General features: G+C 35.5%; 1 protein-coding gene across 3 annotated transcripts; it reads left to right on the top strand.

Annotated features, from left to right (window-relative positions):
- Positions 1 to 165575: 165575 nt before the first annotated feature.
- LOC105479550 (hypocretin receptor 2) lies at positions 165576 to 283498 on the top strand. 3 transcript variants are annotated; one of them, XM_024792162.2, is made up of 8 exons: positions 165576 to 166119; positions 245188 to 245366; positions 251434 to 251677; positions 260165 to 260280; positions 274692 to 274912; positions 277575 to 277696; positions 279483 to 279708; positions 281839 to 283498. In XM_024792162.2, the coding sequence occupies exons 1-8, from the start codon at positions 165897 to 165899 to the stop codon at positions 281891 to 281893; spliced, it is 1386 nt and encodes a 461-aa protein (XP_024647930.2). In that variant the 5' UTR covers positions 165576 to 165896; the 3' UTR covers positions 281894 to 283498. The 3 variants fall into 3 exon arrangements, with proteins under 3 accessions (XP_024647930.2, XP_024647929.1, XP_070953034.1); XM_024792161.2 differs by lacking the exon at positions 281839 to 283498 and having other exon boundaries at positions 279483 to 279887; XM_071096933.1 differs by lacking the exons at positions 165576 to 166119; positions 281839 to 283498 and adding an exon at positions 237601 to 237711 and having other exon boundaries at positions 279483 to 279814.
- Positions 283499 to 288358: the final 4860 nt, after the last annotated feature.

Raw genomic sequence — 288358 nt, 5'->3', positions numbered from 1 at the left:
TTTGGGGTAGAGAGTTCTGTAGACGTTTACTAGGTCCACTTGATTCAGAGCTGAATTCAAGTCCTTAATATACTTGTTAATTTCCTGTCTCATTGATCTGTGTAATACTGAGAGTGGGGTGTTAAAGTCTCCCACCATTATTGTGTGGGAGTCTAAGTCTCTCTGTAGGTCTCTAAGAACTTGTTTTATGAATCTGGGTGCTCCTATATTGGGTGCACATATATTCAGAATAGTTAGCTCTTCTTGTTGAATTGTTCCCTGTACCATTGTGTAATGCCTTTCTTTGTCATTTTTGAATTTTGTTGGTTTAAAGTCTGTTTTTCTGGGCACAGTGGCTCACACCTGTAATCCCAGCACTTTAGGAGGCCAAGGTGGGTGGATCATGAGGTCAGGAGATTGAGACCATCCTGGCTAACACGGTGAAACCTCGTCTCTACTAAAAATACAAAAAATTAGCCTGGCGTGGTGGTGGGCACCTGTAGTCCTAGCTACTCGGGAGGCTGAGGGAAGAGAATGGCGTGAACCCAGGAGGCGGAGCTTGCAGTGAGTCTAGATCACGCCACTGCACTCCAGCCTGGGTGACAGAGCAAGATTCCATCTCAAAAAAAAAAAAAAGAAGTCTGTTTTTCAGAGACTAGGATTGCAACCTCTGCTTTATTTGCTTTCCATTTGCTTGGTAAATGTTTCTCCATCCCTTTATATTGATCCTGTGTGTGCCTTTGCATGTAAGATGGGTCTCCTGGACACAGCACACTGAGGTGTCTTGACTCCTTATCCAATTTGCCAGTCTGTATCTTTTAATTAAGGCATTTAGCCCATTTACATTTAAGGTTAGTATTGTTATGTGTGAATTTTATTTATTTATTTATTTATTTATTTATTTATTTATTTATTTATTTGAGATGGAGTTTAGCTGTTGTTGCCCAGGCTGGAATCCAATGGCACAATCTCAGCTCACTGTAACCTCGGCTCACTGCAACCTCCACCTCCCAGATTCAAGCAATTCTCCTGCCTCAGCCTCCTAAGTAGCTGGGATTTCAGGGATGTGCCACCACACGCAACTAATTTTTGTATTTTTAGTAGAGATGGGGTTTCATCATGTTGGTCAGGCTGGTCTCAATCTCCTGACAAGTGATCCATCTGCCTCAGCCTCCCAAAGTGCTGGGATTACAGGCATGAGCCGCCACACCCCACATATGTGTGAATTTGATCCTGTCATCATGATGCTATTTTGTTGTTTTGCACACTAGTCGATGTAGTTTCTTTGTAGTGTCATCGGTCTTTATATTTTGGTGTGTTTTTGTGATGGTGCCAGTTTTTCCTTTCCCTATTTAGTGCTTCTTTCAGGAGCTATTGCAGGGCAGGCCTGGTGGTAACAAAATCTCTCAGCATTTGTTTGTTTGGAAAGGATTTTGTTTCTCCTTCACTTATGGAGTTTAGTTTGACTGGATATGAAATTCTGGGTTGAAAAATCTTTTCTTTTTCTTTTTTTTTTTAAAAGAATGTTGAATATTGGCCCCCAGTCTCCTCTGGCTTGTAGAGTTTCTGCTGAGAGGTCTGCTGTTAGTCTGATTGGCTTCTCTTTGTAGGTGACCCGGCCTTTCTCTCTGGTTGCTCTTAACAGTTTTTCCTTCATTTTGACCTTGGAGAATCTGATGATTATGTGTCTTGGGGTTCAACTTCTTGTGGAGCATCTTAATGGTGTTCTTTGTATTTCCTGAATTTGCATTTTGGCCTGTCTTTCTAGGTTAAGGAAGTTCTCCTGGATAATATCCCGAAGTGTGTTTTCCAGCTTGTTTCCATTCTCCCCATCTCCTTCTGGTACTCCAATCAATCGTAGGTTTGGTCTTTTTATGAGGTCCCATATTTCTTGGAGGATTTGTTCATTCCTTTTCATTCATTTTTCTCTATTCTTGTCTGTATGTCTTATTTCAGTAAGGTGATCTTCAGACTCTGATGAATCCTCTGCTTGGTTGATTCAGCTTTTGATACTTGTGTATGCTTCACCAATTTCCCATGCTGTGTTTTTCAGCTCAATCAGCTTGTTTGTGTTCCTCTGTAAACTGCTTATTCTAGTTAGCAATTCCTCTAACCTTTTATCAAGGTTCCTAGCTTGTTTGCATTGGGTTAGAACATGCCGCCTTTAGCTCGTCGTAGTTTTTTATTACCCATCTTCTGAAGCCTACTTTTGTCAATTCATCCATCTGATTCATCCAGTTCTGCACCCTTGATAGAGAGACATTGCAATCATTTCCAGGAGAACAGACACTCTGGACTTTAGGGTTTTCAGCATTTTTTCACTGATTCTTTCTTGTCTTCATGAGTTTGTCTAGTTTTGGTCTTTGAAGCTGCCAACCCTTGGATGGGGTTTTTGTGGAGGCCTTTGTTGTTGTTGTTGATGCTGTTGCTGTTACTTTCTGCTTGTCTGTTTTTCTTTCAGTAATCAGGTCCTTCTTCTGTAGGGCTGCTGCAGTTTGCTGGGAGTTCACTTCAGGCCTTATTCATCTGATTTGCTCCTGTGCCTGGAGATGTCACTCGAGGAGGCTGGTGAGCAGCAAAGATGGGTGTCCTGCTTCTTCTTCTGGGACCTCTGACCTCAAAGGGCACCAATCTGATGCTAGTAGGATCATTCCTGTGTAGGGTGTCTGACAACCCCCCTTGGAGGGTCTCACCCAGTTGGAAGGCACAGGGAGCAGGACCTGTTTAATGAAGCACTTTGTCCCTTGGTGGAGAGGGTGTGTTTTGCTTGGGGGAAACCTACTTGTCTGGGCTGCCAGGATTCCTCAGAACTACCAGGAGTAGAGGTTAAGTCTGCTGGTTCACAGAGACAGTGGCCACCCCTCCCGCTAGGGGCTCAGGACCAGGGAGAGCCAAATTCTGTCCCTGTGCCCCTGGTTGAAGTTATTGGAGATCCTGCAGGGAAGCCCCACCCACTGAGGAAGGATGGGTCAGGGCTAGACCTGAAGAGGCACTCTAACTGCAGACAGCCAGAGCCAGTGTTTTGGGCTGTGGGGACAAGTTTTGAGACCAAGCCATGCAGCCTTGCTGGTTCCAGTAGGGGCAAGTGCAGCATGGAACTATAGAAATGGGTGCTGCCCTTCCCCCGCCCAGGGAGCTCAGCGTGTGAGGCAGTTGCACGTCCCAGTGCTGGCTGCTGCACCTCCCACAAGGAGCTCCAGTGGCTTAGACAGCTGTAGCTGGTTCTGGTCGCCCCTCCCCTTGGGAGTTTGGTAGGCTTAAGCAGATCCCAGCTGAGACGCTGAAGAATCTTTACACTCGCGGGTTGGGACACTAGTTCCCAGTGGCTTGGGTTCGTGAGTAGGATCTTCCGATCCAAGGGTTCCATAGTTTCGTGGAAGAAGCAGTCTCCTCGGCTGGGTAGCGCGCTCACTCACCGCCTTCCTTGGTTTGTGGGAACATGATAGGGTACCCCTTCCCCCTGTCGCTTTCAGGTGGGTCGCCACACCACACTGCTCTTCCTTTTATCCGTGGGTCACGCCAGCCTTCTAGTCAATTTTGATGCGAGAACCTGGATACCTTGGTTGCCGGTGAAGGCTTCACAGGCTTATTACGGTTTTTTCTCTGTGGTAGACTCCAAGCGCCGCTGCTTTTAATTGGCCATCCTGGCCCAACCCAAAGCTTTTTTTTTTTTTTTTTCTTTTGAGACAGGGTCTCACTCTGTCGCCCAAGCTGGAGTGCAGTGGCACGATCTCAGCTCACTGCAACCTCCACCTCCCTGTTTCAAGCAGTTCTCCTGCCTCAGCCACCTAAGTAGCGGAGACTACAGGCATGCGCCACCACACCCAGCTAATTTTTGCATTTGTTGGTAGAGATGGGGTTTCACCAAGTTGGCCAGGCTGCTCTCAAACTCCTGATCTCTGGCGATCCACCTACCTCGGTCTCCCAAAGTGCTGGGATTATAGGCATTGAGCCATCATACCCAGCCTAAATGTTTTCAGTAAGAATTTACTGAGACTATATTTAGCTGTTTTTCATGTTGACATAGTACAAGAAATTAAACATGGTCATTTGGTCTTTATCATTTACTATATATGCACGCACATGTACATATATGAGTGTATGAATGAATGTATGTAATATATATACACACACACACACACACACTTGTGGTGCTTCATTCACACCAGGATTTCTCAATTTACCTTCTCCAATAGAATGTTTACCTCAATAAGAATATGTAGGAGCTAAAAAGTTAATCTCACAGAGGTACAGTAGAAGAGTATTCACCAAAGGCTAGGAAGGGTGTGTATGTTGGAAGGAGATTAAGAGAAGCTGATAAATAAGTACAACCATACAGTAAGATAGAAAGAATAAGTTGTAATGTTCTATAGGAGAGTAGGGTGACCATAGTTAACAACAATGTGTTGTATATTTCAAATAGCTAGAAGAGAGGTTTTGAAATGTTCCCACCACATAGAAATGATAAGTGCTTGAGGTGATGGATAGCCTAAATACACTGACTTGGTCATTATGCATTCTATGCATGTAACAAAATATCACAGGTATTCCATCAATATGTACATTATTATATATCAATCAAAAAAATCTTCTATAATTCCTAGTGCTTGTGCAACACAAGTTCTCCCTCCTGTTTGACCATTTTGAGAAACTGCTTGTGAAGTGGTGCTTCCATATCAAACATCATCAGACTTCACTTCCATTTGTAAGTCGATGACCCATGATAAATTCTACAGTTTAACAATTTTTCCTAAGTCTACAACTATATATGCAAATTGATACTAGATATTGGCAACTAAATGTCACTCTTTGGGAACTAAATTCAAAGTATCTGAAACTGTTATCATTGTTCTTCAATTTGGATTCTCTTCATGTAATCCAATACTTGGTGAATATCCTCACCATCCATCTTGGTACCTCTGTAACTTTGCTAAAACTTCCATAACAAAGTACCACAGCCTGGGTGGCTTAAATAACACGTGTTTGGGTTACAAGAGCAGGTAAAAGTACTGGAAGGTTTAGTTTCTTCCAAGGCTCTTCTTCTTGGCTTACAGGTGACTCCCTTGTTACTGTGTTCTTGCTTGATGTTTATCTCTGTGCATCCCTCGTGAATCTTTGTGTGCCTAGATAGATTTCCTCTTCTACAGGCCTCCAATCAGATTGAATTAGGATCCACCCTAATGGCCTCATTTGACATTAATAATTTCTTTCTTTTTTTTTTTTTTTGAGACGGAGTCTCTCTCCGTCCCCTAGGCTGGAGTGCAGTGGTGCGATCTCGGCTCACTGCAAGCTCTGCCTCCCAGATTCATGCCATTCTCCTGCCTCAGACTCCGGAGTAACTGGGACTACAGGCGCCTGCCACCACGCCAGGCTAATTTTTTGTGTTTTTAGTAGAGACAGGGTTTCACCGTGTTAGCCAGGATGGTCTCGATCTCCTGACCTCGTGATCTACCCGTCTCTGTCTCCCAAAGTGCTGGGATTACAATAATTTCTTTAAAAGCTCCAAACACAGTCGCATTCTGAGATACTAGGGGGTAGGTCTCCAATACAGGAATTTTGGGGGGACACAATTCAGCCCATAGTAGTACCCACATCAGAGTTTTAGAGGCTATTCTAGAGTCTTTACTTTTCCTCATTACTTAATATTCAATTTGTGAACAAGTATTATCAATGTCAACTCTTGAATGTTATTATATCTTACCTCTTCTTTCTATTCTCACTGCTGCTGCCTTAAATACATTCCTAATCCTCTCTTGGCTATATTGCATCTTGCATCAATATTCTAATTTTTCCTTCCTCCAATCTAGTTTTCCCTCCATGTTGTCCTCTACATTATTATTAGAGCAAGCTTCTTAGTTTTCAACACTGAAGCCCTTCAATGGCCAGCCCTTGCCATTGCCCTTGCCATTGCCTGTAGAAACTATTCCTAGCACTGTTTCACCCTAATGATTTCCGGTTGGTTCTTTTAAGGGTATGAGGCAAGTTCTTTACACGAATATGTACACATCATTACCCAGGCAAAGAACCCAAGAACGCTCTGTATCATTTCTGAAACTCTTCTCTGGGCAGCTGACTTCCTTCTCTGTTATTCTGTTTCATAAGATTTAGCTTCTTTCACCTTTTTGAAATAGAATTTTCTGTCTTCTCAACTCAGTGAGACTGCCACGCTCTGTTTGGATTTCCCTGTTCTGCACTGTAGCCTGGAAACTGCCTCCAGGCATTAAGCTGGAACAAGTCTTGTGCTCATCTCATTTGTTTTTCTACTGTCAGGGATCACAATTCCATGCTTCCTGATGTCCAGTATCTGAAAACTATAGCTTCACATATTTTTATCCAGTTTTTTTTTTAGTTGTTTGAAAGGTAGGAGAATGAATAACAGGTAGGAGTCCCTGTTAAAATTCTATTATGATCAGAAATAGAAATTTAGCAATATGTATTGTTTAAAAGACAAAAATATGGATTTATATTAATATTTATAGTCATATTTAAGAATATGCTCTTTTTAAAAATGTATGCTTCCTTGTTAGCAAAATTGTTTATCATACAACATATATATAATAATTTCAAAGTAACGATTTTATTATAACTAGAAACCAATGAAAAAACTGAAATATGATTAATTTTTTTTACATATATCCCATTGAAGACACTGTGATATAAGTCAGATGGAATTATTGTTTTCTTCTCTGACAGATTCCAATAGAGGAACATTTTGCATTACACCTGATTAGTATTTCTCAAAACTGTCAAAGTCATCAAAAATAAAGAAAAGTCTGAGAAACTGTCACAGCCCAGGAGAAACCTAAGGGAGATATGATGACTAGATATAATGGGATGAGATGCTAGCACGTGCATACACATACACACACACACACACACACACATGCACAAATAGATAAAAATTAAGGAATCTGAATAAACCATGTACAATATTTAATAAGAAAACATTGGTTTATTAGTGGTAGCAAATGTACCATACTAATGTAATATGGTAATAATAATGGAAACTGTATGTGTGGTGAGGGCATCTATGGAAACGCTCTGTACTATGTACTTAATTATTCTGTAATTTTAAAATTGTTCTAAAAATAGTCTACTCAGTTTTTAAAAAGCTGCTTTAAAACTTAGTAGCTTCATACCATTATACTCCAGCCTGGGCGACAGAGCAAGACCATGTCTCAAAACAGACAGACAGGGAAAAAAACTTAGTAGCTGTTAATAGTAGTGAATCTTTGTTTTCCTTTATCTTGTCCCATAAAATTACATATTACTTAATTTGAAATTATTTTATTATAACTTAAATGACTAGAATATATATTAATATCAGAATACATATTAATTTCAGAATATATTTTAATATGTACACATACAAATAAATCTGTTTATATTTCTCCCAATATGTTAATTCTATGGTGAGAACAATTAAAGCATTTTAAGTGGAAAAAAAAATCATAGTTCTTTCACTAATTATACCAACATTTTTAATGTAAAAATTTCCATGAGTTCTGAGTCCTAAAAAATTTTCTATTCTATTTACTTTATCTTCTTGTTTAATTTTACTATAATTATTTATTTTTTTATTTCTGATCTATTTGCTTTCCCTGTTCATCTGCTAATACTGCACTGTTTTAATTACAGAGATTTTTAATATTTATTTAAGGATCATGGCATTTTTACACATTGATATGTAACTTAGCAGCCAAGATGCCACATGCATTAGTTCATGGAATTGCCAATTTACAAAGAAGCTAACATTATTGAAATGATATTTCTTTCTAGCTAAAGAACTTGACACATATTTCTATAGTAAATGTATTACTAAAGCGTTCTCAATATAATATTTGCAATGGCTATATTTAGTTTTCCTGAAAATGAAAATTTATTTTTTAGGTATGAGTTTGTTTACGTATTTAACTTTTAAAATATCTTGATATCCAATTTTAGCTAGATGTGTATACAATTACAAGTTACATTAGATACGTCTAATTGAATGTATACTACAGTTCTTATACTATAAAATAAAATGTTACATATTCAGAAAATGTTCTACTCGTCTTCAGATTGGATAAATCAAATAATACTATTAACTTATTTAGTTTTTTTATGCTGTTAGCTTGCCTTGTATGAGGCTTGAATCACACACGCTTTGAAGACTATATGCTCAGATAAAGTAAGTTTAAGAAGATCACACTAAAGTATGGTGCCTCAGAAATAAAAAGAAGTTGAGGGAATAGCTCTCTGGGTTGCAGATAAATAAACTTGTATTAAATACAGCTGTTGATAGCTATTTAAATGTTAGTTGTGCCTTTGGAGTATTAAAGGGCAAGCATCACATTTATAATGTTAAAAGTTTGTGAGTAAATTAAAGGTGCAAATGTGCTTAGCAATTAGCACTGCTGAAAACACATATTACTGATTTGAAGTTCTTCCATATCCTGTATTTTATAAGAAAGTTTTAAATTTTAGTGTCGAGGTTATTCATATTTTAATTTAGCCCGAGGCAGACACAGCAAGATTTGGAATGCATAGTTTCCTTCTGGTTGTATTATAGTCTTTCACTGATATCAGCCAAATTGGATTTTGCAAAGCTTACATTATTGCATTTCAGAAATTTTAGGTCATGCCATGTTCATTTTTTAACTTTAATTTATGAATATTTGCCTTTCACTGTTCATTTAATGAAAACATAAGCCAGCTGGAAGTTCTCAGTGTTTCTCTAGTCAGGAAAGCCAGCATCATGGACAGAGTTGTGTGAAGAGGAATATACTATTTCAGAACCATCCCAGCATAATTGGAAAGCCTACATATAGACTATTATGCAGTACAGTAAATTGGCATCTGATCCAATCTATTAATAAACAGCATAACCAAGTCAACGGCAGAGTAGAAGAACAAGAGGCACAAGAGGGTGACAAAAGACAGTTTGAGAAGAATGCATATAAAAGACTACTGCCTCATGCCTGCTTCCTCATGAGGTGTGCCATCTCCTGCTTTCAGAGTAGACTCTAAACTCATTATCTTGCTTAGGGTTGCTGTAATGAGTCTGTGAGGTGACAAGACAGCAGATGGGATGAATAAACAATTACACAGCTCCTTAACACATTTGTCTCCTCTGCCACTTGAGTAAGAGGAAATTTAGTCAAGGTGAGATAATGAGTTAAGGTGGAAAAGTTGCTTGTTAGGTGGCATCCTCCTCCATAGTTGATCCCCCACCCCCACCAGTGCACAAAATATGATAACTTGCCCAAAGAAACTGTTCATTCTCATGAAACACAAACTTAATTGAAAACCATGTGCTTTATTGTACATCATTTTGTATTTTGTAGAATTCTTTTCGGTTACTATTGACAAATACAGAAAAGACCGTTAAGTATTTCATAAGTATTAAATCTGACAGGTTGTTATTTTAAAGCATCAGTGTGTGTGTATATTCATTGCCAGAACATGATGGATTAAAGACAGTTACTACAAAAGTTGGCATTTGTTATATTGTCAAGATTTTCCAAAAAAAGTTTTAATATCTAAAACTCAGTCTTAACATTAGAATTACTATTTAAATAAATAAATGCTTATATACATATTTACACATGTAAATAAATATTTATTTAAGTAGATATTTTGGTAAATATCTATTTCCTCTAGTCGGAAAGACCAACATCATGAACAGAGTTGTGTGAGGAGAAATATACTGTTACAAAACTATTTTAGCATATACCAGACTGTAATCTAGCATAATCAGTTCTCATCTGATTCAATCTGTTAATAATAAATACTAATATTTTAATTAAAATTTAAGTGATTATTATTTAATACATTGATATTAATATCTATTTAAATAGATGTTTTGATAAATATGTCATGAATATGATAGCATTAAATTGTAGGGTAAATTAAACATCTCTTTGATATTTGAGACTGTGAGATTGACATATGTGGACAGATAGCAAGAGTAATATTTGTTGTCTTTATACTCTAAAAATTACAGCTGTTCGTACATTGAAATATGTGTCGCATTTTAACCAGCAACAGATTTGTAGAAGCATTTCGTTATCTGAAAACAAAACAAAATCTTAAGTTATTAAATATTTGCTGCATACTATTTTTAGAGTCCTTTTTAATGTGGTTTTTACTCTAGCTTTTTCAAAGGCAAGTTTTTCTTAAAGGATCCACATTTTTTCTTGCAGCTGGATCACAGCTAAGTTCATAGGCAGCCAAGGCAAGGAAGAAAATTTGCTACGTGCAAAATAAAGTATTTGACAGTAAATTGAATCTCGGCTAACTGATAAACCATATATATATTTACTATAAGTCACTGAGTAATTATTAGGAATTTGCCTTTATCTTATAAAAGAGAAATCAAATGTTGACATTATTTCTCTTAAATACATTGTGCCTTTTAAAGCTTTCTTCTGCATTGATAAAAATGTGAAGAAAAAATAGAATTTTAAAATTTCTCTTACGAATTGTAGCAATGCCATTTATTTTATATACAGGGGTGTATATAAATCTTGAGTGCTGGAGATAAAGCCCTGTTCCTTGGCCCAGGGCTCAACAATCTTTAGAACAGACCTTTCTGGACTCCCTGGCACATTCCACACCCCAAACTGGCAAATGCTCATATCTGCAAAGGTCAGTGTACTATGAGAGTTGGAACAATCCCTGATGACTAAGATGGAAAGAGAAAAATCACAGTACAAAGCAAGCATAATGTCATTGATCAAATTTTGTTTAAGAAACAGCTGTGATCCAAATCTTTAATTCAGTCTGACATGCACTTTCTATCTGTGTTGTAGACTCATTCATAGTTACAAAAAAAGTAGGTAAAAAGTTTTATTCTCAGAAAGTTAAATCTGTTGGTAGACACAATGTCTCTCATACTTGAATAAACCATCCATTTGTTAAGCACTCTCCGATTAATATCTCTAGGCTGGAAATCTTCCCTGAACTATAGACTCAACATCCAGCTATCTACTTGACACCTGAGGGCTTAATAGCCCCAATTAATATGTCCTCATGGTACCCCTAAAACTTTCTTCACTCTCAAACTTCTGCATGCCGGTCGATGGCAATGCCATCCTTCCAGCTGGCTCAGGCCAAAAGCTTTGGAGCCTTCATGACCCCTCACTTTCTCTCATCCTGCCTACCTGGTCCATCAGACAGCCTCTTGGCATCATTGTCACTCACTTGGATATTCTGAGAGCCTCCTAACTGCTTTCACTGCATCCATCATAACTGCCTTCCCCCGACAGTTTTTTTCAATACAGCAGTCAGAACGATTCTTTAAAAACATCCATCTGATTATGTCATACTTGTTTTCAAAACCCTCCGATAGCTTCCATATCACTTGGATTAAATACCAAAGTCCTTAAAATGGGTACAAGGTCCTACCAAATGAAACTCCCTATTTCTTCTCTTGGGAAGAAAGTTTCCATATCCCCCACACTCAGTTTCCTCTGTTGTTAATATCTTACATTATTATGGTACAGTTGCTACAGTTAATTTATGAATATTGATACTGTGTTATTAACTACAGGCCATCCTTTACACAGATTTCCTTAGTTTAAACCTTGTGCTGTTTTTCTGTTTCAGGATCTCATCCAACATACCACATTACATTTATTTGTTATATCTTCTTAAGTTCTTGACTTAAGGAGAGTTGAGTTTCTCAGACTTTCTTTGATTTTGATGACCATGACTGTTTCTGTTTTGAGTAGTAGTATATATAGTTTGTAGAATTACTCTCAATTGGGATCTGTCTGATGCTTTTCTCATGATTAGGGTAGGATTATGGGTTTTGTGGAGGATGAGGTAAAAAGCCATTCTCAACACATCGTTTCAAGGAGATATGCTGTCAATGACATCACAATTGATGATAACCTTAATCCACGACTGAGTTAATGTTTGTCATATTTATCAGCTGTAAAGTTAATGTTTTATGCTCCTTTCCATATGCTATTCTTTGGAAGGATGTTACTGTGTGAGGGCCGCATTTAAGGAGTGAGTAGCTATGCTTTTATAAGGACTGGAAATCTACATCAGATATTGAGCATTCTTCTGCACATTCTGCACAGGGAATTTGTCTCTTCACTCCCATTTATTTATTCAATTATTTAGGTTATGAGTGTGAACTCATGAGTATTTATAGTTTGGATTATGATCCACTACTATTTATATACTTTATTGCTCAAATTATTCCAGCTTTGTTTACTGGGAGCTTTTTCAGTTGGCTCCTGTGCTTCTTTGACTGTGTATGTTAGTACTTCCTTATGTTTTGGCGCTTACAAGTTGCTCCAGGATTGTATTTTTATTCCTGCTTCAGTTCTAGAATTAGGCATTTCTCTAAGATTCCTCTTGTGGGCTGAATGTTTGTGTTCCCTCCAAAATTCGTATGTTGACATTCTAATACCCAATGTGATAGTATTAGGAGGTGGGGCCTTTGAGAGGTAATTAGGTAACAAGGGAAGAGTCTTTGTAAGTGGAATTTGTGCCCTTATAAAAAAGACCACAGAGAACTCTCTAGTTCCCTTCCCACCATATGAGGATACAAGGAGAAATCAACATTCTGCAACCCACAATCGAGGCCTCACCCCAGAAGCTAACCATCCTTGTGCCCTGATCTCGGACTTCCATCTTCTAGAACTGTAAGAAATACATTTCTGTTTTTTATAAGCCCCCAGTCCATGGTATATTATAACAGCCCAAACTGACTAAGAAAGTTTCTTTTATTGGAAAATTCTATTAGAAACCACAATCTGAGTCCTGAGTGTGCTTGCTGTTACTAGGGTGGTATTGCTTCTAGGCCCACTCAGCTGACTGAACAAGAAAATATATGTGTATCTACTAACCTTTGTACCTGTACATCTCTATAAATATTTCTTTATGTATCTGTGTTTATATTAAACTAAACATGAGTTCAGAGTTCGTACTGATATCTTCAGTGCTAAGCTATTACCATACAGATCATTCCAGCCCCCTCCTTATTCTTATCTATAAATTCACACTCCGGGTTCTCATTGTCCACTTACCTAATTGTTCAATTCTAGTATACATGTATAACAGTCTCAGAGTTGCTAACCTGTTCTCCCATGAAACACAACTTTATCAACTAGACTACAGGCTTGTAATACAGCTTCTTTTACCTGTAGTCTCACAAACTCCACTTATTTCCAAACTCAGCACATTTTTCTCCTATCCTTTTCAGTTAGGCTATTTTTAATATATTTTAAATAATAGCTAAATTCTTTTGTCATAGTCTGCATTTCATACTGGGATCAGCTGACTTCCTACATGAAAAAAATTGTAGACTTTAAGATACACTCTTTTGTTGTAAATTTCTATTTTACAAATTGTTTTCACAAATGCTTAGTGTTTTGGGTTATACATTATTGTCTTATAAGTTATAGTTTCACCACCCTAAGAATCCCCTATGTGACATTTATTAACCCTCTCCAAATCTCTGGCAACCACTGATCAAGTTACCATTACCATTATCACTGGTTGCCTTCCCAGATTGTCCAATAAAGAGAATCATGGATTAAATCATTTTCACACTTTGTTCACTGAACAATATGCATTGGCTTTCATTTATATCTTTTCACAGTTTGATGGCTCATTCATTTGTATCACTGAATAGCATTCCATTGTATGGATGTACCACAGTTTGTCTATTCATATCTAAGGACAATTTTTTATACCTCCCGTTTTTGGTGACTATAATGAAAGCTGCTATAAACATTTACATGCAGATTTTGTGTGGACATGAGTTTCCATATCAGTTAGATAAATACCTAGCAGGAGGATTGTGGGATCATATTGTAAGACAAAATGTAGAAAGAAATTACCAAATTTTCTTCTAAATTGGTTTTGGCACTTTGTCTTCCCACCAGCAAGGAATGTGAGTTCTTATTTCTCTACATCCATGCCAGCAGTTGGTATCATCAGTGTACTGCATCTTGGCTATTCTTATAGGTGTGTAGTTGTACCTTGTTTTAATTTGCATTGTCCTAGTCACAGCTGGTTTTGTTCATCTTTTAACATGCGTATTTGCCATCTGTTTATCTTCTTTGGTGAGATTTGGATCTATTTCCTCCTTTTAAAAATTGATTGATTGATTTTGGGAGGCCGAGGTGGGCGGATCACAAGGTCAGGAGATCGAGATCATCCTGGTTAACACGGTGAAACCCCGTCTCTACTAAAAAATACAAAAAAACAAAACAAAACAAAACTAGCCGGGCGGGGTGGCGGGAGCCTGTAGTCCCAGCTACTCGGGAGGCTGAGGCAGGAGAATGGCGTGAACCCGGGAGGCGGAGCTTGCAGTGAGCTGAGATCTGGCCACTGCACTCCAGCCTGGGCGACAGAGTGAGACTCTGCCTCAAAAAAAAAAAAAAAAAAAAAAAAAAAAAATTGATTTATATGTTTTCCCAGTTTTTAACAGTGTTTTTGTATATTTTGGGTACAAGACTTTTACTAGACATGTAATTTGTAAATATTTTCTTTCAGTCTGTTACTTGTTTTTTTGTGTGTTTTAAAAGTGTTTTTTACAGAGGAAATGTTTAATTTTAATAAGGCCCTACTTGTCAACTTTTTCTTTCTTATAATATACTTCGAGTGTATCTAAAAACTAATCCCCAAACCCAATCTCACATAGATTTTCTCAAATGTTTCTATTTGTAAGTTTTATGGTTTATATTTTACATTTAGGTCAGATACATTTTGAGTTATTTTTTAAGGTATAAGGTCTGTATCTAGGTTTTTTATTTAGCATTATTTTGTTGCTTATGCCTGTCTCATTGTCTCAGTGCCATTTCTTGAGAAGACTCTCCTTTCTCCGTCTAACTGCCTTTGCGTCATTGTCAAAAATCTGTTTCTTGTATTTGTTGGTATCTATTTATGGGCTCCTTATTCTGTTCTATTAATCTGTGTGTCTATTCTTTCACCAATACAATATTGTCAATACTATACTGCCTTGATTACTGTAGCTCAATAGTCATTATTGAAGTTAGGTAGTATCAGTCTGCCAACTTTTTTCTCTCCTTCAATATTGTGTTAGGTATTCAGTGTTTTAATTTTTTTTTTTTTTTTTGTAAACCTCATTAATAGAGTCAGTTGGTTTATACCTACAAACAAACTTGTGATTTTGTCTGGGATTGCACTGACTCTATACATTAATTTAAGAATAATTGACATGTTAATAATCAGTCTTGCAATCCATCAAGTAGACTATCTCTCCATTTACTTATGTCTTCTTTGATTTATTTCATCCAAGTTTTGTAGTTTTATGCATATAGTTCCATTTTTGTTTTTTTCTTTAGATTTTTACATAAATATTCCTTTTCTGATGCTATTATAAATATTTTTGTTGTTTGTTTTTATTTTCAAATTTCAATTGTTCATTACTGGTATATAGTAAAACACTTGCCTCTTGAATATTAACTTTGTATCCTATGGCCTTTCTATACTCAGTAATTTCGGGAGATTTTCTGTAAATTGTTTGAAGTTGTTTACATAGAAAATAAGTTATTTGTAAGTAAAACCCCTTTTTTCTTTTCAATCTGTAAATATTTTACTCCTTTTTCATTTCTTATTGCAATAGTGAGATCTTCCAGTATGACTTAAATAGGTGTGGTGAAAGAAGATCACCTTGCTTTGTTCCAGATTGTAGGTGGAAATCATTTTTATGTCTGAAAGTCTTATTGTAGAATTTCTGTGCCACAATTTCTTGTGCTTCTAATACAATTTTTTAAATAATAAAGTCCCCCAATTCATTGAGAAAACTTATAGCACAAAACAATTTTCCTATGAGAGCAATGGAGAAAATAAACTATATGGTTAAGACACTGGGAAAAAATATGGTTATCTGTGGTCAGCTGAATGGAATGAGTTTTTATTTATTTATTTATTTATTTTTGAGATGGAGTTTTGCTTGCTTGTTGCCCAGGCTGGAGTGTGATGGCTCAATGTCAGCTCACCACAACCTCTGCCTCCCAGGTTCAAGTGATTCTTCTGCCTCAGCCTCCCAAGTAGCTGGGATTGCAGGCATGCACCAACAAGCCCAGCTAATTTTGTATTTGTAGTAGAGACAGGGTTTCTCCCTGTTGGTCAGGCTGGTTTTGAACTTGTGGCCTCAGGTGATCTGCTCACCTCGGCCTCCCAAAGTACTGGGAATACAGGCATGAGCCACCACGCGCAGCCGAGTTGCTTCTTAATATTCTACTGTTATTATATTTTATTTGTAAAATATATTTATTCCTACTTTATTTTTAATACTTTCTGTTAAACAAGTGGTGACAATGATTTTCCCACATGACAAGCATTTATTCTTATATTTAAAAAATGAATCTTAAAAGTTAGCAGAGAGGTATTTTGTTGGCATTATTGTTAAATAATGTTTGTTTCTGATCATTGAAATAACATATTTTATATTCTGTTTTGTTCTATCAAACCAGCTACTTTAGGAACATACGTAAATATAAAAACATAAAAAGTTATAATAAATATTTTCTGTTTCATCTCCCTAATGGTAATTCAGTGTTTAACAATCTGGTGTATTTAAAAAAATATTTTATATAAATACACACATCTATATACACATACTTTTATACAATTGAAACTATAATTGTTCTTATATATTTTATATATTTAATATTTAGGAATTTTCTACAACTTTGCTTCTGAAGAAAGGTAATTTTTAATGACTTCCCAATATTTTATCATGTGAATATACTAGAGCCACTTGCTCTTTTTCATTATTGCATATTTGTTTTTTCTCAAAAAAGGACAATGTAGCAAGTGGCCTTGAGAAAACTGCATATCCACATGCAATAAGAATAAAGTTGGATCATTAACGTTACATTATACACAAAAATCAACTCAAAATGCATTAAAGACTTAAACATAAGTCCTGAACCATAAAATTCTAGAAAAAAACATAGGAGAAAACTCCTTGACATTGGCTTTAGCAATTATTTTTTTGAATATGACACTAAAAGCACAAGCAACAAAAGCAAAAATAAACAAATGGAACTACATCAAAATAAAAAGCTTCCGTATGGCAATGGAAAAATCAATAAAATGAAAGGGCAACCTATGGGTTAGGAGAAAATATTTGCAAACCATACATCTGATAAGGGATTAATATCCAAAATATGCAAGGAACTCACACAACTCAATAGCAAAAAAATCAAATAATTCAATTAAAAATGGGCGAAGAACTTGAACAGATGTTTTTCAAAGAAAGACATATGAATGATCAACAGATATCTGAAAAGGTGCTGAAAATTATTAATTACTAAGAAAATGCAAATCAAAACCACATTGAGCTATCACCTCATACCTATTAGAAAGGCTGTTATGAAAAAGAGAAGAGATAACATCTTGGCAAGGTTATGGAAAAAAGAGAACTCTTGTACACTGTGGGTGATAATATAAAATGGTACAGCCATTATGGAAAACAGTGTGGTGGTTCCTAAAAAAAAATTAAAGAGAACTACCTTATAATGCAAGAGTCCCTCTTTTGGATATATCTCCAAAGAAAATGAAGTCAGTATCTGAAAGAGATGCCTGTGCTGCCACAGTCATTGCAGCATTACTCATTATAGCCAAGATATGGAAACAACCTGTGTTAATCAACAGATGAATTGAAAAAGAAATTGTGATATATATATATCATATATATATAATAATAATACACAAATATATTCACTCTTGAAAAAGAAGGTGTTTGTGACAACGTGAATGAACCTGGAGGATATGATGCTAAGTGAAATAAGCCAGATACAGAAAGAAAAATAGTGCATTATTTCACTTGTATGTGGAATCTAAAAAAGCCAAACACATAGAAACAGGAAGTAGAATGGTGGTTACCAGGGTCTGGGTGTGGGGGAAATGGGAAGATGTTGGTCAAAGTGTACAAAGTTTCAGTTACCTAGGATGTATAAACCAAGAGATATAATGTACAAGGTGATGATCACAGTTAATAGTATTGCATTGTATACTGAAAATTAGCGATGATCACAGTTAATAGTATTGCACTGTATACTGAAAGTTAGCTACAAAAGTAGAATTCAGGTCTTCTCACCACAGAAAACGGTAACTGTGGGGGCTATGGATATGTTAACTTGCTTAACTGAGGTAATCATTTTACTATGTATGTGTATATCAAAACATCCTGTTGTACACCTTAAATATGTAAGATTTTTATTAAAAACAGTAATTTAAAAACTAAATATCTCTATGTGCTTCATGTCAAAATTTTAAATTTCTTATATGGCTTTGTAGAGATAAAAATATAGAATCCAAGTGTATAAACATTTTCAAAACTGCATAGGTTTTAACAAATTATTTTCTATTTAGAAGGGTTAGATCAATCTATATTTCATATGAAACTAGTACATAAGGTACTTTGTTAAATCTAATTCAAAATTAAGTAGCATCACTAAAAAGAAGGGTAAAAGTATCTTTGCCAATCTAATAGTCAGGAATGGTGTTTTATTTTGATTTACATCTTAGATCTGAGTGAATCTTGTTGAGGTTTGTATGTTTTGCTTTTTTTCTAGCATGGGTTTAGAGTTTCCCTTTTCCACTTTTATAAGGTCTTTTTTAAAGACATGAAGTATTTATCTTAGAATGAGTATGCACATTTTACCCATCTTCTCACTTGCCTTTTACATTTATGGTCATTTATCAGGAAGCAGTTAATTAGTGTAAATTGACCCTTTCCTCTGCACATCTTCTACATCATTCATTGCTTTTAAGTTTAGTATGATTTTTACCCAGTTAGAGATCATTTGTGTTTTCATCTTTTAAAAATAGCCTTATTTGTAAACTTCAACCAGAAGTTTGTTATAAGGTGAAGATTTAAATTCTTTTTTAAGATACATGCTTAACCTAGTATTTGAGCAGTATCTATGGAAGAATTCTGTCAAATTATACGTGTGTGTGCATGATATGGTTTGACTGTGTCCCCATTCAAATCTTATCTTGAATTGTAGTTCCCATAATCACCACATTTGTGGGAGAAACGCTGTGGGAGGTAATTGAATCATGGGAGTGGTTACCCTCATGCTGTTCTCGTGATAGTGAGTGAGTTCTCATGAGATCTAGTGGTTTTATAAGGGGCTTTTTCTCCTTTGGCTCATATATCTCCTTGATGTCGCCATATAAAGAAGGACATGTTTGCTTCCCCTTCTGCCATAATTTTAAGTTTCCTGAGGCCTTCCCCACCATGCTGAACTGTGAGTCAAGTAAACCTCTTTCCTTTATAAGTTACCCAAACTTGGGTATGTCCTTAAAGCAGTGTGAGAATGGACTAATACAGTATATATGTGCAAGCACGTGCATATTTTCATTTCTTCCATTCCATTAATTTGCCTGTTGGTTTTCATACTGCCAACATATTAATTATTATAATCTCATTAAATATTATATTTTAATACCTTATAGGTCAAGATTCCTATTACCATTCTTCTTTTGATACATTTTCACATTCTTACCTATTTTTCACATAGACAAAATTTAATAATCATTTAATCATATTCTAAGATGTGTCTTATTGATATTTTAATTAGAAATACATATTTTAAATCTTAGTAATAGTTCACTTTTTGTATTTTTTTCATTAATCTATTTTATCATTCACGGAACACATTTTATCAAGTATCATCCAAGTAGTAGGCATGGAGAACACATTGGTTAACAATACTCTTGCAGTCTGCTGGGCTGTATCTTTCAGTTTATTCAAGCTTTTAGTAATATTCTGAATGGTAATTTATAATTTATTCTTATAGGTATTTCATACTGTATAATAAGATCATCTTATACTTTACAGTGTAAGCTATAATGTATGTGATAGTAATTGTGAGCTATTTTTTCACTGTATTTTACACAGTAATTACTATTTTCAACATTTTTCCTTATTTTCTTTTTTGGCATGTGAACTACATGATAGGATTCATTTGCTTTAATCTCATTTGGTAGTTTGGAAGATGTTTATTTTCTATTTGTCATCTTTTCAAAAATGTACAATTATCTTTGCCTGGAAATAGGAATTTTGCCACATTTTAATTTCTTCCATTTATTGTGTTCCTGGCCACTCATGTATTTTTGTGCTCTTTCTCTGAATATTTACATTGTTAATAATTTATTTGTATTTGGTAGAACATATTGTCTTGGCTGCAGCATGGTTTATTTCTTTACCCATTCTTGAACTAGGCAAGAAATATTTAGACAGTTTGTTAACAAATTAAACTTGTGACATTTTGGAACGATTTTTTTTGAAATAATAATTATTTTTTCTTTATCTTACTGTTTTAGGTGATTTTAATAGAAAGATAAACATTTTCTATATTCCAAAATGTTGCAAATATTTGTGGGTTGAGGCTGAATGTGACTCTGTGTTACTTATTGCTTTCGTTTTCTGAATTTCATAGGTAAAGCAGAATTTTTACATTCAAAGAATACAAAGCCCAAGAGAACTGTCATATAGGGGTCTAGTCCCATTGAAAGAAACAGATTCTAGGAACTCAGGAGAGTGTAGCCATGTCTCAAAGGGGTGAGTGGATAGTGTTTTGTTTTCTTTATTATTATTATTGTTATTATTAATTTTTTTATTTCCATTGATTATTGGGGAATGGGTGGTGTTTGTTTACATGAGTAAGTTCTTTGGTGGTGATGTGTGATATTTTGGTGCATCCATCACTTGAGCAGTATACACTGCACCCAATTTGTGGCCTTTTGTCCCTCACCCTGTTCCTGCCCTTTCCCCCTGAGTCCCCAAAGTCCATTGTGTCTTTATTACGCCTTTGCATCCTCATAGCTTAGTTCCCACATATGAATGAGAGCATTCAATGTCTGGTTTTCCATTCCTGAGTTACTTCACTTAGAATAATAGTCTCCAGTATCATCGAGGTCACTGTGAATACCATTAATTCATTCCTTCTTATGACTGAGTAGTATTCCATCATATATACATACCATAGTTTCTTAATCCACGTGTTGATTGATGGGCATTTGGGTTGGCTCCACACTTTTGCAACTCCAAATTGTGCTGCTATAAACATGTTTGTGCAAGTATCTTTTTTCATATAATGAGTTCTTTTCCTCAGTGTAGATACCCTGTAGTGGGATTGCTGGATCAAATAGTAGTCCTACTTTTAGTTCTTTAAGGAATCTCCACACTGTTCTCCATAGTGATTGTACTGGTTCACGTTCCCGCCAGCAGTGTAGAAGTGTTTTCTTTTCACTGTATCCATGCCAACATGTATTATTTTTGATTATGGCCATTCTTGCAGGAGTAAGGTGGTATTGCACTGTGGTTTTGATTTGCATTTTCTTGGTCATTAGTTGTGTTGAGCATTTTTGCATATGTTTGTCGGATATTTGTATATCCTCTTTTGAGAACTGTCTATTCATGACCTTAGCCCACTTTTGATGGGATTGTTTGTTGTTGTCTTGCTAATTTGAGTTCATTGTAGATTCTGGATATTAGTCCTTTGTCAGATGTATAGATTGTGAAGATTTTCTCCCACTCCATGCGCTGTTTACTCTGCTGACTTTCTTTTGCCATGCAAAAGCTCTTTAGTTTAATTAAGCCCCAGCATTTGCTTTTGGGTTCCTGGTCATGAAATCCTTGTCCAAGTCAATGTCCAGAAGGGTTTTTTCAATGTTGTCTTCTAGAATTTTTTTTTAATTTTTATTTATTTATTTTTCTCAGATGGAGTCTCAGTGGTGCCATCTTGGCTCAGTGCAACCTCTGCCACCTGGGCTCAAGTGATTCATCTTCCTTAGCCTCCCAAGGGAGTACAGTAGTCCCTGTACTCCCTGGGACTACAGGCACCTGCCACCACACCCAGCTAATTTTTTTTGTATTTTTAGTGTAGATGGAGTTTCACCATGTTGGCCAGGCTGGTCTCAAACTCCTGACCTCAAGTGGCCTACCCACCTCAGCCTCCCAAAATGCTGGGATTACAAGCATGAGCCACCACACCCGGCATTGTCTTCCAGAATTTTTACAGTTTCAGGTCTTAGATTTAAGTCCTTGATCCATCTTAAGTTGATTTTTGTATAAGGTGAGAGATGAGGATCCAGTTTCATTCTCCTACATGTAGCTTGCCAATTATCCCAGCACCATTTGTTGAATAGGGTGTCCTTTCCCCATTTTCTGTTTTTGTTTGCTTTGTCAAAGATCAGCTGGCTGTAAGTAATTAGGGATTATTTCTGGGTTCTCTATTCTGTTCCATTGGTCTATTTGCCTATTTTTATGCCAGTACCATGATGTTTTGGTAACCATGGCCTTATAGTATAGTTTGAAATCAGGTAATGTAATGCCTCCAGATTTGTTCTTTTTGCTTGGTCTTGCTTTGGCTATGAGGGCTCTTTTTTGGTTTCATATAAACTTTAGAATTGTTTTCTCTAAGTCTGTGAAGAATGATGGTGGCATTTCAATGAGAATTGCACTGAATTTGTAGACTGCTTTTGGCAGTATGGTCATTTTCACAATATTGATTCTATCTATCCATAAGCATGGGATATGTTTCCATTTGTTTGTGTCATCTATGATTTCTTTCAGCAGTGTTTTGTCATTTTCCTTGTAGAAGTCTTTCACCTCCTTGGTTGGTTATATTGGTAAGTATTTTATTTTTTTGCAGCTATTGTAAAAGGGGTTGAGTTCTTGATTTAATGCTCTGCTTGGTCACTGTTGGTGTACAGAAGAACTACTGATTTGTGTACATTGATTTTGTATCCAGAAACGTTGCTGAATTCTTTTATCAGTTTTAGGAGCTTTTTGGAGGAGTCCTTATGGGTTTGTAGGTAAACAATCATATCATCAACAAACAGTGACAATGTGACTTCTGCTATACCAATTTAGATGCCCTTTATATATTTCTCTTGTCTGATTTCTCTGGCTAGGACTTCCAGTACAATGTTGAAGAGGAGTGGTGAGAGTAGGCATCCTTGTCTTGTTCCAGTTCTCAGAGGGAATGCTTTCAACTTTTCTCCATTCAGTGTTATGTTGGCTGTGAGTTTGTTATAGATGGCTTTTATTACATTGAAGTATGTCCCTTGTATGCTGATTTTGCTGAGAGTTTTCATCATAAAGGGATGTTGGATTTTGTCAAACACTTTTTCTGCATATATCGAGAAGATCATGTGATTTTTTGTTTTTGATTCTGTTTATGTGTTGTATCACATTTATTGACTTGCATATGTTAAACCATCCCTGCATCCCTGATATGAAACCCACTTGATCATGATGGATTATCTTTTGGATATGTTGTTGGATTTGGTTAGCTAGTATTTTGTTAAGGATTTTAGCATCTATGTTCATCAGGGATATTGGTCTGTAGTTTTCTTTTTTGGTTATGTCCTTTCCTGGTTTTGGTATTAGAGTGATACTGGCTTCATAGAATGATTTAGGGAGGGTTCCCTCTTTCTCTATCTTGTAGAATAGTGTCAATAGGATTGGTACCAATTCTTCTTTGAATGTCTGGTAGAATTCTGCTGTGAATCCGTCTGGTCCTGGACTTTTTTTTGTTAGTAATTTTTAAATTACCATTTCAATATCATTGCTTGTTATTTGTCTGTTCAGAGTATCTAATTCTTTCTGATTTAAGCTAGGAAGGTTGTATATTTCCAGGAATTTATCTATCTCTTCTAGGTTTTCTAGTTTATGTGTGTAAAGCTGTTCATAGTAGCCTTGAATGATCTTTTGTATTTCAGTGGTGTCAGTTGTAATATCTCCTGTTTCATTTCTTAGTGAGGTTATTTGGATTTTCTCTCTTCTTTGTTAATCTTGCTAATGGTCTATCAATTTTATTTATCCTTTCAACAAACCAGCTTTTTGTTTCATTTATCTTTTTAATTTGTTGTTGTGTTGTTGTTTCAATTTCATTTAGTTTTGCTCTGCTCCTGGTTATTTCCTTTCTTCTGCTGAGTTTGGGTTGGTTTGTTCTTTCTCTGCTTCCTTGAGGTGTGATCTTACATTGTCTGTGCTCTTTCAGGCTTTTTGATGTAGGCATTTAGGGCTATGAACTTTCCTCTTAGCACCACTTCTGCTGTATCCCAGAGGTTTTGATAGGTTGTGTCACTATTGTCATTCAGCTAGAAGAATTGTTAAATTTCCCTCTTGATTTCATTTTTGAACCAGTGGTCATTCAGGAGCAGGTTATTTAACTTCCATGTATTTGTATGGTTTTGGAGGTTCTTTTTGAAATTGACTTCCAGTTTTATTCCACTGTGGTCTGAGAGAGTGCTGGATGTATTTTCCGTTTTCTTTAATTTATTGAGGCTCATTTTGTGGCCTATCATATCATCTATCTTGGAGAAAGTTCCATGTGCTGTTGAATAGAATGTATATTCTGCAGTGTTGGGTAGAATATTCTGTACATATCTGTTAAGTCCGTTTGTTCCAGGGTATAGTTTAAATCCACTGATTTTTGTTGACTTTCTGTCTTGATGACCTGTCCAGTGCTGTTAGTGGAGTATTAAAGTTCCCAACTATTATTGTGTTACTGTCTATTTCATTTCTTAGGTCTATTAGTAATTGTTTTATAAATTTGAGAGCTCCAGTGTTAGGTGCATATATATTTAGGATTGTGATATTTTCCTGCTGGACAAGATCTTTTATCATTATATAATAACCCTGTTTGTCTTTTTTAACTGCTGTTGCTTTAAAGTTTGTTTTGTCTGATACAAGAATACCTATCCCTGCTCACTTTTGGTGTTCATTTGCATAGAATGCCTTTTTCCATCCCTTTACCTTAAGTTTATGTGAGTCCTTATTTGTTAGGTATGTCTCCTGAAGTCAGCAGATAGTTTGTTGGTGAATTCTTATCCATTCTGCAATTTTGTATCTTTTAAGTGGAGAATTTAGACCATTTACATACAGTGTTAGTATTGAGATGTGAGATACCATTCCATTTATTATGCTTTTTGTTGCCTGTATACCTTGTTGTTTTTTTTTAATTGTATTTTTTATTTTGTAGGTCCTGTGAGATTTATGCTTTAAAGAAGTTCTGTTTTGATGTGCTTCCAGGATTTGTTCCAAGATTTAGAGCTCCTTTTAGCAGTTCTTTTAGGGGTGGCTTGGTAGCAGTGAATTATCCAGTGTTTGTCCAAAAAAGACTGTATCTTTTCTTCAGTTATGAAGCTTAGTTTCACTGGGTACAAAATTCTTGGCTGACAATTGTTTTGTTTGAGGAGGCTGAAGATAAGGCCCCAATCCCTTCTAGCTTATAGGGTTTCTGCTGAGAAATCTGCTGTTAATCTGATAGGTTTTTCTTTGTAGGTTACCTGGTGTTTTTGCCTCACAGGTCTTAAGATTACTTCTTTCATCTTAACTTTAGATAACCTGATGACAGTGTTCCTAGGTGATAATCTTTTTGCGATGAATTTCACAGATGTTCTTTGAGCTTCTTGCATTTGGATTTCTATTTCTCTAGCAAGGCTGGGGAAGTTTTCCTTGATTATTCCCCCAAATACATTTTCCAAACTTTTAGATTTCTCTTCTTCCTCAGGAATGCTGGTAATTCTTAGGTTTGGTCTTTAACCTAATCCCAGACTACTTGGAGGCTTTGTTCACATTTTCTTACTCTTTTTTCTTTGTCTTTGTTGGACTGGTTTAATTAGAACACCTTGTTTTTGAGCATTGAAGTTCTTTCCTTCCGCTGGCTCAATTCTATTGCTGAGGCTTTGCAGAGAATTTTGCATTTCTATAAGTGTGTCTATTGTTTCCTGAAATTTCTATCGTTCTTTATTTATGCTATCTATTTCATGGAATATTTCTCCCTTCACTTCTTATATCATCTTTTTCATTTATTTACATTGGACTTTGCCTTTTTTTGGTGCCTCTCTGATTAGTTTAATAACTACCCTTTTGAATTCTTTTTCACATAGATCAGGGATTTCATCTTGGTTTGGATCCATTGCTGGAGAGCTATTATGAAACAAGTAGAACCTTGTTTTTTCGTTTTACCAGAGGTTGTTCTCTGCTTCCTTCTCATTTGGGTAGCCTGTGTCAGAGGGAAGTTCTAATGCTTAAGACTATTGTTCAGTTCCTTTTGTCCCACAGGGTATTTCCCTGATGTAGTACTTTCCCCCTTTTCCTAGGAATGTGGCTTCCTAAGAGCCAAGCTCTTGTTGTCTTGTTGTCTCTCTTCTGGATCTAGCTACCCAGCAAGACTACCAGACTCTGGGCTGGTGCTGGGGGTTGTCTGCAGAGTCCTGTGCTGTGAACCATCTGTGGACCTCTCAGCCATGGATACCAGCACTTGCTCCTGTGGTGGTCGCAGGGGGTAAAATGGACTCTGTGAGGATCCTTAGCGTTCGTTGACTAATGTACTATGTTTGTGTTGGTTGGCCTCCTGCTGGTAGGTGGCGCTTTCAAGAGAGCATCAGTTATGGTAGTATGGTGAGGAACAGGTGGTGGGCAGGACCCTAGAATGTCCAAGAATATATGTTCTTTTACTTCAGTTACCAGGGTGGGTAGGGAAGGACCATTAAATGGGGGCAGGGCTGGGTACGCCTGAGCTCAAACTCTACTTGGGCGAGCCTTACTGTGGCTGCTGTGGGGATTGGGGGTGATTTCCAGGTCAATGAAGTTACGTTCCAGGGAAGATTATGGCTGCCTTTGCTGTGTGTTGCAGATTGTTAGGGAAGTGGGGGAAAGCCAGCAGTCACAGGGCTCTTATGCACCCATGCAACCCGAAGGGTCTGTCTCACTCCCACTGTGTCCCCGCCAACAACACTAAGTCTGTTTCGAGGCAGTGGGCGAGCAGGCCTGAGAACTTGCCCCAGGCTACCTGCCTCCCAGCTGTGAAAATAAATAGGGCTTTCCTTCTTTTCCCACTGGTGGAGTCTGTACACTGGATTAATGCCCTCCCCCAGGTTCTGGCCGGGAGACTTCTTGATCAGTTCAAATTGTTAAAATGTTCAGCTGGAGGTTTCCTTCTCCCTTGGCCTTTTCCCAGTGTTTCCATCAGCTCTCCTCAAGGACCCCTGTGAGGTGAGGCAGAAATGGCTTAGTAGGGGACCCACCGAGCATACAGGGATTTTTCTGCTGCTTCCTCTACCCCTGTATTTCGCTTGGCTCTCTAAACTGACTCAACTCCAGGTAAGGTCAGAATCTTCTCTTGTAATCTAGACCTTCAGGTTCCCTGTGGAGGATGTGTGTTTGGGGGTGAACGATCTCCCTTTCCCACCTCCATAGTTTGGACACTCATAGTATTTGGAGTGTCTTCCAGGTCCCGTAGGAGCAATCTGCTTCCTTCAGAGGGTCTGTGGGTTCTCTTGGATTTCCTAATGTATTCCTGCAGTCATTCCGGAGCAAAAGTTCATGATGCAAGCCTCCACATGCTGTTCTATCCAGCTGAGTGAGAGCTGCAATCTAGTCCTGTCTCCCGTCTTCCATGATCCCCAGAAGTTCTAGTGTTTTGTTTTCTATATTGGCGTGAGCGCTATAAGCATAAAGAGTTTATATATTTCCCTATGCTTAATCTATTTTATGACACAATAAGATGTAATCTGACAATAGGGTTTTCTGGGGTTTTTTTTTTACCCCCTATTAAAATGGATCTTGCATTCTTCTAATTTGGGAAATATGGTACTAAGAGTTCTGAGGAGGACAGTTTGAAAACCACTAATCTAGTTTGTCTTTTTTTAGTGGTAAATGGGACATTTTTAAAATCACACCACCAGATTCTCTATATCCTAAAAATAGAGCCACGGCACAGTGCTTTACTTTGAGAAATTCCATCTCCATGACTATATGAACCTCTGTATACTCTGTCTTTCCAATCCCTGTTTTCTGGTCTTTGTGGGATCCCAATGGCTGTAGAAATGTGCATGTGTGTGAGAATGAAAAGGAAGAATCAAAAAATGAAGAAGCACAGAAGCAGTGGTGAGATTACTTTCAGTTTCCTAATTAATGCATATAGTTGGGTTAATGGGTCAAGAGACAAAAAAAGTAAACAACAAACAACAACTTCCCTCCTAGCTCTTCTAGTCAATTAAGATTTCCCTCTTTTATGTAGTAGCACTTAATTAGTACTCTTATACACACATTTTTCAAACTTGTTTTATTGATAAAATAGTTTTATATGGCTGTGTGAGAGAGAGAGATAACATTCACATATATTAATGCAAGTGTATAAATAGGTTTTATTTTCATACAGATGTATACATGCATACACACATGTATTTTATACTAAATAGATATATACTTCTAAATGGAAATTTTAAAAATTTGTTGATACATATATACTTTATATTGGCATCTGCCAATAAAGTGAGGTTAAACTCTAATTCAATTAAGAAATGAAGTTGCTTAATGCAAATTTTTTCAATGAAGTGTGGACATAAACTCTGAGGTTTGTGAGTTTGATAAAAACATAAATCTTAAGAAGGTGACATATTCCACTGGTCTGAAATCTGTTGAGAAAAATGATATGGAGACATGAATAACAAAGGATAAAAGATACACTTAGAAAATAATATATTCTATAAAATTCTAGAAGCATATAAAAATATTCCAAATACAATACTATCTCCCTTACTATAAACTTGTTTTCTAAACTCCTTGTCTTTCAAGTTTATTTTAGGCATTTTGTTTTGTTTTTTTTTTTTCTTTTAAAAATAGAAATACAAAAATTAATATAATGGGAATCTACAAGAAAATAAAAATTAATTTAACAATGGGCAATTAATGAGCACCCATGGAAGTTGATTGCAAAAATATTAAAAAGATATGGTGTCAGCATTAAAAAATCTTACAAGTTACCTGGGGAAACAAACACATATATGAAGGAGTCAAATAACTTTATAAATATGGCCTCTTGATCACTTAGCTGAAACAGATTTTTTTAGGGGGCAGGGGGTGAACTGTAGAGGACTTTTGCTCTGTTAAATCTCTAGCTTTTATCAGTCTGTACTGAATATTTACACCAAAATAACAGATACAGGAATCCCCTTTCATGCTTCTTTCTCATTTTCTTTTTTCACTGAGTCTGGCTTTAATCTAAAATTTCCTTTCTAGCTATTGCCATCATTTTTCTCCCTGAAGTTGCTCCGGCCTCTCTTTTCTTATCAGGTTCACATATGTCAGTCTTCACCTCCCACTGCATTTCTTCCCCTCTAAACTGACATTTTACATTTGGCTCTTTGTTTTGCATGTGCTTTCTAATTAGACATTTTCTTTTATTTTCTTTAAAATGCATTTTTATTGACATTTACTTATAGCCAATCTACTCCTGAAAAAGTATTTTTAATAGCTTTATTGAATTATAATTGATATTTAAAAACTGCACATATTTAGAGTATATAATTTAATGAGTTTGGGTATATGCCTACACCCATGAAACCATCGTCTGAGCTCCAGTCTCATTCATCAAAATATCAAATCTCTCCTTTTTGATGCTGAAAGGGTGTCAAACAGAATTGTACTTTTTTTTTTCTTCTACCCACTAACTGTAGACTTCCTCATATTCTTTATTTGCTCTGTTGCCCAGGCTGGAGTTCAGTGGTGTGACCACTGTTTCCTTCTGCCTCACCCTCCCAGGCTCAATTGATTCTCCTGCTTCAGCCTCCTGAGTAGCTGGGACTATAGGTGTATACCACTATGCCTGGCTAATTTGTGTGTGTGTGTGTATATGTGTGTGTGTGTGTATGTGTGTATATATATATACACACACATATACATATATACACACATACACACACACACATACACATACATATACATATATAGTAGAGACACTGTCTCCCTATGTTGCCCAGGCTGGTCTTGAACTCCTGGGCTCAACTGATCCTCCAACCTCAGCCTCCCAAAGTGCTGGGATTACTGGAGTGAGCTACCACACCAGGCCCCTCCTCATATTCTTGATCATGACTCAATTCTAAGATTCCTTGTTTTTTTCTAACTCTATTTTATCTCGAATCCAAATTTAGCCCTCATGGCTCTATGATAAAGGAACTTCAAACTGGACCACTTGTCACTTCTGCAGTTAGTGCTAGCTTTGTCAGTCAACCGTTACCAAGTTACTTGAATCACTTTAATTTCTTAATGGTCTCCAGTTTTCCACATTTTTTCCTCTATAGTCTATTTTCTTCCATCTTTCCTTCTCAGCCAGAAGCATATTCATTATAAACACATGTAATTATATCACTCCTCTGGTCTAGCACTCTAAACGTGGCCTGCCTGACTCATTTAAAATAAAGATCAGAATCCTTGCTAAGCCCTACAGGGACCTACAGGATCTGGCCCCAAAAATCCCTCTGCTCTCCCTCTTTCTACTCATCCCCCTCCTTCCATGCACTAGACTGCCTTCTTTCGGTTTCTCAAACACCTAGAGGCCATTCTTACCTCAGAGCCTTAACATTAGCTCTTCTCCTGCCTGGAAAACTCTACCAATGGCCTTTACATCATTTAGGCCTCATCGATAGTAAGCTTCCCAGAGATGCCTTCCCTGCACACACTTTTTCCAATAGCACTTCTCGGCATGTTCTATCCCCTTACTCAACTTAGCTATCATCATAGTATTTATATCACTTATTTATTTGCATTTTTTATCTCTCCTCCTCCTGCTAGAGGGCTTTCCCCATTAGATAGAGACGACTTAGATCATGTTTGCTTTTCCTTTGACAAGAATAAGGCTGATACATGGCAGATGGTCAAAGTATTGTTGAATGAATAATTGTTGCTTCTATGGTATTATCAGTGGAATAAAGAATATTATTTATGGAATTTAAAATACTTATAGAATTCTATATGTATAGAATATGCTAGTATTTACTTTTCATATGTATAAAATATTTCATATATCTTTCTATATTTCTCAATATAATTTCATAATTGTAATATATGATATTTAATATCTACCTTTCATTTACATTTTTTCTTTTTTTTTTATTATACTTTAAGTTCTAGTGTACATGTGCACAACGTGCAGGTTTGTTACATAGGTATACATGTGCCATGTTGGTTCGCTGTACCCATAAACTTGCCATTTACATTAGGTATTTCTCCTAATGCTCTCCCTCCTCCAGCCCCACCCCCGCCAACAGGCTCCAGTGTATGATGTTCCCCATACTGTATCCATGTGTTCTCATTGTTTAACTCCCACTTATGAGTGAGAATATGTGGTGTTTGATTTTCTGTCCTTGTGATAGTTTGCTGAGAATGACGGTTTTCAGCTTCATCCATGTCCCTGCAAAGGACATGAACTCATCCTTTTTTATGGGTGCAGAGTATTCCGTGGTGTATATGTGCCACATTTTCTTAATCCAGTCTATCATTGATGGACATTTGGGTTTATTCCAAGTCTTTGCTATTGTGAATAGTGCCACAATAAACATATATGTGCATGTGTCTTTACTGTAGCATGATCTATAATCCTTTGGGTGTATACTCAGTAATGGGATTGCTGGGTCAAATGGTATTTCTAGTTCTAGATCCTTGAGGAATCACCACACTGTCTTCCACAATGGTTGAACTAATTTACACTCCCACCAACAGTGTAAAAGTGTTCCTATTTTTCCACATACTCTCTAGCATCTCTTGTTTCCTGACTTTTTAATGTTTGCCATTCTAACTGGCGTGAGATGGTATCTCATTGTGGTTTTGATTTGCATTTCTCTGATGACGTGATGATGAGTATTTTTATAAATGTCTTCTTTTGAGAAGTGTCTATACATATCCTTTGCCCACTTTTTGATGGGGTTGTTTGTTTTCTTCCTGTAAATTTGTTTAAGCTCCTTGCAAATTCTGGATATTAGCCCTTTGTCAGATGGGTAGATTGTAAAAATTTTCTCCCATTCTGTAGATTGCCTGTTCACTCTGATGATAGTTTCTTTTGCTGTGCAGAAGCTCTTTAGTTTAATTAGATCCCATTTGTCTATCTTGGCTTTTGTTGCAATTGCTTTTGGTGTTTTAGTCATGAAGTCTTTGCCCATGCGTATGTCCTGAATGGTATTGCCTAGGTTTTCTTCTAGGGTTTTTATGGTTTTAGGTCTTACATTTATGTCTTTAATCCATCTTGAGTTAATTTTTGTATAAGGAGTTAATGTTTGGTATCAATTTTAATATTTGATATTTAATATCAATGTTTCATTTACATTTTTTCTTAAGTATTTAATAATGATATGGGTAACATTATGGAAGGGAGATATATCTTTAAATGCTCATTTTAATCCATGCTGATCCTAAGTCTTATATACATGACCCACATTACCAAATTTTCTTAATTTTATTTCTATTAATAGAGTATCTTTAATATTCTACATATATGTGCAGCAGCTTTATTTTCAAATTTTCTTAATTTTATTTTTATTAATAAAATATCTTTAATATTCTTTTTTCTCTGTATATTTATAAACGAATATGTCTCTTCCAAATTTTATATCGAAAATTTATATCTTTCTGATTGCATAGATTAAAAGTATCAAAACGAAATAAGCATCATCTGAAATGTTGTTCAGTTTCAAAATAACTGAACATCATGTGAATGTCTTGAATATTTTCTGTTCGTGTGTCTTCTTTACTGCTTTCTTTTCTATTCAATGAATATTCTCTAGTGTAGTATTTTAATTCCTTTAATAATTGTATTTTTTGAATTATTTTCTTAGTGGTTGCTCTAGGGTTTACAATAATAATCTTAACTTATCTAAATGTACCTCAGCACCATACTAACATAATCTAGTGACACATAGAAACTTTACTTCTATATAGTTTCAATTGCTCATTATTTTTATACTTTGTTATTAGTGATTAATAGAAAACCAGAGATGTTCAAAGTCCTTCAGATCTGGCAGTATTCTATTGCTAAACTCTATAGGATTTGTAGCTCTTGTCAGAACTTATTTTTTGGCTTTGTTATGGTGAGTCTACTTCCTATAGCATGATCCTTGCTTTCTGGTGTTTCAGCTGGATACCAGAAATGTTATTGAGGTTTTTAAAAGATACCTACAACCTGGCAGGGCCAAAACTCCTACATCCTCTACTGCTGTTCTTCCTCTAGATCTGTTATTCTTCTTTTTAAAAACTTACTGTCTATTGCTTTTTGTAGAGATGGGGCCTTACTGTGTTGCCAAGGCTGGCCTTGAACTCCTAGCCATTTTCAAATGATCCTGCCACGAGGGCCTCCCAAAGTGCTGGGGTGAGCCATCATGCCTGGCTAAGAGGCGTTATTCTTTTGGCTCTATTCCACTGTCAACTATTTAGCAGCTCGAGGTGAACTCATCCTGTGCATGCATAACACATTCCTCAGCAATGCACTCAAAAGTACCCTTGCGTGAACTTAGAGTCCTTCTTGTGTTTCCTGTTTCTGAAGTGCTTCCCTACAGATGTCAACTGCTTCTGTTATTCTAAATGCTGATCTCTGCCTTTACAGCTCTATAGGACTACTGTGTTTGCTTAAATCTTGACTTACAATCAGGAAATTGTTCCCAATAATCATAGACTTTCACTGCCAATTTCTACCACGTGGAACAGTTTCCTAACATACAGATTTATGGCAAAGGACTTTTTGTTGTTGTTGTTGTTGTTGTTGTTTGTTTTTGTTTTTATTTTTGAGGCGGACTCTTGCTCTATCGCCCAGGCTGGAGTGCAGTGGCCTGATCTCGGCTCACTGCAACCTCCACCTCCCAGGTTCACGCCATTCTCCTGACTCAGCCTCCCAAGTAGCTGGGACTACAGGCACCCACCACTATGCCCGGCTAATGTTTTGGTATTTTTAGTAGAGACAGGGTTTTACCATGTTAGCCAGGGTGGTCTTGATCTCCTGACCGTATAATCCGCCCACCTTGGCCTCCCAAAGTGCTGGGATTACAGGTGTGTGCCACCACGCCCGGCCGGCAAGGGACTTCTAAGAAATTTTTTTGCCTTAGCTTGTTGAAAGTCTGAAATTTTTCTATGTTTCTACATTTAATAATAAGTCTGGTGTTCAAATAATCTCATCAGAAATCTTCTTTCTTTGGCTTTGACTTCATTCTCAAGTAGGACATCAACCAGTATCTTCAGGCTTGTAAAAAACAGTTTATTATCTCTGTAGGGGCAAAAAATCCCCAATAGGTCCAGTTGAGGTCCCTGCATCTGTGGTTTTTGTCCTAGATTAGATTATACGAACATCTTAGAACCAACATTGGAGTCAGGAAAATTAATTGCTCTGAGTGGCCTGGTCGGGAACATGTTACCCAACTGAACTCAGCTGTGCCTGCTCAAGGCAGTAAAGCCAAACATGGACATTGGTATTGAAGTGACAGAAACCGAGACATTTATTGGAGAGCTCCAAGTAAGGACAGTTGGACAGATTATGTTTAAGATCCAAACTCCCCTATGGCTTATAAAATAAGGGCTTTTGGCCAGGCTTGTCCCAGCACTTTGGGAGGCCGAGGCAGGTGGATCACGAATTCAGGAGATCGAGACCATCCTGGCTAACATGGTGAAATCCCGTGTCTACTAAAAAAATGCAAAACATTAGCCGAGCATGGTGGCAGGCGCCTGTAGTCCCAGCTACTCGGAAGGCTGAGGCAGGAGAATGGCGTCAACCAGGGAGGCAGAGCTTGCAGTGAGCCGAGATCACACCACTGCACCTCTAGCCTGGGCGGCAGAGTGAGACTCCATCTCAAAAAAAAAAAAAAAAAAAAAGATAAAAGAAAAGGGCTTTTAAAGATTGAGAAGCAGAGGTTATAGGCTGTTATAAGTCAACATATAGAGGTTACACATTGTTTTGACCTAAAATGCTGGGACATCTCAAAGCGAGGAACCACAGGTCCACAGGTTATAGGTGGATTTAGATTTTTTGATTTGAGATTGGTTATGGAAGTGAAGCTTCGTCTAAAAATTTGGAATTAGCAGAAGCTAATGTTAGCTCTGGCTTGTGAGAGTGACTTATTTGGGCCCCCACAGGAAGTAATTTAGAACAAAGGCAAGTGGTCAGAGTTTATTCTTCACTTCTCTCTTATCTGAGGTCTATGTGTCAGCACATAAAGACACAAACGTCCTTATCTGAGATATATGTTTGGTGGGGGTCTGAGTTTTTTGAAAAACAGCTCAGAGACATATGTTCAGATGTTATCTTTAGTTTTTATAGGGAATCATTCTTGTGAATATATTATTTTTTGGCTATTATTTTAAGCTACTATTATCTTTTTGTTTATTTATTTTGTGGGGCTTGCTAGGTGTCTGGAATTTCCTTTGAAAAAATTCGAGATTTTTTTTTTTTAAATTTTTGTGTTTGGAAGGGGATAGCTAGCAGCCTCCTAAGAGGTGTTCCAGTTTCATTTCTGTGTCTACCATAATTGTGGATTAGGAGTGGTGCAAGCTCTCTGAATTTTGGGGGTTAAGAATGGGAAGAAAAGCTTTCCCCCAAAATTGGAACTATTACTTACATGAATAATGAATGGATCCCTGTAAGACAAAATCAACAGATGTGATCTATGTATAAGCTTATCTTATTATTTAATACATAAACCAGGAGACTTTTGAGGGTGAAAGTTTTAACAAAAACTGTTCTTTGAGAGGCATTAGTCATCACAATAAATGAGTCTTAAACTTATACTGACTTGTAAAACAGATGAAGCTGACATACAACACAAACTAAGTTCCAATTGAACATCAACAGTTCAGACCCATACATTCCAGGATAAAATAAAAGAGAAACTGATATAACAGGACTTAATGTGTTCCAAAGCCCACTGACTAGTTGAGCAGCTTGAGTAGTTTACAAATTCTCACCAATCTCTGCTAGATCTTGCTTATTAACTTTTTCCCTAAAACCACTCTATATGACTAACCTCAACCTTCAAATTCCCTGAAACCACTCTATATGTCTAACCTCAACCTTCAAATTCCCTAAAACCACTCTATATGACTAACCTCAACCTTCAAATTCCCTAAAACCACTCTATATGACTAACCTCAACCTTCAATTCCCTAAAACCACTCTATATGACTAACCACAACCTCAAATTCCTCTTTTGAGACACTTCTGAGACTCTGCCAAAACAGCGCTCTCCTATGTTCAACACATTTAATAAATTCAGCTTCATACGGTCAACAGCTTTCACTGATGGTCTCTGTAAGGAGACTTCATAATGCTCAGGGAAGTACCTAAACTTTTAAAGTGTAAACATGGAGTTTGGTGTGGTTGAAGCTGAGTGAATAAGAAGGAGTATAGTGGAAAATAATGTGAGAAGGTAAGAGGCACACACCATGAAGAACCTTATTGGCCATTTTAAGGATTGATGTTATTCTAAGTGAAAAGTGAGTCACTGAAAGATTTTGAGAAGAGAAATGATATACATTTACTTCATGTCAAAGGTCTTGCTCTAGCTATTGAGCTGGGAATAGAATATAGGAGGATAAAGGTAGAAGAAATTTGGCCAGTCAAGAAGCTATTGAAATATTCAAGGCAAGAGATAATGGTAGCTCGACTAATGTGACAGCAGTAGAGACAGTGAAAAAATATCAGACTTTGGGTATATTTTCTAAGTGTGGACCAATGGGATTTACTGATGAGCTAGATGTGGGGATAAGAGAAAAAGAAGAGTCAGGGATGATTCCAAAGTTTATGACTACAGCAACTAGAGGGATAAAATTGCCACTTCCTTCTTGATAAAGACTGGCACATTACAGGCTTGTGAGAGAATTTGAGTAAATCAGTTTTGGACATTACTATGGGAAGAATTGTGGTCTTCTCAAAATTCATATTGTAAACACTTAGCCCCCCACATAAATTATAAAGTTACGTGGATATAGGGCCTTGAAATAGATAATTAAGTTAAAATGAAGTGATTAGGATGGGCCCTAATCCAATGACTGGTGTCACAGATGAGGATATTAGGACACAGACACACAGAGAGAAGGCAGCAATCTATAAGCCAAAAAGAGAGGTCTCAGAAGAAACCAACCCTACTGATACCTAGATCTTCAATTTCTATTTTCCAGAATTGTGAGAAAAATGAATTTCTGTTGTTTAATCCACTCAGTTTGTGTTGCTTTATTATGGCAGCCCTTGCAAACTTGGGAGTCATTGTCATACAGAGGGTATTTAAGGATATTAAAACTGGGTGAGATTACAAAGAGAATGACTGCAGATAAAGAATAGAAGGAATCCAAGAAACAAGCCCCTGCAAAATTTCACTTTTAGAGGTTGGAGATAAGAACAAAAATGTCTCAACAAAAGAAACTGCGAAAGAGTGACCAGTCAGGAAATTAACAGATTGAGATATCTTGGAAACCAAGTCAAGAAATTGTTTTCTATACAAAGGAGTAATTAATTAATTGTTTTAAATGCCCCTGATTATGCAACAGGTTGAAGACTGTGAATTTTTAATTATATTCAGAAATGTGGAGATCATTGGTGACACCATCAAGGAACCTTTGATGAAATAGGAGAGGAAGTAAAAGTCTAATTAAAATAGGTTTAAAGTAGAGAATGAGAGATGTGGAATTGAGACTAATTTATCTTTTTGTTTTATTACGTGCCTAGCACAGAAGTCTCATTGAATCTATATATTAGATCTTTTAAAAATAAATGTTTTTATCTGATTTCCAAATCTGCACAGCTGAAGCACACAACCTTCATGGAAGTGATCTTTTAAAATATCTTGAGAAGTTCCCTGCTGAGTTTCTCAGAAACCTTTCAAAACGTTAGTCATGATATGCTTTTATAGAGAAATTTACTTGTAGAAAAGCATCCCTATCAATAGTGTAATATAAGAATGTGCTTCAAATTTTGTTTACTATAAAGAAGTAATAACTTCTTTAGAGAGCTATTTACTGTTTTTCATTTGATACTTTAATGGATTTCCTCAGAGCACAAATAAATTACATTAAATAATTTCAACTGAAGAATTGTTTATATAAATTGGATTTGCTAGTAAATCCTATTAATATGCCTTTTTATATCAAGACATAAAGGCATTGTTTTAGAGAAACAGACTTTCAAGAGAATGAAACCATTATCTAATGCCATATGGAACTTTTCTGTAACTTAGTAGCTTTAACTACATTAGGTTGTATCTGTTGGTTATTTAGGACATTTTAATACCAATCTGAACAGTGAAATTTTGGTTAATGCACTTTTCAGCTGATAACAAGTAGATATTCTGTGGTTTATTTTCAAACTTTTTTTCTTCAAAGTTATTAACTCATCGTTAAAAACATTTTTTATTTTTAAAATCAGCATAGTACACATATATATTTAGGAGGTACATAAATGATATTTTGATATATACAATGTACAGTGACCAAATCAGGGCAATACACATATCTAGCACCTAAAACAGTAATCGTTTCTTTGTGTTGGGAACATTCAATATCCTCTCTTCTAGCTATCTGAAAATATATAATAAATTGTTGTTAACTATAGTCAACCTCTAGTGCTATAGAGCACTAGAACTTATTCCATCTATTAATTGTAATTTTATATTCCTTGACAAATCTATCTCTAGCCTCTCCTCAGTCCCACTTTCTCAGTCTCTAGTAAACATTAGCCTACTGTCTACTTCTGTGAGAGCAACATTTTTAGCTTCTGCATATGAGTGAGAACATGTGGCTTTCTCACTTTCTGTTTCTAGCTTATTTCACTTAACATAGTGATCTCTAGGTTCATCCATGTTGCTGTGCATTTCATTCTTCCCCAGGGCTGAACAACATTCTATTGTGCATATATGCCATATTGTCTTTATCCATTCATCTGTTGATGGACACAGGTTGATTTTGTATCTTAGCTATTGTGAATTGTGCTGTAACAAACATGGGAGTGCAGATATCTCTTCAATACACTGATTTCCTTTTCTTTGGATATACACCCAGTAGTAGAATTGCTGGATCATTTGATAGTTCTAGTTGTAGTTTTTTGAGGAAATTCCATATCATTCTCCACAATGGCTGTACCAGTTTACATTCCCTCCAATAGTATTATAAGAGTTCCTTTTTCTCCACATCTTCACCAGCATTTTTTTTTTCTTTTTGATAATAGCCATTTTAACTGACACGAGATGATATCTCATTGTGGTTTTGTTTGCATTTCCCTGAATGCAATGTTGTTCGGCATTTAAAAACTACATTTGTTGTCCATTTGTATGTATTCTTTTGAGAAATGTCTGTTCAGATTGTTTGTTCATTTTTAACTGAATTATTTGTGGATTTTTTTTTTTTTTTTTTTTTTTTTTTTTTTTTTTTTTTTTTTTTTTTGCTGTTGAGTTGCTGGTGTTTCTTGTAAATTCTGGATATTAATTCCTTGTTGGATGAAAAGTTTGTAAATATTTTCTCCCATCCTTATGTTGTCTTCTCATTCTGTTGATTATTTCTTTTGGTGTGTAGAAACCTTTTAGTTTGATACAATTTCATTTGTCTATAAAATTAATGCTTAAGAGATTATTGCAAACTGAGGATGTTTCTAATATTTAAGAGCAAAAAGAGGCTATATAGTAGATGTTATTAATGTATCATCTCATTTATTCATACATTAAACATGTTTTCGTAGGTTCCTCTTTTGGGCCCTACATTATGATGGCTATTATAAATAAATAGGCTAAGCAAACAGGCATGGTCCCTACCTCACAGTCTGTGTAATCTAATGGAAGAGAAGACTAACAAATAATCAAACAATACATAACTAAAATTTGTGGTAAGCTCTACCATAGTGATGATATTAGGAGTATAATTTCTAAGGTCAAATAATAAAAATGTAATTGCTACTTGGGAAACATTTTATGAAAGAAACTATAAAAGGATGTTAGTGGTCTGTAGAATGTAAAGGAAAATACTTTAGATGGCATGATCAAGAAAAATCAGAGATGATAATTAATTTGAGATATGGATGATAAGAGGTAACCTTCCAAGCAAAGAGTGGAAGACAGAGTGCTCCTAGCAAAGTCTTGAGTTAAAAAAAAAAGAGATTAGAAACTGAAAAAGAACAGGAGCTCTCACTCTTAGTGAGAGCTAATGTGGTTTGAACTAAGAGTGAGAGCTCATGTGGTTTGAAATAAAATTATAAAGACAGGGAGAAAGATGATCTTTTTTGGCCTTGTAGGATTTCATGCTAAGCCCAATGGGAGATCTTCTAAAGGTTTTAAACAAAGGAAAATAATGTTTTAGAAAGGTCACTCTGCTTTCTGTGTGAAAAATGAATCAGAAAAGTACAGTCAAGGAGACTGGCTGGAAGGCTCCAGAAATATTCTAAAGTAAAAAAGCGATTGTGTAGAAGAAATGGTTGTAGAAGTAAGTAGTGGATGGAGCAACTATTGGAAATAGAATCAAATGGACTTACTGATAAATTAGGTATAGGAGATTTGGCAGTACACTTCATAGGAATTACAAAATCTTCCACTGAAGAATCCCATATTTTGTGTGCCTCTCCAATGAATGGAAGAACAGTTCTTTGCTCTTCTAGAAATATGTCTAAATAAATGAAAACACTATTTATGATGTTGATGCTTGTTCCTCAGTTATTATGTGCTCACATTCAAAATTCCTTAAGGCATAAAAATAGAATTAAATATACAACTGAGAAATAAGGATACATCTTATTAGTCAAAAAGGAAAGGAATGCTGAATTGAAACTCTCTATAAAACACACACACATGCAAACAAAACACACCACTTTAGAATGCAACTCTTAAAACATTTTTTTTTTCACTCACAAGAAAAAATATATTACCTCAACTTCGAGTTTATTGTGTAAAGCATTCATCATAGTGGCCCAAATGAAAGTCATGGCCTTCTTATAAGTTGAATCACTATTAAAATCTCTTCTTGGATTTCAGATGTGCCAAACTAGTTTAAATATATTTAAAGCTTATGTTCATGCTGTTGTAGTGTGATAAGAAATAGTATTTCTTACCTGCTTACTTTGGAATTTCATTCTAGCTAAGATAGCATAGTTGAAACCAAAGAGAAAGGAAGTTTTACTTAGTCAATAAAACTGCATTTTAGCTTATTTTTAAGGACATTTTTCTTCAATTAAAGATTGAAGAAAATAAATTATTAATTCTCTCATTTCTCTCTCTCTTTGAAAGAAAATAAAAAGAAGCATCCCCTTTCAAGAAAACAGTGTAGGAAGGCAAAATGAATATAAATGGTGCCATTCGCTTTAGTTTTGTCTTTAAATAGAACTCTTATTCAAGGAGAAAGCTCTTTCTGAAAATCTGAGAACCAAATCAGTACAATTTATTCAAACATTGTATGACTCTTTTAAAATACCATAACCCAATGGAGAATCAAGTCCGTCCGTCCGTCCGTCCTTCCCTCCTTCCTTCCTTCCTTCCTTCCTTCCTTCCTTCCTTCCTTCCTTCCTTCCTTCCTTCCTTCCTTCCTCTTTCTTTCTTTCTTCTTTCTTTCTTTCTTTCTTTCTTTCTTTCTTTCTTTCTTTCTTTCTTTCTTTCTTTCTTTCTTTCTTTCTTTCTTTCTTCCTTCCTTCCTTCCTTCCTTCCTTCCTTCCTTCCTTCCTTCCTTCCTTCCTTCCTTCCTCTCTCTCTCTCTCTTTCTTTTTTCTTTCTTTCTTTCTTTCTTTCTTTCTTTCTTTCTTTCTTTCTTTCTTTCTTTCTTTCTTTCTTTCTTTCTTTCTTTCTTTCTTTCTTTCTTTCTTTCTTTCTTTTCTTTCTTTCTTTCTCCTTCCTTCCTTCCTTCCTTCTTTCCTTTCTTTCTTTCTTTCCTTTCTTTCTGTCTTTCCTTTTTTTTCTTTGAGACTCCACCCTGTTGCCTAGGGTGGAGTGCAATGTTGAGATCTCAGCTCACTGCACCCTCCACCTCTCAGGTTCAAGTGATTCTCCTGCCTCAGTGCCCCGAGTAGCTGGGATTACAGGTGTGCACCATCATGGACAGCTAATTTTTGTATTTTTAGTAGAGACGGGGTTTGGCCAGGCTCGTCTCAAACTCCTGACCTCGTGATCCACCCGCCTCGGCCTCCCAAAGTGCTGGGATTACAGGCATGAGCCACCACGCCCAGCCATTTCTTTTAAAAATTTGATTTTATTGAAAATAGTTTTAAATTTATTCTCAACTCATTCTCCACAAAACTTAGACTATATATAGAGCAGTTGATGACACAGAGATTTTAAAATGGCAGAGAAATAGGTGTTTATTCTAGGAAGCCTGGTGCACATTTCAAAATACCAGAAATAATTTGTGAGAGAAGTAAAGAAAATTTATTTTAAAAACTTGTTTCTGAGTGTAGAAAAAATGTTTTCATAAAGACACACATCACAGTGGCATTCTTGTTCACCATTATTTTAACTTTTCTAAATAAAAAACAGAACAATGTATTTTTTAAAAAGTGCCAGAAGAAGATTTGAAATAACAGATTAGATATTATTTCATTTAATACATTTTTTTTAAAGGCAGCTAATTCTTTTGCTGAGTTGGGGAGATGGGAGAATGGTGGGGGGCAAGGCAGAGTGAGAGTAGAGGTTAAGAGGGAGGGGCCTTAACCTTAAATGGAAGAAAGGGAAACAGGATTTTTTTTACATCAAACTTCTCTGAAACTGTAAAGTTTCAAACTTATACATCATCATTACTCCAGAAGGTCATGGAAAGCCAAGGCATAGTTGAGCTAAACTAGCTGTGATCTCCAATAAGACTACCAACATTGTGTAAATAACACCTAGTTGACAATGAGCTGGAAGATCAGTATCATGAGTAGATGTCAATCATAGGTCAAGTTAGGTTACCCAGAGAGGTTATGGTTTAGTCATCATCGAAGCATACTAGGTACATAGTCCCAAGCTCTACAGGGCTTCCAAAGCATTTAGGTAAAGAGCAAGACCAGCCTAGGAGCAAGCCCATCTCAATTCAATGTGATTACCTCTTACAGTAGCTCTGTTCCCCAGTAACAGAGGTCAAATTCTTATCTTTCATTTTTCCAAACAGCAGAAGCTGCAGCAACTGCTTAACACTTGTTAGAAATATAAACTATTGGATCCTAGCCCAGACCTATATCAGAAACTCTGGGGCTTAGGGCCCAGCAGTCTGTGTTTTAACAAACCCTCCAGGTGATTGTGATGCAAGCTAAAGTTTGAGAAACACACAAGAAGAGTTTCAACCCTGACAGCCTTAAAAAAAATACTGATTCATGAGTCCCAACCTCAGAGTTTTTAATTATTCTTAGGTGCAGCCTGCGCATTGTGATTTTTAAAATCTCTTGAAAGGTTTCTCGTGTTCAACGGGGTGGAGAATCATTGAGAAAAGGAAGATTTGGGTCTCCAAAGAGGCATGTCACCTCAATGGGGCTGGTCTTCTAGATCATTGGAATCAAGTCTTTCTTTACCCACGGAGCCCACACAATCCCAGTTTTCACCCTCACTTTGAAAACTTAATAGTGCTACAAAAACTGTGCAGAATGAAACCCTGAAATGCTGTGTAATTTACTACAGACCCAAAAAAGGAAGGTGGCAGCAAATGTCACAGGTTTCTCAAAACTCTTTCTGAATAAGGATTTTCTCTTCTTTCTTTTTCCTTTTCCCAGAGAATGTAACTCATTCCTGTCTATTCTTGGTGTCCACATTTAAGTTCATTAATATGTTCTCTCATATGGTGGCTTTGTGACTTTGTGGACTTTAGGGAGTCACTTTTCAGTCATATTCTATTATATATCTAGGAAATCTGGCACTAGATAAAATGATTCATCCTTCTAATTTTTAACTTAAAATATTAAATTACACTATAGTCTGTGGTGTTCTGTGACACCCATTTCCTCTCAGCGGTGACTGTGACTGTCAGCTTTAACATCCCTTATCTTTGTTCATACTGTCCTACATATCTACAGAAAGAATGTAAATTTTTATATATATACTTTTAAATTGTCACAGTTCTACTTCTAATGCTTCATTCAGTTGATGAAAATTAGCAGGTTTTATTGATAATTTTCATGATGAATGACTCAGCCATTTGTGCAGATGCTTTGTTTCAAAAATACTTGTGGAAATGCCATTTTGAGATAATGAGATGGCAGCAGATATTCAGAAATATAAGGGGTCATGTGTATATATAGCAGTGGCTTCTCTGGACCTTCCAGTGGATGTTTTGAGACAAGATAGAGAATCCTTTGTCAGTTGGATCATTAGTTCCCTTAAAAAAATCAGTTCCCTTAAAAAAAAAAAAGTACAGTTTAGCGACTGGGGAGTATAGATTGTGGAGCCAAACTGTGTGAGTGAAGTCTGAAGCCCAGCTCTGTTGTCTACAATATGTGTGATCTCAGATAAGCTATTTAATCATTTAATGCCTCTATTTTCCATCTTTAAACTGGGAATGAAAATTATTTATTCTCAGTTATGAAAGTCTTATGGATTAAGCCAATTAACATATGTAAAGCACTTAGAACAAGGCTTTTCACAGATTAAGATCTCAATACATCTTGTGTGTGTAAAGGTCTTGCTGTTCTCACATTCAGATTCACGAATCTAAGTTTTTAAAAGTTGTAGTCACTGAATAGTATGAGACAAAACATAAACTCAAATTAGATTGCAATCATCTTTATATCTTGGAGAAAATTCTAAACCAATGTGATAAAACCCCTTGATTTTCACTGCTCTGTCAAAGCTCGGCTGATTTGTTCCTGTGGTGACCAGTCACTGGGATTCTTGCATGCTCTCCACTAAATTCCATACAGATGTGATGCTCCCACAAGGTAGCAAGGAAGGAGAGGGCAAACAAAGGTATACAGTTTTGCTTCAGATTTTAAGTGTTGGTTATGGACAGAGTCATTACTAGAGTAGAAATTTAAATAACAACTGTAATAATTGAGAATCACCTGTCCAACAGGAACAAAATTTCATGGTTGAAATTAAATCCAAAGCATCAAGCCCATCTAATTATATGGAGTGCTGAAAATAATGAAAACATATTTCTTGAATGGCTTATAGCTCATAAAGCATTCTTTTATAATAATAATGCATTTTATTTGTACAATGTATTATGCTTTACAAATTATTTTTAAATGTTATTTCACTTCACTCACCCAACAGCAATGTGAAGGTAAAATAAATGTCTTATACACAATGCAAAGGACAATACCAGAACTAGACATCATACCCTCTGAGTTCTAGCCACCTTATCAACTGAGTGCATTCATGTCATCTATTCTGGTGCTCCATAAAACCTTAATTCTAGACATATGTAGAAATTTTTGGATAACCAGTCAACATTAACATTAATAGTTTTATATTACACAGCATATGTCTTTTTTATCATTTATAATTTGCTATTTAACAGTATATACAACATACTTTGATAGTCTGAACTATTCTACTAGAACATCAGGAAAATAATTTGTATTGTACAAAGGAATTTTTTTTTTAAAATTTTTGTTTCTAACATTTTTTGAAGTATCTCCAGTAGTTGCATACATTTTGCAGGAGAAAAGCATTGCTCTTAGAAGGAAAAGCATTGGAAACTTACAGAGGATAACTGAAAACAATTGACTACACAGTTCCTTCCACAGTAACTACAATAATTCAATTATACTGAATATATATATATTCTTATATTAATATATGTAGGCTATAAATGTATGTGTACATATATGTACCTTTAGATATTTCTTACACATTCAAATCTGATAGTTATTGCTTCTTATACATTTTTAAAAGAAGGAATCTTAAAGCAACTGCTATTTGGGTTTTCAGTGAATTTTTGTATTGGCTACTAATTATATAACTATAGTAGTTGAAGGGAGAGACAGAGTATGGAAAAGTGATGTTTTCTTTATAAGTATGTTGGGGGAAAAGCCAAAGAAACATAAGAAGAGGACCATGTAAAAGATTAGGAACATGTACCATATCAAGTTACTTTTGGGACTGACTGGTTGGGACCAAAGAATCAGATCACATCCATGGGTATATGGGAGGTTAGAGCTGCCTTTAGGAGAGCAAACAGTTTCACTTTCAGTTCTACTGGGAAGACGTTATTTGTAAGGAAGGATTAAATGGACAGAATTTAAACTATAAATGTCAAGTAAAGAAGTGGGGGCGGTGGGAAACTTAGGGTCTTTGAGCAGAGTATTGTCTAGTTATTGTTATTATTATTTTGAGACAGAGTCTCGCTCTGTCGTCCAGGCTGGAGTGCAATGGCGAGATCTCGGCGCACTGCAACCTCCGCCTCCCAGGTTCAAGCGATTCTCCTGCTTCAGCCTCCCAAGTAGTTGGGATTACAGGCACCCGCCACCACACCCGGCTAATTTGATTTCTCTTATTAGTAGAGATGGGGTTTCACCATGTTGGCCAGCCTGGTCTCGAACTCCTGACCTCAGGTGATCCACCTGCCTCGGACTCCCAAAGTGCTGGGATTAAGGCGTGAGCCACTGCACCCGGCCTGTCCAGTTATTATTATTATTATTATTATTATTATTATTATTTTGAGAGAAGTCTCACTCTTATTCCCCAGTTTGAGCACAATGGTTTGATCTCGGCTCACTGCAACCTCCGCCTCCCGGGTTCAAACGATTCTCCTGCCTCTGCCTCCCAAGTATCTGGGATTAAGTTGCCTGCCACCATGCCCAGCTAATTTTTGTATATTTTAGTAGAGACAGGGTTTCCACCACGTTGACCAGGCTGGTCTCGAACTCCTGACCTCAGATGATCCGCCCGCCTCGGCCTCCCAAAGTGCTGGGATTACAGGCATGAACCACTGTACCCAGCCCGTTATTATTAATAGAAGTAGAGAGACCTAATGTCACTGGGGATGGTGGTGAATTTCTCCTAGCCATTCAGAAAGGCTGGGATACTAACAAGGGTTTGTTCAAGTAAGGGGGGCTGTGGATGTCTGGGTACTAGTCAAGTAGTAGTGATGATCACCAGTAGGAGAGAGTTTTGATCGACAGAAACAAAGTTACCAGCGTGGCAGAAAAATGTGGAAATGGAGCCAAAACACCAAAAGTCTTATTTGTAGACTCACAAAATAAAACACTGGAAAACACTCAGAGTTAGCTTAAGCACATTTTGATGAGGACTACACTTTACTACTAGGATATTTCACTGGTAATTTGGCTATATTTTAAATAAATGAGACCTTTGTTTTCATATGTTTGTAGAACTGTGCCATAGGGATTTTGGATGTTAGAGTCACGCCTCCCAAAAGAAGCAAGGTAACAACTCCTCTCGGTTTCAGTGAGCTTTGTAAGTCCAGCAGGGCAAGCGATATCTTTTAAATTAGCTTTCTTAGAATATAGGGCTCGAGTTGTACATAACCATTTTATCCACTTTTTAAATGATTAGCAAAAAATATAGCATGTATGCTCTTCTTCAACTTACGTTTAGTATTGTTGTGTATTCACTATAATAAACCAAAGAATATTAGAGGTGAGAATTCAAGGCCTGGATAAGTAAGTTATTTGTTCAGAGTTTAAAATTAGTTAAACTAATTTTTTTTTTTTTTTTTTTTTTTTGAGATGAGTCTCACTCTATCATCCAGGCTGGAGTGCAGCAGCTTGATCTCAGCTCACTGCAACCTCTACCTTTAGGGTTCAACCAATTCTCCTGCCTCAGCCTCCCAAGTAGCTGGGATTATAGGCATGCCCCACCACGCCCTGGTAAATTTTTTATTTTTAGTAGAGACGGAGTTTTACCATGTTGGCCAGGCTGGTCTCAAACTCTTGACCTCAAGTGATCTGCCCAAAATGCTGGGATTACAGGTGTGAGCCACCACACCTGGCCAGTTAAACTAAATGTTAATTAAAATACTCTATCTTAGAAAAAAATGGTATAAAGAATTGGTTATTTAATTTTGTGATGCGTCACTAACATAAAATAATTCTAAATTAGTCACTAGGACATTTTGTCATTATTGAAATAGATAATCACTGCAATTTACAAGATTTTTCTGCTGGTCATGTTTTCACAGAGAAGAAAATATATCTTCAAAATAAATCTTAGTTTTATTTTTCGTAGGCTTAAGTTAGGGAAGAGGGAGTGAGAAACCCATACCATTATTAACTGGGACAGGCAGGGAGATGCCTAGATTGGCTTTTGGACTGATGTAGCCTAGAATTCTTCTAGGGGTTTCTCACACACACTGGGGTGTCTCTGGATAATTGAGTCCTTTCTATACTTTATAGGGTTTTCTCACAGAATCTAAGGCAAATTGAATATCTGAAGTATAATACAAATTCTTAAAGGAAATTCAACCACAATCTAATCAGACTCCTGGTCTTCGTTTCCTAATACCATCCCCTTGAAGACTAAAATGCTAGAAAAACCTGATACATACTAATCTTTCTTACTTCTCTGCCTCCTTACCTCCCTCCCTTCCTTTTCTTGCTTCTTTCCTTCCTTCCCTTCTCTGCCTCCCACACTCCTTTTTTCCCTTCTGCAAGACTTTATTTATTGAGTAGCCACAGTGTCCTTAGATTGCTCTGGACAGATACAACTAAATAAATTACATAATGTGTGTCACCAAGATGCCTGAATTGTCACACTAAATGACAATATTTCAATACAAAATATATCAAAAGAAAGTATGTATTAAAATAATAAATGAGTGGCATGTAAAGTTATCTCTAAAGTCTGCCATTTTCTCTGCATCCATACTGTCAACCTTAATTTATAATAGTATCTTCTATAACATGAAATACTTCAAATAGTCTTTTAGCCATTTTCTCTACCTTGAAGTTGAATTCTTATTGAGAGGTGAAGCCAGCTGGGCTTCTGGGTTGCCTGTGGGACTTGGAGAACTTTTCTGTCTAGCTAAAGGATTGTAAAAACGCACCAATCAGCACTCTGTGTCTAGCTAAAGGTTTGTAAATGCACCAATCAGCATTCTGTAAAAATTACCAATCGGCACGATGTGGGCAGGGCCAAATAAGGTGATAAAAGCTGGCCACCGGAGGCAGCAGGGGCAACAGACTTGGATTCCCTTCCACTTTGTGGAAGGTTTGTTCTTTTGCTCTTCACAATAAATCTTGCTGCTGCTCTCTCTTGGCGTCTGCACTACCTTTATGAGCTATAACACTCACCATGAAGGTCTGCAGCTTCACTCCTGAAGTCAGTGAGGCCAGGAACCCACTGGGAGGAACAAACAACTCTGAACCCGCCATCTTTAAGAGCTGTAACACTCACTATGAAGGTCTGCAGCTTGACTCCTGAAGTCAGAGAGACCACGAACCCACCCGGAGGAATGAACCACTCCAGGTGTGCCACCTTTAAGAGCTGAAACACGACTAGATGCAATGGCTCACGCCTGTAATCCCTGTACTTTGGGAGGCTGAGGTGGGTAGATCACAAGGTCAGGAGTTTGAGACCAGCCTGACCAACATGGTGAAACCCCGTCTCTACTAAAAATACAAAAATTAGCGGGGCGTGGTGGCGCTTGCCTGTAATCGCAGCTACTCAGGAGGCTGAGGCAGGAGAATTGCTTGAATCTGGGAGGCGGAGGTTGCAGTGAGCCGAGATTGCACCACTGCACTCCAGGCTGAGTGACAGAGTAAGACTCTGTCTCAAAAAAAAAAAAAAAGAGCTGTAACACTCACTGCTTAGGTCTGCGTCTTCACTCCTGAAGTCAGCAAGACCAAGAACCCACCGGAAGAAACCAATTCTGGACACATTATCAAACAATTTTCTATCCTTTTATTAGGTAGCTTTAAAAATATTTAAATAATGGTGGTCAGAATTTATTCTGCATTTACTTGGTACCAGGTAAGTTATCTTAAAAAACTCTAAGACGGAGTACTATTGTCATTTTCTTTTTCAGACTCAGCCTGACACGTGGAGAAGTTAAACATTTGGCCAAATTCACACTAAAACTAGGGAAGCTGGGGAGCAAGCCTAGGTTGCCTGACTCAGGGGCCCTTACTTTAACTGATCTCTACAGTGCTTCAAATTTAATTTGAAGTTCTACTGCTTCAAACAAAAGCAGCCCGATTTACAGAATGGTTCCCATTGTCTGTCATTTCAAAGTCCAAATCCTTTTCATGGCTCACAGTTAACTGACAGCTGATCTATCCCTGGTTTACACACTCTGGTCCCTGCTTTACTCCAAGGTCTCATCTTATTTCTCTCTCATTCCAACTCCATGAACTAAATGCAGATCTGAAATGTTAGCTTCTGCCTGGGAGTTTTTGAGAATGCTGTTTGCTCTAACATCCTTATTCATATTTCACAATGGCTAACAATTACTCATTAGTTAGGGCTCAATTAGAGCACTGGATTTTTCTCTCTAGGGTCTCCCCTTTTACTGGAGTGCATTTTCTGACCTAAGTTTAGCAAAGTCCTCCTGTAGTACCACAGTGTCCTGAGTCTGCATTGTCATACCACTCAAGTTAGCTTATTTGTTTTTAATGTCCATAATTAACACGAGATTTTGGGTTCTATGGGCATCCAAAGAGAATTAGAAACTAACCCTAAAGGAAGATTGAAACTATATTGGTAACAAAAAAAAAATTTTGTACTAGGTGAGCTTTCAAATTTTTGAGAAAAATACTGTGACATTAAATATTCATATGACTGGGTAAGGCTTATTCCAATTTCAGAAAAATTAAAATGTGAAAAAATACATTTTAGATTTTTAAAAAAATGGAGTCATACATAGTTGCCAAATGTTCAGGGCACATTCTGAAAGTTGTTATTATTTTTTTTTAGTCTTTTAATTGTGATAGTAGCCACAACCATAATGACGAAGATGCAGGCTTAGATAGATATTTCGGAGGTAGATAGATATTTAGGAGGTAAAAAAATCAAACCCAAACTTCCATGTATGTGAGTATATACCTTTTTCTACAAATGTGTACTGCTATTAACATCCTGTTCTAAGCTAGTTATCTATTTTCTTTTTAAAAAACAGTGATAAATAAGCTTTTAAAATACAGCTGCCTGAGAATGTTGCTGATATTAGTAACCTCCAGCATTGGTGTTTTACGAAGTGCACGGAAGAAAGGAAATGAAGCTTCAAGTTCAGAACAGACAAAGCATATTTAGAAGAAAAAAGGAGCAGAAAATAATATGCCCATGATAATTGATACTTAAGTGTTGTGGCTTCTGCTGTGCCTTAATATAAATAAATAGGTAGATAGATAGATAGATAGATACATACATACATACACACACACACACACACACACATCTACCCTTGAAAGATAAAACCAAATCTTGGCTTCACATGGGTTAGGGTTCACTTTATATGTCACACACATTGCAGGAGACCCTAAGCTGAAATATGAACCCAAGATTGTCCGGGATTGGTAGAGTCCTGGGGTTCCTGTAGAGTCATCACTTGGTATGCATGAAAGTTTGGTTCCAGGACTCTTGTGGATACCAAAATTCTTAGAAGTCCCTCATATGAAATGATGTTGCATTTGTATATAACCTGCACATATCTCCCACATATTTCAAAATCTTCTTTAGATTACCTATAATACTCAATAACAATGTAAATGCTATCAAAATCGTTGTTATACTATAATTTTATTTGTATCTTTATTGTTGTATTGTTATTTCTATTAATTTTCTTTGAATATTTTCAGTCTGCTGTTGATTTCATCCATGGATGTAGAACCTGTGGATGTGAAGGTCTGACTGTATTAGTTTGCTAGGATCGCTGTGACAGAATACCACAAACTGTGTAGCTTTAACAACAGAAACTTATTTTCTCACATTCTGAAGGCTGGAAGTCCAAGATTAAAGTGTTAGCATGTTTGGGTCCTCCTGAGATATCTTTTCTTGGCTTGTAGACAGCTGTCTTCTTGCTGTGTCCTCACATGGCTTAGAGAATACATGTACAAACCCTTAGAGTATCTTTCTCTTCTTTTCTTATAAAAGCTTTTCTTATAAAAGCACCAGTCATATCAGATTAGGACCCTACCCTTATGACCTCATTTAACTTTAATTGCATCTTTGAAGTCCTTCTTTTCAAAGATAGTCACACTGGGCAGTAGGGATTCAATAAATAAATTTAGAGGACACAATTCACTTTACAATAAAGCACATATAATTCTTCTTTGAAATAAAGTAACTTCAGCACAGGCCTTAAAAATATCCATGAATTTACATCAGGCAGTTGAATAAACTCTCCATTAAAAAGAATTACAAAACACATAAGGAAACAAACCGAGTAAGTATGAGCAGAAACAATAAATGTCAAAATAGTTATCCTAAGGATTTTACAGATGAGAAGATAGGACATATTTAGAATATATTAAAAAAAGTTTAGTCAAAATAGGTAAACCTTAAAAGGAATGAAAATAATAGCAGCAAAAAACAAGTGAGTATAAGCAAAATAGACCTTTTTTAAAGTTTACATGATAATTTCAAACATAAAAAATTATAAAGAAAAATAATACAAAGAACACCTCTATAATATTTTCCTAGCTTTGTCTATTAATATTTTATACTATCTTGCATATACAAATGTAGCTCAATGATGTTACATCTCAATAAACACATCAGAAGCCAAAATATCGTAAATCAAAATGCATTTAATACTCCAATAAACCCATTGTACAGTGAAAAAAAGGTGAATTGATCCATCATAAGTCTAGATGTTCCTTGATCTATGATGGGGTTTTATCGACTTTTCTGAGTTCACTTGATAAACTCACAGTAAAGTTGAAAAATTATAAGTCAAATCATCTTAAGTTGTGAACGATTTGCATGTGTATATATCATAGAAAACAAATTATATATATATTATATATATGTTATATATATATATATGAAGCGAGGGAAACACTTTATATGTTCCCATAATGATTAAAAATTGCTGGTATTTTTTAATCCATGAATCATTAGATTCAAAAGTTTAAAGAATTTTAAAAAGAATAAATGAAATTTGTTGGTAGAAATTTTAGTGAAAGTTCAGTCCACAAAAAAATTTAAAAGTTAAATGAATAGAACTATCATCATCAACAACAAAAAATCCCTGACAATTTGAATTGCAGCTGATTCCTCAATATCACCCATGAAAATCAGAAGAGAGTAGAAAAATTTCCTTTGAATTCAGAGGGAAAGTAATTGCTAATCTATAACTTTGTTCCCAAATAAACATCCATTTAGAATGAGGACAAACAAAAACATTTTCAGATAAAAGAAACGATAATTAAATCAAAAATCTTTCCAAAGATATTCCTACTAACAGTACATTACTATAGGCACTTGTGAAGAATACAACAATTAAGAATGGAGGAAAACAATCCCAGAAGGAGGACCTGAAGTATAAGAAGTAGGTGGTAAAATATTGACAAACATGAGTTTAAACCTAAATAAATATTGACTGTAAAAAAAAGAACCATTTGTAGATAATAAAAAGCAAGGCAGAACTAAAATACTGTATAGCAGCTTTATGTGAGATGGAAAAGGACTCCAGTAATGACTGGAATAATGAAAGAGATAAGAAGAGACCAAGGGCTACAATAAAAATGAAATAGTGGACAATACCAAATGTGAATATAGATGCACATAGATACAAATTGTAGATTACTACCACATTATATTATTGCAGTTTAAAGGTGGAAAAACATGATCTCCCAAAGGATGCAGAAAAAAATCATTCAGCAAAATTCAGCACCCATTTGTGAACTATATTTTAGAAATAGATATATAATAATCGTACATATCTATGGGATGACAAGTGATATTTTGATACCTGTATAAAATGTGTAATAAATCTGAGTAGAATATCCATCACTTCAAATATTTATCATTTCTTTTTGTTGTGCACATTTCAACTTTTCTAACTATTTTGAAATATAAAAGAAATCATTAACTATAGTCACCTTACTGTGTTATCAAACACTAGAACTTATTTCTTCTATTTAATTGGTATGTTTGCACCCATAAACCAACCTCTTCGCCTTCCTCCTATCATGGTTCGTAGCCTCTGGTAACCATCATTCTCGTCTCTACCTCCTTGAGATCAACTTCTTAAGATTCCACATATGAGTGAGAGCATGTGATACTGTCTTTTTGTGCCTGCCTTATTTCACTAACGTGACCTCCCATTCCAACCATGTTGCTGCAAATGACAGAATTTCGTTATTTATGGTTGAATAGCATTCCATTCAGTATAGATACCACATTTCCTTTATCCATTCATCCGTTGATGGACACCTAGGTTGATACTATATCTTAGCTATTGTGAATAATGCTGTAATAATCATGGGTATTCTTTTGACATACTGATTTCCTTTTCAGTAAATACCTAGTAGTGGGATTGCTGGATTGTACGATAGTTCTATCTTTAGCATTTTGAAAAACCTTCATACTCTTTTTCATTTTGAGTGTACTAACTTACATGCTCTCTAACAGTGTATCAGAGTTCCCTTTCCCCCTATCCTTACCAGCATCTGTTATTTTTTGTTTTTTTGATAATAACCATTCTAACTGGGGTGAGATGGCATCTTGTGGTTTTGATTTGTATTTCTCTGATGATTAGTGATTTTAAGCATTTTTTATATAACTGTTGGTTATTTGTACATCTTCTTTTGAGAGATGTCTATTATTGATCTGTTGTTGAATTTAGTTTGCTGGTATTTTATTGACTACTTTTGCATCAGTGCTCACCAGGGATATTAATATGTAGTTGTTCTGTTGTGTTCTTGTCTAGTTTGTATATCAGGGTAATACTGACCTTGGGAATGAGTTAAGAAGATTCCCGCCTCTTCAATTTTCTTTCTTTCTTTCTTTCTTTCTTTCTTTCTTTTTTTTTTTTTTTTTTTGAATACTTTGAGAAACATTAGTGTTAATAGTTCTTCTTTAAAAAAGTTTGGTACAATTCAGCAGCGAAGCCATCTGGTCCTGGGCTTTTCTTTTGTGGAAGACTTTTTGTTACTGATTCCATCTTCTTACTTGTTGTTGGTCTGTTTAGGTTTTCTGCTTCTTCCTGATTCAATGTTGGTAGGTTTTATGTGTCCAGGAATTTATTCATTTTCTCTGAATTTTCCAATTTGTCAATTATAGCTGCTCATAGTAGTCTCTAGTGATCTTTTATATCCTGCAGTATCAGTTGTAATATCTCCTTGTTAATTTCTGAATGTATTTATTTGAGCCTCTTCTCTTTTTTTTTTTTTTGTACTTTTCCAGTCTAACTAGTGGTTTATTGATTTTGCTTTTCTTTTTAAAAAACCAACCTTTTGTTTTATTGATGCTTTGTATTGTTTTTTAAGTCTCTATTTTGTTTAATTATGCTTTAGTCTTTATTATTTGTTTCTGAGTAATTTGGGGTTTGGTTTGTTGTATTTCTAGTTCCTTGAGGTGCATCATTAGATTGTTTATTTAACATCTTTCTAATTATTTTTATGTAGGTGTTTATTGCTATAAATTTTCCTCTTAGCCCTGCTTTTGCTCTATTCCATAGCTTTTGGTATGTTGTATTTCAATTTTCATTTGTTTCAATAAATTTTTAAATTTTCTTCTTAATTTATTTTTTGACTCAATAATTGTTGCTATAAGCTTGGATGTCTGTCCCTACCAAAAATCATGTTGAAATATGATCCCCAATGTTGGAAGCAGGCCTAATAAAAGGCATTGGGGTCATTGAGTGAATTCCTCATGAATAGATTAATGCCCTCCCTTGGGGGTTGAGTGAAAGATTAGTTCTCATTCTGTTAGTTCCTGTGATAGCTGATGGTTAAAAAGATCTTGGTGCATCCCTCTCACCGTCTTACTTCCTGATTTGTTATGTGATCTCTGCACGTACTGGTTCCTCTTCACTTTCTGCAATGGGTGAAAGTAGCCTGAGGCCCTCAGTAGACACAGATACCTAATCTTGAACTTTTACAAACATCAGAAACATGAGCCAAGTAAATCTTTTTTTCTTACAAATTATCAAATCTCAGATATTCCTTTATAGCAATGCAAAATAGACTAAGATAGTTGTTCAGGAGTATGTTGTTTAATTTCTATGTATTTGTACAGTTTCCAAAGTTTCTCCTCTTATTGATTTCTAGTTCTTTTTTCATTGTGATCTGAGAGATACTTGATATGATTTAAATTTTTAAATATGTGTTAAAATTTGTTAAGAGTTGTTTTGTGGCCTAACATATGGTCTGTCTTGGAAAATGTTCCATGTGCTAATGAGAAGAATGTGTATTCTGTAGTTGTTGGATGAAATGCTCTGTAAGTGTCTGTTAGGTCCATTTGGTCTAAAATACAGTTTAAATCCAATGTTTCTTTGTTAATTTTCTGTCTGAATAATCTGTCCTATGTTAAGAATGTGGTGTTGAAATCCCCAACTATTATCATATTGGAGTCTCTCTCTCCCTTCAGATATAATATTAGCTTTATTTACATGGGTGTTCTGTTGTTAGGTACATATATGTTTAGAATTCTTATATCCCCTTGCTGAATTGATTCATTTATCATTGTATAATGACTTTGTCTCTTTTTACAGTTGGTGATTTATCTGGTTTTTTTTTTTTTTTTCTGATATAAGTATAGCTACTCCTGCTCACTTTGGGTTTCCATTTCTGTGGAATGTTTTATCCATCCCTTCACTTTCAAGTCTATATGTGTCTTTGGAGATGAAGTGGCTTATTGTAGGCAGCACAGAATTGAACTATGGTTTTTATCTTTTAATTCCATTTATATCTTTTAGATGGGGGATTCAATCCATTTACCTTCAAGGTTACTACTGATAAGTGAGGACTTATTCCTGACATTTTGTTAATTGTTTTCTGTCTATTTTGTATATCCTTTCTTTTTTTATTTCTCTCTCATTGTGAGTGTATTTTCTGTAATGGTAACATTTGGTTCTTTTCTCTTTTTCATTTGTGTCTTTTCTCTGCCAGTGAGTTTTATACTTTCTTACGTTTTCATGATGGTAGATATTATTCTTTCGCTTTCAGGTGTAGGTCTCCTTGAAGAATTTCTTGTAGAGCTAGTCTAATGGTAATGAATTCCCTTCATTTTTATTATTTGTTTGGAAAAGGCTTTATTTCTCTTTAAGTTTTGAAGGACAACTTTACTGGGTATAGTATTCTTGACGAGCAATTTTTTTTTCAGCACTTTGAATACATCATCTCATCCTCTCTGGACCTATAAAGTTTTTACTGAGAAATCCAGTTTTAGTATGGTAGAGATTCCCTTATATGTGACTCGAATCTTTTCTCTTGCTGTTTTAAAAATTCTTTCTTTTTCTTTGACTTTTGGAAGTTTGACTTCTGTGCCTTAGAGAAGATGTTTTCGAGTTGAATCTATTTGGGGACATTTGAGTTTCCTGTATCTGAATGTCTTCCAAGACTTTGGAAGTTTTCAGCTCTAATTTTATTAAATAGATTTTCTGTGCTTTAAATTATCTCTTCTCCTTCTGTAAATCTCAGAATTCAAACATTTGAGTGCTTTATGGTATCCTATATGTTGTATAGGCTTTCTGCATTCTTTTTTTTTTTTCTTTTCTTTTTGGTCTTGCTGGATTATTTCAAAATGCCTGTCAGGAAGTTTAGAAAACTTTTTTGCTTGATCTAGTCTATTGTTGAAGCACTGAATTGTATTTTTATTTTATTTATTGAATTATTTAATTCCAGGATTTCTGTGTTTTTGTTTTTAAAAAATAACTTCTGTTAAATTTCTTATCCATATCATAAATTAGTTTTCTGATTATTTGCATTTTTTAATCTGTATTCTCTTGTATCTCACTGAGTTTCTTTAATATTATTATTTTGATTTATTTTTCAGACATTTCATAAATTTCCTTTTTGGAGGAAATCTGTTACTGGTGAATTATTGTGTTCTTTTGGAAGTATTATGTTTCCTTGCTTTTTCATATTTTTGGTGTCCTTCTGTAGATATTTGTGCATCTAGTGTAACAATTACTTCTCTAATTGTTTATGGATTGGCTTTTTCAGGAAAATTTTTTTTCTATAGATGGATTTATAGTGTTGGTTGGGTAGGTGTTTTGGCTTTGATTCTGTGTGGAGTCTATAGTGTAGTATCCATATGATTTCTTCAGCAGTAATAAGCATGATTGGTGTCTGTGAGTTCCTCAGTGGCTTGCACTGCAGTTGTTAGAGGAGGCCATTGTTAGACTTTGCTGGGGATGGGAATGGCAGGCAGGCTGGCAATTGGGCACCAGCTATAGCAGTGGTGAGCAAGGAAGGCCTGTCCTCAGGCCCCCAGATGGCATGTGCAGATGCTTATAGTGGCAGGTGGGGTGGATCAATCACCAGGCTCCCAAATGTTCTGCTCAGGTGCCAGTGACAGTGGGTGAGGTAGGCCTGTTCTAAGGCTCCTGAATGGTTTGTATAGGCACCAGCAATAGTGGACAGAATGAGTCAGTCTTTGTGTCCCCAGATGCTGTGTGTGAAAGCTGGTGGCAGCATCAGCAGGTAGTATGGGCTTGCCTCAGGCCCTGATGATGTGTGGAGGTGCAGACTGCGGCAGGTGGGTAGGATTGATTCCCAGACCTCCAAACAATATGGTTGGGCACAGGAAGCAGTGGGTGAGGTGGACTTGTCCTCAAGTCCCAGGTGTTAAGCACAGGTGATGGCAGTGATGACAGTGGCCATGGCAACCCTGTCCTTAGACACCTGGAGGGTGTATGTCAGTGGCAGTGGCAGCAAGTGGGGTGAGTCAATTCCTAGGCCCCCATAAGATTTGTGTATGTGCCAGCAGGTGGAGTGGGCCTCTCTTCAGACCTCCCAATGGTGTGATATGGGCACCAGTGGCAGTGGGTTGATGCTCAGGCCCCCAGATGGCACATTTGTGTTCAGAAAGTAGTGGTCACGGCAAGCTTGTCCTCAGGCTCTGCATGACATTTATAGGCCCGGCAGTGTCAGCTGTGGGCAGGGTGGGCTTGTCATCAGGACCCTGGATGGTGCATGCAGGCACAGGTTATTGCAGATGGAGTAAGTAGATTCCCAGGGCCCCAGACAACATGTGCAGAGACTGATGGTAGCAAGTGGGGCAGGCCTTCAAATGGTGTGTGTGGAAGCCAACAGTGGCAGGTGAGGCAGGTTGATCCCCATTGCCCCCAGATGACATGCACCAGATGACATGGCACCAGTGGCAGCCAGGGCCGACCTCTCCTCAGTAACTCAGCTCTTTAGAACATTTTCCTCATTCTCTGCCCCGCTGTCATGCTCAGGGCCAGAATCTGCCAAGGAGGTGCATGCAGATCATGACACCAGGAGCCACCATGCAGATTGACCACGTTGCTGTGGTGTGTGCCCACCTGCTCTGGTCAGTGCAGCCAAGAGTCATCCAGTGTTTCACACTAAGAATCAAACATTTGGCAGGGCACAGTAGCTCACGCCTGTAATGCCAGCACTTTGGGAGGCCGAGGCGGGAGGACTGCCTGAGCTCAGGAGTTCACAACCCACCTGGGCAACATGGTGAAACCCTGTCTCTATTAAAATACAAAAAAAATTAGCTGGGCATGGCAGCATACACCTGTAGTTTCAGCTACTCGGGAGGCTGAGACAGGAGAACTGCTTGAATCTGGGAGGCAGAGGTTGCAGTGAGCCGAGATCACGACACTGCACTTTGGCCTGGGTGACAGTGAGACTCTGTCTCCAAAAAAAAAAAAAAGAGTCAAAGGGTTCATTGTTTTCAGTAAACTAAAACTTATGAGTTAAATATTTATTTCCCCAAAATCATAGTATTTTGAAGTCCTAACTCCCAGTATCTCAGAATGTGAACTTAATTTGGAAATAAGGTTATTGCAAATGTAATTATAAAGGTTCAGATGAGATCCTACTGGAGAAGGGTAGGCCATTAATGCAATATAACAGATGTCCTTGTAAGAAGAGGAGAGGAAACACAGAAACAGATAGACACAGAGAGAAAACAGTCATATGATGATTGAGGCAGAGATTGGAATGATGTACCTACAAGTCAAGGAATCCTAAGGATTGCTGAGAAACATCAGCGGCTAAAAGAGGCAAGGGAATATTCTCTCCTACAGGTTTCATTGAAAGCATGTGCCTGCCAAAACCTTTATTTCAGACTCTTAGCCACTGGAGCTGTGAGAGAATACATTTTTGTTATTTTAAGCCACTTAATTTGTGGTACTTTGTTAGAGCAGCAATGGAAAAGCAGTGCACCAATAATATAAATATTTAAATTAACCTGATAAATTGTATGTGCCAAAACCTATAAAACATTATACTTAATGATGACAAGATACAGTTATTTCTTTTATGATAAAACTGCATTTTCCCCCTTACACCATACAAAAAACTCAGATCCAGGTAGATAAAGCCACTAATGCAAAAAGGACACCTTCCAAATTCTTAGAAGAGTACCTTGAAAAATAAATTTAAGACCCCCCTTTAATGGTGTAGGAATAGATTTATATTTTTAAAGGCAAACACCATAAAGAAAATATAGTTATATAAAGACATATCAATTATAACTTTTCATAGCTGCGTGATTTGCAATGGCCTCCAACTAGAAATAGGACAATGAATAATTGGATTGTGGTATTTTTATGCGATACAATATTTTATAGTCATGAAAATGTAGGAACTAATAATACACTACCCTTATTAATGTGGAGAAATTTTATAAGTATAATCTCAAAAGTAAACATAATTTGCAAAAGAATGCAGAGTATATAATTTATATAGATGTTTTGAAACATTTGAAATAATAGTATATATTACTTATACTACAAATTTATGTAGAAAAATGCATAAGTAAATGATGATAATGGTAACTTCATCTCTGGTAGTGGGAGTAGGGCTATGGCCAGAGAGGAAATCTAAGGGGGTTTCCTCTATAATGTCTAATTATGTGTTTATTATACTTTTCAGTTTCTTCTTTGTGTTATGATGATTTTAAACAATGACACATCTATAGTCCAGGTTGATTACTTCTGACCTACCTGAAATTTTAGTGATTTCACAGAATGTTTGTGTATCCTTGAAGGAGATATTTTCTTGGTACCTCTCTATTTTTTTCTTCTTTCCTCTATTCAAAAAATAGTTACTGCATCTCTTATTATGTGTTGGATCTAGTATTAGGTACTTAGATTTTTACCCCAAAAGAAGTAGAAATTTATTATAGATCATTATTCTAATCCCTCCCAAGTCTAATAATGTTTGATCCATTTGGCTCAAATTTGGGATGACTCCCTTTTTTCATAGAGATCTCTCTGGAATATCCTCTCTGAGGGCACTAGACAGTAGACGGATACCTCCTACTTTAGCTTCTTCCTTTTGTCCATAGGTCACCAGCTGAAAGTTTTCCTAGTTGCTATGTTTTTAAGACATGGCTTTGTTTTCTATCTCTCTGAAAGGAGTCCTTACTTTTATTTATCTCTCTGAATAGAAAAACAACTCCTTTTAAAAACTTTTCTCTTCTTTTTAAATTGCCCTAAACCTGACAGACATGGAAATATACACGTGGTTCATTGCTGAGGATTTTTACATGTTCAGATAAACCTTTTGCACCTACAGCCACTACTATAGGCTGAGTGCTAATCATTTTCCAATTCCTACCTGCTCAAAATATGTTTTATTTTAAATATTTCTAATTTCCAGGAAATCAGATAAGTAACATTTATGCTTTTTATATTTGCTTTTTAAAAAATGTGGCTTCCTTGTCCCATTGTGAAAATCTAAAATGACTTGAGGAAATCCATTACTTTTTTTGTACATTCTTACTTAGCTACTTCCTCACATGACATTTGTCTTGAAATCCTCCCACATAGCCTTTCAGAACCTTGCTAAGAAGGAGTTGTCATTCATTGGTCATGTAGAAAGGTTGTTTGAGGCAAAACACATTTGTAATTTAGGAAAGTTATCTAAAATATATTACTTTTTGAGATTTTTCTATATTGAAGTCACAAAACAGTGGTTCTGCTCAGTCTACCGTAGGAATAGATACAGGACATTATATTTAACCTTCCAAATATGTTTTGCCAGGGTCTTTGCCTGCCATTGCAAGCATCAAATCACTGGATAAGGCACCATATAATGACATCATGGAGCTGTCAGTCTTTTTATTGCCATCTGAAGTAGGCTTCTTGGAGCTGGGATTCATTGTGCTGCTCTTGTGAGGAGGAAGAATGACACCAAACAGTGGCTGTATACACAACTAGAGTGGAATAATCCAAAGAGGTTCGGTCAAACTCATGCTATATACAAGCACTGAAGATCAACTTAATGAACTGCTGTTGAATTAGAGTAATGGAAACTGTGTTGTCATAAGGGAAACAGAGATGGAAGACTACACTTGAGTGTTTGTAGAAACATTTCAGGGGGTAAATTTTAAAATCACAGAGAATATAACTGCGGTGGAAGACCACAAGTTGTATCAAAAGCTAAATGTTGTGTTAAAAGCTAAGTAAAGGATTCTGAGACAAATAATGTGGAAAGAGTCTATAAGACTTCATTGTAAAAAAAAAAAAAAAAGAAAGAAATCAAACTCCTTCAGTACCTGTAGGTGTATGTGTGTGTGTGTGTGTGTGTGTGTGTGTGTGTAGGAGGTATAATTGAGCCCTGTTCCAAAAGGTAGTTTGTGCAGTGATTATACTCAAGGTCAAAATCATTCATCAAAGACAAATGCATAGTCATTTAATTTAACAAGGACTTAAGATTACTCACAGGCTTTTTAGTTACATTGGTACTTGTATTGTTTGATTCAAACCACATTTGAAGAGGTTACAATCATGGCTTTTTGGCTGAATGCTGCAGGTCAGCCCAAGAAAAATAGGCAAGGTAAAGTGATGGACAAGGAAAAAGGCCCAATGGAAAGCGACAGCTAATATTCTAGACTTGGCAGCAGTCAGGAGGACAGGTGGCAAAAATCTTTCATGCTGAAAAGCAGTCTGAAAGGTGACATTGAACATGGGTAATAGAGAAAGGTTTAACAGTCTGATTCCTCAATTTAGAAATGCTACTGAGAACCCAATGTTCCATAGAACAAGGATCAAAATTCTCAGCTAAAGGCACTTTGTATGTAGAAAGAAAAAGGGCATTGCTATAAATATCAGATGCTTTATTGCATGGCATGCCAAAGGGAAGATAACGGAAGCAGTATCATATTCTCTAAGGGTGAAAATGAATCTGGGGTGAATACTTCTACCAGAATCACAGAAGTGTGGATGTTAAAGCATAAATGTGGGATCTTTAGCATTTTTACAAGTATAATTGCCTTTAAAATTCAGACAAACTGTGTAGTACTGATAACATAAATGTATAATATAGGATAAAATGTTCAGATTTTAGGACAATATTAGAGACCTTCTGCAGGGTTTCATGCAGGTGATTAAATTGTCCAAGGACTTTGAAAAGATACATAAGAAAGCTAAAGAGAAAGAGAGGAGAATTGGTAACAGTTATCTGAAGGAGGATGTAGAGAAGGAAGATGACCGAAAATTGAAGGTAATGAAGTCAACAGCCAACCCATGTAGTCTTTGACATAGAAAACTATGAAATGTAGACTCCTGGGTTGTACAGGCTGGAGAAAGATAAGAAGAAGAAATGAGACTATTCTATCGCCAGAACTGTAAGTATCCACGCCAAAACCCCATACTGGCTACCCTCAGTGCCAGAAGAGGCAGGAACAAGATTTCGGATCAGTTTTCAAATGCTGCCAGATAGCTACCAGTGATGTAACTTTTGCCATCAGTGTGGCTGTTTTTCATGCCTGGATACGATTTAATTTCCCCATAACTTGGGAATACTTAGGATTTCATACACTTCTTTTTGCTTCTTCCATCATTGGCACTCGCTTTTTTCCCCTGATCCTTTATGATAAGCACTTGGGTTTCTGAGTGACATATACTGATATTCTGAAACCTGTTTTTTCTTTTGTTTTGTTTCGGTTTGGTTTGTGATACATTTCAGCAGCTTACAGTTCTTCAAGGGAACTTTAGATTTCTGAAATTTCTGCTCCAAGATTTTGCCTTTATTCAATTATTTTTATTGCATACATTTAAGGTGCACAACATGATGTTTTGATATAATTATCCTGATATACATACACATAATGAAGTGATCACTACAGTCAAACAAATTAACATATCTATCAGCATATAATTACTTTTTTGTGGCAAGTGTATCTAAAACCTACTCTTTTGGAAAATTGTCAGTATATGATGCAATATTTTTAACTATAGTCCTCAAATTGTATATTAGATCTCTAAATTTATTCATCCTACATAACTGCAAGTTTGTACTCTTTAACCTATATTTTCCTATTTCTCCCTTCCTCCAGCCCGCCCCTGGTAACCACCATTCTATTCTCTGTTTCTATGTCTTCAATTATTTTTAAGATTCCACATATAAGTGAGAACATGGATTATTTTTTTCTGTGTTTGGCTTATTTTACTTAGCGTAATATCCTCTAGGTTCATCCATGTTGTTTCAACTGGCAAGGTCTTCTTTTTTGAGGCAGAATAATATTCAGTTGTATATACATAATTTTTAAATTCATTAATCTGTCAACAGATACTTCAGTTGTTTTCAGATCTTGACTATTGTGAATAATTGCTGTAACTAATATGGAAATGCAAATATCTTTACCAGGCGGTGCCTTTACTCCTTTGAGTATATACCTAGAAAAGAAATTACTGGGTCATATGGTAGCTTCATGTTTAATTTATTTAGAATTGCCATACTTTTTTCCATAATGGTTGCACAATCGACTTTCCCACCAACAGTGTACAATGGTTTCTTTTCCTTGCTGCCCTCACCAACGCTTGTTATTTCCTGCCTTTTCGATAAAAAGCCGTCCTGACAGGTGTGAGATGATAGCTCATTGTGATTTTTATTTGCGTTTCTCTGATGATTAGTGATGTTGAGCACCTTTTTATATAAGGTTGGTCATTTCTATGTCTTCTTTGGAAAAATGTCTATTCAGGTCCTCCACTCATTTTTAATGAGGTTATTGTTACAGTTCTTTCTATTATATGCTATTGAGCTGTGTGAGTTCTTTACATATTTTTATATTAACCCCTTATCAGATATATGGTTCACAAATATTTTTTTCCCAACTCAAGCCATTTCATTTTGTTTAGTGTTTCAGTTGCCCTGGAGAAGCTTTTCTTTTTTTGATGTAGTCCTATTTGTTTATTTTTGCTTTTCTCACCTGTGCTTTTGGTGTCATATCTGAAAAATCATTGCCCAGACGAATGTCAAGAAGCTTTTCTCTTATGCTATTTTCCTTCTAGAAAATATAGTTTCAGATCTAATATTGAAGTCTTTAACCTATTTCCAGTTGATTTTTTAAAAGATAAGGGTCCAATTTTATTTTTTTGCATGTGGATATCCATTTTTTTCCTAAGCCATTTATTGAAAAGACTGTCCTTTCTGCATAGTGTCTTCTTGCTGCCCTTGTTTAAAATTAATTGACTGTACATGCCTGGGTTTATTTCTGACCTTTCTATTTTGTTTCATTGACCTATATGTCTCTTTTTATGGCAGTGCCATACTGTTTTGATTACTAGTGCTTTGTAGTAGATTTTGAAATTAGGTAGTATGATGCCACCAGTTTTGCTCTTTTCATTCAGGGTTACTTTGGCTAGTCGGAGTCTTATGTGGTTCTATATGTAGTGAATTTTAAGATTGTCTTTTCTATGACTGTGAAAAATGTCACTGAAATTTTGGTAGAGATTGCATTGAATCTGTTGGTCACTTTGGGTAGAATGGACATTTTAACAATATTGAAAAGTCTTTCAATCCATGAACACAGGATATCGTTCCACTTGTGACTTCAATGTTTTCATCAATGTTTTATGGTTTTCTGTGTACGTATATTTTATTTCTATGGTTAAATTTATTCCTAAATATTTTATTTCATTTTATTTTGGGGAGAGCATTCCTATACATTAAAAAATAAACTACCTGAAAAAGAAATGAAGACATTGCTTTTTAAACGGCCTGAAAGGCAACCCAGTGCCTTCTTTGAACTGGACTCCTGGAGCCTTCTTCGCATTCCTTCCCTTTTCCACATTCCAGTGAGTGCACCACAGTCTCTTCTTAGACTAAGTGCAGGACCCAGACTCAGGACTTTTTTCAGAACTTCTGTTCTATTCCTATTGTTTATGTCTTTTCTCCAGATGCTTCTCAACCTTCCATCTGTACTGCCATCTGCTGGTTACGAACAGCCTTGTTCTTCAAATTAACAGCCTTGTTTTGGATCTAGTTAATATCAAGAAATAACCACAGCAATAATAAACAGTAAAAGATGATATATATTTAGAAATTATTGTGGACAGAAGAAAAATTTTTTATATCGTGGAACTTTAACAATAAACAAAATAAATAAAAATGCATTAAATATTAGATAGAGATAACTGCTAACAAGAACAAAATAAAAAAGAAAGGAGTATAAAATGTCTTGGAGGTTAAAATTTGTGATGGGGTATGTAGGGAAGATCTCTTTAAGAAAGTGACTTTTGAATAAACATTTGAGGAAGTGAGGAGCCAGCCATGTGGCTGTCTTGTGAAAGACCATTCTAGACAAAGAACAGCAGGAACAAAGGCCCCGAGGTGACAGCAAGCCTGGCATGTTCAAGGCACAACAGAGGAGAAGGCATTGTAGATGGAGAAGGAGGGGTAAAAGTGGTGAGTAGTAAGAGAAGTTTTCAGAGAGGTCATTAGAACCAGTGCATGTAGGGCTCTTGTGGTCATTGTAGACATCTTGCCTTTGATTCTAAAGCAAGGTTCCGGACAAAAGAAAGATATTATCTGTTTCATGTTTTAACAGTACTGCTGTAGTTGCTTTATGGATAATATATTGTGTCTTAGAGATGTCAACAGATTTACTTAACCTTTTGAGACTTAAAGCCCAGGTGCCTAACCAAAAATATATCAAGGTATACCAGTCAAATTGGTAACAAAAGTGGTTTAAACCAGAGCCAGTGAGTAAAACTTATGGACTTTATAGAATAAACATGCTTCTTAAAGTATCACAAGAAGATTGAAAATGCAACCTAAACCTAGAAGGGTAAACTAGAACGTGCAAGCCGGGGAAGGATTACATGAAATGCCTCTATGGCAACAGTTCTCAAACTTCTTGATTTGGAGACTTCTCAGAGCTTCTTATTCTTTAAAATTATTGAGGATCCCAAAGACCCTATGATTATGTGGGTTAAATACATTGATATTTACCATAATGAAAATGATTAATAAACTAAGATCCTTTAAAAATAGTTATATGTTTGTTCACTCAAGAAAGACAAATAAATCCATTTTGTTTACAAAAATAACACTTTTTGGAGCAGTAACTGTATTTCCCAAATAAAAACGAGTGGGAAGAGTGGCATCATTTTACATTTGTGTAAATCTCCTTGACGCCTGGCTTAATACATAACAGTTGATTTTTCTAATCTGCTTCACCATTTCTTCTTTTAAGAAACCACACACCATGTAGCTTGTGAAAAACTACACTGTATAATAAAGTTTCAGAGTTAAAACACAGATAATACCTTTTTTGATTATTAAAATATTTTTGACCTGTGGATTTCCTGAAAAATAGGTCTCTGAACTACACTTTAATTTTTACACTGCTGTAAAAAAAGACAAGTTATTATATGTATAAGGATCTACTTTGCCTTTAAACATATACCAGTGTCGCCGGGCGCGGTGGCTCACGCCTGTAATCCCAGCACTTTGGGAGGCCGAGGCGGGCGGATCACAAGGTCAGGAGATCGAGACCACGGTGAAACCCCGTCTCTACTAAAAATACAAAAAATTAGCCGGGCGCGGTTGTGGGCGCCTGTAGTCCCAGCTACTCGGGAGGCTGAGGCAGGAGAATGGCGTGAACCCGGGAGGCGGAGCTTGCAGTGAGCCGAGATCGCGCCACTGCACTCCAGCCTGGGCGACAGAGCGAGACTCCGTCTCAAAAAAAAAAAAAAAAAAAAAAACATATACCAGTGTCTCAGTAATAGAGGTAAGATGAATTATTCTAAATCAGAATAAAGCAGAATGAATATAGTAAAATTGTGCTTGGAAAAATATCCTAACCATGTGAGATTTGCACACCCAAATTGCCTTACATTGTTTAATTTGGCACATCCTTTGTATTTTTTTCAAGTTTTATTAATTTTATTCCAGACATACATAGAGTATTAAGTTATTTTGGGGGGCACAATCTTTGTCTTGAAGTGTAACATTTTGGTAAGAGATAGGGTGAGAAAAGAAAAAGTCCAAGGAAGTAAAATGATTTGGGTAAAGACCAATTCCCTGGGAGCAATAACTGGTGAAAGATACTTTTTTCCTGTTTTTATTCATGACTTGAGACAGAGTTTTAGCCATGAGGGTAGTATTTATTATGATTCAGTGGACGTGACGAGGTCTCCAAAAGTACTTAAACTAGACCTCTTGATTCAATTTAAAGTCATATTGTAACATCTCAAACTAAAAAGAAAATCGTGACCTTTAATTCTACTTCTGTGAATTTTTGAGGCAAATTTCAACAAAGATTCAATCATATTTTTAAATTAGTTCAATCTTACTTTAAAAACAGTAACATTTTTACACAAACAAATATATAATAACAAAAAAGTCTCTACTTCAGGAAAAAAATCTATCAGCTATTGTTTCATAGTGATCTTAATTTCTTTTAGTATATTCAGTGGCAGAAATTGTTCTATTTGATTGTGTTTTCTTTAGGAAAAGATGCTCTTTTATTAGTTCTTGAACTATTACTAGCTTTCATTACACAAAATTTAAAAGGATTAGCTTTCTAATTTGTCAAAATTATAATAGTAACCCATATTTAAAAGATAATCAGAAAAAAACTTAAGATTTGGGCATTCTATTTTTGATTTTTATATTACATGGTCGTTTTACCACATAGTGACTTCATTAACAGAGAATGTAGTTCAATAGTTATTTTCATTTTATATTAATTCCTCAATCATTTGGTTTTATATTATTTAGGGCATATAAGGATAAGCAAGTTACATGTAATTTAATATTTAATCGGCATTTTAATAAAAATAATTGAAGTCAATACTGAAAAGAAATGTGGCCTACAACATATCAGGGCATAGCAAAGCTTATTTTTGAAGTGTGTGCCAGCAAATACAATGCACTTGCCGTGGATGCACAAATCTTCATAGGAACCTTCATTCCTTCTGCTCTCAAATTGTTACCTGTTATTCTTCAACACTCCATGCTTTCTTGTTTCCAAACATTGGGATAATAATATTAACATGATTGTAGGCCATTATCATCAGCCTGAAAGCAAAAAAGGAATTATGAGAGTGGTTATCAAGTATTTTGGCAAGAGGAGGGGAAGCTTAGAGAAGTGCATTTGTATGTTAGAGGTGGGCCTTAGGAAGAAGACGAGAGCAAAAGAGATAAATTTGAGTGTGGTTATTCAGAGGAGTTTATATCCCAGAATCACAATGATTCTGACAAAATAGATTTCATCATAGTACTTTGGTACATTTTGCATTTATCAGGAACTGAGCTCTATCATCTACAGTTTCCCTCTACTCCATCCTTAATCCTCAACCCCTGTATCCTTTTCTCACTACCTCGTAATGTTAATTTTGAGTTTAACAATGTATTGCTCTTGTTTTAAAATATTATTTCAAAGGGCTGGCGCGGTGGCTCATGCCTGTAATCCCAGCACTTTGAGAGGCCAAAGCGGGCAGATCACATGGTCAGGACATAGAGACCATCCTGGCCAACATGGTGAAACCCTGTCTCTACTAAAATAGGAAAAATTAGCTGGGCGTGGTGGTGCGGGCCTCTGGTCCCAGACACTGTGGAGGCTGAGGCAGGACAGTCACTTGAACCCTGGAGGCGGAGGTTGCAGTGTGCCAAGATTGCCTGCTGCACTCCAGCCTGGCGACAGAGTGAGACTCTGTCTCACAAAAAAAAAAAAAAAAAAAAAAAATTCAAAGATGTCACCCTTTTTTGTTTTAATACAAATAGTTTAGTAAATTCACTATGCTAATACTTTCATTTTCTACTCTTTAAAGATTTGTTAAAAAAAAAAGAAAGAAAGAAATTATATTCTCCCAGTTTCTGGTCCAAGACGTAAGGAGCTCGGATGTCACCACTCCAGCCTAATAAATGTAGACATGAACGAACTGAAAAATCAACTCTTCTTGGATCTGTAAGAGAAGTGAGGACTCAGGGCAAACCAGTGGCCCCAGGATTGGAAAGACAAATAGGCAAAGACAGAGAGTCATGGTTTATTGGAGTACCAACTCATGAGCTGAAACTTACATGGGAACAAGTGCTGGGGTAGGAAAAATGGAACTGTAATTGACTAATTGATGGAAATTTAGTGCGAACAAATACGGTAGATAAAAGCTTCCGGTAGACCTAGTCATAGGGGAACCCATACAATTTTGTGAGTTTTATCTCCTGGAAAACTACTGAGTTCTCATAGTGAGTAGTTGAGAAAAATCCCCCCATGATTCCTGCGGTCGGAAGAGAAAAGGAACCATCTTGAAATATGTCAGATAATTGTTTCCTAAGCAAGGTTTGCCCTCAGGAGAAAGTATTTAACTAGAGCTAACTTATCTGGGAAAAGGGAAATATTTAATTCCAGCTGGCTCTAGCCTTCCACTTGTAAAAAGAAAAATACTAAACTCAAGCCCACTTTAGTCATTAAGGGGTAAAGGGAGCAGATTGAAAAGCACTTGTGAAGTTTACAGTGCTGAGACACACACTTACTAAAAGACTGAAACCTAATCATAGGACTGTAGAATGCTTTCCCTCCCTACACTCTTTACCAGCACATTACTAAAGTTCTATTTACAGCAGTATCTTTTACCCAACACATCATGTCTGGCTACATAGAAAAAAATTACCAGGTATACTAAAAGGCAAAAAATACAGTTGGAGGAGACAGCAGTCCTCTCAGAATGAGACAGATATGGCAGAGATATTGGAGTGATCAGATTGGGATTTTAAAACAACTATAATTAATATGCTGAAGGCTCTTATAGATATAGGAGACAGAACACAAGAACAAATGGGCAATGTAAGCAGAGAGATGGAAATTCTAAAAAAAAGTTAGAGCTCAAAAACACTATAACACAAACGAAGAATGCCTTTAACGGATTAATTGTTAAAGTAGACATAGAGGAAGAAAGGATCTCTGAGAATGAGGAGATCTCAATAGAAACCTCCAAAGCTGAAAAGGAAAGAGAAAAAAATACTTTAAAATGCCCAGAATATGCAATAACCATGGGAAACTACAAAAGATGTAATATACAGGTAATGTGCATAACATAATAAGAAAAAAGAGAGAAAGAAACAATGTTTTAAATAATAATTTCTGAAAACTTCCCCAAATTAATGTCAGACACCAAAACACAGATATAGGAAGTTTAGAGAACGCCAAACAGAATAAGTGCCCCCAAACCCCTACACCCGGGCATATCATATTCAAACTACATGTGGAACCAAAAAAGAGCCTACATTGCCAAGACAATCCTAACTCAAAAGAACAAAGCTGGAGGTATCACGCTACCTGACTTCAAACTATACTACAAGGCTACAGTAACCAAAACATCATGGTACTGGTACCAAAACAGAGATATAGACCAATGCAACAGAACAGAGCCCTGAGAAATAATACCACACATCTACAGCCATCTGATCTTTGACAAACCTGACAAAAACAAGAAATGGGGAAAGGATTCCCTATTTAATAAATGGTGCTGGGAAAATTGGCTAGCCATAAGTAGAAAGCTAAAACTGGACCCTTTCCTTACTCCTTATACGAAAATTAATTCAAGATGGATTAGAGACTTAAATGTTAGACCTAATACCATAAAAACCTTAGAAGAAAACCTAGGTAATACCATTCAGGACATAGGCATGGGCAAGGACTTCATGTCTAAAACACCAAAAGCAACAGCAACAAAAGCCAAAATTGACAAATGGGATCTAATTAAACGAAAGAGCTTCTGCACAGCAAAAGAAACTACCATCAGAGTGAACAGGCAACCTACAGAATGGGAGAAAATTTTTGCAATCTACTCATCTGACAAAGGGCTAATATCCAGAACCTACAAAGAACTCAAACAAATTTACAAGAAAAAAGCAAACAACCCCATCAAAAAGTGGGCAAAGGATATGAACAGACGTTTCTCAAAAGAAGACATTTATGCAGCCAACGGACACCTGAAAATATGATCATCATCACTTGCCATCAGAGAAATGCAAATCAAAACCACAATGAGATACCATCTCACACCAGTTAGAATGGCAATCATTAAAAAGTCAGGCAACAACAGGTGCTGGAGAGGATGTGGAGAAATAGGAACAGTTTCACACTGTTGGTGGGACTGTAAACTAGTTCAACCATTGTGGAAAACAGTATGGCGATTCCTCAAGGATCTAGAACTAGAAATACCATTTGACCCAGCCATCCCATTACTGGGTATATACCCAAAGGATTATAAATCATGCTGCTATAAAGACACATGCACACGTATGTTTATTGTGGCACTATTCACAATAGCAAAGACTTGGAATCAACCCAAATGTCCATCAGAGACAGACTGGATTAAGAAAATATGACACATATACACCATGAAATACTATGCAGCTGTAAAAAAGGATGAGTTTGTGTCCTTTGTAGGGGCATGGATGCAGCGGGAAACCATCATTCTCAGCAAACTATCGCAAGAACAGAAAACCAAACACCACATGTTCTCATTTATAGGTGTTGAAGAATGAGATCACTTGGACACAGGAAGGGGAACATCACTCACCAGGGCCTATTGTGGGATGTAGTGGGAGGGGGATAGCATTAGGAGATATACCTAATGTAAATGACGAGTTAATGGGTGCAGCCCACCAACATGGCATGTGTATACATATGTGACAAACCTGCATGTTGTGCACATGTACCCTAGAACTTAAAGAATAATAAAAAAAGAAAAGAAAAGAAAAGAAAAAATGGTATGTATGCATGATGGAATACTGTGCAGCCAAAAAAAAGAATGAGATCATAGCATTTACAGGAACATGGATGGAGCTGGAGGTCATTATCCATAGCAAACTAATGCAGGAACAAAACAACAAATACTGTGTGTTCTCACTTATAAGTGGGAGCTAAATGATGAGAACACATTTACACTAAAAAGGAGAACAATAGACACTGGGGCATACCTGAGGGTGAAGGTTGGGAGGAGGGAGAGGATTAGAAAAAATAACTATTGGGTATAGGCGTAGTACCTTGGTGATGAAATAATCTGTAAAGCAAACTGCTGTGACACAAATTTACCTGTATAACAAACCTGCTCATATACTCCTCAACCTAAAATAAAATTAAAAAAAAAAACACACACACACACACACACACACACACACACACACACACAGTAAAATAGGAATATAGGGAAGCTTCTTCAACTTGATAAAGAATACAAAAAACCTGTGACTAACATAATTCTTTTTGGTAAGAAACTACAAGTTTTGCCACTAAGATCAAGAACAAAGCAAGCATGTACCCTCTTACCATTGCTTGTCAACATCATACTGGAAGTACAAGCTAATGCAATAAGACAAGACAATAAAAAGAAGAGGATACATACTGAAAAGGAAGAAAAAAAAACTGTCTTTCTTTGCAGCCGACATGATTGCCTATGCAGAAAATCTGAAATAATTGACAAAAACTCGTGGAACTAATAAATGATTATAGCAAGGTTGTAGGATACAGGGTTAATATATAAAAGTCAATAGCTTTTCTATGTACCAGAAATGAACAAATGGAATTTGAAATTAAAAACACAATACTGTTTACAAAACACTACTGAAAATGAAATACATAGATATAAATCTAACGAATGAGAAAAATGACAAAACGTAGAAAGAAGTCAAACTAAATGGAGAATTATTCCATATTCATAGAGAGAAAGATTCAATATTGTCAAGATGACAGTTCTTTCAAACTTAATCTATAGCTTCAATGCAATCTAAATCAGAGTCTCAGCAAGTTATTTTTTATGCTATATTTTTCAATATTTTAGATTTAGGGGAATTTTGTGTGATGCTGATGTTTGGTGTATGAATAATCCCATCACCCAGGTACTGAGCATAGCACACAACAGTTAGTTTTTCAACTCCTGTCCCCCCTTCCTCTAGTAGTACTCAGTTTCTCTTGTTGTCATCTTCATGTCCGTGAGTACCCAACTTTTAGCTCTCACTTATAAGTGAGAACATGCTGCCTTTGGTTTTCTGTTCCTGTGCTAATTTACTTAGGACAATAGCCTCCAGCTGCCTCCATGTTGCTGCAAAGGACATGATTTTATTCTTTTTTATGGTTGTATTCCATGGTGTTTACATGCCACATTTCCTTTATTCAATCTACACTTGATGGGCACCTAGGTTTATTCCATGTCTTTGCTGTTGTGAGTCATGCCGCGATGAGCTAGTGCATGTATCTTTTTGGTATGATAATTTGTTTTCTTTTGAATGTGTCTCAGTAATGGGATTTTGGCAAGATATACATATATACACACACAGACACACACACATATACATACATATATATACACATACATACATATATATACACATACATATATACACACACAAACTGATTCTAAAGTTTATATGTATAGGTAAAAGAATAACTGACATAATATTAAGAACAAAGTTGAAGGGCTGATACTACCCTACCTTAAGATTTAGCATAAAGCTATGCTAATGTAAACAGTGCTGTATCGGCAAAAGAATAGATAAGTATATCAACAGGAAAGAATAAAGAGCCGGAAATAGACCTACATAAATATAGTCAACTGATCTTTGATAAAAGAAGAAAGGCAATGCAATGGAGAAAGTATTTTTAATAAATGATGTCAGAACAACTGGACAGCTGCATGTAAAAAAAAATCTAGATGCAGACTTTATAACCTTCACAAAAATTATCTAAAAAAGAATTGCAAATCTAAATGTAAAACATGAAACTGTAAAACTCTGAGAAGATAACATAGGAGAAAATTTAGGCAACCTTGCTTTTGGAGATGATGTTTTTAGATACAACACAAAAATCATGATCCATGAAAAACTGATTGGTAGGCTGGACTTCATTAAAATTAAAGTGATTTTTTTTTTCTCTGCAAAAGATACTGCCAAAGAATAAAATGATAGGCCACAGATTAGGAGAAAATATTTTCGAAAGATGTATCCAATAAATAATTATCAAAAATATACAAAAACTTTTAAAAACATAACAATGAGAAAACTAACCAACATTTAAAAATGAGCGAGATTTGAACACATACATTGCCAAAGAAGGTATACAGATCATAAATAAGCATTTGAAAAGATGTTCCACATAATAAATCATCAGAGAAATGCAAATTAAAATAATAATGAGATATCACGTACCTATTAGAATAATCAAAATACACGACATTGATCGCACCACATTGTAGTAAGGACATGGTTCCACAGGAGCTCTGATTCATTGCTGGTGGCAGCACAAAATGGCACAGCCATGTTGAAAGAAAATTTCACAATTTCTTACAAAACGTAACATACTCTTATTATACAATCCAGCAACTGAGCTCCTTGGTATTTACCCAAAGTTGAACACTTATGTTCATGCAAAAAATTGCACAATATCATTTAGAGAAGCTTAATTAATAATTGCCAAAACTTGAAAGCAACCAAGATGTGCTTCAATAGGGAAATGGATAAATTGTGGCACAACCTGACAATGGAATGTTATTCGGTACTAAAAAAACGATGAACTATCAAGCCATGAAAATACATGGGTGAAACTAAACTGCTTATTTCTAAATAAAAGAAGCCAGTTAAAAAGGCTACGTACTGGATATTTCCAACCATTTAATTAATATTCTGGAAAAGCCAAAACTAAGGTGACTATAAAAATATCAGTGGTTGCCAGGAATTGTGGGGAGGAAGGGATAGGAGGAGTCACAGGATGTTCTGGGCAATGAAAGCACTCTGTATAATACTGCAATGGTGGATACATGTCATTATAATTTTGTCCAAGTCCGTAGAATGTACAATATCAAGAGTGAACCCTAAGGTAAACTATGGACTCTGGGCAATAATGATGTGTCAAGATATGTTTATCAGTGCTAACAAACATACCCCTCTGATGGACTATGTGGGTAATGGGGATGACTGTGAGTGTGTGGAGTAGGGGACGTATGGAAAAAAAATTTTTTTTTCTTCTCTCAATTTTGCTGTGAACCTAAAACTGTTCTAAAAATATGAGGTCTAATAAATTTTTTTAAATATTTCAATTCTACATTAAAATACCTTAATGTTCTGCTTTGAGGATTATTTTGCACATTTTCTGGGCCATATAACTATTGTTGAAAACAATCAAAGAAAGCTGAGCTTTGGTTTCCTGAATACTATATGAGATCTGCCATCAAAATACTCTGGTTTCAATAATACCCCAGAGCTAACTTTCCTATGTACCCAACTCTGTCATGTAGGGAAGGATTGTCTTGTTAACTGTACCTGTAAAATAATTGGACTACTAGCAAAAGGCTCTGTGGAAGGTCTTAAAGAGTCTCAGCTGAGAAGAACAGAAAGTTATTCTTCTGTTCCCATAATTACTGGGGCATTTTTGCAGATCATAGAACTTGACAAGCAGTCTCTAGCTCATAGGTTATAGCTATATTGTCCTTCTGCTATAGAAATACTGAGATTTGTCACTCTCCCATAGTTCTATTATGGTCATACTTGACATTCCCTTGTTACCTTAGCATGCAGATGGCCATAGTACACAACTGGGCAAATTCCCAGAAAGGGTCAGCTGTGAAAGTTCAGTTTAAGATTTAAGGTAGGTCTCCAGAGCAAGCTGGCAAGTTTAGGTAATTAATTAAGATAAGTACTGTACGTGAAGAGGGTTGTATTAAATCTATGCCTACTAAACTATAAGTTCTGTGAGGACAATAACATTGCTTCTCTGTTTTCCCAAAGTACTTGACTAACTTTACAGTGTCACATGTATATTTGGCACTCAGTCAATTATGTTAAACGTATGAATGATTGAATAGGCAATAGATGAGTGTCAGTTTGTTTCTTTGTTATTTGAGACAGAGTCTCACTCTGTCACTCAGGTGTGCAGTGTCATGATCTCAGCTTACTGTAGCCTCAACCTCCCATGCTCAAGTGATCCTCTCACCTCAGCTTCCCCAGTAGCTGAAAGTATGGGCACACACAACCACGCCTGGCTAAGTTTTTATTTTTTATAGAGACAAGGTCTCACTGTTTTGCCTAGTCTGGTCTTGAACTTCTACATTCAAGCGATCCTCCCACCACAGTCTCCCAAAGTGACTCAAGCAATATTCTCACCTAAGTCTCCCTAAGTGCTGTGATTACAGGCGTGAGTCACTGCACCCAGCCCCATGAGTGTGGGTTTTTATGTGTGTAGTTATTTACTACCTTTTTCCAGAAAAGACAAAAGGCAAATCAGTATTTAAGAGAAACTTAGCAAATTAGAGCTTTTGAACACTGGGACCTGGGTTGTTTGCTCTAATCCCAGTTTCATAACACTTGTCAGGTTGAGTGAAGACTAGGTCCATGGTATAAACAGTGGGATCTCTGAGGACTGCCAATAACAGTCGAGTCAGATAAAGACACAAAATCACAGGAATCCAAAGTAGAATAAAGAAAGTAAAACATGATGGAACCTAAACATATTTGTGGTGACAATTTTAGTGTGCTGCTTTTTGATGGCTCTTATGGCCCACTGACTTTTTTTCTCATTGTAGAATTTACATCATCTTGTATCATTATTTCAAACCCAACAGGGAAATTAGAAGATGAGCTTAAATAACACTGAAATATTCTGAGACAAAAAAAATTAGGTAGTGGCTAGACACCTATTTAAATGTTTATGCCTGGAGACAGATTCTATATTGCATTTAAATGGTACATGAGAAAAAAAATGAAATTTTAATGACACAGAGATAAAATAGTTTTAAAATTTAAAGCAAAACACTTCTGTAATTAATACTTTTTCCTAAAATATGAAGAGCATGTGAATTTAGTAAATTATATAGTTTCTAAAACTAATGCAATTTAATTATAATGCTTCCCTTTTGTGTAATACTTTGTCTTACTTTGCATATATTCCTGTTACCAAGTTACTGATTCTTTTTGCCAGGAAGACATTGGTTTTTAGTTTTTATTTGTTATTTTTACCTTTTACTTATATAGGCAGTTTCACTTTTCTGAACATGTTTAAGCTTATTCCATTCCTGTAGCAATGTGTGTTCTATAATGAGGAGCCTGTTTTTTCCTGTGGGACACAAAATGATTAATGTCAGTGGAGAATATCTTCTCATATATCACAAATTGTCTAAGGTAGCAAGAACTCAGAATGCGATGATATTAAAGAGATACTAACCTTTGGTCTTTATAGATAGAAATAGTGCCTATTCGGATATACTTCCTGTGATTTCTATTCAAATAATAATGGTTTACTCTTTTTTTTTTTTTTTGATTTGGAATCTCCCTATGTCGCCCAGGCTGGAATACAGTGGTGCGATCTCAGCTCACTGTAACCTCCGCCTCCTGGGTTCAAGCGATTCTCTTCCTTCAGCCTCCCAAGTAGCTGGGATTACAGGCTCCCGCCACCACACCCGGCTAATTTTTGTATTTTTAGTAGAGACGGGGTTTCACCATATTGGCCAGGCTGGTCTTGAACTCCTGACCTTGTGATCCTCCCAGCTTGGCCTCCCAAAGTGCTGGGATTACAGGCTGGCTTACTCTTGAGGTAGAATAATATATCTTCCCAATCAGAAAACATGAAGGTTATTTCAATTTAATTTTTATAAATGTTATAAAAGAAACCAGGCAACTCTAAAGATTCAGGGCATCATGTATTAATTTGTTTCAAAGATTGATAAGAAAGATATATTTTTCTTACTCCTAGATAAAATCAGTAATTTTGTTTATGAGGTACTTTCAAATGGTAATCTTTTGTATGCTTAATATTTATGAAGCAATGAGTAGAAAAGACCAAGACCAAACTGACTGAAAACATTAACAAACATACACATAATCCAGAAGCTTCTCAATTAGTATATTACTAAGAAATTATTTTGTTTTTAAGGAATTAGAACAATTTACAATTTCGTAATGCGTGAATGTTTTCTCTGTCCCCTCCTTTTTTGTTGTTTTGGTTTTAACATATACAGTATATATGGTACTGAGTTACAGATATATTTTATACTCAAAACAAAATTGAATTTTAAAAGGTATTTTCTCTTGTACTTTAGATTGCTTTATCATACCCTTAAACTTCAGAGAGAAAAAGGCTCCTCCAGTCTAGTAGTTTCTTTGATTACGTGGTCAGTATATCCAATATTTGCTCTTTGCTATCTATTTTCCTCTGAAAGATGTATGAATTTACATATCTATGGCTAAAAGTACTGTTATTCAAAGACATGGAATCAACCTAAATGCCAATCAACAATAGACTGTTAAAGGAAATGTGACACATAAGCACCATGGAGTACTATGCACCCAGAAAAAATAACAAGACCATGTTCTTTGCAACCACATGGATAGAGCTGCAGGCCATTATCCTAAGTGAACTAATGCAGGAACTGAAAACCAAATGCCAAATGTTCTGACTTATAAGTGGGAGCTATATGGGCACTTATTGAGCAAAATTTCAGGATACAAAATCAATGTACAAAAATAAGTATCATTTCTACATACCAACAAAGTCAAAGCTGAGTGTCAAATCAAGAATGCAAACCCATTTGAAATAGCCACCAAAAGAATAAAATACCTAGGAATACAGCTACCCATTAAGATGAAAGATCTCTAAAATGAGAATTACAAAACACTGATGAAAGAAATCAAGATGTCACAAACAAATGGAAAATAATTCCATGCTCTTGGACAAGAAGGAATATTGTTAAAATGGCCATGCTATACAAAGCAATTTATAGATTCATTACTATTCCTATTAAACTACCAATAATTTTTTTTTACAGAGTTAGAAAAATCTATTTGAAAATTGATACGGAACCAAAAAAGAGCCTGAATAGCCGAAGCAATCATAAGCAAAAAGAACAAAGCTTGAGGCATCATGTTACCTAACTTCAAACCATACAACAAACCTATAGAAACAAAAACAGCATGGTACTTATACTACAAAAGACACATAGAACCATGGAACAGAATGGAGAGACCAGAAATAAAGCCACACACCTACAGCCATCTGATATTCAACAAAATTGACAAAAAACAAAACAAAACAAAACAAAAAAACAAGAAATGGAGAAAGGGCTTCCTATTCAATAAATGGTGCTGGGATAGCTGGCTAGCCATATGCAGAAGATTGAAACTGGACACCTTCCTTTCACCATATAAAGACATCAACTCAAGATGGATTAAAGACTTAATGTAAAACCTAAACCTATAAAACCCATTGAGGAATACATAGCAAATACCATTCTGGACATAGGCCCTGACATGGATTTTATGATGAAAATGCCAAAAGTGATGGTAACGAAAGCAAAAATTGACAAATAGGATATAATTAATCTGAAAAACTTCTCTACAGGAAAAGAAACTATTAACAGAGTAAACAGACAATTTCCAGAATGGGGAGAAAATGTTTTTAAACTCTGCATCTGAAAAAGGTCTGAAATTCAGAAGCTACAGAACTGAAACAAATTAATAAACAAACAACAAACAACCTCATTAAAAAGTGGGCAAAGGACATGAACAGACACTTTTCAAAAGAAGACATACCTGCAGTGAACAGCATATGAAAAATGCTCAACATTATTGATCATTAGAGAAATGTATATAGAACCACAATGAGATACAGTCACCCCAGTCAAAATGACTATTATTAAAAAGTCAAAAAATAACAGATGCTAGTGAGGTTGTGGGGGAAAAGGAGCACATATGCTGATGCTGCACTGATGGTAAGGGTGTAAATTAATTCAGCTATTGTAGAAAGCAGTTTGAAAATTTCTTAAGAAACTTAAAGTAGAATTACTATTCAATACAGCAACCACATTATTGGGTATATACCCAAAGGAATAAATTATTCTACCATAAAGACACACGTAAGCATATGTTTGTTCACTGCAGCACTATTTGCAATAGCAAAGACATGGAATCAACCTAAATGCTCATCAACAGAAGACTGGATAAAGAAAATGTGGTACATATACACCATGGAATATTATGAGGCCATAAGAAGAATGAGATCATGCCCTTTGCAGGAAGATGGATGGAGCTAGAGGGCGTTATGCTTAGTAAATTAGGAACAGAAAACCGAATACCACCTGTTCTTACTTATAAGTGAGAGATAAACTTTGCATTCACATAGATGCAAAAAGGGAACAACAGACACTAGGGCCTACTTGAGAGTGGTGGGTTGGAGGAGAGTGAGGACTGCAAAACTACCTATTAGAGACCATGCTTATTACCCAGGTGATGAAATAATCTATATACCATACAATTTACCTATGTAACAAATCTGCAGATGTACTCCTGAATCTAAAATAAAAGTTAAAAAAAAAAATCTTGATCAAAGGAAAGGAGGTATTAGGAAAGCTTCCCAGAGAAGTTTATGTTTAATTTGCATCATAGAGGAGCAATAACTAAGAAAGACAAAAACAAACTAGATGGCATTTAAGTATCTAAAATTCTAAATTTCCAGTATTTAATTAACAGACATTAGGATGAGTGGTTAATGATAGGTAGGTATTGAATGCTTACTAATTTTCAGTCACCATGTTAAGAACTAAAATGGTTTCATGGGCCGGGCGCGGTGGCTCAAGCCTGTAATCCCAGCACTTTGGGAGGCCGAGACGGGTGGATCACGAGGCCAGGAGATCGAGACCATCCTGGCTAACACAGTGAAACCCCGTCTCTACTAAAAAAATACAAAAAACTAGCCGGGCGAGGTGGCGGGCGCCTGTAGTCCCAGCTACTCGGGAGGCTGAGGCAGGAGAATGACATAAACCCGGGAGGCGGAGCTTGCAGTGAGCTGAGATCCGGCCACTGTACTCCAGCCCGGGCGACAGAGTGAGACTCCGTCTCAAAAAAAAAAATAAAAAAAATAAAATAAATAAAATGGTTTCATGTCAGGCACTTGTTGTAGATTTCATTGAGTCTCCCCAAATTCATATCTAGAATCTCTAACCCCCAGTGTGACTGTATTTGGAGATAGGGCCTTAAGGAGATATTTAACGGGGTCAGAATGGTGGGACCCAGATCCAGTTTGACTGGTGTCCATATAAGAAGAGGAAGAGGTACCACGGATTCTTGTACACAGAGGAAAGACAGTATGAGGATACAGAAGGAATGTGCCTGTCTGCTAGCCAGAAAGTGAGATCTCACCAGAAACCATTCATGCTGGTACCTTGATACTGAACTTTCAGCCTTCAAACCTATAAGAAAATAAATTTCTTTTTTTTTTTTTTAAACCACCAAGCTTGTGGTATTTTGTTTTGATGGTCCGAAACAGACTAATAGAGATTTTAGAACCCTGACTAATAAACCTCTAAACTACCATAATGTTGTATATGCTATAATGATTCTCGTTTTTAATATGAGAAATCTGTGGTTTCAACACTTTATTATCCATCATTATGATCCCTAATCACATGGATTTCAATCCAGAGAATATGATATCATAGCGTATACTTGTTTTCCTTCTACTTTAGTTATTAAATTCGAATTTTATTATGTTGTGATGACATTCTGTGATTTGAATGATTTCAACTTTGGAGAATAGTTAGAGGCTTTTAATATTGGGTCAATATTTTACTTTGAGAGCTTGAGTGTAAGCATCTGTGAGAACAAGTTTGTTAATCATATTAATTTGTATATATCCATTTGTAGGTTTTATTTACTTTGTTTCATGTACTTCATGAATTTTGATGCTGTGTTTATTCAATGCATAAATATTCATGTCATTTAGTTGTTTAATGTGGTGTGTAAATTTTATCACTAAAGTTTTTTTTCTTTTATTGCTCTCTGCCACAAGTTCGTTTTTTTCCTGATAATTATATCATGACCCTACCTTAAAAAAATTAATTCCTTAATATTTCTTTGCCACTATTTTATGCTTTATATATTTGCATTCACTTTATTTTAAAAGTTTTTCTCATATATAGCATCTTTACTTTTGCATTTTTAATCAATTAAGGATTAAAATTTTAACCATTTATCACTAGTGGTTTTACAGGTATCTTTGATTTAGCACTTTCATTAATTTTATACTAGTATTTCTTCTTTTAAAGTTCCTGTTGCTCTTTTTTTTTTTTTTTTTTTTTTAACGTTTAACTCTGCAACAGGTATTTTCTTGTCTTTAAAATAAATGATTGAGTGTTTTCCTTCAGGTAATTTGAAAGAATTGTGGCTCTTTTAGCACTTTTGGTGATTAACTTTAAAATCTTAAGTATATTTACCATAAATATCTGATTTAGCAGCTGTAAAGATACCTTTGGGTCTCTGCTCTAATTGAAAAATCATCCATATTTACAGAATGTACCTCTCTGCTTCTGACATCAAGAGTCTGATTATTTCTGCATTATCATTTATAACATTTATATTATTTCTTGTAGTCACATTTTACAGAATTGTTTACTTATAGCTAGTCCCTTTACCTCAAGTTGGCCATCCTTCTATGTATATTTTGTGTGGTTAGAGTTCATCGAGAAATAGCTCTTTCAGGCTGGGCACGGTGACTCACACCTGTAACCCCAGCAGTTTGGAAGGCCGAGGTGGGCGGATCACTTGAGGCCAGGAGTTCGAGATCAGCCTAGCCAACATGGTGAAACCCTGTCTCTACTAAAAATACAAAAGTTTGCCGGTGTGGTAACCCAGCTACTTGGGAGGCTGAGGCAGGAGAATTGCTGGAACCCGGGAGGCAGAGGTTGCAGTGAGCCGAGATCGCACCACTGCACTCCAGCCTGGTGACAGAGCAAGACTCTGTCAAGAAAGAAAGAAAGAAAGAAAGAGAGAAAGAGAGAAAGAGAGAAAGAGAGAAAGAGAGAAAGAGAGAAAGAGAGAGAGAGAGAGAGAGAGAGAGAGAGAGAGAGAGAGAGAGAGAGAGAAAGAAGGAAGGAAGGAAGGAAGGAAGGAAGGAAGGAAGGAAGGAAGGAAGGAAGGAAGGAAGGAAGGAAGGAAGGAAGGAAAGAAAGGAGGGAGGGAGGGAGGGAGGGAGGAAGGAAAGAAAGAAAGAGGGAGGGAGGGAGGGAGGGAAGGAAGGAGGGAAGGAAGGAAGGAAGGAAGGAAGGAAGGAAGGAAGGAAGGAAGGAAGGAAGGAAGGAAGGAAGGAAAGAGCTCTTTCAAAGAGGATAGATTTTAGGTTTCAGACTCCTTTAGTTTATACACATTTGAAACAGTCTGACTTAGGTTTCAAACTGATTAACATTTCGTCAATGCTTAAGACGTGCAAGGCATTATTTTGAGGATATTACAAATATATAGTTTAATTTCATATGAAATGGATAATGTTATTTCAGATGTTCAGATGAGAGCACTGAGATCAAGCAAGGTTAGGTAAATTGCTCAAAGACACAAAACTAGAATTTTACATCCTGGGATAACAACTTGTCTGATTATATAGTTATTAGAATTCCCTTTATTTCTCTGAGGACATTGCAGGTACTATGTGTTAGTCCATTTTGCATTCCTATAAAAATACTTGAGATGGGATAATTTATAAAGAAAAAGTGTTTATTTGCCTCTCAGTTCTGCTGTCTGGAAGATTGGGCATCTGATGAAAACCTCAGGCTGCTTCCACTCGTAGCAGCAGGTGAACAAGAGCTAGGGTATACAAAGATCACGCGGCAAGAGAGGGAAGCAAGATTAGGAGTGGGAAGAGGTGCCAGTCTCTTTTTAACAACCAGCTTTTATAGGAACTAATAGAGTGAGAACTCACTCATTACCGTGAGGATGAGGCACCAAGCCATTCATGAAGGATCTGTCCCTAAGACCCAAACACCTTTCATTAAGCCCCACCTGCAATATTGAGGACCAAATTTCAATATGAAGTTTGGGAGGACAGACATCCAAACTAGAGCATGTTGCTGTAAAGGAGTCAAAATATTTTCACTTATAGATGGCTTTATTTATTTATTTTTGCTTTACTATACATACATTCCTTTTTAAAAATAGAGCATAATATAGGTTTCATTAATTAATAAAAATATTTTATTTCTTATGTTTTATGTTTCACTCCTTTTGTTACACTACAAGGGTGTTTTACCTGATTTTGTTTTGTGTCTCTTTTATTAATGTATTCTGTTAACTTCTCTAATAAACTTAAAACACAACACATTTTCTCTATTTCTTAACATAAACATTGTCTTCTGCTCTCCCCACTATGAAAGATGGGAATATTACTATCATTGAAGTTCCACCTGCCATCTCTTTCTTCCTCTGCTGCCCTCACCTCCTATTCCTCCTCTTTTCGTTCCTTCCCTTCTTCCTCCTCCATCTTATTTCAATGTCTATTAGCAGTTCTTGGTATTCCTTGACTTGAAGCTACATAACTCCAATATCTGCACGCATCTTCACATGGCCTTCTCTCCTGTTTCTCTGTATCTTAAACTTACTTCTCATTTCTCTTATAAGGGCACCAGTCACTGGGCTTAGGGCCCACCCTGAATCCAGGATAATTTTGTCCCTCAATCCTCATTATATCCATGTTTTTCTTTTCATACTTGAACGCAGTTATTATAATATCTGTGCTGACATCTGTCTACATTAATTTTGTCATTTATGTCATTTCTGAGTCTGTTTCTATTATGTCATTTCTGAGTCTGTTTCTATTAAGTAACTTTTCTCATGTGTATCAGTCACATTTTCATGTTCTTGACATGCACATTGGTTTTAATTGGCTGCTGGACATTGCAAAATTTATGCTGTTTTAGTCTCAGCTTTTGTCCTCTTTTAAAGAGTGTTGGTCTTTTACATGGTTGACAGTAAAATTAGTTGCTCTTTATAATTTGTTGACTTTACTTTTAAGTTTTGTTTAGAGTGAATCTAGGGTAGCCATTACCTTAGGGATAGTTTAGATGCTTTAATAAAGTGTGCCCTGAGTGATCAACAAAATCTTTCTATCTGGCTGGTAGAAATTTAAGTGAATTCTAGTTCTGTATATACTCTAAGGACTATTCCTCTTAAAACTCACTGGTCTCACTGGTTCCCCTTTCCATGACCTCATAGAGTTGAACCCACATATGTCTATCTTATGGGACATCAAGGAGCCCATGGAACTCCATGCGAATCCCTGGGGCTCTTTCGTTTTGTTTTTAAATCAAACTCCCTCCAGTCTAAAACTTAACTGCAGCTTCCAGCTGCCTCAGCTTCCCTGAAATCTGATATCTGCCTACTCAACTCAGTGAACCCAACATGCTCTGTAGTAAGGAATTTGCTTGGGCAGAAAGTTGGAGTGATTATAGGTCTTTCTTTACTTTCTTTCTCTTAGAGATCACGTTATTACATAGGTTGCATCCAGTAAATGGAAACTCTTATTTTATAAATTTTGTCTAGTTTTCTGGTTGCTTAAGATGAGACAAATATTCACTTTTTGATCCTAGTGTCCCTGTTATATATTCTTACCTCTTTAACGTTTTCTTTTTATTGTGTCTTCAAATTCTACAGCTGTTTACTTATGTCTTTTTTCATCTTTTTAGTTTGTTCTCAATGTATTTAAATGTATGGTTACTTCAGTAAGTCTTTTACTAGAAGACATTTGCTTGCCTCTTTTGCTGTTATGTTCACTTTGTGGGGGGTTGGTGGGGAAGTAGTATCTATGTTATTTCCTTTCAGATATTTTGTATTTATAATTAATGAGAAAGAGATTTTTTTTGGACCACCTCTTTTTCAGACTTGTATAATGATGGTCAGGGGCATGACTTGGGCTAACTGTCCATTTGGTCATTCAGTCTTAAAACACTTTCTTATTAACTTTACGATGTTCTCTGCCTTGGTGTTCACTTTTTCCATCATATTTCCACATTTTTTTGTTTTATTTGTTTATTTATATATTTATTTTATAGAGACAGTGTCTCACTCTTTTGCCCAGATTAGTGTGCAGTGGTGCAATCATATAGCTCAATGTAGCTTCATATTCCTGGGTTCAAGAAATTCTCCAGCCTGAGCCTACTGAGTAGCCTGGACTACAGGCGTGTACCATCGTGCCTGGCTAATTTTTTTTTAACAATTTTTTTTTTTTTTTTTTTTTGGTAGAGAAAGGGCTTTGCTATGTTGTCCATGCTTATCTCAAACTCCTGGCTACAGCAATCCTTCTGTCTTGGCCTCTCAAAACACTGAGATGATAGGTGTGAGATACCATGCCCAGTCATCACATTTTATTTTGTACATCAGCAGATGAATCACCCAGATGGTAAGTCTGTAGTGACACTTGCGTCTTACAAGTAACAGGTTTTTGGTTTGTATTTTATTCATTTCTTTTTAGCTCACATTGATCATCAGCTGCAGAGCTAATTTTCTCTTCTGTTTGGTTCTCCACCCAATTCACAGATATCCAGTTTCTCTGATTTTTAAGTGTTCAGATTGAAAAGCACAATGAGCAATGCCACTATTAAAAGGAATGGTAACACCAAAACGTACCTCTCTTTCTGTCCTCCTTCATTTCTACCTGCCATGGATTCTGCAGTCAAATAACTTGTTTAGTTTCCTGTGGCTTGTTCATAATCTGTCCTTTCATTTTGAATTAAAAGCTTACTGGTTGTGGTTTCTGAACAACAACTGTTTGCGTTCAATGAAATAAATCCAACCCCTATTGATATTTGTAGAGATAAGCACAATTTTTGTGTCCTTTCTTATTTTATTAATATAGCTTGAAGATTTTTGTTTTTGTGGTCTGTGGTGGTCCATTCTCTTTCTCTCTCTATATAAGATAAATAGATAGATAGATAGATAGATAGATAGATAGATAGATAGATAGATAGATAGATAGATGGATAGATAGATGGATAGATAGATAGATAGAGTCATTGTTGTTTTTGTTTCTTTGCTTATTTGGGTTATTTCCCTTGATTTTTGAAATGTCCAACTATTCTATGCCAGGATAAATGTGAGATTATGTTTGTACCACATGCTATAGTGTATATAACAGGTGAGAAAAGCCAAGCTAGATATACCATATCTTAAATCATTTGACTTATTTTACATTGATAAGGTAGTTTTTCTGATTCACATAGATTGGCAGATACATGCAGAAAGTAAAGTTAATTGCTCTCCTTGATTTTGAGAAATTATCTTAGCAAGGTTAAAGCCCTACTTTCCAGTGAAGAGTTTGTTTGTATGTGCATGTATAAAAATGGAAATGGTAGATAAACATTGCTTCAGCTACATCAAAGAAGATGTTAATAGAGCTACCCTTTAAGGCCTTGTGCTTCTTATTTGTAGTAGTATCACAGGTTGGGAATCCACTCTGATTTTTTTTGAGACATGACAAAATTGCATTACCTGTTGTATACTGAAACCTTTTCATCTCTTGAGCATTTATTAATCATGCTCTTTCTGGCTAGGAAAACTAAGTTCCCTGTAGCCCTGACTCTTGGGATCTCTCAAAAGAATATTATATGAATCATGGGCCATTTAACTGTCAGAATCTCAGTACTACTTATTGCTAAACTAAATATCCCCATGCCCTGGGTATGGGGATACATCCTGGTCTAAGCACTATTTTCTTCCAAGCGCCTTCTTTGTTACTTTAAAAAGGCTATAGTCAGCCACTTTGACGACCCTATGTCATATATCCCAAATCATAAATTACCTTGATTTTAAAGAATGAGTAGGAGAGGCATCTATTCTCCTCTTTTATTCATATTTTTCTTCCTAAGAAAAGCTTAATTGTCTCTAATAGGGATGTCTTCAAATAGAAGTTTTATAGTGCAGAATGTTAGGCAAACAACAAGAACAAAGGCTGCAGAACATCCTTTATGCTAACACTAACAATGTATACCTATACCATGCTGCACTGAACAATAACAGGAAGAAGCATAGCAAATTGGAAAGAGGTTTTACTAGTGTTTGAACTCCTTTCCAATTTTGTTTTAATTATTGTATTTCAATAGAATATATTCATAGTTACTATCAGATTTCAATCAAGTCTGAGTTTAGAGTGAACAAAATTTAAATAATCTTGTATTCGTTTACCACAATTAGAGATAATTGATGAATTAACAATGGGTGATATATGTTTGGATATACAATAGTTTGCAAATTTTTGAAATCTTGGTGATATGAAGTAGATGTGTAAAGGAGGTACGATGGGAGAAGAGAAAAAGGAAGAGGGAAGTGTAGAGGAAGAACATTCTCATATTTCATAGAAGAGCCCACAAATTACTGATTGAAGGTAATGGAACAAAAATAGAGCTATAAGAGTATAATTTAAGCTGGGCGCGGTGACTCACGCCTGTAATCCTAGCACTTTGGGAGGCCGAGACAAGCGGATTTGCCTGAATTCAGGAGTTCAAGATGAGCCTAGGCAACACGGTGAAACTCCATCTCTACTAAAATACAAAAAATAAGCTGGGCGTGATGGCATGTGCCTGTAGTCCCAGCTACTTGGGAGGCTGAGGCAGGAGAATTGCTTGAACCCGGGAGGCAGAGGTTGCAGTGAATCGAGATCGTGCCACTGCACTCCACCCTGGGCGACAGAGCGAGACTCCGTTTCCAAAAAAAAAAAAAAAATGGTGTAATTTAAGTTGTAAAAATAACCAAAATAAGGACTTAAAATGTATATGTGTGTATGTGTGTGTACATATATACACACATACACATACATACGTATATAATGGTAGATTAGGAGTGGAGTGTGAGAAATTCCTCAGTTTTGCAGTAGAGTCAATTTTATTATTTAAAAGTGATTACTCGATGCATATATATTTAGTTATAGTTATATGACATTTAAACAATGATATTGTCTAAAATTGATGCCTCAAGACATAGAAACATACACATATGCATATATTTAAAGTGATAGGACCAACTGTTGAAAAGGCTAAATCAAAGGAGGCACGTGGTTTTTGCCTCTGGGAGTGGGTTGTCCATAATAAATTCTTTGCAATTTTTTTTTAAGCTTGTTAATTTGGGAACTTTAAGCATCTCTTCATGTTTTCATGAGTACATGTCTTTAGCTCAGGTTGAAGTATTTAATTCTGGTCTCATATATTTTAATGTAAAAATTAGAAATCAAAGATAAGAATAGATTCACAACACATATCTCCAGCATTTTGTAAATCCAACCACCCGTTAAAAGTGAACACACAGATACTATGTAGGACGTTGTCTGGAACATGTCTTATTTATTATGATGCCATCCTGAAGTAGTGGAAATAGTGTGAACTTGGGGTTAAAGTGACCTGAGTTCGAATACTGGCTGCACCATCTAGCATTGTTACCTTCTGATGCCACCATGAAGATTAAAAGAGGTAGTTCATTTTAAATGACTAGTGCAGTGTCATATAGACAGTACCAATTAATATTAGCTTTCCTCAGCCAATATAAAGCAGCACATAGTAAAGGAATCCAGTTGAATGAGCACCTCTCATTTAAATGCTGAAGAAAACAAATTGTATAGGCTACCAGAAACCAACTTCTGGAAAATAGTAGGTACATTAATATTTTTGTCATACAAAAACAAAGATAAAAATGCAAATTATTAGTCAACAAAACAATGTGACAGGAAAATAACAGTTGCACCTTTTTCTCTTTTTCTAAAATACAGTATAATATGAAGAATAGGATACCTTTCTGAACATAATTTATAGCTTTGTATGAGAAAGTTCATTTAACCACATTTATTAAAATAAAATATTCAACTATGTTCCTTTCTCATTTTAATACTCCAAATAAAAGATGTTTCTGTTGTGCCTCACTTTATTTAGAGAAAAACATCCAAAGGCACATTTAGGAAGAACATTAATTATTTCAGTTTGGGAATGTTGAGTTTAGCATGATGGAAAGATGGATTTCTGTTTGGGAAGGTATTGTTTTGATAATAAGACATAGGGGCCAGAAATAAAGTCAGGGAAAACTGGATGTAGAAAATGAGGGATCTATAGCTTCAGATAGAATCTTGTAGTACAGATTCAGAAAATGAAAAGAAATTGAAAAATCAAATGTCAGTAATGCAGGAGAATTAGAGAAACTTAGGGTCACAGAAACTGCAGGATGGAAAGATTTTTCCCAAGTAAGTAGATAAACTGTGAATGGGCTCAATAGTGAAGCAAAGGCCATAGTTATAACTAATCACTTGCTTTTTAGAGAAGTCGTATCAGGGTTTAGGTAAGTGACAACTGGGGCTGTGGGAGTCAATCCAGTAAACCACATACTGCTAGTGAGTTGTCCTTCTTGGAAAGATCAAGCTCTAAAACAAAAGAAAATTTAGGTAGCTTTGATTGACACGTTTTGATACAATTTGGTTTATTTTCCATATAATCAATGTAGCAAAATTGTGTTATAGCAAGCACAAAGTTGTTGTTGATGAAATTGCCTTAATCTACGTCTTGGTTATTGAATCTGTTTTAAAATCATTCTGTGTTAAGCATGATTCCTTGAAAAAGCATTGCAATTTGAATGCTGGCACCACTTAAAAAAGTAACTTGTTACTTGTATGAACTCACTTAGTTCATAATTTCAGAATCAAGAGAGTGATTGCCAAACCCAACAAAGATCAGAGTCATGAAGGAGTCTGCCTCAGAAGTGCCTATATACAGAACAAAACCAGAAGTGCCACTTAACTCTGCCACCTGGGCAGCATACTACTTCAGAGCTGTGCTGAAAGACAGAGAAAGAGAAAACAAAATTGTGAATGTCATCTGTGCTTTGGAAAGCAAGGGCTAGACATTTTTATACCATGTTTTGCCAGAATTTTGGTGACAAAGTAAATCAATGCAAATATTCTCCAGCTGGTTTCTCATTCTTCATCAGATGAAATTCAACAAATATATGTTGCGTATCTTGCGTGTGAGAAGCACTCTTATATGAATTCAACATTTTAAATTTGAGTAGCGCTATTTAAATTGTAAACCTTACCTACTTACATTTCTTTTTAACTATATAAGTTTCATATAATGTATTGCTCTCTGTTTTTCTTTTCTGCATTCTTTCTACCAACCACCACACTGGTCAAAACCACCATCATCTCTCACCTAGTTTAGTACTCAGCATTTTGTAGTTTCCAGTGACGGAAATCCAAATGACCACTCTGCTCTCCTTTCTGCTGAGTTTAGCTTGGTTAGTTTGCATCCTCAGAAACTCAGATTGACATGATCTTTAGCATCAGTTTTCCCCAATAAGGGAAGATTTTCTTCTCTCAGCATTTGTATTAGCTCCTCAAAAAGAACTGTTTTTTTCTCTTTGGGTATATTATTAAATCCAGGACCAATATAATGATGAGAAAAGTGGCTCCTCTGGGCATCCAACCCCTGGATAGGAAGAGTGGAGTTAGCTTCAGCACACCACTTAGATTAGAAATAGGGATGAGATGGTTCCCCAAAGAGATAAAGGATGAAATTAAAAAAAGAAAAAGACTCACTCTACCTAAATCACTAGAGTCATATTCATTTCTTCACATTCAGTTTTTGTCTCCCTTATCACTTCCTAAGCAAAGGTCTTTTTGTAAAATAATTATGACTATTATCTCAAAATAAAATACATTTTCAAAACTTCAAACAATAACATGAGGCAATATGATTGTATGCTCCCCATATTTGAAGTATTTCAATGGACTTCTATTGCCCTAAAAAGTCATATCCAAAATCCTGAACGTGTTTATAAGACTTTTTAAGGGTAGCCTCTGCCTCTCCAGCTTTTCTGTTTGCCACCCCTTAGGCCCATGCTCTCCACTCAGTCATGCGGGTCTTCTTTCTGTGTCATTACAGTGTACCATGAAGTTAGTGGTTCCTTTTTACAAATGTCTCCTAAACTCATCTCATTCTTTCATTCCCGTGCTTACTCTAATCCTCACTTCTCTCCCCTGAACCCATCCTTTTGCCCAGTCCACATTTACTGATTTTCACATCTTAGAATAAAGATGACTTCTCCGGGCATTCCTTTCCTGCTGTATTAGATTCTTTTGATATATGTTGCCATAATACTGTACATTTCTTGCTTCTAACACTTAGTAACACTTGCTATTGTTTTTGAAATGTCTGCCCCTATTTTCTTTGACAGATTATTAATCCCATGAGGTTAGAAATCAATTCTAGTTTTTCTCACCACAATATCATCACTGTCCAGCGTAGTGCTTGGCACAGAGCAGGAGATAAAGAAATATTTGTTGTATGAATATATAGGGATCAATATGAAGGTGATGAATTCTGTTTGAATGATCCTACTTTGGTTGACTTTTCTGAAATATAATTCTAATATTACGAGGTACTCCGTGTGTGCAGAGCACTGTCTATAAACAGCCAGTGTATTTTCATGTTAAATAGATGAAAGTATTTCATTCTTGAGATACTTTTGGGAGGCTGATATTATTATTCTGAATAGTTAATTTCAGTTTATAACTGAGGACTATTAAATTCTGACCTTAAATATCTTAATTCTGGTCCCTTAGCTATTAAGTAGTGATTGGGATACAAATCAGATTCAGACAGTGTCTGTCTTACTTCAAAGCCTAAATGTGTTTCAATACCTCATTCTCTGTATTGCTGGTTCCTTTTTCTTGTTTAAATATTCTTTAACCTGGTCAAAAATTAGGCTGGGGAGTACTATTTATGATTTATATAATTTAATTCACTTCATTTCAAAAATATATTGAATATTCATGTTCTGCCAATCGCATTGCTGAATACACAGAAGAAAACATAACCTCTTACCATTTAAAAGTCTTGATTATCTTAGTTTATTCGGGCTGCTAACAAAATGCCATAAACTGGGTGGCTTGTAAACAACAGACATTTATTTTATTTTATTATTATTTTTTAATTTATTTATTATTATTATACTTTAAGTTGTAGGGTACATGTGCATAACGTGCAGGTTTGTTACATATGTATACTTGTGCCATGTTGCTGTGCTGCACCCATCAACTCGTCATTTACATCAGGTATAACTCCCAATGCAATCCCTTCCCCGTCCCCCCTCCCCCCTCGCCATGATAGGGCCCTGTGTGTGATGTTCCCCTTCCTGAGTCCAAATGATCTCATTGTTCAGTTCCCACCTATGAGTGAGAACATGCGGTGTTTGGTTTTCTGTTCTTGTGATAGTTTGCTAAGAATGATGGTTTCCAGCTGCATCCATGTCCCTACAAAGGACACAAACTCATCCTTTTTGACGGCTGCATAGTATTCCATGGTGTATATGTGCCACATTTTCTTAATCCAATCTGTCACTGATGGACATTTGGGTTGATTCCAAGTCTTTGCTATTGTGAATAGTGCCACAATAAACATACGTGTGCATGTGTCTTTATAGCAGCATAATTTATAATCCTTTGGGTATATACCCAGTAATGGGATGGCTGGGTCGTATGGTACATCTAGTTCTAGATCCTTGAGGAATCGCCATACTGTTTTCCACAATGGTTGAACTAGTTTACAATCCCACCAACAGTGTAAAAGTGTTCCTATTTCTCCACATCCTCTCCAGCACCTGTTGTTTCCTGACTTTTTAATGATCGCCATTCTAACTGGTGTGAGATGGTATCTCATTGTGGTTTTGATTTGCATTTCTCTGATGGCCAGTGATGATGAGCATGTTTTCATGTGTCTGTTGGCTGTATGAATGTCTTCTTTTGAGAAATGTCTGTTCATATCCTTTGCCCACTTTTTGATGGGGTTGTTTGTTTTTTTCTTGTAAATTTGTTGGAGTTCTTTGTAGGTTCTGGATATTAGCCCTTTGTCAGATGAGTAGATTGCAAAAATTTTCTCCCATTCTGTAGGTTGCCTGTTTACTCTGATGGTAGTTTCTTTTGCTGTGCAGAAGCTCTTTAGTTTAATGAGATCCCATTTGTCAATTTTGGCTTTTGCTGCCGTTGCTTTTGGTGTTTTAGACATGAAGTCTTTGCCCATGCCTATGTCCTGAATGGTACTACCTAGGTTTTCCTCTAGGATTTTTATGGTATTAGGTCTAACATTTAAGTCTCTAATCCATCTTGAATTAATTTTCATATAAGGAGTAAGGAAAGGATCCAGTTTCAGCTTTCTACTTATGGCTAGCCAATTTTCCCAGCACCATTTATTAAATAGGGAATCCTTTCCCCATTTCTTGTTTCTCTCAGGTTTGTCAAAGATCAGATGGCTGTAGATGTGTGGTATTATTTCTGAGGACTCTGTTCTGTTCCATTGGTCTATATCTCTGTTTTGGTACCAGTACCATGCTGTTTTGGTTACTGTAGCCTTGTAGTAGAGTTTGAAGTCAGGTAGCGTGATGCCTCCAGCTTTGTTCTTTTGACTTAGGATTGTCTTGGAGATGTGGGCTCTTTTTTGGTTCCATATGAACTTTAAAGCAGTTTTTTCCAATTCTGTGAAGAAACTCATTGGTAGCTTGATGGGGATGGCATTGAATCTATAAATTACCTTGGGCAGTATGGCCATTTTCACGATATTGATTCTTCCTATCCATGAGCATGCTATGTTCTTCCATTTGTTTGTGTCCTCTTTTATTTCACTGAGCAGTGGTTTGTAGTTCTCCTTGAAGAGGTCCTTTACATCCCTTGTAAGTTGGATTCCTAGGTATTTTATTCTCTTTGAAGCAATTGTGAATGGAAGTTCATTCCTGATTTGGCTCTCTGTTTGTCTGTTACTGATGTATAAGAATGCTTGTGATTTTTGCACATTAATTTTGTATCCTGAGACTTTGCTGAAGTCGCTTATCAGCTTAAGGAGATTTTGGGCTGAGACAATGGGGTTTTCTAAATATACAATCATGTCATCTGCAAACAGGGACCGTTTGACTTCTTCTTTTCCTAATTGAATACCCTTGATTTCTTTCTCTTGCCTAATTGCCCTAGCCAGAACTTCCAGCACTATGTTGAATAGGAGTGGTGAGAGAGGGCATCCCTGTCTTGTGCCAGTTTTCAAAGGGAATTTTTCCAGTTTTTGCCCATTCAGTATAATATTGGCTGTGGGTTTGTCATAAATAGCTCTTATTATTTTGAGGTACGTTCCATCAATACCGAATTTATTGAGCGTTTTTAGCATGAAGGGCTGTTGAATTTTGTCAAAAGCCTTTTCTGCATCTATTGAGATAATCATGTGGTTCTTGTCTTTGGTTCTGTTTATATGCTGGATTATGTTTATTGATTTGCGAATGTTGAACCAGCCTTGCATCCCAGGGATGAAGCCCACTTGATCATGGTGGATAAGCTTTTTGATGTGTTGCTGAATCCGGTTTGCCAGTATTTTATTGAGGATTTTTGCATCGATGTTCATCAGGGATATTGGTCTAAAATTCTCTTTTTTTGTTGTGTCTCTGCCAGGCTTTGATATCAGGATGATGTTGGCCTCATAAAATGAGTTAGGGAGGTTTCCCTCTTTTTCTATTGATTGGAATAGTTTCAGAAGGAATGGTACCAACTCCTCCTTGTACCTCTGGTAGAATTCAGCTGTGAATCCATCTGGTCCTGGACTTTTTTTGGTTGGTAGGCTATTAATTATTGTCTCAGTTTCAGAGCCTACTATTGGTCTATTCAGGGATTCAAGTTCTTCCTGGTTTAGTCTTGGAAGAGTGTAAGTGTCCAGGAAATTATCCATTTCTTCTAGATTTTCCAGTTTATTTGCGTAGAGGTGTTTATAGTATTCTCTGATGGTAGTTTGTATTTCTGTGGGGTCGGTGGTGATATCCCCTTTATCATTTTTAATTGCGTCGATTTGATTCTTCTCTCTTCTTTATTAGTCTTGCTAGTGGTCTGTCAATTTTGTTGATCTTTTCAAAAAACCAACTCCTGGATTCATTGATATTTTGGAGGGTTTTTTGTGTCTCTATCTCCTTCAGTTCTGCTCTGATCTTAGTTATTTCTTGCCTTCTGCTAGCTTTCGAATGTGTTTGCTCTTGCTTCTCTAGTTCTTTTAATTGCGATGTTAGAGTGTCAATTTTAGATCTTTCCTGCTTTCTCTTGTGGGCATTTAGTGCTATAAATTTCCCTCTACACACTGCTTTAAATGTGTCCCAGAGATTCTGGTATGTTGTATCTTTGTTCTCATTGGTTTCAAAGAACATCTTTATTTCTGCCTTCATTTCGTAATGTACCCAGTAGTCATTCAGGAGCAGGTTGTTCAGTTTCCATGTAGTTGAGCGGTTTTGATTGAGTTTCTTAGTCCTGAGTTCTAGTTTGATTGCACTGTGGTCTGAGAGACAGTTTGTTATAATTTCTGTTCTTGTACATTTGCTGAGGAGTGCTTTACTTCCAATTACGTGGTCAATTTTGGAGTAAGTACGATGTGGTGCTGAGAAGAATGTATATTCTGTTGATTTGGGGTGGAGAGTTCTATAGATGTCTATTAGGTCTGCTTGCTGCAGAGATGAGTTCAATTCCTGGATATCCTTGTTAACTTTCTGTCTTGTTGATCTGTCTAATGTTGACAGTGGAGTGTTGAAGTCTCCCATGATTATTGTATGGGAGTCTAAGTCTCTTTGTAAGTCTCTAAGGACTTGCTTTATGAATCTGGGTGCTCCTGTATTGGGTGCATATATATTTAGGATAGTTAGCTCTTCCTGTTGAATTGATCCCTTTACCATTATGTAATGGCCTTCTTTGTCTCTTTTGATCTTTGATGGTTTAAAGTCACAACAGACATTTATTGCTTACAGTTCTGGAGGCTGAGAAGTCCGAACTCGAGGTGCTGACAGATGTGATATATGCTGAGGGCTTGTTTCCTGGTTCACAGATGGCGCTTTCTCACTGTGTCCTCACATGGTGGGAGGGACATGCAACTCTCTGGAGCTTTTTTGTACAAGGGCTCTGACCTCTTGATCTAACCACCTCCTAAAGGCCCTACCTGGTAATACTATCTATCACATTGGTAATTCAGTTTCAACATATGAATTTGAGGGGTAATCATAATCACAATCATTTAGACCACAGCAATGATATATTAGGGAAAAGAGAATTAAGGAAGAAAGAGATAAAAACTGAGAGGAGATAATTAGTGTGGTGTCATCAGATAATCAGTGTTAAAAGATCTTGGAGAAAGGGGAGGTCTTTGATCATAAATGGCAAAAAAGGAAAGCTCCACGTCTTCCAATAGCAGTCATTTGGAGAAGGTGGCAAAAATAGCTTCAGGTTAAGATAATTCATAATAAGATACTTAGGAACCCAAAGTATATTATGGTACTAAAAATAAACAACAGCATACCCTGGCTAGATTAGTAAGTACACGTAGGTAAGTAAGAAGGTGAAAAAAATTGGGAAGATGATTCTGGTTAGTAATGGCTTAAGTTTGGAAAAGGGGAGAGTCAGAAATTAAACTGGGAGGCTACCGACAGTTACTCAGCCATGAAGTCTTTGGTCCTGGATAAGGGCAGTGGTGTTATGTCTTACGGGCATGCAGACTCTGTGACTAACTAGAGGTGGAATTAAATAATAAAATGGGATTTAAAAAGGTGTTTGGAAAATTGTTTTGGCTTACACTCTATAGAAATGGGTGTGCTGTGAACAGAAATGTGGAAATCAAATGATGAAACCTGGGTAAGTGCAAGGGTTGTCAAACTCAAGTGATTGCAAAGGGCACATAAGCAAATTACTGCTTGCTGTTTATCTATATTTGTCATTTTCTTACTTTCCTTGTCGATGTCTTGTTTGTAGGTGCCATATATTTTCTGATAATTATTCTTCAAAATTTTATGATTTTTAAGAATCAGTCAAGCAGTAAGCAGGCATAAAGCAGGCTGGGGGAAGGAGGAAAGAAGATGATGGGAGGCAAGGAGGAGCCAGTTGATATTCAGCTCAAGCCATTGGGAGATAGAAGTAGTCAGATCATCTGAGTTGCCAAGAGAAAGTAAAAATTCAGAGATATTCTCACTTTAGCTGTTGGTAAATAATTCATTTTTAAAAAGATTAACACTGTATGGTCCAAATAAAATATTTCCATATGCTTTAGGTAAACTTTGGGGAATGGTTAGTGATATCTGGTCAGGAAACAAAGGCCTTTGGTTAGGTTCTATGGCATTACTATTAATTCAGTTGTTTTCAGGCGTCACTCTTGATGGGACTCAATGAATTCCTATTTCACAACTCAAGAAAGCAAGAACAAAGGAAAACAAAACTATTTACATGCTTTTTTCTTGTTCTTTGAAGTTCTGAAATATATTACAGTTTTGAGTGGCTTTCTAAGCCTTTGTATACAATCTCAAATGGACTATATTATACAACCTAAGTTACTCAGACATCTATTTTTTGATATTTTTATTATAAATTCAGTAATAGCTTTGATATGTATGTTTTGTGTTGATCTGCTGTATACATTTAGTGTGCTCCCTTTAAATGTCTGAAAATACAAATCCATGTTATACAAAGGATACTGTTTTGTAGAAATATTCAAGTAAAAACAAATTATAGCACATCATCTGGAAAAAATGTATTTATTAAGCAAACATTTCTTTCATAGAAAGTATTAAAAGACCAACTGGTTTGCATGTTAAAAGAAACGGCTTCCTTTTTACGTATTAATGGAAAATCTGAAAGACATACCTTTGAGGGTAGAAATACAATGACTTTAAGATCATTGATTTGAAAATCCTGTATCTCTCTTTCTGTTAAGTCCATATTTAAAAATGATAGTTTCACCATATGTCTTATTAGAATCTCTTGACTAATTTACACTAACTTTTAAAGATAGCTGAAACTATAGGGACATATGGTTGTTATGGGATGGAAGAAATTACTCCCTATTTTTATGCCCTTCCTTCAAATTTGGGATGGGTCAAAGAGAAAGATAAACAACAGTAATAATTATGCCGGTAGCAATGCCTCTTCATCTTTTCCATCGAGAAATGCCAAACTGCAGAGACAAATGCAAGTCTCTGAAAATTTCTTTGAAATTTTATCACAAAATGTGATATTTTACAATCTGCTGTATAATATAAATACTTTATTATTAACTAATTATTATCTTAAATGACTTACCATCAAAACAAAGTTTCCTACCCATCTCAGGGGGTTACAGAACAAGGTTTTTCTTGTAGTTGGAACACGGAGTCAAACATCCTGGGTTCAAGTTTGTCTTCACCACTTACAATCTTGAGCAAGCCACTGACACAATTGGGAATGAAATAGTATGTGCTACATACAGTTGTTCTCCCTTATATAATTAGGAAGAAAGCAGTACTTACTACATAGTAAGTGTTGTTCTGAAGTTTCAGTGTAGCGTCACATGCAAAACTTAGCCTAACGCCTAGAACAATATTAAACCCCCTGTATGGATCAGGTAATATTTGATGTGCATTTCAGGCAACTGAACCTTTATTACATATCATTTGCAGCTTCTTGGAAATTCCTACTATCTATCTTGGTATCATACTATTTTAAGAGTTCTGATGTATATACATGTGTGGGTTCAAATTGTATCATATTTTCACTGATTAATGAATATCTCATAGTAATCACTGAAGAGAAGTATTCAACATAGCATTTACCAAAGGATAGGGTAAAGCAATATTTTTAGGTTACTGCTGAAAATGTCTTTAGAAATATCTTCCTTTTGAGAGTAGAGTTGCACATATATATGAGAGTAAAATGGTTTTTGAGCAACCAGTTAGTATTTTCTATTGGTCAAAGGAAATCCTAGCTCAAGTACTTTCCTCAACTAAATCAGATTACTAATTATGCTTTTTTTAATATGTGGATTAATATACTCAAATTACTTAAACCACCGCAAGAGGCATTCTAGATTGAAATCTAAAATTCTGTTTTCACTGGAATGGTCTTGTCAAGTGTACTTAAAAAAGAAAAGAGAAGAATATTATTATAATGCCTTGCATTGTTAATGAAAATTCAGTCTTAAATTCTGCTGAATTTGTCAACTATGGACCATTCTTCGTTCTTAAAAATGCATGGAATTACTCACCTCCTATAGCTCTTACCCCTTTGTGCTGACTATTTTCTCCCATGGAGACAGATATTAATTCAACCTTGAGTTTAAAAACTCTTACCAGCACCTTCCCTGCCAACCTATCAGAGCACAGCAAGATCTCAAGGTTACTGCCTATGTAATTGCAAAAGATCTTATTAAACATAATAAAAGTTAGCGTTTTCAGCATTCCTTTTGACTCACTGAAATAAATCAAGAGGTGAATATGTTAAACTGAGTTATTTTCAATGAAGGTGCAATTTGAGCATTCAAGATATGTACTTACTTTAATTCATTTACTCTTTTTTTATTTATTCAAGTCAATTCAATAAATATTTATTGAATAACAACCATGTTTTAGAAATTGTCCTAAGGAATATTCTGATTTATTAAAGATAATTTATGAAATATTTTGCCACCATTTTTCAATTTTTTTGTTAACCCCCACGCATTCTACAAATTCCGTTTTTTTCAGACATCATCATGGTAAATATATCAAGCTAGTCCTGACAAAATCCTGGGTTAAATTCAGCCTATGTGCTGTTATTTTACACAAATCTTTTGCACATGCCTACATGCCCCTTTTGCTGGTATCACTCATGAAGGCTGTAAAGGGGCCTGTGTTTAACTTGTCTATCAAAAAGATACTTTTTCAATCTCAAACAGATGTGACTATCTGTAATTCAAGGAGTCATCAAAGCACCTTCTAGTGTGACTTTCTTTCCAAGGTGATTCTACAAGTGATTGCTATGACTGTCTTTCTTTCCAAGGTGATTCTGCAAGTGATTGCAAAGGGCACATAAGCAAATTACTGCTTGCTGGTTTATCTATATTTGTCATTTTCTTACTTTCCATGTTGATGTCTTGTTTGTAGGTGCCAAGTATTTTCTGGTAATTATTCTTTAAAATTTTATGATTTTTAAAAATTGATCATCTATAAAGTCTTATAGCATTATTTTTGAAATAGAAATGAGCATGCTTGCAAAAATATTCAAATGCTATAAAAGGATATATGACTCAAAGTAAGTCTCCTTCCTACCCTGACTTCTTGCCTCCCAGTTCTTTGCTCCCCAAAGCAACTACCATTACTAGCTTCTTGTTTTTGGTTTCAGAGATAATCCATACATTTATGAATATATAGGTATCTTTATTTTTATCTCTGTCTGTCTCTTTTCAATATATAAAGGGATAGGTGTAAGTAGATAGATAGATGATAGATAGCTACATGCATGCATGAACTATACAAATATATTTATTTCTCCCTTTTTTCCTCCCCTATAGGTTCGGTCACATTTTCTCCTTGACCTTTTCTAAGCTTGGCAGTATATTTTAAAAGGCCTAATCTTTAAAAAATGTATATATTAGTATTGTTGCAAAAATAATAGTTTCATAAAATGTTTGATTTGCTTTAGGTTCCTTTCTTATCAAGTTTTACACATACATAAATTTCAAACAATAAGAATAATATTTTAAATATACATCCTGGTATAGTTTTGATTTTCTAAATTTACTGCTGAGTTTTACAACCATCTACTCATTGTAATTAGATGAGTGCTTATATCATTTTCTGTTTTACTCACAGTCAGCCTCTGGAAGTATGCTATGACTATCGTAATACTTCATGGGTGTTTCTAAATACCCCTCATAATTTTGTGCATATTCATTGCTTATGATTTGCTATGCTTAAAATTTTCTATTTTAAACCACCTATCCATACTTTTGGTTGAAAACATAATAGCACTAAAATCAGAAAAGAAAAAAATTGATACATGTTAACTTTTATTAGTATCAATAAATTCATGATAAGAGGTAAAACTAAATTAAATTTTAAAAATGCATTTAAAAATGGTTTAAAAAATGCTACATGAAAGCAAACTGCTATATGATAATCAGTGGTTTTATTCTGAAGGCAACTTTTTTTATTGCTTCAAAAGGAGATAAACTTTATATCCTTCAGATCGGGCAAATGGTGGATAGGAGGCAGGACTAACTTGCAGCTCCCACTCGAATGGACAGAGCAGTGGGTGGAGACTCACATTATGAACTTTTGCTCCAAGAACTACCACAGGAACATACCAGTAAAACCAAAAGAATTCACACACCCTTTGAAAGAAGAAGCTTGTTGCTGCAAACTCCGAGAGACAGCTGATAAGCTGTGAGTGCCCAAAATGTGAGAGGGGGATAGTCCACCTCTGAGCACACATCCTCACCTCAATTCATTTCAGCTCTAGGTAAGGTTAAATTTTTCTAGGTAACATTAAATCGCTCTTGAGAAGGATTTAACCTTGAGCTGAAACAAATTTAGAGAGCTGAAAGGAATATCAAAGCAGAAGCCGCAGCAGGAAGAGCCCTGTAGGCACTACTGGCCCCTAAGGAAGCCCAGGGAACCCATTTCTGACTTTATTTCAAGGGTATCTTTCGGGAGGGCTGTCAGTGGACTTGGGGAAAGACCACAGGGAGAAGAAAACATCTGGCTTTTTGTAATTTTGTAATAACTTCAACAGAGTGCAATTTTTCCAGGGCAGAATGGGGGGGTTGGGGTGAACGGAGAGAACACAGAAGCCATTGTGGGGAGGGGGGAAGCCTGAAATCCTGCTTGTTTTCTCAGCAGGGAGGCTTGTAGCCTGGGGCAAGTTCCCAGCCCCACTCACTGACTGGCTGCCTGGATATAAACTCAGTGCTGTTGAGGGAGCACGGCAGTTCACCTCACTCCCCTGCTACCTCCACTGGAGCAGGTGCTGGTATCCATGGCTGAGGGACCTGAAAATTGATCACATCGCAGGACTCTTTGCAGACACTTCCCAGTACCAGCCCAGAGCCTGGTAGCTCCACTGGGTGGCTAGACATAGAAATAACAATCACTGCAGTCCAGTTTTCAGGAAGCCCCATTCTTAGGGGAAGAGGGAGAGCACCACACCAAAGGAATACGTTGTTGGACAAAAGAACCCAGATCTTTTCTCTGTCATAATCTACCCAAATGAGAAGGAGCCAGAAAAACAATTCCTGTACTATGACAAAACAAAGTTCTTGAACACCCCCAAAAGATGACACTAGCTCTCCAGCAATGGATCTAAACCAAGACGAAATATCTGAATTGCCAGAAAAAGAATTCAGAAGGTCAATTTTTAAGCTACTCAAGGAGGCACCAGAGAAAGGTGAATACCAACTTAAAGAAATTTAAAAAAAAAAAAAAGTTATAGGATATGTACAGAAAAATCTCCAGAGAAATAGGTAGCATAAAAAATAATCACAACTTCTAGGAATGAAGGACACACTTAGAGACATGCAGAATACCTGGAAATTCTCAACAATAGAATCAAATAGAAGAAAGAACTTCAGAGCTCAAAGACAAGGCTTTGAATTAACACAAAGAAAAAAGATTTTTTTTTTTTTTTTTTTTTTTAATGAACGAAGCCTCCAAGAAGTTTGGGATAGCCTCCAAGAATAATTGGTGTTCCTGAGGAAGAAGAGAAATCTAAAAGTTTGTAAAACATATTTGAAGGAATAAATAAGGAAAACTTCCTTGGAGGTGCTAGAGATCTAAACATTCAAATACGAGAAGCTCAAAGCACATCTGGGAAATTCATTACAAAAAGATCATTGCCTAGGCACATAGTCATCAGGTTATCTAAAGTCAAGAAGAATGAAAGAATCTTAAGAGCTATGAGGCAAAAGCATCAGGTAACCTACAAAGGAAAACCTAGCAGATAAACGGCAGATTTGTCAGCAGAGACCCTACAAGATAGAAGGGATTGGGGTTCTATCTTCAGCCTCCTTAAACAAAATCATTGTCAGCCAAGAATTTTGTATCCAGTGGCTAAGTTTCATAAATAAAGGAAAGATAGTCTTTCCAGACTAACAAATTCTGAGACAATTCGCCACTACCAAGCCAGCACTACAAGAACTACTAAAATAAGCTCTAAATCCTGAAACAAAACCTCAAAATGCACCAAAATAGGACTTTCTTAGAGCATAAATCTCACAGGACTTATAAAACAATAACACAACAACAACAACAACAACAAAACACAAGGTATTCAGGCAATAACTAGCATGATGAATAGAATAATACCTCACCTCTCAATACTAACACTGAGTGTAAATGTCCTAAATGCTCTACTTAAAAGATACAGAACGGGAGAATGGATAAAAATTCACCAACCAAATATCTGCAATCTTCAAGAGACTCATGTTACAGATAAGGACTTACATAAACTTAAGGTAAAGGAGTAGAAAAAGATATTCTATGTAAATGGACACCAAAAGCAAGCAGGAGTAGCTATTCTTAAATCAGACAAAACAAACTTTAAAGCAATAACAGTAAAACAAAAAGACAAAGGGAGACATTATATAAAGATAAAAGGTCTAGTGCAACAGGAAAATATCATAGTCCTAAATATATATGCACCTAACCCTGGAGCTTCCAAATTTATGAAACAGTTATTACTAAACCTAAGAAATGAGATACACAGAAAACAATAGTGGGAGACTTCAGTACTCTACTGAAAGAACTAGACAGGTCATCAAGACGGAAAGTCAACAATGAAACAATGGACTTACACTATACCCTAGACAAGCAAACTTAACAGACGTTTACAGAACATCCCACCAACAACTGCAGAATACACATTCTATTCATCTGCACATGGAACATTCTTCAAGATAGATCATATACTAGGTCATTAAATAAGTCTCAACAAATTTAAGAAAATCGAAATTATATCAAGTGCAGCGCTCTCTCAGACCAGAGTGGAATAAAACTGAAAATCAACTTCAAAAGGAACTCTCAAAACCATGCAAATACATGGAAATCAAGTAACGTGCTCCTGAATGATCTCTGGGTCAACAATGAAATCAAGATGGAAATTTAAAAATTCTTTGAACTGAATGATAATAGTAACACAGCCTATCAAAATCTCTGGGATACAGCAAAAGTGGTGCTAAGAGGAAAGTTCATAGCCTTAAATGCCTACATCAAGAAGTCTGAAAGAGCACAAATAGACAATCTAAGATTACACCTCAAGGAACCAGTGAAACAAGAACAAACCAAACCCAAACCTAACAGAAGAAAAGAAATAACAAATATCTGAGCAGAACTGAATGAAATTGAAACAAAAAACACATAAAATAAATGAAACAAAAGCTGTTTCTTTGAAAAGATAAAATTATAAAACAGTAGTAAGATTAACCAAAAAAAGAAGAGAGAAGATCCAAAGCTAAATTAGAAACAAAATGGAAGATATTAAAACTGATACCATGGAAATATGAAAGATTATTCAAAGGTACTATGAACACCTTTACATACACAAACTAGAAAACCTAGAGGAGATGGATAAGTTCCTGGAAATATACAAGCTCCTAGATTAAACCAGGAAGGAATCAAATCTCTGAACAGAACAATAACACGCAGTGAGATTGAAGTGATAATATAAAAATTGCCAATAAAGAAAGTCCAGAACCAGATGGATTCACAACTGAATTCCATTAGAAAGTCAAAGAATAATTGGTACCAATCCTGTTGATACTATTCCAAAAGATAGAGGGAATCCTCCCTAAATCATTTTATGAAGCCAGCATCATCCTAATACCAAAACCAGGAAAGGACCTAACTAGAAAATAAGACTAAAGACCAATGTCCCTGATGAACATAGATGCAAAAATCCTCATTGAAATTCTAGCTAACCGAATACAACAGCATATCAAAAAGATAATCCATTATGATCAAGCAGGTTTTATAGTAGGGATGCAGGAATGGTTTAACATATGCAAATCAATAAATGTGATGCACCACATAAACAGAATTAAAGAGAAAAATCACATGATCATCTCAATAGATGCAGAAAAAGCATTTGACAAAATTCAGCATCCTTTATGATTAAAACCCTCAACAAAATCAGCATAGAAGGGACATATCTTAGGGTAATAAAAGCTATCGATGACAAATGCACAGTCAACATTATACTAAATGGGGAAAAGTTGAAGGCATTCCCCCTGAGAACTGAAGCAAGGTGAGGATGCCAACTTTTACCACTTCTATTCAAGATAGTACCATAAGTTTTAGCCAGAGCAATTAGACAAGAGAGCAAAATAACATGCGTTACAGTTGGCAAAGAGGAAATCAAACTGTCACTGTTTGCCAGTGATAGGATTGTATACTTAGAAAACCCTAAAGATTCATCTTAAAAGCTCCTAGAACTGATCAATGAATTCAGTAAAGTTTCAGGATACAAAATCAGGGTACACAAATCAGTAACACTGCTATACACCAACACAACCAAGCTGAGAATCACATTAAGAATTCAACCCCTTTTACAACAGCTGCAAAAAAAAAAAAAAAAAAAAAAAAAAAAAAAAAAAAAAAAAAAACACCATTTAGGAATATACGTAACCAAGGAGGTGACATACTTCTACAAGGAAAACCTCAAAACACTGCTGAAAGAAATCATAGACAACACAAATGGAAAAACATCTCATGCTCATGGATCTGTAAAATCAATATTGTGAAAATGACAATACTGCAAAAGCAATCTACAAATTCAATGCAATTCCCATCAAAATACCCTCATCATTCTTCATTCTTCACAGAACTAGAAAAAAAAATTCTTAAATTCCTGTGATACCATAAAAAAGCCCACATAGCCAAAGCAAGACTAAGCAAAAATAAATAAATCTGGAGGTATCACATTACCTGACTTCAAACTATACTACAAGGCTATAGTCAACAAAACAGCATGGTACTGTTGTAAAAGTAAGCATATAGACCAAGGGAACAGAACAAAGAACCCAGAAATAAAGCTAAATACTTACAGCCAACTGTTCTTCAACAAAGCAAACAAAAACACAAAATGGGGAAAGGTCACCCTATTCAAGGAATGGTGCTAAAATAACTGGCAAGCCACATGTAGAAGAATCATATGGGATCATCATTTCTCACCTTATAGAAAAATCAACTAAGATAGATCAAAGACTTAAATATAAGACCTGAAAGCATAAAAATTCTAGAAGATAACATTGGAAAAACCCTCTAGACATTGGCTTATGCAAAGACTTCATGACCAAGAACCCCAAAGCAAATGCAACATAAACAAAGATAAATATATGAGACTTAATTAAACTAAAAAACTATTACACAGCAAGAGAAATAATCAGCAGATTGAACAGACAACCCACAGAGTGGGAGAAAATCTTCACAAACTATGCATGTGACAAATGAGGAATATCTAGAATCTACAAGGAACTCAAACAAATCTGCAAGAAGAAAACAAATAATCCCATCCAAAAGTGGGCTAAGGACATTAATTGACATTTCTCAAAAGAAGATACACAAATGGCCAACAAACATTTGAAAAAATGTTCAACATCACTAATTATCAGGAAACTGCAAATCAAAACCACAATGTGATACCACCTTACTCCTGCCATTAAAAAATAAAAAAAAATTAGATGTTGGTGTGGATGTGGTGAAAAGGGAACATTTTTACAATGCTGGTGGGAATGTAAACTAGTACAAGCACTATGGAAAACAGTGTGGAGATTCCTTAAAAAACTCAAAGTAGTCCTACCATTTGATCCAGCAATCTGACTGCTGAGTGTCTACCCAGAAGAAAAGGAGTCATATACGAAAAAGACACTTGCACATGCATGTTTGCGGCAGCACAATTCACAATTGCAAAAGTATGGACCAGCCCAAATGTCCATGAACCAGCAAGTGGATAAAGGAAATTTGCTATATATAATGGAATACTACTCAGCCATAAATAGGAATGAAATAATGGCATTCACAGCAACCTGGATGGGATTGGAGACCATTATTTTAAGTGAAGTAATTCAGGAATGGAAAACCAAACATCATATGTTCTCACTCATAAGTGAGAACACAAAGGCATAAGAATGATACAGTGGACTTTAGGAGCTTCGGGGGAAGAGTAGAAGGGTGAGGGTTAAAATACTACAGATTGGGTACAGTGCACACTGCTCAGGCGATGGGTGCACCATAATCTCAGAAATCACCACAGGGAAACTCATTCATGTAACCAAACACCACATGTTTCTCAAAAACCTATTGAAATAAAAAAATAAAATATATCATTCAAATTCAAAAAAAGTGATAAATGTGTTTTACACACAAAACAACACAAAATAGAACAAACAACAACCTATGTGAGCTACTTGGAAACTTCAATCCCTTTTCTCCCCTGATTAGTTAGCGTTCATCCTGCTTACCAACAGTGTTAACAGTATTTCCCCCCAGTAATGCTTCTGTTTCCCTGAGCTGAGTACAATCAAATGACAATATGTTTCCACCAAATTCCAATAATCCAGATCATCCAAACATTTGAAGACCACTTGGAATTTTTACTCTCTGTATTTACAGCGTCCACCTACCTTGAACAAAAACAGGATACTAATATGGAAAAGGAAAATGATGCTAGTTTTGCTGTCTATACAATAGTCGTTTATAAATGTATAATTTGTCATCCAAAATTTTCAAATGATGATTATAAAGTGCTGATGCTGTAAGAAAGACTCCATATTCCAATCAATTAATGCTTGTATTTTTATAATTTGACCTACACAAAAGCATTATTTGAGCTGGTTATCTAATACAGAAACATAGTGCCTATTCTGTAAAGTAGAAGATACTTACCCTAGTCAGAGTACAAAGTGAAGCACTCAAAACTAAGTTTATAATTAAAAGGTGAGTGGATGTGGAGAAGCAAGGCTTTCGCTACCAAAGACCCTTATTTTCCAATGACAATGTTGCACTTTTAGAGGCATGCAGACATACGAATTAGAAATGTGCAAGCCAAGGTTTTGGAACTGTAGTCAAGTGACAGAGAACAGAGCTGTGGGTGAGAATTTTCCAATAGTGTTTGCTAAATTAAATTGTACTACATCAGTATAGTTAGTATAATCCTGAGTTTATTCCCTTCTCTCTTATTATCTTATGAGTTCCTCAGCCTACTTATTCAATTTTTACTGTTGTGGCTTGAACAGAGAATCTGGGTTTTAATCACTTCTAGTTCTCAACTCCTAGAGATTCAGAGTAGAGACTTTTCATTTAAAAGAATAATCAATCAGGCCAAGTTCAAGTCCTTCAAATGCTACATTAGTTGTATTACATTGGACTATTTAATAAATTTTCTAAACTTCTGCTTAGTCACCTGTGGCACAAATATAGTAATATCAAATGCATTGTGTTGCTGAAGAGTGTGTGTGTGTGTGTGTGTGTGTGTGTGTGTGTGTGTGGTAGTAGTAGTAGTAGTAGTAGCAGTAGTAGCAGCAGGTAAAGTGCTTGGCATAGTACCAGGCATATTCTCTAAGATGCTTGCCACCATTTTATTCCAGTGGCATTTTAGAATGGTAATTACCCTTTTTATTGTTGTTATTGTTATTCCATAATCTTTATTAAGTCAAATGGAAAGCAATTAACATGTCCACCTCGATTTTATATAGATTTTAGTAGATTTAGGGATGTCAACTGTTACTTAATCAGAAAATGATAATAGCTGAACCATGAGAATATGAAACATAACTAATACAGAGATATTCAAACTATTACTCTAGGTTAAAATTTAAATATATATTCATATTTTTCAGTTACTACATCTCTTTTGTTTGAGGTTGATATTGTTTCCATGATGTATGTATGTGATGTATGTATGTAATGTATCAAATTATCTATGCATGCATATGTTTCCATAGAGCTTCAAAATGTCTTAGGTATTCAAGAATTTTTAAATCCAAATTTATTTCTTGTAGCCTCATGGGATTTTTTTGTTTCAAGACATTTCCATTTTTTTTTAACTTTTACAAAATATTGTCAATATATTGGCTTGTTCTGTGGTAATACAAATTTACTAACCCCAAAGAGAAACAGAATTATATGTAAAGCTTGAGAAACTTTCCTTATCTAGAATCTATAGTCTGAATGCAGAAGTTCTTTTATTTATAAGAAATGGCCAGTAAAACAGATGGACTATATCACGTAGTATAACATCATTTACTGGCATGTATGAGACTTAAATTATTTTGTTAATGCAAATTATTTTTGAGTTAACTAATTTTTAGTCTGAGTAATCTTGAAAATATTTCGATGTGTTTAGATTTAATTAGGGAATATGTATTTTTCATCATTGGTTTTAATTTTAAAAAAATATTAAAAGAGGCTAATATACTTCTAGGGGGAGATAGAAAAGGAGAGAGTTAGAAGGAAGAGGAAGAGAGAAAGAAAAAGATGAGGAAAAGAAGAGAAGAAAGGAAAAAAGGGGAGGAAGGGAGAAGCAAGGAGAGAAAAGAATCACCAATTTGTGGTTAAAATTAAAAATATTTATTCTTGAAATACCTAGAATGCAATTGATCTAAAAAAATTCTTTGTTCATATTCAATTAGAGCTGGACATCTGCTTCCAAATGATTGTATAAAAAATAGTGGTTATTCTGAACAGTACTGTAAAGAGAGAGAGAGAGAGAGAGAGAGAGAAAAAAAAAAAAAACAACTCTTATTCCAAAGGTAACAGATCAGAAACCTCTCCTCAAAGGTCATAATTATGAAAGGTACTAACAGTCTGAATGATGAGTTCCAAGTGACTGAGTTGGTTCAGAAACCTCTCAGAACTCTACTTTGTGGTAAAAGGAAAGAGTGAAAAAGTCACAGGCCACAGGCAGCAGATTTCCATCTTTGCTAAATGGGCTTTCCTCACTCATTAGAGACTGACATAAAATAAAACATCTAACAAAGACTGGGGCACTCCATCTACAGTTGTATATAAAAGAGAGAACCAATGAAAAAACTACATGTACAGTGTGATATCAGATGATCAAATAACAATTGCATTAAATGGACTGAGAAAAGCTAAGTCACGATAATTATCTGAACTTGGATACAATTCAGATAACGTCTGGAATATGGATCCATATTGTAAAAATGTCAAAGTTTATAAACCAAGGAAAATGTAAATGTGAGTAATACTTAAGTACAAATTTATAAGCTTTTTTAAAGCACTCAAATACATTGCTATGTTAGATATTTGTCATTGCTCTAATAAATTAAGTGGAAAAATATCATGGTAGCTATTTCATTTTACAAGATAAGCTAAATGCTCAAAGAGGTTGAATCAAACAGATCTAAAGTAGTAAACAAGGGATTAGAATCCAGTCTACTGAATCTCAGATAAGTGCTCCTTTTTTTTGTTTTGTTTTTTACTAATATATAATCATTGTACATATTTATGAGGTACATGTGATATTTTGTATTGTGCATACAATGCACAATGATCAGATTATTTAGGATATTCATCACCTCAAACATTACTATTTATTTGTTTTGGATACCTGTAAAATCTTCTCTTTTAGCTATTTTGAAACATATAATAAATTATTGTTAACTATAATCACCCTATTATACTCTCTTTAATTACAGAGCAATTGCACTCTGTTGTTATTATTTTCTGTATACTCTCCATCCACAGGATTTCACTTCCTGGTTCCACTGTGTAGAAACTGGAATTTCTATTGAGGTTTTAGCCAACATGCTGCACCTGCCCTTGTGCTAAAGTCTCAAAAAAATAAAATAAAAATAAAAATAAAGGAAAGTGGAAAACTTATCCTCTTGCCAGTTACTTCTTTTAATTTTTAATTCCCTCCACAGTCTGACTGCTTTACTTATTATTTTCTGTTTTTCCTTCCCTCTCCGAAAGGCCCCAGTGTGTGTTCCCCTCTATGTGTCCATGTGTTCTCATCATTTAGCTCCTACCTATAAATGAGAATATGTGGTATTTGGTTTTCTGTTCCTGAGTTAGTTTGCTTAGTATAATGACCTCCTCCAGTTCCATCCATGTTCCTATAAAGGATATGATCTTGGATTTTCTTCTGACTGCATAGTATTTCATGGTGTATATGTACCACATTTTTTTAATCCAGTCTATCATAGATAGACATTTAGGTTCACTCCATGTCTTTGCTATTGTGAATAGTGCTGCAATGAACATATGTGTGCTTATGTCTTTGTAATGGAATGATTTCTATTCCTTTGGGTACGTACTCAGTAATGAGATTGCTGAGTTGAATGATATTTCTGTCTTTAGGTCTTTGAGGAATTGCCACACTGTCTTCCACGATGGCTGAACTAATACACTCCCACCAACAGTGGATAAGTTTTCCTTTTTCTCCACAACCTTGCCAGTGTCTGTTATCTTTTGACTTTTTAATAATAGTCATTCTCACTGGTGTTAAGTGATATCTCATTGTGGTTTTGATTTGCATTTCTCTAATGATTATTGAGGATGAGTTTTTTTTAACATGATCGTTGGATGCATGTATGTCATCTTTTGAAAGGTGCCTGTTCATTTTTTGCCCAATTTTTAATGGGGTTATTTGTTTATTCTTGTAAATTTGTTTATTCTTTTTTAAATTATACTTTAAATTCTGGAGTACATGTGCAGAACATACAGTTTTCTTACATAGGTATACATGTGCCATGGTGGTTTGCTGCACCTATCAACCCGTCACCTACACTAGGTATTTTTCCTTATGCTATTCCTCCCCTAGCTCCCAACCCTGCAATAGGCCCCAGTGTGTGATATTCCCCTCTCTGTGTCCATGTGTTCTCCTTGTTCAACTCTCACTTATGAGTGAGAACATGTGGTGTTTGGTTTTCTGTTCTTGTGTTAGTGTGCTGAGAATGATGGTTTCCAGCTTCATCCATGTCCCTGCAAAGGACATGAACTCATTCTTTTTATGACTGCATAGTATTCTAAGGTGTATATGTGCCACATTTTCTTTATCCAGTCTATCACTGATGGACATTTGGGTTCCAAGTTTTTACTATTGCGAATAGTGCCACAATAAACATACGTGTGCATGTGTCTTTATAGTAGAACAATTTATAATCCTTTCGGTATGTATCCACTAATGGGATTGCTGGGTCAAATAGTATTTCTAGTTAGATCCTTGAGGAGATGCCACACTGTCTTCCACAATGGTTGAACTAACTTACACTCCCACCAACAGTGTAAAAGCATTCCTATTTCTCCAAATCCTCTCCAGCATTTGTTGTTTCCTGACTTTTTAATGACCGCCATTCTAACTGGCATGAGATGGTATCTCACTGTGGTTTTGATTTGCATTTCTCTAATGACCAGTGATGATGAGCATTTTTTCATATGTCTGTTGGCTGCATAAATGTCTTCTTTTGAGAAGTGTCTGTTCATATCCTTTGCCCACTTTTTGATTTTTTTTTTTTTTTTTTGTAAATTTGTTTAAGTTCTTTGTAGATTCTGGATATTAGCCCTTTGTCAGATGGATAGATTGCAAAAATTTTCTCCCATTCTGTAGGTTGCTTGTTCACGATGATAGTTTATTTTGCTATGCAGAAGCCCTTTAGTTTAATTAGATCCCATTTGTCAATTTTTGACTTTTGGTGTTTTAGTCATGAAGTCTTTGCCCAAGCCTATGTCCTGAATTGTATTGCCTAGGTTTTCTTCTAGGATTTTTATGGTTTTAGGTCTTACATTTACGTCTTTAATCCACCTTGAGTTGATTTTTGTACAAGGTGTAAGGAAGAGATCCAGTTTCAATTTTCTGCATATGGCTAGCCAGTTTTCCCAACACTATTTATTAAGTAGGGAATCTTCTTCCCGTTGCTTGTTTGTGTCAGGTTTGTCAAAGATCAGATGGTGGTAGATGTGTGGTGTTATTTCTGAGGCCTCTATTCTGTTCCATTGGTCTATCTATCTGTTTTGGTACCAGTACCATGCTGTTTTGGTTACTGCAGCCTTGTAGTGTAGGTTGAAGTCAGGTAGCGTGATGCCTCCAGCTTTGTTCTTTCTGCTTAGGATTGTCTTGGCTATGCGGGCTCTTTTTTGGTTCCACATGAAGTTTAAAGTAATTCCAGTTCTGTGAAGAAAGTTAGTGGTAACTTGATAGGAATAACATTGAATCTATAAATTACTTTGGGCAATATAGCCATTTTCATCATATTGATTCTTCCTATCCATGAGCATGGAATGTTTTTCCATTTGTTTGTGCCCTCTCTTAATTCCTTGAGCAGTGGTTTGTACTTCTCCTTGAAGAGGTCCTTCACATCCCTTGTAAGTTGTATTCCTAGGTATTTCATTCTCTTAGTAGCAATTGTGAATGGGAGTTCACTCATGATTTGGCTATCTGTTTGTTATTGGTGTATAAGAATGCTTGTGATTTTTGCACATCGATTTTGTATCCTGAGACTTTCCTGAAGTTGCTTATCAGCTTAAGGAGATTTCGGGCTGAAACAATGGGGCTTTCTAAATATACAATCATGTCATCTGCAAATAGAGACAATTTGACTTCCTCTCTTTCTATTTGAATACGCTTTATTGCTTTCTCTTGTCTGATTTCCCTGGCCAGAACCTCCAATATTACGTTGAATAGGAGTGGTGAGAGAGGGCATCCTTGTCTTGTTCTGGTTTTCAAATGGAATGCTTCTAGGTTTTGGCCATTCAGTATGATATTGACTATAGGTTTGCTATAAATAGCTCTTATTATTTTGAGACACATTCCATCAATACCTAGTTAATGAGAGTTTTTACTATGAAGGGATGTTGAATTTTGTCAAAAGCCTTTTCTGCATCTATTGAGATAATCATGTGGTTTTTGTCATTGTTTCTGTTTATATGATGGTTTACATTTATTGATTTGCTTATGTTGAACCAGCCTTGCATCCCAGGTATGAAGCCAACTTGATTGTGGTGTATAATCTTTTTGATGTGATGCTGGATTCGATTTGGCAGTATTTTATTGAGGATTTTCCCATCCATGTTCATGAGGGATACTGGCCTGAAATTTTCCTTTTTTGTTGTGTCTCTGCCAGGTTTTGCTATCAGTATGATACTCACCTCATAACATTTAGGGAGGATATCTGCTTTTTCTATTGTTTGGAATAGTTTCAGAAGGAATGGTACCAGCTCCTCTTTGTACGTCTGGTAGAATTTGGCTGTGAATCCATCCGGTCCTGGACTTTTTTTGGTTGATAGGATATTAATTACTGCCTCAATTTCAGAGCTTGCAATTGGTCTATTCAGGGATTTGACTTCTTCCTGGTTTAAACTTGGGAGGGTATATGTGTCCAGAAATTTATCCATTTCTTCTAGTTTTTCTAGAAGTTTTTTGTGTAGAGATGTTTATAGTGTTCTCTGATGGTAGTTTGTATTTCTGTGGGATCAGTGGTAACATCTCATATATCATTTTTACTGTGTCCTATTTGATTCTTATCTTTTCTTCTTTATTAGTCTGTCTAGTGATCTATCTATTTTGTTAATCTTTTCAAAAACAGCTCCTGGATTATATGATTTTTTGAAGGTTTTTTGTGTCTCTCCTTCAGCTCTGCTCTGATCTTAGTTATTTCTTGTCTTCTGCTAGCTTTTTAATTTGTTTGCTGTTGCTTCTCTAATTCTTTTAATTTTGATGTTAGAGTGTTGATTTTAGATCTTTTCTGCTTTCTCTTGTGGGCATTCAGTGCTATAAATTTCCCTCTACACACTGCTTTAAATGTGTCACAGAGATTCTGGTACATTATGTCTTCATTCTCATTGGTTTTACAGAACACCTTATTTCTGCCTTCATTTTGTTATTTACCCAGTAGTCATTCAGGAGAAGGTTGTTCAGTTTCCATGTAGTTGTAGGGTTTTGAGTGAGTTTCTTAAGCCTGAGTTCTAATTTGATTGCACTGTGGTCTGAGAGACTGTTTGTTACGATTTCCATTATTTTGCATATGCTGAGGAGTGTTTTTACTTTCAATTATGTGGTCAATTTTAGAATTAGTATGATGAGTTGCTGAGAAGAATGTATATTCTGTAGATTTGGGGTGGAGAGTTCTGTAGATGTCTATTAGGTCTGCTTGGCCCAGGGCTAAGTTCAAGTCTTGAATATCCTTGTTAATTTTCTGTCTCATTGATCTGTCTAATATTGACAGTGGGGTGTTAAAGTCTCCCATTATTATTGTGTGGCAGTCTGAGTCTCTTGTAGGTCTCTAAGGACTTGCTTTATTAATCTGTTGGCTCCTATATTTGGAGCATATATTTAGGATAGTTAACTGTTCTTGTTGCATTGATCCCTTTAGCATTGTGTAATGCCCTTCTTTGTCTCTTTTGATCTTTGTTGGTTTATTGTCTGTTTTTATCAGAGATTAGGATTCCAACTCTTGCTTTTTTTTTTTTTTTTTCCTGCTTTCTATGTGCTTGGTAAATAATCCTCCAAATGTTTATTTTGAGCTTATATGTGTCTTTGCACATGAGATAGGTCTCCTGAATACAGCACACCGATGGGTCTCGACTCTTTATCCAATTTGCCAGATTGTGTCTTTTAATGGGGCATTTAGCCCTTTTACATTTAAGGTTAATCTTGTTATGTGTGAATTTAGTCCTGTCATTTTGATGGTAGCTGGTTATGTTACCCATTAGTTGATGCAGTTTCTTCATAGTGTTGATGGTCTTTACAATTTGGTATGTTTTTGCAGTGGCTGGTACCAGTTTTTCCTTTTCATATTTAGTGCTCCCTTCAAGAGCTCTTGTAAGGCAGGCCTGGTGGTGACAAAATCCCTCAGCATTTGCTTAGCTGTAAAGGAGTTTATTTCTCCTTCACTTATGATGCTTAGTTTAGCTGGATATGAAATTCTGGGTTGAAAATTCTTTTCTTTAAGAATGTTGAATATTGGCCTCCACTGTCTTCTGGCTTGCAGGTTTCTGCAAGGAGATCCACTGTTAGTCTGATGGACTTCCCTTTGTGGGTAACCCAACCTTTCTCTCTGGTTGCCCTTAACATTTTTTCATTTCAACCTTGGTGAGTCTGATGATTCTGATTCTTGGGGGTTGCTTTTCTTGAGGAGTATCTTTGTGGTGTTCTCTGTATTTCCTGAATTTGAATGTTGGCCTGTCTTTCTAGGTTGGGAAGTTTTCCTGGACAATATCCTGAAGAGTGTTTTTCAACTTGATTACATTCTCCCCATCATTTTCATGTACACCAATCGAATGTAGGTTTGGTCTTTTCACATAGTCCCATATTTCTTGGAGGCTTTGTTCATTCCTTTTTATTCTTTTTTCTCAAATCTTGTCTTCTCACTTTATTTCATTAAGTTGATCTTCAATCACTGATACCCTTTCTTCCGCTTGATTGATTCAGCTATTGATACCTGTGTATGCTTCATGAAGTTCTAATGCTGTGTTTTTCAGCTCCATCAGGTCATTTATGTACTTCTCTAAACTGGTTATTCTAGTTAGCAATTACTCTAACTATTTTTCAAGGTTCTTAGCTTCCTTGCATTGGGTTGGAACATGCTCCTTCAGCTTAGAGGAGTTTGTTATTACCCACCTTCTGAAGCCAACTTCTGTCAATTCATCAAACTCATTCTCCATCAATTCATCAAACTCCTTCTCCATCCAGTTTTGTTTCCTTGCTGGCAAGGAAATGTGAGCCTTTGGAGGAGAAGAGATGTTCTGGTTTTTGGAATTTTCAGCCTTTTTTGCACTGGTTTCTCCCTATCTTTGTGGATTTATCTACCTTTGGTCTTTGATGTGGGTGACCTTTGAATGGAGTCTTTGAGTGAACTTCCTATTCATTTCTGTTTGTAGTTTTCTTTCTGTCAGTCCCCTCTGCTGCAGGTCTGCTGGAGTTTGCTGGAGGTCCACTCCCGACCCTGTTTGCCTAGGTATCACCAGAGGAAGATGCGGAACAGCAAAGATTGCTGCTTGTTCTTTCCTCTGGAAGCTTCATCCCAGAGAGCCCCTGCCAGATGCCAGCTAGAGCTCTCCTGTATGAGGTGTCTGTCAGCCCCTACTAGGAGGTGTCTCCCAGTCAGGATACATGGGGCTCAGGGATCCAGTTGACTAAGTAGTCTGACCCTTAGGAGAACTCGAATGCTGTGCTGGGCGGTCCACTGCTCTCTTCAGAGTGGTCAGGGAGGGACATTTAAGTCTTCTGAAGCTGCAACCACAGCCTCCCCTTCTCCGAGGTGCTCCATCCCAGGGAGATGGGGTTTTATCTGTAAGTCCCTGACTAGGGCTGCTGCCCTTTTCTCAGGGATTCCCTGCCCAGAGAGGAGAAATCTGGCAGTTTGCAGCCTTGCTGAGTTGCAGTGGGCTCCACCCACTTTGATCTTCCTGGCTGCTTTGTTTATACTGTTAGGGTAAAACTGCCTACTCAAGCCTCAGCAATGGCGGACGCCCCTCCCCCTACCAAGCTCAAGAGTCCCAGGTTGATCTCAGACTGCTGCTGTGCTGGCAGCGAGAATTTCAATCCAGTGGGTCTTAGTTTGCTGGGTCCCATGGGGGTGGGTCCTGCCCAGCAGATCACTTGGTTCTCTGGCTTCAGTACCCCTTTCAGGGGCTGTCTCGCTGGCATTCCAGGTTCCACTGGGGTATGGGAAAAAACAACAACAACAAAAGAAAAACTCCTGCAGGTAGTTTGGTGTCTGCCCAAATGGCCACCAAGTTTTGTGCTTGAAACCCAGGGCCCTGGTGGGGTAGGCACCAGAGGGCATCTCCTGGTCTGCAGGTAAACCATGGGACAAGCACAGTATCTGGGCTGGAGTGTGCATGGTTCCTCAGGCTCAGTCCCTCACGGCTGACTCGGGTAGCAGAGAATACTCCCCGACCCCTTGCACTTCCCGGGTGAGGCGACACCCCACCCTGCTTCGGTTCGCCCTCCATGAACTTGCACCCACTGTCCAACCTGCCCCAGTGAGATGAACCAGGTATCTCAGTTGGAAATGCAGAAATCACCTGCCCTCTGCGTTGATCTTGCTGGAAGCTACAGACCAGAGCTGTTCCTATTCGGCCATCTTGTTGGAATCTTTCTTAAAAGCCTCTCCTGCAGTATTTTGTGATTGATTTGTGAGGTCTGAGACAGCTTTGTTGTTGCTTTCTTGTTGTTTTGATTCCTTCCTTAATTGTCTTGTGCCTAACTAGAAGCAATTTTCAGTATCTTCCTCACGCTTGGGGAAAGCTACGCAGATGAGTAAAATCAGTATCAGCCTCTTGCATCACAGATCTCTGGAGTTTGTTTCAAGGCATGTCATATGCTTGAGCCAGAAGCCAGAAACAATCTCATCAATGTCCAAAAGGAGACGTTCTGTAAATTTATTTAAGTTTTTTATAGACACTAGATGAATAGTTTGCAAAAAATGTCTCCAATTTGTTAGATTGTCTGTTTACTCTGTCGATAGTTTATTTTGCTGTGCAGAAGCTCTTTAGCTTAATTAGATCCAACTTGTCAATTTTTGCTTTTGTTGCAATTGCTTTTGGCATCTTTGTCATGAAATCTTTGCTTATTCCTATGCCCTGAATGGTGTTGCCCAGGTTGTCTTCAGGATTTTTATAGTTTTGTGTTTTACATTTAAGTCTTTAATCCATCCTGAGTTAATTTTTGTACATGGTATAAGAAAGGGGTCCAATTTCAGTTTTCTGCATATGGCTAGCTAGTTATCCCAGCACCATTTATTGAATAGAGAACCCTTTCCCATTGCTTGCTTTTGTCAGGTTTGTCAAAGATCAGATAGTTGTAGGTGTGTGGTCTTATTTCTGGGTTCTCTATTCTGTTCCATTGATATATGTGTCTGTTTATGTATCAGTACATGCTGTTTTGGTTACTGTAGCCCTGTAGTATAGATTGAAGTAGGGTGGTGTGATGCCACCAGCTTTGTTCATTTTGCTTAGGATTGCCTTGGGTATTCAGGCTCTTTTTTGGTTCCATTTGAATTTTAAAATAGTTTTCTCTAGTTCTGAGAAGAATGTCATTGATAGTTTAATAGGAATAGCATTGAATCTATAAATTGCTTTGGGCAGTATAGCCATTTGAACAACATTGATTCTTCCTATCTATGTGCATGGGAATATTTTTCATTTGTTTATGTCATTTCTGATTTGTTTGAGCAATGGCTTATAGTTCTTGTAGATATCTCTCACCTTCATAGTTAGCTGTATTCCTAAATATTTTATTATTTTGTGTATCTGCCTGTTTTTTATTTACTTTTCAGAATATCCATGTAGTTTAGTTTTAAAAAGCATGTTTTACAGACATTTTAGATGTAATCAGTAGGAGGAATAGGGAATAGTTAGGTTTACACCACTGTAGCACACTAGTATTGATTTAATATAATAACATAATCATGAAGAGATTTGGAAACATATAAAATTTATCAGGAATAGATATAAGTATTCCATGCACCATGCTTCCAAATCTAATGGTTTATTTCTGCATCTGATACTGAAGACTTCTCATTCTTGAAATTTTTTGGCTTCTCCTGGTTCTCTTCAACAATTCTGATCTTTGTTTTGTTTTGGTTTTATTTTGGTCATCTCTTTGTCAGCCTAAATCTTAAAACCCAAGTTCCCTAGAAAACAATCTTTGGCATGATGGTTTGTTTATGCTAATTATGCAATTTCGTCAACTCTCCTGCTTTTGATTACTGCTTACATGTTGATGACTCATAAATCTTTCTCTCCAGCTCAAACCTTGCTCTAAGTTTTCTCACTCATGGATCAAAATGTTGACTAATCATATCCTCTTGTGTATTCAAATCTCCTCAAAATCAACATATCAGAAATGGAAACTCCTTCCTAAATGTGCCAACTTCCATAAATATGCCACTGATGTATAAGGTAAGGGCTTAAGCCTTACTTGTGGAAATCCAATTCAGTTCACAACTGAAATGAGTTTTGAAATATAAGTAAGAGTTAATCAAATGAAGATGGCATGAAATCCCGTCATAGATCTAGGAAAATATGTGTGAGTTGGTGTTGTTAAAATAGTGATGGAACATTGCTATAAATGGCAGTATTAGTCATAAAAACTAGAAATCTACAAGTTATTCCATAGTCTCCTCTTTTCCAGTCTTCGTATTCTCACATACACAATATCATGTTCCATAAATATTTTTAGCAGATTTTTTTTCTTTTCCAATTATTCCTTCCACCAGCATCTAGTCTGGATAAAAGCAATGGCCACTTATCTGGTTCTCCTGATGCCAGTCTTGTTTGTTCTTATATGCATCCTCTAGGTTCTTTTCAGTTTGTCCCTATAAAATACAAATCTGATCACGTCTTCTCAGCCAATATTCTTCAATCATTTCACTTTTCCTGCAAGATGACATTCAAATTTCTACAGAAGTTGCCTTTGAGAATAAGTTCTCTTTTACTTTAACCCAATAGTCTCCCTACTCATCTATTTCCACTGCTTTTCCCTTACTTTGAATTTAGTAATGCTAACCCACATGTATTTTCCTGTACCCACGATCAGGTTTGACACCATCATGTCTTTATTTGTTTAACCCTTACTAATGTTTCAAACTCATTTTAAATGTCTTTTGAGATAGACTTCCTCAGGTAAGCATTAATCCCTTCCCTCATCTGTCAGTATTTTCATCCTTATCCATGTCAGAGGCACTGATCTATACCCAGTGACTTGAACATTTGATCACTAATCTGAGGACTTTCTCTGAATTATGGACCTCTATATCTAGCTTCCTACCTGATCTCTCTTCACTTGTGAATCTCAAAGGCAGCACAAATTCAGTGGAACCAATATATAATTGCTTCCACTGCTGATTATTTTCCAGTATTCAGTATTCTCCATGCAATGAATGTCACCACCGTGTAATAACTTTTACCAGCCAAAGAATTGGTAACTTTTTTTTTTTTCATTTTCCTCTCCTTCATTCTTTAAAAGCAACCCAACCAGTTTCTATAAATTTCATCTCCAATATATTCCTATTTCTTTCAAAGCTATCATCACCAGTCACATGGGCTATGGGTCCTCTTCATCCACAATTCTCTTCCTTCTGTTTATTTCCAAGGCGGAAGCCAAAGTGATACTTTGAAAGTCAAAATCTGATGGTATCAATCCTCTACTTACAATATTTCAATAGCGTCTCATTACTTTTAGGGTAAAGTCAAATGTTCTTAACAAAGCACATACAACATGGCCTTGGCGTTTAAATCTCCAGTCTCTTCCTTGAAGACCGAAGTGTTTTCTCTTACCCCAGAGATTTTCTATATTTTATATAGTTTTCTTCTCCTGCATTATTAATATCCCACCCCAACACACATATACACAGAAATGACTTATAAACACTACGGTTTTAATATCAGGTCAATTATTTTCTCAATGACAGCATCTCTGGCTTGGGCAAATTTTCATGTACAAAAGAAAGATTACTTGAGATTAATGAATCATAACCATCAGGATTTAACAGTTTCCAGAAGGAACTGGAAAGCACTAGAGCTAAGTGAATTTCAAAAGGAAAAACAAGATTCCAAGTGGTGAGATTAAGCTGATGATTCAGTAAAAGTGAGGTTGACTTGAATTAAACTAGCACTATGCTACTAATCAACAAGGCTTAAGGGATAGTTTCAAATTTACTTACTAGCGTGTCAGCATTTTCTGCAATTAAAGATCTTTTTTTTTTTTTTTTCATGATGTCAAGGAGGTCACATTTTTAGGGATCAGCTGAGTGGTTTTACATATATTATTATTGTTATTATTGATCATGAATACACAGTAATTCCCCTTTTGTAAGATTTTACCTTTTCAGATTTTTCCTGTTTGGGGAATGTATTTGGGTTAAGAAAAGAAAAACAAATGTAATTTATCTTTAAAAATTTTTATTTCAAACGTTCAAATTCTAGATGTTTCTCAGAAGGTCCAAAGATGATTTAATTTGTTTGAACTACTTCAAAGATGTTTGTAACTTAACAATCTTGTGTAGGTATTAAAGTTTTTATAGTCTCCTAAATTCATATGATTATTTATGTGGTTTTAAGGATGATAGCTATGAATACTTTCAAAATTTAAAGTCATTACTAGTGTCAAGTTTATTTATATAACACTAAAGTCAGTTAATTTAACATTTCAACAAGTTAAAAAAAGGGAAAAATTTTAAGTGGAAATAACAATTTTGAAAATAGTCCTTGTACAAAATTTCATTGGAATAAGACAATTAAAATGTTTTAGATGTACTGAGAATAGAATTAATCTCATGACAACAGAGTAATATAAGATCACTTGTTGAAAAATAACATGTCTTATCCACTTAGTCAATTATTTACTGTTTAAATATTTGTCATGCCAATACTATGTGAAAAACTCTGCATAGGGTGCTGAGGAAAATGAGAAACTCCTGTTTCCAAGGAGCTAGTTAGTGAACCCGGAAATGAAGCAACTGTGAAACCATGTGGCAAGCTTTATAGTTGATTTAAAGGCAATGCATTTTAGGGGCATAAATGAAAGAATAATGCCTTCAATTCATACTCTCAGCAAGGTTTTTCTGTAGACTAAATAAATAGCATGACTTGTACATGTGTTTGTGGCCAATTCTAAACATATATAGATATCCCTTTAATTAATAAATTTAATAATCTTTGAATAACACTTTAATTGTATATTTTGAATAAACATATAAAAGTTAATGACTATCACAAGAATGAGTCTTATTAAACACATCTGTATATATAATTTATTAATTTAATAACAAGTAGTCATAATAAAAGTAAATTTGAGGGCAATCATTGTGTCTCCTAAACTCTTTCATTATAATGCACATAGTTTAAGTGAGAATGAGTAACCTAAGGGTAGCAAATAGGTTTTAGCCTTGATTAACTGCTGTAGACTGACTGAAGTGCAGTAGCAAGAAGGATTCTAAAGATGTATGGGCAAAGTGGAAAAGAATGTAGTTATTGATTATCAATATGTGCTGTGGGCACAAGAAAGGGGAATATTGACACACTACGCATGCCAATCCTGGAGTAGGTTAACAGCATTAGATGTTACACAATTAGCCTCAAGAATAGGGAAACAGATGGAATGTGGTGCATTGAAGTTAAATGTTTTTTGGAAGATATAGGTTATAAACAGTCATTCAAAGATGAGCCACCCCAGTAGGATATCCATTTCAGATTGAGGTCAGCTCTTAAGCTTAAGGGAAAGAAGATATGATTAGGGAGCAAAGGAATGGGACAGGGGAGCTCTATTCAGACAAACTTCATTTATACCTCTCTCTCTGTCTTTTTCCCCCCCTGCAAATTGTAAAGAGAAACAAACAAAAAAAAATTTGAAAGTGGTATTGCTTTATGTTTAGATGGGATTCGTCTTCATGAATCATTCTTTGGGGAAAAAAAATCAACCAGTTTTTTACATAGATACCAGAGACCCATGATGACCACAGCTTTTAAGTTACAGAAGACTTTTGAACACCAATAGAGGATAAACTAGTGTTTTCTGCAGTTATATTCAAGCAATCCTTAAAAACTGGGACAGCTGATAATCTCAAATTAAGACCCTGAAATGCTGATATCCACTGCAACAGTAGTCTTAGCTTGGTAAAATAACAAGCTTGATTTAATTGCTAATTGATACAATATGTTTGTGTTGAATACAAAATCAAATTAACACCAATAAGTAAAATGGTAGGACTTATTTTTAGAGTAAAAATTTTTCTCTCAGTACCGTCTATCAAGCCTGACATTTCCTGTCTCCTATGTCTTCTTTGCTCTTGTTTTCAGTCTTTTCTCTCACGCATTTTTATGCATGCAAAATTGAAGCTAACAGACATATTCTTCCCACTTGCTTTGTTTCCATAAATGTATGTGTGTGAGAGAGAGATTGTATAAACACACACACACACACACACACACACACACACAAACACATACCAAGGCATTTCTAAAATTCAGGAAGGGTATGCATCAAGTTAGGAATAACAAATGTCCAAAGTAAAATTATGATATCCATTTCAAAGCTTTCTTCAATTGCTGCAGAGTGATCTGAAAGTCAGGAATAACTTATTGATGATCTCACTAACATCAGTTTTCATGCCAGTATGGATATCTGTTGGCAATGAAACATAGTATTTTCTAAGAAAGGAGATGTAGCTATATATCTATATGTATTGTCTGTCTGCCTATCTATCTGTCTGTCTGTCTATCTATCTATCTAGCTATCTATATCTCTATCTCTAGTTATATTTGTCTGTCTTTCTATTCTTTTAAGCTCAACATAGCTATTTATATTAGGAATAAATCTACTACTTGGTTACATTTAGTATTTCTTTCTTAATTTAATAATGTTAGCAGAAGTGAACCTATATGACTACTTTTCTTTTATAAAAAATTTCTTGATTTTATTCTATTGCCATAACATAGTATAAAAGTGGTTATTACAAACAGTTTTTCTTATTCAACAGTTTTTCTTATTCAGCAAGTGAGAATAGTTATCATTTAGTTAATTGGTCAAAGGTCACTTAGTAAATGTAATTGTCCTAATGCAAATTCACACACCTTAGGATTATATACATTTCTTATTTCTTTTCTTTGTTCTTTGATTCCCTCACTTCTTACATACCTCTTCATTTCTCCACCAAAATAGTAGCAAAACAAACAACACATTTTATTTCTATGGCTATCGACTGGATTTCATAAGTTGGGTGACAGTCCTTTTAAGTCGAGGAGACTGATTATTCTGTTTTTGGTTTGTTTGTTTGTTTGTTTTTGCTTTTATCAAACAACCATCCAGTCCTTACTATTCCATCAGTTCATTTCTGCACAATCTTTATTAAGAAACACCACAGCATAGTGTGTTATCTCTCCACATAGAGATGATTTTTATTGCATTTTACAAAGAATAATATGTAATCTATTTGAATAAAGGTATTGGCATGTTTTTTACTTTAATTATCCTGTGACAAATATACATATAGCTCCAGTAGACAGCTAGCTACTCTGTGGATCACTACTTCACATTCATACAGTTTTGTTTCCTTACCTAATAAAGCCAAATTCACCATTATCTTCATCAAAGGATGTAAAGATATGTCAATGTAGGATATAAAATAAATCAGCAATGTGATTTATTTTAAGTTCTCGCTCATGACAAAAAATAAATGCCCCTTAAATAAGAAAGTCATAAAGTTGCAAGCACATGCAAAAAAAATTCATTTCAAAAATGTCATAATAACTAATGGGAAATGATACTATATCCTTTTTTGCTTACAGAGAATCTATACTAAATGACACATTTAAAGTCTATGAATGTACTGGGTACATAATGAAATGAAAGCAGAAATAAAGATGTTCTTTGAAACCAATGAGAACAAAGATACAACATACCAGAATCTCTGGGACACATTTAAAGCAGTGTGTAGAGGGAAATTTATAGCACTAAATGCCCACAAGAGAAAGCTGGAAAGATCTAAAATTGACACTCTAACATCACAATTAAAAGAATTAGAGAAGCAAGAGCAAACACATTCAAAAGCTAGCAGAAGGCAAGAAGTAACTAAGATCAGAGCAGAACTGAAGGAGATAGAGACACAAAAAACCCTCCAAAATATCAATGAATCCAGGAGTTGGTTTTTTGAAAAGATCAGCAAAATTGATAGACCGCTAGCAAGACTAATAAAGAAGAAAAGAGAGAAGAATCAAATAGACGCAATAAAAAATGATAAAGGGGATATCACCACCGACCCCACAGAAATACAAACTACCATCAGAGAATACTATAAACACATCTACGCAAATAAACTAGAAAATCTAGAAGAAATGGATAATTTCCTGGACACTTACACTCTCCCAAGACTAAACCAGGAAGAAGCTGAATCCCTGAATAGACCAATAGCAGGCTCTGAAATTGAGGCAATAATTAATAGCCTACCAACCAAAAAAAGTCCAGGACCAGATGGATTCACAGCCGAATTCTACCAGAGGTACAAGGAGGAGCTGGTACCATTCCTTCTGTAACTATTCCAATCAATAGAAAAAGACGGAATCCTCCCTAACTCATTTTACGAGGCCAATATCATCCTGATACCAAAACCTGCCAGAGACACAACAAAAAAAGAGAATTTTAGACAATATCCCTGATGAATATCAATGTAAAAATCCTCAATAAATAGTGGCAAACTGAATCCAGCAGCACATCAAAAAGCTTATCCACCATGATCAAGTGGGCTTCATCCCTGGGATGCAAGGCTGGTTCAACATATGCAAATCAATAAACGTAATCCAGCATATAAACAGAACCAAAGACTAAAACCACATGATTATCTCAATAGATGCAGAAAAGGCCTTTGACAAAATTCAACAGCCCTTCATGCTAAAAACTCTCAATAAATTCGGTATTGATGGAACGTATCTCAAAATAATGGGAGCTATTTATGACACACCCACAGCCAATATCATACTGAATGGGCAAAAGCTGGAAAAATTCCCTTTGAAAACTGGCACAAGACAGGGATGCCCTCTCTCACCACTCCTATTCAACATAGTGTTGGGAGTTCTGGCTAGGGCAATCAGGCAAGAGAAAGAAATCAAGGGTATTCAGTTAGGAAAAGAAGAAGTCAAACTGTCCCTGTTTGCAGATGACATGATTGTATATTTAGAAAACCCCATTGTCTCAGCCCAAAATCTCCTTAAGCTGATAAGCAACTTCAGCAAAGTCTCAGGATACAAAATTAATGTCCAAAAATCACAAGCATTCTTATACACCAGTAACAGACAAACAGAGCCAAATCATAAATGAACTTCCATTCACAGTTGCTTCAAAGAGAATCAAATACCTAGGAATCCAACTTACAAGGGATGTAAAGGACCTCTTCAAGGAGAACTACAAACCACTGCTCAGTGAAATAAAAGAGGACACAAACAAATGGAAGAACATACCATGCTCATGGATAGGAAGAATCAATATCGTGAAAATGGCCATACTGCCCAAGGTTATTTATAGATTCAATGCCATCCCCATCAAGCTACCAATGAGTTTCTTCACAAAATTGGAAAAAACTGCTTTAAAGTTCATATGAAACCAAAAAAGAGCCCGCATTGCCAAGACAATCCTAAAAGAACAAAGAACAAAGCTGGAGGCATCACGCTACCTGACTTCAAACTCTACTACAAGTCTACAGTAACCAAAACAGCATGGTACTGGTACCAAAACAGAGATATAGACCAATGGAACAGAACAGAGTCCTCAGAAATAATACCACATATCTACAGCCATCTGATCTTTGACAAACCTGAGAGAAACAAGAAATGGGGAAAGGATTCCCTATTTAATAAATGGTGCTGGGAAAATTGGCTAGCCATAAGTAGAAAGCTGAAACTGGATCCTTTCCTTACTCCTTATACGAAAATTAATTCAAGATGGATTAGAGACTTAAATGTTAGACCTAATACCATAAAAACCTTAGAAGAAAACCTAGGTAATACCATTCAGGATATAGGCATGGGCAAGGACTTCATGTCTAAAACACCAAAAGCAACAGCAACAAAAGCCAAAATTGACAAATGGGTTCTAATTAAACTAAAGAGCTTCTGCACAGCAAAAGAAACTACCATCAGAGTGAACAGGCAAACTACAGAATGGGAGAAAATTTTTGCAATCTACTCATCAGACAAAGGGCTAATATCCAGAACCTACAAAGAACTCAAACAAATTTACAAGAAAAAAACAAACAACCCCATCAAAAAGTGGGCAAAGGATATGAACAGACATTTCTCAAAAGAAGACATTCATACAGCCAACAGACACATGAAAAAATGCTCATCATCACTGGTCATCGGAGAAATGCAAATCAAAACTACAATGAGATACCATCTCACACCAGTTAGAATGGAAATCATTAAAAAGTCAGGTGCTGGAGAGGATGTGGAGAAATAGGAACACTTTTACACTGTTGGTGGGCTTGTAAACTAGTTCAACCATTATGGAAAACATTATGGCGATTCCTCAAGGATCTAGAAGTAGAAGTACCATATGACCCAGCCATCCCATTACTGGGTATATACCCAAAGTATTATAAATCATGCTGCTATAAAGGCACATGCACATGTATGTTTATTGCAGCACTATTCACAATAGCAAAGACTTGGAATCAACCCAAATGTCCATCAGTGACAGACTGGATTAAGAAAATGTGGTACATATACACCATGGAATACTATGCAGCCATAAAAAAGGATGAGTTTGTGTCCTTTGTAGGGACATAGATGCAGCTGGAAACCATCATTCTCAGCAAACTATCCCAAGAACAGAAAACCAAACACCGCATGTTCTCACTTATAGGTGGGAACTGAACAATGAGATCACTTGGACTCGGGAAGGAGAACATCACACACCGGGGCCTATCATGGGGAGGGGGGAGGGGGAGGGATTGCATTGGGAGTTATACCTGATGTGAATGACGAGTTGATGGGTGCAGACAAGTTGATGGGTGCAGCACAGCAACATGGCACAAGTATACATATGTAACAAACCTGCACGTTATGCACAGGTACCCTAGAACTTAAAGTATAATAATAATAAAAAAATTTAAAAAAAGTCTATGAAGGAACTTGCATATCTTATTACATTTTAATTCAACTCACTCTAAAATTTTCTATCAAAATCTTATCAAGCAAAACCGAACACAGTATGATAAAGAAATTTATGTTTGTCATTATTTATTTTTCCAGGTTTACTGAGATATAATTGGCAAAAAATTTATAATATGATAATTTGATGCCCATATACATAGTGAAATGATTAAAATTAAGTTAATTAGCACATGCATCATCTCACATGGGCACCATTTGTCTATGTGTGTTTATGTGTAGTAAGAACATAAGATTTAGCCTCATAGCAAATTTCAAGTATACAGTACAATATTATTAATTATAGTCACTATGCTATATATTAGATCCCCAGATCTTATTCATCTTATAACTAAGAGTTTGTATCTTTTGACCAACATCTCCTCATTTTTTCCACTGCCCTCCCTCTCCCAGACCCTGGTAACTACCATTTTATTCTCTCTTTCTATGGGATCAACTTTTTAAGATTCCACATATAGGTGACATCATACACTATTTGTCTTTCTGTGTCTGGCTTATTTCATTTAGTGTAATGTCCTCCAGGTTCATCCATGTCATTACAAATAGCAGGATTTCCTTCTTTTTTGTGACTGAAAAATATTTCATTCTCTCTTTCTCTGTGTGTGTATGAAATATTTTCTTTTTTATTCATTTGTCAGCACTTAGGTTATTTCCATATCTTGGCAATTATTAATAATACTGCAGTGAACGTGGGAGTGCAGATATTTCTTCTGAAATCTATATCCTTGGGAGGAAAAGTAAAAACAAAGTCTTGTATTTACTCCAACAAGGATGAAGAAAGCTTCTCTAGTAGCAAAGAATGTGGTGGAAAGCCCAGAGTAATGAAGCAGTGGAAAGATGAAGAATTTATGAAATGGCAAGAGAAAGGGAATGGTAAAGACTCTACTGTAAAAAATATTTGTCCAAGTTTGGCCATTAATTGGGTTTGGAGCAAGGAAATATACAAGATTAACAGTGACTTTGAGGTCTCATGCTAGAGTATCCAGTAAAACACTTAAACTTTTGTTATAAATAAGGAGAAAAAGATAATTTTGTAGAGCGATTTCAGTTTAGATAAAAATCATAGTTAGTTCACCTAAATGTGGTCTCCCATGAAAAGAAACACAAATCTAAGCCCGGAAGATTCAGGACTCTTAAAGACCTCTAGCCAATCAGAATATCATAAAACTTCTATAATATTGTTTGCTCCTCTGTTATGGCTTAAATGTGTTCCTGAAAAAATTGCCCAAAAATTCATTTCTCTCTCCTCTCACAAACTCCTCCATATTTCAGAGCATCCAGTTCCTTCAGTTTGTGTTACTTGGAGTTTGCAGTTTGGGTTAAAAATTTCGAATTTGATTAAAGGAGATAATAGATAAGTAAGCCTTATAATACTTGCTATATCTTGATCCTCTTTCTAAACACTTTACATATATTATACTCCTTGGTTTTCAAAACAACCGTGTAAGTTATATGCTATCATTTATCCATGTTATAGATGAGAAAACAGGCATAAAGAAGTTACATACTCAAGGTAACTCAGTAAGTAGTACAGCTGGAATTCACCCTAGTTTCAGAAAGCCCACTTTTAACCACAACTTAGAGGGTCTCTAAGGACTGCTATAGCGTTGCTTAATCACGGAAAAGGAAATTCGATGATAACTTGAGGAATCAAACCATATCCCCAGCATCTCTTATCTGGAGAGGACACAAGACATGGTCAATTTTCATGGCTCCAAAAGGTAGAACGTTAATTGCATGCCTGCTTCCATTCTCAGTCTATTTAGTTAATAATGGAAATATCTAATTAGTGCCTACAAGCTTTGCTGGTCTTTTTGCTTTGCTAGACTAGGGAATAGGGTTTAAGTATTCCAGAATAATAGAAATTAATCTCATACTCTCTTAACACATAGTTTACTTTGTATTCCACATTGTGCTGAAAAAAATGTAAGAGGGTCTTTATTCTCTGAGGCTCAAAGCTAGTTAAAGGAAAAATATATAGACAATTTTGAAACAGCTGGTTGTCATGGAATTGAGTTTGAGTCTTCGATGCCTGATTCTAAACCTTGAATTTAGCTCCTAGAGCCACAGTATGATTATAATAATGAGTCATACTAACTAATGAAGAATGGCATCCTGTTCACACACACACTCTAACTTTGGTCTTCTTCTTTACTTTGTCTGTGGAGTAGAATGTTGGACATTGGGAAAATAAATTCCTTCAATTGGGAAGTCACAACTACAAAAAAATTAAAAATATGTCACCACATGTATGAATATAAAATACAGAATAACTCCGCATACACTGTGTAATTAGATTTTCATAATCATTCTTTCAAATAGATAAAATATACGTTATCACCTTGGTTTTAGGAAGGAAGAAAATAAACTCAAATTTGGGTGATTTACCCAAGTGGATAAAGCTACTAAGTTGGATATAATCCAAGTTTCCTGCATCCAATTCCTGTGCACCTTTGACTACTGCATTAGAAGTTTTTAGTTAGGATAATGCAGTTAACAAAGTAACCCTCAAATCTCAGTAGCTGGAACCTATAAGGCTCCTTTCTTGCTTGTGCTTACATGGCCTTCTGGATTGGCACAGTGTCCCACTGGACATGAGGACCCTGGCTGATGGAGCTTCTCCATCTTGTGGCTATGCCATCTGGAACTTGATGTGTCTTCAGTTGCTGATACATGGGTAAAGGGCACTGAAGGGTCTCAAACCAGCAATTAAATGTTTCATCAGTTCTGCTCACAAACCATTATCCAGAAATAGTCACATGGTGGAAAATCTCATTCTTCTGTGGGACCAAAAAGGGAGGAGAATTGGATGTGGGTAAGCATTAGGAGCCTTCTTTCAAGATGACCTTGGATGACTAATAATCAAAGGTATGCAAATGAGCATTAAAAACCCTTATGAAATGATTCTCCATAGCAGGACTTTCTGCAATTAATTTCTATTTCTATTACAGAAATGCCAGAACTAAGAAATAAAAAACCCTTTAGAGTAGATCCAAAACACATCAAGCATGCTAGCTACATTTAAAGTGGAAACAGCCTGAAAGGCAGCCAGCTAAAACCTTCCTTATGCTCTGAAAACAGTAGCCTGTATTGCTCTGAGATTACGGACAATTCTTATTTAGAGACTGGTCTTTTAGGTGCATCCAACTGAATGTTAAAACAGAGAGAAGAAATAAATATATTCCTTTTCTGCTTTTTAGTTAATTAATTAAATTTTTTCCTGAGAGCAAGACATAACAAATTCCAAGATCTACTGTGAAGTATTGTGATACTTCAGACAGGTAGGGCTGTGATTATTAATCAGCACTGCCTTGAACTCAAGAAACCTGAGAGAGTGGCTAGGTAAATGACCTGAACCATTTTATATCTTGGAAATCCAAGAGACAGTGTGATTTAGTGGCAAAAGAGTGATCTGTAGGTCAAATGTCCTTGCTCTGGTTCTTGATTATGTCATTCACTGAGCCTCAGGCTGGCTGACTATAAAAAAGACATGAATATTAACACCTTACTTACTGGGTAACTGTGAGACACCAATGTGATAGTTTTTATGAAAGCACTTTTTAGGCTGTAAAGCACCAAAAATACCTTAGTTGTTACTGGAAAAGTTTGAGGTTTATATAAATTTTAAGAAGACCAAATTTCATGACACACAGGAACCACCATCTCACCATTAAAAATGTGGCCATAGGAACTTTAGCCTTCAGTTTCTTCATTTCCTAGTTCTTACTGCTGGCACATTAAATGCAGTACATCCTGTTCCCCCTGTATGCAAGTGCGAGACAGTTAGAGCTTATTTTATGATTAGCAACAATGATCACTTTTAAAGTTCATTTTGCATGATCAGTAAATAAACAATGTATTCAGTTAAAAATAAATAAAAAAGAAACTTTAAGATTTTAAGCAAGCTGAAAAGGTAGAATAATGTTTTTTGTCCTCAATGATTTGCCTATAAAGACATTTCATATGATCAGTGTGATGAGACTTAATCCATTTTAAGAGAGATGTAGTCTTCCTATTTGCCTCTAGCAAGTAAGATAAGCTCCTTTTAACAAAATGCTGTAAATCTGAGATCCTACTATTTTAACTGCTAAGGTGAACTTAGATCAGATGAATGAATAACTTGGTCAAATAAATGAAGACACGATTAATTCCTTGAATCTACTGCTTAAAACATGTGGCCAGTGTTGCAAAGCAACATGCTCATGCTGCTTGCCATGGTACTCATATTTTATTCAAGCTAGTAGATTGAGAAATACATGTTAAAACTGTATTTTCTGTTACAATCACTGCTTTACATATATGAATTCCTTCTAAAATCCAGTCCTCACCTTTACATTTTATTTAGAGCCAGAATTTTAGCTGTGTCATTTTAAACTGATAAAGCAGAGGGTTAGAGAGCTCCTGAAAAGAAAGTCATTCTTTCTATAGTTACTCTCCAGCACACTAATTCAAATATTTCTATGTGGATAGCCTAACATGAGCAAAAGCTCAACCTTGCTATATCTTTTTCTTCTCAACTGTATATGTTTGTTCATTTACTCATTTAACATATATTTGTTGAAACCTGTCTTTGCTAGGCACTCTTCCAGATGCTAGGAATACAGCACAGTAAGAGGACAAAAAGTGACTTTGGGTTTGGGGGATCCTTGATATATGGAAGCCCTCTCTGAGGAGTTGGTAGTAAGTAGAGACTTAAATCACTCAGCCAGACAAAATTGGAAGCATAAATTGGGAGCACAAATTTCATTTGTGTTTGGAGGGAGAAAGTTTCAGGCAGAAACATAGAAGTGCAAGGTAGGCGTGGCCTTGGTGTGTTGAAAGAGAAGTAAATGTGGCTACCCTAGAGTGAGGAAGTTAAAGAAGGTCCCAAACATAGGTCCTGGAAGTCCTCATAGGTCAGAATGAAAATTGTGAATTCACCTTTAGACATGGTAGCAGCCACTTGAGGTTTGGGAATAGGGGAAAGAAAAGAGATTAAGTTTATATTTTAAGGACCACACTTGCTGCAGCCTAAATAATAGACTAAAATAAATTAGCGCGCATATAGGGACACTAGTTAGGAGACAACTGAAGCAAGCCAGAAGCCCTCCTCTAGGTTTCTGAGATTCAATTATTGGTATTTATGGGAAGATTGATATACTAAATTAACTAAAGACTGGAAACTCCAGAAATCTAGTTTTGATATCACTGAGCTTTATGACTTTATTTGATTATTTATTTAATATTCCTTGAGAGAGTTGATAAATTCCAAAATCTTTAAGGTCTCAATTCCACTTATCAGTAAAATACGATAGCTGTTTTCCCTTCCACATGCAAAGGTGGCAAGATCAAAGGAGGTAATAAGTAATAAAAGCACTGGGTAAACCATAAACTTCAAAGCATGATGCTTTATAAATGTGGGGCACTTTTATGCATAATTATTGGTCTTGATTTGATTTTCAGCAAAAAAAAACAAAAAACAAAACAAAACAAAAAAAACCCTATTTTCTCTAGATTGGTCAACGAGGAGCCAAGCAACGTTCCAAATTACTTGAAATCTTGCTAACTAGTACCCCTAGTAAAGTAAGTAGACTCAGAAGATGATCATTTGAAATTTTTTTCTAGAAAGTGAGTTCTTCCTTGAAATTCAAGAGGCATAAAATTGACCAATTTGAAATACTTATAGCTATTGGGGTAGCTTTTAAAGCTGTCTCTGTGAAATGTCAGAGTTGTCATTATGAAAGTGAGCCATGGTGGTTTACTGGACTATGTCAAAGCTGCATCTTGGGACATGAACACACCCATGCATAGTGGATATTATTTCTGGGCACCCTGACCTCTTATTGAGACCAACTGAAAAGAAAAAGGATATGGTGCTTTGACTTTTGTAGCATTTAATCTAACCCTTTTTTTACTGAATGGAAAACCAACCAGATATCTCCCACAATCTCCCAGTCTTTCCATATTACTTATTGCCCAGTCTCCTTTTTTCATTATATTGAAAATATTAAGTCCTATAGAAAATATTAAGGCCTACAATTGAATTGACTAGACAATGAGTTCTAGTCTGTCTTTGTGAGTTTTAGTCTATTAGGGTCCTTTGCTCTGTATTGACTAATTGTTTCCTTATAATTAGATTCAGTTCCTCTCCAAGCTCTTCACTCAAATCTTGCCAAGGTTTTCTGAGGGATGACTCCACAACCAAAACCTTTCTTTTCAGAAACAAATGGAGGTGAGGAAGGGAGGAAGGAGAAATCCCTTTTGAAAATGTTGCCCTTCATTCCCATACTTTTTCAGCTAGCATCACAGCACATTATTTATAATCACAACTAGCATTTATAAATATTTAGATTTTACAAAATTTAAAAAATATGTTATCTGTTAAAAAACACTCACACACAAACACACACAAAATGAAAGATTTAACATCATTCTGTGATGCAGAAACTGAAGTACATATACAAAAGTATATTGTAGATCCAGGAAATTAACATTTCAATTTTAATTCCAATTTTTTCCTACTGATTCATAGTTGCTTAGAAAAAGTGTTAGTATAATCTTGCAAATGTATACCCACAAGTAATTTAATAATTTACATACAGGCATATCTGCCCTGATGGAGATTAGACACATAGAGGAAGAGAGAGTTCAGAAGCTGGTTGTGCCTGAGTTAAAATCCCTGCCCTTTAGCTTACTAGCACTTCAACAAGTGCTTATTTATTCAACAAATATTTATTGATCATATATCAAGTGACAGACATTGTCCTAGAAAAATGTGTTAGAAATGGCTAAGTTTTTCATGGTCTGGATGAGAAAACCAGGAAAGAGAGGCAAATATCTAAGTTTACAAAGTGAAGTTAGAAGAGATAAATAAATATAAATTCTATTTTAATTATCTGTCTCTTATGTCAAACTGTGCTCCTATTGGTAATAAGTATACTAATTTTATTCATTTAAAGAGCATTACTTCTGTAAAACATTATTTCTATAGAAGAACTTATAATTTATTTAAATAAAGATACATCCCAAATGGATAATATAGGTTGTGAAATGGTTGGACCCAGCTGTTGGATGTTCAGAAATATATAATATTGATATCTAAAGAAGCCTAGAGAGCAAACAATACAACTGGATAGAATTTAGAGAAATAAGGCAGGAAATAAAAAAAGTATTTTTAACAGAAAATATATTGGGGTCACTAATAACTTGTGCATACACATTCAGAACATTGCAAATATGAGATATGTACAAAAGGAATTATTGCTAAAATAGAGTAAAAGCTATAGAAACCCATTTAAGATACATGCAGTAATTATTCTTCATAAACTATAGGATGTCAAACACCAAGAAATGGGAAATAAATTGTAAAATTATGTTGATAAAATATTCCACATTATAATCAAAGAAAGCACAAAAAAAGTTCAACGTGGTTAAATAGTAAAATCAAGATGTGACATATGCCAACAACATAAAGTAAATTAAATAGTGAGCTTTATCTTCCACAAAACTGAAAACAACTTATTGAAGAGAATTAAAGAGTCCTTAAGAGAAATGATGGCTTTTGTCAGAGTACTTGTCAAGTGACCATTTAATGTCTTCTTTTCTTTCTTTTTTTTGAGACGGAGTCTCGCTCTGTCGCCCAGGCTGCAGTGCAGTGGCGCGATCTCGGCTCACTGCAAGCTCCGCCTCCCGGTTTCACGCCATTCTCCTGCCTCAGCCTCCTGAGCAGCTGGGACTACAGGCGTCCACCACCACGCCCGGCTAATTTTTTGTATTTTTAGTAGAGACGGGGTTTCACCGTGTTAGCCAGGATGGTCTTGATCTCCTGACCTCGTGATCCGCCCGTCTTGGCATCCCAAAGTGCTGGGATTACAGGCATGAGCCACCACACCTGGCCTCAACTGACCATTTAATGTTTAAATACTTTTATTTTTAATGCATATTAATGGTATGTTTATTTTCTTGGGTATAAAGCTGTGTATCAATGATTTTTAAAACCTTACTATATAAACATATGTAAGTAGTTAATGGAAAACATCATTTTTGTTGTTTTTGCAGCATTGTTTTCCACGTGTGCGGTGTAGCATTTTTTTTTTTAATTAAAGAGGTAGCACTGAGATAAAATGCACACACCAAGATTTAATAATAATGTATTCTTCCCCACCGTGTATGTTACCAGACCAATGAATCATCTACATTTATTTCTATTCAAGGAAACACCTGTGATTCCAGTCCATTAAAAGAGTCAACAGAAAGAATATTTTAGGGTGAGGAAATAACATTTTGAATTGTACGTATTTCTATTCCCATAATACTTCAGTATTTGGGCACAATCTACAAATAAATAGATGGATAGAGGCAGATTATGATAGATAAATGACAGATAGATGGATGATTGATTGATTGATTGATTGATAGATCGATAGATCGATCAGCCTGAACATTATATGTGAAACATTACATATAAAAATAACTATTTCTAGATAATCAAAGGGGGTTTTAAACTATTGGGCAAAATGTGACCATTCAGATATTTTTTAAGTTAATAGAATAAAAGTTTCTGGTATTTACCCATTATAATATAATTAAATAATGTCCTGGGTAGCTTAGAAAGTCAACCCTTGAATTATCCTGACTTCTTATAGTATGTTCTAGGTATCTAGCTTTTTAGTTTAGGAACTCTGTTATCCTTATCTACAATGTCTTCTTTTGTATTTTTCCCTAGAAGACAGAATAAAATGCTTTTCTCCAGTTTTTGTAGTTATGTCAATACAGTGTATCCCACAGACCCATCATTTGGGTCTTGCTATTGAAACTTTTATTCTACCTTCCCTGCAAGATTAAAACAAAAACCAATTTATTCTAAAAGAGGATTTGCCTAAGACCAGAAAGTTATTGCCTTGCTTAGAAAATGTTTTCTATTCCTTTTTGTTTTTTTGTCTTATTTGGAATTGTGTGACTGATGTAACCTTGCAGGATCGCAGCCAAGCTAATGAAACATTTTTATGATAATAATAGCTGACATTTATTTAGTGAATGTGCATTATGCCAACTCTTTCCAAATACTTGACCTTTAGCATCTCATTTAATCCACACAATAATTTGATGAGGATGGGTAACAGTGAGCTCCATTTAATACACAGAAAAATGAGACATACTGCGGAGTTAGCACTACGTTCAGGATCACTTATGTACTGTGGGTAGAGCCAAACTATGAACGCAGGTACCCTGGTGCCAGGTCTCACTCCAGCTTTTCTATGATATGGATTAAAGCCAAGTTTTAGGCAGCATTTAGTCATTATCAGCTTTTGTTCTCAATCTAGGCTTTTATATTAGTTTTATATGATTCTCAAGCCCTTAAAAAATGATTAGAAGTCACATATTAGTCATGCATCATGTTTGGGAAAATGGAACCACAACAGAGCTTGATTGCGATGCATTTCAGTTCAGTTCTTTTATAAAAATCAATGTGTGATGCCACTCTTTCCCGTTCTGCCTTTTGTTTGTTTTTTGGTTTTTTTGTTTGTTTGTTTGTTTTTTGTTTTGACAGAGTTTCGCTCTTGTTGCCCAGGCTGGAGTCCAATGGCGCGATCTTGGCTCACCGCAACCTCCGCCTCCCGAGTTCAAGTAATTCTCTTGCCTCAGCCTCCCGAGTAGCTGGGATTACAGGCATGTGCCACCATGTCCGGCTAGTTTTGTGGGTTTTTTTAAAGTAGGGACGGCATTTCTCCACATTGCTAAGGCTCGTCTCGAACCCCAGACCTCAAGTGATCCATCCGCCTTGGCCTCCCAAAGTGCTGGGATCTGTTCTGCCTTTTCACCTTCCACCATGACAACTCTTTCTCTGTCTTCTGAAGACTCATCTTCTATGCATCCTTCGAATATTGGTGGTCTATAGCAGCGGTCCCCAAACTTCTTCGTACCGGGGATCAGTTTGTGGAAGACAATTTTCCCAAAGACCAGAAAGGGGAAAGGCAGGAGATGGTTTCGGGATGAAACTTCCACCTCAGATCATCAGGTTAGATTCTCCTAAGTAGAGCGCACCTTGGATCCCTCGCATGTGCAGTTCACATAGGTTCATGCTCCCATGATAATCTGCTCCCTCGCCTGCCCACCCAGCCGCCAGTACCGTTGGTCTACAGGATCTTTGTCTCAAGACCTTTCTCCATAAATTTCCGAGTGATGTGACCAGTGGGCGCCAAAGACTACCTGTGTGCATTAGTGGCTTCCAAATCCTCTTGTCTAGACCATGCTTATCTTCTGAGCTCTGGATTAATATATATCATTGTTTCCTTAAGAGTTATGCTAAGATATTCTACAGGGATAAGATGCCAGAATTAAAGTCACCCATGTTCTCCCTATTCAAACTATCTTTTCTTCCCATTTTTCTTTTTTAAATTAATTATCCTCTCCATTAGCATATAGCCCCAGAGAAAAGCTACCAGTCTACTTTGTTGCGTCTTTTACTGCCCTTCCCAGTCATATTCTTCTAGTTACCAGTGGGTAGATTTTACTTACCAAATTCTGTTTAAATGTGCTCCCTCCTTCTCATTCCTTGTTTTACTCATTTACTTTGTCTTCATATACTGAAATATCAGTTGTGTAATAGACCCCAAATGGTCTTATTTTTCTTTTCTCAACTGGTTTCATTGTCACCTTAAAACCAGATATCCCTTTACAAAACAAAGAAAAACCAAAACACATTCTTGACGTTGTTACATGTCAATGTCTAATCATTCCATATATCCACGGAAGATGTCCTGGCTCTCTAATGTGGCATACAAAGTCCTCTCATAATATTTTTTTTTTTTTTTTTTTTTTTGAGATGGAGTCTCGCTCTGTCACCCAGGCTGGAGTGTGGAGTGCAGTGGCGCGATCTCAGCTCACTGCAATCTCTGCCTCCCAGGTTCACGCCATTCTCCTGCCTCAGCCTCCCGAGTAGCTGGGACTACAGGCGCCCGCCACCTCGCCTGACAAATTTTTTGTATTTTTAGTAGACACGGGGTTTCACCGTGTTAGCCAGGATGGTCTCATCTCCTGATCTCGTGATCCGCCCGCCTCGGCCTCCCAAAGTGCTGGAATTACAGGCTTGAGCCACTGCACCCGGCCATCTCATAACATTCTTAACCAACCTCCTTTACCCTTTCTCACATGATACCACAGTCACATACCATACCATATTTTCTTCCCTGAATATAGTAATACTTCTTACTTATTTTTTTAAAAAACTGGTATCCAATCTCTTGGAGCTCTCTTTCCCCATATACTTACAGCAGAATAATCCTACATTTATACTCATCATATAAATTGTAATCCCTCAAGAACAAAAAAATGACCACCAGCAGGAAAAATATTCCTTTTTTTCTCTTTGATAGTACTTTGTTTTCCATCTACTGCTGGAAATGAGTTGTTGAATTTTATTTTTCTTCGTTTATTGATTTTCCAAGCTAAATTCCAAGTTGAACAAAATATAGTATTAGTTGCACAGGCTATGTAAAAAACTTCCCCTGTAAAATTGCATGGTACACAGTAAACATGCAACAAATGCTATGAAGCTAATAAATGATTGAATAGTGGAGAACAATTATAAGATTTATATGGAATTGGCATATATTAAATGTTTATCTCAGAGAGGGATAATATACAGTATAAGACATCTAGTTTGGATGCCGTAAAACCTGAAAGAAGGACACTGGTATTAATGCAAAAGTAATAATTCATTTGTATAGTAGCAAACAAATGCCACATGGTTATAGAATTCTTATTACTATACTAAAAAAGACTCGCAAGTATTAATTTTCACAATACAGACCTATAACAAAACAATGACACTGCAAGGTCAAAAATGCTAATTCATTTCTGGGCAAATGCAAGAATGCCTTATTGGAGAGAAGTTGGAATAATTAATATTGCAGATAAAGTACCTGACATAATAAAATCAGAATATCAGATTAAAGCAAAAGTTAGTTAAAAAAAATCAAGCTCTTTTTTTTTTTTCTCGTTAAGATGACTGTTACAACCATTTTTGATGCCAGTATATTTGTCCAAACTAATTTCTCTACATTATTCTGCCTAGGGATTTTGCTTAATTTCTCTAAAAATTCAAACAGTGTTTTTCAAACTTTAGCATGCATATGAATTACCTGGGGATCTTGCTAATAATATAGTATCTGATTTAGTAGGTTTGGAGTGGGGCCCGTGTGTCTGCATATCTAGCAAGCTCCAAGGTGATTCCAATGCTTTTGGTCTATGTACCATACTTTGAATAAAGACTTTAGGGCCAGTACTTCCAAATTTTGTTGTACCTTGGAATAGCCAGGGGATCTTAAAAAACAACTGATGCCTAGTTTTCACTGCCATACACTCTGATTTAATTGGTATGGGATGCTACCTAAGCACTGAAATTTTTTGAAAAATCCCACATGTTTCTAAGAGACAGCAAATTTAGGGAGCTATCAGCTTAGGGGATATTTAAAACTATTACATACTTATTTTCTCCCAAAATATAAGGTAATAATCTATTCTAATAAAGCTATTTTAATTACTTATATTCAGTTACTATAAATACAAAATATAGCTATTTTACTAGTTATATTTGTAAATTATCTGTGAATTCATATTTGCATAAAAGTATAATATATACATTAACTCATTTTATCAAAAATCTACATAATTTATAAAAATAAATACTATATTGTTGCTCTTTCTAGTGAATATACAAGGAGAATATATGCTAACTAATAAATATAGTGGCTTAAGAATACTATAAATTTGCATAGACATATGCATACATACAGCTGTTTACTGATGTATATAGCACTTACCATGAGTCAGATAATGACTTAAGTGTTTTACCTATAAACTCACACCAACCTTATGAAATAGGTACTATTATTATCCCCATTTAAGGGTGTTGAAACTGAGACACAGAGAGGTATTTTGGCTAAGTGACACGACCAGCAAGAGGAAGAACTGAGATTTTAACTCAAGGGTGTCTCAGGTTCAGTACAATAGACTGCTATATGATGTTATATTTCGATAATTCATTTTGATGATCTGTTGGGTGAGTTTGATACTCCTTCCTTTTAATGTAGTGTCCCTTTGAAATTATTTCATAAAGATGATGATGATATATAGTTATTGGCAATAAGAAAAGAGCTAATTGTATCTTACATGACTTTGTAGCTGCTCTGGATGTAAACAGTTTAGCTCTGGGAAAGGTGTTTTAGTGAAATCATGATGGGAGGTAGAATGAATCTGTAGAATCTGCCTGAACGGAATTGTTAGAGTTTGTTGTTAGAGATCATTTCTTTTTCAATAGAAACTAATGTTATTGATGTTTCCAACAGCGAGGTAAACCAAGGTTCATAGTACCTTTATTTAAATTAGCCAAATTATCTAATATTGCAAGAGTGATTAAAAATGGCAGCAAAGGGCAAAATTAATTTCAAATATTGAACTACTCAAAAGTTGTTTTCTACTATGTAATGATCGTGTGTGTGTGTGTGTGTGTGTGTTTCTACTCATTTATTTTTGTGGGAACTGTATCAATCTCTTTTAAAAGTAAATGATGATAAAAAGAATTCTAGAGGGTCTGTTTTGGTAAACAGCAGCTGTCTTCAAAACTCAGTTCCTCCAACATTATTCATCTAAGGCTCTGGATTATCGGTTGTTGATTGGAAATCTTAGAAGTGGGCATTCCTTGCTCTTATACCAAATGGATGTCAGGCAGTACTTACCACCACCTACTATGTGCTTCTCCATGTTACTTCAAACTTGAGTGTAAGAATTGTTTCAGAAGCAGTGACTAGAGTAGCCTGCAGGATAGTTGCTGAGGAAACTCTGGGATGTGTTGGGAAGCCAATATGCTCCTCCTACAAAGTTTTAGTTAATGGTTAGTTAGTTAAAGATCCCCTGGCTGTTCCAAGGTACAACACAATTAGTTAATGGGAGCATCTTATTATGGCTAGAAAATACTGTATCTCTGACATGCTTCCAATTAAATCTCTATAAGGCTGAGATTGTGAACATCAGAATCCATGGCTGGGATTCAGGTAGTATATATTTATATGAGCATTTTAAGAGGGATAGGATCCATGACACTTTATTTCATGCTTAAACACATATGGGAATCACCAAATTTTAAGAACCACCATTTTACAGGGATAACTGCATTGCAGTGCAATTTTACAGACAGAGAACTTGAATGATAAGAAAATAAAATGATTGTTTCTGATAGATACTTTCTTTTTCTTTCCTGATTTATTTTAGTTGTAAACCTGCATATTGCCATAAAATGGGGAAAGTTAATATCTTTCACTCAAAACATTTGCATGAATGCTTATAACCTTAGGGCAATTTTCTAGTTGATTAGTGTGAACATAGCCAGAGGACCTTATAAAAAAGTAAGCTTTCCCACCACAGAGACCCTTTAAATCTTTTATTACCTGTCATTTCTTATGTTTGTTATTCTTCTAAAGTTGTTTTATTTTTTTTTTTCTCAACCAAATACAGTTTTGTTTTGTGGAAAAAATTACTTTAATGCTAAAAGGCCAAAATATGTTTGCTCATAACTGTTACTGTATTTCAAGAGGTCATCAATGTGTTTCATATTTGTACCAATATGGGCACCCAACAGGGTTTAATACTACACAGCAAAGATTTTCTCTGAGACAGTGCAGATGTGGCCACTCTTTCCAACAAGTGAAAGTGGACACAACTGTGGGTAAAAAGTGAGGTGAGCAAATTGCTATTATGATTAATATTTAGTGTGCTTTCTGTTCTCTTCTTTCTATAAAGCATGAGTACAAGAAAGGTCAATTGAGGACACATCAAAATATCTAGACAAAGCCAAATAGGTCATCCATAAATAAACAATACATTAGAAATTGATTGTAAACCCATTAATGCACATTTTAAATAAAGTTTGCAAGCCAGCATTTATATCTTGATATCATGAAACCAACACCTTGACCATGTAAAGTTTAAAAGAACTTTTAAAAATATTCTAATGATAAAAATAATTTTAAATATACTTTGAGGGGATATTTATTCATATTCGATCCCTATATTTAATTAAATCTATATAAAATTTGAAGACCTACTCTCAGAAAATATTTGAATACATTAGTTAAACAAGACAAATGTACTTGGCTTTCAGAACTTCTGACTGGAAATCATTTAGAATGTTTGATAAAGCTAAATCACTTGAATGCTGTTTTTCACTAAACTTTAAAATTTTACATTCTAATCAATGCTTCTGTTAAAAACAAAAAAAATAGATATTGCAATCACATTCAAGATTCTGTCTTTTATAGAAGCACTAAGGAACATTAGACGTCATGATGTCACCCTCAGGTCAACCTCAGTTTCCAGGATGCAGCCCTGCAGTGTGTTTATCAATCAGCTCTCATTCTGCTGACAACACATTGATCACATACATTTAATATTCTACATTAAAAAATCGTTTTATTAAGGTACGATTGACATTAAAAGTTGACTATAAATATATACAATGTATACAACTTGATGAGTTTGGAGATAAGTAAACACCCAGGAAGTTGTCACCACAGTCAAATCCATAAACACATTCATTACCTCCAAAAGATTCCTCCTACCCTTCTTCTTCTTATTATTATTATTATTATAACTGGTATGATAAGAACACTTAACATAAGATCTACACTGTTTGCAATATTTAAGTATACAATACAGCATTGTTAACTGTAAGCACTGTGCCATACAGAAGAACTCTGGCACCTACTCATCTTGTATAACTGAGACTTTTTACCCTTTGGTTACACCTCCCCATTTCCACCTCCCCCAGCCCTGGAAACCTCTGCTCTACTCTCTGCTTCTGTGAGTTTGACTTTTTCAGATTTCTTGTGTAAGTGGGATAGGAGTATTTGTCTTTTTAATGTCTGGCTTATTTCCCTAAGCATAATGTCCTCTGGTTCATCCACATCATTGCAAATGGCAGGATTTCCTTTTTAAAGGCTCAATAATATTCCATTTTATGTATTTATCATATTTTCTTTATTCATTTTTCTGTTGATGGAAATGTAGGTTGCTTCCATGCCTTTGATATTATAAACAATGTTTCAATAAACATGAGTGCAGATGATGCTTTTGAAATCCTGCTTTCAATTCCTTTGGCCCTGTACGCTTTCCTTAGAGGATATTGCAGGTTTGTTTCTAGACAGCTACAATAAAGTGAATATCACAATAAAGTGAGTCACACAAATGTTTTGGTTTTCCTGTGCATGTGGAAGTTATGTTTATACCATACTGTAATATATTTAGTGAGCAATAGCTTTATATCTAAAAATTAAATACCCTAATTAAAAACATTTTATTACTAAAACAATGCTAACAATCATCTGAATCTTTACTGAGTCATAATCTTTTTTTGTGGACCACTGGGTCTTGCCTCAATGTTCATGGCTGATGACTTATCAGGGTAATGGTTGTTGAAGTTTGGGGTGGCTGTGGGAATTTCTTAAAATAAGACAACAACAAAGCTAGCCACATCAATTGATACTTCCTCTAACAAAAAATTTATCTGTGTCATGCAATGCTGACTGATACTATTTTACCTACAATAGAACATCTTTCAAAATTGAAGTTAATCTTCTTAAGTCTGCCACTACTTTATCAACCAAGTTTGTGTAATAATTTAAATCCCTTCTTGTCATTTCAACAGTGTTCACAGCATCTTTCCTAAGGGTAGATTCCATCTTAAGAAACCACTTTATTTGCTTATCAAGAGAAGCAGCTCATCCCATAAAGATTTGTCATGAGATTGTAGTAATTCAGTCACATCCTCAGTCTCCACTTCTAATTCTATTTCTTTTGCTATTTCTACCACATCTGCAGTGATTTCTTCCACTGAAATCTTGAGCTTCTCAAAGTCCTCCATGAGGGCTGGAATCAGCTTCTTCCAACTCCTGTTAATGTTGATATTTTGGTTTCCACCCATGAATCACAAATGTTCTTAATGGCACCTAGAATGGTGGATTCTTTCCAGAAAGCTTTCAATTTACTTCCCCTAGATCCATCAGGGAAATCATTATCGATGGGGGCTGTAGTCTTACAAAATTTATTTCTTAAAAAATAAAACTTGAAAATCAAAATGGCTTTTTGATCCGTGGACTACAAAGTTACGTTCTGTTAGCAGGCATGAAAACTACATTAATCTCCCTGTAGATCTCTGTCTGTCAGACCACTTGGGTAACCACTGCATTATCAATGAGCAGTACTATTTTAAAAGGAATCTCTTTATTCTAAGCAGTAGGTCTCAACAGTGGGCTTAAATTATTTAGTAAACAATGCTGTAAACAGATGTGCTGCCATCCAGGCTTTGTTGTTCCATTTTATATAGACCACAAGCAGAGTAGACTTAGCTTAATTCTTAGGGGTATGCCTGCATAACCAAGTTCTACTTTTACTTATTTGAAGAATCTTCATACTGCTTTCCATAGTGATCACATCAATTTACATTCTCCCCAACAGTGTACAAGGCTTTCCTTTTCTCTACATCCTTGCTAACACTTGTTATCTTTTGTGTTTCTTTAATAGTAGCCATCCTAACAGGTGTGAGGTAAAACTTCATTGTGGTTTTGATTTGCATTCCCTAGATAATTAGAAGTGTTGAGCAACTTTTCATATACCTTTTGGCCATCCATATGTTTTCTTGAAAAATTATATATTCAGGTCTTTTGTCCATTTTTTAATTGGTGTATTTTTATTTGTTTGTTTGTATTTTGCTATAGAGTTTTAGCAGTTCCTTATATATTTTAGATATTGAGTATTTATCTGATATATGGTATCTTAATATGTTTGGGCTGCTTTAACAAAATACTATAGCCTAGGTAGCTTATAAAAAACAGAAATTTATTCCCCAAAGATTTGGAGGTTAGAAGTTTGAGATTAGGATGCCAACATGGTAGGTTTGGTGACAGCCCTCTTTTGGGGTGGTATCCTCATATGGTAGAAAGAGGGCAAGAGAGCTCTCTGGAGTCCCTTTTAAAAGTAAAATAATCCCATTCACAAGGGCAAAGCTTCCCAAAGGTCTCACCTTCTAGTATCTTCACATGGGCAATTAGCAGTTCAACATATGAATTTTGAGAGGACACAGATATTTGCATATGGTTACCAAGTATTTTATTATATTACATAGGTTACATTTTCATTCTGTTGATTGTTTTCTTTGTTGTGCAAAAAATACCAGTTGTCTATTTTTGCTTTTGTTACTTGTGTTTTTGATGTCATATCCAACAAACCATTGCCAGAGCCAATGTTAAAGTTTTTTCCTGTGTGTGTGTGTGTGTTTCTTTTTCTAGGAGCTTATGGTCATCTTTTAAGTTTAAATCTAATTCACTGTGAGTTGATATTTCTGTGTGGTGCAACATGAGGGTCCAATTTTATTTTATTTTTTGCATATGGATATCTAGTTTTCATAGCACTGCTTGTTACCCTCAGCAAAGAACAGTTGTCTATAAATTCATGAGTTTATGTCTAGACTCTCTGTTCTGTTCCATTGGTCAACATGTAGTCATATATCACTTAACTAGAGGGAAGGGATACATTCTGAGAAATGCATTATTACATGATTTCATCATTGTGCACACACTATAGAGTATAGTTACAGAAACCTAGATGGTATAGCTTACTACACATCTAGGCTATATGGTATAATTTTTTGTTTGTAGTTTACAAACATGTACAGCATATTACTGGATACTGAATATTATAGGCAATTGTGTAACACAACAGTAATCATTTGTGTATCTACATATATCTAAACATATTTTAAACAATAAAAATATGGCATCAAAATCTTATGGAACCATCATCATTTATGCAGTCAGTCATTGACAAAAACATGATTATACAGTTTATCACTATATCTGTTTTTATGATAATACCATGCTGTTTTGATTATTGTAGTTTGTAATATATTTTGTAATGAGAAAGTGTGATATCTCTAGCTGTGTTTTTATGATTCAAATTTGCTTTGGTCATTTGAGATCCATACTGGTGGAGTTTAGTTATTCAAAACTAGGGAAAACAGACAAACATATAAAAACTAACACCAAGTTAGCAGAAGAAAGACAATAAAAAAAAGTTAGAGCAAAAATAAATAATATATAGAACAAAAAAAATCAGAAAAAATGGACAAAACTAAAATCTATGTTTTTGAAAAGACAAACAAAATTAAGAAACCCTTACCTTGACTAAAAAAAGAGACTTAAATATATTAGAAGTGAGACAGGAGACATTACAACTGATGCAAAAAAAAAAAAAAAAAAATCTCTGAATATTTTCTCCTAAGATCAGAAAAAGACAAGGAGGTCTACTAATTCTATTAAACATTGGAAATATAGTTCTAGTCAATTAATCATAAAAAAAGGCATTTAGATTAGAAAGGAAGTAAAATTATCTCTGGCAGATGACATAATCTTATATATGGAGAACCCCTGGAGATTACACACACACTCACAACTTCCAGAGTTAATAAATGGATTCTTCAAAGTTGCAGGATACAATATCAATTCTCAAAAAACACTTGTATTTCTACACACTAGTAAAGAACTCTGAAAATGAAAATAACAAAACAATTCCACTTATGAGATCATTAGAAAGCATGAAAAGCTTAGGAAGAAATTTATCAAGAATGTACAAGTTTTATGTACTGAAAAATAAAAAATGTCATTAAAAATAATTAAAGAGAATCTACACACATTGCAGTTTTCTGACTCCAGGCCCTGGCTCTTGGGTGGCATCTCTGGATCCACTCAGGACCAGGGAGAACTTGTTGCCCTGAAAGGAAGGACACAAGTCTGACTGGCTTTACCACCTACTGATTTTAGAGGCCTAGAGCCTTCAGGAACACAGGTGGTAGCCAGATAGTAGTTACCGTGGGCATTAGGCATGACCCAGTGCTATGTTGGTTTCTGGTTTGACCCAGCACAGTCCAAGGGTGGTAACCACATGGATGCTTTTGTCACCCCTCCTTAAGTTCTAGGCAGCCAACAAAGAGAGAGATACTTTGTTTGGGAGAAAGTAAGGGAAGAGAATAAAAGTCTCTGCTGGTAATACAAGGAATTCTTCCAGATCTTATCCAAGACGTCTATGAGTCTGCAATAGCCAAAGCATTATTGGTCTTTGAGTGTCCTCAGTGCAGATATGGCTGCAATGATCAAAAACTTATAACACTCAAGTCCCATTTGAGACCTAAAAAGCTTTCCCAAGAAAGACAGGCACAAACAAGTTTGGACTTTGAGGACTACAATAAATACCTAACTCCTCAATGCCCAGAAACTGATGAACACCCACAAGCATCAAGACCATCCAGGAGGTGGCTGGCAAGATGGCTGAATATGAACAGCTCCAGTCTGCAGCTCCCAGCAAGATCAATGCAGAAGGCAGTGGTTCCTGCATTTCCAACTGAGGTACCCAACTCCTCTCATTGGGACTGGTTAGATAGTGAGTGCAGCCCACAGAGGGTGAGCTGAGACAGGGTGGGGTGTCACCTCACCTAGGAAGCACAAGGGGATGGGGAACTCCCTCCCCTAGGCAACGGAAACCATGAGAGACTGATGAATTGACATGCTTTTCCCATGGTCTTCACAACCTGCAGACCAGGAGATTCCCTTGGGTGCCTACACCACCAGGGCCTTGAGTTTCAAGCACAAAACTGGGTGTTCCTTTGGGCAGACACTGAGCTAGCTGCAGGAGTTGTTTTTCACACCCCAGTATTGCCTGGAATGCCAGTGAGACAGAACCATTTACTCACCTGGAAAGGTGGCTGAAGCCAGGGAGCCAAGTGGTCTAGCTCAGTGGATCCCACCCCCATGGAGGCCAGTAAGCTAAGATCCACTGGCTTGAAATTCTCACTGCCAGCACAGCAGTCTGAAGTCGACCTGGGACGCTTGAGCTTGGTGGGGAGAAGGCGTCCACCATTACTGAGGTTTGAGTAAGCAATTTTCCCCTCACAGTGTAAACAAAGCCACTGGGAAGTGAAACGGGGTGGAACCCACCACAGTTCAGCAAAGCCACTGTAGCCAGAATGCCTCTCTAAATTCCTCCTGTCTGGGCAGGGCATCTCTGAAAGAAAGGCGGCAGTTGCAGTCAGCAGCTTATAGATCAAACACCCTTCTCCCTGGGACAGGGCACCTGGGGGAAGGGGCGGCTGTGGGCACCGCTTCAGCAGACTTAAATGTTCCTGCCTGCCAGCTCTGAAGAGAGCAGCAGATCTCCCAGCAAGTGCTCAAGCTCTGCTAAGGGGCAGACTGCCTCCTCAGGTGGGTCTGTAACCCCTGTGTCTCCTGACTGGGAGACACCTCATAGCAAGGGTCGACAGACACCTCATACAGGAGAGCTCCGGCTGGCATCTGGTGCGTGTCCCTCTGGGAGGAAGCTTCCAGAGGAAGGAACAGGCAGCAATCTTTGCTTTTCTGCAGCCTCCACTGGTGATACCCAGGCAAACAGGGTCTGGAGTGGACCTTCAGCAAACTCCAGCAGACCTGCAGCAGAGGGGCCTGAGTGTTAGAAGGAAAATTAACAAACAAACAAAGGGTATAGCATCAACATCAAAAAAAAAAAAAAAAAAGCACATCCTGCAAAAACCCCATCTGAAGGTCACCAATGTCAAATAACAAAGGTAGATAAATCCACAAATATGGGGAAAAACCAGCACAAAAAGCTGAAAATTCCAAAAATCAGAATATCTCTTTTCCTCTAAAGGACCACAACTCCTCAAGTCAAGGGGACAAAACTGGACAGAGAATGAGTTTGATGAATTGACAGAAGTAGGCTTCAAAAGGTGGGTAATAAACTCCTCTGAGCTAAGGAAGCATGTTCTTACCCAATGCAAGGAAGCTAAGAACCTTGAAAAATGGTTAGAATAATTGCTAACTAGAATAACCAGTTTAGAGAAGAACATAAATGACATGATGGAGCTGAAACACACAGCATGAGAACTTTGTGAAGCATACACAAGTATCAATATCTGAATCGATCAAGTGAAAAAAATAATATCAGAGATTGAAGATCAACTTAATTAAATAAAGTGAGAAGACAAGATTTGAGAAAAAAGAATAGAAAGGAAAGAACAACGTCTCCAAGAAATATGGGACTATGTGAAAAGACTAAACCTACATTTGATTGGTGTACCTGAAAGTGATGGAGAGAATGGAACCGAGTTGGAAAACATTCTTCAGGATAGTATCCAGGATAACTTCCCCAACCTAGCAAGACAGGCCAACATTTAAATTCAGGAAATACAGAGAACACCACAAAGATATTTCTTGAGAAAAGCAACCCCAAGATACATAATTCTCAGATTCACCAAAGTTGAAATAAAGGAAAAAATGTTAAGGGCAGCCAGAGAGAAAGGTCGGGTTACCCACAAAGGGAAGCTCACCAGACTAACCATGGATCTCCCTGCAGAAACTGTACAAGCCAGAAGACAGTGGAGGCCAATATTCAAAATTCTTAAAGAAAAGAATTTTCAACCCAGAATTTCATATCTAGCCCAACTATGCTTCATAATGAAGGAGAAATAAAATCCTTTACAGACAAACAAATGCTGAGAGATTTTGTCACCACCAGGCCTGCCTTATAAGATCTCCTGAAGTAAGCACTAAATATGAAAAGGAAAAACCAGTACCAGCCACTGCAGAAACAATTCTAGAATAAGTGTGATGTGTTGCTGATTAGAATATATATGTATTCTATATATATAATTCTATATAATTATTATATAATAAATTATATATAATTCTATATATATTCTAATATATATTTTTTCTAATATATACTAATATATATATTTTCTAATATATATATATTCTAATCAGCAACACATCACACTTATTCTAGAATTGACCACATAATTGGAAATAAAACACTCCTCAGCAAACACAAAAGAATGAAAATCATAACAAACAGTCTCTCAGACCAGAGTGGAATTAAAATGGAACTCAGGATTAATGACAGGATCAAATTCACACATAACATATTAACCTTAAATGTAAGTGGGCTAAATGCCCCAATTAAGAGACACAGACTGGCAAATTTGATAAAGAGTCAAGACCCATCAGTGGGCTGTATTCAGGAGTCCAATTCATGTGTAAAGACACACAAAGGCTCAAAATAAAGGGATGGAGGAATAGTTGCTAAGCAAATGGAAAGCAAAATAAAGCAGGGGTTGGAATCCTAATCTCTGATAAAACAGACTTTAAACCAACAAAGATCAAAAGAGACAAAGAAGGGCCTTACATAATGCTAAAGGGATCAATGCAACAAGAAAAGCTAACTATCCCAAAGATATATGCACCCAATTCAGGAGCACACAAATTCATAAAGCAAGTTCTTGGAGACCTGCAGAGACTCAGACTCCCACATCATAATAGTGGGAGATTTTAACACCCCACTGTCAATCTTAGACAGATCAATGAGACAGAAAATTAGCAAGGATATTCAGGATGTGAACTCAGCTCTGGATCAAGCAGACCTAATAGACATCTATAGAACTCTCCACCCCAAATCAATAGAATCAATACATTCTTCTCAGCACCACATTGCACTTATTCTAAAATTGATCACACAATTGGGAGTAAAAGACTCAGCAAATGTGAAAGAACTAAAATCATAACAAACAGTCTCTCAGACCACAGTGCAATCAAATTAGAATTCTGGAATAAGAAACTCACTCAAAACCACACAACTACATGGAAACTGAACAACCTGCTGCTGAATGACTAATGGGTAAATAATGAAATTAAGGCAGAAATAAATAAGTTATTTGAAACCAATAAGAACAAAGATACAATGTACCAGAATCTCTGGGACACAGCTAAAGCAGTGTTTAGAGGGAAATTCATAGCACTAAATGCCCACACAAGAAAGTGGGAAAGATCTAAAATCAACACCCTAGCATCACAATGAAAAAAACCAGAGAAGCAAATGCAAACAAATTCAAAAGCTAGCAGAAGACAAGAAATAACTAAGATGAGAGCAGAACTAAAGGAAACAGAGACACAAAAAACCCTTCAATAAATCAATGAATCCAAGAGCTGTTTTTTTTTTTTGAAAAGATTAACAAAGTAGATAGATCACTAGCCAGAATAATAAAGAATAAAAGAGAGAAAAATCATATAGACACAATAAAAAATGATAAAGGGAGATCACCACTGATCCCACAGAAATACAAAGTACCATTGGAGAATACTATAAACACCTCTATGCAAATAAACTAGAAAACCTAGAAGAAATGGATAAATCCCTGGACACATACACCCTCCCAAGATTAAACCAGGAAAAGCTTATCCACCACAATCAAGTTGGCTTCCCACCTGGGGTGCAAGGCTGGTTCAACATACACAAATCAACAAACGTAATCCATCACATAAACAGAACCAATGACAAAAACCACATGATTATCTCAATAGATGCAGAAAAGGCCTTCGACAAAATTCACACCTCTTGATGTTAAAAACTCTCAATAAACTAGGTAATGATGAAATGTATTTAAAAGTAATAAGAGCTATTTATGACAAAGTCATACCCAATATCATACTGAATGAGCAAAAGCTGGAAAAATTCCCTTTGAAACCTGGCACAAGACAAGGATGCCCAGTCTCACCATTCCTATTCAACATAGTATTGGAACTTCTGGCCAGGGCAATCAGGCAAGAGAAAGAAATAAAGGGTATTCAGATAGGAAGAGAGGAAGTCAAATTGTCTCTGTTTGCAGATGACATGATTGTATATTTAGAAAACCCCATTGTCTCAGCGCAAAATATCCTTAAGCTGATAAGCAACTTTAGCAAGTCTCAGGATACAAAAAAAAAGGTGCAAAAATCACAAGCATTCCTATACACTAGTAACAGACAAACAGAGCCAAATCATGAGTGAGCTCCCATTCACAATGGCTACAAAGACAATAAAATACCTGGGTACAACTTACAAGGGATGTGAAGGACCTCTTCAAGGAGAACTACAAACCACTGCTCAAGAAAATAAGAGAGGATACAAACAAATGCAGAAACATTCCATCCTCATGGATAGGAAGAATCAATATCGTGACAATAGCCATACTGCCCAAAGTAATTTATAGATTCAGTGCTATGTTCATCAAGCTACCACTGAATTTCTTCACAGAATTAGCAAAAAACTACCTTAAATTTCTTATGGAACCAAAAAAGAGCCCATATAGCCAAAACAATCCAAAGTAAAAAGAGGCATCATGCTACCTGACTTCAAATTATACTACAAGGCTGCAGTAACCAAAACAGCATTGTATTGGTACCAAAACAGGTACATAGACCAATGGAACAGAACGGAGGCCTCAGAAATAACACCAGACATCTACAACTCTCTGATTTTTTACAAACCTGACAAGCCATGGAGAAAGGATTCCCTATTTAATAAATGGTGCTGGGAAAACTGGCTAGCCATATGCAGAAAACTGAAATGGGACTCCTCCCTTACACCTTATACAAAAATTAATTCAAGATAGATTGAAGACTTAAACATAAGACCTAACACCATAAGAACCGTAGAAGAAAACCTAGGCAATACCATTCAGGACATAGGCATGGGCAAAGACTTCATGTCTAAAACACCAAAAGCAATGGCAAGAAAATCCCAAATTGACAAATGGGATCTAAATAAACAAAAGAGCTTCTGCACAGCAAAAGAAACTATCATCAGAGTGAACAGCCAACCCACAGAATGGGAGAAAAATTTTGCAATCTATCCATCTGCCAAAGGGCTAACATCCAGAATCTACAACAAACTTAAATTCACAAGAAAAAAACAATCCCATCAAAAAGTTAGCAAAGGATATGAACAGACACTTTTCAAAAGAAGACATTTATGTGGCCAAGAAACATATGAAAAAATGCTTATCATCACTGGTCATTAGAGAAATGCAAATCAAAACCACAGTGAGATACCATCTCACTCCAGTTCGAAGGGCAATCATTAAAAAGTCAGGAAACAACAGATCCTGTAGAGGATGTGGAGATATAGGAATGCTTTTACACTGTTGGTGGGAGTGTAAATTAGTTCAACCATTGTGGAAGACAGTGTGGTGATTCCTTAAGGATATAGAGCCAGAAATACCATTTGACGCAGCAATCCCATTACTGGGCATATACCCAAAGAATTGTAAATCATTCTGTGATAAAGACACATGCACATATATGTTTATTGTGGCACTATTCACAATAGCAAAGACTTGGAACCAACCCAAATGTCCATCAATGATAGACTGGATAAAGAAAATGTGGCACATATATACCATGGAATACTATGCAGTCATAAAAAAGGATGAGTTCATGTCCTTTGCAGAGACATGGATGAAGCTGGAAACCATCGTTCTCAGCAAACTATTGCAAGGACAGGAAACCAAACACTGCATGTTCTCACTCATAAGTGGGAGTTGAAAAATGAGAACACATGGACACAGGGAGGGGAAGATCACACACCAGGGCCTGTCAGGCAGTGGGGGGCTAAGGGAGGGATAACATTAGGAGAAATACCTAATGTAGGTGACAGGTTGATGGGTGCAGCAAACCACCATGGTATGTGTATTCCTATGTAATGGACCTGCATGTTCTGCACATGTATCCCAGAACTTAAAGTATTAAAACAAACAAACAAACAAACAACACCATTTAGGAAAACATGACCTCACCGAATAACTATATAAGGCACTGGAGACCAATCCTGGAGTGACAGAAAATATGTGACCTCTCAGATGGAGAATTCAAAATGACTGTTTTGAGGAAACTCAACAAAATTCAAGATGACATGGAGAAGGAATTCAGACTTCTGTCACATAAATTCAACAAAGAAGTTGAAATAATTAAAAATCATGCAGAAATTCTGGAGCTGAAAAATTCAACTGATACACGAAAGAATGCATCTTACCAGCAGAACTGATCCTGCAGAAGAAAGAATTAGTAAACTTGAAAACACTATTTGAAAATATACAGTCAGAGGAGACAAAAGAAAAAAATTAAAAACAATGAAGCATACCTACAGGATCTAGAAAATAGCCTCAAAAGCATAAATCTAAGAGTTACTGGCCTTAAAGAGGAAGGAGAGAGGAGGGAGAGAGAGACAGAGAGAGAGAGAGAGAGAGTAGAGAGTTTATTCAAAGGGATAACAACAGAGTATCAGTATTCAAATACAAGGTCATGGAACACCATGCAGATTTAACCCAAAGAAGACTACCTCAAGACATTTAATAATTGAACTCCCATTCAATGGGAAAAGTAAAGTCCCTTCAATAAAAGTGCTGGAACAATTGGATATGCAAAAAATGAATTTGGATACCTTTCTTATGTCATATACATAAACCCCCAAAATAGATTAAATACCTAAGTATAAGAGCTAAAACCATGAAACTCTTAGAAAGAAACACATGTAAGTTTTTGTGACCTTTGATTAGGCAATGGTGTCTTAAATATGATACCCAAAGCCAAAGCAACAAAAGAAGAAAACATGAATAAATTGGATCTTATCAAAATTTAAAACGTTTTTTGTGTCATAGGATACTATCAAGAGTATGAAAAGAAAACCTACAAAATAGGAGAACATGTTTGCAAATCAGGTATTTGTTAAGGGACTAGTACACAGAATATCTATTAAAAAAAACTCTTACACCTCAACTGTAAGGAGATGAATAATCCAATCTAAAAAAAAAAAGGCAACTAATTTGAATAGCTATTATTTCCCCAAAGTAGATACACAAATGGCCAACAAGTTCATCAAAAGATGCTCATCACCTTTACTCAGGAGGCAAATAGTTTAATATCACAATGATGTTAGCTGTGGATTTGTCATATATAGACTTTATTATGTTAAGTTAGGTTCCCTCTATGCCTAATTTGTTGAGAGTTTTTATCATGAAGAGATGTTGCATTTTGTCAAATGTCTTTTCCGTGTCTTTTGAGATGATCATATGGTTTTTGTCCTTTATTTTGTTGATATGATGTATCACATTTATTGATTTGCATATATTGAATCATCCTTCCACCCCTGGGATAAATCCCACTTGATCATGGTGTATTATCTTTTTGATGCTTTTTGGATTCACTTTGCTGATATTTTGTTGAGGATTTTTGCATCTATAAGCATCAAGGATATTGGCCTGTGGTTTTCTCTTTTTGTGTTGTATTCTAGTCTGATTTTGGTATCAGGGTAATGCTGTTCTTGTTGAATGTGTCAGGAAGTTCAAAACACTTCTTCTTTAGTGTTTTGGAATAGTTTGAGAATTGTTGTTAGTTTTTTTAATAAGTTTTGTAGAATTCAGCAGTAAAGTCATCCAGTTCTGTGCTTTTCTTCGTTCAGAGACTTAAAACACACACAACGCACACACAAGATGAAATATCACTTTCTACCTACTATAATTTATAAAATGGAAAATAACTCTTGTTGATAAGAATGTGGAAACCTTGAAACCTTCATGCATTGCCAGTGGTAATGTAGAAGAGTCTTGCCGTTGTGGAAAACAGTTTGTCAGTTCCTCAACAGTTCAACATAGAGTTACTGTATGAAATAATTTAACTTCTAGGCATGTACCCAAGAGCATCGAAAACATTAGTTTGATAAATCGAAAACTTGAACATAAGGTATGTATGAACATAAGTTCATACATTGTACAAGAATGATCAGATCAGCATTATATATAATAGGCAAAAAGTAGAAACAATACAAATATTCATCAACTGCTGAATAGATAAAATGTGGTATATCCATGTAATTAAATGCTATTCAGCCACAAAAATAATAAAGTACTGATACACACTAAAACATGGGAGAACCTTGAAAATATTAAGCTAAGTAAAAGACATCAGACACAAAACCCCATGTGTTCTGATTTAATTTAAAGGAAATTTCCAGAATAGTCAAATCCACTGAAGTAGAATCTTGATGAGTGTTTGCCAGCATGTGGGAGGAGAGGAAAATGAGTAGTTATGAGGTTTCTGGAATGAGCAGTGCTGATGGGGACACAACATTGTGAATATACTGTAAACCATTAAATTATACCTCTCAAAATGGTTAAAATCATGACTTCTATGTTATGTGAATTTTATCCCAATTAGAAAAGAAAAAAAATCTTACCAATAACAAAGAGAAATTTCCACACAAGGCAGGATCGCTTCCACAGTGCTACTCAATGCAATTCAGTGATTGCATTTGTGTTGGAGTAAAAGCATGTCACATTGCTTTTAACATTGGAGTCCAATACATAAACCTCTTTCACCATAACTATATGGAGTTCATTGTATGTATATTTATTAACATAGAATTAAGATGTATTTCATAACAAAATGGATCTTTTTTTTTTTCATGTGGAAAATCAGAACACATGCCTTAATGGTTACATGCCCCACCTGCTGCTCACCTAAGAGTAAATTTCCTCTAACTCAGACAAATGTATTATTTTCAAGGAAAGAAGCCCAGAGGACTGAGATCCAGAAGAAATAACACGTATTGAAAGAACACAGAAATATTTCAATGAATCCAAACCCAAGATCTTAGGAAATTCTCATGTGACCCTGGGACTGATGTTTGAAAATACACATATTTTGCTCCTACTCTTTCCTTCCCCAGATCCCATCCTTCAGAGCAACTGACAGTAATGGATAGTTCTGAGCAGGGTGTCTGAAATGGGCAAGTACCCCCAAAGTTATAGTTTGTACTGCAAGACTTGAACTCATTCTTTTTCTGCCCTCTATTATTATTTTTGCATTTTAACCATTTATTATTTTGAAAAGAAAACAGAATTTTTAGATTATGGAAAGAGGAAGTGAATTTATAAAAAGCACATCATACATAAAGATTACTAATCCATCTCCAGTCTAAACATTTAGTAATAGGTAAAAATATACATATCCAGGAATTTCTTTGGTGTTACATAAACAAAGGTGACATGTATGTATATTTTTCAAAAAATAGTCACTGATTGAAGAAGGAATTCCTCCCTTCAATTGAGTTCAGGCCTGATCAACAAGTAGTGATTGACCAACAGCTAAATGCAAAGTACGTGTTAAGTTTGGGGATACAAAGACGAATGAGAAAACATTTATGCCCTTAGGAGAAAAACAAATATCTTTATCTCAGAGAATATAGAAGGAGATTGATTCTCTTTGGGGGAGATGTCATCTTGAAGAGTATAACAAGTTCCCCCAAAATTCTCCTCTTCAGTACTATTTAAAATACAACTGGATTTTTTTTAAATATGCAAAATTTATATAATTTTACAAATGTTTTTGTTAAGAATTAAAACTATCATTAGTAAAGGACACAGCTGGAAAATTGAAAACATTTTGGTTATTCACTGTGGAAACAGAATAGAGTAACAACAAAAAGCTTATTTCTGAAATTGGACCTTGACAACTCAGCTTAAACAGTCCACCACTTTCTAGCTATATGACCTTGGGCAAGTTACTTAACTTCTTTGTGTGTCAATTTCTTCATTTGTAAAATTGGAATAATGTATGCTTTTTTTGAGGCAGTGTCTCATTCTGTTGCCCAGGTTGGAGTCCAGTGGTATGACCACAGCTCACTGCAGCCTCAGCCTCCTGAGTTCAAGTGATTCTCCCTCTTCAGTCTCCCAGATAGCTAGGAACACAGGCACATGCCACCATGCCTGGGTATTTTTTTTTTTAAGTTTTTCATAGAGATAGTGTCACACTAAATTGCCCAGCCTGGAAAATTGGAATAATAATTCATAAAATCTTCCTCCTAGAGTTGTGAAGATCAATTGAGTTAATGTATGTAAGGTACTTGGCACAGAGCTTGGCCCATGTAATCTCTCAATGAGTGCTAACATTACTTGTCTCACAGAAAGTTACTTACTTCTGTCTGGCACCAACTGCCTCTCTCACTTCCCATGATCTGGTTACCATTCATTCTTCAGTTCTCAGCTTAGACAATGTGTTTTCCGTATGGTTTTATTGCTGCCACTTTGGAAAACTAGATGTCTCTTCTGCTTGCATTTTCAGACTTTTTTAGGTGTACACCTTAGGGCATTTGCTTTACTGACCGAAATTATTTGCCCGCTACTGTGTGCTTTTCATGACACACTGAATAAGACAGGAAGAGTATTTATCTATGCGCAACATGATATAGGAATATAATGGGAGCTTCATATGTATTTGTTGAATAAAAATATGAGGGGAAAATATCAGATCTAATAACGCAGGACAGGAGGCAGGATGGAATGGAGAGACCTTTGTCTGAGAAGAGACATATTAGAACAGGGCATGGGAGGTAATAGAAAGATTGGAAGAAAAAGAGACAGAGAGACACAAATGTTTGTAGTAATTTGTGTCAAGTGGCTTTGATTGTTCATGGCCTAATCTTTTAGGGCATGAGGTTATTTCATTTTCTGCAGCCCACTGAGAGTGCGTACAGTGACACGTTATAAGGAGTCCCCTTTTCCCTATATAAATTTCTAGACCCCCTGTGATTTGAGACTTTTCTAGAAGAATTTAGCTGAAGACCATATTGTTTTTTAAAATGTAGTGTTTGGAGCCTAGAGATGTCAGATAACTTCCTGCAAATCTAATGCATTTATTTTGGGAATATATAACCTCAGTATTGTCATTACCAACAGTGATCAGACTTGATTTTATTTTCATTCCAACAGAAAAGGAAAGAAAGCAAGCAACTTCTTTCATGCTTTCATGCCACTATGCATCTCTCTACCTTCACAGAGTTTCTCAATAATGGCAACATTTCCAGGTCACCAATGTTCTGAGAGATCATTGAGGCTAGACTAGTCTTATTAATCCTTGTATCCCAGCTCCTAGCTGAACTCCTGGGCACACGATAGATACTCAGATACATTTACTGAAATGCATATAGAAAGTTAATATAGGCCTGCAAAAAAGAAAATCTCTTACCAGGTATAAGAAAATAAAATCTGGGACAGCCCATATATAAGGTCTCTAAACAACCTAACTATAAACACCAAGAAAAAAAAAATCCTGGGTTTGAGATTTATTTTTTCCTCCTCATTTTTAATATATTCCAGTTAGTGAAAGAGCTAAAATAAGTGACAAGAAAAATTTAACCTAGTTATTTAAACAGAATTATTCTGAATGTTGTGAGCTACATTTCTTTTTTACGTTTTATTTATACATACTATTTGTACATATTTATAGGGTATGTGTGATAGTTTGTTACATGCATAGAATGTGTAATGGTCAAGCTAGAGTATTTAGAGTATCCATTACCTTAAGTACTATTTCTCTGTGTTAGCAGCATGTTAAGTCCTCTCTTTTAGCTATTTTGAAATGTACATTGATGTTAACTATCATTAACACAGAGTAATTGATATGTATAGCAAATAATATTTGCAGTAGGATATCACACATTTTTTAAATGTCATTTAACAAACATTTTCCAGTTACTTTCTATATCAGGCACTGGTCTAAAAATATCAATTCATTTAATTCTTTTAACAACCTTAAGGGGATATCACGGGACAAATTTAGAGCTTTCTTTCATGTTTGTGACATGGATTAATTCCTTTTCCCTACATCCAGCAGAAAGATTTGAATTGAAGAGAAGAGTAATACCTAAGAACTAGAAATTTCTTTCTTATGTTTCAAAAGATATCAAAAGATCGAAGGAAGATGTTCACATCAAAAATGAGTATTGTAATATGTATCATCTATGATGCACTTGAAAAAAGAAAACAAGTAATAATTTGAAGATTTAAGTGAACATTTTATGACATTGGAGTACCACATATTTAGAAGAAAGCACCAAATAAATCTTAGATAGAAGGAAATGGAATATTTGTAGGATCAAGATAAATTCAGCTTGTCATAACATAAAGCAGGTATCAGGATAAAATCTTGAAAATATTTTCATTTCTCCTTATTTATAACTTCAATTTACTGTGATGATTAATTGTAGGTAGAAGATTTACAAAGAGAAGACTGAAGTATAGACAAGTTGAAGTGCCAAAAAGTGAAAGCTAATGACACTGACTACTTAGGAAATAGCAGACTGGGTCCATATTTATAGATTGTCAATGACAAGGAATTTGCAGATGTTAATGAATATAGATCTGAACATAAGTTGCAACAACCTTTCCCACTTTGAGATGAATAGTGCATGGAGCAGTAAAATGCAGATATTAATAAATCAGAGGAAGACATTGTACCAGAGTATAAAGTTGGCAGATTTATACCAATGAACTTGAACAAAGCCACAGAAGGCCTGCTTGTCAAATTTACTGGTGACAACAGGTCTGGAGAAATGGCTAATGTTTTGTATAATAGCATTAGAATTTAAGGTCTGTTTAAACTTCAAATTAACAGAATTAAATTAATATATGATTGTATCAACTGGGTCTTCTGCTTATATATCATCTCTTAACAGAGCCTTTTTGACCAGTTACTTCTAATGTGACCTTTGGGATTTTCTACTCATCATCACTTCATCCTGTTTGGTTTTCATTATAGAATATCTCTTCCTAATGTTTTCCCTATGTATTTATTAGTTGATTTTCTTTTAAATATAACTTTAGTAGGAAGTAAAATTCATGGAAACAGCAACCTGTTTAACTTTGTGTCACTAAGAGTGGAAAAATAACCCTCAGGAAATATTTGGTAAAATAATAAAATGCCCATTGATACCCTTCTCGTAAAAATAAATTTAGCTAGTGCAGATTGGGGAAATACAACAATATTTCTTGTAAAATATGATAACTCTACAATAATAGAAGTACTAGGTCCCAAAAAGTATTCTATAAATAGAAGAAAGAACAGATGGTTTTGCTAATCCATCGATCTTTCGTAAATCATCTAATTTCACCAGGAACAGCTTCCTCATCTATAAAAGAAGGTTAGTAATAGCTAAGTCCTCAGGGGTTTAAAAATGCATATGAAATAATTTTATAAACCGTAAAGCACAAATGTGAGAAATTATGATTGGAGGAGGGGATGTGGTAGTTAACTAAATCTCAGTGTAAACCACCAATGTCTTGTGTGTGTTGAAAAAATAATTACATACAAAAATTGGTTGCATCCAAGGAATAATGTACTTTTTGCACTGGCAAGACTCAAACCATATTATTGTTACTTCATCCCAGTTACATATTTTGCAAGATATTGACAGTTGTCTAAAGGAAGACCAAACAGATATAGGTGGAAGCTACTGTCATTTGAACAACATTGAGAAAAAGTACTGAAAAAAGAAACATGAGGGCATAAAAAGGAGGGCTGGAGCTGTGATGTTTATTTTGAGTCTGTGAAGCATTGTCATGTGGAAGATTTATTCTGTGTAGCACCAAGATGCTAACTAGGGATTAGAGGTAAAAGTCTCAAAAAGGCAAATCATGGCTTAAGATCTTGGTTTAATGTAAGAAACAGTTTTCTCACCTTTAGAGCACTCCTATAAGGGTGGAAGTAGTGAATTGTGTCAATCCAAGCTAGATGGGGACATGTCAGCAATGTTATCAGGAGGCTTCTCCTCTTAAGCTGAAGTTCAGATAAGATTTCCAGGCTCTTCCCAAGTGCAAGATTGTAATTACTCAAATGCAATATTTTTACCATGTTTATTAAGAATAAAAGGATCATGAATTCACATTCTGACAAATCCTAGAATACTTATTATTAGAGACAAAACCAATGCATGAGAGAATGGCAGGTGACATCAGCCCTGAATCAATGGGAAGAAAGACACAATGGGGTGTGGTATTTACCAGAGAGAGCACCTCTGCTTAGATTACTACATCCTACAGTGAATGTTTAATATCGTTTAGTATATTGGTGGTCTGTCTTGCTCGACAACATTAACTATGATCATATTTATGACCCTTGGCGTCCTTCAAGAATTTGTTGCTGTATATCATATGACACTTAACTATTGCAAATACAAAGTTCAGCTAAATAGACCCTTCAATTTAAAAACAGTATCATTCTCCAATTTTAAGGAGAAAGTGAAGACGGAGATGCCTTAAAGACTCAGCAAGTGCTAAATTGGCAAATGTCAAATGTTAAAATAAGTTTTTATTAAATGTTAAAGTATTTGCCTGGAATGACTTTTCCATTGTCCTGCTTGAGAAACACAGAGGTGCTTCCTTATTACTTTTGTATTTGCTTTACAAAGACAAATGTATCAGCATGCTCTGTATTAACTGTATGTTACATTTTTGTCATATCCACACAGACTGATGCATGTCTGTGCATGGTTTATAATAAGTGCACGTAAAAATAGAGAAAATAAGTAGAAAAAGAGAGAGAGATTTAACTCCCACCCCCCCCCCAAAAAAAAGCAGATTAAATTACTTTTCATTACTTTTTTTTTTCCCCCCCTTCAGCTTCAGCTCTCCCTCAACGCAGGAGGCTGTGGGCTGCGGACTGAGTGCTGGAATGAGGAGTAATTGAGCTTCAGCTGAGCCGGAGGTAGCTTTCTCCTCCCGGTGTCATTGCTGCAGCCTCCAGTGCCGGGTCCCTAGTTTCTCAGCTGCCTCTCTTCCCGGTGCAACATCGCCTGTAAAGACAGCAAAGCCGCCGCAGAAGTTGCCCGGCAGAAGGCTCCGGAGGCATTGGCTCAGTAACTTTTCACGTCATTTTCTGCTCGGGAGCCCCTTCTCGCCTCTCCGCGCAGCCTTTCCCACCGCAAATCACCAGTGCTCATGGGGCAGGCAGAGAGGAGCTTGCAGCATTGAGCGGAACCGGACTCGAGCCCGTGATGTCCGGCACCAAATTGGAGGACTCCCCCCCTTGTCGCAACTGGTCATCTGCTTCGGAGCTGAATGAAACTCAAGAGCCCTTTTTAAACCCCACCGACTATGACGATGAGGAATTCCTGCGGTACCTGTGGAGGGAATACCTGCACCCGAAAGAATATGAGTGGGTCCTGATCGCCGGGTACATCATCGTGTTCGTCGTGGCTCTCATTGGGAACGTCCTGGGTGAGTCTCCTCCGGGGCAGCCCTCCCAGGGGCCATCACCCCCCACTCCGCCCCGAGCTGCGAAGGCTCTAAAGAGACCCCTCCCTCCCCCTGGGAAGCAAACAAAGAGGTCGCTGCTCTCAGATGGGGTTTTCTAATAAAATAATAATAATAATAAAAAGTTTTCTGGTTTTCCGAACCAGGACCGAGCCCTGGAAAGGTTATTCCCTGTTGTGCAGGAATAACAGGGAAACCGCGTTTCTTTTTCGAGCACCTAGATTACAAGCGCAGGGAAGGGGCCGCGGCAGGGATCTCCAGGTGGATTTTGTTGAGTGTGTGTGTGGGGGGGTGAGGGAGTCAGTCATCCCTTTGTGTAACGTGGCTGGGTGTTTCGGCGGGGGGGTTGGGAAGAGGCAGAGCTTGCAGAATGCAAAGCTACATCCCTAAGGAGCAAGCTCTCTTTGACTGTGGAAGTCACAAAGCATTTGTGAGCTAGGTGGCATTGCCCTTTGGCGAGGAGGTTTAGTCTCCAGTCAAGAGGTGGTTATGAACCAGCAGGGAGTAGAGACGGAGGCAAAGCAGGGAAGTGCACTCACTCATAGAAGCTGAATTAAACAGGAACCGTGCTTGGAACAAGAAGAAGGAGGGGCATCGGAGAAAAGTACCACAGAGATCTCAATCATCCATCCATCCATTCATTCATGCATCCACTCAGCCAAGTATTTTTTTTTTTTTTTTTTTTTTTTTTTTTTTTTTTTTTTTTTTTTAGTCTGCTTGTTGCCAGGCTCAGGAATTATTCATGTCAACTGTTTGTTGTTGTTGTTGTTTTGTTTTGTTTTCCCCAAAGATGAGACTAAGCTTAATGCTAGGCTATTTGTCCCTGTCTAGGTCTGTATGCAAGCACAGGTTTCCTCGACCCCCACTCCCCTCCCCCTAAACAATTTCTGAGGGTTGGGGAGGGGGTGAGATGGCAACATGGTGAGTGCGATGATGAAATGTATTAGGGCAGCTGGGGAATCTTCCTCCAGAAAAGGGGCTTTGGAAGGGAGGGATAACTTGAAATAAATTGTGAATGGAAGGAGAGTGTACCTTGATGAATGAGGAGTAGAAGGCTGGGAGACTTTTCACATGCAGAGGGCAGTGTGGAGAAAGTCTCTGCTGAAAAGGACAGGAGATGGAGGAGGCTAGGAGTTGCTCTTGATTTTCAATTATAAAAGGGGAAATAGGTGAGTGAGGTGAGGCTGGGAGGCTTTGCAGTCAAAAGCAAGGAACTTGTAGCTGCAATGGAAACTGACAAGGAAATTGTCAGACTTTCAGCAATAACCTGATTTTTACCTTCTCTACCAAGTGTGTTGGTCTGGGTAGAAATCATCCCAAGTAGTCTCTCACCAACTCAGCACGCAGAATAGATGATAGTATGTGAATGAGAGGAGTTCTCCAGAGAGTTGGTAGAATGTTATCTGAGGAGACTAGAAACCTCTGAGAACTTTAGTACATTTTAAGATATTATTTTTAGACTGTTTTCTTTTGGTTGATTTAAAAGTGAAAGGAAATCTTTTTGGTATACTAACAAAATGAAACAAAAGTGGAAATACACATGATTAGGACTCTTGTTATAAGCATAATTCTGTTGATAATAATCCCAATCTTGCTTTCCTTCTTTTTGTTACCCATCCTTAGGATTACATCTCTTAAGATACATGGCTACCAGCATAGCAACATTTTACTGCATTATACCAACACTTATTGATAAGTGAATAATCAAAATTGAACATATTTTGAGTACCTACTGTGTGCCAGGTCCCTTCATGTACATTCTCTCCCTTAAACATCAAAATAACCCACATTAACCAGAAGAAGAAACAAGACTTAGAGAAATAAAATGACATATTAAGGGACATAATTTAGATTCAGTTCCATTTTTTTCTGACCTCAGATCCAGAATTCTCCATTGTTATTCCACTCTAGAGCTAGAAAGCATATAGAGAATAGATTCTCTGCTCCTGACTGTCTGCAAGCTTATTGGATGTGTTCCTGTTCTCCCCTGCATCTATGTCCACTGCCAATAAAGTACAATGAGGGATTAATGGCACTGTCATTCTCTCTTTACCAAAAACCTGTCCAGAGAAGCAGTAATTTTTTTATGAATAGCTAGGAATAGTAACTATTTGCCTTCCTTATTTCAATTTTAGGCTGCATCTTTGTGGTAAAATGTGCTCTTCTTTGATGTTATTGCATTTTTACCTTGCACAGACCTTGTAATGAATAGTCTCCATATCCTAATTGCATAGTTTAGGGATACATGTTTGCTAGCCTGGGGAGTTTTAGTTTCAGGAATGAAACACCTCTACAGTAAGGCTGCTTGTTTCATAACGTCAAGGAAGATAGCACTATCCACAGCCCCAAGTGCTGAAATGGCCAATTCCATTCAGCCTAAAAAGAAAGATTTACTCAAAGCACTCAGCTGTCAAGAAACTGACAGCTATTTTCCTCAGGACTGAATAACACTGAAATCCTCTCTGGTTGAACTGAAATGCATTCTTTTCTGACATACTGCCTGAAAGTTGATGAGGTTTAGGTTTGACATTTAAACAAATGAGTAGTGTCGTTACTCACAGACAACTTCCTGCTCTTTGATGTCACTGTCAAATTTGCAAAATGAATTAGACTGAGAATTGCTTTTTTGCCCCTCTGGTGTAAGTAATTTTACACATAGAGTGGTAGGAGAGGACGTCACATGATTTATGCAAAATAAAGAAGCAATATTAACTATGAAGGTAAAATACCACAGTGTAGGCAGCAGATGTAATCACTGAGCCTTCGGGTCCAGTCACCATTTGTACTTTCATATAACTAACTACTTGGAAAATCTCAACCTTTATGAGCTTACAAATATAATGCCATCGGTTAGAAGTCATCTTCCCCACAATGTCCTTTCGTGCAGTGATGTAATAGGATATGCTATGAGTAGCATGACAAAGTCATGATTGTCCTCATCTCTTTTTCTTCTCCCTACAGTCCCTCTCTATCATTATGCCACCTCTCCACTCTCATATAATCCTTCCAGAGATGGAAAGCAGTTTCCTGGGGGAGTAAAGTTTTAAATGGAATTTTATGAGTATTTACATTCAATGAAAAGCTGCAAGCCTGTTTATTGTGAAATTTTAAGTTCTATGGAAGGAGCATAGGGTAAGGTTCTCTTTGGAAGGAGTATCTTTTCAGTATCTTCAAAATGATGCCACCTATAACCTATTCCTAACTGTGTCTTCTACTACAGCTAAGTACATGTATCAACTTATTCAATTGGTATATTTTGAGCATTATCATTTTTTAAAATTAGTGTGTATATCAGAGGAGCTATTGGGGAAATGTAAAGAAATGTGATTTATGTTCATTTTTACTCCTGCTTCCTTGAGTGACAATTGTAGGGAGAAATGTGTTCTAGTCAGTTTAAACATTAAGTATCTAGGGAAAATGATCAATTTTCTGCCTTTCATATCTGCATTCAAAGATAGCATGTTTCACCTGGTATGCTTCTATCATATCTGTTGTTGTCTCCATATGGAAAATGGGAAAATGTAATAAATGTCGACATCAGTCTAGCTATGCTTCTTGCTTCTTGTGTGCCATTAGCAAGTTATTGAACTATCCAAGTCAATTTTTTTATAATTGCAAATTAAGATCAATAATGCCTGCATTGTAGAAATAGTATCAGGATATAATGTACACATACCCTCTATAAAGACATATAAAGGGATACAGGCACATATATATTTTTCTTGACACATAGACACTAATTAATGTCAATTTTTATCCCTTAATTTTCATGACTGAACTTTTTGTGATGTGGTGTATAGCCAGCTTCTGCCTTCATGGCCAGTCTGTATCTCTGTAGCTCTTTATGGCCTCTGCCCCAGCCTTTTCCTTAATTGCACATTTTCCTAAAAGGGGTGAATAAAATGGTGTTGGCACACATTACTCTCCTTTTCTACACTAGCTCCACCCACCCATCTCCTTACTTAACATTGCCTTTTTGCCTTTAAATGAAAGCCATTCCTAACTATTGGAATAGTTTGCTTTCTCTCTCAACTTTAATTTGCGTGTGCTGGGTCCCATTCATTATTCATTTAGAGTTTTTGAGTTGTTAATAGGCTGGTCTATCACTACTAATGTTTTAAATAACACACACATTGGTAATATGTTGATTTAACTCATATAGTGTTAAAATACACTGTGAAGTATTCATAGTTAAAATACATAATCCATTAAGTAATTTACCCAATAACAGTTTACCCAAGTTAGGTGTATGGAATGGGGAAATACTTGTAATAGGGTTGCTTCCTACAGAGTTAGTCTTGTGTCAGATATGTAAGTGGTAGAATTGCAAGTTCATGTTACTCCTAAGCCTAGAGACATTTATTTTCTGCTTCTCCTAATGCCCATTTTAGTTTCATGGGTGTTTGTAAACCCATCCTTTTCTACACAGAAGCAAAAAGGGGTTACTTCTAACCCCTTTTTAGATGTGGAAATAATACATCACTCATCTCAGCTAAGACTCAATAGAATCATGAATAATGACTGTAAAAGGTAATATTAACTACTAAGCTTTAAAACTATGGTGCATTTTAGTTTTAAAATGCAAAAATGCTTATCTGAATAAGAATTAAACTGATGCCTCTGCATTTTTGCTAAAATCATAACTGTTTAGTCTTACTTAGTAAAATAAATTATATCTTTGACTTAAACAAAGTCCCAATGATAACTTTTAAGATGGCTATTTCATAGGCAACAGGAACATTTATCATGGACAGATAATAATGAGAGCACCATGTGCAAATGATAACTTATGTAATGAGTTATTTCTGGATTTGAAAAAATATATTTGAAAATGGGATAATTAAAAAATACCAATTTTCAAGAGACCAAATGTGAAACTCAAATATAAACACAATGCTCCAGTTTTTAGAAAACTGTCTTGATTTTAGTAGTGCTTACATACTAAATTGTATCATATGTTTCTTCTTATAGCATTCTGACATCTTCTACACCCTAAGGAATGCTGGTTTGTTAAGTAATGGTTCACTGGTATGCTTCAGTCAATGACATGTGATTGGTGAAACTGAGAGCATTTGTCTTCAGTTCCTTGTCTCCCTGCCAAGGAAATTTTTGAATATTTATTGGGTACTATATGCCAGCTCCTATATGTCAGGCTCCACTTACATATACTCTATTGATGCCTTACAACAAACTTATAACGAGGAGATTCATAGGTTTTACAAATAAGAAAAATGAATTTCAAAGAGCAATGTTAACTTACTCAAAAGTTTAGTCAGGCGGTAAATAGCAGCACTAGATTTCAAATATGGATTTAACAAATTCCATGATCCATGCTTGTTCCATTACTTCATCTTGGCTCTTTCTGTAGCTTCTAACCCTGACTGGAGAAGCATAGGAAGAAAGAGGAAGGAAGAGGTACTTAGATGTGCCCTCTAGACAATTTACAGAGTTGTTTGGGCATGTTGCCATGCTATTTTTCTGATACACTACAGTTCTTCAGCTCTGAGGATGAGCTCATTTGATAAGCTAATCAAGGTCAGGCTAGGGTTACTTTACAAGAGAAAATTTCAAGGTAAAATAGGTGCTGCCAAAAATGCTTTTACCTGTTCAGGGGGGTGACTCACTGGAAAAAAATGTTAGATAATTGTGGCCAAGGATTATTTTGTTATTGAAAGTGCTATCTTTAGATACAATTTGAGCCTGAGGACCTAAACACTTAAAACTTCACATATTCTAAAGATATTTGTTTGTTTTTCTTTTTGTCATGTATTGTCAAAGAAATAATTAGTATTTATATAAACAAATCATGTTGCTATTGCTATTGATTTTATTAAATAGGTCAACTTTTTTTTTTTTTTTTTTTTTTTGAGATGGAGTCTTCCTCTGTCACCTAGACTGGGGTGCAGTGGCATAATCTCATCTCACTGCTACCTCCACCTCCTGGCTTCAAGCTATTTTCCTGCCTCCCCAGTAGCTGGGATTACAGGCACATGCCACCATGCCCAGCTATTGTTTTTTGTTTGTTTGTTTGTATTTTTAGTAGAGATGGGTTTCACCATCTTGGCTGGGCTGATCTTGAACTCCTGACCTTGTTATCCACCCACCTCAGCCTCCCAAAATGCTGGGATTACAGGCATGAGCCACTGTACCTGACCTGAATAGGTCAATTTTTATATCACCGGATAGTGTTCCTGGAACAGAATAATGTTATATATGTATGAAGAATCATTACCTATTACATCAAACATGAAATGACCTTTAGATACTGACTCTGAAACAGTTTGAGATGCTATTGGGTGAAACACATGACACATACGACCAGTCTTTTGAATTGCTGACTCTGAGGATAAAATTTTTTCATTTCACCTTTGTTCACAATGAGAAGTGATCTCTTAACCAAGGAAATGAATTAAATCAATATTTAAAATAACATTAACTTTCTTGCCAGAAAAACTGTTCTTTCATAAACAGAAAACAAATTGTTCAAAATAAATTACTATATATTTCTAAAAAATGTTTAGAGATTATTATTATCGGGCCTTTACAAGTAATTTGCCTTCAATATTAAACACATGGGAACAATGTTTAATATTTATATAGTATTTTACTCTTCAGAAGATATTTTTCCATATTCTGTCTCAGTTATTCTTCACAACAACATTATGAGGCAGGTCTTTTTTAATGAAAAACTCAAGTGCGTGAATTGATTTAAAATTACTGTGGAAGAAAAGCATGGACACACAGAAAAACCAAGTGGTTGTGTGTCAACTTGGGAAAAGCTTGCAAATTTCTTGTATTTCAAGAGGCCAGGATAAGGCATGTAATTACCTTTTACTGGTCGTCAGCTATCCTGTCTTTGATACATGATTTTGTCAAAACTCTGAGGAAAAATTCACATTAATACACTTCATAAACTTGTTAAACATAAAATAATAATTTTGATATTTTAATTTACAGTAAGAGTGTATTCTTACAAGTCCTCAAGTACCCAAAATTCTTTCAGTTATCACAGTCTTTTTCAGTAAACAGAAATCCATGTGGACAGTTACTGTTCTGAATAGTAGCAAAGAAACCCTGAATTTTCATTGGCTTAGTATCACGAAAGTTTATTTCTTGCTCAATTAACATCTAAGGTGGGTTGGAGAGTCTGTTTCATCCAAAGAGTTATGGTTCAGGCAGCCTCCACATTTTGCGCACCATCCCAAAAAGGTGGACTCTGTGGTAATCAGTTTCCAATATGGCTTCCAATGACCATCCCCCAACCCCAGCCCCACTTCCTGGTAGTCACACCATCATGTAGTCCCTTTCCATATTATGCCAGAATTGGTCTGGGTGACCAACAGCTTATAGCAGCAGTGAAACGATGTCACTTTCAAGATTACATAACAAGAGCTTACAGCTTCTGGCTCAAGAACCCACTTTCTCTCTAGCTCTTGGATCTCTTCTTCTGGAGGAAGTAAGCTGCCTTGTGGTGAGCAGCTGTTGGCTGAAGTTAAAATCTCCAGCCAGCAGCTAGAGAGGAAATGCGGTCTGTTAACAACCTCATGTGTGAGCTTGGAAGCAAATCCTTCAGACAAGGTTGAGTCTTGAGATGACTATAACAGTCACTACCCCAACCCACCCTCAGCTTCACTGCAACTTAGTAACAGACACTGAGGCAGAACTATTCAGCTAAGCTTCTTCCAGATTCCTGGCCATTCAGAAGCTGTGTCATAATAAATTTTTGTTGTTTGACTTCAGTTTCGGTATAAGTTGTGGCACAGCCTCTAAAGTTGTGAACTAGAAGTATACTGACTCTTAACTACCTTTGCCAAAAAATAACACTTGCCAGTCATGCTCATACTCATTTGGCCCAAATCAATCATCTTGTATCAACCTAACTACAAAGGGGATTGGGAGATGGTGATGTCTCTGTCACAGAATCTATATAATAGTGAAAAGTATTTTTAACTCGCATAGACTCAGAACACGAGAATTTGGAGGAATTCAATACTTAATGGCATACCACTAAGATAAGCTGGTAGATATATCATTCTAATTTGGGTCTCTGACAATAGAGGTAATTGATAGTATTAAGAGACTGTGTGACAATTATTGTGCTAGGATGGAGGGTACAAAGGTAAGAGAATCCAAGGAACCTGCACTCTTTTTGAAAGACAGACATATAAACACATACTTTCAAAATAATGAGGTAAGTGCTACTATGACAGATGGTTGCACAGAATGTAGTGGAAGTATCTGAGAAGGACACTTAGCTCCACTGGGGGATTAGAGAGAGAGATACAGGAGGAGATGACACCTAAACTGAGTTTTAATAGATGAATTCAAGTTACCCAGGTGAAGAAAATTGGGTAAGGATGTTCTAAGCAGAGGAAACAACATAAGCAAAATCAAAGAGGCGTGAAATAGAATGAGCTATGAAGATAGTGTTAGGCAACTGGGTAACTCCAGTGTAAGTGCAGATGAGGAGAGTCTGGAAATGAGGCTGAAGCAGTAGATAAGGATTGGCTATAAAAGACCTTGTGCACAATTCGTAAGATCTAGGCTTTGACATTGTTGTCTGGGGGAGCCGTTAAAGGATTTTAAATTAGAGTGCCATCATTGGTTTGCATTTTCTATGAGAGCATTTTGAGAAAATGCAGAGCATAAATACAAAAGGGGAAAGACTAGTGAAGGTTTTCACACTGGGGTTTGCATCCTGTTTTGGCAATAAGCTTCTTTTAACGAAAACAAACAAACTGATAATAAAGAACATAATCCAAATTCTCCAGATAATTACTTCCAGGAGACTTTCTACTGCTGCATACAAAACAAAGAAAGAAAAAAATAAAGTGAGAAAATGAAGGAAAACGAAGGAAGGAAGAGAAAGAAAGAATACATATTAGAAAAACTGTTGCTGTTTTTGTTTTGTTGAATATTTAAATTTGAGAAGCAATTTTTCTTTTTCTTTTTACTTTTTTTTTTTTTGAGACAAAGTCTCGCTCTGTCACCCAGGCTGGAGTGCAGTGGCACCATTTCAGTTCACTGCAACCTCCGCCTTCCAAGTCCCAGTGATTATCTTTCCTCAGACTCCCCAGTAGCTGGGACTTCAGACATGCACCATCACGCGCAGCTAATTTTTTGTATTTTTAGTAGAGATGGGATTTCCTCGTGTAGCTCAGGCTGGTCTTGAACTCCTGAGCTCAGGCAGTCCTCCCACCTTGGCCTCACAAAGTGTTAGGATTACAGACGTGAGCCACTGTGCCAAGCCGCAAGTTTTCTTTATGATGTTTTAATGATCTATTTCCTAGAACATGTATGTATGAAACTTGCATGCCATAGTTCCATTAATACTTTCCATATTCTACATGGTTTTTTTACTAAAATCATTCTTATGATTAGTTACTGATTGGGGCTTCAATGCATCACTGTACTCCTAGCCATCTCTCATTTTAGCTTCTACATCACATTTTGGCCTCACACTGAAACTCAAAAGATTAAAAATTTGAGGTCTAATAAACAATTTTCACATTTTCCAACTAAATCCCTACTTCTTTCTAAATTTTCTACAACTTTCTCAACATTCTCACTTGAAATTTTATTTTAAATGGCATGTATTTCATTCAAATAATCAATGAAGATGCTACATTGACCGCAGGTCAGCCCTTAGGGAATTTCCGTGAACATTTCCCTACAGGTTGGCATGGTAACACACTTCACAATTTCTAAATCTGTGGATTGTTTAGAAGCTTTTATTTGCCGTTCCTAGTTCACAATGGAAATATAGCAATGATTAAAAATTGTAATATCCTTTTGTAGATTCTTAGCTTTTATTCCTACTCAGTGACTCTAAAATGCATTTATAAGGCACATGGTTTGTAACCATGTGAGGCCTTGATTTTATCACTGCATTGCTAGAAATGGGGTCAGAAAGCCACTGGCTTTAATAATTTAATTCATCAATTTGGAATGAATTTGATGAGTCAACCACTTTGGTAGAGAACCATATTGCTCATAAATACTGTTTTGAAGACAATTTGTCTTTCTTAAAATGTGAAGATTGTGCTAATCTTTCTGGGCAGGGGTATGGAGGTATGATTAAATGCTTAAGAAACCATTTTGTTATCATATTAGACTGAATCAACTTTTCCTTATTAAAAATAGATTAAAACTTAACATCCTCAATTATAATACTTTATACAAAAGTTTCTCAATTTTATATAGACTGAAGATAAAAATACATTAACAAATCTTACCAAAGCTGGTTCAGGAAAATAACTTCGTAATTATTGAGACATTTGTATGTTTGGGCTTGATTTATACTTTGGACACAGGGAAACCTAAAGAGACCTTGTTCTTTGAAATCATCAGAAATGGTGATGGTGACTCAGACATTCCTGAAAATCAGTAAGATTACCCTAGTTTATAGATGGATGTGTTATTTTTTCCCCCAGGCATAATGAACTTTGTAACTTGTCACTGACAAGAAGCCAAACCATCTTAGAGATAAAGGGGAAAATAAAAATTTAAGAACTTAAAAACACATAAATAAAAACATGTGCATACCTCACACATGTGTACACAGTTTGGGGACTGGATGATATGAAGAATATAATTAATACACCCTAATTTTTCATGCAGGATTAAGAAAGTATCTTCCAAACATTAAAAATGCTAAAAACTGGATATAAGACCTTGAGTTTCCCAAATTCAAGATGTATTTTCAACTATCCCCTGAGTAAATGAACTATAACCTTTACAGAAGTAAAAATGATAAATACACTAAATGATGAGTAAGTCCTTGAATTAACAGCCATGCAAGAAGGAGTATCCCTTGGATGATTGATCACTTAGCGTGATTTCTTTTCCTTGAACAGACAATATTCCTTGACAATATTTCTTTGAACAGAATCCAATGTTTCCCTAAACAATATATGCCTGCTCTAGAGTTTTCACAATTTCTGATCCTCCTATGGCTGGCTCCTGCTCAGCTCACACCACATTTTCATGGAAGTCCTCTTAGAATGCCAGCTTTGAATCACTGCTCCCTCATGTGCTGTGTGTGATAGCATCCCATGTTAGTTTTGTCATAGAATTGATTACCATTTGAAATTGAATTGTTAATTTATTGTTCATTTTTCTGTTGTCTCCCTTAAGTAAAATGTAAGCTGCATGAGAATAGTTTCATTATTTTTCTTGTTTGCCGATATATCCTCAGTGCCAAGAACAGGTTCAGGAATATAGAATTTTTAGTTAGCAAATGTATTAAAGTGTAAGACTTCCAGCAGGAGGAATCTTTTAGATATAAGTACATTTTTTAAATTAAGCATTGCAGGCTTTAAATTTCTTCTATATAAATATTTAAAATAAAACTTCAATAATTTGAATTGTTTGTGATTATTTTGTTTTATATCTTAAGTAACTTATACATCAACTATTTTATAGTTATTCTAGTAATGATTATGAAAGACCATTCGAAAATCTTTCCCCAGCACTGAGATCTCCTTGACATTACTAAGTGATTTATACCATGAAATTATATTGCTCTTCTCAAGAAAAGCAAAATGAAATTTACAAACTTTGGCAGCTTTTTGTTCTTTTGTTTTCAAGTCAGATACACCAAGATTTCTTTAAATGACATGTTATATTTCTGCAACAACCAAGAAGAACATGTAATGTGCAAAACTCTTACTTAAACTCTTTTTGTTTCAAAATAATTCTTGGTTGTTTTTATAAAAGTCCAAGCAAATACTTAATGATCTGTGTCCCAAATGAGGTGAAACAGCTGTGACAGAATGTTACCATGACTCTGTACTTTCTATAATACAAAGGGACAGACATATCCCCACCTGAGCCTAGGATGTTTCAGGCATGCTCATAGAGCCTAAACTTTACGAATCCTCTGTCATTCTCTTCCATTGCCAGTGACTTGTGCCAATTCTAGGGTTCTGGACTGTGCAAACAATTGAAAAAATAATCACACTTTCAGGTGGTGCAGAAAACCAATGTTGATAGTAGATGCATAGTTCTAGACATTTTATGTAATAGAGAATAAGAGAAACACCAACCTTGTCTTCTGCTTTCAAACTCCTAAAATGTTCATCATTATAAATTTAAAAAAAAAAAAGTGTAACCTCACCCACAGAAAGAAGATATTGGGGCCAGGCATGGTGGCTCATGCCTGTAATCCCAGTGCTTTGGGATGCCGAGGCGGGTGGATCACGAGGTCAAGAGATCGAGACCATCCTGGCTAACATGGTGAAACCCCATCTCTACTTAAGAAAAGAAAAAAAAAATTAGCTAGTCTTGGTGGCAGGCGCCTGCAGTCCCAGGTACTCAGGAGGTTGAGGCAGGAGAATCGCTTGAACCTGGGAGACGGAGGTTTCAGTGAGCCAAGATGAAGCCACTGCACTCCAACCTGGTGACAGAGTGAGACTCCGTCTCAAAAAAAAAAAAAGAAAAAGAAAAAGAAAAAGAAGATATTGGTAATTCTAGCAGACCCCAGAACAATTGAACCAAACTTATTAATATGTATTATTATTGAAAATCAGTAATGAATAATATTTACAGAACAGGGTTTTTGGAGTTGTTACATTTCCCTTATTACATAACTTTTCAACAAAAGTGTTTGTCATACCCTGTTTTAGTTAATCCTACAACAACTAGTGTGATAGGGCTATTCCTTGCTCTTTTTTTTTTTTTTTTTTTTTTACAGGTAGTGACATTCAGTATTAGAGAGCTCCTATTGTGTTAGTTGTCTGAATACCTTTACACATTATCAACCGGCCTTTCCATACCTAAGTTGAGAGTAAATGCTCTGTCACCCAGGCTGGAGTGCAGTGGCGCAATCTCAGCTCAGTGCAAGCTCCACCTCCCAGGTTCATGCCATTCTCCCACCTAAGCCTCCCGAGTAGCTGGAACTACAGGCACCCGCCACCACGCCAAGCTAATTTTTTTGTATTTTTAGTACAGATGGGGTTTCACCATGTTAGCCAGGATGGTCTCGATCTCCTGACCTCGTGATCCACCCACCTCAGCCTCCCAAAGTGCTGGGATTACAGGCATGAGCCACCACGCTCAGCTAATTTTTTTTTTCTTGTATTTAGTAGAGATGGGGTTTCACCATGTTAGCCAGGATGGTCTCAATCTCTTGACCTCGTGATCCACCCACCTCGGCCTCCCAAAGTGCTGGGATTACAGGGGTGAGCTACCGCATCTGGCCATAAATGCAGTCTTGTGTTCCCCACTTCCATTCCTCCTTTGACAGTACACTATGCTAGTCTGCGTAGCAAATTGAAAAAGTATGACTTTTGGGATTTAAACAAAACACAGTGTCATACACATTTTCTGGTAAACTTAACCAAAGGGTTAACCAAAGGGTAAACTTAACCAAAGGATTCCATAACTAATCACCAATGTCTCAGTGATCTGTAACTCCTTGTAGGTACCTGATTACAGGTACTAGAAAGAAAGAGGAGCGAGGAATACAAGAGCAAGATTCAAGCCACACATAGATTTCATCTCTTTGTAAACAGGAGTTCAGAAGACTGCTCTGAATGCTGAGTTAGCATCATCAATAATGGAAATATTTGCAGATTGTTGATTTGAAGTCATGCAAACATATCTTTTTCATCCAAGTGGAGGCAAAAGCAACAAAGAGCACCAGAGGGCTAAATCCAACTGCGGCAGCAAAAGGTACACAGAAAAATAAAGCATCCTGAACCAACACACTGACTTTCTAGGGCTTATCTAATTTGGAGCTATTTCCTTTTCTTATTTCATTCAGCAAATATTTATTGAATACCCACGATGTGTAATCTGTTCTATTACATTGTGTGGAGGAAATACAGAAGTGAATGAGGCATAGTTCTTACCTACAAGGAATTTCTAATCTTGTGGGGGAGACTAACATGTAAACAATAAACTATAGTATGAGGATTACTGAAGAGGCATATACTAAGTCTCAGAACATTGAAATATAAGAGTTGGGTTTGACATGGGGAAAGAAATACGTTCTTTGCTGAGGAGGTAGCATTTTGAGGTATTATTGATATGTGAATACGATTTTGAAAAGTTCCACAGAATGAGAAATTTCACCTACGTTGGTGAAGTAGTAAGATTAAATGCATGATAGCTTGAAGACACAAAAATAATTATTTTTAAACCATTCTAAAAATCATTCAGGGAATTCCAATAATACACAAGTTTTTAAACACATTTCTCAGTAATTTTGAGTAATAAGGTCTTAATTTCCTCTACTGCTTTCAATTGTTTTCGTGGCTTGCTTTATTTTGTGAGTATCTGGCCCAGTCTTGTCTGTGGTGTATTATGGTGGATTGCATTAAACATGTTTTGCAATCCCTGGAGTGATTTTAAAACGACTGTTGTGTTATATCAGAGTTCCCTAAAGGGAGATTAATTTGGGGCAATGGTAAGAATGGATTAAAGTTATGAGAGACCGGACACTGGGAAACCAGTTAGTCAAACAAGCCTGTTGAGACTCTTCAGGACAGTTGTTTTGAGAATAAAGTGAAGACAATGGGATAGAACATGAAAAAAAATGAAGCAAATATGAGAGGCAGTCTGAAGATGGAAGTTGGCAACTCATCAAATGTGAGGAATTGATTGGAATAGAAAAGAACCTGCTGATTAACAGAAATGTTCTGCCAAAGAAAGTACAGTGGCTATCTTCAGCAAACTAACACAGGAACATAAAATTAAACACTGCGTGTTCTCACTTATAAGTGGAGCTGAACAATGAGAACACATGGACACAGGGAGTGGAACAACACACACTGGGGCATGTTGTGGGCACTATGGGAGGGAGAGCATCAGGATAAATAGCTAATGCATGTGGGGCTTAATACCTAGGTGACGGGTTGATAGGTGTAGCAAACTACGATGGCACACATTTACCTATGTAACAAACCTGCACGTCCTGCTGATGTATCCCAGAATTTAAAATAAAATTAAATTAAATTAAGAAAAGAAAATGAAAGTACAATGTTCTTACTCATTTCTTTTTCTTAAAATAGGAAATATATAATATATATCAACTGTAGTGTGTAGAAGGGTCATGATGAATTGGACAAAGATATGTGGAGTTTGAATTGCTAGAGGAGTACCCACGTGCAGTTGTCCAGCAGAAATTAGGGCTTGTTCCCCAACATGCTATTCACAATCAGCCTACTACTCTGAGGTATTTGTTTTTCTGTGTGGCTATGCAAGCAATATATACAGTTTATGTGAAAATGTTTTAGAAAATGTCTTCTGGAATAATTAAAAGCGTACAAGAGAATGTAAATCTCTTAATGTGGCAAGACCTTTTTGCCACAGTGAATAAATTTATTGATTCAAAAAATATTTATTGTGTGCCTATTGCAGCAAACAAAACAGACAAAGCTCCTTCTTGTAGGGAACTTATATTCTAGTGATATTTAGTATATATTTTGACAGTTGAACCAACAGCATTTGCTGACGGTTTGTCTTATGGGTATAAGAGAAAGAGAAGAGTCCACACTTTCATGTAGGTTGATGGGGGGGGCCATTTACTGAGATATGGGGCCGTGGAGGAGGAGTATGTTTGCAGCAGGGAAGGAGAAGACTCAAAAGTTTGTTTTTGAGCATATTAAGTTTGATATGGTACAGGTAAGTGTATGGTGGCCATTAGAACATGAAGGTAAGAGTTCAGGTAAGGAGTCAGATATGGTGAAAGAAATCTGATATTTATAACCAATATCATATTTTGCGTCTGTATCTTTTTATACATTCCCCATATAGAGCAAAGACTATATAAGGAACTGGATAGTGAATAAGTGATTATACATAAATTCTTTTTTACAGGTTATTTTGCTCTTGGTTTTCTCCTGTGTGAATCATCACAGCTACATTTTTTTAAATGTTAACAAGGATTACTTTGAATTACGTATTTAAACATCCAGAAAGCAGAAACAGGGGTATATGGTAAAAATTCTGATTTCAGAATGTATGCCTGACTTATCAAGTCAAAATTTCAGGGAATGAAGACTCTGGAATCTACACTTTAAATAGAGCCTCAGTTCACCAAATATGAGAATTTCTGCAACAGGGAAATGTAACCTCCTGTTATATTTGATGGAGGCCAATTGACAAACCAAGTAGTTTTTCATTTGACAAAAATTCTATTGTGTCAATGAAGAGCTATCAGAGGGGAGAAGATTAAAACACCTGCCTTGAAATGGAATTTGGCAAGAAAACAAGAAACAAACCAAAAGACCAGTAAGAGGAATTAGGGGCAATGAAGGAAGGAGCAAAGATGTGGGAACCCAAAAAGTTTTCTTAGTAACAACTTTGAAGTTCTATTTGTAGTTATATTAAATTTAAAGTAGAGTTATTAGTGTGTATATTGGTGTAATTTATTATTGTATTAAGCCAGCAATATACTTTTAAACTTACACAACTTTGCAAAAAAGTACATCTCAGAAGTCTTGGCTACTAAGTAGAAGTCACTGCATAATAGAATCAGTAGTGCAAAATATTGTTCTATATTTTCTAGCTTATGATTTTCTATATAAAGTCAGTCTTTCAAGATTAAAATGAATCTCACTTCTTTTTACCGTGTGTCCTTTGAACTATTAAAATCTATACACATATTGCTATACATAGTAAGTATAGTTAGTCAATTATGTCATGGAACGAATTGAAGGGTTGTTATAAATTTAAAGGTGTTTCACTATACAAAAACGTTGTGAAATACTGGAGCTGATTTAGATCTAGTAGCTCTGATATACTAAATCATAAATGTCAGGAGTTATTGGTCACAAAATAAACACCAGAATCGTATGACAGTCTAAAAAAAAAAAACTTCAGCAATAATATTGAAGATATGGAAGTACCAGAAGAATAAGGATTAAGACAATGAATACAAATCTCCTCCAAGGACTAGTCTACACTAAGATTTTAGAAATGCATCTTTTTTTCACAGAAATATCCTTAATCCTCTATAAAGAAATGAGAAGAAAACATAAGACTTTCGCAAGCTCCATCTAATCCACTGCAGACATATGGTTACCTATCTTTTCTTCAATATATTGGAGTTAGCAAATATTCTACCTTCAAAGAGTAGGTGTTACCAAAACATTGTGTGCAAGACTTCTAAGATTTGAAATGTATTTGCTATAGTAGGTTAGAGATGAGACATTTTCACTTTAAATTGCAATAATTCAGATTTAAAATATAAAATATGTAAGTCTAAATTTTTTTTCTACTCATTGCGAATGTATCTTATATATATATAATCCTGTGTATACTCATATGAACTTTAGGGAAATATCAGAGGCATTAGTAATAGATAACTTGCATCTCTTTTACATTCAGTTCAAGCTACTCAAATTTTAATCTTCTGTTTTCATTCCAACAAAAATATTTAGGATCTATCTTGGCTTATGCTAAGAAAGTAATTATTGGCTGGGCATGGTGGCTCACATCTGTAATCCCAGTACTTTGGGAAGCTGAGGTAGACAGATTCCTTGAGCTCAGGAGTTCAAGACCATCCTGGGAAACATGGTGAGACCCTGTCTCTACACACACACACACACACACACACACACACACACACACACACATTCGCTGGGCATGATTATATGCCTGTGGTCCCAGATACTTGGGAGGCTGAGATGGGAAAATCATTTGAGCCCAGGAAGTCGAGGCTATGGTGAGCTGTGATTCCACCATTGCCATGAAGCCTGGGTGACAAAAAGAGTCATTATCTTCAACACTGTGCATACATACTTTTCTGCATCTAGATCCCAAATTATTGTTTTGTATTTACACAGAACATTGATAAGTAAGATAAGTATTGATTGATAAAACATTTTAAACTCATTTTTCACTAAATTGAATGGCCTTCCTCTTTTGCATGCAGTCTCTAAGAATCATGTTAATCTACATACTCAATCTACATAAGAACTGGATATGTGCTGTAGTTGTTGCCATTTTTCTGCTAAATATTATCTTTAGCACTAAGCATGAGTATGAGGAAACAGTATCTGGGGTCAGATTTAAGAAATGAAGAAAATGTACTGGAGATCTTCTGGATAATGACTGCAAGGTCACAGGGACTGACTCCTTTGAAAGCTCAGGGATAACCATTTTCAGAGAGAATATGGCAACATCTTTCAGTCTAGAATTTGATGTTCTGCTGAGATCTAATCTAGAGGGTGTGCTACTATTGAATAGGTATAAGCTAAATAAAAATAGTGAGAGCACATTCATTTATTCACTCATTCATTCCTTCATCAAACAAATATTGAACGTCTATTAATTGGCAAGCACTCCTCTGACATTAGAAGGAGCAAAGACAAGAAAGATATTATCATTAACCTCAAGGACATGACAGCTTCATGGGAAGGACAGAAATGCAATATATTAAAGTAAAACACAGTGTAGTGCTTACTATCAAAGAGATATAAACAGAGTACTGTGATTTAGAATCATATATATAACATTTGCTTAATGAATGAGAAGGAAACTTTAACTTCAAGAGGCAGAACATTAAGAAAGTGAATGACAGGAAGGGCAAAAGAAAAAGCAGATAGTGCTGCAGAGGCATGGCATAAAGGAGCAAAACCTTTGCTACCTTCAGTTTTTATTATTCACAGAATGACAAAGAAACAACAACAAAACTTTGGATTTGAGGGTTTTTTGTTTTTCTTTTTTTTCTTTTTTTTCTGTCATTCCAAGTAGGAAACTTTGGGATTTGTTTACCTTCTAGAAAATCAAAGTGTATGGGGGCATTCCTATGGTCCTAACCGCACCCCATTTTTCTGTTTTACCTATGAAACTTGATCAAAATAGGTCATCATTCATGATAAATAGGTCATCATTCATGACCTATTTAGGTTAGCATCACTAATTTTATCAATGTAAGAATACGATAGTACAGTGTGAATTCCATTAATAGGTGTGTTGATACCATGGGTTTCTCTGACCTTTCCTCCTCTGTTCCTCCCTGATGATTGGTTCTGAGCTTATTATCATGTCAGCAATGAAACAGAAAAGGGAGAAAAATCTCAAGTAGGTTGTCTGTCTCTTTAAGACTGAATAAAGATATTTTTTTCTCTGACAGACTTAAAAATAGTGCCTTAAAAATGTTTTGTTTCATTTGTCTGAATTCCCGTTCTTTCCCATGATCATAGATAGTTGAGCTAAAAAAAGAAAAAAGAAAAAAACAAAAATAAACATTGTGTCCTACATTTGTATTATTAACTTTATTAGGAAAGAGAAGTAGAATCTTAAAAACCTTAGAATGGGAGTTTCCAAACTAGCTTGCAGACTTGAGTTTTATTGACAATATCTTTAGGATGCATATATTATTAGAAACATCAGTTATTTACAAGTTCACCTATTTAAAAGTCTAATAGGAAAAAATATTTCATGTTGCTAAGTATGTGACTTCCCTTTAAAAGATAATAATGCTTTCCTTTTAAACAACAATAGTAAAATAAATAGAGTTCCTTTTAAACATATATTTTTATATTACAACCCATTCTGTTTAAAAAATAGCAGGCATATAATCTAGAAATGCAAATAATTTAATGAAATTTTAAAAATTATTCTATGTATAATTAAATATGGATATTTGTTTTCAAATTTCAAATAATAAAATATATCTAAGATGCTGACTAATCTTTAATTATAGGTGTGATTTCTACTTCACCATCAATACTGTGGTACTCCAAATCTTAATATGAGTCTGATTTTCTAATAAACACGATGAAAAAATTTATGGAAAAATTTTGAGATTTACTTTGGGAGGTTCTGTTGTGTTCTGTTCAGCTTCATAATATTCAGTTTCTATGAGTTTGTTATTTAATTATGTGTGTTTGTCATTCAGTAGGCTGGAAGTATGACCATTGGGAGATCAAAACAATGAGACATTAGTGACAGTGCTTTATCATTGAATCTGGTACTTTTTTTTAATGAAAGAGATGTTGGCCTCTTTGATTGCTATAAAACAACACAACTTTATGGCTTTAAATTAAAGTACAATCATATGAGAAGGCAAAATTAGATTAAAAAGCAAACATGGAGTGACTCATATAAAATATTTAGAAACCCAATAATAAAGATAGAGACACATTAGTTCCTCTAGACATTGTGTTTTCCAGTAAAATGATCACCAAACTTACTGGGAAAATGATAATTATCAGATTATTTACTTTCAGAATTAAAGGCAGGAAGAGAAAAGAACGAATGAAGAGGAAACACAGTAACCATACAGGACAATAAGAGTGAATGAAGATAAAATGAAAAATCAATAAGATATTGACTTTCTTAAAAGACAGAAACATCACAATAGGAAATACCTCAGAAAGAGAAATATCAAGAAAATAATAAACTGAAAGAAAAATACATATCAAAACAACTCGAGGACTGACAAAGTTTTAAAATGTATTTAGGTAAAGATGCCATGAGGAAAGTGATCAAGTTTTTCTAGGTAACCACTGAAGATAAAACTAGAAATAGCTTAAATTAAAATCAGATAGAGAGAAGGTAACTGAAACAGGCATAGAAAGAAAATAAGAAGGAACACAATCTTGAACATCTTAACAATGTCTAAAATGTCAGGAACTGATCCAGTGTTTGGCCGCACAACAGAGTGACTGTAGTTAACAATAATTCATTGTATATTTCAAAATAACTAAAGGAGTGGAATTGGAATATTGCTAACACAAAGAAATGATAAATTCTTGAGGAAATGGATATCCCAATTTCCCTGATTCGATCTTTACCCATTGTACGCTTATCTGAAAACAGTATTCATAATAATTAAAATAAATTATTTTTAAAATAAAATAAAATATCAGTAATTTAAAATTTTACTATAGCATAGGGATCTGTAATTAATACTTGTCGATCATTATTGCTTCTGTCTTCCCAAAAGCTATACTCTTGTTTCTTCACATTCCCCCTTCTTCTAACAGTACTACATCTTTCTTTAGGAAACTATCCTTGTGCCATTTCATGTATATGGTGGGGTGGTGGGGTTGTCAATCACAGTACCCCAACAGCTGGGACCAGAGGCAAAAATGCCTGATCTTCTCCCATCCCCCAACCACAGTGGCAAATGAATTATAATTTGATGCACAAGGAAGTGTCAGAGTTCGTGTGTTGGGTTTTACATATCACCTGTTGGAGATAAATAAACTTTTCCCCACCTAATCTTTAGCCACTTGGGACGATTAAACCTAGAGGTGCCTAAGATCTTTCCCTTTGCCACATTAAAAACAAATCATCTATGGTAGGAGCATACAGGACCAGCTTTCAGAGACACAAAGAGATGGAGAGAACCATGATATTAGTTTTAGACCTAGTCACTCAGACTTTCTCTACTCCTTCCCAGTTACCTGAGCTTTATTTTGTTTACATTTATCAGATTTGAATGGCTGTACTTCAAAGTACTGATTAAAACAGGAACCAACCTATATTATTCAGGTGGTGAGAAGGAAGAAAAAGAGAGAACATAAGGTTAACAAAAGAGAATAAAGAAAAAGAAAGAAGAAGGAAGACAAGAAACTCTGACTACCTCTCCTCTTTGACACAGTTTACACTTCTCACAGATTGTTCTTCTCTAAATTTATGTAGAGATTAGAGTGAGGATGATGTATGCCCTGTAGCATGGGTGGTCTTCCAGGAAGCCTTGACTGAATGAGGCAAGGAATACGTCGCTCCCTCAGTAACTTCAAATTTACCTGCAAGCCTGATAAAAATCTAACACTAACACTAAACTCAATCTTATCTACAGCCCTAACTGCACCCTAATATTAACCACCCTACCTCTACCCTTCAAAACTAAAACTAATTCTGATTTTACTCCCATCTGCCCTTAATTTTTACCCTAAAACCAACTGTAAAACTAAATTTAACTCTAAACGTAAGCCTAAAACTAAGAATTAACTAACCATTTTTTATCTCTATACCCAACTGTTAACCCCAAACCTAACTCGAATCCTATCTCTAACCTAACATTAACGACAAACCTACTTCTAATTCTAATCCTAATCAAAACCTCAAATCTAACTGTGATTCCAATTGTAATCTAAACACCAACCCACTCCTACCCTTTTATCCCAAATCCATCTGAAACCCTCATCAGAACACAAATTCCAATTCTACTTCCCACCCTGACTCTGACTCTAAACATAGGCCCAAATATAACTCTAACTCAAAGTCGAAAACTAAACAAACCTTATCTTGAAACTCAACCTTTACACTAACCCCAGTTCGATCTGTAATCCCAACCCTAATATTATCATCAAACCTATGTATAACACGACCTCTAACCCAAAACCTAAACTAACCTCAGACCTCACTCTACATCAAACTATAACCTAAACCCCAGACTGCCACTTACCATAACCCTAAAACTAAACTTGACCCTTTCTCTTTTTTTTTCGAGATGGAGTCTTGCTCTCTTGCCCAGGCTGGAGGGCAGTGGCAGTGATCTTGGCTCACTGCAAGCTCTGCCTCTCTGGTTCATGCCATTCTCCTGCCTCAGCCTCCCGAGTAGCTGGGACTACAGGCACCCACCACCACGCCTGGCTAATTTTTTGTATTTTTAGCAGAGACGAGGTTTCACCATGTTAGCCAGAATGGTCTCGATCTCCTGACCTCGTGATCCACCCTCCTCGGCCTCCCAAAGTGCTGGGATAAAAGGCACGAGCCACCGCGGCCAGCCGACTCTGTCTCTTAACCTACACTAACTGTAAACCGAGCTGTAACTCTAATTGTAAACCCAACCTGATGAATCACTACAAAGGTCCCTCTAATTCTTTTTTTTTTTTTCCAAAGGTCCCTCTAATTCTAACAAAATACTTAATCCTATTTCAATTCTACCCCAACCCCAAAAGTAAATCTAAACTTAAACAAAACTCAAAATGTACCTCAAACCTTAACCTTCACAAAACTACATGTAGCACTAATATAATCCTAACCCCAATCCTATCAATAACACTAATGCTAGAACAAACCCCAATCCTCATCTCTACCCCATCACTGACACTATCCAATTCCAAATATTTAATGCTAATCATTAAGTCTCAAACTAACTCCAAACCTATCTTTAACTATATCTCCAACCCTAACCCTAACATTAACTGCAAACCTATTATTAATCATACATCTAGCTCTAAACCTAACCCCAACTTTAACTCTTACCCTAGATCTAAAATTAACCCCAACACTATCTCGAACTGTAACCCTAATGCTAACCTTCAGGCTACTTTTAACCCTTACCCTAAACAAAATCCTGCACCTAAACCCAACCCTAACCTTAAACCTACCTCTAACCCAAACACTAAATTTAAATCGGGATCATGACTTGGGCATACTAGCATCCACTAGTGTTCTGGGTGTCATTTCTTTGCTTCACTCTCATCCAACTTTCTTTACTAATTTTGGATAATAAATCAGAAAATAGTGATGTGGAATCAGGGTCTTCGAATTATTGTATTATCCAGAGTTTGTCCTGCTGCAAATGATAAAACACTGAAAATTAGCTTAACAAGGAAAAAAATAAATATATGTGTGCAGGGGAGAAGTAGGAGAGTTATTGGCTCAAGGAACAGAAGAATTCAGGACTGAATTTCACAAATACCTGGATTCCCTAGTCCCCATACTGCCATCAGGATCTGATCTGTCACTCACTCCAATCTCTTCCTCCTCCCTGTTGGATTCATTCTGAGGTTTCCTGTGGCAAGATGAAATGGCCTCAGGCCTGTAACACACTAGGATCAATTACAACAGAAGATAGTATTTCTGTTTTCCTGGTTGCTGAAGCCTAAATTCCAAGAGTAGTTTACATCAAACCTAGTTAACTTTGCTCAGGTAAGGGGTTAATACAACTGGGCACACTAATATGAAGAGTGGGAGAGTTGGCTAAGGGGGTTCTCTAAAAGGAAAATTAGGTTACTGTTAATGGGAGAATGAGAAATGGATATTGTAATGACAAAAACGCACGTCACTACCACAAATGTTGAGGAAGAATTTTCCTTTATGATCGTCTAGCCCAACTTTCTAATTTCTAATTTTGTGGTTTTGACCAGTTTTTTTTTTTTTTTTTAATGCAACATGTCATAATGTTGGAAATAGTTCATGTTTTGTCTTTGAAAATTTGGAGAGTACTTAAAAAGATATTTACGAAGCGGAGGATTGAATTCTTTTAGGAATGTAAATGGTGGTTTTCTGCCTCAGGCAATGTAGATGCTTACCAGAAAACAGCTGACTCATGACTGTTTTCTAACTCATTAATATGAACTATTTCAATCTGTAAAGTTATCTCCTTTCTTCTCCTAATCTGTCCACTTACAGTACACATATTCGAATTAATGTATTGAACTAATTTTTCTAGGAATACATTCTATGCAGTACAAAAATAGCAGTGGGAAGTTGAAAACAAAATGCAGTTATGCATTTATCTCTAAATGTGTTCAACATCTCTTATGTGCACTTCAAAATAATTACATTTGTTTTATTTTTAAAAAATACTAATAAGAAGTTGTAATTTGGGAATAATTTAAAGCTGGGGAAAAACCCTTCATCATAATTGACAATATGGGAAAAATATCATATTAAAATTCTAGGTTTCTCCCTTGTTTGCATGAATGAAATGAAAGATATATAAGGGAAGGATTTAATCAGTCAGTCAAAAATCTAAATTCATCACAAGTTTATTCACTGCATACTATCAATGTGCTCAGTACCTGAATGAATATATTAAAGAAATCCACATCTTGTACAATGAATGTAAATGAGCAGAGCGTGGTGATTAAAGGTTGGTATTTGGTGCGGGATAGACCGGAGCTCTACCACTTACTGCCCAAGTGAATATTGCGATTCATCAGATTTCTCCACCTGTCAGGCCCACCCTGTTGTAACAACAAGATTAAAATCTGTACTGTTAAAACTTCAAAAGAATTTGTAGCTGAATCTAGAAATCTTTTACTATAATTTTCTCTCTCCTTTAAATATTCTTTTTTTTTTTTTCAATTTTACTATATATATATTTTTGTACTTGTTTACTTCTTGTGTTCATGTGTGTGTGTGTGTGTGTCTGTGTTTGAGACGGTGTCTCACTCTGTCACCCAGGCTGGAGTGCAATGGTGGGATCTTGGCTCACTGCAACTCCCGCCTTCCGGGTTCATGCGATTCTCCTGCCTCAGCCTCCTGAGCAGCTGGGAGTACAGGCACATACCACCAAACCCAGCTAATTTTTTGTAGTTTTAGTAGAGATGGAGTTTCACTATGTTGGCCAGACTGATGTTTTCTAAAAAGACTTTTTCCTGATTCAGAAGATGGGACTCACAATTGTAATTCTACTAATGGTTGTCTTTCAGTCTATCAATTGCTTCATAAATGCATCTACTGTTCTTTCTTCTTCTGCCCTGCTAATACTTTTCCATGAGTCCATATATCTTTTTACAATAACCTTAGTCTTATTCGCTACATTAAAAACTAATTTTTGATTATTGGTATTCCTGACAAGACGATTAGTAGAATTTTGATGCTTCTTGTCTGCAATTAAAGAATCAATATATTTTATATAATATTATTATATATTCTCTAAATCTTATTTTGTATAATAGCTTTCAGCATGTTCTTTAATTCTGTTTAGATATTTAGAAATTATTTGTTGTTATTTTGTAATTTATGTCATTATTCAATTGTAGTTTAATATTTTGTTATCTAATATTGTCTTGATTTTGATATATGTATTGATTTTGTGGATCCAAATTCCTCTTTCCTATCAGAGAATGGAATTTTTTAATTGCATAATTAAGAATCATATCTCCTCTGCTTGCTGCCATATTGCACACATTCATGGGTAGAGAAAGAGTTAAGCTGATGAGAGTAGGAATTAAGGTAGACCTGTTTGGTAGGTTTTCCCAGATTTTAGAGGACAGACATCTTTTTTCCCCTGCCTTGGTCATTTAAGCTTTTTTGTATTTTGGATTAAGTGTAGGCAGGGAAAATGTATCAGATACTTTTATTTTTCCTTGCTGCCATTTGTCCTTCTCTGCTTTAGGCAGAGAAGCACATGTAGTCCAAGAATGTGCTTTTCTATCCAGCTGCATCAATAATACAATTAGTAAAATTCTACTTAAACTTAGACCTTTGCTGTTCTCTTTTCTCTGCTTGTGTTAAGTCATGCTAATGATTCTGGTAGCTTTCCACAGTACCATGTACAGAAAGCTTGAAAAACATACATCTAAAATACTGATATATGTTCACTTCAAAAACACATTTTTGTGGAATTCTAAATGCAAATTGCAATAGTGCAATTCTAATTTACAATGGGAACAAACTAAGGGATTTTTTTTTCTGGTGATTCTTTTTGCTCATTTATAAATGTATTTTTAAATGGTAAGCATACTATGTAAATTAACCTTTTTCTTACATAGCTACATTGATTTACTAGTGGTGGAAAAGGTTAAGCAAAACTAATTTTCATGAGTGTGAATGAATTAGCCAGTGACATATTCATTGCTTGGGGGGAATTTGCATAAATCTATGACTGATATTCAACCTCTTGCTTAGCCAGAAGATAATTAAAATATTTTATACTTCAAGAAGACCTAGTTTTCTAAATTATTTACATCCACAAACTCAGATTTTATAGCAAGTAAAAAAAGTAAGTCAGAAGCATATACTATTAACAACTATTCACATTGCTCATATTTAACACACCTGCTTTAACAAACCTGCTTTTGTTGGTTTTGAAATGTTTCTTGACCATGGATCTGAATAAGGAAGTTATTTAAGAAGCAATTTTAAGAATGTAATATTCTTAGAAAGAAGCTATAGATACAACGATATTAAAACATTAAACATAAGTTCCTGCACTCACAATAGAGGTAAGTTCAAGGTTGCAAGAGAGCTCATAGATTCTCAGATTTGGAAAGAAGAGAGTAGAAAAAACTTTTCAGATTAAATAATGTGTTAATTGTGTTTCTAAAACAGCTTTGGTGATCTTAATAAAATATTATTTTTATTTCAATTTTTGCTTTTCAGACAAGAAATGCTACTTGGTAGCTACATATATTTTGTCTCTTCACCACCTATTCTTACTAAATTCTCTCGATCCACTCATGAAATTAAAGCACATTGAAAAATATTTATCAACTACCTGTAAAGACAATACGTTCCCTTTTGTGGAGGTGATAGACCTTCATCAATGGAATAGTTGATCTAAATTTTAGTCTTCATTATCTTGTTTTACACATTCTTGTCTTACTCAGTTTGGGCTGCTCTAACACAATACCATAGACTAGGTGGCTGATGAACAACAGAAATTTGTTTCTGACTGTTTTGGAGACTCGGAAGTCCAAGATCAAATTTGATGTCTGGCGACGACCTGTTTCCTAATTGATAAACATCTGTTGTCTCATACGTCCTCACATGATAGAAGGGGCAAAGGAGTTCTCTGATGTCTCTTTTTTAGAATATTAATCTCATTCATGAAGGCTCTGCTCTCATGACCAGTTCCTTCCCAAAGGGCCCACCTCCAAAGACCATGATATTAGGGATTAGGTTTCAACAAATGAAGCCACGGGGAGGTTAGTAAACAATCTATAGCAATGCCTATCTTCAGGAGCTGGCCTGTGGAAAAACTTTTATCTGATATGGTAGTTTAAAGCATGGCAGGGATAAGTAGTATGAGGAAAACTCTCCCCGCCACCCAACACACACATCCCACTTAAGCTTCAGCAGCTCAAATTTTATGTGTAATATTTGCTTCCACATCAAAATTGTTTTGAATATGTTTCCATTACCTTAAAAAATGTAAGAACACTTCTTTAAAAAGCCTATTCTCTTTTCATTATTCAGAGTTCTTCCAGTTTTACTGTTGTATCAAATTAGAACTACATAATTAGGAACCCCATTCTAAATTTGCCTCTATACAGAGAAAAACTGTGGCTGAAACTTTATCAAAACTCAATAAAGGGAGTATGTATGAATGCATATATAAAATTTCTCTGAAGGATAGAATTTGTACTCAGTTCTATACATAAAAAATCATTTGACAAATAGCAAGCATAGCTCCAAGCTCAGAGAATAGCTTATTTTTCCTGATTAGTTTATCTCTGTCTTATTAATCGATGACATTCAATATTGCAACCATGGTTTGGGGTTTTTGTTTGTTTGCTTTCTATCTTTTTTATACTGTTGGCCCACCATGTTATAGTCAGGGTTGGTAAAATAAAGACAAAACAAATGCTGTCTTCCTGGAGACCACTTTCATTAGGGGTTGAGAAACACACACAAGTAGTAAGTAAAATATGTACATTAAAATTTTAGATGAAGTTAAGTGCTATGGAAAAAAGTAAAATCGAAGAGGTGTCATTGTGTCTGGAATTGTTTCTTTCTGGTGGGTTCTTGGTCTCACTGAAGCCGTGGACCCTGGTGGTGAGTCCTACAGCTCTTAAAGATGCTGTGTTCGGAGTTTGTTCCTTCAGATGTTCAGATGTGTCAGAGTTTATTCCTTTTGGTGGGTTTGTGGTCTCACTGAAGCCGCAGACCTTTGCAGTGAGTGTTACAGCTCATAAAAGTAGTGTAGACCCAAAGAGTGAGCAGCAGCAAGATTTATTGCGAACAGCAAAAGAACAAACCTTCCATATCCAGTAAACAAACCCAAGCAAGTTGCTGCTACTGCTGCCTGGGGTGGCCTGCTTTAATCCCTTATTTGGCCCCACCCACATCCTGCTGATTGGTCCATTTTACAGAGTGCTGATTGGTCCGTTTTGACAGAGGGCTGATTGGTGCTTTTACAAACCTTTAGCTAGACACAGAGTGCTGATTGGTGCATTTACAATCCCTTAGCTAGACAGAAAAGTTCTCCAAGTCCCCACCTGACCCAGAAGCTCAGCCAGGTTCACCTCTCCTTATGAAGTGCCTGTTCTGGTATGGGTTCACTTTACAAGTGGATGGTCACCATCTCACTGATAAGGTGATATTTGAGCAAAAATTTTCAGAAGGAAGGGAGAATGCCATGCAGTTATCTTAGGAAAGAACATTTCCAACAAAGGTAACAGCCAATGCAAAAGCCGTGATGTAGATGCATACCTTAGGTATATGAGTAACAGTAAGAAATTAGTGGCACGAAAGACAGATGTACTTGGAAACCAAAAAGAATCTCTGGTAAGAAACTGTAAGTCATTTTAAGTACTTAGGGTTTTTCTTTTTCCTCTCCAAATGAGATGGAGATCTATTAGAAGGGTTTGAGTAGAGAAGTAACACGATCTGACTTACATTTAACAGGACTACTCTTGCTGAATTGAAAATTGTCTCTAAGGGTGTGTATCACATCTTATATTGATCTTACCCTTCTCTGCTCAATATTTAACACACAAGTCTGTTAAATAGTCTAGTTGCCAACTTCGGTGAGTTCTTGCATGAGAGCTTTTCTATCCCCTCTCATAAGGGCTGTGAGGGCCTAATCTGCTTACCTATCCAGCAGGCTGGGAATGACACAGAGCACTCACAAGGAGCACTCTCAAGCTATGGCTCCTGGTAGTTGATAGATGAATATCCCAGCTCTCATATTCCTTGGGTGGAAGAGCTCCGAGATGTGTGTTCTACACTATTACCCAGAGGGCACCCTCTGGATTGAGCTCAAGTTTCTGACAGTAGTATCTTGCTTACTAACATAATTTTTATTAATTTTCTCTCCACTTGACCTGACTTCTCCATTTTTCCAATAGTGTTCCTTGGGAACACTTCCAAAATAAATTACCTTTACTTGAATATTTTTCTTAGAATCTTCTATGCAAACCTGAACTAAGACTGGGGCAAAGAGTGGAAGCAGGGAAATATTTTGTAGGTGTTGTAGTGATGTAGGACAGAGCCTGATAGCTTAGATCAAAGTGGTAGCAAAGGAGATTGTGCAAGCTATCACATCTTTATTTGTTTTGAAGACACAGTCAAGAGATTTGGTGGAAAAATGGATTGTGAGAAGTAATAAAAAGAGTGGGAGAGAAAGTCAAGGATGCCACCAAAGTTGTCCTAAGCAAGTGGAAACTTAGATTTGGGAGAATCTAAAATCCTAAGATATCAAAATCCTCTCTGCTTCCCTCCCCTCCCCTTCTCTTTGGATATAAGGTCTTGCTCTGTTTTCCAGGCTGTAGTATAGTTGCGCGATCTTGGCTCAATGCAGCTTTGACCTCCTGGGCTGAAGCAGTTTTCCTACTTCAGCCTCCCAGGCAGTTGGGACTACAGGCATGCACCAATGTGCTCAGGTGATTTTGTTGTTGTTGTTGTTTTTTAAGTTTTAGTAGAGATGAGGTCTCGCTATGTTGCCTGAGCTCAAGCAATCCACCCTTCTCAGACTCCCAAAGTTCTGGAATTACAGGTGTGACCCACTGTGCCTGGCCCAAAATTTTATTTTCAAATATTTAAGTTTTGAATGTCTATTCGATAGCCAAGTAAAGAAGTCAACTAGAATGTACGAGAATGGAGTTTTCTAGAGAAGTCTGGGTTGACGATGTATTTTGGGGAAATGGAGCACATACTTGGTATCGAAAGCTGTGAGCCCAGATGAGATCACTAGGTAGGTAAATAAGATAAATTAGAGAAAATATCTAATAATCGGGACATGGAGTACTATCATAAATGTTGAAAAGACAAGAAAATGTGAGAGGAGATTGAGAAGAATGGCTGGGGAAGAAGAAATCTAAGGTAGTGAAGAGATTGAAATGTGTCAAGGAGACAAGAGTAATTAGCTCAAATGCTACTGATAAGTAAAGTGAGATATAGAATGACAGTCAACCATAAAATTTGACATTATGGGGATCGTTAATGACCTTAAAGGAAGTGCTTTTAGTGTAGTAATAGAAAGATGCAGAAGGTAAGTAAAGTGAATTCAAATTCAACAGAGAATAGAAAGAGAGGAATTGAAGACATTGACACTGACAATTCTTTCCAAGACATCTGCTATAAAAATAAAAAAAGGAGAAATGGCAAGTGTTTGGATGCCAATCTATACTCAAGAATAGTTTCTTGAGTTTGTTTTTTGTTTGTTTGTTTGTTTTTGATTGGTTAGTGTGTTTATTTTTTAGACGGGATTGGAGAAATACTTTCATTTGTGTTTTTACCCATGTTTTCAGCCTTGCCCTGGCTGCCTGGTATAACGCAACTCTATTTGTTATTCTGCTGTTATAGTTTCCCTAGCTTGAACTTTTTTTACACCCTTATTATAATTGTAACATTGTATGCCTATTTCAAAACATCTCATGTACCCCATAAATATATACACAAAAATTAAAAATAAAAGAAATTAAAAATTATGATTTTAAAAAATTTGTTAAATGATGTTTACTAACTCTTTTATTTATTGAAATCATTCTCTCATTTTTTGGAATATCAGTCCAATTAAATATTTAATCAGGCTTTGAGAAAGATTTAATAAGACCAATGCATAACCAAGTATTTGTTGAAGGAAATTTCAGATATTTTGGTAGTAGAAGGAAATGGCTCAAGAGCTTTTTAATAAGTATGGGTGGAGTTATGCAAACTACCCATTAAAATCTTTATTTGAATTTATAATATATGAAACCATTTTCATATTGAAGAATCACTTAAAATAATCATAAAATATAAAATTGCAACACAATTAAAAACAAAAAAATGATTTCACGACTGTGATAGTACCTGAGAAATTTCTTCATCTTCTTAGTAAGAGAAGTATTACATCTATTTATAGTTATTTTATGAAACTAGCTAAGATGAATTATGGAGAAAATATACAGATTTTCAAACAGAAACTAGAATTAATGAAAGCTGTGTGAGACCATAAAGAGTTTAATAGTTATTTCAATTTTTTTAATGAATGCAAGGAGTATGGTGAAAAATAACATCTACCCATAAGGATTTGCAAAGCCAGTAATTCTTCTAAAAATATCAGCAAACCCAGAATTAAGGCTTATGTTCTTAGCTCATTGTAACTAGATCATGAATAATGAAGGCCAAATAAAGCTATGTGACATTTATTGAAAACCTGAAGTGTTCTATATGCATTATTATAGATCAGAAAGATTTTTATAATTTAATTAATTTCAGAAACTTCTTAACATGACATGTTCCTCTTGAAAAGATCACATCAAAAAAGGCAAAAATAATTGCATAATTATTGTAGAATAGTTTTTTGTGAGTATTTTTATTGACTTAGTGTAAGTTTCCAAGTTCAGGATTTTCCATGCAGTGAAAAAAAATACACTTGTCTAGAAGACAGGAGACTTCATTATATTCCTCTCTTTACAATTAATTAAGGTAAGACCATTTAAAATATGCCTAATTTTCCAGGCATTGGTTTGCTTTTCTGTAAAATGGGAAGATAGAAAATAACTTCCAAAGTATCTTATAAATCTAAGAATCTTTGGATTTAGATATGGAAATTCATAGATTACTGAGATGGAGTCTCATTACTATGCATTATAGCAAAGTTAGAAATAAATTCTAAATTTTATTTCATTTATATTGATCAATAAATTGTTACATTTCACTAATACAATAAGGAAAATTTATTTTACCTGAGTGTGTCTAGCTTGTGAAATAAAAATGCCCAATTATGAAAGCATTTATTGGCATTTTGAATGAAAAATGATGCAATACGTAGAACAGAATGTTTTCTTTGCCTTGAACTCAGTGAAATGTAGAAATTGATAAGTTAAGGATTTGCATTCACCTGAACTTAATAATTATCTCTCTTTTCAATGGTCTTCATATCAAGTCTGAGAAATATGGTTGTGATTTATTTTAAACCTCACCATTTGAAGTAAATCTAAAAATTCAATAGGTTATGAGCATATAGGATACAAGGACCGTATTAACAGTTTTGTGGGACTGTATTAGGATAAAAGGGTAGAAATAATGGGGAGAAAATTGTAGCTTACAATAGGGAAGAAATAAGAAGTATTGCAAAATGATGGAACAGAGTAAAAGAATGATATAACCTCCTAAACACTTCAGATGTTTAAGCGATTCATTGTACAAGGGCCATTATACTAAAGATTTTCTGTCTTGGGTGGAAGGTCAGTCAAGTTGACTGATAAAGTTTCTTCTAACAATAAAATAGCATAATGCACTTTTTTTTTCTAACCTCTAAAAGTATATTAATATCAAAAGAAGGCAAGCAATAAACTACTTCTGGATGTTAATATATATCTGCATTCATTTTAAAAGTCTGCTACAACTACAGATAATAGAGAAACAGTTTGTAGTATCTGTGATCCTAGAACAAATTTAGCTTTTAATATCATCTCAACGATTTTTGTTTTAGTATCTCTTCCTTGCAACTAGTTGAGCTTTAATGCCATCATCATGTGATATGACTTGAGATTTATATTTGAAAGAGCTTTGAAAAATCATGGATTGTTACCCTAACGAAAGGATATTCAGTCTTTTTAACAAGAGCAATTTATTTACAAAAAGAAGCAGAATTCTTAATTGTATCTGTAAACCTCCATTTAAGAATGAATTACTCGGCCAGGCACGGTGGCTCACATCTGTAATCCCAGCACTTCAGGAGGCCAAGGTGGGTGGATCACTTGAGGTCAGGAGTTTGAGACCAGCCTGTCCCAACATGGTGAAAAATGGTCTCCACTAAAAATACAAATAATAATAATAATAATAACCAAGTGTGGTGGCATGTGCCTGTAATCCCAGCTACCCGGGAGGCTGAGGTGAGAGAATTGCTTGAACCTGGGAGGCGGAGGTTGCAGTGAGCCAAGATTACACCATTGCACTCCAGTCTAGGTGACAGAGCGAGACTCCGCCTCAAAAAAAATAAAAATAAAAATAAATGAATTACTCATAAATGTGCCTCACTGATGATTAAATTTAATCCTGAAAGATTGTGTCTTTTGATGGAAATGAGAGGGTTTATCCAAAGTATTTTTCGTGATATTATCCATGTCATCTACTGATTTCTGCTCTGATTCGTGTGGATGAAGTTACACCTCACACTTCAAGCTGTTTTCAGTCTTAAGTGTACTAAAGATCTCCAGATTACATCTGTAATGTAATGCAGCCATGATTATATATGGGTACATTTAGATGAACTCAATGATGAGTTATGTTTTCATAGGCATCAGATTTAGATGAACCATATAAATAAAAAAAACCATGCATTGACAGTTGTGTAAAAGCATTATTTGGGCCTTAAGTCAAGGCCCAAATGTGAATGCTGCTACTGAGGCATCTTTCAGAAAGGAGGTATGAAGTACTGAAAACTAATTACAAAGTGAAGGCTACTTTTATCTTACTTATCATGATTCTTTTATTACATATGCACTTTCTAAGGTAACTATTGTGCATTAGTTTGTACTATGTTAATATAACAATAAGGTAAATCAAACAATGTTTTCTAAATCCATTAAAATAGAGTTCCCTAAGGGAGTTAAAACAATTATATTCTACCATATATTATTGGCATGCTTCAGGAGACATGATTTAATCTCTAGACTATCAGAATTCATGAACTAGTGAGTCATATAATAAAGGAGGCTTAATCATACTCTTTAAGTGTCATGGAAAGAGGTTTCTTGGTCAGGAAAAATGAATTAGAAAAAGGTTATAAAATACCTCATTAAGAAAATAAAATGTCACTAAGCCCACTTGGACAATGAGTGAAAATGAAGCAAATTCAAGTTTTAACAATATTTGATTTCTATAGGATTGCTTCATTGTTTTGGTTTTTGTTTTTCCCCATAAGCTGATCTCAGAAACTTTTCCTTTACAGGAAGAGGCTGTCATTTTATCATGGTGTGTGTTTGTTCACATGCCATGCAGACAATCAATTATGAAGAGAGGAGAGGCCTGTAGGAGGCAGGGCCAGGCTGTTCACACTTTTAAACTAGGTAGCCACAAACGAGGCTTAGTAACAAAAACTTGAAAACTGGATTCTTCCCAATGTATTATACATCGCCAAAGAAATGCTGACGTTGCTTACTCTCTTCTTTCTGTTTTTGTAAATCTTACCACTTCAAGTGCTGGCAGTACTTACTTTAAAGTAGGTTTTAATATTGGCTTAGATTTTTTTTTTAACTTGCAATTTGTGGTTGGGAAATGATCTGCTTTTTTTTTTTTTTCAGGTTGTTTAATGTTTTCCAATATAATATTATTCTTGCACTCCAGTGAGTTTATTTACAAAACATTTAATGTCTTTTGCATCTTTGAAGAACAGTGTATTCGGTTAGAACAAAAGTGAGCTCCTGCATAGAGCTCATGATGGTTTATAATTGGTAAATTATTGCCTTGGCCAAGTTTGTGAACTAGTAACGGGAGTAGAAAACATTTAGATTAAAAAAAAAAAAAAAAAAAAAGCTCATTAAAAGGGACTGTCCACCCATAAAATGCCTTTTTGTTTATCGTTTGGAATGACACCATTGGAAACTAACTCAGTATGGCCACTTTTATGGTAATAATAAAATTCATATATAAAAAGGATTATTAGAAATGTGTTATTTCTTAGGCAGGTATGCTTATTTAAAGTATGTATAAATACATACTTTGAACTACTAAATACAATTAAATTAGTAGTACAATCATTAGGATTGGTCTTAGTTTGTTAGTGTTGGAATAGACTTTTGGATTTTCTTCCTAGCTTAGATTGATACATTTTGGTTGGGACTTGCTCTGCAAACGCAAGAGTAGGTGGCCTGCAGACACACTCTGTGATGCTGTAATTCTGATCCTTACTGAATATACTAGGGGTGGACATCTGGCCTGGGGCAATTCAGATACTTATTCTTAAAATTTATACTACAAATTCAAAAGTGGCAACTCATCCCTGCCATCACTTATAGTAGAATACGATCCACTGTTGCAGTGGGGAATTGAGAAACCCAGTCCACAGGGAGAACAAACATGGAGAATAAAATAAGTAAATGAGGACAGGAAAAATGCCAAAACACACAGACATGACCCTGATAGTTTTCCATTTCTTGATCACTGTCCCTTCCTGTGGCTGGATATAGAACTGACTCTAGGCTCTGTAAGACATATTTGCATCCTTATGACAAATGTCTACTTCTTTTCATAAACTAGACTTAGGTTCTTTAACTTGCAACAACAACAACAACAACACAAAATTTTGTTGGGTACAATCTGATTTTATTAACTTCTCCTGGATTTAAAAGCCCTTCGAAACATCGACTGATATTGTTTTTACTTCCTAAGAGTACATTCATGCACCACATAGTGACGTTTTGGTCAATGACAGGCTGCATCTACGACGGTGGTCCCATAAGATTATAATATCATGTTTTACTGTAATTCTCTATGTTTAGATATGTTTGGATACACAAATGCTTATCATTGTGTTATAATTGCCTACAGTGTTCAGTACAGTTACATGCTGTACAGGTGTGTAGCCTAGGAGTAATTGGCTATACCCTATAGCCTAAGTGTGTGTAGTAGGTTATACCATTAGATTTGTATAAGCATACCCTATGATGTTTGCACAATGATGAAATCACCTAAGGCTGCATTTCTCAGCATATATCCCAGTCATTAAGCAAAGATTGACTGTATTATTAGGTCTGTTTTATTCTACAGCATTTGAGATCGTGAGATACTGAAAATAAATATAATTTTTAGAAGTACAATAACGTTCAAATCCTGAATGTTCTGTACCTTCCATCTCACAAGCATTTTGCAAATCATCAAATGGTATAAATCAGATCACTGTTAAAGCAACCTGGAATTAATATGCTGCTCAGTTCTGGAAAAGGCATATTCCATAAATATAGATGAGAGCATACAGACTCTTTTCCCTCTCTTCTTACAATCCACATTTTACTCAGTATTTCATTTACTTCAGGGGTTATATGCTACCTATCTTTATCTGCTGTGGAGTGGGGACACATTCCAAATGCCTTGGTATTATTAAAAGCCCTTCATGATGTGGGCCCATCTTTTATGACTTTTCCTTTTCAACTGTGCCCTCTAGCCTTATTTGATTTCTCTCAAATTCTTAAACATAGCATGCTTCACTGACCTTTAAGCCTTTGCACATACAGTGTTGATGTGGAGCTTCCTGACCAACTCCTAATTCTCCTTCAGGCCTCAATTTAAACATGACTTCCTCTGGGAAGCTTTCTATTATTCCCAAGGTACTGGGATGTGTTCTTGCACAGCATGCTGGGCTACAGGTCACAATGCCTACCTTGTTTCATTGTTAGTATTTGATCCGCAACACCTTGCCAGGGAGCCCCTGAGTATTGTCTGAGCAGCAACTGTGGCTATCTTGTCCCCTGTTTAGCACAGGGCTTCTCTAAAAGGAAGTGCTCAAGAACAACAACAGAAAGTGTTACATTAACAGACACCCACACATAAGCACACACACATACATACAAAGAAATACCTGTCTTTCTCCATATCTCAAGATCATGATGAAAAGCCAGTATTCATGAGCAAATTCCAGTGCGAAGATTGAGAATGAAAGATGAATAAGAGGTATCCTTAGAACCCAGTTATGGCTGCGGTTGTTCCCTGAGTGTGAGGTTTGCTGCTAGAGTGACAGAAGGACTTTTGACTACTCAAGACCATACAAGTTTGGAAATGACTCCAAAGTAAACATGGTTAGATAACTACACATGCCATTCCCCCTTTATTATTACTATAGGAATACCAACTTTGTTCAAGTAGTAACATACCCAGCTTCAGAAATGAATCATGATTTTTCTAAAGCAACAATATCAATCCTCTTTCCCTTCCCCAGTGATTGGTATGGAAGTGGACATTTCAGGAAGTTTTAGCCAGTAATGTGAATTCTGTTTTGAAGTGTCTAAGAAAGATTTTACTTTCTGATGTAAATCAAAAGCAGAAACAGGAGAAGATTCTTCTGGGCCTCTTTCACCTCTTCCTGGCATGGAAGTAGTTGTGAGAGCATATGATACCCAAAGTTTAGGTAGACATTTTATAATTATGTGATGAATAACCTAAGGACAAATAAACATATGAAAGTATGGAGAAACACTGAGTATGTTTTACTTCACAAGGTGTTAAACCAACTCTGGGATATAATTTATCTAGATTATTAAATAACAAGTGTCTTTGTGGTTTAAGCTGTTGTTTGCAAACAAACATATCATAAGTGATGTTATCTTATTTTAAGCCAATCAAAATGCATCTGACAAATGGCCACCTAATTTAAAATTCCAACTATGTAGACATCTCAAACAAACTCGGGATCTCAAAAAATATACTACAGAAGTTCTCATGTGTCCATTGGGGATAACTTCCACTGCTCTTTCATTGGTATTGTAGCTATGACATTTGATTTCCAATTGTATGTAGGTCAGATAGTTGCAGGGTGACTCTCAAGGGCGAGAAGAAAGTAAGAGTACATGAAAGAAAAGAGGAAGAGAGAGAGCAGACAAGAAGGAAGAACAACAGGACAACGTCAAACCCTAGATAGAAGTAAGAAGGAGCTAGCACAGAAAGCAAATGCCTGAGGTGTGGGAGAACATAGAAAGGTAGAGTGAAATGAAAAAGAAAAAAACACTGAATAGCAGCACATAGAATCGTGGGGTTTCAGGGATATCGTTTATGAAAGGTCAAGTTAGAATAGGCAACATTCTACCTTGTGGCATCTTCTTAATATTATCAGCATATATAGCAAGCAATAATTATTTAAATTACCTGTCATATGGGTCTTGTCATTTATCTATAATTTAAGGAGAATTAAAACTGAACTGGTTTCTGGGGAGTGACATCAGCAAGATGGAGCTATAGCAGTCCTCAGGACCTACTTCCCTTCATGGAACCACTGACTCAAAAATGACAAATGGAAAAAATTTACTTTCTGAGAAATCAATAAGCCAGTTAAGAGGCTCCTGTATCTCAGATGAGTGCGAAACCAGCTGCAACAAACCAGCAGAAAATTTGTTGTACTCACTCATCATGGTCACTTCTTCTGGCATAGCACAGTGCAATCTAAAAGAAATTATCAGCTCCTGGCTACTTTCCTGGAAAGGAAAGAGAAAAATATACCATATGTCTAATATTCTGATGGGGGTGGGGTGTGGGCTGCTCCAAGGACTGGCTTCTGTCATGGCTAAATACAAGTGCTAATAGGGAAGGCCACAATGTTGGGGGCTGCGGAAAACAAGGGCAACAGTTTGGACTAGCATGCACTCATTTGCCATAATTCCTGCCCTCACTTCATAGAATGAGCAGAAGAAAACCCTTAACTCTCAGGGTTTTTTTCCTGGGGAGAGAAATCATCAAAGTAGTTATCCAATATTATGGCTTTGTGGGAGTGATCTATCAAAAAGAATGAGTTTTTACCACACTGATCTCAGAGTGCAGATGGAACCTAGCATATTCTAGATGCTTGGGGGCCATTGAGAACAAAAGAGAGGTAGGCAAGTTTCAGCAGCTCCAGAAGAACTGTGCTACCACAGATAGACACCAAAGGGAGGAAAGGATTACAGGCTCCTGAAAAAAGAAATGAGCAATTAATTCTAATTGAGAATTTACACACACTGGTACAGAGAAGATGAATTTGCAGAAAAAGAATAGAGGCCCCAGAATTTCTAGCTGGGTTTATTGGTGAAGGCATTTATATCAAGCTAGTCCGTAAAGACTGGGTGAGGTGGTTTTTGTTTGTTTGTTTGTTTTATATTTTTATTTTTAAATATGGGGATCTCGCTTTGTCACCCAGACTTGAGTGCAGTGATGCAATCATAGCTCACTGCAGCCTCTAACTCCAAGGGTCAAGTGATCTTTCCACCTCGGTCTCCTGAGTAGCTGAGACTAGAGGCACATGCCACTGTGCTTGATTAATTTTTTTTTTTTTTTTTTTTTTTTTTTTTGTAGAAATGCAGTCTCACTTTGTTGTTCAGGCTGGACTTGAACTATTGACTTCAAGTGATCCTCCCCACTCAGCCTCCCAAAGCATTGGGATTACAGGCATGAGCCACCATGCCTGACCTGTTTTGTTTTGTTTTAAAAAACTCAGAAATATTTCAAAATAGCAATTATAAAGATACTCAGTGAGCTTAGGAAACCAATGAATGGACAAAATATAGCTATAAATAAAGAGATACATGTAAAAGCAATCAAACAGAAAATTTGCAGTAGAAGAATACAGTAACCAAATTGAATATTACATTAGAGGAGTTTAATACTAGATTTGAACAAGCAGAAGAAAGAATCAGGGAACTTGAAGATGGATCATTTGTAATTATTCAGTCAGAGAAGCAACTAGAAGACTAAAAAAGAGTGAAGAAACTCTAAGGACATCATCAAGTAGACCAATAAAAGTGTTATCAGAGTTTTAGAAGGAAAAGACAGAAAAATAGGCATAAAGCATCACTGACAAAATAATGACCCAAAACCTCCCAATTATGAAAGACAAAATAGACATTCCAAATCCAGAGCACAATGGCCTGCAACTAAGATGAACCCAGAAAAGTCTACACTTCAGCACATTATAATCTAATTATCAAAAGGCAAGGACAAAGAAGGAATTTTGAAAGCAGAAAGAAAATAGTGACTCATCAGATACTGGAGGGCTCTCATGAAAATATCAGCAGATTTCTCAGTAGAAAACTTGCAAAACAGAAATAAGTGGGATTACATATTCAAAGTGCTGAAAAAAAGTCTGCCCACAAACAATACTTTATCCAGAAGAATTTTCTTCAAAATGAAGGAGAATAAATGATCTTCCAGATAAACAAAAACAGAGGGAATCCGTCACCATTAAACCTGCCTTACAAGAAATGCTAAATGAAGTTGTTCAAGTTGAAACAAAAGAACACTGCACAGCAACACAAAAGCATATAAAAGTATAAAGCTCATTGGTCAAAGATAAATATAAAGGAAAAACAACAGAATATTGTAATAGTGGTGAATAACTTACTCGTCATCCTGGTACAGAAGTTAAAAAACAAGTATTAAAATAACTGTAACTATAAAATTATTAATGAATACATAATGTAAAAATATGTGATTTGTGATACTGATAATTTACCATGTGTGGAGAGGAGAAGTAAAAGTGCAGAGTTTTAAATAAGACTGAGGTTAGGTTTTCATCACCTTAAAATAGATTGTTATAATTATAATATGTTTGATTTAAACCCCATGGCAACTACAAAGAAAATACCTACAGGCAATAGACAAAAGAAAATGAAAAAGAAACGAAAGTGTGTCTCAGTCTATTTTATTTTGCTATAACTAAACATCTGAGACTAGATCATTTATAAAGAAAATAAATTTATTTCCTGCATTTCTGGAGGATGTGAAGTTCAAGTTTGAGTGACTGCCTCTGTTGAGGGGCCATCTTATTGCATCATAACATGGCAGAAGGCATCACATGACAAAAAAGCAACAGCAAGAGCCAAACTGGCTTTTATAATAGACCTAGTTTGTGACAACTTACATAGTCCTATGAGAACCCATTAAGCCACTAGCCCATTAATCCATTAATTCATGAATAGATTAATACATCCATGTGGGCAGAGCCCTCATGACTCAAACCCTTCTCAAAAAACCCATATCTTAATACTATTACATTAGTATTAAGTTTTAACATGAGTTTCAGAGTCTAGAAATATTCAAACCATAGCATTTCACCCATGACCTCCCATAATTCATGTCTTTATCATATACAAATACATTCATTCCATTCCCATCGCCCCAAAGTCTTAACCTATTCTAGCACCAACTCTAAAATACAACGTTAAGAGTCTCATCTGAGACTCAAGGCATGATCCATCCTTGGGCAGGTTCCCTTTCAGCTGTGAAATCAAAACAAGTAATATAATTCTAAAATACAATGGTGGTACAGGAATAAGACAGACATTCCGTTGTCAAAAGGGAAAATAAGCTAGAAGAAGGGGGTAATGGTCCCCAAGCAAGTCTTTAACACAGCAGGGCAGATATTAAATTGTAAAGCTGAGAAATACTCTTTTTTGCATCCATGTTAAGCATTCTCTGCACAATGCGGGGAGGACATTGAGCCACTCTACCCCTATGGCTTTGCTGTGCTTAGACCACACTTCAGCTTTCTCAGATTGGAACTGCTCATTGGTGCCTGCAGCTTTCCCAGGTGGACACTGCATACTGCCAGTGTTTCTATAATTCTAGGATCTCAAAGGCAGCTCTGGCTCTCACCCCGTATTTTTACTCAACATTGCTGTAGTGGGGCTCTCAGCCATGGCTCTGTCCCTGTGACAAGTCTCTGCCTGGGTCCCCACTCTTTTAGATACAGCCTCTGAAATCTAGGTGGAGGCCATAATGGCCTATAGCTCTTGCATTCTGTATCCCTGCAGAATTAGCACCAGGTGGACACTGCCAAGGCTTATGGCTTTTGCTTTCTGGAGCAGTGACATAAGCTACACTTGGAGCCTTTTGAGTCAGTTGGAAGGACTGAGGAATGATGTGCTCACATGAAGGGAGCAGAGGAGTCCTAAGCAGCCCTGGGCAGCAAGCCAGTGGAGAATACCCTGGGCCTGTCCCCTGAAATTATTCTACCCTCCTTGGCCCCTGGGCTTTTCACGAGAGGGGGCAGTCTTAAAAATATGCAAAATACTTTTAGAGCATTCTCCTCATTGTCTTAATGAATAGCATCTGGCTCCCTTCTATCAGTGCTAATCTCTTTAGCAAGCAGTTTTGCTGTTTCCATGGCTAAGCTGCGAACTTTTCAAAACATTTTGCTGTGATTCCCTTTTAATTATACATCTGTCTTTAAGTCATCCTTTTGCTCCTGAATTGACCAAAAGTAACCACACAGCCAAAAGTAGCCACACAGCATCATGAATGCTTTGCTGCTTAAAAATTTCTTCTATCAGATATCTTACTTTATTATTCTCCAGTTTGGCCTTCCATAAAGCCCTAGAGTATGGACACAGTTCCGGTAAGCATTTTGCTACTTTATTTAAGACCTTTATTCAAGGTTATGATACCTTGTTCCCCCTTTCTGTCTGAAACATCATGATGGCCTTCATTGTCTATATTTTTACCAGTATTTTGGCCATAATCACTTAAATAATTTCTAAAAAGATTTAGACTTTCCATAGTCTTCTCATCCTCCAAACCCTCACTAGAAGCACACTATTCACAGCAATATAAGATTTTTTTTGCCTGCTCCTCCAACCCCTTCCAACCTTTGTCCATTACTTATTACCAAAGCCACTTGCACATTTTTAGGTTTAGCATCAGCCCCACTTCTTGTTACCAAAATCTGTATTAGGGTTCTCCAGAGAGACAAAACTGATTGGACATATAGAAGGGGATTTGTTAGGGAAATTGGCTCACACAGTTATGGAGACTGAGAAGACCAAGGTCAAGGGGACGTATCTGGTGAGAATCTTCTCATTGTATCATAAGATGGCAGAAGGCATCACATTCTAGAAGAGCAAGAACAATAGCCAAACTGGCTTTTATAACAGACCCACTCTTGATAACTATCCTATTCCTGTGATAAGCCATTAATCTGTGAATCCATGAGTGAATTAATTTATTCATGAGGGCTCTGCCTCTATTGTCCCTTAAAGGTCCCACTTCTTAATACTGTTACATTGGGGATGAAGTTTCCATATGGGTTTCAGAGGAGACAAATGTTCAACCCATAGTGACGTCACTACAAAAAATTAAGGAAACACAAAGGAGTATACTAAGAGAGCAAAATACAGACAAAAATGCTATAAGATATATAGAAAACAATAAAATGGCAATAGTAGGAGTTTATCTGTCAGTAGTTACTTTAGCCATAAAAGAACTAAATTTCTCAAACAAAAGACATAGAGTAGCTGACTGGATTTAAAAAATACTATATGCTGTCTACAAGAAGTGCAAGGAGCCCGCTCCAAATTTATAGACACACACAGGATAAAATTAAAAGGATGGAAGAAGGTATGCCATGTGAATGGTAACCAGATGAGAGCAGGGCTCATTATATTTATATCAGACAAATAAATTGTAAGTCAAAAACTGTCACAAGGAACAAAGAAGGACATTATGAAATATTAAAAGAGTCAATTCACCAGAAAGATATAACAATTTTAAACATATATGTATCCAATATTAGGGCTTTAAAATATATAAACAAACATTAATGGAACTGAAGGGAGAAAGACAGCAACACAACAACAGGAGGAGATTGTAATTCTCAGCTTTCTTTTTCTAGAGACAGAGTCTCACTCTGTCACTCAGGCTGAAGGGCAGTGGTACAATCTTAGCCCACTGCAATCTCCACTTCCCAGGCTCAAGTGATTCTCCCACTTCAGCCTGCTGAGCAGCTGCGACTACAGACATGCAGCACCATACCTGGCTAATTTTTTAACTTTCTGTACAGATGAAGTCTCACATATTGCCCAGCTGGTCTCGAACTCTTGGGCTCAAGTGATCCTTCATCTGGGCCCCCCAAAGTTCTGGGGTTATGGTCATGAACCACTGTGCCCAGGACCCAAATTTCAAAAATTGATAGAACATCCAGACAGAAGATCAATGAGAAGCGGATTGAACAATGTAGACCAAATGAGCCTAACAAGCATATGCGGAAAATTCCATCTAACAGCACCAGAATATGCATTCTTCTCAGGCACACACAGATATTATCCAGAATAGATCATGTGCTGTGTCACAAAACATATTTTAACAAATTTAAAAATACTGAAATCATACCAAATATCTTTTCTGAACACAGTAGAATGAAACTATAAATCAATTAAATTACAAAAGGAAACCGGCAATTTCACCAACATGTGTACATTAAACAATAAATTCTTGAACAGTCCCAACAGTCCATGGGTAAAAGAAGAAATTATAAGGGACATTTGAAATGTTTCAAGATAAGTGAAAATGTTTCAAGATGAAATAAAAAACAAAACCAACATACCCAAATTTATGGAATGGAACAAAAGTGGTAATAAGAGTTAAGTTTATGTTGGTAAGTGACTACGTATAAAAGAATATTTTAAGTAAATAACGTAACTTTACACCTCAGAAGTGGAAGAAGGAGAAAACACTAAGCCTAATGTTAGCAAAGAAAGGAAATAATAAAAATTAGAAAAAATACAGAAAACAAAGTAGAAAATTACTATAATAATCAATGAAACTAACAGCCACTTTTTAAAGATCAATAAAATTTACAAACCTTTGGCTAGAATAACTAGGAAAAAAGAGAGAAGACTCATAAATAATATCATAAATAAAAAAGGAGCTATTACAATGAAAGATGCAGGGACGATAAAGATTTTGAGGCTATTCTGTACAATTATACAGTAACAAATTGGATAACCTAGAAGAAATGTATAAATTCTCAGAAATATACAAGACTGAATCATGAAGAAATACAGAATCTGAACAGATCTGTAACTAGTAAGGAGATTAAATCAATAATCAGAAACTTCCCAAAAAAGAAAATCCCAGGATCAGAAAACTTCACTGGAGAATTCTGCCAATATTTAATAATAATAAAAAAATGCCAATTCTTCTCAAACTTTTGCAAAAAATGGAAGAAGAGGAAGCATTTTCAAACTCATTTTATGAGTCCAACATTTTCCTGATACCAAAATGAGACAAACATATTACAAGAAACACACACACTCTCACACAAGCGACAGGCCACTATCTCTGATGAATATAAATGCAAAAATTGTCAATAAAAAATAGCAAACTGAATTCAACAGTGCATTAAAAGGATCACACACTATGACCAAGTTGAATTTATCTCTGGAATGATGAATGGTTTAACATATGAAAGTCAATCAATGTGATACACTATAGTAACAGAACAAAGGATAAGATCACATGATAATCTCTATAAATGCTGAACAATCCTTTGACAAAGTTTAATACCCTTTTGTAATAAAAATACTCAACAAACTTGAATAGAAGGCATGTACCTCAACACAATAATAAGGTCACATATCAAAAGCTAACAGATAACATCATGCTTAATCGTAAAAACTAAAACCTTTTCCTCCAAGATCAGGAACAAGGTAAGAATGTCCATTCTTGCCATTTCTCATCAACATATTACTAGAAGTCTTTGCTAGTACAATTATGCAAGAATAAGAAATAAAAAGCACTGAAATCAGAAAGGAAGAGGGAAAATTATCTCTATTTCCAGATATAATGATCTTATATGTAGAAAATTCTAAAAATCACACAAGGAAACTGTTAGAACTAGTAAGTTCATCAAAATTGCAGAATATAAAATCAAAATGCAAAAATCAGTTAGGTTTCTAAACAATAGCAGCTAACTCTCTGAAAAAGACATTAAGAAAACAATCCCACTTACAATACTATCAAAATGACTAAAGTGTTTAGTAATAAGCTTAACCAAGGAGGCTAATGACTTATACACTGAAAACCATAAAAGCATTACCGAAAAAAATTTTTAGAAGACACAAATAAATAGAAAGGTAATTCTGTTTTCATGGGTTAGAAAACTTGATATTGTTAAAATGTGCACACTGTCGAAAGCAATTTATAGATCCTATACAATCTTATCAAAATTATAATGTCATTTTTTTGCAGAAATAGAAAAAAATTCTAAGAACCCTGGATACTTACAGAATCTGGAGAAAGAAGAGCAAAGTAGAGGGTCTCATACTTCCTGACTTCAAAATATATTCCAAAGCCATTGTAATAGAAACAGTTTAGCACTGGCATAAAGACAGATATATGAACTAACACACTAGCATAGAGAGCCCAGAAATAAGCCCACATATACATGGTAAAATAATATACAAAGTGCAAAGACTATGGACAGGGTAGTCTCTTCAACAGTTGTGTTGGGAAAACTAGATAGCCATATTCGAAAGAATGAAATTGGATCCTACTCAAAAAATCAAGTCAAAATGGATTAAAAGATACAAGATCTTGGCCAGGCGGGGTGGCTCACACCTGTAATCCCAGCACTTTGGGAGGCCGAGGCAGGCAGATCCTGGGGTCAGGAGATCGAGACCATCCTTGTTAACATGGTGAAACCCCGTCTCTACTAAAAATTCGAAAAATCAGCCGGGCGTGGTGGCGGGCGCCTGTAGTCCCAGCTACTCGAGAGGAGAATGGAGTGAACCTGGGAGGCAGAACTTGCAGTGAGCCGATACCACGCCACTGCACTCCAACCTGGGCAACAGAGCCCAGGAGAAAAACAGGAGAAAAGTTTTATACCATTGGTTTTGGCAATAATTTCTTGTCTATGACACAGAAGAACAGGCAATAAAGGCAAAAAAAAAAAAATAAAAATAGATAAGTGGAAGTACATGAAATTAAAAACTGATGTACAGAAAATAAATAATAAAAAAAATACAGAGTGCAAAAGCAAACCATGAAATGGGAGAGAATATTTGCAAACCATATATCTGATAATGGGTTAGTATAGAGAATATATAAGGAACACTTATAACTCAATAGCAAAATAACTAACCCAATTAAAAATGGGCAATGGACCTGATGGATATCTCTCCAAAGATGTAAAAACAGCCAATAGATATATAAAAGTGCTTAACATCATTAGTAATCAGGAAATGCAAATCAAACCACATGAGCTATCACCTTATACCTGGTAGGATGACCGTTATGAAACAAAAGAAAGAGAGTTAAAAAAAAAAGTGTTGAAAGGGATGTGGAGAAACTGGAACCTTTGTACAACCACTGTGAAAAAATGTTTGGAAGTTCCTCAAAAAATTAAAAATAAAACTATATGATCCAGTAATCCCACTTCTAGATATTTTTCCAAAATATGTGAAAACAGGAACTCAAGGAGATATTTGCACTCTCATGCTTATTGCAGCCTCATTTACAATAGTCAAGAGGTGAAAACAAATGAAATCTATAATGACAGATGAGTCAATAAAATGTGGCATGTACGTATTATGGAATATTATTCAGCATTACAGAAGAAGAAAATCTTATAATATGCTACAACATAGACAAACCTTAAAGACCTTATACTAAATAAAATAAACCAGTCACAGAATGACAAATACTGCATGAATATATTTCTATGAAGTATCTAAAGTAGTCAGTCATAGAAGCAGGAAGCAGAATCGCAGCTGCCAAGGCCTGGGAGTAAGGGTAAGAGGAAAGTTGCATTTCAGTGGGTATAGAGTTTAAAGCATGCAAAATGAAAAAGTTCTAAAGATCTGATGTACAACAATATGCGTATAATGAACAATATTGTACTGTTCATTTAAAAATGTGTTAGGTTCTTGTTATGTGATATTTATCACATTTTTTTGAAACCAAGTTGCTGAAGAATTTGCCAAATGGAATTATAGTGACACGAGTTCAAATAAAATTAAAAAACAAGAAACAGCACAGTTTACTTAACTTGTTAATATATCCATATTATCATTTTAGGGAATTTTTACTAAAGCAGAGTATATAAACTATTTTTTTGTTCTAATGATCCATTTATTTTAGTTTGTTTCCCATTTTTATGTAGCTAGACTGCCAGTTAATCTTCTAGAATTATTGGCACCAAATTTCCCAATTTTTCTAGCTTTTTTATTAGTAACTGGGATCCTTGCAGCTGTATCTATGGGATGCCAAACAATTAGACTGATCAATTCTGTGACAACAAGCCATCTGATTACTTTAGTGAATAGGCCCTTACTTACCTTTCATAATTTGATTCTATTCTCCTTTGTGCCTTCTCTTTAAATAAATTAAATATACAGCATCACTTTTAAAACATCCTGAAGTAATTTTTAACACTACAAAAGGGAAGAAATTTCCTTTGTTTGGTGTGCTTTGACCCTAATTAGCATTTAGGAACAAACTGCAGTTGCAAAATTATTTTCAATTGGTAGAGGAAAGAAAAGGGTCTTTTTATTACTACGTATTTGTGATTAGTTTTGTTACTCATGTTACTCTTGTGTCTAAATTCAACTTTAGATTTATTCTCTGTTGATATTTTTTATCACTTGAGAGTATTTTAGTTTTTCAACCTCTATATGGTGGGCAATCACTCCAAATTTAGGTTAAACTGTAGGTTGATTTAAAAATCTGGCTATGATGCAGAAAAATTCTGGCAACTTACCTGGGGGGGAAAAAAAAAGTAGTTACATTTCAGTACTTCTTTTACCTAATCAGCTGTTTTAAAATAATTTTATTCATTATCAATATGGAGGAAATTATTTATATGCAGGGAAAGTATTTATATGCAGTGCTGTTAATGGCAGCAATCTACATGCCAAATTTCTACTTGATAAGCAATGATATAGTTGAACAAATATGTATTTCTACATGGGTGAATTTCCCCAAATTCACACTTCAAAGACAGTTGCTGACATTTTTTCAATGAGAGATTGTATTAGATAGTGAGATATCTTAGTGTTGTCTTGTAAGTATTCTTTAGTCTTAATTTAAATTTAAATGAAATTCAAACTGTTGTATTTTCTTAAATAAATTTTGTTTTATAACCATTAGAAATTAAATAGGACTATCATATGGTCTAGCAATCACACTTCTGGGTATATATCCAGAGAATATCAGTTCAGTTCACAATAGCCAAGATATAGAATAAATCTAAGTGCCCATCAATGGATAAATATAGAAAACATGGACTGAGTGCGGTGGCTCAAGCCTGTAATCTCAGCACTTTGGGAGGCTGAGGCGGGTGGATCACAAGGTCAGGAGATCGAGACTATCCTGGCTTACAGGGTGAAACCCCATCTCTGCTAAAAAAATACAAAAAAAAAAAAAAATTAGCCAGGCTTGTGGTAGTGGGCGCCTGTAGTCCCAGCTACTCAGCAGGCTGAGGCAGGAGAATGGCATAAACCCAGGAAGTAGAGCTTGCAGTGAGCCGAGGTTGCGCCACTGCACTCCAGCCTGGAAGACAACTCTGTCAAAAACAAAAAAAGAAAAGAAAGAAAGAAAATGTGGTATATATACACAATGGAATACTATTCAGCCTTTTAAAAGAAGGAAACCCTGTCATTTGCAACAACATGGATGAACCTGGAAAACATGTTAAGAGGAACAAGCCAGGCACAGAAAGACAAATACTTAATGATCTCACTTATTTGTGAAATCTAAAAAAATTGAATTGATAGAAATACAGAGTAGAATGGTGATTAACAGGTGCTGGGGGTTGGGGTGAGATGTGGTTGGGGAGATGGTGGTCAAAGAATAAAAAATTTCAATTAGAGAGGAAGAATACATTCAACAGATCTATTGTACATGTTGAATATAGTTAGTAACAATATTTTGTATCCTCAAATTGCTAAAAGAGTAGATTTTAAGTGTTTTTGACACAAAAACTGATAATTATGTGAGGTAATACATTTTTTAATTAGCTTCCTTTAGCCATTCCACAATGTATAGATATTTTAAAACATCATGTTGTACATAACTACATACAATTTTTATTTGTCAACTTAAAAAATATTACAGATTTAATGTAGATAAATGAAAGAAAATTAGGAATTAAGGTACAAAAATTATTTATAGTGTTTACTATTGGTCTATATTTACATAAGTATTTCTTTCTCTCCGTAAGTACATTATGCAAATATCCAACTAGAAACATGACTTTACAATGGTGTATCTGATCTTTTATGTCCCTAGTTATTATTTTAGCCCTGTATTTTTTTTTTAATAAAACACACTCTGCTCTTTCTTGTCCCCATCCTTCTATAAGTTAAATTAGTAACTCTACTCCAGAGTAATGGTGTTGCTTTCTCAGACCATATGGTGAGACAAAGGCATATGAGTTGTCATAAGCATGGTCTGTGTAGGCAAAGCATCGTATTCCACAAATTCTTCTTGAGAGATTCTAATATAATATGTGCCAGACCTGCACAAGGCATAGAGAATAAAAATGTGCACCCCACACAGTCACTCCCCATTCATTCATTCAACAATAGTCAAGTACCTGGAAATGCTAGTGCAGTGTATTGTAATTCCATATACATAAACTAATATTTTTAAGATATATGAAGGTCATGTTATAATTAATAAAGTCTTAATGTATTTTTTAAATTACTGTAATCAAATTGAAATTGTAATTAAATATTTTCTTAATTAACAGAAACTAAAAGTATAATTTCTGTCAACTCCTTTTAAGTATAAATGTAATTAAATGCCTTGGACATTCTTCACATAATATAAGGATCTTTATACTTACAACATTTGGGAAGCCTTACTTGGGCTTATCATTGACAAAACATTTTCAAAATGTTTTCATTTGGTCCTCACCACAATACTGTTAGAAAGACAGCCTAAGCTGTTTTGTGCTTCCTCCCTAGTTGGGCATCCCTGTGCAATGAGAGGGACAAACAAGGTGGTTTTAAGGTCAGAAACATCCAATTGCAGCATCATTGGGAGATTTGCAAGAGCAGCTTTTATAAAACGTCAGCAACTCATGTATCTTTAAAGGATGTGTTGAATCTTGTGCTTTGACATTCTTCTTAGTTTCCTTCTTTCCTATTCTCCTCCCACTTTCTCTTTGTCCCTCTGTGGCTTCATTAATCCCATTATTACAATACAAAGCAAATAATAGTGCTCTGAAGTGCTTCCTATTCATTCAGGATGACCGCAATTTTTTTTCTTTTTTTTTTTTTTTTTTTTTTTTTTTTTTTTTTTTTTTTTGAGATGAAGTCTCACTCTGTCACCCAGGCTGGAGTGCAATGGTGCCATGTCAGCTCACTGCAACCTCCGACTCCCGAGTTCAAGCGATTCTCCTGACTCAGCCTCCCAAATAGCTGGGATTACAAGCATGCACCACCACACTTGGCTAATTTTTGTATTTTTAGTAGAGATAAAATAAAAATAAAAATAAAATTAAAATAAAATAAAATAAAATAAAATAAAATAAAATAAAATAAAAAAGAGATAGTTTCACCATGTTGGCCAGGCTGGTCTCGAGCTCCTGACCTCGGGTGATCTGCTCACCTCAGCCTCCCAAAGTGCTGGGATTACAGGTGTGAACCACTGTGCCCAGCCAAAAACTGCAATTTTATCTTAGGACACAGGTAAGCATAAAAACATCCAGAATGATGTATTTATGTTTAAGCTCTGCTTGTAGAGTGATACCAAATTCCAGGTGATTCTTTACATTATCAAGGAATTCATGAAAACAGGATATGACGATTACTGAAGGATTCTTTTCATTAACAAAGTAACTTTTCTTATTTCAAATTTAATGCATCTATTTATAAAAGTTATGGAATTTAAATTTTAAAATATGAATGAAGAAAAACAAGAAAAAATCAGCATAACATAATAATAGTTATAATTGATAATGTACTATTCTGTTACTTGATTTGTTAACCCTTGCAGTAGTCTATGATTTGTTTTTTAATCCATGTGTTACAGTTAGGGCTTAGAAAGGTTTAAGCACCTAGCCAAAGTTACACATTAAGTGGTTGATATCCACTTACTGAAAAATATTTATTGATTGAGAATTAGTCATGGAAATATCAATGGGTTATTTTGATTACTTTTTACATTACCCCCAAGGGGTCAGGATTAGTTTTAGATTATTTAAGTAGGTTGGCTGAGTTCACAAAAGCTATTACTATGGGGACGTTAATTGAAATCCAACTCTATCCTATTCTGTTTCCTTTCCCTATCCCTCAAATATGTGTGTATGTGTTTGTGTGTGTGTGTTTGCACACATAAAAACCTATTCTAATTTTATGCAACATGGAAAGCATTAATGTTTAACATGTATGTTTGAACAGGGAATTTTGTGCTGCCTTAAAGATTATTCCTGTATATTACATACAATTAAATATTTGACTATTGCCTGTCTTAGTATGTTAATCTAATTGTTTCCTATTCCCATGAAAACTGTGTCAGTCTGAGAACAGATACTGTATCCTATGCATCACTAGTCTCCCCATGGTACATAATACTTGATATAAATTAGATACTGTTGGTTATACTTGGCAGGGGGAAAGGGGACACTAAACAGGAAGAGTCAATTTCTATTGTGAACAAAGAAAAAAGCAAAAGGAGAGATAAATGGTATTAAATTAAAAATGAAATTGAGAGTGTAGATAAATCTATGTAATGAAGATGCCAGTAACACAGGGAGAGAAATAAGATGGGGTGTAACAGTGATTATTTTCCCTAATAAGTAATATTGTGGCAGTTGGAAAACAGATTATCAAAGCACTGGTTATAGTCTGAAGGATGAGGTGGTAGGTTACTTGGTTGGGCCTCAGGCATTGCAGTACAAACAGACAGTGAGGGAGGAGTCAATTAAGACTTACACAAAAGCAGAAGTCATGGTTGAGGTAGTGAGAGGATTTCCAGGACAGTGATGAATAACAGAACCTCAGCAGAAGGAGCATGTGGACCCACAGCATCATATGAATAATGATAGGACCAAGGGAAAAGAAGTCAAGCAGAATGGGGATAGAAAAAAGTTTTGAAATTTATGTATAAGAGTTCAATGAAGAAAGTTATTAATGAAACTTACACAACAAATAATTTCTACAAAGAAGTTGAAAAGGAAGCAAGAGAGTTTAGAGTATAGGAAGAAAAAAATTAAAATATTTAATTTTAATATGTAACGTAGGATTTGAATACCTTGAAACTGAAATTCAGTTTTTGATGCTGCTTCATAGCATCTTGGGCCTGACATGTATATCAAAATGTAAGAATGTCTGTATCTTACAGTCTGTGATTCTTGAGAAGTCAATGCCATATTATTCACTACATTCATTCCTTCTTATTAAAACCACAATAATTTCTTCAATAATAATGTCAGTAGACATTATAAATAAACAAAAATATCCAATAAAATGGCCCTGAAGCTATCACACCAATAGCCCCTGAGATCTTATCACATTCCATTTATCTGCTGAAGTCTTATTCCATTTCTGTATTAAGTACCAAGAAATTTCTTAGGCAATTAGTAAGTTCACTTGTATTCTTAAAACTTCATAGAATGAAAAATTAAAATTTTAAATCTTTTTCTAAAACAATTTTTTACAATGACTTTTCAAGGTTTTTTAAATCATATTTATGGACAAAATAACTTATTTTAATGAAAGTAAACATGTAGAAATGACTTAACCAAAACTAGCTGTTCACAACTTTTCAGCACTTTTTTTGGGCGAGTTCAGGAACAAACTTCATATTCATTTTATTAATCCACTAAGTAGGGTCGTTTCACTTGCTTCGTTACTGTGCATGTGAATGAGGCTGATTTTCATGGTGGGATACTAAAAGGAGAGATTTTTGCAAATTAAACCACAAAGCTATCACCTCACACTTTTTAGGATAACAAACATTAGCAAAACCAAAGATGACAAATGTTAGCAAGGATGTGCAGAAATTGGAACTGCTGTATGCGTTGATAGAATTATAAAATGATGCAGCCACTATACACATCTTTGTTTTTGAGACTGTGTCTTGCTATGTTGTCCAAGCTGGCCTCCAACTCCAGGACTCAAGTGATCCTCTCACCTCAGCCTCCTGAAGAGCTGGAATTATAGGCATGAGTCACTGTGCCGGCTTGGAATATTTTATTTTCCTCAGAAAATCAAAAATGGAATTACCATATGATCCAGCAATTCCATTTTTGGGTATATATCCAAAAGAATTTAAATTAAAATCTTGAAGAGATATATGCACTCTCACATTCATAGCAGTACTATTCACAAAACAACCTAAATGTCCATCCATGGATGAATGGGTAAAGAAAATGTGGTCTACACCTACAATGGAATATTATTCAGCCTTAAAAAAGAAGGGTATCTTTCTGAATACAACATCATAGATGAACCTGCAGGATGTTATGCTAGGTGGAATAAGCCAAGTATAGAAGGACAATTAGTGCATGATTCTACTTATATTAGGTATTTGAAATAGTCAAACTCATGGAAACAGAGACTAGAATGGTGGTTGCCAGGGGCTGGGAGGAGGCAGAAATGAGGAACTGCTGTCCAATGAGTACATAGTTTCAATTATGCAAAAATGAATAGGTTCTAGAGATCTCCTGTACAACATTGTGCCTACAGTTAGTGATGCAGTATTATGCACTTAAACATTTATCAAGAGAGTAGATGCCATGTTGAGTGCTCTTTTCATATTGAAAGTACAGTAAAATGAAATGAAATATAATACAGCAGGTTTTACATACATAGCTTCACAGGCAAAAACTACTTGGGAAAAAAAAAAAGGAAGGTCCCCAGAGTTATGTGAGGGAACTAGGGTATGGGACAGGGTCAAAATGACAGTACCTGGAGCTCTCTGACTGGTCAGGCACCAACCAGCAATACTTTCCTGCCTTAATTATAGTTTACTGCTGAGATAATTGAGAATGAGAGCTCATATTTACTAACCAGGATATGAATAGACTGAGAACTTTAAATAACTTTCCTTTAATTCCATAAAAATCTCCACTCTATTTTAAAGTATTTAGTACAGATTTTAGATGTAATAAACTGCCAAGATTTGAGCAACAACTATAAACATAATAAATGGTTGGCTTTATGGGTGGTTTTACACTAATGCCTCTAATAATAATAATAACAATAGCATAACAAAAATGAGTTTAAGATGACAGGATTCTTAGGACTTCATTACTCAGAGCATAATCCCTAGAAAGCAGCAGTCAGCATCTAACCCAGAAACTCCCAAGAGTTGTTTAACATTTAAAATGTATAATCTAAATTAAAGAAAACATGAGTAAATGGTATTGTTTCTCCTGAATTGAAGTAATATGGGATGTGTTGAAAGAATACATCAAAACATTTTTCACTGTCACCTAGCCTGATGACTGACATAGATTAATTACTACATAAATTTCCACTTCCATTTAATATCGATAAACAGATTTAAGGGACTTAAACCACAGTACACAGTTTTGTATTTTGCACAAAATGGATAATCACATTTTAAAACATGTGTAAGGCGCATTTGCAAACTTGAAACGTTGTCTTCAGTAAATATATGCTGAACGACTGAATTAATGAATAAAAATTCAGGCAAAACTTCAGGTGTGGCTCAGTCATCTGAATGTTATTATCCAATGAAACAGTGCAAAGATTTTTTTTCTGGTTTGTTTCTAGCCAATAAGACCAAGGTTCAGTCACTTCACTACTGTGTAGAATCATTTGTTGCGGGCTGCGAAGCAGTAAGAAGTATCACGTCTAATCTTTTCCATAATCAGCCAAGTTAGTTGGTACTTCCCGTAACTCTGGTACCCATAGGCCCTTGCTATTTCTAGACTTGAATGTCATTCAGAAATATGGTTTAGGCAAGGACTAGGAAAGATACACTGTTTTTCTAAAACACATGATCCAATCAATATTCTACTTACGATAGTCAACTATATACACTTCAGTAATGAGGTAAAAGAATGAAATTTATACATAACTTCACTTATATTTATAATAATAGACATACAGGTATTCTATTAAAGGAACTTTTTAATGTTTGACCAGCAAAAATTTCAATATCCCTTTTTATTAAGTTTAAGTTATTGTAATGAAATTAAACTTGTGAAGAGAGACTAATACTCCTTTAAGAGAAGCAATAACGAAATATCCATATAAAATTATACACTGCATTATTCTCTTTGTTTTAATGGCAAATAGAATCAAAAGGAATAACCCACTTTATTTAACTCAGTATCTGAAAGTGTCCCACTTATTTATTTCTAATTATAACTATGGGAAGTACTTGCAGGTTTTTTTTTTTAAGGAAAGGAAGCCAAGATTTTATAAAGTAAAAATCTGCTTTGTGTTTCTTTCCAAATTAGAAGAGAAATGCATCATCTTAATACAGCAGATTCAGTTATTATAAAGACTTACTCCATCCAAAAATTGAGTGAAAGAAAAAGAAATTGACTCACTTGTTAAAGAAAAAAGATTGCCAAGGCTTGCAAACTTGTGAGGTGGTGAAATAACATACTAAAGACTAGCCAATATGAGCTATTTTGTTTGATGTGCTTTCCATTTAATAACTGCTGTATCAATCTAGCTGTTTCCCTATTTTTAATCATACATTTTGTTGTTGCTCTATATTTAACCATACCTTATACCTTCTATAATGGATGTCCCTTAAATACATCAAATTTAACATGTTCCAAAGACAACTCATAATCTCCTCATCTCCACCTCACTCTTCCTGCTGTGATCAATCTCTCCATTTTTGTTCATTGTCCATCATCTTCTGCAGAACAGATGTGTCCTAACCCATTTTCCTAAACACATTTTTGTATACAAAATAATTTCCTTTTTTTTAATTTCAAAGATCTATTCTGACAAACATTTGGCCTCAACCTATAATTAAAAACTTAACAACACTTATAGTTGCCTCAAAGAGCATCCCCTCTTTGTCAGTGTGCGACTATTTACATTAATTTGCATGTAATTCAGTTTCATACTCATTCACTGGGGTATGAATATTACTTTGTCAAATGGGCAATTAATTAATACACTCTTTATATATTCACTTATTAAAATGCACCACACAATTCCTAATTTCTTGGGAGTTCTCACTAAATCTATGGGCTATAAATTTTGAAACAGCTGCAGCTGTTTATGCCATTGCTCTTGTTGTCCAATAGAGCCAGGTGGACGTTCTTTTTTGTTGTTGTTCTTTCCTTGAATAGAGTCGAAATTACGAATCTTTCTCTGACATGTTGTCTAAAAGGATATCATCTTACCTTATTCAGTATGAGTCCTAAAACTAGGAAATGTTTATCGAACTCTGATTGCAGATCAAGTTTAACTATCAAATGCAGATTAACTTTTCAGTAAAAATTTTGAAATATTCAGAGATAGAAATCTTGATGTTGGATGACAGAGATCACTTGTGAAGAACTTTATTAAATTTTATTATGTTGAAAAGTATATAATTTTTAGTGAACATCTATCATGCATTATGTTCCAAGCTTTGTGACAACTGTTTTAATGTCAATTAAAACAGTCCTGTAAAATAAGTACAAGTATCTCAATCTTATACCTGTCAAAACTAAAGCCAGAGATGCTAAATAATTTGACTAAACAAGATATCGAACGTGAAGTCTGAAATAGATTTTTAACTCCGAGGTGCATAAACTTTACCTCTATAGTATCTATTTGTCTTCAAAGAGAATGAATTTAAAGTTTAGGCTTTTTTATTTCAGAAGAAAATATTTTTACACAATTCTAGATTCTTAACAGTAATTTGAAGAAATGATTGTCTGATGATTCAAGAAGAGTGAGGTACATTTTGAAAGAAGAGTGACAGACAAAAATGGATTTTTGAAAAATGAATAAAGCTTTTTTTTTTTTTTTTTTTTTTTTTTTTTTTTTTTTTTTGAGACGGAGTCTCACGCTGTTGCCCAGGCTGGAGTGCAGTGGCGCGATCTCGGCTCACTGCAAGCTCCGCCTCCCGGGTTCCCGCCATTCTCCTGCCTCAGCCTCCTGAGTAGCTGGGACTACAGGCGCCCGCCACCGCGCCCGGCTAATTTTTTGTATTTTTAGTAGAGGCGGGGTTTCACTGTGGTCTCGATCTCCTGACCTTGTGATCCGCCCGCCTCGGCCTCCCAAAGTGCTGGGATTACAGGCTTGAGCCACCGCGCCCGGCCAGCTTTTTTTTTTTTTTTTTTTTTTTTTTTATTTAATGGAGTCTTGCTCTGTTGCCCATGCTGGAGTGCAATGGTGTGATCTCAGCTCACTGCAATCTCCGCCTCTCGGGTTCTAGTGATTCTCCTGCCTCAGCCTCCCAAGTAGCTGGGATTACAAGCGCCCACCACCACACTCAGCTAATTTTTTGTGTTTTTTAGTAAAGATGGAGTTTTACCATTTGGCCAGACTGATCTCAAACTCCTGACTTCAGGTTATCCACCCACCTCGGCCTCCGAAAGTGCTGGGATTACAGGCATGAGCCACTGCGCATGGCCAAAGCTGGTTTCTAAAAGTGGTCATTGTACATTATTATCAAATTTCATTTGAATGTCAAAAATTCTGAGGTAAGGAGGAGCTTAAGCCCAGGAGTTTGAGACCAGCCTGGACAAAATGGCAAGACCCCATCTTTACAAAAACAATAATAAAATAGCACTAGCCAGGCATGGTGGTGCACACCTATAGTTGTAGCTACTTGGGAAGTTGAGGTGGAAGGATTACTTGAGTACGGAAATGATGTTACAATGAGGGAGAATCATGCCACTGCACTCTAGCCTGGGCAAAAGAGCAAGACCCTGTCTCTAAAGAATAATAAATAAATAAATAAATAAATAAATAAATAAATAAATAAATGTCTGGACAAGCCTAAAATCAGTAATATTTGGGGAAGATGCAAATAGTCTTTGCTTTATTTACTCAATTATTGAAACTATATTCTAAAATAGGAAGTAAAACATGATTTAATATTATTTAGTAAGTTAACCATATTGTAATTATTTGCAAGTCCATGTATGTTAAATATACATTACTATAAAATATAAATCAGTGTGGTTTGTAGCAGAGACCTGGATTTTTTATCTTTGTAGTGTACCTACACCATCACAGAAAGGTTTGCCATCAGTCTCTAGATTAGGTGCAAATTCATTTAATGTAACCCATCCTATTATCTAAAAGGTCATTCTGTTGTTTTCAGCCTTCATCTAAGACACTCCCCGATACTATTTCAGGAATTTATGAGAGCAAAATGACATAAGATGCCAAAGTAGAAATAGGTGCTGTGCTGCTTTACCTATATTGAGTTATTTTCTTCTCTCCAGGATCAGATATCAATGATAAATTCTCTAATGTCAAAAAATGAAACCTGGGTCATATACGTTTTACACAATCAACGTCAGTCATTCAGTCACTCAGCAACCATTGAGAATCTACTATATTTAGAATGGAACACCTGATTTATAGAAAAAAAGGTAAAAGGTTGGTTTTGTAAAATGACACATACAATTTAAGGAAAAAAGAAGATTATAAAATACTGTAAGAAGAGAGGGGAGAAATGACTAGATTACTTTGAGGATTACCTAGTGTTAAAATTTAAGTCCAGATTTAAATCAAATTTATTAATTCTGAAAAAGATCACATCCTAAAGAAGGCATCAAATTGCCCCATAAATGTGGATAAAACTTCTGTAAGATAATGAAAGCCCTAGAGAGTAATGTTCTACTCCATTTTCTAATTGGCAACAAATGTATGAAACTGGTACACCAGAATAATAATAATAAAAAATGCAAAAAACCAGGTATTACCAAATGTTGGCAAAAATGCAGACAGCTAGGAAACTCATACTAGCTGAAAACTGGTACTGCAACAAGCACTTTAGAAAACTTAATGGCAGTTATGTAGTAATGGTGCTCATATGGATACTCTTTGATAGCAATTTCACTGTTAGATACATAACTAACAGAAATCTACGCATATGTGTCAAAAGACAGACATAAGAATGTTAGTAACAGCCTTGTTTACAATAGCCCTGAATTAGAATGAACCAAAATGTCCATCAATTGTAGAGTATTTCAATGATAATATAATCACACACTGGAATGAAAATGATGGAACTACTGCTAAACATACAACCTAGATCTTACAAACATAATCATAAGTGAAAGAAATTTAGACACAAAATAACACACAAATTTTGATTCTACCTAGACAAAGTTAAAAACAGATAATAGTTACTCTATGGTGTTATAAATCAGTATATGGATTTCCTTTTGTTGGCAGGGGGGATGTTGTTGGAGAGGAAATATGAAGAGAGCTTCTGGGGTGCTGGTCATGTTGTATTTCTCAGTCTGAATAGTAGTTACAAGGGTATGTGAACTCTGTTGTAATTTGTCCAGTGATACATGATGCTTTGTATATTTTTATACATGTGTGATACTTCAATAAAAATATCTGAAAAGCAACAACATCAGCGGCAACAACAAAGCCCATTAGCCACAAGAAATAATCATGTAAATTGTTTTTGTCAAATAAATGTGTTATAAATAACTTATCTCACTCTTTGGCATATATTTTTGTCCTCTTTTGATATACCCTAATTTTAGGTTTGTTTAATTTTTCAAACATGTCCTTTATGTTTAATACATTTGATGAAATCTGTTTAAGAAATGCTTATCTACTCCAACATCATATCAATGGGAATTTTATTTTTTATTTTTTATAACAATTTTATTAATTACACGTGTACATTCTGATCTTCAAAAGAGAGTGAAGTCTAAAGAAGTGGCGAAAGCAAGATGCTTTTATACTTTTTCTCCCCCCCCTTCTTTTTTTATTATACTTTAAGTTCTAGGGTACATGTGCACAACATGCAGGTTTGTTACATATGTGTATGTGTGCCATGTTGGTGTGCTTCACACATTAACTCGTCATTTACATCAGGTGTAACTACGAATGCTATCCCTCCCCCCTACCCTCTCCCCAAAATAGGAGCCCGTGTGTGATGATCCCCTTCCTGTGTCCGAGTGATTTCATTGTTCAATTCCCACCTATGAGTGAGAACATGCGGTATTTGGTTTTCTGTTCTTGCGATAGTTTGCTGAGAATGATGGTTTCCAGCTGCATCCATGTCCCTACAAAGGACACAAACTCATCCTTTTTTATGGCTGCATAGTATTCCATAGTGTATATATGCCACATTTTCTTAATCCAGTCTGTCACTGATGGACATTTGGGTTGATTCCAAGTCTTTGCTATTGTGAATAGTGCCACAATAAACATATGTGTGCATGTGTCTTTATAGCAGTATGACTTATAATCCTTTGGGTATATCCTCAGTAGTAGGATGGCTGGGTCAAATGGTATTTCTAGTTAGATCCTTGAGGAATCGCCCCACTGTTTTCCACACTGGTTGAACTAGTTTACAGTCCCACCGACAGTGTAAAAGTGTTCCTATTTCTCCACATCCTCTCCAACACCTGTTGTTTCCTGATTTTTTTAATGATTGCGTTTCCAACTGGTGTGAGATGGTATCTCTGATGGCGAGTGATGATGAGCATTTTTCATGTGTCTGTTGGCTGTATGAATGTCTTCTTTTGCGAAGTGTCTGTTCATATCCTTTGCCCAGTTTTTGATGGGGTTGTTTTGTTTTTTTCTTGTAAATTTGATTGAGTTCGTTATAGGTTCTGGATATTAGCCCTTTGTCAGATGAGTAGATTGCAAAAATTTTCTTCCATTCTGTAGGTTGCCTGTTCACTCTGATGGTAGTTTCTTTTACTGTGCAGAAGCTCTTTAGTTTAATTAGATCCCATTTGTCAATTTTGGCTTTTGTTGCTGTTGCTTTTGGTGCTTTAGACATGAAGTCCTTGCCCATGCCTATATCCTGAATGGTATTACCTAGGTTTTCTTCTAGGGTTTTTATGGTATTAGGTCTAACATTTAAGTCTCTAATCCATCTTGAATTAATTTTCGTATAAGGAGTAAGGAAAGGATCCAGTTTCAGCTTTCTACTTATGGCTAGCCAATTTTCCCAGCACCATTTATTAAATAGGGAATCTTTTCCCCATTTCTTGTTTTTGTCAGGTTTGTCAAAGATCAGATGGCTGTAGATGTGTGGTATTATTTCTGAGGGCTCTGTTCTGTTCCTTTGGTCTATATCTCTGTTTTGGTACCAGTACCATGCTGTTTTGGTTACTGTAGCCTTGTGGTATAGTTTGAAGTCAGGTAGCATGATGCCTCCAGCTTTGTTCTTTTGGCTTAGGATTGTCTTGGCAATGTGGGCTCTTTTTTGGTTCCATATGAACTTTAAAGCAGTTTTTTCCAATTCTGTGAAGAAAGTCATTGGTAGCTTAATGGAGATGGCATTGAATCTATAAATTACCTTCGGCAGTATGGCCATTTTCACAATAGTCATTCTTCCTATTCTTGAGCATGCTATGTTCTTCCATTTGTTTGTGTCCTATTTTATTTCACTGAGCAGTTGGTTTTTAGTTCTCCTTGAAGAGGTCCTTTACATCCCTTGTAAGTTGGATTCCTAGGTATTTTATTCTCTTTGAAGCTATTGTGAATGGGAGTTCATTCATGATTTGGCTCTCTGTTTGTCTGTTATTGGTGTATAAGAATGCTTGTGGTTTTTGCACATTGATTTTGTATCCTGAGACTTTGATGAAGTTGCTTATCAGTTTAAGGAGATTTTGGGCTGAGACATGGGGTTTTCTAAATATACAATCCTGTCATCTGCAAAGAGGGACAATTTGACTTCTTCTTTTCCTAACTGAATACCCTTGATTTCTTTCTCTTGCCTGATTGCCCTAGCCAGAACTTCCAACACTATGTTGAATAGGAGTGGTGAGAGAGGGCATCCCTGTCTTGTGCCAGTTTTCAAAGGGAATACTTCCAGTTTTTGCTGATTCAGTATGATATTGGCTGGGGGTTTGTCATAAATAGCTCTTATTATTTTGAGATACGTTCCATCAATACCGAATTTATTGAGAGTTTTTAGCATGAAGGGCTGTTGAATTTTGTCAAAGGCCTTTTCTGCATGTGTTGAGATAATCATGTGGTTTTAGTCTTTGGTTCTGTTTATATGCTGGATTACGTTTATTGATTTGCATATGTTGAACCAGCCTTGCATCCCAGGGATGAAGCCCACTTGATCATGGTGGATAAGCTTTTTGATGTGCTGCTGGATTCAGTTTGCCACTATTTTATTGAGGATTTTTGCATCGATATTCATCAGGGATATTGGTCTAAAATTCTCTTTTTTTGTTGTATCTCTGTCAGGCTTTGGTATCAGGATGATGTTGGCCTCGTTAAATGAGTTAGGGAGGTTTCCCTCTTTTTCTATTGATTGGATTAGTTTCAGAAGGAATGGTACCAACTCCTCCTTTTACCTCTGGTAGAATTCGGCTGTGAATCCATCTGGTCCTGGACTTTTTTGGTTGGTAGGCTATTAATTATTGCCTCAGTTTCAGAGCCTGCTATTGGTCCATTCCGGGATTTAACTTCTTCCTGGTTTAGTCTTGGGAGAGTGTAAGTGTCCAGGAAATTATCCATTTCTTCTAGGTTTTCTAGTTTATTTGCATAGAGATGTTTATAGTATTCTCTGATGTAGTCTATGTTTCTGTGAGTTCGGTGGTGATATCCCCTTTATCATTTTTTATTGCGTCGATTTGATTCTTCTCTCTTTTCTTCTTTATTAGTCTTGCTAGTGGTCTATCTATTTTGTTGATCTTTTCAAAAAACCAGCTCCTGGATTCACTGATTTTTTGGAGGGTTTTTTGTGTCTCTATCTCCTTCGGTTCTGCTCTGATCTTAGTTATTTCTTGCCTTCTGCTAGCTTTTGAATGTGTTTGCTCTTGCTTCTCTAGTTTTTTTAATTGTGGTGTTAGAGTGTCAATTTTAGATCTTTCCTGCTTTCTCTTGTGGGCATTTAGTGCTATAAATTTCCCTCTACACATTGCTTTAAATGTGTCCCAGATATTCTGGTATGTTGTATCTTTGTTCTCATTGGTTTCAAAGAACATCTTTATTTCTGCCTTCATTTCGTTATGTACGCAGTAATCATTCAGGAGCAGGTTGTTCAGTTTCCATGTAGTTAAGCGGTTTTGATTGAGTTTCTTAGTTCCGAGTTCTAGTTTTATTGCACTGTGGTCTGAGTGACAGTTAGTTATAATTTCTTTTCTTTTACATTTGCTGGGGAGTGCTTTACTTCCAACTATGTGGTCAATTTTTGAATAAGTGCGACGTGGTGCTGGGAAGAATGTATATTCTGTTGATTTGGGGTGGAGAGTTCTGTAGATGTCTATTAGGTCTGCTTGGTGCAGAGTTGAGTTCAATTCCTGGATATCCTTGTTAACTTTCTGTCTCGTTGATCTGTCTAATGTTGACAGTGGGGTGTTAAAGTCTCTCATTATTATTGTATGGGATTCTAAGTGTCTTTGTAAGTCTCTAAGGACTTGCTTTATGAACTGGGTGCCCCTGGATTGGGTGCATATATATTTAGGATAATTAGCTCTTCCTGATTAATTGATCCCTTTACCATTATGTAATGGCCTTCTTTGTCTCTTTTGATCTTTGATGGTTTAAAGTCTGTTTTATCAGAGACTAGGATTGCAACCCCTGCTTTTTTTTGTTTTCCATTTGCTTGGTAGATCTTCTTCCATCCCTTTATTTTAAGCCTACGTGTGTCTCTGCGTGTGAGATGGGTCTCCTGAATACAGAAAACTGATGGGTCTTGATTCTTTATCCAATTTGCCAGTCTGTGTCTTTTAATTGGACCATTTAGTCCATTTACATTTAAGGTTAATATTGTTATGTGTGAACTTGATCCTATCATTATGATATTAGCTGGTCATTTTGCTCACTAGTTGATGCAGTTTCTTCCTAGCATCGATGGACTTTACATTTTGACATGTTTTTGCAATGGCTGGTACCTGTTGTTCCTTTCCATGTTTAGTGCTTCCTTCAGGATCTCTTGTAGGGCAGGCCTGGTAGTGACAAAATCTCTAAGTAATTGCTTGCCTGTAAAGGATTTTATTTCTCCTTCACTTATGAAACTTAGTTTGGCTGGATATGAAATTCTGGGTTTAAAATTCTTTTCTTTAAGAATGTTGAATATTGGCCCCCACTCTCTTCTGGCTTGTAGAGTTTCTGCCGAGAGATCTGCTGTTAGTCTGATGGGCTTCCCTTTATGTGTAACCCGACCTTTCTCTCTGGCTGCCCTTAACAGTTTTTTCCTTCACTTCAGCTTTGGTGAATCTGACAATTATGTGTCTTGCAGTTGCTCTTCTCGAGGAGTATCTTTGTGGCATTCTCTGTATTTCCTGAATTTGAATGTTGGCCTGCCTTACTAGGTTGGGAAAGTTCTCCTGGATGATATCCTGCAAAGTGTTTTCCAACCTGGTTCTATTTTCCCCATCACTTTCAGGCACACCAATCAAACGTAGATTTGGTCTTTTCACATAATCCCATATTTCTTGGACACTTTGTTCATTTCTTTTTACTCTTTTTCCTCCACACTTCTCTTCTCGCTTCATTTCATTCATTTGATCTTCAATCGCTGATACTCTCTCTTGCAGTTGATCAAGTCGGTTACTGAAGCTTGTGCATTTGTCACATAGTTCTCATGTTATGGTTTTCATCTCTATCAGTTCTTTTAAGGTCTTCTCTGCATTGATTATTCTAATTATCCATTTGTCCATTCTTTTTTCAAGGTTTTTAGTTTCTTTGCGCTGGTTACGTAGTTCCTCCTTTAACTCTGAGAAGTTTGATCGACTGAAGCCTTCTTCTTTCAACTTGTCAAAGTCATTCTTCATCCAGCTTTGTTCTGTTGCTGGTGATGAGCTGTGTTCCTTTGGAGGGGGAGAAGCGCTCTGATTTTTTGAATTTGCAGCTTTTCTGCACTGCTTTTTCCCCATCTTTGTGGTTTTATCTGCCTTTGGTCTTTGATGATGGTGACGTACTGATGGGGTTTTGGTGTGGGTGTCCTTTCTGTTAGTTTTCCTTCTAACAGTCAGGACCCTCAGCTGTAGGTCTGTTGGAGTTTGCTTGAGGTCCATTCCAGACCCTGTTTGCCTGGGTATCAGCAGCGGAGGCTGCAGAAGATAGAATATTGCTGAACAGTGAGTGTTGCTGTCTGATTCTTGCTCTGGAAGCTTCGTCTCAGGGGTGTACCCTGCCATGTGAGGTGTGAGGTGTCGGTCTGCACCTAGTGGGGGATGTCTCCCAGTTAGGCTACTCAGGGATCAGGGACCCACTTGAGCAGGCAGTCTGTCCGTTCTCAGATCTCAACCTCAGTGCTGGGAGATCCACTGATCTCTTCAAAGCTGTCAGACAGGGGCAATTCGGGAATTTTATTTTTTAACTGTCAAATTTAGATCTATAAGTTACTTGGAATTTATGTTTGTATATGATGTGATGTAGAAATCAAATTTTTATTTTTTCTATGTAGATATGAATTTATTCAGTATCACTTGTAGAAAAGATACTTTTTTGATATTGCAGTACATGGCACTTTTATCATATGTCAAGAGTCCTTATATATGTAGCTGTGGATCTCAACATTTTTTGTTTGTTTTGTTCTTGTTTTGGATCTCAATTGTTATTCTATTCCCTTGATCTACATTTCTGTCCTTGTACCAGTACTATACTGTTTTGTTTACTGACACTTTGTATTAATATTTGATGGCTAATGTGAATCCTTGAAATTTGATTTTCCACAATTTAATACTGACTAATTTTGGTCCACTGTATTTTATATAAATTTTAAAATCAGCTTGCCAGTCTTTACCAAAAGAACGCTAGAACTTTAATTTGGAATGTGTTGAATCCATATATCAATTTTAGAGAAAACTCACAGCCTTACAATACTTATTGTTCTATTCCATGAGTATGGTATATCCCCCTATCCATTTAGGTTATTTTTCATATTCCTTATATCTTACAGTGTAGAAATCATGTGTTTCTCATTAATTTTTTCCTAGTTGTTGAACATTTATTATTCTATTGTCAATAGTATCCTCTATTTAAATTGCATTTTCTAGTTGTTTTTGTTTAATAGAAATAGAATTGATTTTGTATATATACAATATATTTTATATATCACTTTCACATAGCTCTTAAGTTATATATTGTTTTATATTCAGCAAGTGTTATAAAGGTATTTATTAAGATTAGTAGTTTATCTGGAGATTCTTTCACGCTTAATAAGTATGCCCTCTGTGGATAATGATAGGTTTTATTTAATCCTTTCCAAACATCATTATTTTATTTATTTTTATTGCTTTATTACCATTGCTGCAGCACAATGCTAAATAGAAATTACCACAAAAGACTTTGTGAACTTACTCCTGGTCACTGAGCGAAAGACTGTGTATGAGAATTAGTAAAATATTTGTAGATATTAACTTTTGAGAATTTAGCTGTCAATCCCAATATGACAAGTTAGAGGTGATGCATTTTTTTCTTCCTACTTTAAGATTTTTCTTTTTGTTACTGGTTTTCAGCAGTTTTATGATAATATAAGTGGGTGTGATTTTCTCTTATATTTTTGTCCTGGTTGAAATTTATAGCACTTCTTAAATCTATAAATATATACCTTTAATTAGTTTTGCAAAATTCTTAGATAATATCTTTGCCTTGCCAATATCTTTTTAAACATTGCTTTTGCTTCAGGCTACTTCTATACACACATGTTGAGAATCCAATCACATGTATAGTAGAATTTTCACCATGTGTTATTCACAATCTTCTGCATTTTCCTTTTTTCCTCTCTGTTCTTTAGCTTGGATATTTTCTATTAGTTTGTATATTCCTATTAGATGGTTCTATCTAATCTTTCTGTTAAATTTATTTGTTGTGTTTCCAGTTCACATATTTTTAAGTTCTATAATTTCCTTGGATTATTTTTCTATTTTTTATATTCTTTATAATACATTTAATTTCTTGACCTTATTAATTCAATCATTTAAAAATTTCTGAAATATTTTATGAAAAATTGTAGAAATTATCTGATGTTCTAGATAATGTTATCTTCTTTCCTAGAGAATTTGCTTTTGCTTTGGCCAGCAGCTAGTTTTGGGACAGAAAACCACTATCCCGTCAGTCACTGGAGGCATTGGAAGCTGGGCTTCATTCTTTAGGAGAGCTTGTCTACTTCGGATTTTTCCCTATTAGAGTTCACAACTTGAAGTTACAGCTGAAAGCCAGGGTTGTTTACCTATTTGATAGGCCTTGACTCCAATTATCATCTTATTTTTGGTTAGACTACTAAATGTCCTGCTCAGCATCTCCTATTATCTGCTTTGTTCTCTGTTTCTCTTCTCCTGTTCTTAGCTAGTGTTTGCAAATTGCCAAAAAGTTTGAGAAGAAAAGAGGTGCTAAATGCCAGAGCATCTCCCCCTTGCATTTTCTCCAGGATATTGGCTTTGATGTCCCTTCTGCCTTAGTAGCTTGCCAATGTCTTAAAGAAATGTGTAACACTTCTGGTATTTTTAGGTGGGAAGTTTATTCTGCAGTAAGCTTATCTGCCATTACCAGAAATAGGAACTATTTTGTAATGGTTAAACAAATGTATACTTTTGTACTACAATATTTAGTACTTCAGAGATCAATTGGCACTTCCTGGATATTCCCAATCAGGAAAATGTGGTTGAAACTACACAGTTTTCTGGAGATGATTTAGGTTCTTCCCTTCTTACTGTAATTCTGTTTCTGGTTGATCTTATCCACTCCACAAGCTCTCGTCACTATTTCTATTCTGATGAATCCCAAATATTTACATGTAAAGAAATTATATCCCCTGAAGTATAGAACCATAAATCTAAATGCCAACTGGATATTGACACTAAGACAACTCACAGGTGCTTCACAATTACATATACAAGGTTGAATATCTCATCTTCTCTCTACTCTTCCAAACAAAGCTACCTCATTATCCTTTATCCCCTAGCTCAGTGAGCACCCCCAGCTGTCAAGCAATATACCCACTCATCATCCTCAGTTCTCGTTACTCTCTCATCCTCATATCTAATCCCTCACTAAGGCCTGATATTTCAACCTCATTGTTATTTTTGCAATTCACCTTTTTCCATTTTTTGGTTACCAATTTGCTTTCTTGGAATTTTAAAACTGTCGATATTAATCTCCCTGCTTCCAACAAAAGACATATATTTTCCACATATTCCCCCTAAATCATCTTTGAAAAATAGTAGCAGGATGTTGCCATTCTGTTGCTTAAAATCCCTCAGTAATTTTGTAATTTTCCAATTCTCCATAGTCTGCTGGACGGTATCCAAATGTTTTAACTGAATACACACACACACAAACACACACATACACCCACATACATTTTATGATTCATAACTTGAGTTTAATAGAAAGATAGAACATCTAGAAGACAAAAACAGTTGTAGTCAGAAATTCTGGTACGCAAAGTAAGAGCGAGAGCAAGAACTAGAGGTGTAACTCTGAATTATAATATTGGGTTGGTCTTCTATAGATGAGACATAAAGTTGTGAGAATCAATAAGAACAACTAAGGAAAGATAATGAAAGAACAAAAGACAAGTGGATTAAAGACAGATATGTGGTGAAAGAGAAAAACATTTCTACAGAAGAGACCCCCAAAATAAATTCATTGCAGGTAGTAAGATGAACAGAAGTCAAATGTTTTGGGGAGGATAGGATTGGTTGCTTGTGTATGTTAATTAATGCAAAAAGATCAAACAGAAGGACTGACTTTATGGCCCTGAAGAGCTCTGACAACAGGATCAAAATCCAGATGCATTTCTAAGACATCACACTGGGAACAGGGACTTGTAATGGCTTATCTACAAAGTGCAAAAAGATGTGTGTAACCCAAAGGTTGTCATTTCCTCTAAAACAAATTTTACTGAAGTGAAACTGTAACTACCAGGTATAGCCATTAATAGAACACTAAAACTATGGAACCTTCTCTCTTCTCCTCAGGCCAGCCCTAAAGCCCTGTGAAGCTCTATTAATAACACTGCTGTTTTGTTCTCTGGCAGCTCTTGGTGCCAGCAGGCTTGGTGCCAATTTGTGGTTGAGCCCCTCCCTGGGAGAAATCATGCCACTCAGAGACAGCTGATAAGTCAAGCCTATTTTCCCACTTTCTTCACTGTATTTTACCTGTCTGAAGAATTTGTTTATGGATTTGATTTCTGTAGAGATAATAATCACAGGATTCAGTGGTATAGCATTCCTCTATGCATTTTCTTCCTGCACATTTGTGTGTGTGTGAAGATACTCTTTCTAAATCCCTTTCAAGACAAATGATTAATTATTCTCCACTGTACCTAATGGTTATCAACACTACAGAGACACCGTTGGTTGACAAAATTTCTCACTTTTGAGCATAATGAGCAAGTGCCAGTGAGAAAACATTAATTAGAGACTTTTATATTTTCTTGAGGAAATAAAAACCAAAACGCATTTAAGATATAGTGCTGTTTGTGCATATGTGGTAAATTGGTTTTTTGTTTGTTTTTGTTTTTGTTTTTGTTTTGAGACGGAGTCTCACTCTGTCGCCCAGGCTGGAGTGCAGTGGCACCATCTCGGCTCACTGCAACCCCCGCCTCTTAGGTTCAAGCGATTCTCCCACCTTAGCCTCCGGAGTAGCTGGGATTACAGGCACACACCACCATGCCCAGCAAATTTTTGTATTTTTATAGAGATGGGGTTTCGCCATGTTGGCCAGACCAGTCTTGAACTCCTGACCTCAGGTAATCCGCCCGCCTCGTCCTCCCAAAGTGCTGGGATTACAGGCATGAGCCACAGTGCCTGGCCAGTAAATTGTTTTAAAAGTTTTATTTATATTCATATTAGATAACCTTTTGGGTGGCACATTTCACAACACAGATGCACTTCTTAACAGTCCTCCATTCGTCAGCGTTGTAAAAAAGGAAGTGGCACGTTTGCATGTAGTTCTTCTGAGACGGAGATTTAGGGACAACTTTGCCAAGGTGTGTAGCTGGAGAAAGGGAGATCGAGACAGACATATTGGTCCAGGAAGAGAAGGGGGTAAAACCAGCAATAGAAAGAAAGAGGGCCAATGCCATAGCAGTGGGATGGGGTGAAAACAAGAAAAAGAAAAATGCCTCAGGGTTTGGTGGAGGGTTTGTTTTACCTTTTAAAGATAATACTCATGGTCAGCTTCCTAGCTTCTTAAATCTGGACACTGTAATGATTTTGGATGACTCCATTCCATGACCTGTTTCAAGGTAGGTTTTTTGAAAATAGGAGTTAAATATAGGCTTTCTTTCCTACGTATTCAGTTGCGTTTTTTTCTTTTCAATTTAGAAATGTTGTTTTATTTCACGTTCCCTTACTTATATTTAATTTAGAAGGTGTTGGCCATTTTATCTGTCTTTAAACATTATTTTCTATCTAGAAAATCTGACTTCAAACAAATATACTCAGTTCTACATTATAAAAGATATTACAATGAATTTAATGCTTAAAACTCATTCTGGAAGTGACAATGGAAGCAGGTTCAAAGGTTTTCACTGACACTTTGTGGCAAACCGTGGAACTACAGTATATTTTGGCCAAGTTGTTGTCTGATTTTTTTTATGTGTATAATATAACAAATAACAATCAAGAAGTGGTTATACTGTTTATTTATTTATGTACTTATATATGTAAATTAAATAAACAACGAAGAAATTGCAAAGGGTTTTATTAAGATAATATCTAAACTGAAATATCACAACTTACTACAAATAATACTTTGTTTCAAAAATAATTTGAATTGCATATAAAAATCACAGTTGCTGTGATTAACATTGCATTAATATATTGGAACTCAGGTTTTTTTAAAAATTGTGTTTTCTTTCAATCTTTTAAAAGGTATCACATTTATAAAATGAGTCATTAAGATTATCCCTGGGCATTTTCATTCTGTATTGAAGGTTTTTGAGGGACATCACCATTAGTGCAAAGTGTATTTCACATTTTGTAGTCTGTCTTGTCATGGCAACTATTTTTTAATTATTATTATTATTTTTTGAGGTGGAGCCTCACTCTGTCGTCCAGGCTGGAGTTCAGTGGTGCAATCTCGGCTCACAGCAGCCTCCACCTCCCAGGTTTGAGCGATTCTCCTGCCTCAGCCTCCTAAGTAGCTGGGATTACAGGCTCCCACCACCAAGCCTGGCTAATTTTTGTATATTTTAGTAGAGACAGGGTTTCACCCTGTTGGCAGTCTGGTCTCGAACTCCTGATCTCAGGGGATCCACCCACCTCGGCCTCCCAAAATGCTGAGATTACAGGCGTAAGCCACCGTGCCCAGTCAGCAACTAATTTTTTAAATTCTGGTAAAATATATATAATATATACAATTCAATAACTTAATCAGTTTTAAGTGTATAGTTCAATGACATTAAATATATTCACCTTATAGTGCAACCATCGCCACTATCCACCTCCAGAACATTTAACATTTTTTAAAACTGAAACTCTTTATTCACGAAACAATAATGTCTCCTTCTCCTCTTCTCCTAGCCCCTGGGGAGAAAAAAATTCTACTTTCTATCTGTCTGATTTGATTGCTCTGAGTACCTCATATTCGTGGAATCATGTAATCATTGTCCCTTTCTGTTTTTACCTTAATTTAATATAACCCAAATTAAATAAATAAGCAAATTCTTTAAATAAAATTGATATATTTAGTACAGATCCTTTTGAGACACTCAGTGGTCTACTAATTATGTACCATGTCCAATCACATCACAATATCATAAATTTTATAGTCAATTATTAGTTGACATTTTAAGGCCCAAGTATATGTTTAATAAGAGATGCAATCTTACATATGCAGTTTACATGTTCTTAATCCAGTCTTAGCACCAGCGTATCACCTTAGTTTACATTTGTCTAAGTGCAAGTATTGGTTTTGGAATGTAATTTTGCTCATATACAATCTGTAAGATACTAAAACAAAAGCCAGTTTATTATAAGTGAAATAATGGCAGAGGCCTTTTTAAAAACAATGTATTATTTTCCCATTTGAAAATCACTTTCGTCTTGAGCCCATAAAATAACAGGAAAATAACTTACATCATAAAGTCTATATCTGAATATTATTTAACACATTTTATAAAGATATCCTTCTTTGCATCATGGCTGCAGATGTTCTCATGCGGCTTGAGCCACTTTCCATGTCTTACAGAGAATGTGCAGGCGCTATATAGCATCTGATTCTTTCAGAGAAAGAGCTGGTAAGACAAATGATAGTCTGAAAGATAAAGCAAAAAAAAAAATTGTGTCTTCTTGGCACCTCTGCATTTCAAAAATACTATTTCAGTAAAGCCCATGTTAGAGGTGGAATTCGAGAATTCACTGAGTCTGCATTCTTGCCTTCTGCTATCTTCTTTTGCCCTCATATGCTCAATTATTCCTCACTTATTCCTGGTTAATGAAGGCAGGCTTTTAAATACAGACTAACCATAAATTGACTTTAATATTGGTGCTTAATGGTTATTCACAGAACTGATTTAAAATGTGGTATCAAGTTCAGGTCCTGGGGCTTACCAAAGTTCATCAGAGGACAGTACATGGCGAATTGAGAACCATAGCCTGCTTTAAGTCTGAGAGAATATTGACAAACAGCTAAGTTCTCTTTGAGCTCTCAGGTTTCACTCAAAAGAAATGAAGATAGTAAATTCTCTGTTTAGCCATTGGGCCTTTTTTCTCCTTTAAAAGAATTTGTTCATGGGAAAATATACCATACCAATGGCAGTAACATACTCTAAGTTTATGAGCAAATTGATTCCATACATAGCTACTGCAGAGTGTATTATAGGCAGTATTTTTGCTGGGAGAAAAGCAGCAGAAACTTGGCAAAGTAAGGGAAAGAGAAAAGGCAGCTTATAATGATAAAGAGCCTTTGTGCCAGTAGAGAGAGAAGAAAAAATACAAAAGGAATTCACAATGATCCACAGTAATTATAGAATGCAATTTATGGCCATGAAGGGTACAACATGTGATTGGGTATCAAAGAAGAAAGAAGTCATGTTAATTTAGCCTGATTAAAATATATATTGTGAAGCAGAAACTTTTTTATTTGGTTGGTTGATCAGTTGATTTTGGATAGTTTTGGGTAGTATTTAATTAGTTAAAAAGCTATTGAAATGGAATATGGGCCATTTCCCGACAGAGGAATGGTATGAGTGATGGCCTGGGCATGGAATATGTTTGATACGCAGTGAAATATCAGATTCACTCTGGTGCTCTGTGTATTTTATGGGAAACATTATAAAGGATAAAGGGCAAAAATTCAACTGAAACACAGTTACTATCAGCTGTCTGAGAATTGTGTACTGTCCAGGAGAAAAGAGAGCTCTCAGTGAAACAGAAGAGTTAATACAACAAGACATTGTGTCTGTCTGTACTCCTATATATATTAGCCATTAAAGACATTAATGGATTTTATCCATTTTATGACATTTATTTTATTATTTTATGACATTTATCCATTAATGACATTAATGCATATAATATATAGGAGTACAGACAGGCACAATGCAGGGGAAACTATTAGGAGGTCACTGCAATACTCTAGCTAATGGTTACAACAATCTGACACTGGGTATTTGCAATAGGAATAGAAAGAATGTAATAGAGGAAAGAGATATTTTGGAGATTTCAAGCATAATTAATGGGAGAAAATGGAAGGTTATTATATTTCAGAGAAGCATAAAGTCCAGTGATAACTTTAACTTGTATAAATTTAGTGTGCTCTCAGGAGAAGGTGGTGTTTACTTTGTTCTTTTAGAACCTTGTACCGGTGAGTGGGTTACTGAATAAACAAATGTTTGTCTAACACAAATTTAGAGGATGTGCTCTTGTAGATATATGTGTAGTTCTGAATAGTCCATTTAAAGACAGATACTAGGTTTTCTTCCAGGGTTTCTAGAGTTTCACGTCTTACTTTTAAGTCTGTAATCCATCTTCAATTGCTATTTGTATATGGTGAGAGATATGGGTCCAGTTTTGTTCTTCTACATGCAGTTAATCCAATTTTCCCAGCACGATTTATTGAATAAGGTGTCCTTTCCCCAGCATCTGTTTTTGTTGACTTTGTTGAAGATAAATTGGCTGTAGGAATGAGTCTTTATTTCTGGGTTTTCTATTATGTTCTATTGATCCATATGTCTATTTTTATACTATTAATAGTAGCATGCTGTTTTGGTTACTATAGCCTTATAGTATAATTTGAAGTCAGTTAATCTGATGCCTCCAGCTTTGTTCATTTTGCTTAAGATTCATTTGATATTTGGGCAGAGCCACAGTCTTTAAATATTTGAATGGACATATTGTGACAACCACACTTAACATATTTTTAAGTGGCACAGTAATATTATCTAACACAAACTCAAAATTCAAATGTATCCAATTGTTCCAATAGCTTTCTTTATAAACATCTTTTTTTTTCTTTTTATTTCTTCTTAGGATTGAAAGGTAAATAACCTAGCATCTAAACAAGAGAAACAATGTGTGTGTGTGTGTATGTGTGTGTGTGTGTGTGTGTGTGTGTGTGTGTGTGTATGTGTATGTGTATATATATACACAATATATTTATATATTGCCTTGGCTTTTAAGAAAGCTTACAAGATCTCACACTGTCTTAATAGAGTGACAATAACCAAATCAATCATCCTTCTCATTGCTGCTCTGGATAGAATGCACCTGGAGAAATGACTGCAGTTATGGATAGCTCACTGAGAGCTTTTACTGATAATCTGAAGTGTGTTCAGAATAACATAACCAGGGTGATGGGGAATGAAAAACCCAAAAGTTTCACATGATAGATTCTGATGATCTTTAGGCTGGAGAAGCATAGGCTAGGGAAGTGGGCATAGCTCTGGTTGTTAAATACTTGAATGAGTGCCTTTATGATTTGAATTCTGTTTCTCCAAAAAGATATGATTAAGTCCTAATGATCATTACTCAGAATGTGACCTTATTTGGAAATGGGGTCATTGCAGATGTAATTTGATATGGTAAAGTCATATTGCAGTAGGGTGGGCCTTTAATCCAATATGACTGGGATCCTTATAAGATCATGGCCATGTGAAGATAGAAACACAGTAGAATGTCAGGCACTGACAAAGGCAGAAATTGGAATTGTACTGCTGCAAGCCAAAGAGCACCAAAGATTGCCTGCAAACCACCAGAAAATATGAAGAGACAAAGAAGAATTTTACTACAGCTTTCAGAGACAGGACAGCCCTGCTAACACCCTGATTTGAGACTTCTAGCTCCAGAGCTGTGAGACAGTAAGTTTGTTTTGTTTTAAGACACCAGGTTTATGGTACTTTGTTACAGCAGCCCTAGAAAACAAATACAATGTACATAAATAGGTAAGGTTTATTCATTCAGTTCCAAGAAATAATTAGGATGTAGTAAGCAGAAATGAAGGGAAAACAGAACATGAACAAGAAGTTGCTAGTAATTAAAGCCACTACAAAATGAACTCAAGGGCTCCAGAAGGTTTTAAATTACCTAGTATTATAAATGTTCAAGCAGGATGAATCAGAGATGGTGCAGAGGTGATTACTCATGCATCAGATGGAAGGTTAGACTGAATAACCTCCAAGTGAAATATTATATAATCCTATCTTAAAGCCCTGTCAAATAGAGACTGGTAGCTTCCTTTTCCTTTTCTGCTCCAATCAAGAGGATATATGGATGATATAGCATGGCGGATAAGACTTAAATTCAAGATACAGTACTTAGTTTTACTTTTACATACTCCAGTACTTAATTTTTTCTTAGGCAGGTCCCTTAACTTCTCTCTCCTTATTTTCCCATCTGTTAAACAGAGATATTAATACTATTCATTTCATAATGTTATTATGATGACACTAGTTAATAATTTAAAATGCTTAGAACAAGGCACAGCACATAGTAATGACTAAAGAGGTGTTTTTGAACATATACTTGCTCTACTATTATCTAGATTGCCTAGATATAATGCATTAAGTCTTCCCACCAGCGCCATTCCTCATGTCCAAAATACAGGGTTAAAAGATTAGAAATAATTGCATGTTTTCTAAAAGTCCTGTGCATTTTTCTAGATCTAATATTGTACTATTTGGACAACTTGTTGACCAAGTACCAGAAATATAATATTTTTGGTCAATTTTCTCATAACAAACTGTGATAATGTGTTTGTCAACTGCTAGGATGGGTTTGTGTGTGTGTGTGTGAATATGTGTGTGTGTTTCAAGTGTTTATAGAAAATAAATCACTCAATGGCATCATTTTCAAATAATAACGACTACAGCTACCCTGATTAAGGTTCACCTAAGTTTTGGATATTACCACGCAAGAGTTAGAGGATGATGTGAAATTTTCAAAATTAAATCCTCCCAAATCCAGATATTTTGTTAAGTTGGCATCTGTTGATAGCTGACAGCCAATTTCAGCTTCAGGAACTAGTAAGAACATTTTCCAGCTTACAAAACTATTAATACAAGTTACATAATTGTCAAAAGAAATCCTCATTCAGTGATTTAAATGTAACAAAATGAGGTTTTATTTATTCACTATATAAAGATACTGATCCCTGCATTATTTGGGTGCATGGGTGACAGCTCTGACAAGTTTGTGATGCCCCGGACAAATTCAGTAACTTTCACTGAAGCAAACCCATGAATAGATGTGATGGCTGTGTGTACACCTGTATAACTTCAGATCTAGTGATTATGTAACTTTTATATATGTCAGACCGAGGGAGGACAGAGAATGGAGGAACTGGATGTTCTTTCAGTAAAGAGCAACTGAATGAGACAGGACAGCTTTTGAACTGGGGATATACTACAAGGCAATGAGGGAGGCTGGTTATGAAAGTATTGAAAACTATGATTGCAGGGTGATGTTTAGAGGCCCTAAGGTAATAGAAAGGAGGCAAAATTGAGTGTCTGGAACTTATATGTACTTTATTACAGTACTCTTACTTTCACCAAAGAAGGCAACCCATGTGGTGAAAAGACCACAAGTATTGGAGCTAAAGCCAAGTTATAGCTGTAGTTTTATATTTTGTGAGCCCATATGTCCTTAGACAAGTTTTGTGAATTAATTTCCTGTGTCTCAGCTTCCTCTTTTATAAAATGTGGGTAATATCATTATCCCTTAAGATTGTTGTCATTATTAAAAAACGTAAGTATATGAACCATCTAGCTCAGTATTTGGCAAAGGTGGGAGCTGAATAATTTTTGGCTCTCACCTTAAAAAAAAAACTATTCGTTAAAAGTTCCAAATGCAGGATTTAGGAGCAGATATGGGTCAAGGTCATGGATGAGGTAACCACTACAGTGCAATAAAAATTGCTAGTTCCTAATTTATCTTAACTCAGCAACCATTTCTTGAGACTCTACTACATATTGAGTACTGAGGGAATAGAAAGATGAACCAAAGACCATTTTAAAACGTCTGAAACTTGCAATTCAAAATCAAGTGAAAATAAATACAGCCTTATGATTTATTGAGAAGTATCATGCAAGGCAAATAAACTGATTTTAAGCATGTACTTAGCATTCACACAGATTGACAGATTCAGTGAAAACACAACATGGCCTTCAAGTATTTTTCCTTTTAAATACATATTTGTGGACTTTATAGAAATATTGACATTGTTTCCTCACCAATACGTATTTTCTTTGTTGAGTGACCATTCCTTTTTCTTTTCAAATTAGTTTGTGTGGCAGTGTGGAAGAACCACCACATGAGGACAGTAACCAACTACTTCATAGTCAATCTTTCTCTGGCTGATGTGCTTGTGACCATCACCTGCCTTCCAGCCACACTGCTCGTGGATATCACTGAGACCTGGTTTTTTGGACAGTCCCTTTGCAAAGTGATTCCTTATCTACAGGTAATTGTTTTTTTTATGTTTTTTTGAAGCTACTAAAAAAATGTTCAGTCATAGCCATGACCCTTATGGTAAATTAACTAGTGAATTGAGAAATATATTTGCCTAAGGCATTGGCAAACTGAAGGAAAATAATACTTGAGAATTTATGGGGAAATGAGTTAAGTTCTGGGTAAAAATAAAGCAACAATCTGCCAAATCATCATTAGATGATGCACAAAAATTTTTGCACAACTTTTTTGATTCCTTGTTTGATTTCAAAAGTTTGATTTTGCACAAACTTTTTTGATTCCTAATTTCCCCATTGTTAAATAAGAACCTTGAACCAATTAATGATTTAACCAATTAATGATGTCCCCAAACCAATTATTGATCTTTCTCTTGAACCAATTAATTATCTTCCAGTCCAAATCATTGAGAATATTTGTTTTTACCAGTGATTTTATTTTATACTGAAGAATTAAGACCTACTCGGTCAAATCAGTGCCATGAACAGATTTTAGTGTAGATTCTAATTCAAACTACCAGATTTGGAATCTCCATTCTGCCATTCACCAATTGTATGCTATCAAGCCAAATAGTTGTAATTCACTTATCTAAAAGGATAATTTTAATGAGATCTACCTCATATGGTTGCTGTGACCATTTACTTAGATAATTAATATAAATAACTTGGCTCGGTGATTACCCTCTGGAAGATGATGATTTTATAAAAACAGTATGTTCTCAATAAACATCAATTATCAGCATCAGAATCATCATTAGTAGTTGTTTTTCTTTCCTTAAGAGTGAAAACAGCTTCTTTTTTCCATTTAATTGCCATTTCAGTAATTAAGAACGAATACTTTCAGAGATTAGTGTTCTGATTGTTATTATAGCTCTAAAATTCTTGAAACAAAAGATTCATAAGATGATGTTCACATTCATACATCCATCCTAAAGGATGGATTTCCCTTACGAATTGGACAGCAAGTGAAATGGTGACCACTCTCTACTTGTCTTCCCATAGTCTTCTGGCATCCTCAGTTGTTACTCCATGCAGTCTCCCAGATGGTGATTATAATATTTTAAGGAAACAGAAAATAATCTCCCAGTAACAAAAAATTAGTGGGGGGGGGGGCATAAATAGCCTATTACTAGACATTATGCTGAATGAAATGTTGCAAAGAGATATTTAGTTCAATAGTTCCTCAGTTACCTCTTATAAAAAGAAGTGAAAAAAATTTAAGGTTAAACATTTTTTTATAGAATAGTAAGTGGAAAATACTATAGAAGTTATAAGCTCCATGCATATATTATGTTTAATTATAAAGCTAGTTTGGGTCAGCCTGCTGAAAATCATGAATGGATTACAAAATGAACAGTAGCACATTGTTTTGAGGAAATAGTACATGGGACAACAGAGAAAAATATCCTCATAGAAGAAAAGTTACTAAGAAATGAATGGCTCTGGTGGTGTTTGCATAGAGGCACTAGGAAAATAATACATTTCAGATAATTCTAATATTTCATTATCTCTGTGGTACTTCCAGAAAGCCTTTTACCTCTCTCGGTTTCAATAACTACCCAGGAGAATATTTTGAGGATTCTCTTAAGTTTTGGTATGGCTGCAGTTGCCAAGAGTCTTCGACTGGGAACATTTCATGTTCTCTCTGTGAATCAGAAGATTCCCTGGTGATAGGTGAAATGATAAGGGCAGGTGCAATCATGTACTAATGCAGAGCGATAGCTTTCTGCAGAGCAGGCATCTCAGAGTTTCCTGTGAGTATTTGCACTAGAGGACAGAATGGAAGCAATGTAACCAGCTAGTGATGCAGGGCATGAGTGTCTTTCACACAGCAGAACTACTTAACAAATCTTACAGTCCAAGGAATATCCTCATCTCTGGAAGAATTCTGTCTGCCTCTCCACACACAGTGTCTGATCTAATCAGTTCCTTAGCTGATCCTCTTCTCCATAGAGCAAGGAAAGAAAACTACTGGGTGATCACATGATGCAAAAGACTAGATCCATTTGTTACGCCATCCAACATTACTTCTTAACCGAAGGGTGTAAATGCACCAAGAGATTTGTGCATGGGTAAAACTAGTATTTCAAAATTCTTGATATTTATTGCCTCATTTTTCATAGAATTTTCCCAAATGCAATGAATAGTGCCGATGGGCAATAAACATATAATTTAAATTTGAGCAGTTTTTCTCCCTAGTTGTGACATTTTGAAATGAATGACTTATATCCCTGATATGATATTTATGTCTTACTGAATATTTTAAAACACATTACATCATGTCCAGCCACATTTTAAAGTTATTTGGTTGCATTTTAGATTATTTGGGCATTTACTAATTTGTTATAATTTATATGTTCTTTTTCTTCTAAATACAATACAGCCTTTAGATTTATGAGTGATATGCTGTAACACATTGGCAAATGCACAAAAATCTTAAAAGTCTCACAAACGTTATAAAGCTTGGCCAAATAATTAAAATGACTCTTTTGTATCTTTAATAATTGTATAACTCCAAGACAATTAATATGTATTTGGTTATTTGCTGAATAATTATCATGTATTTCACTTCTCTTCCAACAATGACAATAGCATTGGTTACTTTTTCAGAGTGATTTTTCTTTTTTAACTGCAGAAGAAGCCCTACACAGAAAATGTTTAAAAAAAAAAAAAAAAGCCAAGTGAGATGTGGGAGGTGGGGAATGGGTGGTCAAACAAGCTGCCTCTCTTTCAGTCATACTTGGCAACCTTTCTACCTATTAGTGTTTATCATCCAAATCTGTGATTTGGCAAAATTTTCCTTTCTCCTTATAGTGAATATTTAAGATCACCTTGACATATCTATTTGCTAGTATAAAACAGTGGACTTCTCTACTAAAGGAAATCTCCAAATACTACCCAGTGTGAAGGGTGCCCATAGTATAGGTCAAAGGCCAAATACCTGAAGGCAGAAGAAAATTCCCATTATCTCTCCACTTCATTCTCAACATTCATAATCCACACTAGATTCACTTCTCAAATGACTTACTATTAGACTGACTTGAGCTAATATCGGAATCCAAATGAAAAAGACACCCAGAAGTTCACGCTTAGAAGTTAAAAGCAATAACAAAACTTTCACTTATAATTACTCATGATAAAATGCAATTTTATATCACCTCCAAGAAAATTGTATACACTGCACATAATTGTATATTAATGTGTCAAATGCAGAAGCAAATATAGTAGTTCAAACAAAGAATATTAACTCACTGATTGTCAAGGGTTCATTCAATGGACTGGTTCATTCTACTGTTAGATAAATCACACTAGCATATTCCCCACTATTCTGTGTGGTGAAGGGCAGTGTTCCCTGGGTCACTGTTGGTGCTGGATGTCAGTCTTTCAAGTGAACTGATATGAATTGATCATTATGACCTAATGGCATTAGGAAACACTAGAAATGACATTCATATTTGAACCATGCTACATCTATCCCATTTATCCATGTTGATTAGATTAATGGATTATAAATTGCTAAGCCTTGATGAACACTTTGTACTTCTAGTTGCTAGAGAGGATTAATATATCTCTAGCCCAGAAGCTATGAAAAGGCTACTGTGCAAATCTATACAACCACAGTTCTATTCCCAGGTTAGCAATGGTATTGAGGGGCCCGAGGTGCTTAACTTATTTGCAGAGAAGGAATGGAGGTTGTAGAGAATAAGGTGAGATTGGTTTGAGAAAGGAAATTGAAGGTACTCTAAGGTAGCACTAAGAAATTTCCAGGAGTCACTAATCAACTTAAGCCCATTCTCACAGAGTCCAGCCCTTTAAAATTACACTCAAAATGATATTAGTCTCCAATAATTTAGCAAAGGTTAGGCTTTCACTTGTAATTTTATGAATATTCTTTGAAAAGCTATCTGTTCCAATTAAAATATAGAACTTCAAGCTCAAGAATGAAAGATAAAACTAATAGTATAATCATTATTGTAATTATTATTATAATCATAAGTAATAGCAAACACACAGCACTTACATGCCAGCCCTGGAATAGACATTTTCATCTCAACTAACTGTCCATACAATTCCATGGTTAAGTACTATTAATCATCCACACTTTACAGATGAGAAAACTGAGGAATGGAGAGGTTAAATAACCTCCCTAAGATCACTCCGTAAGTCAGATGGGATTCATGCCCAGAAAACCTGGTTGCAACTTGATTCCAACTATACTCTTCTGCTTCTCCCATAGAGAAACAAAAGAATAATAGTTGGTAAGAATCTTATCCTGTTGATTTCCTTCATTTAGCATACACACACACACACAACACACAACACACAACACACACGTTAGGCCCAAAGCTGTAAAGTGAGTGAGTCAATAGTGTGCAGCTAGCTGATCAGAGAGAGAGAACAGATAGATCATCCTGACAGCCCAGAGACTTCCTGCACTGTTGCACTGGCTCTTAGATCTCTTTCACTCGTTTGTACCTATAATCAACATATCAACAAGAAAGGTACTCATGTAAAAGACTGAGATATCTACCCTTTCCACATATTATGAGATCAATATAACCAGGACAGAAAAATAGAGGAAGATGACTGGACTACGTCTACTGTCTTCAATTAAGGCTCACCACTATTAATGGATTAACAAATATTTGTTTTAAAGACATGCAAGTATACATTCGTTGCAATACTATTCACAATAACAAAAATGTGGAATCAACCTAAATGTCCATCAATGATAGACTGGATAAAGATAATGTGGTGCATATACACCATGGAATACTATGTAGCCATAAAAAAGAATGAGATCATGTCCTTTGCAGCAACATGAATGATGCTGGAGGCCGTTATCCTTAGCAAACAAATGCAGGAACAGAAAATCAAATACCACATGTTCTCATTTATAAGTGAGAACTGAGGCCTTTCAGAGGGTAGAGGGTGGAAGGAGAGAGAGGATCAGGAAAAATAAGCAATGGATACTTGGCTTAATACCTGGGTGATGAAATAATCTGTACAATAAAACCCCATGACAGACATTTACCTATGTAACAAACCTGCACACGTACCCCTGAAATTAAAATAGAAGTTAAAAAGAAAATATTTATTAAATGCATAATGGACATCAAATGTTGTATCAGATATTGGTGACACAGTTGTGAAAAAAACAGAAGCAGTCCCTCCTAGCATAGGGCTTTGTTCCAATAGAGAAAACAGATGATAAATAAGCAAATTAAGTGAATAATTTACTACCTTATACTTGCTGAAAAGAAAATAAATAACAATCTGTAAAAAAAAAATGTAAAAGAAATCAAAAGTCTTTTTAAAGGGAGAGGGGATTCTGAGACTGATATCAGAATCAATATTTCATCCAGTATAAGAAAGCACATTAAACATAATTACATCAACTAATCATGTGGATCTAGACATTTTTAACTTTTTTTTTTTTTTTTTTTTTTTTTTTTTTTTTGCTGCTGTTGTTATTTCCTTAAAGTGCCAAGTTAAAGAATGATTTGTGGTGTTGTTAACCACATAAAAATTTTGACTGGGTGAGCTTATCTAGTTTTTGGAGTCACATTGCCTAGGCTAGCAGTAAGCAAACTGTCGTAAGGAGATTCGCATACAGAATTCTCTTTTAACATGACTCGTAACTTTCCTAGGGTGCTACATGTTGAAAATGCACTGATGTACAAATAGCCCTTATTATTTGAAAATATGAAATAAGCTACCTATAATTAAAAAATGTTAATTAAATATAATTTAAATCAAATGTCTATATGATAATTTAAAAGAAAGACATATTTTTCTTTTAAGTGAGGCTTTTCCAGTTTGGACTAAACATATGTGTTTTATTTTATTTTTTCTATATGAGGGTATGATTTCTTCCAATCAATGGAAAAGTTATAGGACAAATTTTTTTTTAAATAGAAAGCACTTGCATGCATTTTTTTTTTTTGGCAACTTTGAATTTGCTTATATGTCATGACTACCTTTCTCACGTAGTAAATATATTAAGAGTAACTCTTTTAACAGCTGGTGCTTCTCTATTACTATGATTTTTCTTTTCTCTAGACCGTGTCAGTGTCTGTGTCTGTCCTCACACTGAGCTGTATCGCCTTGGATCGGTGGTATGCAATCTGTCACCCTTTGATGTTTAAGAGCACAGCAAAGCGGGCCCGTAACAGCATTGTCATCATCTGGATTGTCTCCTGCATTATAATGATTCCTCAGGCCATCGTTATGGAGTGCAGCTCCATGTTCCCGGGCTTAGCCAATAAAACCACCCTCTTTACAGTGTGTGATGAGCGCTGGGGTGGTAAGTACCTGATGGCCCATGAACTGACATTTATATTACAGCAGCAAATTGAAAATTGGATTAGCATAGCCATTGTAAAGCTGGGCTTATATATTTTATTGACATTTGTGAATACAGTTTTGCAAGAGCATGAAAACCAACTTGAATTTCAAAACAATTTTACAGAATAACTCTACCTATCTGAATCCTTTGGAAATGTTATCTACTATTTTCTCATTTTCGTATCTTTCAGATAGGAAATGAAAGGAGACTGTTCTGCAATTAAGATTTGGTTATTTTAGTTTTTGTTAAACTCTTTAAACAAAAAGCAATATGGAATACAAATCCAATTATGTATTCTGGAATGATCCATGATTTAAAAGATGGTTCAACACTGTGTTGTCTAGTCTGAATGTCCCTAATGGGCTTCAAATACAACTGAATTTTTTCATTTTAAGACCATGTCCTGGGTCACATGGTCCTGGGAACATGACCAGAGTCAGCATGTGGTTCTCTAAGTCAAATAATACAAATTTGTTTTCTCTATTCATAATACATTCAATTGATGAGTTTTGTTACTAGCATAATTATTATCCAGTTTAAGAATTATATTAATTATGAATCAATCTGGTTTCCCATCTGACATGTATGATGTGAAATTTGAACAATCAGGTTTGAAGGCTTTATGTTTCTTTGGTTCGAAATTCTTAGAGTCAGTCTGAGGTTTTTGTGTAATAGTGAGAACACTGCAATCAACACCTGGTGCTAGCACTAATCCGGGCACAGGAAAGAATGACAAAATAAAATAACTACATTTCAGTATAGCATGCACTGATTCCAATATATCACATCTAATCTGAAAAAAAAAAATACAATCTGACCTCTTCTAGATATGTATACTAAAATAGCTCATATTTAGGGAATTCATACATTAAAATTGTTTTTTATTAGAAAGATTTATCAAAACAAGCAGTGCACACCAGGAATTGATTATGGATAATATTCTTTTTTTTTTTTTTTTTTTTTTTGAGACGGAGTCTCGCTCTGTCCGCCCAGGCTGGAGTACAGTGGCTGGATCTCATCTCACTGCAAGCTCCGCCACCCGGGTTCACGCCATTCTCCTGCCTCAGCCTCCCGAGTAGCTGGGACTACAGGCGCCCGCCATCTCGCCCGGCTAGCTTTTTGTATTTTTTTTAGTAGAGACGGGGTTTCACCGTGTTAGCCAGGATGGTCTCGATCTCCTGACCTCGTGATCCGCCCGTCTCGGCCTCCCAAAGTGCTGGGATTACAGGCATGAGCCACCACGCCCGGCCTTGGATAATATTCTTAAATACTGTAATCTTTGAAGTTCTGTTGTTTCCTACCTTGGTGTTTGTATTAGAACACCGCAAGGAAAAAAAGTCAATCACTGATATATTAGGCATATACTACAGGATACATCTACAGCAAGATAATATTTAAGAGAGGTTGAGATTATTTCATATATTGTTGTAAGACCTATAATAACTAAAATTTTACAATTTGCTTTATCTATTACACCAAACATCAAATATCTCTCTTTTATTGGGATTTACTTTTCCTTTTTAACATTGCAACTTTTTTTTGCTGTATTTTTGTCTGGATCATTTTTCGTTTTTTCCAATTTTCCCAATTAATAGTGCAGATAAAAACAAAATAAATGGAAATTTTCAAAATGGTAGCAATATTCATTGTCTTATGTTCCATTTATTTAACGCTCAAACAACACCTTGAGAACTTAGTACATGTCAGGCATTGTGTCCACCTGGAGAGAAACAGAGTCTGCTTAAGCGAGCACACTCTATATAATAAGGCTCAAAGACCAATAAACAAATTTTCATAGGATAATCAGTATTTTAATATATTTATACTCAAAGTGCTGGGAACACAAATGAGAGAACACACTCAGTTCTGGCCATTTGAACAAAAGTTTACGGAGGAGCTGCCAGCATTCCAGCAAAACATTAAAGATAAGCAAAAATTATCAAGACTGAGAAGAGGGAAAATGATGTCCAGAAAGTAAGAAAATCCACATCATGGATACTACATTACAAAGAAGAGAGAAAGTGAGTCAGAACTTGTAGTTTCTGGAACATCGGGGCAGGTAGTCTAAATAATTGAGCTTTGAAAGAAGATGGTTGGGGACTGACTGTGACATGTCTCTTATATAATTCTTTTACACTGATTTATATTTAGAAAGCTTAAAAAGGTCTTTCTCAGAATCCTGTACTAAATTCAAGACTAAATTTAGCCCTAGAAAGATTATATTATTTTTTCAAGATTATGAAGCAAATAGGTACATTTAAACCTAAAGTTTCCAACTTGTAAGTTGGGATTCCTTAAGTTTTATAGATATTGCAATTAGATAAAATATAAAAATATTTTTCAATATGTGTCAGCAGTATTTTCTCTAATATTCTGGCAATTAGTTTCACTTATATGTTTATGGGTTGCTTTTATAAGCTTTTCTTTTTTTTAATGTTTCCCTGAATAATCAAGTAACCGTAACCTCCATTAACAAAAAGATTGCAATGCCATGGAATCCTGTTCAGCTATTATGACTAAGTAAACAGATGTATGATGTTTAAATTACCTCTGAGTGGTCAATATAAATACATAAAACTCATTTCTACTCTGATATTTTATTACATAACTCTAGTATGGACATTTTCATAAAAAAAAGAAAATGATTGTTGAATACTTAAAAATCTAAACTTAGCCTACAGAAGTCATTTAAGAACACTATTTGAAGGCGATTTTATAATAGCCTATAGTTAAATGCTTATAAACACGAAAGTTAAGTATTATTGGATTGAAGTGATTATCTACAAAATCCAACTTAATAAAAGCTCTACAGTCATTTAAATATTAAATGAAATTGCTAATAACTTCACGTTTTTAAGAAACACAAAATAATTCAAAGCAGATTTTTGTCTTTTTTCTTAGACATTTATTATGATGATTTTTACATAGCATGTAAAATCATTGTTCATGTAAACTATTTATAAGTCCATGTTCAACTTATAATGTTAAACCTTTGCATATGTGTGATTGTCACAACTTAAAAAACTATAGGAAAGTATATTTTACAGTGTCGGCTCTCTAAATTCAAACATTTTTAAAAGCCAACTGTCATTTAGCCTGCTTTTAAAGACTATTGTAAAATACCTTCTATTTGAGATTAATTCATAATCTGTGTTTCTTATCTTTATTCTAAGTTAAATCAACAATGTAGTTATAAAAATAGAGAGTGATATCATAATTATCCTACAACCAATATTGCAGTGGAAAAAAATTCAGAAAAGCAGTTTGGCCAGTTGATACATATCTATCAAATAACTTTTGGAAAAGTTCTGTAAATGCTGTTTTACTCATGGTGCAAAATAACTGAGAACTCTGTCTAACTAAAATATTTACCAGAAATATGTAATTATGTATGGATAAATGATTTCTAAAACTAATTCTATTCATTATTGCCCGTTACTTCTTCCTGAAAAGAACCGTAAGCCATGATTTCTGGCAGACACACACAACACTCAAGAACATATAAAGAATGTTAATACTTATTTTAATAATCTTTAAAATATACATTTGTATGTGTTCACTCTTTGCTTCAGTCTCATCATTTCATACTTTTAAAATTTTTAAATTAACCCACAATTCTTGATTGCTTGGTTTGTAAATGCATAGTTCTACAGGAAAGATCCTATAGAAGGAAACTCTTTGCCGGATGTGGTGGCTCACACCTGTAATCCCAGCACTTTGGGAGGCCGAGACGGGTGGATCATGAGGTCAGGAGTTCGAAACCAGTCTGGCCAACATGGTGAAACCTTGTCTCTACTGAAAATACAAAAATTAGCCCAGTGTGGTGGCAGGTGCCTGTAATTCCAGCTACTCAGGAGGCTGAGGCAGAATAGCTTGAAACCGAAAGGAGGAGGTTGCAGTGAGCCGAGATCACGGCACTGCACTCCAGCCTGGGTGACAGAGCAAGACCCTATCTCCAAAAAGAAAGAAAATAACTCTTTTTATACACTCAATCAAAGTTATAATTTCTTCACCATTCATTCAGAGTTTAATTATCATGTACTCTTGGTCAATTGTTCTGAACACTGGAGATTAGTAATATCTCTCTTTTTGAATATTACTGAGAAATTGTTCTTTGGTGGGCGAAAAAATTGGAACCCTTTTTACAGTCAAAGTAATTATGGCATCTGGCCTGTTATGAGGTTTGAAAGCATATAAATATGTGTATATGTCTATTAATGGGAAGATTTATTAAACCTATTTGTTAGGGAGAAGATATTAAAACATGTTAAACATTAGGTAAATTTAATGCACCCCTAAACTTTGAAAAGACAGTCAAGTTGAATATTGAGAAATTATATTTAATGTACTTGTTCACTGAATTCCTGATACGTGTACCATGAAAAGAGGAATGTTTGTAGTTTCTAGATAATTAAGATAACATGCTGGCTGAATAATGAACCTTAACTCATCTGACAGAAATGAAGTTTTGCCTGTCAAATATATGATATGACTCTTTAATCTCTGATTTCAAAGACTAAAGATCCACATTTGTTCCTTATTAGTTAGTTTCATATATATATATATATATAACATTTATTTAGATTGTGCTTATTCATCAATTGAGTAAAAACAGTAATTTTTAATGATTATCAATATTTAAATACTTTTTAAAAATTAAAGTAATGCATATATGGAACAAAGTTTGTGTAGCTGTATTCTAGGTTATATACAAATGTCTTAAATACATTGAAGACATTGCTTATGAAGTGCAGAAATACTTTATTTTCATCACACATAATTTAAAATTTCAATGGCATATCTGATTTTTTAATCAGCTTAGACTCTAAGTGTAAAATGAGGAATTTAAGACTATCATGTTTCCCCAATTATCTATTATAATCTCCTTATTAAAACAATCTATCCTACCCTGGAAGTATAATTTTGCTTGATCTTTTTTCCATATCAGTGTTCATTATCATAATGTGCATTTAGCAGTCAATTACATGTTTTTTTCTAATTATTCATAAATATACCAACCACATAAGGAGCTTTTGCTACCATCTATTCAAAACGCCAAAATGTTATCACCGTGATGCTATCCACAGCTGCAGTGGAAAAAAGTTACCTGTCAAATCTGCTTTCCTCTATCCACTCAATTTGTCTTACGCAGACATCAGGGCTTCACAGGTACGTAAGCTTCAAAGTTATATAGATTTTTTAATGTGGAAAGCTCATGTGACACTTCTTCAAAACAAATAAAAGTTCAAAGCCTCTTAGGTGCCTGGGAAGTGCCGAGGTCGCTTTCAGATTCCTTTGAAATTGGCCCAACAAATGCTGTGTAGGCTGTGGCACTTCAAAGTGAAAGACTGTTTGTTATTCCTCCAGTCAGAAATGCTTGAATGTTATCACTTTTTATGTAACTGGTCTGTTTTACAGGATCAACTTTAAAGGAAGTTAGAAACTGATGAGGTAGGTGAGTGCTACCTGGGCCAGAGAGAAGCTACAAATGACACCTCAAATTGGTCTCTTAGACCTGCCAACACATGCATCCTGCTGACCCCCCTGAAGACTGCAGCAGATAAAGACATCTAAACTGAAAGATAAGATAGGTTTAGGATGAATGTGGAGAACATTAGATTCAAACTCAACTGCATCTGAAAGACAGGCTATAGAAATAAGATTGTGGAGGATATTAAACTCATAAATATGTTAAAATATATTCAGCAAGAATCAAATCATGATTGCTCAATAAATATTATCTATTATTATCACAATCATCATGCTTATTATTATTGATTAATCCTGACTATAAACTGCCCTTATCACAAATTTAATCATGTAACCAAGCTTTCATGCTTCTACATCCCTTTTAAGAAGTAATGAAAAGAATAAAATGCATAGAGGTAATACCATTATTCTTCAATAATAATATGGGATAAATCTCCTTGCCAATAGAAAAGTCAAAATAAAGTATGTAATTTTTAGAAGAAAAACAAAACACCTCTGTTGTGTTAGCATTCAATTAGAATTATAATGAGTTATTACATTTAATGTCTATCTATAGAATCTATGCAGGATATATTGTTTCCTCTTTTACACTGCAGTAAAACTAGATAGACCATTGTGACATATTCGAATACTAGCTAGTATAAAAATATATTCTAAAATCTACAGGGAACTCAAACAAATCAGGAAGAAAAGAAGCAAACAGTCCTATCAAAAGTTAGCTAAGAACATGAATAGGCAATTCTCAAAGGAAGATACATAAATGACCAACAAACATATGAAAAAATGTTCAATATCACTAATAATTAGGGAAATGCAAATCAAAACCACAATGCAATACCACTTTACTTTTTTTTTTTTTTGACGGAGCCTCTCACTGTCACCCAGGCTTGAGTGCAGTGGTGCTATCTCGGCTCTCTGCAACCTCCTGCAGGAGGTTCTCCTGCCTTGGTCTCCCAAAGTGCTGGGATTACAGCCATGAGCCAATACCACCTTACTCTTAAAAGTGTTATTAGTAATAACACTTTTTTTATTAGTAATAACACTTTTAAGAGTAAGGTGCTATTGGAATAACACTTGTAAGAGTAAGGTGGTATTGGCTCATGCCTATAATTACTGCGCCTGGCCAATACCACCTCACTCTTACAAGAATGGCCATAATCAAATAATCAAAAAGCCAAAAAATAAGACATTGGCATGAATGTGGTGGAGAGGGAACACTTTTACACTGCTGGTGGGAATGTAAGCTAGTATAACAACTATGGAAAACAGTGTGGCGATTCTTTGAAGAACTAAAAGCAGATCTACCATTTGATCCAGCAATCTCCCTATTGGGTAGCTACCCAGAGGAAAATAAGTCATTATACTAAAAAGATACTTGCACACACGTGTTTACAGTAGCACAATTCGCAAATGGAAAAATATAGAACCAGCCCAAATGCCCATCAATCAATAAGTGAATAAAGAAAATGTGGTATGTATATACCATGGAATACTACTCAGCCATAAAAAGGAATGAAATAACGGCATTCCCAGCAACCTGGATGGATTTGGAGACCATTATTCTAATTGAAGTAATTCAGGAATGGAAAACCAAACAACATATGTTCTCACTCATAAGTGGGAGGATGCAAAGGCATAAGAATCATAAAACGGACTTCAGGGACTCAGGGGAAAGTGTAGGAGAGGGGGTGAAGGATAAAAGACTACAGACTGGGTAAAGTGTACACTGCATGGGTGATGGATGCACCAAAATCTCAGAAATCACCACTGAAGATTCATGTAACCAAATATCACCTGTTTCCTCAAAACCTATTGAAGTAAAACCAAACACCACCTGTTCCCTTAAAACCTATCAAAATAAAAACAAACACCACCTGTTCCTCCAAAACCTATTGGAATAAAAAATTTTAAAAAATAAATACAGAAATAAATTCAGATTCCCTATATATAATATATAATTATATATATTATATATAAAATAGGTAGGGAACATATAATATGTAGTAGGTAGGGAATATATATATATATATATATATATCTTCTAAAGTATTTAAAAGGTTAGTAATCAATATAATTTACAAAAGCTAAAATATTAAACCACAATGCCATGAAGTCATTAATCGACTTGTTCATAAGTGGCTAATCTGTGATGTGTATCATCTGTGTACATAGGATTAATGATAAATTAAAAAATTACTGCAGTCCTAGAGGTGCTTATGCTTAACAAGTGAGAAAATATTCATATTGGATTGGAGAAAAATAATGTTATAAAGCCTTAAAATTCTTGTTATTAAAAGTGCATATATGTATTTTTAATAAAAGCATATACACACCACAGACATACTATGCTTAAGAAGGAATTTTGTATAGGTTCCAATAAGTCAACAAAAAGAATCATTGTCAAATTTTTATCGTATTTAGTTTTCAAAATTTTTTTCACATTTGTATTTGGAGATACAACTGGGAATAGCCTCCCATTTCTCAGGGAACTTACATTCTAATAAGGAAGAATCAATTGAGTTTATATTTTCTTCTGATTTTAACCAAAGCATTAGTTATTAGGTTTTCATTGAGTCATGTCCCTTTTTGTAAATGAAAGTTTAGAATAACCCAAATTAATTTTGTTAATTAGGCAGATGTAATCAAGTCAAATAAAGGGCCTTCAAATAAGTGAACACTTGACTTTGGGTAGCACAAATTAAGAAATAACTAATTGTTATTTATCTGAGTACACTAAGTGAAATTAAGACTTTACATTTGGTATGTGTATACACATATACTGAGTAAAGGTAAGTTGTTAAATATTATGAATTATTTTCCCCTTTGCATATATAATATGACAATGACATCAAATAAAAGGTAAATATGTACTTTGAAGAAAAGCATTGACATGTATCTTTTTAAAAAGTCCATCAATTATAATGTAAGCTTTTGTTGTTTTGATTTTCATCCCAGGTGAAATTTATCCCAAGATGTACCACATCTGTTTCTTTCTGGTGACATATATGGCACCACTGTGTCTTATGGTGTTGGCTTATCTGCAAATATTTCGTAAACTCTGGTGTCGACAGGTATGTAGTTTCAAATAATTTGTGTGTGTTATTCCTCCACATATAATTTGTTATTTGCTATTCCTTCCAAATAATTTGCCTGTGTTTTTTTTAGGATGCATGTATAAACAAAATTGAAGAATACATTGAACCAACATAACATGTTCAGAAAATTATCATATTGTGTGTTCTTCTAAAATAATGAGAACCTAGACATAGAAATATGTCTAGGTATTTTTAGAGTAATATTTAGCAAATGTATTTTATAACCTGATAAAGTGCTTTACATTTTAAACAAAATTTAACATCTGTGATTGATTAACTTTTGTCTAGGCATAACATTAATTTCGCTTTCTCTGAGAAATAGCAGATAAAAATTCCTTTAGAGTTTTTGAGACTGTAAGTCTAAAAGGTTATATTTTTAATCAGATTTATTTAATACATTTGAACATATGGGTTAAATCTCCAACTTCAAATATCTCATTCTTTAGAAGATTATGACTCAGGCAGAATGTATAATTTTAAAAACTATATAATGCTGATTTGGGGTTACTACACTTTGTTAGATAATTCTGCTGTATCAGTGAATGTTTGTATTCACTCACTCAGTTATTCATTCCTCAAATATATATCATGAACCATTCACATACACCTCTCACAAAAAAAGCTAAAAATTCTACTTTTTGCCATTGAGGAATTCATAGTCTAGAGAAGGGACATGGTCAGATGCAGGGTGAAAATTTCTTTAAATATAAGCACAGAGAATCAGAGCAAAATGTACTAAAAGGGTATCTAATCCAGGGAAGGTAACATTTAAGTTAAACCTTGATGATGCAAAGCAAATCACCAACAAACACATTTAGTGGTTTGTAAGATAGAGACAAAAAGGATGTGGCTCCGTCTGTCACATTTTGTAAAATGTATCTTAAAATGCCATAATTCTCAGAGATCTATTTCCCTCCTTCTTTAAACTTATCGTCAATATTTAGTTTATCAGGCTTGTGGAAAGCCATGCCATTAGTCAGTTTTCTCTGACACATTTTATCCAACTGAAAAGATTTACTGGAGTCACCTTAATTCATTAAAAATATTTCACAAACACTTTATTTGGTCTTTGAGGATGTGTCTTTGTTTTTTAAATCAACCCTTGTTATTCAAAGCATTTTTCAAGATCATCTGTCACTGACTGGATATGAGCAACACTCATATTTTTCAACACTACATGGCTCATAATTTCAAATGTTCTCCTTTCCTCTACTTTTACAAAGAAGTCATTTCTTTTATGACCTTACAAGTGCAACCAGTAGCAACATTTATTAAAATTTTGTTTCCCATCATTTGTTACTATAAAAACAAATGTGGACCATTATGACACATAAGTGGTGATTTTCTACATGTTGGTGATAGTTTTCTCAGCACTCTCCACCTCCCTATGAAGCCAATGCTTATATTTTAGGGTGTTTGTTACTACAGCATCCTGTTTCCTAGTACCCATTATTGTATCTGTCATGTTTTGCTAGGTTATTCTTCTATTTAAAAATGTGGTTTGCAACAACAGTTCTGTTTCACTCATATTACAGGTCAGTGGTGAGGATTGGCTGGGGCACTGTGCTCCGTATGTTTTCTTATTCCAGAACCTAGTCTGAAGAAATGGTACTTTCTGGCACATGCCATTCTGAGACTGAGAGAAAAAGGAAACTGGAAGAAAAGTATATTTTCTCTTAATGTCTTTTATGAACCGACATGTGTTACATCTCACTTTTCATTGGCTAAAACAAGTCATGTGGTTAAACTTGACCATGAAGAGGGGAAGCATTCTTCTCTGACAGAAAGACACCACACATCACAGGGCAATGGGGCGCTTCCTACAAGGTGGGGATGAATGATCTGGAATGATACACTACAGAGAAGTCAAAAACACAAGGGCCAGACTGCATGAATTTAAATCCTCACTCCACCACTTAGTAGTTACATGAATTTTGTAAATGACTTAAATTTCTGTGACTCCCTTTATTAACTTTAAAATGGGGTCACATACCATCTTCCTCATAGGTTTGTTACATGTATTCAGGGGTGTCCAAGGGAGAGAACACAGTTGTGGGTTCTTAGTTTCTATTTCTGGTTGGGCCAGTAAAACCCATTCCTCATCCCTATTTTCTGCTTATTACTAGAGACAGAAACAAAAAAACCATGGCTTCAGGCTGCTAAAAGCCTAAAAAAAAAAAAAACCAAAACAGAACTGCAACAACAAAATATTAGGTGGGTTGGATAAGCTTGCTTAGATGAATTAACTCCAGTGCCTAAATATAAAAAGTGCTCATTAAACAAAATATCTTAATAGATGTTGTTTAATAATGGCCTCTCAACTAATTGTACTTATATTTCTAAAATAACGAGCATGTGTTGAATTGGTGTATGTGACTGTTTCTGTTTTTTTAAATGCACATGGAAATACCAATATAGTGCTTCTTATTTGTCTGTCAGCTCTACTAAGATAAAGATTGTCTCGCTGTCATCTTTGTACCCCTAGAAATAGCACATGCTCAGCACACATCAGTTGCTTTTTTCATAAGGAAAAAGCAAGTAGAATAGGAGAAAGTGCTGGGGAAATTTAGATAAAAGAGGACATAGAGAATCTATTGCCCAGTTACTCTGATAAACGTTTGTAGAAATGGATTAGAATTTCTTGAAGGGGAAAAAGCAATTAATGAGCATGTGGAAATAAAGATGTTTTAGATTTGGATTGAGATTTTGTTGGGGAATGTTCAGTGTTAAGATTATGCCCTATTTCCTTATTTTTACTAGTTAGTGTGCGTTGTATAAAATATATTATAATTTCTTATTCATTTATTTACAAATTGGCACACATTTAAAACTCTTTAAAGGTTGTAATGTATCTGTCTTGTTACTTTAACACGGTAAAACTTTACCATGATACCATGGTTACCCTAAAGTTTACATGGTACCATCAGAGAAATTTTTTTTTTTCTTTGAGACAGAGTCTCACTCTGTCACCCAGGCTGGAGTGCAGTGGCGTGACCTCGGCTAGCTGCAAGCTCCACCTCCTGGGTTCACGCCATTCTCTCACCTCAGCCACCTGAGCAGCTGGGACTACAGGTGTCCACCACCACGCCCGGCTAATTTTTTGTATTTTTTAGTAGAGACAGGGTTTCACCATGCTAGCCAGGATGGTCTCGCTCTCCTGACCTCGTGATCTGCCCACTTTGGCCTCCCAAAGTGCTGGGATTACAGGTGTGAGCCACCATGCCCAGCCACAGAAAATGTTTTAAAAAGTTTGTTAAATAAATGAGTGACACCAAAATCCAAACAATTTAATTTTCCACCATTTAAGCGTATAGTTTGAAATTTCCCAAACTCTGATATAAAGTTTAAAATAAATTGCATCACAGACTCAGAAATAATCCACATTCTTTTCATGAACTATGCTGATTAGTGCAAGCCACACAATTCAGAAGATTTGCAGTAAAATGTTTGGGCTGTGAAACTAAAATCATTTACAAAACAGATTGGAATGGAAAATGCCAAGTTCAGCTGAACTCACTTTAGCTGCCACAATAAAGTGAATTAACCTCAAATGGGTGATTACATAGAATTCTGCTTGAGCAACTCTCAATTTCCAACTGTCAGTGTCTATAAACAAAGTTGTAAGGTATTATGTGTGCCATAGGCTACATTAAGTGAGCCATCAAATGAAGAGCTTATCCTATTTGCTTAAAATTACAGAGATGCATGAAATCTGTTGTGTGCTTTTGAATTAGTAAGTGTAAGATTATTAGTGAGCAAATTGTGTGTCCTTGTCTGACTTTCTCAAGGAGTTTAAGCCTCATTAAAAGAATTAGCTAATACATTGCTGTGAACTACTTAAATTCTCTCTCTCTCTCTCTCTCTCTCTCTCTCTCTCTCTGTCTCTCTCTCTGTTTCTCTCTTTTTGGCAATTTGACCCAGAGTACTCAGGAAATTCTACAGATTATTTTCTAAAACTTATTTTTTTTAAAGAAGTTAGCTTGCTTGACCCTTTCATTTATCTGTCAGCATTTTTCCTAGTTCAGACCTTTCATATAATTCAACACTAAATCTTAATCATCATGTGCTTGTGTTAATTTATTTCACATTTATTCAGCACATACTCTGTGTCAGCTATAGTGTGAGGTACTGAGCATGGACTGTAATAGATACTTGGGTCTGAAACTATAGTTCAGCTTTTCAAGGGCTTTGAAAGACCTTCTCCTTCCCAGCTCTTACCACAAAGTTTTCTGCTGCTCTTTATTCAGCATTCTTCAAAGAGAACTTAAGATAAATAATAGTTGATGGTGACAAATCAGTCTAGTGTGAGAAAATAGCAAACAAATTACAATTGCAGAGGCAGAATCAGGAAGGCAGTAACTGGAGTCCATACAAAAAAATAAAAAGCACCAGTAAAGGTAACTACATAGGTAAATACAGTAGACAGAATAAACATATTTATCTTCTGTTATCTGATTTAAAGAATAACTGCATAAAACAATAGCTATAAAATTGTGAAGATTCACTTTATAATGTATACAAATGTAATTCAAAAAGGAGGAGGAAACGGAGCTATTTTGCAGCAAATTTGTTTTATACTATTGAGATTACATTGGCATAATCCAAGCAGATTGTTTAGATTAAGTTGCTAATTTTAATCCCCAGTGTAACCAGTAAGAAAATAATTTTCTGAAAAATGTAGAAATATAGGTAAAGCAACAAAAGAATTAAAATAGTATACAGAAAATATTTAACACAAAATAAAGCAGTAGTGAGGAAATAGAAGAACATAAGAGATACAATATATATAAGTCACAAATAGTAAAATGGCAGATATAAATTATATTTTCTTAATAATTAAATTAAATATAAATGGATACAATACTTCAAAGGGCACAGATTGACATAATAGATAAAAACCAACCAATAATGATAAAAAAACCGATGATCCAACTTTATGCTGTCTACAAGAGATATACCTTGTATTCAGATATACAAATAGGTTAAATGTAAAATAACAGAAGTACTAAAATAATCACAAAAAAGTAGTTAATGTGCTTATTCTAAAATTATACAAAATAAATTTTAACAAAATATTGCTATACATAGAGAAGGACATTTCATAATGATGATGGAGTCGATCCATCAAGAAGATATAAAAGTTGTAAACATAGATGCATTTAACAACTGAAACCCAAAATATACCAAGCAAAAACTAGTAGAATTAAGGAGACAAGTAGGCAGCTAGACAATTATAGTTCAAAATGTTAATACTCACTTGCAGTAATGGATAGAAAAAACAGGCAGAATAGCAACAAGGAAATAAAATATTTAAACAAAACTATGAAACCACTGGACTTAACAGATAATTTAAAGAACACTCCACCAAAAACAGAAGAATGCATGTTTATCCCATGTGCACATAGAACATTTTCCAGGTTACATCATAAGATATGCTCTAAGGCAAGCCTCAATACATTTTAAACAATTAAAATAATAAAAAATACATTTTCCTACCATGATAGAATTATAATTGTATTAATTAGAAATTAATTATAGAAATAAATTTTTGAAATTCACAACTGTATGAAAATTAAACATCATACTTTTAAATAATCAATAAGTAAAAGAGGAAATCATAAGGGAATTTAGAAAATGTTTTTAGATCAATGAAAGTGAAAACACAACATACATACATATACAAAATTCAGCAAAATAAGTGCTGAGAGGGAAACTGATAGGTATAAACATTTATATTAAAACAGAAGAAAGATTTTAAATAGAAAACCCTATCCACCAAAAGAAACTAAAAAAAAAAAAAAAAAAAAAATCAAAACCAAAGCAAACAGTAGGAGGGAAATAATAAAGATTAGAAAGGGAATAAATGAGGCATAGAAAAACAATAGAAAAAAATCTATAAAACAGGAAGTTGGAACTCAGAAAAGATCAGAGAAAAAGAGAAACCTTTTCCTAAGTTAACCAAGAAAAAAGAGAGAAAACAAAAATCACTATCATCAGAAGTTATCTTCCTAATTTGATTTGCTTTTGCTTAATCTATCACTACTGTCATTACAGAGATAAGAAGAGAATAAGAGGACAGTATGAAAAAATGTATGCCAAAAAATAGCCTAGATGAAATGGACAATTTCATAGAAAGACAGAAACTACTATACCCTACCCAAAGAGAATTAGGAGATATGAATAGAGATTGAATCAATAATCAGGAAACTTCCTACAGAGAGAAGCCCAAGTGGCTTCACCATTGAATTCTACTTACCATTTAAACGAGTATTAATGCCAGTCCTTCACAACTTTTTCCAAAAAACACAAAAAGAGGAAACACTCTCATTTCCTTCCATGAGGTCAGAATTTCCCTGATACTAAAACCACAGACATTACAATAAAATAAAACTACACACTAATATAGTTATAAATATAGATGTGAAAGTATTCAACAAAATGCTATCAAATCAAATTCAACAATATATAAAAATAATTATACACAATGATCAACTGAATTAGCCCACCATTGCAAGGTGCGTTTAACACGTGAAAATCAATGTAATGCATCATATTAATGAAATAAATGTCTAAAACCACATGATCATCTTAATAGATGCAGTAAAAGCACTTGAAAAAAATACAATATGCTTTCATGATAAAAAATACTCAACCATCTGGGAATGAATGGGACTTCCTCAATTTGACAAAGGTCATCTATGAAAACTTCACAGCTGACAGCATACTTAATGGTGAAAGACTGAATATTTCCCTAATAAAGTCAGAAACAAGACAAGTATGTCTGCTACAACCATTTTTATTCAATATTGAATAGAACTGATTCTTTACGGGGCAAACAGGCAAGATATAATATTAACAATAATAAAAAATAAAAGGCATGAAGATCACAAAATAAGAGGTAAATTATTTCTGCTTGTAGGTTATGTGATATTTTATATAGAAAATCCTAACAAATTATTTTGCAAAACAAATACATTAGAACAAATAAATGAGTTCAGCTAGTTTTCAGGATGAAAGATTAATATACAAAAATCAATTTCATTTTTATGCATTAGCAAAGAAAAATCTAAAATGAAATTAACAAAAATCATTTAAATAGCAACAAAATTAATCAAATACCTAGAAATAAATTTAATAAAAGAAGCTTAATAAGAGACTTTGTCCAGACTCGATTGCTTATGCCTGTAATCTCAACACTTTGGGAGACCTAGGCGGGAGGATCACCTGAGGCCAGGAGATCAAGACTAGCATGTTCAACGTGGCGAAATCACGTTCCTACTAAAAATACAAAAATGAGCCAGGCATGGTGGTGCAGAGCAAGACTATAATCCCAGCTATAAATCCCAGCTACTCGGGAAGTTGAGGCATAAGAATCACTTGAGCCTTCGAGGCGGAGGCTGCAGTGAGCCAAGATTGCAAAATATAGAAACATGGATTCCATGCAGCAGTTATAATTCCCTAAAAAGAGAATTATGAATTCACTGTATTGCTGAGGATTCTAACATAACCACTAAAAATCCAGGGAGAAAATTACCCTATTTTTGTATTTAAAAAGGTGTGTCTGCTAAATGATGTGGTTCTCCTCTCTATATAGGCAACAAAAATAGTGAAAAGGAAATGGCTCTGGATTATTAAAAATAAATAGTATGTTGATCAAATCAATTAAATAATATTCCTTCAATATTTTAAAGTCCTATACATGAATATCATTTACAATCATAATTATTAGCAACTTCAATGAGTAGTCCACCGTTATACAAGTTTCTCGAGTCAGCTATTTCCATTCAAGCATCAAATAGTCCATTTCTGTAACATTTTGTTCTTCATCACCATATTCAGTCTCAGAAAGGTTACCAACACAGTCCTTGAATCACATGTAGTACAGGTTAAGCATCTCTAATCCCAAAACCTAAAATTCTAGCTACTCTAAAATCCCAAACTTTTGAGAGCTAACATGATGCCAGAAGTGGAAAATTCGCCCGCTACCTCATGTGACGGGTCACATCAAAAGTCAACCAAAACTTTGTTTCATGCCCAAAATTATTAAAATTTATTTCAAGACTATTGTATTGGGTATTTATAAAACATAGGTACGTTTTGGGTTTAGACTTAAGTCCCATCTATAAGATATCTTATTATGTATATGAAAATAATCCAAAATTCAAAAAAATCTCAAAACACTTTTGGTCTCAAGAATTTCAGATAAGGGATTCAATCTGTACCCGAAGAGTACACATACAATTACAAAATATCATTGAAAAAAACTTAAAGAAGGACTACATAAATGAAAAGATATTCTGTGTTTATGGATTGGAAGATTCAGTCTTGTTAAAATAGAAATAATCTTCAAATTAATCTATGAATTCAATACAATTCCTATTAAAATCCCAGATGGCTTTGCATTTTGGACACAAATTGATGAACTGATCCTAAAATTAATGTAGAAATGCAAGGAATAGAGAAAGCCAAAATAATCTTGAAAAAGAAAAACAAATTGGAAAACTTACTTCCTAATGTCAAATCTTAATAAAAAGCCAAAGTAACTAAGACAGTGTGGTACTTGCATACAGTTAGTCACATAAATCAATGGAATAGAATTCATGGTCCACAAATACTCTCATGTTTATGATTAATTGAGTATTGATAAAGGTTTTAACACAGTTCAATGGGAAAAATCATAATCCTGACAACAAATGGTGTTAAGGCAATTGTATATCCACATGCAAAAGAATGGAGTTGAACCTCACTTCATACCATATTCAAAACTTAACTCAAAATGAATCACAGATTTATATGTAAGTGCTAATCTCTTAGAAGAAAACACAGAAGCAAATCATCATAACCTTGGCTTAACCAATAGGTTCTTAAATATGACACCAAACCACAAGCAACAAATGACAACATAGATACATTGGGCATTATGAAAACAAAACTTTTGTGCTTCAAACTGTGCCATTAGAAAAGTTAAAAGTCAGCCCATATAATGGCAGAAAATATTTGCAAATCATTTTTGTGGTAAGGAATTTGTATCCAGAATATCTAAAGAACTCTTATGAATTAATAATTTAAAAAACAATTACAAGTAGGCAAAGATTTGAATAAACAATTCTGCAAGAAGATATACAGATGGTCAATAAGCACATAAGAAGGTGCTTAACACACATTACTCATTAGAGAAATATTAATCAAAATCATGAGACACCTATTCACACACAACAGGATAGATTTTTTTTAAAAACCAATAATCATTATTGGTAAGGATGTGGAGTAATTGGAATCCTCCTACATTGCTGGTGGAAATGCAAAATGATGCAACTGCTTTGGAAAACAGCTTGATAGTTCCTCAAAATCTTAGAGAATTACCACATGACCCAGCAATTCAATCTCTAGCTATATACCCAGAGAACTGAAGGCATGTTTACACAAAAACTTGCACATGAATGTTCATAACAGTATAAAATTCATAAGTAGCTAAAAAGGGGAAACAACCCAAATGTTATCAATGAATAAATGAATTAACTAACTGTTCTATATGCAAGCAATATAATATTATTCAGCTATTAAAAGAAATGAAGAACTGATATGTGCCACAAGACTGATGAATCTTGAAAACATACTAAGTGAAAGAAGTCAGGCACAAAAGGCCACGTATTACATAATTCTATTTGCATGAAATGTTGAGAACAGGCAAATATATATAGAGCCAAAATAATTTATCCTTGGCAGCAACCGGCAGAATAGGACAATGAGAAGTGACTGCTAATGGATTTGGAGCCTCATTTGGAGGTGATGAATATGTTCTCGATTAGATAGTGATGATGTGATAGTTGCACAACTGTGAATATTCTAAAAATCATTTTTGAACCCCTTAAAGCAGTGAGGTTTATGGTATGTGAATTATATCTCAATAAAATGTCTTTTCCTAAAAAAAAAAAAAAAGAAAGAACCAAAATTATGGATATTTTAAAATTTTTTAAACGGAAGTTTTTTTTTTTTTTTTTAAAGAAAATTCTGCTGCTGAAACCACAGGGAAGCAAAAAAGGTTAAACACACAATTTGATATGTTAATGTAATGAGAGACTATAATAGGAACTATCCCCAGGTTGTTTTTTCTGTACTTTCTGACTAAAGTTTTTTTCTGTACTTCTATGGACTTTAAAATGGTCCATAGGTGTGCAAAAAATGAGAGAACCTATTTCATGAAACCATATATCAAGTCCCAGAGAGCAGAGGGAAAACCTTTTTTTTTTTTGCAAAGAAGAAGTCATAGGCTGTGTGACAGAATAATGTTGCGAGACAACAGATCTGGAGTTGGCCAAGGGGCAGGAGGCATAGTGAGAAGATCAGGTATTGCAGTTGATAAGGGCCATCTGTACACTCTGAAAGTGGAGCTATTCATAGTGAGAATGATGGTAAGAAAAGCAACAAATAAAATTATAGCCCTCATTATAAAAATTTAGCATGCAAATTTTAATTTTTATCAGAGCAGTACCGAGGTAAACAAAAAGTGTCAGGAAGTCATGGAATTTAATGTGAAAAACTCCCTCGGAGTTGGAACACAGTCATCTTCATATGGTGGGGAATGTAAAGGGGCAAGAAAAATTTTCACGGTCCCTGCTGAATAGGGAAATGTAAGGAGATTATTGCTGCATATAAGACAGCCAGTGCCTACCAAATATCTGTTGTACTCCATTATGATGAAATGGGTAATGGGTTACAGAATAGGGTAAGGAGAAAGGAGACCTGTCCTACAAGTTTCTTAGCACTTAGCAAATGGTGCAGGCATTTGCTATGCATTAAGAAAAATCATCATCCAAACTCTCAGACTCATCCAGCCACAAACTTAACTCTTTGTTCCTCCTCCTCCCAGATAAAATTCTTGTCTTATTTCCGTTTGTCATCTTTTTCTCACTCATGGCCACCTTTTGGCTATTCCAGGCCTTTTGCACTTTCATAAAAAATTAAAATCAGTACTTTCATTTCTACAAAAAAGACTGTTGTGGTATTGAATGTGATTAATTGCATTAAATCTATAGATCAATTTGGGGAGAATTGCCATATTAACAATACTAAGCCTTTTAATGCATGAACACAATGAATCTATTTATTTAGGAGTTCTTTATTATATCTCTGCAATGTTTCATCATTTTCAGTATATATATATTTTATAAAATTTTATTAAATATATACACATATATATACACATATATATTTAATAAAATAAAATATATATTTTATTAAATATCTGTAAGTATATATTTAATAAAATAAAATATATACTTAAATATTAATATATAAGTATATATATAATAAATATATATACTTATATATATTTTATGAAATGTGTGCCTAAAACACATTCTTTTGATATTGAAACCTTTAAAATTTTATTTTCCATTTATTGCTAGTATATAGAAGTATAATTTTTTTTTTGTTTATTGATTTAGTGTCCTGCTCCTTTTGCTAAATTCTTTTATAAGTTCTAGTGGGTTTTTTGTAGATTCTTTAGGATGATCTTTGTAAGCAATAATTTCTTTTCAATAGAACCAATCTTATGCATTTTATTTATTTATTTATTTATTTATTTATTTATTTATTTATTTTTCTTTTCTTCTTGTATTGGCTCAAAGTCCAGTACAATGTTGAGTACAAGTGGTGACAGAAGACTTGATTTTTTGAGTGGTAAGCCAACACTGCATTGCTAGAATAAATCTGATTGAGCAAAAGGTATTATCCTATTTATATATTGCAGGCTTTGATTTGATAACATATTTTTAAAGTGCTTTCTATCTCTATTCATGAAGGATATTTAGTTGTTAGCTGTCTTTTGTTATCATATCTTTGATTGTTAAGATAAATGTGCCCTCATGAAATTTGTTGAAAAATATTATATTTTCTGTACATTTCATTAAAAGTCTCAACAAGATTGGCATTACTTATCCTTTACTGTTTGATTGAATTCATTAATGGACCTATCTGGGCCTGGAGATTTTTTTGTAGCAAGGTTTGTAAGTACAGTGTCAATTTTGGTCACCTTTGTCTTTCAAGGGCTTTGTCCATTTCATGTAAGTTGGCAAATTCATTGTTTATTCATGATATTTTTAACGTTTGTAGCATGTGTGCCTCTTCCTCATAACTTTATCCTGGTCACAAACACTTTTTAAGTCAGAGTAGGTTTTAAGGTCCATCATGTACATGCTATTTCCAATTCATAACTGTGATAATACATTTTTCAGGGTGTATTTTTGTGTTAAATATTATTTATAAAGTTTATTTATAATCATGAAGTAAAAGCGGGGTGCATGTATTCTACTTAATCCTTCTCAGTGCCTGCTTGATTGAAATCTATGGGATTTACAATAATGTACCAGGATTACTAATACATAGTTCCTGGAGCTCAGTAATGTCAGATATTCCTCTGAATTTTATACTGAGTTTCTCTGGATTCTCAATGTCTCTAGACAGCTTATCAATGGAGAAATTTATGTGTCCTCAAAATGAGTGCAGGATTCAGCATCTTCTATCCTTATTTAGATGATTGTTAAAAAGGGTATCACTACATTTTTTTCCTGATGTCAGGGACCACAGCTGTTTCTCTTTATGAAAAACTCTTTTTTTTTTTTTTTTTTGAGATGAAGTTTTGCTGTTGTTACTCAGGCTGGAGTATAATTGTGTGATCTCATCAGCTTATTGCAACTTCCGCCTCCTGGGTTCAAGTGATTCTCCTGCCTCAGCCTCCCGAGTAGCTGGGATTACAGGCATGCACCACCATGCCCAGCTAATTTTGTATTTTTACTAGAGATGGGGTTTCTCCATGTTGGTCAGGCTGATCTTGAACTCCCAACCTCAGGTGATCGAGAACTGTTTGTAATGGTTGCAGAAGTCATCAGATGCGAATGCTGATTCTCTTCTTCAGGGGAACAGTTAGTGATAGAATCACTAAAGTTTAATTGATCTTTCAGAGATCATTTAGAAAACAATTCAGGATCATTTAGCAGACACATACAGGCTTTTCATGATTGAAGTCTCCTGGAACTTTCCAGCATCCGTTGCTCATTCTCATCAGTTATTTTTTTAAAATTGCTATTTAAAATGAGAGTCACAGAAGAGAAAGTTCCCATCTCTCCCCAACTAATGGGTTAAAAGATTGAGTTGAACCACTACTATGTAAAAAGGGTTGTCTACACGACAAGACATACAGAGTGAGAAGACAAATAATTTATCCGATATTTTCCATTTAAGGGCAGGTTTTTGTTAACATCATTTACCTCTTCAAGAGAGAAGATGGTCAAAGGAAATGTCATATTAATTTATCTGTGTGGACATATAAGTAAAATTCTGTTCTCAAAGATTATCGAACAGACTTCGATCTTGTGGTGTAAAAAGCAATAAAATCCATTGAACATCTATTCTGAGAGGCCACAGGGACACATTGGTCAGTACTGGTTTGCAGCACAGAAACAAAAACCAAAGCTGAATAATCTTATTAGAACTAAGGTGGCCTTTTCTTGTGCTTGTTGGCACGTTTTCCTCTTTAAAAAATTATGCATGCTGAATTTTATTGTTCTGTTCACTAAACCCTATCAATCTTCATGAGCTTACAATTAAGAAAATATACTTGGAGGGACTCCCTGCTATTATCAAATAACTCTGAAAAGAAAAAGAAATGGAAAAAGTACAAATTGTGTAATTATTGTTACAAATTCCAGCTATTTGAAATATTAATGTAAGATCACAAAAATCCTCAATGGTTTTGTGTGCATTTTAAAGGGCTGGACCACAAAATTGATTTCAAACAATTCCATAACTACAAATAGTGAACAACAAAAAATACTTGATTTTTAAAAATATCCTTTCATTCAAAAAGTTTGCTTTGTCCGAACTTGAGAAGCAGAAAACCTAAAAAGTTATAGGTAGTTAAGTCCTATCTCTCTGTCTGGCAGCAGATGGCAGTATTGATGCGTGAAAAATCCATACAGGTTGCTCGGCGTTACTTGCTGGGTTTTTCCTTTGCTTTATACTTTGGTATCTGAGCTGAACAAAAATTCCTAACAAGATAATAATGGCTGTCATCCCTTTATCATTCTCCTTTCCCAGGCTTTGTTCTTTTTACAAGGAAATATCTTTTCCACTTGCAGCTTTCTTTAAACATCGACAAAATTTTGATGTTTTAACTTTTTTTCCCACCCAAACTCCTATTTGGCATTCGACTGAATTAATGCCAAGCACATACTAAGCTCAGCAAATGCTCCGGAGAAACAGGCGCTCAAACCTCCCACACCTCAGGCGTCTGGAAGCCTTTCCTGACTGTGTTTTCTAATTATTTCCCCAAAGTGGAACTTATCCTAAGTCAAATTGCAATAAGGGTCTGTCTCCTCTCCTTTCAGATTCCTGGAACATCGTCTGTAGTTCAGAGAAAATGGAAGCCCCTGCAGCCTGTTTCACAGCCTCGAGGGCCAGGACAGCCGACAAAGTCCCGAATAAGCGCTGTGGCGGCTGAAATAAAGCAGATCCGAGCCAGAAGGAAAACAGCCCGGATGTTGATGGTTGTGCTTTTGGTATTTGCAATTTGCTATCTACCAATTAGCATCCTCAATGTGCTAAAGAGGTAAAACTTACCTGTTATTTGAAAATGAAATAGCCTGCCATTTCTTTATTCTTAATTAACATTTTTTTTTTACTAGCCAGAGAAAAACCTAAACTTTCTGCCTAGATACCTTGTCAGGCCAGATGACTCAGTTATGTTGTTACCAGCAGGTAAGGCGAACAGCCTTTAAGAGTGCTCAGACACGTGCTTTTGTCCATGCGTATTCTCAGTTGCACGGCAGACATAAAACAGATGTTTCTCCAATCTCTTCAAGCTAGTTGCTAAACCTTAGATGCAGACAAAGTTCTAATGCGTAACAACTAATTTACAGCTTGCAGTTCTTTCTTGATGAGAACAAATGAGTTTTTCAAAACTTCGTTTTCAAAAACATAGGCAATTGTGAGAGCATTCTCTCTTAAGGATAAAAAGAGATAAGAATCTTACGTTAGTTTTCTAATTATACTTAGAAGTGCATTGGTGAGCACTTTAAAAAAAAAAAGCAATCAAGGCAGATATGTATGTCGAATGTCTAAACAGAAGAATTCATTTCCTGAAGTCACTGAATCAAGCTCAGGACAAATATTAATAAAAATCAGTGAGGGAAAGTGTGTTATTTGTTACACTGCAGGCACAACTATTAAGTTAAAAATATTGACCCATGACATGAACAGCAGATGCAGAGGCAGCGGTACACACTAAACTTCATGGCCAGCTAACTTTATTGGGAATTATCAAAACTGTTCCACATAGACTGGTCCCAAGGCAATACCAATTCTGTTTACAGCAGGCTTCGAACTTAAGCTAGAATTGCTCCTCTCACTTTTCCCTGATTCAGAATCAATATCATATTCCTCACAGCTGGGAACTCTGAAGAGCAGCAGCTTTGGCTGGAGTCAGAAGAAAGGTGGTATAACCAGCTGCAATGGGTTCTCATTCTCTTTGGCCCCTGTTTTTGATTGTTTAATGGCTTTTTCAATGGAGAATAAATGGAGAATAAACGTTTGTTCAGTAATACTACTTACTACAGTCACAGCCTTAAAGATATATGATTTTTTTGTGGCCTGGGTCCTTCAAACATATGCCAGCTCACAAAATAGAAATTATTTTGCCCTCCATATCTTTTTGTGCTTCGCCTCTTATTATTATCATCATATTTTTGCTAATAAAAATTTAATATAAATTTATTATGGCCACCTCTAGATACTGTCTTCTGCTTTTAATAACTTTATAAACATGTTACTAGATGGGTTTTATTCTTTCTCTTTTTAATCTTCTTTCAGTCTAAATTCAATGAAAATTGGATTTACCTCTCTCTGGGTTCCGTATTTGGATTTCCTGTATCTCAGAACTTGCTCTTTCCTTTTATTTCCAAATACTTTTTTGTCAATAATATTTGTCTTATTCTTCCGACTCAAATCCCTTCCTTTCCAAGGAAAACAAATAACTGTCAAAGGAGCAAGGCCGTGTTAAATTCAAAATATTTCAAGTTTTTGGGCATTCTACTCTTTTCCACAACATAAAAACTTTTGAAAACAAGAACTTGAAGATTGTTTTTCTTGTTACCACACACATTTTTTTTCAAATGCTTATATATTTGTTTGTCCTTGCATATGAAATTTGTTTTTTCTTTCTCCCACAAAAACCATTCCTAGCTTCTTCTCCTTAAAACTTAACTTTTTGCCGGATTAGTCAAAACCAATTTCTTTACAACAGTTCAGATTTGTCCAAGATTTCAAAGACATTTTGAGGTAAAGGGTCATAACATAGTACAAATTTCTGTTGTCCATATTGTTTCACTCTATGTAATATTTTTGTAAAACTCTAGTACTTTTTAGAGAATAACCTTATACCAGAAATGCATTGTTATCATGCCTTCTTGTTGTAAAACACACACACACACACACACACACACACACACACACAGATACAAAGATGGAGACTTTAGCAGGAAATATATATGATTTTTGACCTATAATCTTATGGAGTAGCTGTAAGTTATCTGTTGTAGGTTAGCGATTAGAATTTAATAGATGGAATATTTCTAAGTATGGAGGAAATTTTTAAATCGTCTTTAAGGATAGCATAATAAAACATTTTTTAAAGTTTAAAATAATACATGAAAAATTAACACTCATTAATTTTTAAAAATTACCAAAATTCTGCCCATTGAGAACTGTTTCTTCTCTGGGTATTAAGGAGTCCCAGAAGGCAAGTTTCAGATAGTCCAGGAAGACTGGAGTTGAAGGCATATGATACTTTGATCAATACATAAATGAAGGTAGGAAAAAGTACTTGAAGACTATCATTTAGGAGTGATTTTTAAATGATACATATAATGGAATATTAATACAACATTATTCAATTGTATGTAGAAAGAAAATGAAATAAAGAAGATATATATTCAACTTCTGTATTCTTATTTACAAGAAATACTGCAACTGCTATTTGTGAAAGGGAGAGACCCTTCTCTGACCTGATTTGGCTTTTGATTTATTGATTAAGCTCTGGAGGTTCTGTTCAGGCACTGAAGTTATTCTAAACAAATTATAGGGTCAGAAACCAATCTGTGGTCAATTCCGGCAACCGAGGAGGACGGGGGTCAGACCAACCTCTACCAATAGCCTCATTCACCTTTGAATTTAATTATTTAAAAGATACTTTTCTGTTGTTTCTTTTCCTGCAGAGTATTTGGGATGTTTACCCACACCGACGACAGAGAGACTGTGTATGCCTGGTTTACCTTTTCACACTGGCTTGTATATGCCAATAGTGCTGCGAATCCAATTATTTATAATTTTCTCAGTGGTGAGTTTTCAACTTTTCTTCCATAAGCCACAGTTCTAACCAAGGATGAGAAATCAATGAACACTCTTCAATTACATGAAGAGTTTAGTTGCTATGTGAGATTTTTCTTTGTCCCTGACCTGATTTGTCTTGAGTTTCTTCTTTTTCGAGGCAACATATTTGTTACTGGACTCATCAGAGAAAAAGAACTAAGTGATTTTTTTCCATGTAAAACTTATAAGAAATGTTATAATAGAAAAGTAAACATTCTGAGAAATCAATAACACAAAATCTTACATGACATACTTTAAACTCTTGATTTACAAAAATATAAAATACTTTGTTCTGTTTTGCCTTGCTATATTATTCCTTTGCCAAAATGTGTACCCTAATTGAGACAGAATTGGGACCTATTCACTTTTAGATATTTTGCTATATTAACGTTTCTCTTGTGTGTATCATCTCTTGGATTTATCTCAATATTTCCCACTAACTACCAAAAGTAGTAGTACTCCAAAATAACACATAAGTTAAATGATACACACATAGATATATGTGTAACTTATACAATTTGTATCTGTTTATGGAATCAATATAATCATAAAAATCATTTAAATCACTATTGTTTACTCACATTTTGCCTGACTGACTTTTAGAATTGTGTTTTAATTAGCTACATTTTTACATTGCCTTACTCTCCAATTCATTGGCGATTTCTTTGTTATTTCTATCTTCAACTGCATGATGATTTTATATGGAAGAACAGAAATTCATTTTGTGGCATGTTTAATAAAGCATGTGTATCTTCCAACTTGATCTTTGGCCTTCTGGTTGCATAGGTTGAAAAAAAAAGGCAACCAATTAGATTGTTGAGAAACAATTTTGTTCTATGTTTTTAAAAAATCTAGCACAATGACTAAAGCTCTGAACCTCGCAGTAAGCGGGTAAAGGCTATAAGGAAGTTGTAATGAGAAGTGTTTGAAGCAGAAGTCACAGAACCAAGTCAAAGTTCTAGTATGGAGGATAAAAGTGAGTTAGAGGAGGCAACTGATAATCACTGATAACTCATTATGTGACTGCTATTGTGCTGGGCCCGTGAACATTCATCTTCTCATTTAATCACTGATAACTCAGTGGGTAGCTGAGGCTAAGAGAGAAGAAATGATTCCCAATACTGCCATTCACACTAATAAAAGTGACTGATTCATTCACATAGTTCTCCAATGTCTCCTCCATAATTTAAAGACAAGGAATACCTTCTACAGTAGTTTTCCCCCTTCAGTCTTTGTTCTTTCTTACATAGATTATGAAACTGGAAATTTTCTGGATATTTGAGTGAATTTTTCTAAGTATTTTGTGGATTTAATTGTTTCAATATCAGTTATTTAGAGTAAAATGCAGGAGTAATTTTTGTATAATTTTGGCTTTGTATGACATAAGTTTCACTGTGTTTAATTATTAAATATCTCTGAGCATTCTTCTACTGATGATCACTTCCGGTATAGTCATTTAGATAAAATATACCAATATGTGTAAGTATATGAGGTTTGACTATAAAGGAATGAAATAAATTCCAAGCACCATACATGAAAGGCAGCCTCATTATTTTATGAAAATACTTCATTGTTTCAAGAGTCTACCAAGCTTCCAATAAACTCAATTTCCTTTTTCTATTTTCCCCATCTTTGCAAAATATTACACCTCATTGTTAGTTTGGCTCAAGGGAGCAACTCAGTTGTACCCTATTCACAACTTGTTGAAACATTTATGCATAATTCCTTTTCCTTTCATTCTCTCTGTTTGCCAGGAAAATTTCGAGAGGAATTTAAAGCTGCATTTTCTTGCTGTTGCCTTGGAGTTCACCATCGCCAGGAGGATCGGCTCACCAGGGGACGAACTAGCACAGAGAGCCGGAAGTCCTTGACCACTCAGATCAGCAACTTTGATAACATATCAAAACTCTCCGAGCAAGTCGTGCTCACTAGCATAAGCACACTCCCAGCAGCCAATGGAGCAGGACCACTTCAAAACTGGTAGAATATTGGTTCATATGACAAAGACACCTGAGTAAAACTATCCTTTTTAAAATCACTGGGAACAAAAATTTTATGATCCTATTGATGTGAAGCTAAAATTACTTGTGGATCTTTTTTTTTTTTTTTTTTTTTTTAATCTATTGCTCTTTGGAAATAAAAAAAAAGTCAGTTTAAAATGATTTCTCAACTTTTGATTTAAATATGTTAGAAGTTTAACTTTCAACTGAACTTATTTCAGGCTATTTCACTTTTAGTTTCGTGTATTATAATGTGTGTTAATTAAATGTTTAAACATTTCTAATTCTTTTTATAATCCCTTGTTATTTTAATCTCTCACATTCAAATGGTTCCTAAAAATTACGAGAATCTATCCAATGATTTTTTTTTGCTACTAAAAGAAGTAGCAATTACTAATTCTGAATTAACAATAGACATGTTAGTTGACTTAATAGTTTTTTTTCCTGAAAAAAATCACAAGACTGTTGTTATAATGTGATATCTGAGAAAATATTTATATATAAAATAGCATATTGTGTTAGGTAATTCAAAACTGTCTTACAAAACTATATACTCACTCATTTACACAATTTTCTCAGGTTTGCAAATTGACCATTACTAACATTTCTTGTCTCAATATATGGCCAGTAAGACTCTATTACAGTAAAAGTTTTAACATAATTTCCATCTCTAATGAAAGACTTTAACATTTAAGAATAAGCTAAATCACATCATTATGTTATTTTAACAACAAAAACAAAAAAATGACACAGTCAGCCTTGCTGGATTAAATAAAAAATGCACCACTGTGCTAGGTGCTAGGGAATGAGGTGGGGTCAATGCAAACATGCCTACAAAAGAGCTTCAGTCTAGTGAGGGAGACATGTTGACAGAGTGCAAGGCAGCAAACAATCTGGGGGACAATTCTTGGTCATGGCAGAGCAGTGAAGCTACCAAGGACAGTGGTCTTCACCAGAAAGTGTGTAGCACAGTGGCATTTTTTTTTTTTCAATTTACTTACAATGACAGTTGATGTCAGTGGATTCCATCTGGGCCTGAGGCTGAGTACCAGGTGGTTAAAAAACAGAGGGGCTTGCTCTTTACTCACACATAAATGAATAGACTATTGTATATTTTGTAGAAAATGTAAGGTTTAGGGGTCAAAGCACTGAATATTCAAACTTATTCCCCTGAAAAATTCTTCTGATTCAAATATTTACTTGAAAATTAAAAGTAAGTGTTTATGAAAGATGATTTTCATCTCATATTATCGTAACAGGTGTTCTGATTGTATTGAAACAAAAGATATGGGGCACAGTGTTTAAGAAAAACTTTCATGGAAAATTAATTTTTGTTTTTTTTTTTTTCATTTTCCATTACTCTCAGAGAAAAGTAATACAGCCTAATTATCCACAATTTGTTTTCAAATCTTGGAATTTGGGATTCTGTTACCTTGTGCCTTTTATGACTCAAAGCAAAAACTATCTTCTTATACAAGGTTTATTGAAATCATGTTGTAAAATATAAGCACTATATCAGTGAAAGCAAAGTATTTTAACTCTCTCCTTTCTCCCCTTTGTATATTTCGGAACTTCTTTTCTTATTTATGCTGCATGAAAGGAGAGTTGTAATTTTTGGATTGTGATGATAGCACTTTAAAAAGTTTGAGGATAACTTCAAATAATGTTGATAATATGCCTTAATAGTCAAGTAATAGCTCAGAGGAAGAGTAAATTCCTTAGACCCAAATATACCTATTTATAATTTAAAAGAGAGAAAAGGGAGAGAGATTGGGAGGGAAAGGGGGAGAGAAAGGAAAAAACTGACTCAGAGAGCAGCAGTTATGTGACGGATGGGAAGTCAGAATTCCTTTGCTCTAAATCAGTGATTCTCAAAATGTGGTTTCTATACCGTCAGCATCAGCATCATCTGGGAACTTACTGGACATGCTAATTTCCACCCTATCCCACACCTACTTAACCAGAAACTTTAGGAGTGATAGCCCGGAAGCTGTGTGTTAAGCCCTACAGGTGATTCTGAAGCACTTTAAGATTTGAGATCCCACTGCTTTAAGTGATACCATCTGACATAAGTTTATCAGCCTGTGTGAAATAGTCTTTTACTGCACAGGTGTCTACAACAGGGGCCACCATCATCGCTACGGTCAGTGTGGCTGGATGTCTGAAAGAAGAAGCTGAGTATCAATGTTGACTCTCACTCATGTCATCTTATTAAAAAATTACAGTTTACAAAACAATCGCTATTGATAAGTGCAGTGTGAAAGACTGGTTTTAAGGCACCTGTGTGCTTTACGTCCACCTGGATGACTTGAGTTTTTAAGTAAAACTTTAAAATCCCTATCTTATTTATACTTACTAAAGTTTGTTTTGCAGAGGCAGATAGTTTCTAAGAATGATAATTTCATGGAAAGAGATATAAAATAAAATAAAACCAGTACTTAAACTCTGGGAATGTAATAGACCATGTACATAGCACTCAACATGTGAATCCAGGAATCTTTCTAAGAGGTCTGGATTTAGTATGGTTACCTTAATAGGACAAATGGTAAAGAAACAGGTGTTCCCAAACCCTGCCAATCTTATGAAACAAAGAGTCAACTGTTTACCTCATTATTTGCTAGTGACACAAATGCAAAGACATCTTTTGAAAGGAATGTGTTGGGAGTGTTTTATGCTATACCTTAAATATGTATCTCTCTCTTTTTTTGCTATATTTCAAAGATTTAATGTAAGTTGTCAATGTCATTGAGCTTTTATCAATAGGGATGATATAAATTTATCTAACATTGAATCCATTTTAACTTTGTTATTTCTGAATTTCTATAAAACCACAAAAACCTTCATACTTGAATTTATTTATTGTTGGCTAAAGATTACTCCCAGTTTGTGAGGAAATTTACTTCTGAATTTCCAAAGCTTGGAGAATTTATAGGATATTAAACACCTGTTATAAATTATTGATGAGTTAATTGCAAGTAGCAGACAAAATGATATTGAATTTCACTCCTAAGACACATTGTTTTAATGAAGATTAAGGTAAATATGTTTCTAACATTTAGTCTGGCTACGCTTAAACCTGAAATATCAGAATGGCAAAAAACCCCAAAACTGTTTATGGACCCAATTTGTGAGGAGGGCTATTATTTTAATACTAGTGTAATAATAGAATGCACTTGATGTAAATTGCAATAGCCATCAACTGCATTTCAAAAAAAATTTCGCTAGTCATTACAATTTAGAAAGCTTTTCAGTGTCAGTTTTACAACAAATGCCTTTTCTACTTTCTACAAGTTACAAGTCAAAAAAAGTAAATTCCACTAAGTTTTATTCAATTAGTTTTCAAACTGCATGAAGCAAAAAATAGATTTTTTAGAGACAATATATAGAGAAAATATTGTAAAAGTCTACTCTATTACCTTACGTACCACAAAAACTAAAGTACAAAGGCATGAAAACACTATTATTTCCCAAAGTTCAAAGGGAATTGTTTTCTACACAACTACTGCTACTAACGAGGGTGCACCAACCCCCTCCACTTGCCACGTATTTTTATTCTCTTAAGTTTTCTTTATAATCTTTGGAGTTAAATGTCTTTTATGTTTTTCATGAAATGTATTTCTATAATTATTGTATTTCATGTGTGTAACATTATGTCAGGTGTTTAACAATTATCTTATATCTTGAAATTCTTTATGCCTGATTGTACTGTGTCTTCATGAAGAAATTTCTTATCAAATCCAATGTGATTACACACTTACTGCTGTAAAGGATGTGCATTATGTAGTTTTTAAGTAAAAGCTATATTGAGAATTCTATAATCACATTTACACTGCCCTCTCTATTGTATGAAAAATCTTGTTGTTGTTGATTAGATGAGTTGTGTATTCACTCATAGTTAATGTCAAATCTCTGCAGTTAAGGATTGAATTAAGCCCTCTGGTGCAGTACCTAATGATCAAAACATTTTTTCCAATAGGTTTATATAACCAAGGATAATCATGATATAAAAGGTTTTTAATGTTGTTTTTAAGAGCAGGTACTATAACAAAGAAGGTTAACACTGGTACAGAAATATTTCATAAAAGTTATGAAAACCAGATAAATACAGCATTAACTTTTGGAGCTTTTATCTGAGTTGAGCGATTTAGTCTACATTGAGATGAAATGATGAACTCATGATTTTCAATTTATTATCAGACTAGTAAGTGACATTTACATAATTAATTTTTTTTCTGCGCCATTTTGTGGAAGACATTTAGGACTATTTTATGTTTACTGATAAATTTTAAAATGTGTATTTTCAGCTTTTCAAATTTTATTGAAATAATTCTGAGAAAATACAGAATCGGACACTAAGTATTAATTTAAAAATCAATTTTTATTCAGCACTGTTTATTCTAACTTTTATATAAAATGAAGCCAAAGTAACATTTCAAGGTAAATACTTGACTCCTAGGAAAATGTGATTTTAGTAGGGGTCTCAAGAGGAAGTGAACTTTTTCGTGGTGAAATTACAAGAAAAAGAAGTTATTCAGTGGTGAGAATGTGTTGCTCTAAGTAATCCATTAGCAAAGACTAGCTACTTGGCCACTCCTCTTCCTTCTGGAGCCAGCCCTGAAGAGTGGTCACAGCATCTTCATTGTTATCCAGGCCAATGGCCATGCATGAGAAGTTGGGTAGCAAAATTTTCGAAGCACCTCTTTGTTCTTGTTCTCCTTTCACTGTTTTGTCACTCTTCACTTGTAATGTCACCACCAGTTTTAGCGCCAAGCTAAGTATCAGCAGACCTCCCTCCACAGCATGCCTTGTCCTATACAACTCCTGGTCCTTCCTTTAGCCCAACCCCATCCAATTGCCTAGGCTCTTGTTGTCTCATGAGATGAACAAGAGGCAAGCAGCTAATTTGAGAACAAATGAAGCAGAGCTGAAGGAAAAAGTAAAACATTAATTTTTGCATATCCAAAATTTCATAATTTTACATTTTTTTAAAACCCATTCATTTACTTCCCTGAACATTTATGTTTATCAGTGGTCTTCTGAATCTGTGACAACTCTCTTTTCAAGCCCCAGCTAAGCTTTTTGCCTCAAGCCAGAAGGAATCCCAGTTTTGAGAATCTTACGTTAAGGCCATGGCAGGTCGGAGGGGAGATATATCTGAGGAGGTACTGCTTGTGACACCTTCAGAAACAAAACAGCTATTGTGTTACTTTTCATAGGCCCAAGCCCTGAGCAATAGCAAAAAGATAATACTTATTTTTTTTAAACTGTTGTTTATTAGGTGATCAATTTCTGATTAATTTCAAAATATTTAAGGTAATATTTTAATTACCGAGGAAGAATGGTAAAAACAAAATGTTGTGGAACTGGAAAAATCCTCAACAATGCATGGCAACATGAAACTTACTTATTATAGATGAGATAACGAGAACATCTTCAGAAAAGCGATGTTTCTTAAAACAGGGGCATAGATTTAAAAGCTCTGTTTATATGGTTTTAGTAGACTAAGTGAAGGACTTGCCTATAAAGCTGAGTCTAGATCATATAGCATATCCATTATAAAGTGGGAAAATTGCAATTTTAGAGTATCGTCAATATATCCAAAATTTTTTACATGATTTCTAAATGCAAATGTGTGTGTGTGTGTATGTCTGTGTATGTCTCTCCATATACAACATTCCGTTAATTAGTCCAAATATGTCCCGCAATGTATATTAGTTTCATATCTCGGCTCTTTAATGTCTCTTCTTCGTTTAATTCACTCCTTGGTGTCCAGTTTTCCTCACTCCTTTACAAATATCCAGGTTCTATATTTCCGCTTTTCTAGAGAGCTTTTTCCCTCAAGAATATATTTTTCTTTTTCTTTCTTTCTCTTTATTTTTGTTTGTTTTTAACTAACATTCATACGGTTATAACAATTTGAGACAAGTGGAAAGGAGAGATCTGTAAACTGCCTATCTCCTTGGAAATTCATTGCCAATAATCCTTAAGAATATAAAGTTCCTTGATGTCGAAGGCCTTCTCATTAGTGTTGCTGGCTGTTGTTTCATTGGTTCCCTAGAATAATGCCTGGCATGCAAAGGTTGTTTGATAAATATCTCTTCAATTAATGAATTAATTATAACTGCATGACAATTCTTTTCCCAATTCATCATTTTGCTTCATTTTCTCACAATTGCTTCAATGTGTCTACAGAACTATCTTTCCATGTGAACAAAACACTTTATATTCTCAGTGTCTACAAAGCACATATTTCTTTTACTAAAATTAAACTATACTTTGAGAACACCAAATCCTAATCTCTAACCATCATCAAACTGGCAGGTAGCACCAGTATTCTTTTTGCTCACCAATTTTATGCCCAGACATCTACTCTTTCTTTCATGAATAAAACCTGGCACATGTAAGAGGATTTATCATGGTAAATCTCTCTTTGTTACTGACATTTTCAACCTCTTGGGCTCTCCTCCCCTTACTTATACACATTGGAAACTGACTTGAAGTCATACTCTCTAGCTCTTGGGTCAATGTGGGTAATGCATCCAGGAATCCAGCTTAACTCTTCCTTGGTCTCTCTGATGTGGCTGACTTTTATTTCTACATTTCTTCATCAAACCACTATCACAGTTTTGCACAGCAGATCACATGCTGCACTGCGTGCTTATTATCTCCTATAACAACAGATCCTCCACTGAAATGCAAAACTCTATGTTAATCCAACAACTGCTTCTCCATCCTTTCCTCCTATACATTTCTTCCCACTACAACTTCCCTTCTCAACCCCAAAGCGACTACTGGATTCTTTACCCTTTTATTTTATCCCAGCCTATCAGTGCCATCCTGGACGTCCTTCCTTCTCTACTCGGAGAAAAGCAAGATGATCAGGTAGAATTGCACTAATGACTAGATACTATTTACTCCAAACAAATTCTTACTATTTGTCCTGATGAAATTCATGACAGTTTTCATACAATAGAAAGCCTGCCCTCTTAGAAGAGAACTGAAAAGAAATGGTTGAAGAAAGGTACAAAGCCCTCATGGAGTTAGGTGGCTGGGCCAGCAGAGCCAGGCACTGTTCTGTTCAGAATTGCATGCTTGATACTCCAGATGGGAAGCCTGCCATGGCACTAACCACAGCACTTTTTATACCCTATCTCTGCTATTATGAGCCCACATTCGTTTTTCTTCTGCTTCAGAAATTGTCGTAAAAATAATTTTATCATTTACAAATTATTTTTAAAATCATTTAAATCTGCTTAATTTGATTTTTCAAACCCTCTAAAACCTACACTTCTTATTGTCCAATCTTTGCTTTTAATTGGATACATTTTGAGGCAGAAATAAGTTAATCTCATTTTTTAAAATGTACTAGCTATTAATAATTTTTAAATTTATCTTCCAAAATTGGAAAGTATCCACTTTAAATGCATCTGCAGCAAGGACTTTTTACGTACATTCTGTAGCTTTATTGCTTCCATTGAGAACTGGTAAAATAACAGAACTTACCTTACTGTACGCTGGCATCTTGAAAAGGCAGCAGAAATATTTATCTGATTATCGAACTAATCATATTGTATTTTTTTCCTTCTCTAAGAGAAACTTTCTTCATGTGCTCGGTCAAACATTTTGGTGTTTAAAAATTGGCTTATTTGGTCAGGCGTGGTTGCTCCCGCCTATAATCCCAACACTTTGGAAGGCCAATGCAGGTGGATCACTTAAGGTCAGGAGTTCAAGACCAACCTGGTCAACATGGTGAAACCCCACCTCTACTAAAAACACACACACACACACACACAAAAAAATTGCAAGGCATGGTTGTGCACATCTGTAATCCCAGCTGCTTGAGAGGCTGAGGTGGGAGAATCATTTGAACCCGGGAGGCGGAGGTTGCAGTGAGCCGAGATTACACCACTGCACTCCAGCCTGGACAACAAGCAAGACTCTGTCTCAAAAAAAAAAAAAAAAAAAAAAGGAAACACACACACACACACACAAACAGACAAACAAAAGTTGACTTATTTAATGAAAATACTTTTATTAGAAAATTATATTTCTCTTTACAAAGTGTATTTTTTTGCATCTGTATAGTCTATCAATTCTAAAAGCATGGTTTCTTTATGCAAAAATGTAGTCTAGGCCTTTAGAATGTATTATTACAAGGAAGTATCTATCAACCATGTTTCATTTGTTTGCTTGTTTTGTTTTGTTTCCGATAGACTATGAATATTCATCTTCAAATGCTACTTCATGATTGTTACATTCCTGTTGCTGAAAGAACTCATCGCTTTCCTACCTTCTTGTCCTTAAATTGCATTCTTCTTATAACTTACTTTGCACATAACCAGAATGGAGTGAGATCATAGAATTAGAGGATTGAGAAAGGAAAATACTTCCCTCATTCCATTTGCAGTAATCTGTGATTCAAAAGTTAACAACATTCTATGTATTCTTGTAGGAGATTCTTTCATGCTTATCACTGATCAACTTACATTCAGGTCAAAACCAATCCTGAAAAAATGCTCATCATCACTTACCATCAGAGAAATGCAAATCGAAACCACAATGAGATACCATCTCACACCAGTTAGAATGGCGGTCATTAAAAAGTCAGGAAACAACAGGTGCTGGAGAGG

The sequence above is a fragment of the Macaca nemestrina genome, chromosome 5, assembly GCF_043159975.1.
Source record: "Macaca nemestrina isolate mMacNem1 chromosome 5, mMacNem.hap1, whole genome shotgun sequence".
NCBI lineage: Eukaryota > Metazoa > Chordata > Mammalia > Primates > Cercopithecidae > Macaca > Macaca nemestrina.
This window is presented reverse-complemented; position numbering and strand designations above follow the sequence as displayed.

Bases quoted from the DNA above. Each gene is read 5' to 3' on its own strand.
- LOC105479550 (XM_024792162.2), top strand. From the start codon at position 165,897: ATGTCCGGCACCAAATTGGAGGACTCCCCCCCTTGTCGCAACTGGTCA. The intron at 260,281-274,691 runs GTATGTAGTTTC...CTCTCCTTTCAG, and splicing joins GTAAACTCTGGTGTCGACAG to ATTCCTGGAACATCGTCTGT. The intron at 277,697-279,482 runs GTGAGTTTTCAA...TCTGTTTGCCAG, and splicing joins TATTTATAATTTTCTCAGTG to GAAAATTTCGAGAGGAATTT.